We start from the raw sequence: 263,508 nt of genomic DNA on the forward strand, positions 1-263,508 counted from the left end.
AGAAGGAACCCATCATTGTCAACATTCCCCGTTGAGCTCCCACTCTGAGCAAAGACCATGCAAGGCACAGTGGTGGCACAAGGCCAGCTCTACCTCCAGCCTTGTAGGTCTCTCCACCCTTAATGAGACCCCCAGTCCCAGAGCTTATCTGTGCCTTTCCTACTGAATATTATTCTCCTATTTAACACCCATCAGGCCTTACGCAGCTCACTTAGGTTCTGTGTGTCAGTTTCCTCATCTGTAAAACGGGGATAATCTCTACCTATCATAGCTGTTGTAAGGATTAAACAAATGAATATGCGGGAAGTGCTTAGAACAGCATCTAGGACATCATTACTCAAAAACGTTAACAATTACGCCATTTGTTATCATCATCTGCATTTTATTTTAGGCTCCGAGTGTGAAATTAATGGCTTTTAAAACATATAAAAGATGGGAACTGTCGCCCCAATCTATACCTAGGGAAAATGAGGTTCAGGGGCTCAAATACTTGTCTAAGGTCACCCCACACAACTGCTGAGTGTTGGAGCCAAGATCCAAACTCCTTGTGCTGGACTTTAGCTCAGGTCCTTTCTACTTTTTCACATTCATCTCTCTGGGTTCCTTTTATCCTTGATAATGATGATGTATGTGGAAAGCAGCCTGGGCCGGTGGGAAGAAGACAGACCACAGAGTCGGAACACCTGGACTCCTGGTCCCACTTGCTGACTGTGTGCCCTGGGATGCGTCACTTCTGCTCTCTGGCCCCAGCTTCCCTATGTAAAATGGATAAGAATACTCAACTGTGAGGGCTGATGCGCCTTACAACATAAAGCCATCACAGTGAAAATGTGACCACAGTATATTCTCTGTCTCGTCATAGATGTCAGGTGGACAGCTCTGAATCCCCTTCCCACGGCTGTGGAGCCCTCACTCGCTTCTTCTTGCTTCCTGTCTTCACTCCCTGTCCCGGGGAATCATTTCAACCTGAATTTCTGAACACCTCTCTGCCCTTCGTTCATTCTTTATGCTTCTGTTTTCTTTCCCTGGAAGTTTCCATCCATTTCTGTGACTCTAGTCCCTGTTTGCAGTTAATACTGAATTCTATCTCTGTACCAGGGCCTGTAACTGAAGAATTAAAACACTGTCTCATTCCAAGGACCAACCCCAAGCCAAACAGTGCTTTAAGTAGAGCTGATCTGTGACATCTTTTCTTTTGTGCCCGCAGCCTGGTGCAGCCTTCCCCCTCCTAGCCTCTGGCACATGAGATCTTTGGGTTTTCTCCCCCTCTGACCAAACCTGATCTTTGGATAGAATCTGAAATTCTTTCCCACCCAGTGGAAGTACCAGATAATCACTAATACCTCCCAAGAGCATTCATCTTTTAATGAGGGTCAGGACCTACCTTCTGCCCACATACTCAAAGCACACTGCGGAATATCACTCCTGTGCATCTCCAAGGGAAAATGCTTGCTTCCAAGCACAGGGTCCCCCCTGGAAAAGTGTTGCCAGGCAGGTGCTTCAGTCAGGCCGTGGGGATGTCTGTGGAATGGTACTTTACTTTAGAGGCAGTACTGTAATCATACTTGTCATGCCTATGACATCTCTTATCTTTTGTATCTCAGAGAACTTTGAAAATGTTAATTAATGCAAGACACTGTCTAAAAAAACAGACTTGCAGGCGGCAACCCCCACTAACACTGCAGTTCCTTTTATACTTACAAGCCTCCATTAAGAAAGAAACTCATGACTTGTAAAGCCCATGTCTGCATGGGCTGTTCTAGCAAACACCTCTGTTCTAGCAAAGACGTTTTCTGCCCCCATGTTTTGGCCTACAATGTCGATGGCATGCCTCGCTGATTTCTAAAAAACATTTAATGTTATTATTCCATTTGTATTAAGCACCTAGACCAGCAAACAGGTTCAAGTCTCAGCTCCCAATCCCAACTACTTGACCCTGGCAGGTCTTGTTAATTTTCAGTTTCAATTTCTTCGTCCATGAAATGAGATAATAGTATCCAACTCTGGGGAATATCGTGAGCCTTAAGTGAGATAATATCTACAATGTAGCTAGTTCCAGGGTGGGGAACCTGTGCCCTTCAGGTTCTAGCCTTTTGACTGACTCCAAATTTTACGGAACAAATCTTTTTATTTTATTAACGTATTTTTGTATGTTTATTTTTATTTTTAAAATGAATATACTTAAAATACAAAGAATAAAATAAGTTTCAGTGAGGCTCAGCACCCATAGCACAGTGGTTATGGCACCAGCCATATACACCGAGGGTGGCAAGTTTGAAGCCAGCCTGGGCCAGCTAAACAACAATGACAACTGTAACAAAAAATAGCTGGGCATTGTGGCAGACGCCTGTAGTTCCAGCTACTTGGGAAGCTGAGGCAAGAGAATCCCTTAAGCCCAAGAGTTGGAGGTTGCTGTGAGCTGTGACGCCACAGTTCTCTACTGAGGGCAATACTGTGAGACTCCGTCTCAAAAAAAAAAAAAGTTTCAATGAAATAATCCTTCTGGATTGATAGGCACAATCAGAACATGAGTAAGGCCTAAAGTGATGGCCACTGTGGTCATGAATTAGGTCCAACTTCCCCTGCCGAACTGGTGCCACTACTGTAGGAGGCTGGTTGGTAAGAGTTTATGGGGGTCCAGCACACTAGTCTGTTACGAGCTTTTGACAATGGTGCACTGTGTTTCTATTTGAAGTGGTATTTGTGAATAGTTGCACAGCTTGACAGTATTTTTAAATTTTGTCTGCTTAACAGCCCATCATGTCAAAGAAGACCAAGAGAACACAGAAGAAAAAAACAAAATTTTAAATGAGAATAGGGAATTGCATAACAATTTGATCTTGTTTCTGCTAAAGATACAATGATTTACTTGCTTTGTGATACTGCAATATCAACATTAAATTCAATGTTAATCAGCATAATAATCCTCATAGGGACCACAAATACATATATACATTTTTAGACAGAATCTCACAGAGTTGCCCTCGTAGAGTGCTGTGGCATCACAGCTCACAGCAACCTCAAACTCTTGGGCTTAAGCGAGTCTCTTGCCTCAGCCTCCAGAGTAGATGGGACTACAGGTGCCTGCCACAACGCCTGGCTATTTTTTGGTTGTAGTTGTCATTGTTGTTTAGCAGGCCTGGACTGGATTCGAACCCGCCAGCTCACATGTATGTTGCAGGTGCCCTAGCCGCTGAGCTACAGGCGCCAAGCCTACAAATATTTTAAATTAGTGAGAGAGGCATGAAATGTTGTATTGCCAAAATTTATACTTTAACTGCCCTGTGAGTTATGAACTGTTTTTCAAGTTTTGACGTTACTAATTTTTAAGTTTTTGTATTACTTTTTTATTGATGTATGTTTTAGGATCATTTTGTTTTCAAAGTTTTTGTTCTGTGTTCATAATAAAACACCACGGCCCCAAGGAAAAATTTTGTTTGTGTGGCAAATTTTGTTCAATGTGTCAAAAGCTGAAAAGAAAAAGCAAAGACGATTCTTTCAAGCTGTAATAAGACCTGGAAATAGTGCCACTGAACCAACTTATAAAGTAGCTTTATATACTCAGGAACAAAAGGGGAAACATTCAGTGATATAGAAACTGTGAAAGAATTCATTGTCAAAGTGATAGATTGCTTAGGCACTGATAACATTTCAAAGTACAAACAATTGCTTCTTTCAGGGAGAATCATAATTGATTGGCAGCATGAATTAGCCTTTAACTTAACAGAACAACTTCATGGAATATCTTAAAAGGAAAATATATATTATTCAATCACTTTGCAGAAATCAACTGATACTATTGACTTGGCAAAGGTTTTATACTTCGTTTGGGTCATAATGATGCAGGACAAGGCAGCACCATGACCTGCTGCCTTAGCCCTGGAGGTGCTGATGCTCCTGGGGACAGAGGAACAGGAACCAGCTTGCTGCAAGGGCAGGACACCTGCGGGGGAGATGCTGGCACCGTGCTGTCTCCTCCACCTGCACTTCTGACTGGTGGATTTCCTGTCAGTTTCCAAGGCCTGAGAGTTCATTGGACAGCTGGCTGTAACTGACAGGACTCATACCCTAGAAGAACAACCCCCCTGCCACTATATAAACCCCTGAGCAGACCTTTAAGAGGGAGCAGGAGAGCTTGTTCCCCTCCTGGGTTCTCTCTGCCAGGAGGTTTAGTTTTTGTAGTTGTTGTAAGTTTTGTTTCTGTAAATAAATCCTGACTTAGCACTGATCATCCTGTGGTCCGTCAAGACCAAGAACCTGAAATTCTGGTGTCAATAACAGAGGATTTTCCTTGCTACAAAGAGTTACTCACTTTGGGCATTCTTGCAAAGAGAACACAGGAATAGATACCTTCAACGACTTTCAAGATAAATGTGGTGAAGTTGGACTAAATTTGGTAAATTTGGTGAGTATCTCTACAGACGGTGGACCTTCCTGCCGCGGACCGCCAGTCGAATGAGTCTCAGTCCGAGGGCTTTCAGGGCGAAACGGCTCAGGTTGATTGGAAGGTCGACGCAGGGTGAATTGACAGACTACTAGACACCACAAGTGATGATGAAAGCAGCTGTACTTTACTGATTTTTAGGCATGGTATTTATACATTTTTGACAATGTTTTACAAACTACAAAAGATATTTTTATGACTTGCTGATGCTTACAAAGTTCTTATCGAGTTTTGTAGATGGGAGTAGTCAACCGTCTTTTCTTAGACAATGTTTCTGCCCGTAAGGGGGAACAAAGGACTGCTGCTTATCAGCAGTTACTCTTTTACTTCTCTTTATCTATGTTTAAACCTTCTTTCTTTGTAAAACTGCTTTGTTCACATTTTGTATTCTCATATTTTTATATTTGATTATGATTTTTATGTTGTTAGTGAATTGATAGTGAATTATGTATATGTTTTAAGTGTATAGTGACAAAATTATAGAGAAAGCAATTTCATAGAAAACTTATTTCAAAGAAACAGTTTCAAAGGGACATAAGGTAGAGATAAGAGACCGGAGGGAGCGGGTATCTGGTAGGAACATCTTAACTTATCATCCCTGCATTCTCTTGATACATTGTTTCAATTAACTGACCTTTATGGTGGGAACGTGTTCCCTTGGAGACATTTAGTCTCCATTGTATAGATGAAGTCATGGATTAGTAAGTCATTATGTTTATTCTTAGTTTCTGAGGACATTCAAGCAACAATTAACCATTCAACTCAACAAACAAGTTTCAAACAGGTTTCAGGGTAAAGGTTATTCAGGCCTTTATGCCGCACCTCATGAATTCTTACGTTCACTAAAAGGCATGCTAGGCAACTTATGCGCTGCTGTCGCAGGCCAGGGGGACCGGGGGCAACGCTCCGGGGAGCACTCACCGCCTTACCACAGTTTTTACAACGCGGACAGAGCCATCCCGCCACGGCTTGATGCCGGGGGTGTGGCACCTTCCATGATAGGAAAAATGAAAGGTTTACTGCACAGATAAAAAAATTATTAATGGATCCCTATGTTCTTGTTACTTTTCATTGTATCTTTCATCAGGAAAATCTTTATGCTAAAGCTACTATTTTATGTGGCACTTTGCCACAACTTACAAGTACTGTTAACTATGAATATATTCATGCACATGCAACATAACATCGGCATTGTCCATTTTGCAACATGCTAAAGTTTTAGGATGAAGTAGTCGGGTGTGCATTTGCCATATTACTCTAAAGGGAGTTAGTGATCACAGGGACAGGAGTTAGCCAAAATTTCACCTCTGCAAGAACAGATAAGTAAATTTTGTAAAGAACAGAATCAGCAATGTGAATTATTGAAGAAGATTTCTATAGGAATGAAGAATTTCTGTGTGAGGTCATGTCAAATCATGACTTAAATATTTATTTGCAAGGAAAAACTTAGTCTATATATGATATGTAACAAAAAAATCCAAGCATTTCAAAACAAGCTATCTTTTTTTGAAAAACTCCTTTTAAATTTGGGGTGAACATTGTTCCCAATAAGCAAAAGTTATTTTTTTTAAGTATAATTTCCATTTTATTTTTTTCCCAAAGGATAGTTATTCTTCAATCCTCAAGAACTCAACTCCTTACATGGGCTTTGGTGGAGGTCTTGGGGCAGCACCCGCAGGTCTAAATCTGGGTGGAGGTGTTCGGTCCTTGCGGGCTTCCGGAGAACAGTTCCTGACTACCTTGCTGTGAATGGCACAACTCACACAGTAATGTAGCTGCACATAGAGCTTGGGAAGCACATAAGCGTTGAAGACACTTGCTTCAGAAATATCCCTCACCGCCGCAGCCTCTACTATGTTCCGACTGACGAACTTCTATTTTTTTTTTTATTGTTAAATCATAGCTGTGTACATTAGTGCAATCGCCTGTACCCATTCTAAGATGCACCGTAGATGTGGCCCCACCCACTACCCTTCCTCCACCAAAACCTCCGCCCTCCCTTCTCCTTCCTTGGCCCTTTCCCCATAGTCTTGTGCTATAGTTGGGTTATAGTCTTCATGTGAAAGCTGTAATTTAGCTTCATAGTAGGGCTGAGTACATTGGATACTTTTTCTTCCATTCCTGAGATACTTTGCTAAGAAGAATATGTTCCAGCTCCATCCATGTAAACATGAAAGAGGTAAAGTCTCCATCTTTCTTTAAGGCTGCATAGTATTCCATGGTATACATGTACCACAATTTGCTAGTCCATTGTGGGTCGATGGGCACTTGGGCTTCTTCCATGACTTAGCAATTATGAATTGGGCTGCAATAAACATTCTGGTACAGATGTCTTTGTTATATTGTGACTTTTGGTCTTCTGGGTATAAACCTAGTAAAGGAATTGTAGGATTGAATGGCAGGTCTATTTTTAGGTCTCTAAGTATTCTCCAAACATCCTTCCACAGGGAACGTATTAGTGGGCATTCCCACCAGCAATGTAGAAGTGTGCCCTTTCCTCCACATCCACGCCAACATTTCTGATTTTGGGATTTTGTTATGTGGGCTACTCTTACTGGGGTTAGGTGATATCTCAGAGTAGTTTTGATTTGCATTTCTCTGATAATTAAGGATGATGAGCTTTTTTTCATGTGTTTGTAGATCTTGCATTGGTCTTCTTTAAAGAAGTTTCTCTTCAAGTCCCTTGCCCACCCTGAGATGGGGTCACGTGTTCTTTTCTTGTTAATACGTTTGAGTGCTCTGTGGATTCTGGTTATTAGACCTTTATCGGAGGTATAACCTGCAAATGTTTTCTCCCATTCTGAGAGCTGTCTGCTTGCTTTACTCACTATGTTCTTGGCTGTGCAGAAGCTTTTTAGTTTGATCAGGTCCCAGTAGTGTATTTTTGATACTGCTTCAATTGCCTGGGGAGTCCTCATAAAATATTCACCCAGGCCGATTCCTTCAAGAGTTTTCCCTGAACTTTCTTCAAGTATTTTTATAGTTTCATGTCTTAAGTGTAAATCTTTTATCCAGTGAGAGTCTATCTTAGTTAATGGTGAAAGGTGTGGGTCCAGTTTCAATCTTCTACAGGTTGCCAGCCAGTTTACCCAGCACCATTTGTTAAATAGGGAATCTTTTCCCCACCGAATGTTTTTAATTGGCTTGTCAAAGATCAAATAACGGTAAGTAGCTGGATCCATCTCTTGGTTCTCTATTCTGTTCCAGACATCTACTTCTCTGCTTTTGTGCCAGTACCATGCTGTTTTGATCACTATGGATTTATAGTACAGTCTCAGGTCTGGTAGCGTGATTCCTCCTGCTTTGTTTTTATTGCTCAGTAATGTTTTGGCTATTCGAGTTTTTTTCTGATTCCATATAAAACAAAGTATTATTTTTTCAAGATCGTTAAAGTATGACAATGGAGCTTTAATAGGAATTGCATTAAAGTTATATATTGCTTTGGGCAGTATGGACATTTTAACAATATTGATTCTTCCCAGCCATGAGCATGGTATGTTTTTCCATCTGTTAACATCTTTGGCTATTTCTTTCCTTAAAGTTTCATAGTTCTTTTTGTAGAGATCTTTCATGTCCTCTGTTAGGTACACTCCCAAATATTTCATCTTCTTTGGCACTACTGTGAAAGGAATAGAGTCCTTGACTGTTTGTTCGGCTTCGTTATTGTTGGTATATATAAAGGCTACAGAGTTACGGGTGTTGATTTTGTAGCCTGAGACATTGCTATATTCCTTGATCACTTCTAAAAGTTTTGTAGTAGAATCCCTAGTGTTTTCCAGATATACGATCATATCATCTGCGAAGAGTGAAAGTTTGATCTCTTCTGACCCTATGTGGATACCCTTGATTGCCTTTTCTTCCCTAATTGCAATGGCTAAAACTTCCATTACAATGTTAAAGAGCAATGGAGACAATGGGCAACCTTGCTTGGTTCCTGATCTAAGTGGAAATGATTTCAATTTAATTCCATTCAATATAATATTGGCTGTGGGTTTGCTGTAGATGGCCTCTATTAGTTTAAGAAATGTCCCTTCTATACCAATTTTCTTAAGTGCTCTGATCATGAAGGGATGCTGGATATTATCAAAAGCTTTTTCTGCATCAGTTGAAAGAATCATATGGTCTTTATTTTTAAGTTTGTTTATGTGTTGAATTACATTTATAGATTTATGTATATTGAACCAGTCTTGAGACCCTGAGATAAATACGACTTGGTCATGGTGTATAATTTTTTTGATGTGTTGTTGGATTCTGTTTGTTAGGATCTTATTGAGTATTTTAGCATCTATATTCATTAGTGATACTGGTCTATAATTTTCTTTTCTTGTTGGGTCTTTCCCTGGTTTGGGGATCAAGGTGATGTTTGCTTCGTAGAATGTGCTGGGTAATATTCCTTCTTTTTCTATATTTTGGAAGAGGTTTAGTAGTATAGGTACTAGTTCTTCTTTAAATGTTTGGTAGAATTCTGATGTAAAGCCATCTGGTCCTGGGCTTTTCTTTTTAGGGAGATTTCGAATGACGAACTTCTTTATAGCTTTGTCTTTGGGAACAAATCGGGCGCAGTTTGTGCAGCGAATAGGTTGCACATGGCCACGACCCTTTTTGGCATGACCGTTGTTCCTTCTTTTCTTTGTCATCTTCGAAGCAAGGACGCGAAAGAAGCAGCAAAAGTTATTGATATGCACAATGATATATGTGAATCATTTGAAGAATATGCAGCTATTATATGTGGTCGGACAATTAAATTCACAAACTCATCCTAGAAAAAGTGCTACGTACCTCATTGCAGAATATCACGATGGTCATGGAGAGTACTTCAAAGGTGACTGACCCATCTAGAGGGTCAACGGAAACTGCAGACCTCCATGCTACAACCTAATATTCAAATGAGCAGACACAACGAGGTCATTAAAAGGTCATTAAAAGGTTAGTTAACTTCAAAATTAACCAATTTAAAAAATTTATTTTTTGAAATTAAGTATATATAATTGGATTTTTACAAAATAATGTTCATTTTTATGTATGGTCTAATTGAAGTTTCTTGAATGCGGCCTTATTTGATTACCGCTAAATTAATGCTGCCTTCCCCATCCCTGAGCTAGCTCAGTGCCTAGAACTTAGCAATACTAGGTTAAAGTTAGTTCCCTTCCCCCTGCCCCCACTCTCCCCATATTCCCTCCCCTTTGCTACATGGCCCTGTTCCGAAGAGAAATAAACAGAAAGATACATTCACTGTTCTCCAGTTCCTGATGTTCTAAAAGGAAATACATTTTCCCATTAAAAACAACAGACACACATTCCTTTTGTTTGAAGACTTTTCAATTGTTCAATTTCACCCTTTCCAATTCTTTACTAAGAAATAAGAGAGTAAAAGTAAGGGATGAGATGGAGAGCTACGTGTGATGATCATCAAAAACAGAGAGATTATCGACCGTCTACAAAATGGAGTTATTAACCAGACCTAAGATGTAATGTGTGAGAAAGGGCCAGCCAAGTGTCCCTCCTTTGGAAGTACTGTGACAGTTAAACAGCGAAGTGGCAGATGGTCATCCCAGATCACAATACCACAGAAATCATCTCATCCAGCTCACTGTGGCCTTCTTTCACCTGCTCTGGGTGACCCCATGTCCTAGAGCCAAGTGGGTGAGGCAGGACAACAACTGCAAATAACTGACTAACAGCCTTTTGGATTCATGGTCGGAGCCGGGAGAGTCAGAGCAGTGGCTAGATCAGTGAGCAAATGTGAAGCTACATTCAGGTGGTGAGTGAAGCAGAGGGATAGCCCCAGTCAGGAGATAGGATCGTACATGGTGGATGAGGTCCACACTGGGGAACGGGCTGACTGGTGTAGTCCGAGTCAGCTGATCCAAGAGTGCCAGGCCGGGCCAGGCAGACAGTAGGGGCCAAATGCCAGCCCTGGAAAGGGAGGGGACAGAGTGGGCAGGAGCAGGCACCAGGAAATAGCCAAAGCTGAAAACAAATAGAAGAAAAACAAGCAGGTGAAGGTCAGAACTCATTTACAATCCAGCTGTCAAATTCAAGCTTAAGTGGCAGCAAGAACAGAGCCTAAGAGCCAGGCTCCGAGCTGGCACAGCACCTCCAGACCGAAGTGCTGTGGCTACCTCGCTCGCCCTGTGTTCAGAGCTTGGAACAGTGTTGGACAGGCACAAGGCAAGGTCTGCATAAATACCAATTGTCCTTGCCATTGTCAAAGTTGGTGGAAGCCAATGAATGAGCAAGGTGAGGGAAACTGAGGGATGGACTGAACTGTGTGTGGGACATCTGAAAGGCAGCCTTTCTCAGCACGAGCCCCAGCCTGACCTGAAGGGTTGATACTCATCACTTACAGTCTGACACACCACAGACCTTCTTCCCTCCCTCCCTCCTGATGGCTTGTGTTACTTTCCTGTGGCTCTTGTATCAAATCACCACAAACTTCTGTTGTTTCGAGCTAGAAACATTCTCTCCCATTTATTCGCTCACTCTTGTAGAGCCCAGAAGTCCCAAAGTGGTATCATGGGGCCAAAATCAAAGCACCACTGGGGCCACACTCCCTCCAGAGCCTCTAGCAGGGAGGGTCCTTCCTTGCTTCTTCTGGCTTCTGGTGGCTCCAGTCGCTCTTTGGCTGTGGCGGAATCGCTCTGATCTCTGCCTCCATCTTCACAGTCTGTTTTCTTTTCTTTTTTTTTTATAATCATAAATATAATTTCTCTCATAAGGATTCTTGTCAATGGATTTAGGGCTCGCCCAAATAATCCAGGATGATCTCATGTCTAGATCTTTAACTTGATTGCATTTGCAGGGACCCTCTTTCCAAGCAAGCTCATATTCACAGGATCCAAGATGTGGACATAACATCTGGGGACCTCTATGGCTCCCCTGTCAAAATGTACGTGTCTCATGCTTCATTCCTTTAGGTCCCGTGAATGTTACATATGTTGAGCAAAAATATGAATGATTTAATGTGTCACCTCTTGGTGTGCATGTGTATTTATCAGAGAGTTCCTAGAGACTTGAGGCTTTGGTTAAGAGAATGGCTGTCTATCACCACCCCTCGTCCTCTGAGCAAGACGGCTTTGGGAAGAGGCTTTTCTCCTCAGCATCAGCCCTCTGTCCGCTCACAGCTTGCAGGGGATATGCTCTTCTCACCCACATTGTGGGAGAGTTGGAAGTACTATTAAACCATTTCATCTCCTTCTGGCTTTTTAAATAACTTTTCCTCCTTTCTACTCCTAATCTTCCACCTTTAAAACTAGTTAATCGTAGCCCTGCACTGTGCTAAGTAATTGATAAGCCTCTCGTTTAATCCTTATAACATCCCCTATGAAGTAGGTACTATCATTCTTGCACTTCGCAGGAAAGGAAATTGAGGCTTAGGTGTTAAATAGCAGAGCCAGGACTTGCACCCAGGTTTTCTCTGTCTCCAAACCTCAATCTCTTAACGGCTCTATGGGTGTAACTTCTGCAGGTCTTTCAATAGCGGTGCTCTCAGGCCTGGGCTGTCAGGAGCAGGATGGGAAAGTCAAGGGAGAATTAACGCAAGCTGGTGAGTTGTGATGGAGAGAGCTGCTGGCCCTGGTCTCCAAGGTCAAAGATGATGGAGTGTGATGGTTGACACTTGTGGTCCAGAGTGTGCATGTATATTTATAAGTGCCATCATACTGAGACACTCCTTCTCTTTAGGAATGAACAGTCTCAAATTGGTAACATTTAGAGGGACGATTGTGCAAAAGGACTGAGCAGAATCCCTCCTGGTGTCTTCCTGTGGACGTGGGGGAAACAGGAAGAATAAGGGAGAAAATACATCTGAGAGAACAAGTCCAGTTTCTGGTAAGCTGAGATGTCTTTGACATTCATAAAGGTATTGGGTAACATCACTGTCCCTTCCCAGCAGGGACAGCATTTTTTCCCAGTGATGGCCTTTTAGACTAAACTGCCTTACCTGTGAGGAAGGCAGAAAACTAACCTCTATTTCAGTGTGGAGGTTTGAGGGAGATGTTCCTACCCTCATTTTATGGATAGAGCAATGAGGCTCAGAGGGCTGACTTTGCCCAAAGGCATTCAGCTGGAAAATCTGATCTGAGCTCGCCTTCTAACTCTAATATCAGGGTTCCAATTTATGTTGCAGTTCCATATTACAAAACCCTGGCAATTCCATTTGCCTGTTTGGGTGTGAAGAAGAATCTACTTGTTCTATCGTAAGACAGAATCAGGAAACATCCAAGGTCACTAGTCTCCCCAACCTTGCTGCCTATCCTCCCACAAGCCAGGCTTTGTCTGCCTCTGCTAGAAAACTCCTTCTTGAACTTTAAAACCCAGTTCAGATATCTCATCTCTTTGAAACTTTCTCAATCCACTACCTCCAGGCTCCAGGTACAATAATTGTCCTTTTATATATGTTCCCTCAGACCTTATGTGTATGTGCCTTACTAACAGAGCACTTTTTAAATGCCTGTCTCCCCTACTAGGATGTGAACTCCTCAAAGACAAGGACTGCATCCTTTTCACCGTGCCCCAGCTGGGACAGCTCAGGGAGGTTAGGCAGGGACTATGGCTTCTAAGGCTGTCCGTGCAATCTCCCTTAACTCTGGACCCCACCAGTGTAATCAGGCAAGCCCAGTCTCTTCCTTCCCCTGGCTGGGTGTCCACAAGACTCATGCTTTCTCCTAGGGGCCATTAGCATGTCCCTGCCCAGATGCTGGTGCTGAGCTCCACTCTGCCACGTGGCTTTGCTGGTGTCCCCCTGCCTACTGCCATGTGGTCCCCATCAGCCTCCCCAGTGTCTCCGGTCTTCCCTGCTTTGTCCCCAATAACACAGGCTGGATTGGCTTGGTTGGCCACTGCCCTGGCGATATCACTCCTTCCCTCCTCATCACATTCCTGTCCTCTGCCATGTCATTCTAAGGAAAGGTATAATGGAATCTTCTCCTGATCATTGCTGGCTTAGGCCTAGTGTAGGCAGGAAAATGGCTCTCAAAGACATCCTGTCCAAATCCCCGAAACCTGTAAATATTACCTTATAAGGAAAAAGTGTCTTTAAAGATGCAATTAAATTAAGGATACTAAGAAGGCAAGATTATTCTGGGTTATCTAGATGAGCCCTAAATGTAATCACAAGTGTCTTATAAGTGGGAGAATGAGGGGCATTACACACACACACACACACACGCACACACACACACCCTGCAGGAGGTCATGTGAAGCCAAAGGCAAACATTGCAGTAATACAGCCATGAGCCAAGGACTACCAACAGCTACCAGAACAAGGAAAGGCCAGGAGCAGACTCTCCCCTGAGAGCCTCTGCAGGGAATGCAGTCCTGCTGACACCTTGCTTTTGACCCAGTGATAATGATTTTGAAATTAGGGCCTCCAGAATTGTGGGAGAATAAATTTCTGTTGTTTTAAGCCACTGCGTTTGTGGTAACTGGTCACAGGAGCCACAGGAAGCTAGGCCCCGCAGGGGTTGACTTTGCTCTCCTAGTTGCTTTTACCCTCACTACAATTTCACAAATGTTTCATCTACCTCACTCCTCTGTGGCCGCAACTTTACATACGTTCGTTTATTTTGATCATCAAAGCAACTTCACAAGGTAGGAGCTATTAACATCCCTCTCTGCTGACAAAGAAATTACTGGTAGTGGTAGAATCAGAACCAGGGCCTGTGTTCCCTGGGGGTGTGAGCCCGTGTCGTTTCCTCTGATCTGCTCGCCCTCCCTTGGCACTGGTCTGCTGGGCTGTAATTTGACTTGGACTTGCTTCAGACTTCTGAAAGGTCTCTGTGTTGTTCAAAGTTTGGAGGACTTCCATGAAGTTTATGTGTAGAGCTTGCTTGTTAGTTTCCAGAGAGTTCAAAACACCCACAGCACCACATAACTGTTCCATTACCCAGACATTCACAAACGCCCTGCCCACGTTTTCAAGTCTCTCTGCCTAGCCCTCTCTGTACCCTCCTCCTCCTCATTAGAAACCTTGAGAGAGTTATACTGAAAAATTAATATACTAAAAACAATTATAAAATAAAAATGATTATAATGCATTGCAACAATGATAATGTGAAAATTTAGAAAGAAGAATAATGTTAAGAATTTCACCCAAATATGTATCCTAAGTAAACTCTTTTAGAAAATAAGAAGCACCTTAATGGAGATGAATGAAGGGAGGAAAACAAGAAAGAAAGAATAAGAGAGAAAGCAAAATTCTCTGTATTTATAAAACCTGAATACGGGCGGCGCCTGTGGCTCAAAGAAGTAGGGCACTGGCCCCATATACCGGAAGTGGCGGGTTCAAACCTAGCCCTGGCCAAAACCTGCAAAAAAAAATTCTGAATACCTAAATTGATTTATTTAGAATTAGTGCTAACACACATACTTTCATCGGAAACACTGAAAAACTTAACAGAAACAGCAATCTACACACCGCAACCAATCGATGACAAACTGCCTTTGAAGTCACTTAGGATTCTCCAAGTTTCCTGAATCATTTTGGTTCTTTAAGCTTTGGGAAGGAAGAGGAACCCAACAAAAGGGAAAAAGAACTCTCCACAATTATGGTCAGGTATATAGAAGGTGCCAAAAATATGCACCTATATTTTTAAAAAGGAAAAAACTATTAGAATTTTATATAACAAAAAGAGTACGATACCAAGAATAGAAAAATCTGGATTTCACTCCTAGCTCTTCATTTGCTGTGTGATCCTGGACAGGGGGTGTCCCTTCTCTGGGCTGCAGTTTTTCCCATCCGCAGATGATTTCTATGGTACTTTCAGATTCCACAAGTATATTTTTAGCTAAAATAACATCACAGCCGTGTTTTTCATTTTGTTCTTGCTTTTCTTTTCATAGCCATTTAATCATCTAAGAGAATGAGGCAAGGAGATATGGTTGCTGCTGAACAAACACACACTTTTATCCAGAGGACAGAACCACACAGAGACATTTGGTTAAAATTCTTGACAAGACTGTGTCTCACACTTAAATCTCAAGCTCAAAGGAACTGCTCTTAGGATGCCAGCCGTACCAGGGAGAGGTCCGTAGTGGCCTCTGTCTGAATCTCTTCCATAGCAACAGTGCCAGAAAGCCAGCCCTGTCATTAAGCCTGCAAAGCAAACATTGTCCTCAGCAAAATCCCTCGTTAGCAGTCACCTAACGTCAAACGTGCTCTGTCCAGAGGAGAACCTTCACCTTCATCGCTCCACCAGAGCCTTCTGTACAACCTGAAAACAAACATGGGGTTCTCCAGGCTCTGGCCTTTCATCCCAAACCACCAAAGACTGGGAAGGATTCAGAATTATGTTTCACTGGCTGGTCCAGGCCACAGTTTATGGAGAGAAACAGACACAGAGGACAAAGAGAGATGGAGGGTAAAAAAAAGGGGGGGGGGCAGGCCTCACTGCTGTTATGACCACAGAGCTATGGGTTCTATTAATAGAGTCAAAAATTGCACCCATAATCTAGATCATCAATAAACATTTCTTGCTCTAAACTTCTGGCATGGGTATATCAAGTTTTACCTTGTCATTTTGTTTTTGTTAATTAATATGCTGCTTCGCAATTGTGGTAAAGCTGCATTTTGTGTGTCTGTCTTGAACCTCCACCCAGCAGGCAAATTCTTCAAAGGCAAAGAAAGTTACAACTGTTACAAAATATTCGATATTTCCCTTCCCTTCCCTTCCTGTCCCTCCCCTCCCCTCCCTCTTTCTTTCTTCTTTTGTTTTTTTCTGCTCTGTCACCCAGGTGCAGTGGCATCAGTCTAGCTCAGAGCAACCTGTGACTCCTAGGTTCAAGAGATCCTCTTGCCTTAGACTCCCAAGTAGCTGGGACTACAGGTATATGACACACCCAGTTAATTTTTCTATTTTTAGTAGATATGGGGTCTTGCTCTTGCTGAGGCTCAACTCTGATTCCTGAGCTCAAGGGATCCTCCTGCCTTGGCCTCCCAGAGTGCTAGGATTACAGGTATGAACCACTGAGCCAGCCTCTGTCTTTTTCTTTTCTGTAATCTCACAAGGCCTAGGCCCTGGAGATGTACTGAGCTGAAGCAGCCTCTTTGCATCTGCCTGATTGATGAGGGATCCCAGTCCCGGGTAGTCAGACACTAGAGCTGAGAAGGACAAGAGGTGAGAGGAGGATTTGGCAAAGAGAGTTTAGAGAGCTGCTTATAGCCCGGCCAATTTAGGGGGATAGAGTACAGGCAGAGATGCCCCTTGTAGTCAATACTTAGAAGCTTCCAGAACACCCTGTGCAGGAAGGTAGCCATCTCTTCTTCAGGAGGACTCTCCAAGGAATAATGAGACATCCGGACACAGTAAGAGCACAGGAGTGGCTATAGGACCAAACTGAATTCAATGTCTCTATCATTGGTGGTCACTAAGAGGCCAGTGTTGCTCTTTGCAACAAAATGGTTATCTTGTTAACCTCCAGTGCAGAAAAATGCCCAGTGCCCAACTGTTCGACATTTTGGTTGATCTGCAGAATCTTTTTCTTCTTCTTGTACTACAGATGTGAAGGATGATGTCCCCATTTTCCTAATGGCCCCATGTTTCAATATTTTATTTATAAATCAATCATTTGGAACTGATAACACATTTTCTGTAGGGGAACACATTACTTAAAAAGGTCAGGATCTCGGGCAAGCTCGTAAAGCCCTTATTTTACCCATTGTTAGTAGCAGTGAGTTCAGTGACACATACCACTTACAAACAATCATATTTCTTTTTTTTGTTTTGCAGTTTTTGGCCAGGGCTGGGTTTGAACCTGCCACCTCCGGCATATGGGGCCAGCGCCTTACTCCTTTGAGCCACAGGCGCTGCCCACAATCATATTTCTATAGGAAAATATATTCCCAATTGAACTCAGCACCCTCGAACAGAGCGTGTTCCCCCATCCCTGGCAGTAGGAAGATTTCTGAGAATGAAAAGGTTAGCAGCATTCTGTACCTGACAGCCATCTACCTGGGTTTGGAGAGGAGACCAGAACTTTAGGGTGTAAGATCATCCCAGCCTTATCAAGGAGATCATGTCCACTGAAGCAAAAAGTTTACCAACCCCCCGGATATCTGCCAGCTCAGGATGGTGCATATGAGGGCATAAGTCACATTCCTGACCTCTGCAGGGCATCTTAAAAGTTTGAAGGGATTTCCACCCTGCTCTTTTTGTTAAATCCCTGACACAAGGAGATCAATGCTCACCTAACCTGGCTCTATTCCAAAACCTTTTCTTCTACCTACTACTTTGTGCTGAGAGACAGGGGGTTCCAGGAGGAGCAACTTTAAGAAGCTCCTCGTTAGGCCAGGTGTGGGGGCTCACACCTGTAATCCCAGCACTCTGGGAGGCCGGGACAGGTGGATTGCTTGAGCTCAGGAGTTGGAAAGCAGCCTGAGCGAGAGAAATATCCCATTTCTAAAAATGGCTGGGCATTGTGGCAGGTGCCTGTAGGGCCAGCTACTTGGGAGGCTGAGCAAAGAGTTTGAGGTTGCTGTGAGTTATGATGCTGTGGAATTCTACTGAGGGTGACAAAGGGAGGTTCTGTCACAAAAAGAAAAAAAAAGAAAGCTCCTTATTTGCTATTAAACTTTTTAATTTATTAAATTCTCACAATAACCTTATGCACACATTCAGCCTCACTTAGAATATGAAGAAACTGAGGTTTAGCATGATTAAGTATCATGTGTTACATTGTACGGTTAGTACCTAGAATAATCAGGATTCAAAACCCAGTCTGTGGCACCACACCACACCCTATAAATATGCACAGTTAGTATGTGTCAACTAAAAACAAAATTTTAAAAATAAAAATAAACCATTTCTTTAAAGACCTAATCTGTTTGAAACCTAAGCTTTTAATGGTATACTTGTTTCTCAAAGGGGGAGGGGCAATCCAAAAAAGACTCCACAAAGCAATGCTCACCATGAGTATATTGAAATTATGTGTTTTTACTTAAATGATCATTTAAAAAATTGATATAAGTATACTGTGCATCATCAGGCAGTGCAATTATAACTGAGCCTTGTCACACAGTTTAATGGCTCCCTTTTGTGATTGATTTCTGGCCAGGAGGGGGCCAGATACCATCATGGCTCACTTAAGGAACGAAGGTTTTGCAGTAGATTGAACAGAGACCGACCCTGGGAGAACTGTTTCCTCATGAAGTCACACAGCTCGCTGTAGCATGCAGAGCTCATAAGGTGCGTCCCCCACCCCCTACCCCCGGGTGCCATCCTCACACAGGGAGCAGACGCTTTACAGATTCCATCTCTCTGTACCAGCCTTGCACACCATGCTGACTCATCACTTTGAGAACTGGCTAGGTGGCTTTAAGCTTCCTCAGTGCCCAATGAGAACTGCTAGAAAGTAAAGGTTTTCCCCAAGTCTTCTCTTAGCTGTTCTTCTCATTTGATGATGCAATGTGTAGTCATACACATCCCATAGATCTCATTTTCCTAGTTAAGAGAAGAAACTTTAAGAAACCAAAAACCCGAAGACCAACCCTTCCGCAGGAGTAGCATATGAAAGAAACACAAAGAGTAAGTTTGTTACAACATTAGAAAAAGTAGGAGCGGCCAGGCGTGGTAGCTCAAGCCTGTAATTCTCAGCACTTTGAGAGGCTGAGATAGGGGGATCCCTTGAGATCAAGAGTTTGAGACCAGTCTGGGCGACAAACTCAAGTAGAATTTGTGACGTAGCACCCCATCTCTATAAAAAAATTTAAAATTAGTGGGACATAGTGGTGTGTGCCTATAGTCCTAGTTAGCCAGGAGGCTGAAGCAGGAGTGTCACCTGAACTCAGTAGTTGGAGGTTACAATGAGCTATGATTATGCCATTATTCTCCATCCTGGGTAACAGGGAGAGAAGAAAAAGAAAGAAAGAAAAAGAAAAGAACCAGTAGGAGAGAAAGAAGCATAGGAAAAGCAATCCAAACAGGAAGAACCAAGTGAGATTATGAAATAAATCCAGATATCAGCTGCCATAATAAAAATATAAATGGAATAAATGATGAATAAAAGTACAGAAAGTGTTGGTTTTTAAATATTACAAATCCAGATATATACTTTTTTCTTTTCCTTTTTTTTTTTATTAAATCATAGCTGTGTACAATAATGCAATCATGAGGTAAAATGTGCTCGTTTTATATACAGTTTGAAATATTTCCGTTGAACTGGTTAACATAGCCTTCATGGCATTTTCTTAATTATTGTGTTCAGACTTTTATATCCTACATTTAGTAAATTTCACCTGTACCCTTCTAAGATTCACCGTAGGTGTGGACCCACTAATTACCCTTCCTCCACCCATCCTCCTCTCTCCCCTTGTCCCTTTCCCCATATTCTTGTGCTGAGATTAGTTTCATATTGGGGCTGAGTACATTGGGTATTTTTTGTTCCATTCTTCAGATATATACTTTTCATAATAGACTTGCTAACCTGTAGGGATCCAGAATGACAGAAAGTGGAAGTTTCAAAAGAAAAGAACTGGCAAATGCCCTCCGCCCAAAGCTGATGCAGCTATTATTAGTATCAGACAAATGAGTTTAAGACAAACGGCCTTATTAAAGATAAAGTGAGTCACTATATTCTGATGAAAGTTTTAATTCATCAGAGAGACATAACAACTCTAGATTTATATGGACTTTACCAGGTACTTTCAAAACGTGTAATCTAAAAATTGATACAACTTTATGTATGTTTCATATTGAAAACATGCATGGCAGTGAGGGTAAGTAACTGAGGAAGGAAAGAGAAGTGAACCAGCGGATGCTGAGGGCTTACTATTATAATTGCCACGTCTGTGCCACATGCTGGAGAAACAAGGAGGCAGAGACATCGTGTCCGCCCTAATGAAACCTCTACATAAAACTAATTAATGTACAATGTGACAAGGGCCATAATAGCAAGATAGGGTGGTAGAAAACAGTACAGAGTGATTATCTGCATTGGAAGACGATGAAGTAAAAGAAAACTCACTTAGGAGAAGCCATTTGATATGGTCTTTAACAAAGAAGCAGTTCACCAGATGAACAAAAAGCAGAGGAGACCTCAGGGAAAAGGGTGCCAGGCAGAGGATTTACACCCACCAGAAAGAACTGGATTACATTCCTCTTCAGCATAAGACAAAACTCACTAGAAAAATGATACTAATCTCATGGGGATGGGAGGAGTTTAAAAAGCTAATAATTTAATTTTCCTTGGCAAACCTGGCATTGCAGATTTGCTAGGTTCCGGGGTAATTCACTGCGGTGATGTCATTTTAGCCTCAGATGATTGCACATTCCAAACAGGCATGTGAATAATACCCGTTGGATGTCACCAAGAGGCCTGAACAATACCAGCAGCATTGCTCAGCCTCAGCACGCTAGCGAGCTGCCTTAGTGCCTCACTTTCAGAATTACCATCTGACTTGTTACATGTAATAAACAGGAGGCAAGAAAGTAGAAAGAAAAACAAATAAGGAAACTATTTCATAGTCGTGCTATGACCTAACACGTCCATTTGATTTCAGTTGGCAAGGGAAGGAGCAGATCCAGTTTGACAAAAGAATCAAGAATGCTTGCACAACAGGGCTGAGTTGGGAACGTGCTTTGTTATATTGTTGGTTTCTACCATGACAGGAAATTCACTCATTTGTGAGCAAAACATCTTAGAAAGTAGCCAAAAAGTCTTAGCAAATAATGTGCACTTCAGAGAGGGTCCCTTTTGCCTTTCAGACAAAATTTTGTCCCCTGAATTTGGATCCCATGTATGCTAATGTGCTAATATTTTAAATGAAGAAATTTTCTAATGTGTGGTGGAAATTGACACCTGTCTAATCATTTTTTTATTTTCTTGATAAAACTAGAAACTGGAAAGGGTAGGCTAGAGGGCTTGGGGGAGGGGATTTCTCCCTTCTCTGGTTTTTAAAAAAATGTCCTTTTTTAAAAGTTAAGCCTGGTTTTTGCTTTAATCATAGCAGAAAGCATTTAGGCCCCAAACTCTGTCCCCGTGTCTCCCACTATCCATTTATGTCCTTTGCCCTGCAAGGAGCTCTTTTCCCCTCTTTGCTTCTTTGTTCCTCCTTTCTTTGTTCGTTCCTCAGGCCCTTTCTTGCCCAACACAAAATAGCAGAAATTATGCAACCTAGTCTTTTGTAAAGAAGCTGCTTTATTATAATAATTCTGCAAGGATTCGTCAAGTGCCTGCCCTGTGCCAGCGCTGTTCTGGATGCTGGAAATACTACTGTGAGTGAAACAGACAGACAGAGACAGTCACTGAGATAAGTTGAGGCCATCAGAGAAGACCTCTCAAAGACAGTGTTATCTGAGCTGAGATCTGAGTCATGAAAAGGGGAGAACAGCTGCAAGAGGGTTCCAACCAGAGGGAAGAGCCCAGCACAAAGGCTCTGAGAGGAGCATCAGCTTTGTGCATTCCAGGGACAGGAGAGAATGGGGCCCAGTATCTTCAAGGGAAAAATCATCGGTTTGGATGACGGGGAATGGAAGGTTGGAATATAAAATGAGAGTAATTACCTTAGGGTGAAATGCATTTTGCCCACAATAAAAGAGGGATTCTTTAGATCCACTGGAAGGAGGAAGGTTTGAGAGAAGAGAGACCAGGGTTGGGTTCCAGCATCTGAGTGGAAGCAGGAGAAAGAACCCTCTCCCTTCACAAGTCTAAAGGATAACTGCAGACATAGTGACTCAGAGAGGGAAGGCCGGGTACGTGGAAGACTGACACAAACGTAGAGTACACACACTTCACAGTGGCAGTGCGCACAGTGATAGCAGGGGCCTTTTCCAAGCCTGCCAGGTTGAGTGAAATAAACTAAATGTATCTCTTTGTATATAGCAAGCAGGAGGGCAGACAGCCTGTTTTGTAGATTGCATTCTCAGTGTCTTTTTAACATGTATTTCCTTTCAGTGAACATAAAAACCCCCTACCCTCTTATATATATTTTATTTATTTATTTTTTGAGACAGAGTCCCACATATGCTTAGGCAGAGTGCCACCTCAGACTCTTGGGCGCAGGCGATCCTCTTGCCTCAGTAGCTGGGACTACAGAGGCCTGCCACAACTCCTGGCTATTTTTAGAGAAGGGGTCTCACTCCTGCTCAGGCTGGTCTCAAAGTCCTGAGCTCAAGCGATCCACCCACCTCCGCCTTCTAGAGTGCTGGGTGTAACCCACCATACCTGGCCTCTACATACTTCTTTTTAAATGATTTGAAATTTCAAAATAAATACAGTGACTGAAAACAAAGCGAGAGGATTTCAGAGTATGTTTCTTCAAGTCACAAATGCCTCCTCCGCCCAGACTTTGGTCTTCTGACCCACGGACTTTTCCAGGAGAATCCTGCTGAGTTGTCCCAACCTGTTTAAGTGTGGTCAGATCTGCATATCAACCTCCGGCTGGCCTCATTAACTCAAAAGCAAAAGGAAAAAGTCAACAACTTGGTGGGCTGCCAAAGCTGGTCTTTAAAAACATGTTGGTGGATGCAGCCAAGCAAAGGGGAGGAGTGCTGGAGCTGAGAAGGAGCTTTGCCTTTCCTCAAAGAGCAAAGCTTAACCCGATAACTAAAAGTTCCAGGGAAAAGTTTCAGAAGAAGATTTTACATGTTTTTTAAAAAGGATCTTGGGCGGTGCCTGTGGCTCAGTCGGTGGGGCGCCGGCCCCATATGCCGAGGGTGGCGGGTTCAAACCCAACCCCGGCCAAACTGCAACCAAAAAACAGCCGGGCGTTGTGGTGGGCGCCTGTAGTCCCAGCTACTCGGGAGGCTGAGGCAGGAGAATCGCTTGAGCCCAGGAGTTGGAGGTTGCTGTGAGCTGTGTGAGGCCACGGCACTCTACCGAGGGCCGTAAAGTGAGACTCTGTCTCTACAAAAAAAAAAAAAAAAAAAAGGATCTCACTAAAGACCAGAAGTTTCTGACTAGCAGCAGGGAACACCCAGCAGTGCAGATGAGCTATGTTATAAAACATTTTTGTTCTTTCTCTTCAGGAATGGCCAGTTAAAAATAAGAACTATCAACATTTGCCATTAGGGAAATGCAAATCAAAACCAGTGAGATACCACTTCCTATCCACTAGGATGGCTAATATCAGAAAAGACAGATAATAACAAGCATTAGAGAGGTTGTGGAGAAACCAGGACCCTTACATGCTGCTGGTGGGAACATAAAATAGTGCAGCCATTTTGGAAATAGTCTGGCAGTTCCTCAGAAATTTGAATATAGAGTTACCATGTGACTGGGTAATAGCCCTCTGATATATACCAAGAGAAATGGAAACATACATTCACATAAAATCCTGTACATGAATATTCATGGCAGTGTTATTTATAATAGCCAGAAAGTGGAAACAATTCAAATGTCTATCAAGTGATAGATGGAAAAAACATTGTTTATCCATACGATGGAATATTATTCAGTAATAAAAAGGGAATTAAGCACTGATCCGTGCTACAGCATGGAGAATCTTGGAAACATTATAAGTGAAAAGAAGCCAGTCACAAAAGATCACATATTATATGATGCCAATTATATGATAAAGATGCCAATTGTATGATATATAGGGCCATGCCCAGTGCTATTTTTTTTTAAGAGATAGGGTCTCACTCTTGCTCCGGCTGGTCTGAAACTCCTGAACTCAAGCAATCCACCCACCTCAACCTCCCAGAGTGCTAGGATTACAGACGTGAGACACCACTCCTAGCCTTGACACCAGAGTTGTTTTTAAAGAATGATTCTCTCAAATTTCCACGTAATAGCATCTTGACACCCAGATAACAGAGAGAGCTCACACACGCTTGATTAAAAGATGGACGGGTGCTCTGGCCCTCAGGATCAACGTTTCATGCTGGTGCAGTGCAGCCCACGACCCTAAACATTTCTTCTTGAGATAACACCCTTCAGGGTTCACAGAAACACATCTGTATCTCTCCTGCTCTGTGTCTTCAAAACAAAAGGAGCTTTTGGATTGTGTTGCTGCTTTGGAAGGATTTAAGTAGGAGAGGCTCTTAGCCAAGAAAAGACAGATTAATTGAGTTGTAAAATCCCTCCTCTCAGAGAATATGCATGCAACAGAATCAGATTCTTGCATAACGAAGTATCATTGGCCAAGAATGCTAGGGATCCATCTTCTGGCTTCCCCTTGTGTTTCATCCCACAGTCCTTGGGAATTAGATGGTATTCACAACATTTGTACATGGTGACTGAGAATATTTTGCAATAGGAAATAATCCTTATTACTTGTAAAATTTAAATAAAGTAAATGTAGATGTAGCATGTTTAACACATGATATTGATTCTTTATAATAACAACTAGATGGATGTTAAACACTAGGATTACAATAATTTCATTATAATAAACAGATTTAATACAATTTAATCAAATATTCAGAAATTAAATTTAAAAGTTGAGCTTTATTTCAATGATTTTTATTAAAAAATTGGTATACACGTTATTTTTTATTTTGCCCTTTAATTTTAATAGATAATATAAATATTTGAGAACAATAACTTTTTAAACATATATACAAAGTAATTATGATCTCAAGATTCACAATCACTTCAAATTGCAATGTTGATGAAAATACATTCAAATTTTAAACACTTTGAAATTCCTTTTATTTTTAACTTGTTACGTGACTGATCAATTGATTAAAAAGTACAGGAAAGTCTTTATTTTAACAACAGTGATTTTGCTGAAATAAAGGAAATGAAATAATGTTGTGGAATAAGTAAATAACTTATGAGTTATTTTCGTATTTTACTATTTATACAAAATGTCACCAGCTCCCCCAGACACATGCAATTATAACTAATTGTGGTCATCTTTGATATTTCGTTCCCTTTCATGGTATTGTATAAACACCATGGCTTTATAAATGTTTTGGGATGATGTTATTGATTTGTATAGACTGAAGGATGAAGCACATTTTGTTTCACCATGTTCTGTCTTCATTTCTAGCTTTTGAATGTGTGGCCATATGATAGGTGGGTCTGCATTTGTGCTTGTGGCCTGGCCTGCAGTGGAGGGAAGTCTCGTTTCCTGAGGAGCCCCAGGTTTAGGAGACAAACCTAACAGATCCTTTGAGGGGTATGGAACAAGGGCCCAATCTTTGCTTTTTCCTCCAAAATGGAACATAAAAATGCCAGGAATTCCTTTAGGTGATCATACTACTCTGAGCACACTTAAAATGCAAATTCAAGCAAGAGGGAAAATGATACGAGCCCCTAAACCCTTAGAGATGGAAAAGTTTATTGGTCTCTTCCTCAGGGGGAAGGACTGGAGTGGAGGGAGGAAGGTAGGGGAGCCCCAGACACAAGCCACAGCTACATCTGAGTTCTTTTCTGCAGACCAAAGCAGAGAAGGGGCCTGTGCATAACTCTTCCCAGAGCAGGTGGTGGAGGCCACTCAGAGCCTTCCATTCCACCTCCCTGAGTTAAGTCCCGGGCAGGACACTGCTCCTCAGTGCTGACCCTCACCCTGCCAGGAGCACTGCAAGCCCCGAGGACCTGAGCGCCAGGATTGAGGACTCAGCTCAGGACCTTACTAATTCCCAAGACTTTTTGCTATTTAAGAAAACCATATCCCCTCTAAGCAGATGTCACACAAAAGACATCTTTTCCTTCCTGCAGAATCAACCCTAGGCCAATGAGCTGAGCTTTGCAAGAGGAACCAGGGCTAGACCTCTGCCCCCTTGGCTGAGTATCTAGCACAGGAGACAACCTGTGCTGCCATATGCTCTGGCCTAAGCAGTGACGGTCACACTGGAGCAGGGAAGATGACCCAACTTGGGGTGGCAGGCAGACCAGAGCAGAGATTCCAAAATTCTACTCCAAATCCTTCTTGGTTCCACTAAGATGTCTCTGGTCCCACCCCCATACCACATGTCAACCACAGAGGTTCCTTTCACTAGCTGCACAGTGTCGCTTTTGTTTTTGTTTTAGAAGAAGGGATTGCACAACTTAAAGAAAACTTTTTTAACTCCTGATCTAGACTGACCACATCATGGTCTCTGAAGGCAAAGGAATAGAAAAGACAGCAAGGGGGGCTGGACAGCTTTTTAGGGACATCAATAGTCACTGGCTTTTATCCTCTATTGTAGCAAGTGTGCTATTCTCTTTAATATACCCCACCCACCCCTGCCCACCTCACTACTATACTTTGCTTACTTAGAGTTTTTCAGGACCTTCAGTGGGGGTCTCTCTCTGTTAAATACAAATTAGTAGGCTTTTATCAAATGTTCACTTGCCAAAACAGACAAACAATATAGATTTCTAACATCTGAAAACTGTTCTAAGTATATACCACTGTAATATACAGAAGCAAAGCAACCATAACATTTCCTCATTTTTCTGACTAAATTTAGAAGCAAACATTTTCAAAATACGAAATTAAATAACAAAGGTTGCGGGAAAGAATATTATGCTGCGTGTGTGGTTAATTATACTTGCTCTTAAAAACGTCATCCTAGCTTCTTTGTAGAAACTGTGTGTGTAGTTATTTCACTCTGAAATGTCATAGGGTTACTTGGTTTCAAAAAGAAAATGGAAAAGCACAAAGATATTTATGTAATGCTGAAAGAAAATATTTCTTGAGAGAATGTAATGTTTAATTCTTTATTGCTTCCTTTTGTCCCATGACGGGTTTATAAATATACAATGCACAATTCTTTGTGCTATTGAAATTAAGGGTTCACAATATTTTTGCCTTTTCAGGAAAAGAACCAAGTAATTTAGATGCAGAAAAGATATGATTGTTTCCCAAGAGCTACTAAATCTAATGAACCTTTGTAATCACAAGGTACATAAAATAACATTTAATCTTTTTCCATGATGAGATAATCTTTATTTTTAGCTTCGAACAAGATGCTATTTTTTATCTAACCTGAATACTTGAGACTTCAAAAGTAAAACATTTCCAAAATGCTTGAATGAAAGTCATTCATCTATCCAATTTTTATTTCTGCTGTAATTAAAGCAAGGAACTTAATGGCAAGTGAACTCATTCCAATACTCCAATGAGACAAAATAAGATGAGACAAGTCATGAGACAAATAATAAATGAGACAAGTCATGTTATTAAGTGATGAAGTAATAGCTCTGGGTAGTCTGGCACATTCTTACCTGTGACTTCAGGTATTCACCTAAAAAAAGATACACTGAGACCAAGTTTACTTTTGTTTGGGGAGGGGAATTTGGCCCTGCCATGCCCTGAGAAATCAGAGAAGGATTTTCCCTCTAAACTGTTTTTCTTATTGCCCTAGGATTTACTCTTTTGCTTCTTCTGATTGGTATATCAAACATTATTTGACACCTATTAAGTGCCAATCACCATACTAGAGGTTAGGAATCGAAAGATAAGGAATACAGTCTCTTCGGTCAAGGAGCTCAGTCTAGAGATTTCTGAACTATGTGCAGTGCTAGAAGCAGGTACAGGGCCCCTGGTCCAATCCAGCTCTCGGATTTTGAGCCCAGAGCAGGGAGTTGGCTTCATCATTTAGACAGTTGCTCAAGGTATCTAAACTCTGAAATGCATATGATTCTGGCTGATGGCTGTAAGTTTCATTTCATGGCAGACAAGATGTGTAATAGCTACATTGCATGCAGCTACTGTGCTACAAGGTTGATGCCCGAATAACCCTTACGTCTCTTCAGGGCTCCTCTTAATGTTTTCCTTATGCTATTAGCCTTCTTAAAATCCTGCATTTATTCATGGGAGGGGTCAGAGAAAGTATTGCTATGGGTAGGTTTGGAGAGCATGATACCCATTCAATCCTCCCTCATTTGCCGGAGAATGGCTTTGTCATCATATCCAAGTTACTTACTTGCCACAGATTCAAATTCTAAAAGACTTTACTTGTCTATGATCCTTTTGAAATGAACACACTGAGTCTTGAGACGTACTCCTCTCTTGTGTATTAGAAAATAGAAGTCCTAAAATGGTTCTTGTGATTAACTGGGTGACTTCTCATCAGTGGACAAGGCTGATCCCAGCCACAGCCCTTTGTTTTGAACCATCCAAGTTCATGGGGGCTGCTGATTCAGGATTCTCGCTGTTCTCTCTACAGCTCTTCTCTTGGGCACTTTGAAATAAGAGCCATTCTCCAGCTTGAGTGGTAAAATTCTTGGTGTTTTGTGTTCTTTTGTTTTGTTTGTTTAAAGAGGCTTCATGAAGACCAAAGCAAAATGAGATGAACTGTAGATGAGTGAATTTCGGCTGGAGATGGGGGGTGGGTAAGAGCTTTCTCAAGCTTTCTCAGCACTCCCCACTCACTGCCTACCCCCATCCCTCTCCTTGCAGTACTGAGCGTCCACACAGCAGAGAGAGGACATAGGATGTCAGGCTGGAGCCCGGGGCTCCATTTAGAGTTTTGTCACCAACTCCCCAGCTGCTCTCTGACCTTGGCTTACCTTCTGGTCAATTACATGAATCTGTTCATCTATACATTTTGAGTTTAAGCAAACACAAATTTAAAATGATTTAAATTCCAGAAAATAAAATATATAATGAAAAAACTATTACCGAATAATATAGCTAAACTGGTATATTTACCTGAAAAAATAAACAGCAGAGTTGATTAAATTGAATCCCCTCCACCCCACCCCCCGCCCCAAGTTCTGTTCCCTCCTCAAGGAAATGACTTATTCAATTGTGCCTGGGTCCTAGGGGGGAAGCCTCTTCTGTAAAACAAAACAAAACTTAGTTTTATAGTTCAAGCTGGAGAATGTTTCTACTTATTTGGAAGTGGCCAACACAGTCCAAAATGCACTCCAATGAGTGGGCACCGGTTTCCACTGTTCTCCAAACTGCTAGGGAAGCTCCCTTTACCTGGATGAAAGGCAGAAAGCTGATAGACCCTGGTGATGACAAGCCCACAGAAGGGTAAGAGTGTAGTTTGGAAGCCCTTAGGAAAAGTCTCAGAGAGCCCTTGGATTCCTGGCCAAGCATATTTTCTCCTAACTTTCTTTTGGAAGTCTCATCTTTAGTTGAGATAACCCTTGTTCTCCCACCAAATGTTTTAGGAGATGACAGCTCTTGTCTGGCCCCTCTTGAGCCCACAAGTCTCTGGGCTCACCCCTCCCTGCACCCTGCCCCACAAGACATCTATGGCCAACAGTTTCTACAGAGCATCCCACCCACTTTTCTCCTCCTTACTTGGTTGTCTAGCCTCACTGATTGGCAAAGTCAGTAGTCATGTGTCTGGAGAGGAAAAAGGCAGATTATAAATTTATTGTTTGTTTGTTTATGAATGAATGCTTGAAAGTAGCTTTTCTGAGGTCTCCCCATGAATGAGTGACTAGAGCAGGTATTAGCGAACCAGGACCCAGGTACAATCAAATCTGACTGGGAGGCTCTTTTTATTCCAGGATCAAAGAATGATTTTTTAAAGTGGAAAATGAGGAAAAAGAAGAGGAGGATGAAGAGGATGAGGAGGGGGAGAAGAAGAAGAGGAAGAAGAAAGAAAGAGAGAGAGAAAGGAAGGGAGGAAGGAAAGAAGGATGGGGAGAGAAAACAAGTATGGAATCAGACTAACAGTGGCCTGCAAAGTCTAATATATTTTTTATCTGACCCTTTACAGAAGAAACTTTCTGGTCCATGGACTAGAGTACTTTTATCTTTGGGCGTATCTTGGGTTCTTGAAGATGAATCCAACTAGAGTCACACCCCTGGCCTTTTGTCTTTCCCTCACTCACTGTCATATGTCATGTGCCACGTGTATATGGTTGGTAAACTTGTAAGTAGGAACTGAGCTTAGGTCAGCCCTTAATGGAGGGGTATCTTCTCAGAGCCAACCTCATACAGGCTGCATAAGTTCTGGTCCACTCTCTGTTATGCAGGATGGGCCCAACACAAGTCACAAGTCATCCTGGAACTGCATCTCAGCCGGTAGATTCGTACTAACCCAGACTCACGGAGACTGTTGTAGAGTCAGAATGACGTTTTAATAGTAAGCACAATTGCCTAACAGATGGGCCCTCACACCGGCAGATCAGAGCATTCACTTCCTGTAGACAGGCTGGAATACATGGGGAGCCGTGATGTGTGCAGAACATGAAATCTGAGTAAAAAGAGGTAGGCAGATAATTTATCAAAGAATACACTTACCACAGAGACCTGAAAGCTCAACCTAAGGCCCCTTCTCTCCTGAGAAGTACTTGGGAGGGTGCTACCAACTTCTAGCTTCTTAGGCAGAGATTTTTCCAGGCTATAGGCTGACAGCTCCCCTGTCTGCCTTCTCTGTCCTCTGTTCATCCAGGCCCTCTCCATACATACAATTGATTTGCTTTCCATTTGTTCAAACAGGCACATCCTGCTTACTGTCCTAGATTACCCCAGGTCACCGTGGCTGAAGTTAGGAGTGTTCTCAAAGTCTTCAGTTACACACGGTTATCTCTCTGTTACTCCCTCACTCAATTTAGCTGAAATTGTGCATCAAAGGGTGTGTGTGTGTGTGTGTTGCTGGGTTAATTCTCAGAAGCAACCTTGTTTCCTATTTCCAGGTTTTTAAGAAGATTCTTCGCTATTACCCCATTTACTTCCAACAAGGAGTTTCTGAGTTCTTTTGACAGAAAATCTGTTGTGCAACTGTTTTTATTATACTTTGAAGTTTAGGTGCTTGAGATCAAGCACTTAAGCAGTTTTTCCTCTTTTCCTAATTATAATAACTAATGAGACTACCCTAATGATGAACAAATATATAGTCAAGACTCTCGGGGTAAAGACTCACCTGTTTTTTAAACCACTGTTAAATAATCTTATACAGTAAAGTTAATACATCTTTAGGTGCTCTGATTTATTTCCAGTGGAGGTAGATGAAAAGTAGTTTACTGTTAAGCAAAGAAAGAACCAGTTGGATGTCTCTAATAAATAGCCTCAGATCAGAAACATCTTTCCCCACTGTCTTTCTTTTCCTTCTTCCTTTCTTTTTCCCAAACATGTTTAGAGCATCTTTTGGCAGTGTAGACATAGCGATGAAAATATGATGTAATGACAGATTCTTGGTCTACTGGGGCTTACGTCCTGGTTGAGGGAGACAGACTACTAAAAAACAGATATAAGGAAAATATCAGCAATGGGTAAATGCTATGCAGATAATAAAGTTGAATGATGTAATCAAGAGTGATTTCTTTAGATGAGATGATGACTGAGGGCGATGTCTTACCTGAGACATGAATGACAAGAACGAGCCAATCCCAGGAAGCTGGGAGGAAAGAACATTACAGGGAGAGCAAGGGCCCAGGCAAAGGCCCCAGAGGGGGAATAGGCTGGGGGAGGGCTAGGAAGGGAGAGGTCAAGGCAGAAAGAGTGCAGTTGGCTGCAGGGAGGACAGACAGCCGCAGTGAGATCAGCCTTCCATCAAGAGCACGGGATGTGGAATGTATGAGTGGCAGATACCTTTCATAATTTGCTCACTTAGAGAGACTGCAAGTTGTGATTACTTTACCTTGAGCCATCTTTTTTTTTCTCTATTTTATTTTCCTTTGGAATTTTCCTAACCAATAAAAATATATAGTAAGGAAAAGTGGGCGTGTAATATATTCAGGTTCAATCTCCACAGCACTGTCTCTGGACAAGTGCATTTGCATGTTTTTCACAGATTTGCTGGCTTATACTTCATACCAAATCAGACAAGTGGCCTTTGAAAAGAGCTAAAGGACCAGAAGGTTAAAAATTTATCACCATGACCCTCAACATCTCAGATTAATTAATTAGGCTAAATTAATCAGGGGTGTTTGAAAGCCAAGGGTAGAAGGGTAGGACTCAGGTGGGTGACTTTTTAGAAGTTGTTGGGTTTTGTTTTTGTTTTTTGTATTTTTTAGAGACAGAGTCTCACTTTGTCACCCTTGGTAGAGTGCTGTGCCGTCACAGCTCACAGCAACCTCAAACTCCTGGGCTTAGGCAATTCTCTTGCCTCAGCCTCCTGAGTAGCTGAGACTACAGGCGCCCGCCACAATGCCCAGCTACTTTTTTTGTTGTTGCAGTTTGGCTGAGGCCACTCTAGGTATATGGGGCTGGCACCCTACTCACTGAACCACAGGAGCCGCCCTGTTTTTGTTTTTGTTTTTCTGAGACAAGGTCTCACTCTGTCACCCAGGCTGGAATGCAGTGGGTCAATCATAGCTCACTGCAAACTCCTGGGCTCAAGGAATCCTCCCACCTCACCTGCCTGAGTAACTGAGATTACAGGCATGTACCTGTAATCATTTTTTAGTTTTTTGCAGAGGTGGGATGTTGCTATGTTGGTAATTGTTTTACTAAACTTGATAAACTTACCCTTTTGAAGGGATAGAGGTGTCAGAATTCTGGTTCTCAAAATGTGTGTTCCAGCTCAGTGACACGAGTCTACTAAGGAAAGAATAAGCCAGGCCTCTAAATGTGTTGGCCCTGAGGTTTGCAGGTTCATAAACTCATTGTTCTCAGTTCATTTGGGAGAGAGTTGGCTCTGGGGAGTTGATTTAAATTAATCAGAGTCATAATAGACTAATTAATAAAGTCCAATGCCATTTATTCATTACCTATGAGAGTTACAACTGTCAGGCTGAAATTCATGCCTGTTGGTCAGTACATAGTCTTCTTGGTAGGAAAATTTATTTAAAAACCAAATTAAAGTCAGAAGTTTAAATGTTAAATATGGAAGTTGAACAAATCAAGTTAGATGTTTTGAAAGGCTATTTTCATTAGGCATTGGAAGCTTGATACAGACCTTTTTTATGACAAGGACATAGAGTCCCTCCTGGGCAACTGACTTACTGTTCAGCTGGACAAAGAAGGCCTATGCTGGAGCAACACTGGCAAATTCCAACTTCCAGCCCCTCCTTTTTCCAGGTCTAGGCCACTGCTTCCGAAAGAGTGGCTAATGGGCCATGTAGAGTTGATTCACCTTGGGGATTAGTAAAAATGCATTTTTTTTCTTTTGGAGACAGTCTCACTCTGTCACCCCAGGTAAAGCACAATGTTGTTATCATAGCTCACTACATCCTCAGATTCCTGGGCTCAATCAATCCTCTTGCCTCGGTCTCCCTATTAACTGCTTAAAAATATCTTTTTCTAGGCCCCATCCCAGTCTTCTAAATCAGAGTTCTGGTCTTGGGGTGGGAATATGATTTTTAACTAGTGTTTTGGAGAATTGTAATGTACATCACTGTTTTGCAAACAAACCACTACTAGCTAGTAAGCTATATAACCTTAAGCGACTTAGTTACTTCACTTCTTTGAACCTCAGTTTCTTTGTCTGTAAAATAGGGGTAATAATAGGTTCTATCTTCTATCCTTATGGTGGGGATCAGAGGAGTTAAGACATGTAAAGCCCTTAGAATAGTGTCTAGCATCTGGTAAGCTTTTGACACATATTTGTTATTATTATTTTTCCACCGTTATCATCATCATTTTTATTATTCAGCCTACTACATTCTCGTTTGCTCATAGATTTGATCTTTTTTTTTTTTGAGACAGAGTCACACTTGGTCACCCTGGGTAGAGTGCCATGGCATCATCATAGCTCACAACAACTTCAGTCTCTTGGGCTCAAGAAATCCTCTTGCCTCAGCCTTCTGAGTAACTGAGATTACAAGTAAGGTCATAATGCCCAGAAAGTTTTTCTATTTTTGGTAGACATAGGGTCTTGCTCTTGCTCAGGCTGGTCTCGAACTCCTGAGCTCAAGCAATTCACCTGCCTCGGCCACCCAGAGTGCTAGGATTGTAGACATAAGCCACTATGCTTGGGTAGACTTGCTTTTTTTTAATCCAGCAAGGCCAAGTTTATTGGTTACTATGTTAAGGGTGGCTACACCCTTGACAAAGTCTTAGTACCATCAAGATTGTTTCTTATTGACAACATTTCAGGGTTTCTGCTTCTCAAGGGTGGAAAATATGGAATCCTAATTCATTTCCAAATTATGCAACAGGATAAAATTATTTTTAGAAAGGTTTTTAATGGCATCCACCGTGGTTGGCTTAAAGCTTACCTTTGATCTCAGAGTTTGGCACATTAGAGTCATCTGCCCAAATTTCATCCACCTATTATGAATTACCTTGTATTTAAACTATACCTTCCTTTAAGAAATAAAATCTAGAAATAGAGTCCTCTGAATTGATTGAGTGACAGTGATTCTAATGAAACAAGAAGGACTCTTGAAAGTGCCACCCTAGGACATTTGGAGGTGGAGTACCAAAAAGTAACCTCCAAAAAGTTGCTTTGTAACTTTTTCAGAGTTGGTGAGTAGAACTTGGAAGAGCACCATTCCTATCAAGTGTCTCTTCATTTGAATACTTCAAAGTGAGTTATGAGCATTAATTAAGCCTCAAAGCCTCCTTGTGATGCGGGTAATTATTCTTGTCTTTCCTGCCTTTCAGATGCCCACACGAAAGGAGGAAGAAGTTAAGTGAAGTGAATTCCCCAGGTTACGTTGAGTCAGCAGCAAAACTCGCCCAGGGAACTTTTCCTCTTTGCAATCTAAATACATCTGCACCTGGTTTCCCCAAACATAAGCATAACCTTCAAAACTGAGTTGTTGAAAAATGAATCTAGGCTCAGCGCCTGTGGCTCAAGCAGCTAAGGCTCCAGCCACATACACTTGAGCAGCCAAGGCCTGCCAAACAACAATGATGGCTGCAACCAAAAAAAAAAAAAAAAAAAAAAATAGCTGGGCGTTGTGGCGGGCACCTGTGGTCCCAGCTACTTGGGAGGCGGAGGCAGGAGAATGGCTTGAGTCCAGGAGTTGGAGGTTGCTGTGAGCTGTGAAGCTCTACCCAGGGCGACAGCTTGAGGCTCTGGCTCAAAAACTAAACAAACAAAAAAAAAAAAAAAAAGAAAGAAAAGAAAAATGAATCTAATTTTACAAAAACAAAAATGTAAAGTCTAACCTGGTGAAGAGAAAAGAAAGGTGTACCCTGGGATTAGTCAAAGTTTAGTCACTCTGAGTTTCTTCATATCCAATCTGCTTCCCAGCTGGACTTTTCTCCCTCCCTCCTATTTCCACTTCCCACTAAACTGAGAGCCTACACTCTGCTGTTGGCCATGCAGTGGGGCAGGCGGCCTGAGTTACGGGTAACAGGCATGGCCCAAACAGCTGGCTGGGAGAGTGGTGCCTTCCAGACCTCACAGTTGCTTGATCCACCCCATCTCTGTGCCGCTTTCTGCTAAACATAGCCCAGCTCCCAGGCAGCCAGGCTCTGAACTATTTTTAGCTGGGGCCAGGGCTCAGGCCAATAAATCTAAATAGGTAGCTGAGATTCAGCTCTAGCTTTTGAAAAATAATGTTGTTTCTCTCGTTTCAATTTATCATTTCTTCATTTTAGACTTTTTTGGAAATCTAGCCAACGAAAAGGTGAGAACATTTAGAAAACATAGCAAAAATAAGGAAATGAGTATTTCTGCAGTACTTTTTCTTGAGGTTTTATATATATGGCAAAGTGCACTAATCTTAAATATACATTAGCACACCTTTATAAAAGTATATACTTAACTGGCACGAAGTCAACATAAAGAACGCTCAGGCCCTCCCAACAGCTCCCACTTGCTCCTTCCCAGTCAGTATTTCTCTGATCCAGAAGTAATTCCTATTCTGATTTTTATACTTTTGATTAGTTTTACCTGATTTTGAATTTCATAAAAAAGAAATCTTACAGTATATACCTCTATGACTGCTTTTTTTTTGTTGTTGTTGAGACAGGGTCCCACCCTATGCCCCTGAGCAGAGTGCAGTGGGCGTGGTAGCTCACCGCAACCTCAGACTCGGGCTGCGGGCACCCCGCTGCCTCAGCCTCCGGAAGCCGCTGGGATTACAGGCGCTCGCCGCGGCGCCGGGCTGGGTTTTTCCATTTTTTTCACGAGTCGGGGTCTCACTGTCGCTCAGGCGAGTCACGAACTCCTGAGCTCAAGCGATTCTCCCTCCTCAGCCTCCCACAGTGCTGGGATTACAGGCGTGAGCCACCGCGCCCGGCTATGACTGCTTTTTTTTCACTCCATATAATGTCTGGGAGGTTTAGCCATGTTGCTACATTGTTACATGCAGTAGAAGATAGGATTTTTGTTTTTTTTGTGTGTGTGTGTAAAATTTCACCAAGTGAATACACTATAATTTATCAATTTTTTGAGGATTTTTTTTCTTTTTGAGAGTCTCACTCTGTCACCCTGGGTAGAGTGCCATTGTGTCACAGCTCACAGCAACCTCAAACTCTTGGGCTCAAGTGATCCTCTTGCCTCAGCCTCCTGAGTAGCTGGAACAACACTACAGGTGCTACCATAATACCCAGCTAATTTTTTGTATTTTTGGTAGAGATGGGGGTCTCACTCTTGCTCAGGCTGGTCTGACACTCCCGAGCTCAGGTGATCCATCTGTCTTGGCCTCACAAAGTACTAGGATTATAGGTATGAGCTACTACGTCTGGCCCAATATTTTTTGATTATTAAAAATAAAACGACCTTAAACATTTCTGCCATGGCTCTTACTGGTCATACTCATTCATTTCTCTTAGGTACATAAGTAGGAATGAAACTGCCAAACCATAGGATGGGTGTAGGTATGGCTTTTGTGGATGTGCCAATTTTCCAAAGTGGTTGCACCATTTTGCAGTCCCATCAGCAATGTGCTATTGTTCTTTATCCTGGCTAATACTCGGTATCAACAACTTTTCGATATTTTTTTAATTTAAAAGTATTAAGGGGGCACAAATGTTTTTGGTTGCATGGGTCACTTTTGTAGTGCTTGAGTCATGGCTGTAAGTGTGCCCATCATGCAAACAGCCTTTTTAATTTTAGTCTTTCTGGAAAATGTGAGTTGGAATCTCATTGTGGTTTTCACTTGCATTTTCTTGGTGAATAATGTCTTAAGCACCTTTTCAGATACTTATTGAACATTCAGACATCCTCTTCTGTGAAAGAGTGTTTGAGTGTTTTGCTCTTTTTTAAACTGAGTTGTCTTTTTCTCACTTTTCCTCACTTTATAGGATTTGAATTCTTCATCAGAGATAGAAAGATAGATAGATAAATAGATACCTAGATAGATAGATAGATAGCAAATACCTTCTCTTGGTCTATGACTTGCCCCTTCACAAAAGGTCTTAATTTTAATGAAGTCTAATTTATTAATCTTTCCTTTTATGGTTAGTAGTTTTTGTATCCTTTTTAAGAAAGCTTTTTCTTCCTTTCTTTTTTTTTTCTGAGACAGAGTCTCAGAAAAGGCTAGAAAGTAGTGGTGTCATCATAGCTCTCTGCACTCTCAAATTCCTGGACTCAAGCCATCCTCCTGCCTCAGCCTCCTGAGTGGCCAGGACTAAGATATGCACCACCATGCCCAGCTAATTTTTTTATTTTTGTGTAGAGACAGGGTCTTGCTCTTGCTCAGGCTATTGTTAAACTCCTGGGCTCAAGCAATCCTCCTGCCCTCACCACCCTGTCATGGAACTTGGTACATTTTAGTGGGAAAGAGTATACCATATTTTCTTTCATGAAGTTGGGATCCTGACAACTGAAGGAAAGTTTCAAACCTGGAAAACAAACGAGGGAAAAGCTAGGTTGGTGCCACCTTTGACTCATCACTCACTTCCACCCCCTGTGAATCCTGGACGACCAGTTCTGGTAACCCCACCTCCTCTCCATCCCCAGTGCCATTGCTGGTGGTAGCCTGCGGCATCCCGGTCCTACCCAGGCTGGTCTGATACCGGGTGGATGTACTTCAGCAGCTTCCTGCTGTTTCTCTGAGCAGACATTTAAAGAAGAAACTCTTCAAGACATCCTAACATGACTGCTTCCTAGGTCGTCTTCCCGCTTCCTGTGTTCTCATCTCTCTCCTGTCACACCCAGGACAGAATCCTGTGTCCCTGACACAGTTCATGCCATCAGGTCCTTCTCTATTTCTGAGCTCCTCTTCTCCAACTTTTCTGCCTAATTGCTGTTCTTCACCTATGACAAGAATGTTTCCACTCCAGGACCTTTGAATGATAGTTCTATTTGCTGGAAGTAACCACCCTCCCCAACCACTATGGTTTCGATTTTTGTCTCCAAAAACCTCACATTGAAATTAGATCCCCATTGTTGGAGATGGATCCTAATGGGAAGTGTTTGGGTCATGGGGGCAGATTCCTCATGAACAGCTTGGTGTTCTCTTCTCAGTATTGAGTTCTTGCTCTAGGAGTTCCCAAGTGAACTGATTGGGCATTTGTTTGTTTATTTTTTAGAGACAGGGCCTCACTCTATCACCTAAGCTGGAGTGCAGTGGCACAACCATAGCTCACTGTTTCCTTGAATTTCTAGCTTCAAGCAATCCACCTGCCTCAGCCTCCTGAGTAGCTAGGATTACAGGCACCACCGTGCCTGGCTGAGTTTTTAATTTTTTGTAGAGATGAGGTCTTACTCTGTTGCTAAGGCTGGTCTCGAACTTCTGGCCTCAAGCAATCCTCCTGCCTCAGCCTCCCAAAATGCTGCAATTATAAGAGTGAGCCACCAGGCCCAGCAAAACTGATTGTTAGAAAGAGTCTAGTGCCTCCCTCCCTTCTCTCTCTTGTGTTTTCTCCCATCATGTTATCGAGACGTCTTTGCCTTCAGCCTTAAATGCAGCAGCCTGAGTCCCTCTCCATGTTGGTATCGTGCTTCTTATGCAGCCTGAAGAACCATGAGCCAAATAAACCTCTTTTCTTTATAAATTGCCCAGTTAGATATTCCTTTAGAGCAACACAGACTAAGATACAAACCCACTTTCAGATATTACTGGCCAATGCTCTCGGTTTATTCCAATTGCTGCTCATTTGTTTCTTCCTCAGGAAGATTTTCCCTGACAGCCCCATCTAAAGCAGCATTCTTCTTTACCCCCATCCTGTTACCCTATTTTATTTTTCTCCATGGCCCTTAGCACTAAACACACACACACACATGCACAGCCTACCTCTCAGAGAACCAACCATCCTGGTTTGCCCACGGCTGTTCCTGGGCAGACTTTCATTGGTAAAACCCAAAAAGTCTCGGGCAAACTGGGATGAAGAGATCACCCCCTCCCACTCCTACCAGAATATAAGCCTGATGAGGGAAAGAACTTTATTTTGTTCTCTGCTATACCTGCAAGACAGGACACAGTGCCTAGAATACAGTAGGTGCTCAATAGATATTTATTGAAGGAATGAATACATGAGCAGTTTCCTTCCTCAAACAGTATCAGGTTTAAACTCTCCTCCAGCATTCCTATTCATCTTTGACTGCCATGTCTTAGTTACCCCACCTCATTATCTTCTACTTGCTCTGAGTCCTCCTTTACTGCAGACATCTTAGCCTACTCACTCTTCCACGACTTCACCAGAAACAATCCCTGCACACTAAGAGCTATCCACTGCCTCTTCTACCTGAAACAGTCTCTTAGACATGTTTTGTTTCATTTTTTGATACATGTATCAGTGAAAAGTGGTGAAGGATGAATGGGTCCCTATCAGAATTCCCTGGGACATTGTTTCAAAATATATAGTCCTCTACTCCCAAGTTGATAATGAGTTATTATGTTCTTGTGGGGAGGAAGAGAAATCAAACACTGGTATTTTGAAAAGACTCCCTAGTGATTCTGACAACAAACACACAGACATTTTAATGGGAAGTCACTGATTCAGTCCATTGATAATTAATGAATAAAGAAAAGGTGATGCACACATATAACCCCCTACACACACACTATGGGATACTACTCGGCCATGAAAAAGAGGGAAATCCTGTCCTTTGCAACAATGTGGATAGGACTGGAGGTCATTATGTTAAGCGAAATAAGCCAGGCACAGAAAGACAATATCATGTGTCCCCACTCATGTATGGGAGCTAAAAAAGATGACCTCATAGAGGGAGAGAGTAGAATGATGGTTATCAGAGGCTGGGAAGGATTGAGGGTGGAGAGTTAAAGAGAGGTTGGTTAATGAATACAAACATAGAGTTAAAAGGAATAAGTACTAGTATTTGATAGTGTAGTGGGGTGACTATACTTAACAATATATTGTATTCAAAATATAGTGAGATTTCAAATGTTCCCAACACAAAGAAATGATGAATGTTTGAGGTGATGATATCCTGAATACCCTGATTTGATCATTATATCTTATATGCATGTATCGAAATATCACATGTACCCCACAAATATGTACATGTGTTATGTATCAAGAAAGTCACTGATCAAAATTCCACAGTACTTCACGACCTAGTTCAAATCCTTTAGTGTCATCACTGCTATCAAGACCTTGCCTGACATCATTTCCTTCCCCCTCTTTGGAATTCTAAAAAGCTTAGGGTCTCAACTACACCCTTGAACACTGGTCATGAAGGCCTGGCAAGGGAATGTGGACAAATAAGAGTCCTCAGATGTGCAGTGTAGGCATTTCCTACCTTTCCCCTGGAGGTATCAATAGCTGGGAGTGACCTTCTTCTCATGCCTCAAAACTCTGTCCCACTGAATAAATCACCCACCTACTGCCCCCCCATTCCTTCAGTGAATTAACGACCCTTGCCATCAAAGCACATTGCATCCCTTGCCCCACCACACCCCCTGCTCACTTTATCTCACTTCTTCTCACAATAGTGTACAAGAGAGTCCACTAATCTGAGTGTGGTGACATATGCCTGCACTCCCAGCTACTCAGAAGGCTGAGGCAGGAGAATCACTTGAGCACAGGAGTTTGAGGTTCTAGTGAGTTACGATGACAACATTGTACTCCAGCCCAGACCACAGAATGAGATCATGTGATAGATAGAGTCTTTTTTCAAGTTCCCAGCACAAAATGTTCACTCTGTTTCTTCCTTCTGCCTTTACATCCCCTATCCTTTGGTTTAGGAGCCAAATCTTCCTGGCAACCAAGTCCCCAGACAAAATGAGCTGTGCTCAGCCCACCCCTTTATGGATTCAGAAGTATCAGAGCATCCCTCACTCGCCATGTTACCCATCCAGCCTTGGTCTTCCATCTAGGCCCAGGTTTGTGTGTGAATTGGAACTAGAATTGTCTGTACATCTATTGCTCAGAGTAGTAAAAAAACACTGAGAGATGTTTTCTGCCATGCTGAATCAGAATCCTCAATGGATTTTTCCCATAAACTTCGTTATAATTGGTGGTTAGAGTCCATATTACCATAGTTACTCTTCTACTGTTACATTAAGGATTAAATTGATTTTGCAGACTGAGCTGGGAATTTAACCACTATTTGTATAACACCATGCTCTCTGTGGGAAAATACATTCTGTTTTCCAAACAATTGACCTTTTGGAGTTGATCCAGTTCTTAAGTTGAGGACAGCGTGTACAATATTATGTTACATTTTGGGCTTCGTTCATACGTCTTAGAATTAAAGACTTGTTAGAGCTAGAAGAAACGATGGAGATCATTTATTAAGGGAGACATTTTGTAGGTATGGAGCCAAGGTTCAGAAAGACAGATTTGTCTAACGGTTTTCAGCCACTTTGGTCTCCAGTCTCCAAGCCAATGCTTTTCCCTCACTATCCAAATCATTTTGTGGTCACTTTCCCGCAGAATCATTAAATTACTTGGAAGTTGGGACGTCACATCTTCTTCAGAACAGATTCAAACACTCTTAAGTGCTTCATAAATACTTAATTGGTTCATTATTCATTTTGCAAAGGTCTATTCACTGTAAGATTTCTTTAACAAGTGCCACAGGGCATTTCAATTAAGAATTTATTTATAGGAGATTGGATCTGGTTTAAATCAAGATTTAAATAATAATTCACAAATTGTATTCATCCACTGTTTTTTCACATCAGGATGTGATCCTGATGAATATTTTTCACAGCTTATAGATACATTTGGTTTAGTTTTAGGAAATATATGCTATTGATTTTAATGTGGTCTTACACACTGTGAGAAACTACTTTTATAACCACATTAGAAAACCTAACTTTTTTTTGTCTTATTTGCCAAAACCAATTGAAACAGGGATTTATAAAATCATTCAGAAATATATACCTTCAATTGAACAAGGGACTTATACATAATTTGGATATACATATGAGAAGAGAGTAACTATCATTAGAAACAAGATGTTTATAGTAAATTCTTTTATTTGAAACAAAGACTGACATTTTGTATACTTTTCTTCACCAACAAAGGATTCTTATTTCCCATATCTTGTTTGAATGAGCAGGATGGAAGGGCACTGAAAGAGAAACATTCTTACATTTGTAGCATGATTTTATTGTAACAAACTAGGACTGCCCTAAATAGACAAGTGGCCCTGTAATCTAATTACAAGAAAAAAAGAAGGAACACAGATCAACTCTTCAACAATTAAATAGTCACCATTTGTGATGGCTATTCATTCAACTGTCTTATAGCAGTGGGGTTTTTTTGTTTGTTTTTTAATCTCACAGCACACTTGAACCAATAGTTAACCTTCCATGGCACACTTAAATTATGTTAATAAAAAAAGAGTACAAAGAGTAAAAAAAAAGGATATACTTACTGTGCTTTGAACTTCTTTAGAAAATAATTTAATTAATGATCTTTAAAATTTTGGCAGCACACCTAAGATCCTTTCATGGCACACTGGTTGAAACTCATGCCTTATAGTCAACAGTCCTAAAATAACCAGTTAACCTTCGATTACTAGGCATCAGTTTATCTGGAAGAATATACTAGAAAGTTAAAGATAAAATGCTCTGCTGAGAGAGAAAAAGAGAGAGAGAGAATGTTTGCGGGGCATATGGGAAATTATTGGCTAAGGGCAGGGAAAGAGGTATTTGGTTATATTTGTATTATAATTTTTTAGGCTAAAGTGGCTGAGGACAAACCTAATGACTTAGCTGATAACTTTAGCACCTTGATTATTCACTCATATGTATGCAAAAATGAAACCAAAACAAAATCTTAAGGAAAAATTGTCATCTTGCCTGGGTGTACCACCAAGGCCTGGCTCCATATTGAGAGCCGTAGTCTCCTACTAATGTGTGTGTCATTGTCTGCTTTTTCAATTTTCTTCAGTTGGGCTGACTACAAAAACCTATGACATTTGATATAAAGAATAGCTGCCCTGTAGGTACACTCACTAAAATTTAAACTTATTTCTACTCAAGACTTATTACAGACTTGATTGAGGGGAATCACCTTTATGGAAAGACAGCCCAATGAATGTTGATTTGTTACTTTAAAAGTTATCTTGCATTAAGCCAGGGCAGCCAGGTGTATATCACAACCTCCACGTTTTGCTACCTAAACCTACTCACTTTCATGCCATCCTAGCCATTGACCAATATTGAGAAGCATATAAAAAGAACATTATCATGAAAGTCTTCACTGTGTTTTCTAAGAGGAGTCCAAAGAGCTCCTGTGAGGACCATCCATAGGGACATATCTCTGGTCTCAATACAGTGATAGTTGGTTTTCTCACTGGTCTTCCTTTATCCAATTGAATATATGTCTGTCCTGTTAGCAAGTTAAAAATAAGATCATAATTTTATTAAGATTTCCAAATTATGATGCTCCAAGCCCCTTGCAATTAGGAAGACCAAATAAAGGTCAGGGCATTTCTGGAATTACCCAGGAATATTAATATGCATGACCCAAATGTCTCCCTAAGCCTGATGGTGTGCTGGTATGGGTTTAACAACAGTTATTCAGAAATAAGACAGGAAAGTAGTTATCTATATGGCTGGTGAAATTAGAGGTGAGTTTTAGATCTTTTTCCTTCACTTTTCAAATTTCCTTCCATAAATACATTTTATGCTGAAAACAGGTATAGTAGTGGCAAATATGATCTGAACTGAGATGACTTTAATTTTATCTTGCATGAGATGACTACTCATATGATTTTATTCGAGAAGATATTAATGTTTTGGATTATGGTGAGCTGCCTCAGAAGCTGTTGGGCTATTAAGTAACTTACAGTATATGCACCCCAAATCTGACACATTCTAAATTCTTATACAATTCTTTTAGAGGAAGATCCCACAGAAAAAAATGGTCAGATCCCCAGTGATAAAGCTCTTCCATTTTTATAATGGCCCATATTCTTTCCCAGGATTCCAAGGCACTGGAAAAGTAGGTGGGGCCGGAGGATATACCAGCAGGAAGTACTCAGAACCACTCTCCTATCTCTTTTGACCTTTGGAATTCTGCTGAGACTAACCTCACTCTGATCCACCTGTGGGGATTTGCTCTCTGAGGCTTCCTTTCTTTGGGCAATCCAGTTTCCTAGGGGTGTCCCTTGTCCTTTAAACATGTCTGTATAATTTGAACCCAAATTGTGGACAGGATTGGTTCGAAGTTCTTTTTCACAGCATTCATGGGCCCCATAAAAATTCTAGGCTAAGTAGATTCCTATTTAAGTACTCCCAACCATTTTTACTCTTAAGGAGGCTCATGGAAGAGATTTGGGGAAGTGACGTTCAATTCCACAAGTTGCTATATTCAAGTCCCAGTTCCAGCATAGTCCAAACACCTACTCCATTTGTAACTGATCTTTTCCTTGGTTGCTAGAAAGCTGAGAGTCATATTTGTGGCCTATCTCTAGCAAACCAATAGGACCTTACACCATACATTTGCATATAAAACTGCTGGCTTAATCTTATCTTTCCCACTCACAGTTTTCTTTCATCCTATTTTTCTCTGTACTTATTTTTAATTTACCCCGCTGTACAAATTTATGTAAGCTACGCTAAATCCCTTCTTCTGGAATGAAGTAGGGTATAAATAAATGTACTTGAACAAAACAAGAAAGAGTGATGATGAGCCATTTCTTCATCCCTACAGGCCCTAAAATGACCTAGAAATAATCTGCGAAAACTACAGCCAGTTCATCTCTAAGATTACTGCAGTCTGTGAAAACTACCCCACAGAGGACCACAATTATAACTTGTTGCCTATTCTATGTTCAACATCAATACACAAGCTAAATCCTGAAATGGAGAGAAAACTAAAATTAATTAATTAATTAATTAATTAAAGGCATTAGGAATCCCCAGCTCTGCAAACCATCTGGACATTATAAAGCACTTGGTTGGACAAGGGCTTCTTTTTTCCAATCCCCCAAAACTTATGGTTTCTATTCTGCAAGCTTGTGCCATAGCACATGCATGTTTAAACATCTCAGCTGACGTACGCTGAGAGGGAGTATATCATAACTGTTAAGGGTGCTGACTCTGGCACTAGATGTCTGGGTTTGAATCCCAGCTCAGCTGCTTACTTTTTTGTGACTTAGGGCTAGGTATTTAACCATTCTGTACCCCCAATTAGTTCCATTTCAAAATAGAGATAATAACAGGACCCATCTCACAGGGCTGCTGTAAAGATTAAGTGAGGTAACATGGGTATAACATTTGAAACGGCGCCAGAACACATACAGGGACCTTGATTACCGTAAGCTATTATTAGTGACCTGCAGCAGCACTGCCTTGGACTTGGCACAGCATCATGTCTTGATTTCTGGAAAAACACCCGTGGAATGAGCAAGATGTGACCAACTTCTAAACCAGGCCAAAGCCTCTGGTTTGCCTAGACCCTAGGGGTGGCTACTCTTCTTCCTGCGTTTCTAGAAGCGGTATGGTGTGGAAACAACTAGGTGGTACCGTAGGTACAAAGCTAAATGTGTTCTTATTCCCTAGAAGGTGAGTCGAGTGCAGGAGATAAGCGCATAAACAACTACTAGGTAGGATGACTAAGCACCATACTGGAAGCATCAATAGAAAAGCACTGTGGAAAAACAGTACCCACGGAGTGGATGGAGATGTAAGATATGGAACAGCGCTAAACAGAGGGCAAAGAGAGGCACCCATTACAAATGTTATTACTGCTGACTCTTTGAAACGCCTGCAGAAATAGCTTGGGGACTGACAGCGTATCAAATCCCTTATTCGCAGCGTCAAACTTTCTCAGCACGCCTCCCATACACGCGAACTGGGGTTTCAAACATGATAAATTGCAGTCTGAGTTTCCGGATTAACGGAATGTTCAGGAATTACTTGCAAAACCAGGAAATGGAGCCCAGAAAAGAAAAGCGAGGCAGGATGGGCACGGCCCGAGCATCCGCGAAGCGGCCGGGCTCCGGGGAACAGAGAAGTGGGAAGATCAGCCCTGCCCACGCGCGCCCTGCGTAACTGCGGCCGCCTCGGCGCGGCAAAGCCCGGGAATTTCAGGCGCCTGCGCCGCCGCGGCGATTCGGCGCAGTGAACAAGCCCTGAGAGAGGGAGAGAGACGACGACGCACCTGCGCGAAGGGGGCCGCGGCAGGCACAGCCAGTCCAGTGCGTTTGCGCGAAGGCCGGGGCGGCTGGAGAACAGCGCACCAGCTCGCGGTGCGCCTGCGCGGAGGCTGCGTGGCGCGGCGGCGGGCCGGGCCCCTGCGGAGTGAGTGGCGCTGCGGGTGGGGCCGTCGGCGGCGCTGGTGAGCCTTGCGGAGCTGGGCGGTGCCGAGGAGGAGGGGGTGGCGGCCAGGGTCTGACGCGTCCTGGTTCTTGGGGGCCCCGCTTGCTTGCTTATTTATTTATTTATTGTGGGTTCCTCCGAGTGTGCGCGCGCTCTCGCTGCTTGGCGGGGAGGGGGTGGGGGGAGGGCCCGGGAGCAGGGGAGTTGGAGCGGGGTCGAAACGCCGCGTGACTTGTAGGTAAGGGAACGCCGAGCCGTCGCCGCAGCCTCAGCCGCCGAGAAGCCCTTGTTCCCGCTGCCGGGAGAACAGTCTGTGCCGACAAGATGGCGGACGGGGAGCTGAACGTGGACAGTCTCATCACCCGACTGCTGGAGGGTGAGTGCGGGCCCGGCCTGGCTGCGGGGAGGGCTGGCTGCCTGGTCCCCTCGCCCCTGCCTCCGCGGCCGAAACCCAAGGGGCCCCTTCCCGCCGCGAGGCAAGTCTCCTGGAGCGCGGCGGGGTGGGCGAGCCGAGGAGGGGGCGAAGAGGCTGCTGGGCGCGGAGGAGCGGCCTCCGGAGCGCGGTCGCAGAGGCCGGGGGAGATAGGGCCGGTCCCTGCGGACCCTCGGAGACCGAGGCTCGCCGGCTTGGGGATCGGAGGAGCCCCTCTGCGTGAGACAGCTTTTCAGAAAGGCCGCTGGGCTCCCCTCGCTGTCGTGCTCTCCTCTGGTGACCCTTCGTAGGAGGGTGCAAGGATGCCTGCCACTAGCATTGTATGTCCGCGCTGTGTAGTTCTTCTCCGATCTCTTTGTGCGTTGCCCTTGGCTGCCTCTGCTTGTTGTTGTTCCGGGAGTAAATTTTGTAAATTAAGAACAACAACAGAAGAGAAACCCTTGGCTTTAATAGGACTTTTTCGTTTGTTCTGCGTTCTTACACGATGCTATAGAACGGACTCTGACAGAGGATAAAATTAGCGGGAATTTACTTATTATTTGGCGTAAAAACAAAATCTTTGATGGGGCTGAAAATGCACGTAGGAAATTAAGCGTTATGTAGACAGGCTGGCTGAAGGGATTGGCTTTTGAGTTTGAAACTGTAACAGGTTTGAGCAGAGCTTAATTTCTGCACAGACTTAGAAAAGGATTTTTGGAAAGCCTCTCCTGTGTTCCTGAAGGTATTTACAAGTCTTCCTAGCATTTTAAGTTTCCAGGCCCTGGTGTTTTAATTGGAGTTTGATGTTTTTTGGAAGGTAAGAGGGGAAAGGAAAGAGGTGGACAGGCCAGGAGTTAAATATCGATTTTATTGCAAGATATTTTTCAAAGTTAAATGCAGTCTTCTGCCAAAGAGTCTCTTCACCTTAAAATTTGCGTCGTCACTCGTTATTTTGTGAGCGAGTAGAAAGGCGTTTTATTTTAAAACAATTTATAGTCCGCTTGTCAGACACCCTCGAAGGATTGCTATGGGCTTCTATTATTTGTTTTCAAATTACCTGAAAATAATTGTTTACTACAGTTAAGCATATGTACTTAATATTTGGCAAATCAACGAAGGTAGTATGATTTGGGGGGCAAGGGGCTAATTTTTTTTTTCAACGAAAATGATGGTATCTAAATTAACATTAGCTCTGTGTGTACTGGTTCTGTGACTAAATGCTGTTTATTTGCTCCAGATGTGAAAGGTTTCCAGCAATCTTAAGACCGAATAGGATCAAAAGTTTTACTAGGAACTCTTACTTACCTTTTCCTTTACTATCAAGTTATTCTTTGGAGGCCCCCTGGTGCCTGCAGTCAGCGTTCAGTGCTGAAGACTTTTGTCTTTAATAGATGTGGATGGACATCTTAATGGGTCTGTGAGAAATTTGGTATGAAAAAATTACAGTCTGTAACTGTGCATTTCTGTATGAGGAAATACAGTTTTTAAAAAACGTTTATTTCTTGTTAACATTTGGGGAAGTTTAGGCCTACCAGCATTTTAATTTTTAAAGCCTGATTAAATATTTTTAAAATCTCACCTTCATATTTTGGACAATCTTTTAAAATTTTTTTGGTAAGAATTCTAGTTCAAACACTTTTTCCTCTTTTAGCAAGGTTTATTGACCTCTTCTGTGCCAGGCACTGGGAATCTTGCAAAGATAAGACGTGGGTCTCTTCAGTCAAAGAGCTCCCAGACTAAGCAAGTGATTTTGGGGCTTTTTCCACTCTCCACTCTGTTTCTGTATTCAACACACTTTATTAGTAAAAAGTTTCATTGCTTCAATCTTCAAAGAAAAATTTTGCCTTGATTTTTCATTCTAATTTACATTCTAATTTAACTCAAAGTCAAGTGATGGTATTTTTTAAAGCTGCCTAAGCAGAATAGCTATGGTTAGGTTTTTTTTCTTAGTGTTAAATGACAGTTCAAGTGAAAATTTGGCAAAAATTTCTCTACATTAGGGGAAAACATTTTAAATGCTGATTCTAGTCCCACGACATATTCCACATTCTTTTTTTGTGTGTTTTATCACATTGCCAATGTGCTGTACACACTTACAGTAAATACATTTTGAGTTGGTTTGTGTTTTAAATAGGTATATTAAAATTGATGTAGTTTCTAAGGACATCTTAATAAATTTATGCTATTATATAAAACAGAAATACTCATTGTTTTATTTGAATTGTGCGTAGTCTTTAAGTATATTTTCTTGGATTAAGTTTTACTCAGAACTAAAAACCAAAGACTTTTACCTCTTCATTCCCTGTAACGACCCTGTAGGCCACATTCTTGTAGCTTATCATAGCACTCTTGACTGATTATTTAAATTGGATCTGGTTTGTATGGGTATCCTGGAAGATTGGTTCTCAAAGGAGTTAGGATGGGAGTGGGAGTTTAGCAAAATTACTTGGGGAACTTTGTTCAGACTATAAATGCTGAGTTTATTTTGGGGAAAGTGCAGTGGTCTGAGTAGAATCTGATGTGGAGGGGAGGAGGTTGTTACGGAAAACTGCTGCTGGGTGGTTAAGATAATGCCGGCTCTATTCCCAACTGCAGTCTTGATCCAAGTATTTAAAAACTAGGTTGTACCAGTTGATGTAATGTCTATTATACAGTATATTATATGTTTGGTAATACATGTGAAACTGTTTAGGGCTTTTTTTTTTTCTGATTACAAAAGCGAGGCATTCTTATTGTAGAGTGAAATAGAGACGTATAAAAGAAAAAAGTCTTCTGTAATTCCACAATCCAGGGAAAACCCTTGTTGAAATTTTGATAAATTTTTATGTTCACATGCTTCACATCATTAGAATATTCTTTATATAGCTTTATGTGTTATTTTTCCTGTCTTGGAAATACCACAAAAGCTATTTGCTGTGTGATAGAACGGTTTTCTATTTCTATTTTTTTTTTTTTTTGTAGAGACAGAGTCCCACTGTACCGCCCTCGGGTAGAGTGCCGTGGCGTCACACGGCTCACAGCAACCTCTAATCTTGGGCTTACGCTATTCTCTTGCCTCAGCCTCCCAGGCAGCTGGGACTGTAGGCGCCCGCCACAACGCCCGGCTATTTTTTTGTTGCAGTTTGGCCGGGGCTGGGCTTGAACCCGCCACCCTTGGCACATGGGGCCGGCGCCCTACTCACTGAGCCACAGGCGCCGCCCGGTTTTCTATTTCTTTTAACACATTGGTACAAAGTTGAGCTTGACAATTATGAGTTGTAGATTATTAGCACTGTGTAAACTTCTATGGGAGGATGTTTCTACGTGGGGCCTACTTAAGCTTTATAGAAATCTTTGCATGTATTTGTTCTTGTTTTTGTTTTAAATTCAGTTTTCACTTGACATTGACCTGTCAGATGTCTGGATTTGTGGCTCTACTGTGATCATTTAGTCTATATCCCTTTCCTTTCTTATGAAACAGTTTAAGGTTTAGTTAGGCTGACAGTCAAATAAGTTTTCCTCTTACGTGTCCTTTTGTAGCTTCAAACAAAGGAATAGGGCAGTACCTGTGGCTCAAAAGAGTAGGTCACCGGCCCCATATGCCGGAGGTGATGGGTTCAAACCTGGCCCCAGCCAAAAACTGGAAAAAAAAAAAAATGGGAATAGATTTGAAAAATGAAATAGATTGATGAAGCCACATTAACCACCCTTTTAAAATGACAGATTGAGATAAAATTCACATACCATGCAATTCACCTATTTGAAGTGTATAATTCAACAGTTTTTAGTATATCCACAGAGTTGTGGAGTCATCCCCACAGTCAACTTTCAAACATTTTCTCACCTTCCCTCCCCCCCCAAAACCTGTTCCCATTAGCAGACATCCCCAATTTCCCTTCATCCCAGGTAGCCTCCCCCTAGTCCTAGGCAACTGCTAAGGTACTTTTTGTCTCTTATGGATTTATCTATTTGGACATTTCATATAACTGAAATATGCTATGTGGTCTTTTGTGACTGGATTTTAAAAATATATTTTTTTTATTAAATCATACCTGTGTACATTAATGTAGTCTTGGGGTACAATGTGCTGGTTTCATATACAATTTGAAATATTTTCATCAAACAGGTTAACATAGCCTTCACAGCATTTTCTTAGTTACTATGTTAAGACATTTGTATCTACATTTAGTAAGTTTCACATGTACCCTTGTAAGATGCACTGTAGGTGTAGTCCCACCAATCACCCTCCCTCCACCCATCCTCCCTTCCTGCGTCCCCTCCCCTCCCTATCCCTTTTCCCCATGTTCTTGGGCTATAATTTGGTTATAGCTTTCATTGGTTTCATAGTAGGGCTGAGTACATTGTATACTTTTTCTTCCATTCTTGAGATACTTTGCTAAGAAGAATATGTTCCAGCTCCATCCATGCAAACATCTTTTCTTTCTTTCTTTCTTTCTTCCTTTTTTTTGAGACAAAGCCTCAAGCTGTCACCCTGAGTAGAGTGCCCTAGCATTACAGCTCACAGCAACCTCCAACTCATGGGCTCAAGTGATTCTCCTGCCTCTGCCTCTCAAGTAGCTGGGACTACAGATACCCGCCATAGCGCCTGGCTATTTTTTGGTTGCAGCCATCATTGTTGTTTGGTGGGCCCAGGCTGGATTCCAACCCGCCAGCACAGGTGTATGTGGCTGGCGCCTTAGCCACTTGAGCCACAGGCGCTGAGCTGTCTCCATCTTTTTTAAGGCTGCCTAGTATTCCATGATGTACATATACCACAATTTATTAATCCATTCGTGGGTCAGTGGGCACTTGGGCTTCTTCCATGACTTAGCAATTATGAATTGGGCTACAATAAACATTCTGGTATAAATATCTTTGTTATAATGTGATTTTTGGTCTTCTGGATATATACCCAGTAGAGGTATTGCAGGATTGAATGGCAGGTCTATTTTAGATCCCTAAATGTTCTCCAAATATCTTTCCAAAAGGAATGTATTAGTTTGCATTCCCACCAACAGTGTAGAAGTGTTCCCCTTTCTCCACATCCACGCCAACATCTCTAGTTTAGGGATTTCGTGATGTGGGCTAATCTTAGATGATATCTCAAAGTAGTTTTGATTTGCATTTCTCTGATGATTAAAGATGATGAGCATCTTTTCATATGTCTGTAGGCCGTGCGCCTGTCTTCTTCAGAGAAGTTTCGCTTCAATTCCCGCCCCTCCCCCCGCCATGGAATCAGTTGTACTTTTCTAGCTAATATGTTTGAGTTCTCTGTGGATTCTGGTTATTAACCAGAAAAATGTTTTTTAAGGTTCATGTTGTAGCGTGTTATCCGTACTCTGTTCCTTTTATGGTTGGATAATACTCCATTGTGTGGATATACCTCATTTTTAGTTTGTTCATCAGTTGATGGACAGTTGAGTTGTTTCCCCTTTTTGGCTATTGCGAATACCTGTAATGCTTCTGTCAACATTTGACTACAAGTTTTTGTGTGGACTTAAGTTTTCAGTTCTCTTATGTATGTAACTAGGAGTATAATTGCTAGATCATACGGTAACTCTGTTTTACCTTTTGAGGAACTGCCAAGTGTTTAAACCCTCTGTACTGATTAAACTGTTCAGTTCTTACTCAGCAGTCTAAAGGGGAGGAGTTTAGAGGAAGTGCTAGTTCTGGCAACCTCAACTTTCACAGGGAAAGTATATATGGATCCAAGGACAAACCTTTTGAAAAAAAAAACATGGTGAGTGGGAGCGGTCACCTGAGAGATACTTTGATCTCTTCTCATATTCTGGATGAGAGACTAGAAGAGGCATAAAGGTGGTGTCATACTTTTCTTTTTAACTGATAGAAAATTAGGTGTGGTTTTTTTCTGTGAATTCTCTCAAGTTAGGGAAACTTATAGTTTGAAGAAGTAGCTCAAAGGTGTTTTTATTTTGCTGTTTGAATGTAGAGTTAGAGCTAATGTCTAAATACACAAGGTAAGGATTTATTGGGATTTAGAAAAATATTTAATTTTAGGCTAGAGAAAGGGTTATATTAAGATAATAGGATTGATAAGGAAGATAGTACATTGTATCAAGGCTTTTTTTTCTCTCTTCAGATTTATCATTTAATAGAGTATGCATAAGGTGGTATGCATTTTCAGATAGTTGTTTCTGAAGCAAGGTTTATCCCCAAGTCTTGGGTTGTAGGGAGACAAGGCAGAGAAATGGTTTCTAAATGTTGGTGGGCTTAGTGGTGTGGTGGGTAGGAATTCCTATAGGATCTCCTAGGATTTACTTCTGATTGGATACAAATTTATATACCCTCAGGCAGTAATTATTGCTCCTCTGGTAGCTGCAGATAGCCATTTTATGGCTTACTCTTCTGGAAAAACAGAGGATCTGTGAAGGTAGGATGTAGAAAGAGATAAAGATCACAGCTCTTTCTTACCCTATCTTGGGAGATTGGATTAGTTTCCCTCTAAAGTTGTGGTTATTAGTTGACACAATGTAACTTTTACACCAGGTTCTCTAAAATATACCCTGTAACAGAGACTTTCCATCTGATTGATAAAATGAAAATGCTTTAATGGTTATCAAGTCTTTATTCTGCAATTATTTTAATTGCAGGACACAGATTTCTGAAAATGTGGAAACTCATTCCAAATGTAATAATTATAAATTATCAGTAACTAGTGTTTCCCTGGTTTGATAGAGGAAGTCAGTCCTTGGCCCAGGTTGCACTGGTCATTCAGTAGAACACAGGGCAGGATGTTGTCCTGCCCGCTGCCTCTGCACTATTTGCATGTGTAGCACAGTAATTTTTGAGAGTGTCTGTAACCTTCCTGAAAATCTCTGGGCCTCAGGGACCTCCCTTCCCAGATTAGCCTGCATTTGTGTAAGAACAAGTAGAAGTATTTATGTTATGTGCACAACCTGAGGGAACATTGCCTTTGGTTTTTGATGCATGCCCACTTTGCATAATTTGGAGGTTTTGACACATTTTTTAAGCATAAAAGAATTTTATTATGAGGAGAATGATAATCAGAATATCCCTGAGGAGCAGAAGTTCTTATCTGATCAATTACAAGTGACCAGAACACTTTCTTGCTTTGAGTACAATGAATGTGCCAAAAAAGGGCATTTTGGCCAATGATCGTTCTTTCATACAACTGTGGCCCCCCCTAAGACCCACTGCGCTGCCAGTTGTGTTAAAAAAAAGAAAAAAAAACATACAATTATATAGTAAAGTACATAATATTTGACAATAAATAGCTGTATTACTGGTTTATGTACTTATATACTATTTATTGTTATTTTAGAGTATATTTTTTCTACTTATTACAAATACGTTAACTGTAAAACAGCCTCAGGCAGGTCCTTCAGTAGGTATTCCAGAAGAAAGCATTATTATCATAGGAAATGACGGCTCCATTCATGTTACTGACCCTGAAGACTTTCTAGTGTGGTGTAACCTGAGTACACATTACATGTATGAAGTCAATAGTAGTGTACAGAAGTGTCCTAGGCCTTCACATTCACTCACTGCTTACTCACTGACTCTCCCAGAGCAACTTCCAGTCCTGCTGGTGCCCATGGTCAGTGCCATACGTGGATGTGCCTTTTAAAAAAAATATTTTATACTTTTTACTGTGCCTTTTATGTGTTTGGATATACAAATACCATTTTGTTACAGTTGCCTATAGTATTCAGTACAGTAACATGCTGTCCACATTTGTAGCTTAGGAGAAATAGACTGTGCCATATAGCCTAGGTGTATACCCTGTTTCCCCGAAAATAAGACAGTGTCTTATTTTAAGGTGTGCTCCCAAAGATGCGCTAGGTCTTATTTTCAGGGGATGTCTTATCGTTCCTGTAAGTAGGTCTTATTTTCGGAGGATGTCTTATTTTCGGGGAAACAGGGTATTCGGCTATACCCTCTAGGTTTGTATAAGTACACTGTAAGGTGATGTTCACAAAATTATGAAATCTCACAACGTATCCCCATTGGTAAACAATACATGACTGTATTTGGCTCACACCATTTTAGTCTTCTTCCTAATCCTACCTCCCATTTTCAAGATTTAGAGAAATCAACTTTTCATCATAAAAGAAGTTTAAGGATATCTGATATTACATAGCTTTCTCTAATTTATATCTAGTAATTATAATAATTTAAAATTTGTAAATGGGAGCTGGGTGGTGAGCCCCTGTAGTCCCAGCTATTTGGGAGGTTGAGGCAAGAGAATCCCTTAAGCCCAAGAGTTTGAGGTTGCGGTGAGCTGTGACGCCCTGGCACTCTACCAAAGGCGACAAAGTAAGACTCTGTCTCAAAAAAAAAAAATTTGTAAATAGTAAATTGAGAAGAAATCTGTATAGGTGCTAGTAGGTTTCATTAGTGTTGAGTATTTACCAAATAATTGAGCCAAAGTAGTGAGAAAAAAAGCATAGTAGTGACTATGCTTCTGAGTGAAGAACTTAAAAACCTGTCAGTGAGAAAGACGGAGGTCTAATTTTAGATAATGACAGGAAGAAATAGATTTTGTGAATTTCAGACCCCAACCACCAGAGTTATTTGAATCCTGAATGATGCCCAATCTGGTATTGAACTCTGGGCTCAAGCAGTCCTCCCTCCTTGGCCTTCTAAGTAGCTGGGATTATATGCCCATACCACTGTGCCTGGCTGATAATCATATGTTTACTCAATTAAGTCTTTATTCAAAAAATATTGGTAAGTATTGATAAATGGGAGGCCATATTGCATAATAGTTAAGGAAAGATACAGATTCTGGATGCTATTTATTTATTTTTTCTTTGAGACAGGGTCTCACTTTGTGCCCTCAGTGGAGTGCTTTAGCGTGTCACATCTCACAGCAACCTCAAACTCTCGGGCCTAAGTGATTCTCTTGCCTCAGCCTCCCACATAAGTAGGTGGGACTACAGGCATTTGCCACAACACCCAGCTAGTTTTAGAGATGTGGTCTTGCTCTTGCTCAGGCTGGTCTTGGCCTCCCAGAGTGCTAGGATTTTAGGTGTGAGCCACTGCTCCCAGCTGGGTGTTATTTATTATTAATTTCATCTCTGCCCCAGTTTCTTCTGTGTACTTACAACAAAAAGTGCCTGCGTCATGATCTATCTATAAAATTAGACAAGTAAACACTTCAAATAATTTTTGGCACATAAAAGTTCAGAAAATGTTGGCTGTTACTGCTTAGCACAAACAGCAATTTCTGTTCAATGCCCCTGAGCACTGGTCATTCCCGTGCTGATTTTTGAGAAGGCTCTGCCCTCGCAGTTGTTGTGTCCTCTACTTTGTGGCCGCCATTTTCATCTGTATGTACGTATAAAAATTTCTTTCCTTTTCCCATTATCCAGAGTTTATAGTCTGACATGCTAGTGTTGATGCTGACGAGGAGGGGTATTTCTAAGGAGAATAAAATGGTGAAAAGTGATTTTAGGAGGTAAGTTATTTGCTTTCTTTTGGTTAGGAACTAGGGCAGTGGATCTTAAACTTTGATTCTTGAAATCCCTTCACATTCAACTTCCCTGTACTTTTTAAAAGAAATTAGGACAAAAGCTTTTATGTCTGTGAGTTTTATAAATACTACACTAGAAATTAAAAAAATTGAGGATTTTAAAATATCCTTTTTTTTTTTTTTTTTTGGAAACAGAGTCTCATTTTGTTGCCTTCAGTAGAATGCCGTGGCGTAACAGCTCACAGCAACCTCTTGGTTGCTTGGGCTTCAAGCAATTCTCTTGCCTCAGCCTCCCGAGTAGCATAGTGGGGACTGACCATAGGCACCTGTTACAATGCCTCGCTATTTTATTTATTTATTTATTTATTTATTTTTAGATATATGTCTTGATCTGGTTCGGGTTGGTTTCGAACGTGTGAGCTCAGGCAATCCATCCACCTCGGCCTCCAGAGTGCTAGGATTACAGATGTGAGCCCCTGTGCCGGGCCTAAAATACCCTTTAATTCATTTAAAGTGACAAACTCATTATATTTTATCATAAATAATGTTCTTGGTGAAAAGGTAACTTTACTAAAAACAAATTAGTGAAAAGAATGCCACCAGTTCTACATTTATGCAAATCTCCCTGATGTCTATTTTAATAGACTGCTGAATTCTCATCTCCGCTTTGCTTCAGTCTGTTCTGATATATTGTTTTGGTTGAAGTATATGAAGAAAATCTGTATTCATACAGATATATAGTTGGGAAAGGGAGGAGTATTTTAACAGCCATTTTTTTTTTTTTTTTTTTTGTAGAGACAGAGTCTCACTTTATGGCCCTCGGTAGAGTGCAGTGGCCTCACACAGCTCACAGCAACCTCCAACTCCTGGGCTTAATTAAGTGATTCTCTTGCCTCAGCCTCCCGAATAGCTGGGACTACAGGCGCCCGCCACAACGCCCGGCTATTTTTTGGTTGCAGTTTGGCCGGGGCCGGGTTTGAACCCGCCACCCTCGGTGTATGGGGCCGGCGCCCTACCGACTGAGCCACAGGCGCCGCCCATTAACAGCCATTTTTTAAATTAATTTTTTTTTTATTGTTGCAGTTTGGCCAGGGTTGGGTCCAAACTCACCACCCTCAGTACATGGGGCCAGCACCCTACTCACTGAGCCACAGGCACTACACAATAGCCATTTTTTAAAGGTTAGTTGTAATGCAGAGTCTAAAGTGGTGTCAGTGAATTTTTTCATTCTCCTACGTTAAGGTTCAGTGATCTTGGCTTGTACTTTGAGTGGACCTTACACATGAATTTGTAACATGCATTGGTCATTTAGAAAATACTGGTTCATCTGAGTTCTTCAGATGTCCAAATGTTGACACATCTTATTATGTAATACATTATCAAAAAATGACATTGTTAATATTATAGTAAGCTCTTGTTGGAAGAGTCTTTAAATATGGAGAAACTATCAGATTTCATGGTGCTGGAGACAAAGTTTCCAAAATTTTAATTTTTATTTGGAAATTTCAGTTTTATCATTGGCAACACATATTGTCTGTTGTCTTTCTTGAAATGACAGGCTGATTTTGCTCCTATTTAAGAGTATCTGTTAAATATCTAGGTCTGAATAACTAGTTTGTCAGCTATGCTTTCCAGTAAAAACGGTGTTGTATGGGAAAGTGGCTAGCTCCTCATGGAACTGAAGGAGTCACACAAATGCTTTTCTTTGTGACAAAGACTACTGTGATAACTACTCTGGTATGCAACAGAAGTGCTCTATATGTAATTTCCATTTTGTCATATAGAATATTAAAAGATATATATTCAAAGATTGAGATTTAATAAAACTGATCATTTTTATTGCTTTGCCAATGGCATTCATTTTTTTTTTTTTTTTTTTTTTTTGAGATGGAGTCTCACTTTTTTGCCCTGGGTAAAGTGCTGTGGCGTCTTAACTCACAGCAACCTCAAACTCTTGGGCTCAAGTGATCACCTTGCCTCAGCCTCCCAAGTACCTGGGACGATGTGGTCTTGTTGTGGCTCAGGCTGGTCTCCAACTCACGAGTTCAGGTGATCCACACACCTCAGCCTCCGAGAGTGCTGGGATTACAGGCGTGAGCCACTGTGCCATTCTTCAGTGAATCTGCCTGTTTGTGTTTCACTGCAAGTTCATGACAGTGAACAGCACCGTGACTACCATTACAATTTGATGGCACTGACTTGATAAGAGCTGAGATGTTAGCAGTTTTACCCACCATTACTTTAGCACTGTCACTGCAGATGTCAACAGTGAAAATAACCATCCTCCTTGGATTCTTGAAATGTCTAGCCATCACCTGTATCTGTTATTTTTCTTCTAAGCTTTTCTCATTATACCTGATATTTGTTTACTAGTATACCTGGAATTATTTTTACGTATGGTAAATCACAGACCTTTTTGAGAATTCATGAAAGCCATGAGACTTACCAGAAAAATATTATTATTTTTTTTTTTAGAGACAGAGTCTCACTTTATCACCCTCAGTAGAGTGCGGTGACATCACAGCTCACAGCAACCTCCAACTCCTGGGCTTAGGTGATTCTCTTGCCTCAGCCTCCGTAGTAGCTGGACTACAGGCGCCCGCCGCAACGCCTGGCTATTTTTTGTACAGAGCCCCTCAATACCATCTGGGCTCTCAGTCCACATTAATTATTCCCATTAGACAGACTTAAGGTGAATTGAAAGTGTGGCAACTGCTTAATGCTTTCATTTAAAACCAAAATTCCACATTTTAGCAAATTGTAGAAATTTTACTTTTCATTTTTGTTGCTTAAAGGCAGACTTCTGTACTGAATATGGAGAAGTTGCCAGGAAGAAAAAATTAGTCCAGATTTAAATTAACTTTGCCATTTAAATTAGTATGCAATGGGGGAGAGGTAGAGTGAGAATGAAAAAAAACATCTTTTGGTTAATGAAAATTACTAAGATTGCCTGAGGCATAGGTGGTAGAATTAGTTTTGTCTTGTTTTTGTTATTTTTTAATCTTGCCATCTTTTCTGTTCTAGAGAAGCCAGTTGGTTGGTAAAAAAGAAAATTTCGTTTGTACACAACACAAATAGACACCTATACTATATCACATACCCTTTATAATTTAAAAGACCTGCACTGGAAAAATGTTTACACAAATCAAAATTTGAAATATAATGCTTGAGTACACTTTTTTGTAATCAAGAGAATAATAGGATTCTTTTGGGAGAGGGTAATGTGCTTAATTGAGGTTCCTACTTAGTGTTCTTTGTCATCAAAATTGATTGCATGTGTTTGTTGATGTTGCTCTGCAATGAGATTTTATGTATTTTATCTTAGAAGATGTCTTTACACAGATAGGTATGTACTGCCAAATAGTAATATTAGTCCAAAAGCATATGATTTTAGTTGAGCGTATTCATTACTTGGAAAGCATTTATACAGTTCTGTTGATATTTGCCTTTTGACATGTCATCACATTGCAGATTAATCACTTTGAATGGAGGGTTAGGTGAAAGCTCCTTGAATGCACAGTTAAATGGATTTTGATATATGGAAATTTTTTTGTGTGCTTGAGTCAAGATCCAAAGAATGCTATAGGGTTGATGTTGGAAAATGTATCTGCTGCAAATCTGTGTGAGAATGAAGATCTCACTTGTTGCTTGTGATTTGGACAGTATTAATTGTTGTCGAAGTGACTTATCATACAATAAAAGTTTCACATTCAAGTATATATATATTTTTTCTTGTACTTTTTGATTGAATTTATTAAGAAACATTATCAGGTTTGCAGCAAAATCTCATTTCTGGAATTATTCTGTGTTTGGAAATAGTAGATTGAAGGTGGCTCTTGTTTAGAAAATTTCAGTATCTGCCCTGAGCTCAATAAAATCACAATAAAACTGTCATTGCTAAGCCATTGAAATCCTTTGTGGTGGGGTAAATCAGGATATTCAGCTTTTATTACTAACAAATATTTATGAAACTGACAGTGATTAAATTTATGAGAGCAAATGATGCCCACTGCTAGAATGAGACCTCGTCTCTAAAAAATAACTGGGTGTTGTGGTGGGTGCCGGTGGCAGCAAAGTGGGAGGCTGAGGCAAGAGAATTGCTTAAGCCCAGGAGTTTGAGGTTCCTGTGTGCTATGATTCCACGGCACTCTACCAAAGGTGACAGAGTGAGACTCTGTCTCCAAAAAAAAGAAAAAAAAAAAAGATTTTTTCCATAGTGTAACTGCATCATAGACTTAAAACACATTACATGTTCATAAGCTTTGTAAAATTGTCCAACTAAGTTTTTATTTCTGCAGCACATGTTGTGACATAGCTTAGCAGATTCCACTACAGGTTGTGCTAAATTAGTTTTTTTCAGCTTCTTTAAAAATATTCTGCCTGGCTTGGCACCGTAGCTCAGTGGTTAGGGCATCAGCCATATACACCGAGGCAGGTGGGTTCAAAGCTGGCCCAGGCCTGGTAAACAGCAATGACAACTGCAACAAAAAAATACCCAGGCATTGTGGCAGGTGCCTGTAGCCCCAGCTACTGGGAGGCTGAAGTAAGACAGTCTCTTAAGCCTAAGAGTTGGAGGTTGCTGTGAGCTGTGACCTCATAGCACTCTATGGAGGGCAACATAGTGTCTCTGTCTCAAAAAAAAAAAAAAAACAAACAAAAAAGAAAATATTCTGCCTGTAGTTCCATCCAGACTTATTCATACAGGCTAACTTTTCAGTCACTTCAAATTAGCAACAGCTCCTTGAATAAGAACTTAGAATTGTTGGTAACATCTGCCAACGAGAGACCAGAAAAATTACCAAAACCATTTTTGTTATTGTTACTCCCAACGGCTCTCAAGTCTTAAAGCATTGTTCTTACAGAAAAGCTAATAGTTTTTAAAAATTTTATTGCCTCAGGACACATTTCTTAAATTTCTCTAATTGAACATGATTTACTTAACCCACCATTATCAAATGACTTACCTCACTTTGCTAACAAATGAGCCGTGTGGAAACTTTAGTTGCAGGTTCATTTTCTGCTGTGATGATATTTAATTTAAAATTTTTTCTGACCATTGCTTTCTGATGAATTGGGAATATCATGACTGCTCACTCTGGTCAGTCATCATGATATATACATACATATACATATATATATATATATATTTTTTTTTTTTTTTTTTAGACTCTCAAGCTGTCACCCTGGGTAGAGTGCTGTGGCGTCATAGCTCACAATAACCTCCACCTCAGGCTCAAGCTTTTGCTCAGGCTGGTCTTGAACTCGATAGCTCAAGCAATTCACCTGCCTTGGCCTCCTAGAGTGCTAGGATTACAGGCATGAGCCACCATGCTTGGCCCATGTCAAAAAATATTATTTTGGGGGGCAGCACCTGCGGCTCAGTGGGTAGGGTGCTGGCCCCATATACCAAGGGTGGCGGGTTCGAACATGGCCACGGCCAAACTGCAACAAAAAATAGCTCCGCATTGTGTTGGGCACTTATAGCTGAGGCAAGAGAATCACCTAAGCCCAGGAGTTTAGAGGTTGCTGTGAGCTGTGATGCCACGGCACTCTACCAAGGGCGATAAAGTGAGACTCTATTTCTAAAAAAATAAAATTTTTAACATAGCTATGGACATAGCTATTGCATAATAAACACAATGACTAACAGTTATATGACAAAATAATCTACCCTCTTTTCTTTCTTTTTTCTTTTTTGAGATAGAGTCTCTGCCATATGGCTGGCGTCAAGCCTGGCTCATAGCAACCTCAAAGTCCTTGGGCCTCAGCCTCCCCGGTGGCTGGGACTACAGGCATCTGCCACAACACCCATCTAATTGTAGCAAAGATGGGTTCTTGCTCTTGATTAGGCCGGTCTCGAACACCTGAGCTCAAGCAATCCCCCTGCCTTGGCCTCCCAGAGTGCTAGGATTACAGTGAGCACTGCACCCAGCCCCCTCTATTATATCTCGAAAGCACAGCATCCAAAGTCTACTTTTCTTGCTTTGACATAATGAGTGTGCACTGGCAATAAAAGTAAAATAAAATGTCATGGTACAGCAATAAGCAGGACACTAAAGGTGCTACCAAGTTATAACTGCATCTCTATAATGTTAGTTTACATTGCCAAAAGGCAAGGTAAAGCAATGAGAGTGCCACATGTAATCTCTCTCCCAGATATTCAACTCCGCCATTATGCCAGAAGAGCCCCCATTGGTAATATATAAACGAATGAAAGTGGTTGTGTTTCAGTACAACTTTATTGTCACTGAAATTAGAATTTCGTATAATTTTTATGTGTCACAGAGTCTCTTTTATTTTGCTTTTTCCCAGTCATTTAAAAAACATAAAAATCATTCTTGGTCATGAGCCGTACAAACACTGGCATTGGGCCAGATTTCAGCCTTAGGCCTTAGTTTACTGAGCTGTAGTTTTTCTGCCTTTTGATGTAAACATGATTGTAGAAAGATTACCTTATTAGGAGTCAGGAAACCTTGGTGCTCCTACCAAAGTTGTATGACAGATAAGGTCAAATAAAATAATGGATTAGGGCCTGTGGTGTCTAGTCCTTTGGAAGGTGTTCCTTGATGTTCTTTCTTTCTTTTTTTTTTAAAATACAGTCTCACTTTGTTGCCCAGGCTAGAGTGCCAAGGCATCAGCCTCCAGCTCACAGCAACCTCAAACTCTTGGGTTCAAATAATCCTCCTGTATCATCCTCCTAAGCAGCTGGACTACAAGTGCCTGCCATAACACCTGGCTACTTTTTTTCTGTTTTTAGTAGAGACAGGATCTGGCACTTGCTTAGACTGGTCTTGCGCTCCTGAGCTCAAGTGATCCTCCCGTCATTCTCAGAATGCTAGGATTACAGGCCTGGCCACCACTCCCAGCCATCAAAAATCTTTATGTAATCTTAATTTCTAGTGTGTACCCATTAATTACCTCTTATGTGCCTCTCTGTTCTTACTTGAGCAGGTATTCCATTGTTGAAGAGCAGCCAGGACAGAGAGTTGAGTGGTTTTGATCTTTGATAGAAGGGAAGCTCACAGTGTGAGCTCACCGCACACACCTTGGCTTTTTTCTGGAAGCATTTCCTAGTTTTTGGTAGAGGGGAATAGAATCCAAACAAAAAGTGACATTGTGGGCAAAGAAGGAAAGATGCAAGTGTGGGGCCACTAAAGAAGTTGAAATTTAAATCAGGGAAAGGAGGGAATCTCTAAGGAGATTCTAACCTGTAAATCTGCAATCAGGTCTCTGAAGCCATTGACTGACCTCAGAAGTACACACATACAAGAGATGATTCTAAGCAACCCAGCAGAAAACAGCTGGTAGGCTAAAGATCTGAGCAAACATTTTGGCATCTCCCTAGCACCAAAGAAGCTAAAATTGAAGTTGAAACCCTCCCAAATTAGAGGAGCCTTATTATACCTGAGTTTTTCATTGAGACCCCATCATGGCCACTCTTAAGGTTGAGGGCAAAACTGAAATAGACTAGCCTCAGGAAAATGTGATTGAGTCACTTCTAATCATTACTGCTGCCAATTGAACAGCCTTCTTTAAAGGAAGAACATTTATAATTTTTAATCTATAATCCAGTACCCATTCAGCAAAATATTATAGGAGATACTAACAGGACTTAATTGACAAAAAAACAATAGCAAAAAGAAACGAGTTCAGTAGAAATTACCTAGTTATCCGTTGCTGAGTATGAAAATAAAAAGGAGGAAAAATACAGAAAAGAGCATGAGAAACCTGTGGGACACACATACTATATTTAATATGTATAATATAATAGAAGTCCAAGAAAAAGAAGACATATACAATGGAATAGGGGAAATACTGACAAATAATTTTCCAAAAACTGAGAAAGGTTATCAAAGCACAGACAATGCAAGGAAAACCATATTGGAACCCATCATAGACTTAACTGCTAGAAATGAAACAGAAAATCTTATAAGTTTCCAGAAAAAAAGCAGGTATTACCTTCAGGGAACAACAATAATAGTAATAATAATAATAATGGCTCATCTCTCACCTGAAACTATGAAAGCCAGAACACAATAGAATGATTTCTTTCAAATGCTGAAAGAAAAATGTTAACTTAGAATTCTAAATCCAGTAAGCGTGTCCTTCAAAAGTGAAGGCAAAATAAAGACGAACTAAAGCTAGGAGAATTTATTGCCAGTAGCCTAGCACTAGAAAATATTAAGGGAAGTTCTTCATTTTGAAAGAAAATTATACCAGATAAAAATAACTTCAGGAAGAAATGAACAACAGTAAGGATAAATGGGAGTAAATAAAAATTTTGATTTTAAAATGATCTTTGGCTTAAGGGGTTTAAAATATGTGGGAAAAGGCCAGGCGCAATGGCTTACACCTGTAATCTTAGCACTTTGGGAGGCCAACGCAGATGGATTGCTTGAGCTCAGGAGTTTGAGAGCAGACTGAGCAAGAGTGGGACACCTGCTGCCTACTAAATGTAAAAAAAAAAAAAAACTAGCTGGATGTCATGTCAGCCTCCTGTAGTCCCAGCTACTTCTAGCTACTCAGGATACTGAGGGAAGAGGATCACTTGAGCCCAAGGGTTTGAGGTTGCTGTGAGCTATGATGCTACGGCAGTCTATCCAGGACGACAGGGTGAGACTTTCTCAGTAAAATAAAATATGTGGAATAACAACTGTAGAACAAAAGGCTGGAATGCATTTGTAATCTCAACCTCTAAGTGAAGAAAATGGGATATATAACTACAAAGCTAATAGAGAAGAAAATGGAAAAATAATTAATTACTCCAGAGAAATGCAAAAAAGGAGAAGGGAGTAAAAGAACAGATGGGATAAACAGAAAACAAATGGCAGGTCAGAATGTTTAAATCCAACTTTGCTAGTAATTATACTAAATATAAAAGGAGCAAACATTAAAATTGGGACAAAGTTTGGAAGATTTAAACCTAACTTTGCTAGTAATTATACTAAATGTTAAAGGAGCAAACATTAAAATTGGGGCAAACCTCAGAAGACCTAACTATATACTGCTTACAAGAGACATTTTAAGTCAGAGGAAGCAAAAAAATGGGGAAAAGAAAAATGTACATGTACACGTTGACCAAATGATTGGCTATATTTATGTTGGAAAAAGTTGTAAGACCCCTAGGTAACACTAGAGGTAAAGAAGGGCTTTGCATAATCTAAAGTGATAAATTCAACAGCAAGATATATATATATATATATATATCTCTCTTTTCCCCCCTTTTTTGGAGACAGTATCAGTATGTCACCCTCGGTAGAGTGCTGTAGCATCACAGCACACAGCAACCTCAAACCCTTGGGCTTAAGAATCACTTTTCTAACAGCAAAATATCTTTAAATTTTGTGTATCTAATAATGATAATACAGGTCTAAAACACAAAAAGGAAAGGTTGACAAAATGAAAACATTAAAATAGACAAAACCACAACCAGATTACTAGATTAATGCACCTCTGTCGGTAAAATAAAACAGGAAAAAATCAGCAAGGATATGGAAGATTTGAACTGCACAGTCAAACTTAGTTGACACACATGGAACACTTTACTCAACAACTGCAGCGTGTGTATGACTTTCAAGTATTTATGAAACATTTACTAATATGTACCATATGCAGTACCATAAAGCAAATTTAAAAGCATATTGAGGACAGGCTCGGTGGCTCACTCTGAGAAGCTGAAGGGGGAAGATCACTTGAGCTCAGGAGTTGGAGACCAGCCTGAGGAAAAGCGAGACCCCCATTTCTACTAAAAAATAGAAAAATTAGCCAGGCACTGTGATGGGTGCCTATAGTCCAGCTACTTGGAAGGCTGAGGCAAAAGGATCACCTGAGCCCAAGAGTTTGAGGTTGCTGTGAGCTATGACAACACAGTACTCAACACAGGGTGACAAAGTGAGACTCTGTCTCAAAAAAAAAAACCTTGACCTTAGCTGGATGTGCTGTATGAACCTGCAGTCCCAGCCATTTGGAGGCTGAGGCAGAAGGAAAATGAAATAATTTTTTTTTTTTTTTAAAGGCTTGATCTTTACCTCAAAACATACATAAAATTAACTTGAGATAGAGTGTAGAATGAAAGGGATTAGGAGTGTCCAACCTTCTGTTTATCTGCACCATATTGGAAAGAGAGTGAGTTGTCTTGGACCATACATTAAATATATGGACATTAACAAAAGCTGATGAGCACAAGAAAGTCTGTTCATAATTTTCATGATACCCACGACTACAGATAAGCAAAAAGTGTCCTCATATAATCTGCATGTAGCCCACAGGCTGTGGGTTGAATACCCTGAAGGTAACATTAAGATAATATCCTTAGAGAAGGCGAAGATTTCTTGAACAAGATACAAAAAGCACTAACTAAAAAAAAGAAAAGATTGATTAAAATTAATCCAGATTATTTTAATTTTGAATTCATTCATATACAAAGTTCTGTTTATGAAAAGACAGAACTAAGAAATGGGAAAAAGACAATATAGTTTAAAAAAATGAACCAAAAACAAAACAAACTTGCCCACAAAAGGACATCTAAATGGCCAAATTGGGCATATGAAAAGGTACTCAACAACATTAGTCATCAGGGAAATGTAAATTAAAATTTCAGTGAATACCACTGCGCACCATGAATTAGAAAGGATTATTATCGCCACTGTACAACAATAGAAAGATTAAATAACCAAAGCAAGATCACAGTGCCTAGCTTTTACAAGAGTGCAGGAGTGAAAATGAAATGATGTGAATTTGTACCTAATTAAGTATGTCAATTATAATGTCTTTATAATCCAATGAGATGGTTATATGTAAGCTCATATATCTAAATACTGGGATAGATGATGGGATACAATCATAGATGATGTTATAGCAGTCTCTCTGCCTTATGTTACAAGTCACACCCTGATTTCTTCCTTTTTAAACATAATGGTGAGATATCCTTTTAAAGATAATGGCTAAATCGGGCATATGAAAAGGTACTCAACAACATTAGTCATCAGGGAAGTGTAAATTAAAATTTTAGTGACTACCACTGTGCACCAAGCAAAATGGTTAACACTAAGGATATGCAGGGTGAGAAACGGTGAGAAATTTGAAGGGCTCTTAGAAATCTGGGAGTACATACAGGAGCATGACTTTTGAGTAGCAAGACCATGTTAGCAATATCCAAAAATGTAAACATGGGTACTTGGTGAGACCCATAATGGAAAAAGAGAAAATCTTCCCTTGATGAAGTCGATGAAGCTATGTTGGATGTTGCCAGCATAGTCTTCCTAATGCTAAAATGTTCTGTCATCTTTCTTTGGCTGCTGCTTTCCAGAAAATGTAGATCAACCTTCTCAGTGTCAGCTTTTTGAGTTCTTTCCTCTGGGCCATCATGTCTTGATTAACTGTAAAAATTTTTCAGTAATTATAGGATATGCCTGTAATTCAGAGCAGAGCTTCACATTGAAAATATCTTCTGTAACACATGATAAATGATAGGATGTTAGGCCTAATTCAACATGCGATAATAATAAAACATGAGAAAAGAACTTATACTAAAAAAAAATAATACAACTAAGGGGCAAAGCCCACACGTTCTATCCCTTGGCATAGAGTGGACTTAACTGGTCAAGTGTTCAAGATACAACTTACAGAGGTGGTCAGTCTTCCACTGAGTACGTGCGGTGCACGTCCAGTCTATGAAAACTAGGTCCACTTAAGGAGGTGGTCAACTACAGAGGTTTTGCTGTCATCACTTGTTGCTGTATATTTGTCATCTGAAAGCAATCGGAGATAACTATACTTGTAGGTGAATGCTTTTTTTGTTTTTTTGAGACAGTCTCATTATGTTGCCCTCGGTAGAGTGCTGTGGCGTCACAGCTCACAGCCACCTCCAACTCTTAGGCTTAAGTGATTCTCTTGCCTCGGCCTCCCAAGTAGGTGGGACTACAGGCACCTGCCACAACGCCCGGCTGTTTTCTTGTTGCAGTTGTCACTGTTGTTCAGCTGGCCCAGGCCAGGCTCAAACCTGCCAGCCTCATGCACTGAGCTATATGCTCAGTAACCACTGTGCTATGGGTGCCAAGCTGCTATTTTTTTTTTTCTTTAGCTAAAATTTCCCACATTTTTAAAACTAATGCTAAGTTCTTAAGAATTGTTCCTGAATCTAAGCTAGTATTATTGAAATTTAATGGAAAGTACACAGCTAGATGTCCTTTTTGGTCTTAGAAAAGTTCAAGTATGCATCAGTAGGTAATTGATGTTTTGAGAGCCAGTGTAGAGTAAAAGCTCTGTTAAGTTTCTGTAATAAAAGCGGTTCTGCTGACCACTGATTTGAGTTTCAGGGATACTCAAATGAAATTGGAGTATTTGCTAAAGCACGTTTGAGCGTTGTCTCTGTCTCTTTCATCTCAGTACTTCTGTTATTAACAGAGTAATGGCAGTAATGGAATATATAGCTTTCGCATGTAGGGGCCTGATTTTAAAGCCTGTCCTTGACCTGACAAAGGAATAATAGCCGTTTTTAACAAGAAATGTGTGGGCTTAATGGGAAGGATTAGTGGTATACAGAACTCTGTTTTCTCTTTTAAATGCCATTTCAATTAAGGTTAAATGAGAGCTTAAGCAGTATAGTTAGGGATAGAACCAGTGGAGATGAGAATAAGACAAAATGATTACAGGTTCAGTTTAGTAGGACAGATAGGGAACTTTCTTCTTCCTCCATGGCACCATTCTACTCCGTTCTAGCCCAGAAGTTACTGGAAACCATGTAATTTTATTGCTCATTTTTGCAAAAAAAAAAAAAAAAAACTTCATCTGAACAGCTGTTACAGGTTTTAATATAATGCCCTATTTTGAATATAATGATATTAACATCCAATAAATAGCTGATTTTTTTTTTACATTTGTTTTGATCAGGAAATAGAGGTAGTAGTTACTGAAATCTTAAGATTGCTAATAATATTGTAAGGAATTGTGTGAAGCTAAATCACCTACTGACAATTACTTTTTAATCTCCCTTGCTTCATAGCCACTTGTTCTTAATGATACTGTTCTAGCATCCTATTAGAACACAAGATAACAAAGTAAGGCTGACCCTAAAGGGCACTGTCCCTGAAACCTTTTAGTTCTTTGGGGCTGTTAAGCCTCAGGTTGGCCACTGGAGAGCAAAGAAGAGGATTGTAGTTCATTGGCAGCAGACTAGAGTAGCCTCCTCAGGAACCAGCAAAAACAGACAGAAGCCAAAAATAACCTTATTTATACTTAATAGAGGACTAAGTATAAGGGCATGGCTCTTTTGAAAGGATTATTATTTTATTAATAAATTTTAGGAAACTATCTTGTTTATTTATTGATCTAACTATATCTGTCTATCTGTCAGTACGAGGATGTCGTCCAGGAAAGATCGTGCAGATGACTGAAGCAGAAGTTCGGGGCTTATGTATCAAGTCTCGGGAGATCTTTCTCAGCCAGCCTATTCTTTTGGAATTGGAAGCGCCACTGAAAATTTGTGGTATGTAAATGGATAGTGGAAATGGAAACGACTCGTTTGAATCATGTTTTTGCTACCATATTTAATTAAGGATGATTAGAGAAAACATTTTTGAAGATTTTTTTATTAAAGAGATCAGTAGATTTTATTAAATAAAATAAAGTAAAAATTTAAACTTTCATAAAAATGTTATAGACAAGATATTTGCTGCATGTGCAATAGATAAAAAGATTGCTATTCATAATACATGAATAGTTCTTAGAAATAAATAAGAAAAAGACAAAATAATACAAAAATAAAAAATAGGAAGAGATGGATTTAATGCCTGATAAACATAAGCCTCTTAGCCTCACTGGTAATTAGTGAAATGCAATTTAAAGCAAATCCCCAATGCTAATCAGGTTACCAAAAAAATGTCAAAAGATTTATATTTAGTGTTGCCAGGAATATATAGAAATGGGCATTTTACTATACTGGTTAGAACAAACAGTTTTACAGAATTTTAGGGGTAAGTATGGCAGTGGTCTTTTGGCTTTATTGTGATAGGTTAAATTTATTTTGAAGATTATATTATTTTATAACTTGTATTTGTTCTTTTAAGTCTTATAGTGGCTTTTGCCAAAAGCAAAAACTTACGACCTTAAGTGTTATAACCAGAAAAATTGTTGCAAAGAAAGTAGTTTGTATAACATGAAGAAATAATGTAAATAATGTAACACACTAGCTAGCTTTTAGTTGGATAATGCTTATATTCTTTGTGGTTTGTATAACATGAAGAAATAATGTAAAGGTAACACACTAGCTAGCTTTTAGTTTGATAATGCTTATATTCTTTGTGTTGGTTATTAGTGTTGATGATAAAACTTTCATGGATTTAGCATCAGCTTTTGCTCAAACAAGGATAGTTTGCCATATGCAAATTTTTTTTTCTCCTGCATGTTTGTTAGTGATGCACATTCATACCACGTAACTTGCAGAGTATCAGTGTGCTCTCTAAGTATTTTGAGTATCGCACCTTTAATTAAGAGGTAGTAGTTGGAATTTTGGGGAAATAATCCCCTCTATGAATTTAAATGTGGCACATGTAGTTTAAGATTATTTGTAGTTGACCTTAAAATGATTTGAAGTATTCTTTAAAAAATATTCTTTAAAATGCTATAATATAGAAATAACTTGAAGATAAGAGAAGTTGTCTACTATGTATTTCTAAGTTCTTATTATGTGTCTCAGTGTTTGGCATAAAAAAAGTATGACGCAAGTTAAACTACCAGATAATAAGAGTAACTATTAGTTGCCTGTTGTTGTATAACAAATTACACCAAAACTTTGTGACTTACAACAATATTAATTTGCCATCTCACAGTTTCTACGGGTCAGGAATTTGGGTATGCAGCTTAGCAGGTCTTCTGGTTCTGGGTCTCTCACACAAGGCTCCAATCAAGGTGTGTTCTGGGGCTGCAGTTATCTGAAGGTTCAGCTGTGGAAGGAGTCCTTATGGGCTTGATGGACTCAGGGCCTCAGTTCCAAATTAGCTGTTGGCCAGAGGCCTCCCTCAGTTCTGCGCTACATGAGCTTCTTCAGAAGACAGTTCGTTTCAGCCGGGCGTTGTGGCGCGCGCCTGTAGTCCCAGCTGCTCGGGAGGCTGAGGCAAGAGAATCACGTAAGCCCAAGAGTTAGAGGTTGCTGTGAGCCGTGTAACACCACGGCACTCTACCCGAGGGCAGTACGTGAGACTCTGTCTCTACAAAAAAAAAAAAAGAAGACAGCTCGTTTCATCATTGAGCATGGAAGGTGAGAGAGTACAAGCAAGATAGAAGTTACTATATTGTGTAATCTAATCTTGGGAGTGACTGCCCACTTCACTTTTACTGTATCTTATTTGTTAGAAGCAAGTCACTAGGTATAGCCCTCACTCCAGAGTAAGGGTTTTCGTGGGGTATGAACATTGGGAACCATTTCATAGAAGTTGCAGCAGTCACCCATTTTTCTAAACCTGATTTTTTTTTATTTTTAGGAGATATTCACGGACAGTATACAGATTTACTGAGATTATTTGAATATGGAGGTTTCCCACCAGAAGCCAACTATCTTTTCTTAGGAGATTATGTGGATAGAGGAAAGCAGTCTTTGGAAACCATTTGTTTGCTATTGGCTTATAAAATTAAATATCCAGAGAACTTCTTTCTCTTAAGAGGAAACCATGAGTGTGCTAGCATCAATCGCATTTATGGATTCTATGATGAATGTAAGTAAAAATAAAAACTAAGAAAAATAATTAATGAAAACATTTCCTGATAATTTTCTGGTTCGAATGAGTTCTTTTTGTTTCAGTTCCTTATCAAAATATAATCTATTTATCAAAATACAATCAAAATATAATTTTGATTTTTATCAAAATATAATCTATCAAGCATAGGACCAGGAAAAGGAAGCTGAAACTGAAAAATATATTACTAATTAAATTGTTTCCTTGGTCTTCTCCATTATGTTGTTTAAGATTGATTGCACCTTACTGGACCGAAGAGTCCCTTTATTAATTAGTTTACCTAGTAAAGTATCCAAGTAAAACAGATTCTCTTGCCTCAGCCTTCCCAGTCTCAGCTGGGACTACAGGTGCCCACCACAACACCCAACTTTTTTTTTTTTTTTTTTTTGCAGTTTGGCTGGGGCCAGGTTTGAACCTGCCACCCTAGAGGCACCCTTTCATTTCTCTTACTTATTTAGCTAGGTATTTGTGCACATATTGAAGGAGGGAAAATGAACTAATGGCCTATTTCAAAATTGCTATAGTACAGTAACCTTTTTCTTTTTGAGACAGAGTCTCACTTATTAGCCCTTGGCAGAGTGCTGTGATGTCATAGCTCACCGCAACCTCCAGATCCTTGGGCTTAGGCGATTCTCTTGCCTCAGCCTTCTGAGTAGCTGGGATTACAGGTGCCCACCACAATGCCTGGCTATTTTTTGGTTGCAGTTTGCCCGGGGCTGGGATTGAACCCACCACCCTCAGTATATGGGGACGGCTCCTTACCCAGTAAGCCACAGGCGCCACCCAGTACAGTAATCTTAAAAGGCAAAAATTGTTGTGTTTATTTCATAAAACACTACCACAGTCTTTGAAGTGTTTGTAACTGAAGACGATGTTTATTACCTTTATAAAAGTATATAAATAACACTTGTACATCATAGAAAAGCAAAGTGCTAAATGTGCATAAAGAAGAAAATTGAAATCATTCATATCTTTGAGATAACTAATGAGAGAACAGTTTCAGATTTTTTATTTTATCTACTTTTTCCTTTTATAGGCAAACGAAGGTTTAATATTAAATTGTGGAAGACCTTCACTGATTGTTTTAACTGTCTGCCTATAGCCGCCATTGTGGATGAGAAGATCTTCTGTTGTCATGGAGGTAGACTAGTAAATTTATGTTAATGAGGTTTTTGTATTGTTCTTATATTCAGAAGAGATCTACGTAATGAAGGTGCTATGGAGAAATAAAGTAGTGTTTGTGTGAACACTTAAGTGATTAAAACTTTTAAACATGGGTAAAACATCTTTTAATAATTAGAAATTTATAATTATTTATGAATGAAAATGTAACACTTGGTTTTGGAGTTTCACATATAAAGAAGATAAGTAGAGTTTTGTTTGGAAAAGTATTTTTCTTTTGCCTCCAGTTTTGACGGAAAGATCCTGCTGCTAGACTATTTATTGCAGCTCAATTTACCATTGCCAAAATGTGGAAACAGCCTAAATGCCCACCAACCCAGGAATGGATTAACAAGCTGTGGTATATGTCTACCATGGAATACTATTCAGCCATTAAAAAAAATGGAGACTTTACATCCTTCGTATTAACCTGGATGGAAGTGGAAGACATTATTCTTAGTAAAGCATCACAAAAATGGAGAAGCATGAATCCTATGTACTCAATCTTGATATGAGGACAATTAATGACAATTAAGGTTATGGGGGGGGGAAGCAGAAAGAGGGATGGAGGGAGGAGGGTGGGGCCTTAGTGTGTGTCACATTTTATGGGGGCAAGACATGATTGCAAGAGGGACTTTACCTAACAATTGCAATCAGTGTAACTGGCTTATTGTACCCTCAATGAATCCCCAACAATAAAAAAAAAAAAAAAAAAAAAAAGAAAGATCCTGCTGCTATCAGTAAAAATGAGAGGATCATTTTCCTGCCCATATTCAGTGCCTTTCATCAGAATCTAAATATAGTTGAGTTCAGTATTCACACATTATCAAGAGTTCTAGGCTTCATACAATATGTCTCCTTTAGTGCTAAAAACAATTTTTTGCTAGCATATTAAATTCTATATATGACTTAATAAGTTTGAATATGTAAAAGTACATTTAAAAAATTAACGTGTCTAGCACTTGACAAGGTGCAACAAAAAAGTGGTGTATTATCTAGTCATCTGAAAAATATACAAACCTACTGATAAATTATATTTGTGAAACAGATAAGTAATAAAATGGATTTAAGATACTTCTAAGATAATACTTACAAGACAGTAATTATTATGATAAGTCATAAAAGGGAAAAAATTACTGGGCAAATTTGTGCCGAGACATGGGATTTAAAGAACAGATAGACTTTGGAGGAGTGAAAAGGATTTAAGACAGTCTTTATATATTGTCTGTCTGGTTTAGGAAATGTGCAAAGACTGCCCAACTATAATGTCAAGTACATATTGGAGAATGTTGGGATCAGATAACAGAGATTGGAATATTGAACACATGAGTTTGTTGAATGATTTAACCATGTTGCGTCTTTGTACAGGGAAGTAATTAATGAAAATAATGTAAGAAAATTAGTTTTTCATCAATATATAAGAAGAATTAAAGTAGGAAAACACTGAAAAGATAGATGCACTTGCCTAGGCCTGAGGTAGTAAATAGTTTATTTTCTGGCAGAACGTAATTTCCTATATTAATTGAAACATGTTTTCCAATAGATAGTAAACATTGAAGGAATTGTAGTCTTGCACATTAGTATAGCTAAAGACAGAAATGTAGCAGCATGGAACATGAACATTTAGATTCATTCCTTGTGATGTTACTTAGATTGCCTACAAGTTATAATAGCTAATGTTTATGTACCACTTTAATGATTCCAGAGTACTTTTTATGTGCTTTTTCTTATTCATCCTTCTGATCAGCCATTTATGCCTTCATGAAGATGATGAACATGTTGGAGTGGGGCAGGGGAGAAGGTCTTAGGGGATCAAGGGAGTCATTTTAGTTTGGAAGGTAAAATGTTTAAGATTAGGGTGGGAAGAAGTGACAAAAGTGGTAGGAAGGCTTGCATTGCACTTAAGTTTATTCCTGTGAAGGGCATGGAATGATTGGAAAGAGTGGTGGAATTTGATTTTCCTAGTAGGGAAAAATCGAGACGATGACATAATCATAATACTGTATTTTATCAGGGGGATTTATAGTAACCCAATATGTTAACCTTTAAGATAATTGGGCGGCGCCTGTGGCTCAGTGAGTAAGGCGCCGGCCCCATATGCCGAGGGTGGCGGGTTCGGACCCAGCCCCGGCCAAACTGCAACAAAAAAATAGCCGGGCGTTGTGGTGGGCGCCTGTAGTCCCAGCTGCTCGGGAGGCTGAGGCAAGAGAATCGCGTAAGCCCAGGAGTTGGAGGTTGCTGTGAGCTGTGTGATGCCACGGCACTCTACCGAGGGGGGTACAGTGAGACTCTGTCTCTACAAAAAAAAAAACAAAACGATAACATTAAAAGGAATACTTTTATTTATTTATTTATTTATTTTTTTTTTTTTTGAGACAGAGTCTCACTCTGTGCCGTGGATAGAGTGCTATGGTGTCATAGCTCACAGCAAACTCAAACTTGTGGGTTCAAGCAATTCTCTTGTCTCAGCCTCCTGAGTAACTGGGACTATAGGTGTCTGCCACAACACCCATCTAATTTTTCTTCTCTTTTTTTTGAATTTTGAATTTTGTTTTCAATTGACTTTCACTTGTCTTAGTTTGAAGGTTTTGTTTTTATTTCTTTTATTTATTTTTTTATTGAGACAGAGTCTCACTTAGTGGCCCTCAGTAGAGTGCCATGGCATGATATCTCACAGCAACCTCCAACTCTTGGGCTGAAGCAATTTTCTTGACTCAGCCTCCCAAGTAGCTGTTACCTGGCTTTTTTTTTTTTTTTTTTTTTGGGTAGAGGTGGGGGTCTCACTCTGACTCAGGCTGGTCTTGAACCTCTGAGCTCAGGGTAGTCCACCCGCCTTGACCTTCCAGAGTGCTAGGATTACAGGTGTGAACCATCATGCCTGGCCCAGCTAGTTTTTCTATTAGTAGAGTATTGGGTCTCACTTTTGTTCAGGCTGGTCTTGAACTCCTAAGCTTAGGCAGTCTACCCACCTTAGCCTCTCAGAGTGGGAGGATTATAGGCATGAGCCACCACACCCAGCCACTTTTAAGTATCTTAATTTCACATAGTGAATCTATTTTGATTAATAGCTTTTTTATTAAAATTGTTTAGATACTGAGACTGTGTCTCATCTTTTTTTTATAGGACTGTCACCAGACCTGCAGTCTATGGAGCAGATTCGGAGAATTATGAGACCTACTGATGTTCCTGATACAGGTAAGTATGTAGAGAAATTTAAGTAATTATTGTTTGAAATGTTGGTATATTTGAATCTCTTTAATATTTATTGAAAGTAGGATTGGCTTACATAACATATGGAGCTCTTTTTTTGTAGTCATAAATATAAGCTACCTAAAGATTATTTACAGTAAATCACTTTGTGCTAATCGTTTCCCAAAATGCAGAACTTGGAAATTCTATTTATAACCGTAATTACATGGTTCTGCCAAACTTGTTTGACCACAAAAAAGATTTTGTTGTTGATACCTTATACATTGCTGTTTATTAAATCTCCTCATTCATATTGGCATTGGTTATGTTTTTAGACACTTGTTAAATTTAATAAAAAGTTTTCTAATAATCTACCTTTCCTTCTTAGGCAAGGATACTGTTACCTTCTTTTAAATTATGTAGTTCTCTGTTTTTTTTCTGTATCATTTAGATTTCAAATTTTTAGAGCTTTTTGAATTTGGAGACAGGATCTGTTGCCCAGACTGGACTTGAACTCCTGGGCTCAGGAAGTCCTCCTGCCTTAGCCTCCCAAGTAGCTGCCACTACAGGCACATCTGGTTTAAATTTTAGAGATACATGGTCAATTTTATGAAAATTAAAATACATGAAAATTTGTGAGACAAAATTATGAAAATTAGATATTAGGAACAATTCTTGTTAAAGCAAGATCAAACAAAAGAAAGTAAGTTCCAGTTGAGGATAAAATGTATAGAAAAAATTATGAAAATTTATCTTCAGACATTAGGAACAACTTTTGTTAAGCAAGATCAAACAAAAGCAAGTAAGTTCCAGTTGAGGATAAAATGTATTGATTAACAAATGAGCCTTTTGTAACTTTACAAAATAAATGATAGATGCATTTGCCACTTACCCTAACTTTTCTGTTGGCTTTAAAATGTTATTACTCACATGTAAACACCAGTACGTTCTAAGGTGTCTGATTGTTACATTCATATCATAAAACATCATGAAGACCTATTGAATATATAGTTAAGTTACCCTGCTTCCTCAGTTCATCTTTTGCTTAAAATATCAATACTTTTTTGTGGTGCGTTTTCTTGTATCAAATGAGTATGGTTTTTCCACACCACAACCAATTCTTTGACACTAACTGGGTGTCCTATTCAGTTTTGACACTAATTCTCAAAGTTAACATGGTCTTTATAGATTAAGGGCTCTATTCCATAAGACTCACCCCACTTCAGGTGCTAGCCCCTTTGAGATTCCCACAACCCATCTCCTCAAGTGCTTTGTTTACATTTACTGTTTATTATAAAGGATAAAACTCAAGAACAGCTAAATGAAAGAAATACATGGGAGGTGGTATTGGAGCTGGGGAAAGGGCGTAGCCCAGACATTTCTGCTCTTTCTGAGCATGCTGTCTTCCCAGTACATCAGTGTGCTCACAAACCCAGAAGCCCCCCAAATCTTGTTCGAGAGGTTTTTGTTTTGTTTTTTTTTTAATAGAACTTAATTTCCCAAAGGAAAGGGGTAAAAATTTCTACCCTCTATTCATATGTTTGATCTTTCTGATTACCATTGCCTGTCATGAAGCTATCTAGTAGCCCCATGATGAGTCAGGGCTTTGTACCATAGACTCTGATGTGGTAGAAAGGGTCTTATTATAAATAACAAAAGAGATACTTACCTTCCAGGAAATGGCAGGGGTTTTAGGAGCTCTGTATCAGGACAAAACAGGTACAAAGACTAAATGTATTTTTATTATATCGTGCTTTCCTGCTATTAAAAACATTAACATAAGCAAAATTGCTCATTCCCTATTTCTACCAAAGCCTTTTTTTTTTTTTCTTTTTCTTGAGACAGTCTCTCCACCGCCCCATCTCTCCCCATCTCTCTCCATTCCCCCCCAACCCCCCAGGCTAGAGTGAAGTGACATTAGCTGACAGCAATCTCAAACTCATAGGCTCAAGCTATCCTCTTGCCTCAGCCTCCTTAGTAGCTAAGATTACAGGTGCCTGCCATAAGGCCCAGCTAGTTATTTTTCTGGTTTTAGTAGAGACTGGATCTTGCTTTTGCTCAGGCTGATCTTGAATTCCTAAGCTCAGGCAATCTACCTGCCTTGGCCTCCCAGAGTGTGCTAGGGTTACAGATATGAGCCACCTTGTCAGGCCCCCAAAGACTTTGTTTTTGAGTGCTTTGGTGTCACAGCTCACAGCAACCTCAAACTCTTTGGCTCAAGAGATCTTGCCTCAGCCTCTTGAGTAGCGGGAACTATAGATGCCCACCACAACACATGGCTAGGTTTTTTTTCCTATGTTTACTAGAGAGTTGCTCTTGCTTAGTCAGGCTGGTTTCGAATTCCTGAGTTTCAGTAATCCACCCGCCTTGGCCTCCCAGAGTGCTAGGGTTATAGGTGTGAGCCACTGCACCCAGTTTCAAAAACTTCTTTATAAAAACATTTACCTTTTTGGATTGTCTTATTGATATTTGTGTGATCATATCCACTCTTTATGTATTTATCAGTTCTCAGCAAACTTAAATATGTTAACAGTGGGGGTTGTCTGGTGGCATATGATCTATTTATTAGGATCATGACTGTATGAATAAAAGCAAAGAATAGTTTACTAATAAGAGGATTGTTTATTCGTAATTTTGGAAAGGGGAATGAATTATTTATCAAGTAAGTATTGGATTAGTCACTAAATTCATTTCACACTCTTTAAGATTCAACCATCCTATAGACAGCTAAGCATTAAAAAATATTTATGGACAAGTGCCTGAGCAAAACATGGCTAAGCCTCTGAATCAGGCTTAGGAGCATACATTGGTCACGTGTTTTCAAGTGTTATTGGATTGCTCCGTGTACTTGAAAATCTGATAATATTACCCTAAACACTTCTCATGGCTATTACAAGTAGTTTTATAGATCTTCTGATGTCAGTAGGCCATCTCAGAACACTACATGTAATAAGTAGTTTCACAGCTTACTCATGTAAATACACAACTTATTTGTGTCAGGTATAGAAAGGAAAATGTGGGGTGACGCCTATGGCTCAGTGGGTAGGGTGCCGACCCCATATACCGAGGGGGGATAAGTTCAAACCCAGCCCCGGCCAAACTGCAACAAAAAAATAGCCGGGCATTATGGTGGGCCACCTGTGGTCCCAGCTACTTGGCAGGCTGAGGCAGGAGAATCGCCTAGGCCCAGGAGTGAGAGGTCGCTATGTGATGCCACAGCACTCTACTGAGGGCGATAAAGTGAGACTATGTCTCTACAGAAAAAAAAAGGAAAATGTACATTTTACCACAGATTTTGATTGTAATTATAGATTATATTTGACTTAATAGAAACTAGTATTTAAATAAAATAGCGTTTTATTTTAAATGCTGTTTTAAAATAAGGTACAATATAAATATATATTTCTGGTTATTTATAGTTTCTATTTACAGTTCAGGTATAAGTTTCAAAGGTGACTTGGTTAGATTTCTATTTTCAGCATATTTTAATGAGAAGTTTCTGAGGTGCTAAAAATGTTTATTTTGATCTTTGAAATTCACTGCAGCCTTCCGAAATTTACTTAATAAATTAATGCATTTGTTAAAAACGATAGCCTAATTGACAGTGATGGTTACTCATTACACGTTGAATCTTGACTCTGAAATTCTTATCTTGACTCCATTAAAATTAAAGAATTCCAGATTGCTGTTACAATCATTATTGTTTTATGTATGCATACTATCACATTTTCTAAATTTAAAGAAACTATATTCTGATTTTATACAATTTTATTGTCACACTGAAGTTACAGATTCTTAACACCTTGGCTTTCGTTCACTTCTTCGTTTCTGGAAACAGACCAGAAAAGATGTGTATGTGTTTTAAAGAGTCAACTTCATCAGAAAGGGCTTATGAATTGAGATGATCCCAGTAGGTTTTTGTGTGCTGGTTAATTTCTTAACATAGAAGGAACTTAGGATATATCAATGACAGAAATTAAGAGTACATTGCCATTATTTTACAAAGAGTTTTAGATAATTCCCCTATCAAGACAAACTATACTATAAGGGAAAATTAAAATGTCCTTTTCTGCTAAGCTATGTTGTGAACTTCAGTGGATTCTTTACCAAAAAAAAAAAAAACCTTAAAACTGACTCATTTTATAAAAACTATCTTCCCTTTAGCACAGTAGTTCTTAGGAAATTACTGAATATTATACTCTTAACATCTACCTCCCCCTCAATCTCACTGTTGTTTTTTTTTTACCCACTCTCTTGCCCTCGAGCATTAAGAACCTGCTTTCATTGAGGTCTGATTATCTAATAAGTGGCGCATGTTTGGTCTTTGTCCTATCCTACTTCACTTGTTATGGTATTTGAGACTTAACCTTTTTCTATTTCTAGATAATTCTTTCCCCTTTCAGGATTCCTTTACTATACTCACCACTTCCTTTGCTTTCACCATTCTTTGTCAATAATTTTTGCTCATTTCCCTTCCTCTCCTCGCCCCTTAAATACTTGATTCCTCCGAGTTCATTTACTGATATTCTCAATTTGTATTCCCAAGGTAGTCTTAGTCCCTTGTAAGATTTTCACTACTATTAATATGATGAAGATACCCAAATAAATATTTTTACCCAACCTCTTTTCCTAGGCCCAAAACATTACCAAATATGAGGATCTGATTTGATTTTACTACTATGCATTTTTTGAAATAGTCCTTGTGGTCTCAGTAGAAAGTGTTCTCAAAAAGTGATCTATAAATGAAATGCAATTCCAGTAATACCACATTTGACTTTTTCATGGAATTACACATGCTGATTCTGAAGTTTATGTGATAGAACAAAGGATCAAAGTAACCAAGACATCTATTGAAGAAAAAAATTAAATGGGGATAGCCAAATATACTACCCAATATAAAAACTTATTAAAAAGCTCTGGCATGTTACTGGTTTAGGATAAAATAAAGTAGAATAGTGGCATAGACTGTATGCCACACCGCCCAGAAACAGTGTAACTCTGTAAGGAAGGGATGAACTGTTCAGGAAATGCTGCAGGATTGGTTACTGATATGCAGAAACTATATTCAAAAGTTACTTTTTCATATATTTTTGTGCTAAGTGTATGCCATATACATATTTCCTATGTGTAGAAAGGGAAGATTAAGAGGCCAGGCAAGGTTATATTTGTATGGTTACTTTAATAAAGTAAATTAGGTGGTCTGGGATACTTGGACAATTGATTGTCACTGTTTATAAAAGGGTAAGAGGACAAAGAGGAATTGAAATGTAACATAGATATACTGCAGATTTGGGGTTTTTTTTCTCACTTTTGTATTTCTTTTTAAGGTTTGCTCTGTGATTTGCTGTGGTCTGACCCGGATAAAGATGTGCAAGGATGGGGAGAAAATGATCGCGGTGTTTCCTTCACTTTTGGAGCTGATGTTGTCAGTAAATTTCTGAATCGTCATGATTTAGACTTAATTTGTCGAGCTCATCAGGTATGAAATACAAGATACTCTGAGATATTTTAATACTTGTTAGCTTCACATAAGTCCTCTCGTTTTGTTTTTGAGGAAACTGAGATCTGAGAAAGGTAAAGGACTTGTGTAAGGAAAGCAGTAGGAGAAACAAAGCCCGTACCTGGATCTCAAAATTAAGAATCTAAGAACTCGTTAACCTTTTTTCATCCTATAAGAGGAAATACTCAAAAGAGTGTATTTTGTAGTATATTGCAATCCTAACAAAATTTTCATTGCTTTTCTGAAGCTTTCTAGACATGGTCTACAGTTTTATATTATTTATTTATTATGGATAACAGTCACATTAATTGCGTGAATATTGTTTGGACTTTAATAAGAACAAACTACACTGTAAAGACATTTTTGAGACAGTTGGAACTTGATTGTAAACTGGTAATAGATACCAGAGTATTGTTTTAATTATTTTAGGTATGTTAAAATTGTTATTATTATGTAAGGAAAATGTGCATGTTGTTTCAGAAATGCATACTTCATGTATATAAAGATAAAAGGATATGCCTGGGATTTGCTTTAAAATATGTCAATAGAGAAAAGGGATGAGATAAACAAATGTAAAATTTTAATTTTTGAATCAGGGTGATGAGAAATTAGAGTTCATTGAACTCTTTTACTTTTATCTATATTTAAAATTTTTCATTATTAAAAACGTTTATACAGGGGCAGCATCTGTGACTTAGTGAGTGGGGCACCGACCCCATATACCAAGGGTGGCAGGTTCAAACCTGGCCCTGCAACAAAAAATAGCCGGGTGTTGTGGTGGGCGCCTGTAGTCCCAGCTACTCGGGAGGCTGAGACGAGAATTGCCTAAGCCTAGGAATTTGAGGTTGCTGTGAGCTGTGATGCTATGGCACTCTACCGAGGGCGATAAAGTGAGACTCTGTCTCTATAAATAAATAAGTAAATAAAAACGTTTATATGGTTCAGGATTCTGGTAGTTTTATGTCTCTTCCACCAACTAGATTGTGCGTACTCTGAAGAGGGGCTATGACTTGTTTATTTTTTGCATCTCTATTGCTTTATAGTTACTGACGTATTATAGCATACACTTAGTGTTTCTTGAATAAATGAATTAACAAAAGCATATGTTACAATACTTTAATATTTCAAGTACGCTCTCTAAACATAACTGATAGACATACATGAAAGACTTTGAAAGGCATTTTAAAAAATCTTTAAGTTATTTTTTGAAGTTCCTAAAAGTGTTTGAATTGAAGTATATGTTGTCCCATAGTATTTACCTTTTTCTGGATCTTTTCTCCCTGGGAAACTTGACTACTTCTGCTTCTTCGTGTGATCCTAAGTGATAAAAACAACTGGCTTTTATTTCTGCATATTATACTTTATCATATGCCTCCTTTAGCAAGATTTCCTAGTCAGTCATTTGAAATCATGTTCTCAAATTGGCTTTTGGCAAAGTTGTTTTTAAATCAGTAAACATTATGTTTATGATTCTGATAATTAGGCCTTCCAGTAGATGACAGGGCAGAGTTGCTAAGTATATAACTAAAATACCCACTAACAATCAGGTTTTTTCAGTCGTAGATCTTCATTCACTGGTCTTTTTTAAAAAGAAATGATGATTTTTACAAAGTCAGATTATATGCAGTCTGAAGTAGTTCAGACTTTTTCAGAAACCTCCGAAATCTTATTACGCTTATTTTCAAATGTGTTCTCTAAGATTAAGAAACTTACATCAGGAAACATTACAAGCTACAAATAATCCATTAAAGGAAATACTAGAAAAAATGAAGAAACCAAGAAACTAAACACTAAGAAATATGTACTGAGTGCCAAGTTCTGTGCTAAGCTGGGGATAGATTCAGTAGCTACAGTCTTCACAGAAGGTTAATATCTAAATTGTACTGTAAGGTTATTTCAACAGAAGCATGTTCCTAGTACTGAGTTATTTTAACAACTCCTTAAATGATTTTGGAGGTACTTTCTTTTATTAGCAAGTATTGTAGGTTAAGTAACTCCAAAAATAATTTTGCTTTCCTATAAATATAAAGTGTTTATGTTTTCTCACGTTTGTAGAGCTAAGAGTCACTGTAAACAGGTTACTCAGGAGTTGACAGCAGCTTCTAGAAATCATGTGAAATCATTAAGGAAAAGAATTATGCATATAAAAATTCAGTATTAGCTAATTTTAAAAGCATGAGCTATGTAAGTTAAACTCAATAATGTTTTTAGTGTATAACTCTGTAATAGAAAATTTTAAAGCAAAGCAAGAAAAGCTCTTTGCAAAGACTTTTTCATGGTCTGGTTCTTGCTTAATTTAAGGATTCTATAATTGGATTATAATGCCACCATCAAAGTATGTGGTGTCCCTCCCAGAAAAATTTAAATTGATTAAAATTAAGTTTTAAATTAAAAAGGTGTTTTGTGTTCTAGCTCCCAGTGTCACTATACCTATTAGCACATCTTGTTTTTGCCTCATGGGAAGCCTTGAAAATGATACCATCTTTAGGCTTTTGTAGTAAAATGAATTTACTATTTCATTTAAGCTAAATCCCTGCCATTATAGAAAAGGCACACCAGTTTTAATGTTCCAAGCAAAGTTTAATATAAAAATCACAACATCTAAAACAAAAGTTTTTTAGGTCTTTGCTACATTAATATTAATTAGTACAGATGGTTGAGAATTACCTAATAAGTGGTTTTTTTTCTTTTGACATTTCCTTTGACAGGTGGTGGAAGATGGATATGAATTTTTTGCTAAACGACAATTGGTAACCCTATTTTCAGCCCCAAATTACTGTGGCGAGTTTGATAATGCTGGTGGAATGATGAGTGTGGATGAGACTTTGATGTGTTCATTTCAGGTATGATGTAAATGTAAAAAGTAGAAATTAAAACTATTGTCAGAAGAACTTTTCTTGGAGATTTGTGACCTTTTCCTTGAGCATATGTTAAAAATCAGTTTAATTTACCTGATTTACCATTCAGATTCATTAGAGATTTCTATTTTTAGTCACAATTTTCCCAGCATTTTTGATATATATCAAATATGATGGTTTTAGGGAACCTAAGTTATGTTAGTCATTCTTGATTCAGATGTATAAATTGTTAAATCCCCTGTGACTTGTTGGATAGTAGCTTACTTCCTAGAAGAATGTGAGCACGATGAATAATTTGGAGTCCTGTTTTCTTTTGCAAGGTGACTAGGCAGAGCAGACATTGGCAAGAGAGAATTGTAAACTCAGATGAAAATAAAGTAGAATACCTAGAAAACAAACTTTGAAAATAATAGAAATGTTTACGTTTTAAAAAGAGACCAGCTGTAGCTTTAGTGTGTTACTTGCAAAAGCATTCTTGTTTGTTGAACAAAACAACTTTGATACTTTGCGCAAAGGCTATTCTGTATGTTTAATGTGCACACACTATTTTTCTTGTTGAATATAGTGGGTCTATCCCATCCCTCTTTGCCTTTGTTGTGTAATCATTTCTGTCAACTAGTACAATTAAGTGGTAAATGGTTGATATCTCATTTACAATTTTTTTCTTTTCTTTTCTTTTTTTTTTTCCAAGACAATCTCATTTTGTTGCTCTCCATAGAGTACTGTGGTGTCACAGCTCACAGCAACCTCAATCTCTTGGGCTTACATGATTGATTCTCTTCTCAGCCTTCCAAGTAGCTGGAACTATAGGCACCCATCACAACATCTGGCTATTTTGTGTTGTTGTTGTAGTTGTCGTTGTTTAGCAGGCCTGGGCCAGGTTGGAACCTGCCAGCCCTGTTGTATGTTGTTGGCGTCCTACCCACTGAGCTATGGGGCCAAGCCTCATTTATAATTTAAAGAAAGTAACCGGGGCCCATAGCACAGTGGGTATAGCGCTAGCCATATACACTAAAGGGTGGCGGGTTCAAACCTGACCTGGGCCAGCTAAACAACAATGACAACTACAACAAAAAATAGCCGGGTGTTGTGGTGGGTGCCTATAGTCCCAGCTACTTGGGAGGCTGAGGCAAAAGAATCACTTAAGCCCAAGAGTCTGAGGTTGATGCAAGGTGTGACGCCAAGGCACTCTACCACCGGTGACATAGTAAGACTCTGGCTCTAAATAAATAAATAAATAAATAAATAAATAAAAGATAGTAACAAATGTTGGCAAGGATATGGAGAAATTAGAATCATCATACATTGATGGTGCAGCTTTGGAAAATAAGTTTGACAGATCATCAAAAATTTACAGAGTTCTCATATGACACGGCAATTTCAATTTTGTACCCAAGAGAAATGAAAACATATGTCCACACAAAAACTTGCACATGAATGTTCATAGCAGCATTATTCACAATAGCCAGAAAGGTGCATGCAATTCAAATGTCCATCAGCTGTTTATCAGTACCTGGAATATTGTTCCTCAATGAAAAGAAACAAAGTACTGATACAAGCTGCAACCTGGGAGAGCTTTGAAAATGTAAGTGGAAGAAGCCAATCAGTAAAGATCTCATACATGTAACATGATACCAATTATACAAGAGGTCCAGAATAGTCAGAGAAAGTAGATTATTGGTTACTTAAGGTTTGAGGGGTTGGAGAGCAGGAATGAAGAGTAATTGCTAACAGGAATAAGATTTCTTCAGGGCTAACAAAGATGTTCTAAAATTAGATTGTGGTAGTGGTTGTTTAACTGTAAATAAACTAAAAATCATCCAATTTGTCCACTTTTAATGAATGAACTATATATATAATATATCAATAAAGCTTTTTTTAATAAAAAGATTATACTTAAAAAAGCTCTGAAGAGTTTGTGATTTAAATAAGATTAATTACCCTGCTGAATTAATATGTCAGAACTATGGTGAAAATTTAGGTCTTTTGACTTAAACCAGTGTTCTTTTTCCTCACCACAGAGATAGAGTAATTTGAAATTTTTTTTTACTTAAATCTAAGGATTTAGTAGTTGATAGGATTTATTGTGCTCAACCTTTTGTTACTACGATATGATTGGAACGACATAATAGTGGTTTAGGCATTTGCACACTTTATTCTTTTTTTTTTTTTTTTAATAGAGACAGAGTCTTACTTTATCACCCTCAGTAGAGTGCTGTGGCGTCACAGCTCACAGCAACCTCCAATTCTGGGCGTAGGCAATTCTCCTGCCTCAGCCTCCCGAGTAGCTGGGACTACAGGTGCCCACCACGGTGCCCGGCTATTTTTTTGTTATTTTTGCAGTTTGGCCGGGGCTGGGTTCCTACTCACTGAGCCACATGTGCTGCCCAGCACACTTTATTCTTAACCTTTTTTCCAGCTTTATTGAGGTATAGTTTTACAATTAATAATTACATATATTTTGAGAGTGCAATTTGACAATTTGATGTCCATATTTGTTGTAAGATATTTGTTACTGTCAAGCTAATTAACAAAGAACCTGTTCATCTCAGAAAAGTTCACACTCTTATCCTACACCTGCCTGCAATTCCAGTCCTAAGGGACTAATTTTATTATTTTTGCTTTTGCTTATGCTTCTGCATAAACTTGAAGTATATTTTCTTTTATGTTAATTTTCTCTCTCATTTTTCTATTGTATTGATATAAGGGTATATATGATTAGGTTACATTGTTCGCATTTGTTAGGAAAAGTCCCAGTTATAGTTGAGTCCTCAACCCAGCAGGTGTGCCATATACCTCTACATTGTACCCATTAGGTGGGAGCCCTTCCCCCTTTTTATTTTAATTGTGATTTTTCTCTTACATGGCATTTGCACACTTTACGAAATGTTTGTGGAACTCTGCTGTTTTGTTCTTTTATTGTCATTTATTGAAAAAAATCTACCATTGTAACAATTTTCTTAAACCTTATTGCACTTGAAAGAATAACATTATTTGTTAATTTTTTTCTATTTAGATACTGAAACCATCTGAAAAGAAAGCTAAGTACCAGTATGGTGGACTAAATTCTGGACGTCCTGTCACTCCACCTCGAACAGCTAATCCACCGAAGAAAAGGTGAAGAAAGGAATTCCATAAAGAAACCATCAGATTTGTTAAGGACATACTTCATAATATATAAGTGTGCACTGTAAAACCATCCAGCCATTTGACACCCTTTATGATGTCACACCTTTAACTTAAGGAGACGGGTAAAGGATCTTAAATTTTTTTCTAATAGAAAGATGTGCTACACTGTATTGTAATAAGTATACTCTGTTAAAATATTCAACAAAGTTAAATCCAAATTCAAAATTGTCCATTAAAGTTACATCTTCACGTATCACAATTTTTAAAGTTGAAAAAGCATCCCAGTTAAACTAGATGTGATAGTTAAACCAGATGAAAGCATGACGATCCATCTGTGTAATGTGGTTTTAGTGTTGCTTGGTTGTTTAATTATTTGGGGCTTGTTTTGGTTTTTTTGTTTTCGTTTTTGTTTTTGCTAGAATAATGGCAATTTTTTTCCCTAAACATTTTTAAAAGTGAAATACGGGAAGAGCTTTAAAGACATTCACCAACTATTATTTTCCTTTGCTAATCTAATATGTACCTATTTGATCTTAGTAAGAAAACTTAGGCCTCATTTCATTACAGTAAAAAGGAATTTTAGAGGTTGATCATATTTTAAAATATGCAAACTGTCCAATCTAATGATTTTAGTCAAAAAGTTTGGGCAAACTTTACAGCTGATAGTGAATATTTTGCTTTATACAGAAATTGCCACTGATTTGGATTTGTGCACTCTAATTTTTAACTTATTGATGCTCTATTGTGCAGTAGCATTTCATTTAACTTTTAAGATAAGGCTCATATAGTATTAACCAACTAGTTGGTAATGTGATTATGTGGTACCTTGGCTTTAGGTTTTAATTCGCACGAAACACCTTTGGCATGCTTAACTTTCTGGTAACACCCTCACCTGCGTTGGTTTTGTTTTTTGGGGTTTTTGTTGTTATTGTTGTTTTTGTTTGTTTGTTTTTAGATCCACATACATGAAAATCCTTTTTTGACAAGCCTTGGAAAGCTGACACACTATCTTTTTTTCCTCCTTTCTAAAGGATGTATTTAAATGAATGCTGGTCAGTGGGACATTTTTGTCAACATGGGTTTTGGGTGCTTACCTGTCTAATACTGCCATGTGAATGTTGTATACGACTGTAAGGCTCATGTCACTAAAGACTTTTATTCTGATTTTTCATAATCAAAGGTCATGATATTGTATAGACACGCTTTGTAGTGAACTATAGTAGCAATAATTTCTGTACATGATCAAGAGTTTATTGCAGCATTTCTTTTCCTGTTCTCTTTTTTTTAAGGGTTAGTATTAACAAATGGCAAGGAGTAGAACAGTCAACAGAAAGATAACTTACAGGACACAGATTTGTGATTCTTTGGATGTGACACTATTGGATGTGATTCTAAAAGCTTCTATTGAGCATTGTCAAATTTGTAAGCTTCATAGGGATGGACATCATATTTATAATGCCCTTCTATATGTGCTAACATAGATGTGAAATTCTTGACCTTAATATTGTCTTTGAAAATGTTAAATTGAGAATTCTGTTAACATTTTATGAATTGGCTCATTGTATTACCGCAAGAGATATTTGATTTTCAGCACAGTGCAAAAGTTCTTTAAAATGCATATGTCTTTTTTTCTAATTCCATTTTGTTTTAAAGCACATTTTAAATGTAGTTTTCTCATTTAGTAAAAGTTGTCTAATTGATATGATGCCTGACTGGTTTTTTTCTTTCTTTTCCTTACAGTAAGACATTTAAACATACATTTTATTCAAATAGATGTGTCCTTGGCATATATTGAATTCATTCCTTCAGAAAGTTTTCATAAACTGCATATGATAGGTTAGGTCACACAAGCTTTTATTTGATGGGATTTTTAAAAACTTGATAATTGGAGTGCAAGTTGAGCAATTTCTAATACAATTTTATATTTATTTGTTTAGTAGTCATATTGAAGGAGGTCTATAAAATAAGCTTTTGGCAGGGAAAGGGGGTAGCCCTTATTAATCTCAGTATTAGTTAAAGCACATTAATCCATTAATCTGGGTCCTACTGATGGATTTTTGCAAAAATTCATCAAGGTCTGCTAAATATGAAAAATAATCACTAAGGTAATTAATATTGATCATCAAAGGATGGAAATTTAAAATTCAGGCTCTTTTAACCACTACTTGAACAACTTCTATGCATATACAAATAATGTGTTTTTTACAAATAGTAGTTAGTTGGCAATATTACTACTTGAAATAAAACTTTCTTAGGAGAAAATTATCCTGAAATGCCAGTGTCAGTAATTTATATTTTATTTTATTTTTTCAGTTTAGTCATTTTTGGGGTATACAATTTAATGCAAATGTTATGACATTCAAAAATCACTAAACACACTAGATATCTGTTAATAGTGTGATGGAATGCTTGGATTGTAAAGCAAGGTTACTATGGTCAATTTCTGTTCTTTTTTTTTTTTGGAGACAGAGTCTCACTATGTCGCTCACAGCAACCACCAACTCCAGGGCTCAAGCACTATTCTTGCCTCAGCCTCCCAAATAGCTGGGACTACAAGTGCACACCACAATACCCACCTGTTTTCTTGTTGCAGTTGTCATTGTTGTTTAGCTGACTCGGGCCAGGCTCGAACCCGCTAGCCTCGGTGTATGTGGCACCCGTAACCACTGGGCTATGGGCGCTAAGCCAATTTCTGTTAGTTCTTGAAATAACTACAGTGAATCCTTTGCATTGAAGCTTTAACAGTCATTCCTTTAATTTTGCCCAGGGACAAATTTTAATCATTAGTAAAATAGTTTGTGCAAATTACTGAGTCATCAGGTACTTAGAGCTTAGCTAATTACCTGGTGCCCATGCTGCCATATTCCTTTATTGTAAAAGACTACACCTAAACATTACCAAGTTATTTTTTTAACAGAAAAATGCTGGCAAGAATTTCAAAGCTTAAAATAGATGGTTAATTTGAAGTAGGTTAGGGGAAGCATGTGCTTTTCAAAAAAATTTCCAAGGCAAAGCAAGGAACATCTTAAGAAGATATCTCTTAAGAAGATAAAAGTATTGAGGTAAGGAACTGAATTATGTCTCATTTTGTAAATTCAGGTATAGTCCTTGTATTCGTGGCAACCATAACTTTTGAACCAGAAGATGATCAAAAGGCTGAATTTGCTGTTCCTGTCCAATCTAATCGTCTACCTCTTTTCATTGTGAGTTCATGCCTGAATCAAAGCTGCGCCTGAGAAAACTTAATAATATAAGCATGACTTGACTATACTACTGACATCCTCTTAGAAATAGGTTGGCTCTTTTTGCTAGTAGATCTTAATGTTTTATGATTTCTTAAAGCAGCTAAATAGTGGTTAGAAGTTTGAAGGACAGCATATCTGGTGAAGTGAATGCTAGTTAAATAGTAGATAAACTGTTTCTAAAGTTTTATTATCTTTATTCCCTAATGTTTCTTCTCAGAAGTGAAATTTAGATACAGTGTAACAAATTTGATCTTTTAAAATTAGATTTTACCTGTATCAGAATTTCTGAAGAAATCCCAAAATTAGGAATTTTTTTTTTTTTTTGGCAGTTTTGGCCGGGGCTGGGCTTGAACCCGCCACCCCTGGTATATGGAGCCAGCGCTCTACTCCTTGAGCCACAGGCATCACCCCAAGATTAGGAAATTTTAAGAATCAAAGCTTGTTTCCTACAACCAAAGTTGACATAGACCAAAAGCTTTTAAAATTTCTCATTGTAATTTACTTTTCCATTAACATTGCCAATGTTTTATTAAATCTTAGTTTTACAAAAATGACCATTGAGTCTTTGCTTCTTTCCTCTTAAGGATCTTTGCCAGCTAATGTGGTTGTAAAATCTTATTTGTAACCCCACATTGTTTTTTTTTTTTTTGTAGGGACAGAGTTTCACTTTATGGCCCTAGGTAGAGGGCCATGGCATCACATAGCTCACAGCAACCTCCAACTCTTGGGCTTAAGCGATTCTCTTGCCTCAGCCTCCCAAATAGCTGGGACTACAGGTGCCCACCACAACACCCCGCTATTTTTTTGTTGCAGTTCAGCCAGGGCCGGGTTTGAACCCACCACCCTTGGTATATGGGGCCAGCACCTTACCGACTGAGCCACAGGTGCCACCCAACCCCACATTGTTTTGAGTACCTATGGGTGGAAGATTGCAAGTGAACAAGGGTGTCTGGTGGGAGTGAGGAGGCTGTGCTATGTGAGAAAGAACACAAGCTGTCTGAGGCTCAGTGTGCCTTTCAGATACTTTTTCATCTGAGTAATTCAATACATTTACCAGCCAAAATTTTTCCCCCCAAAGCAGTGATAACAGTTAAATATCTGGAATATTCTAAGATTATTATACCAATTTGTTAAAAGGCACACTAATTTATAGTTTGTCATATATAAACACTGATTACTGACAAAGTCAGAAAGACAAATGATACAGTATTAACAGGAAAAAAGTAGTCTGGAGGAGTCTCTTTTGTAACAAGTTTGTGTGTTTGGGGTTTTTGTTTGTTTTTGGAGGAAGAGTTTTCCTATTGCTCGAGGTAGAGTGCTGTGGGATCAGCCTAGTTCACAGCCACTTTAAACTCCTGGCTTCAAATAACAATCCTCCAGGCTCAGCCTCCCCAGTAGCTGCAACTACAGGCCTCAATGCCTGGCAAATTGTTTGTTTTTAGCAGAGATTGGTCTCTTTGCTTAGGCTGTTGTTGATCCTAAACTCAAGAGCTCCCCTACCTTGGCCTCCTACAATACTAGGATTACAGGCCTGAGCCACCTTGCCTGGCCATTATGTGACGAGTTTAATTTGAAATATGAAATGTCAAACCTCCCAGTACATTTTTCGAAAAAATTGCTGAGGAAACAAAACTGGATCATCGAAGCTTTTGATTCCAACAGGGCTGTCAAGCTGTTAAATGGCATGGTGTCTGACAATACCACTACTTTTACCAACAGGTTGTTGGCAGACATCTGTCATTTTTAGTTAGACATGAATTTTGTCTCTCAGTTTAGTAGAGATTGCTGAGAAGGGTGAGTCATTTGAGAAAATATATCTTGTAGACATAACACTACTCAATTTACCAAATTAAAGCTTAATAAGCTACCCTAGAATATCTTGTGTGAAGCCCGGGGTCCAACTCTCAGAACATACTATTGTTACATGTCATGACTTAAGTTTTAGGAGCACAAATCTGTTACCCAGGATAATTGAGTTTTTGTGGCCCACCTCTAACTATTGCCTGGCAACTCTGCTGAAATTAATTCAATTAATTGATCACATCAAAGATACTGTTAAAATCTGTTACTGGCCGGTTGGGGTGGCTCATGCCTATAATCCTACCTCTTCGGGATGCCGAGGAGGGAGGATTACTTGAGGCCTTGAACGGAAGTTCAAGACCAGCCTCAACAACATAGTAAGATTCTCATCTCTACAAGAAGAAAAGTCGGTGGGCATTTTTAGTTCCTGTAGTCTCAGCTACTGGGAGGCTGAGATGGTTGGATCGTTTGAGCCCAGCAGTGCAAGGCTTCAGTGAATTATGATGACACCACTGCAATCCAGCCTGGGCAGCAGTGTAGATTTAACGGTTACGGTACAGTAACATTGCCCCTGACCCCTGCCCCTAACAAAAAGCTATAGTAATCATACTTTGTTTAAGCAAGAACTTCCTCTTTCTATACGGCGATTTCAACATCGCTGTAGGCATTATAATTGCCGCAAAGTTCACCTCGAAACCTCCCCAAGCGCAGCCGACGTGCGCGCAGGCGCGGAGCTGGGTGCCTGGGGTGAAAGGAGGAACCGCTTGAAGCCTCGACCACACTGGGCCTCGCTGTCTGGTTGGAGAGAATATACATGGACTTTGAGAAGTGTTCGTGGGAAAGCGGTCGAAATCAGGAGGGTGTGCGAGTTTTCCCAGAACCGTGACGGAGGGCGGATAGGGCGGGATAACCGGAGAAGGCGGCTGGGGCGGAGGTGCGGGCGGAGCGGGGGAGGGGTGGGCGCCTCGCACGCCTCCCGGCCGGCCCCGCCCCGACGGCCGGCCCTGTGCGCTGATTGGCCTCGCCGGCCTCGCGCCGCCGGCTCCAGGTTGACGGGAGGTGGGCGAGCGGCGAGCAACCGCCTAAGGCCGGAGCGCTGTTGAGGAGGCTGACCGCCGCGGCCCGGCCCCTCGCACCCAGCCCCGGGTTTTCGCAGGTACTTTTCGCGCCCGGGGTCGGGCCGCACAGGCGAACCTCCACTTTCGGTTACGCCCACTCCGGGGTTCCTTCTCGCTGCCCACCCGGCCTCCCGCCTCGTGTGAGAAGGTGGCGGCGTCCCTGCCCCTCGCGGGCGCCGCGGTCCGGCCTCACGCACTTCCATCCGGCAGTGCCCTCCGGTGCCCGGGCGGCGGCCGCACACCCCCCCCAGCGCCTGCAGCCCCGGGGTTGAGAGGCAGGGGGCGGGCGAGGGCCCCGCGGAGGGACGCGAGGGGCGTGGGGGGCGTGTGCGGGCCCCGGTCTGGCCATGTGGGCGTGTGGTGCGGGGACTAGTTCCTGCCGCCTGCCGGGAGGAGCGACCCTCCGGGCCTTCCCGGGGGGCTGGCGGGGGAGCGGGGCAGTGGTGGCATTTTGACCGCGCCCTGCCACTTTCCCCGGTCACGTTAAGAAGACCATTCGCGAGAGCGCCTGCCCCGGATCTTGCGATGGGAACTGCTGTATCTCAGTGCTGTGGCCTTAGCCAGTTTCTCAAAATTGACTAATATTCTAATATGACACCCAGTACGACTGGAGACCAGCTAGCCTCGACTTAACTCGACTTAAAAGACTTAAAAAAAACCCTTTTAAAGTAATTTAACGTTTAAAGACTGATAAATAAGCCCATGCTATGCTCAAATTGACATCTTGTTTGTTTATAAATTCTATTCTCTGACATAAGCATGTGTTTTAAAATTCTAGCATATGTATTACCAAAAAAAATTTCTTAACATTTAAATTATATTTAGCAGTTGCTGGAGAGGCTGAAACAGGAGGATTGCTCGAGCCCAGGATTTGGAGCTGCAGTGAGCTATGGTGACGCCACAGCACTCCAGCCTGGACAACAGAGCAAGACCTTGTCTCAAAAAATATTAGTATTGAATTGGGGTGAAATTTGGCTGTCATATTCAGACTCTTCTTCCCTTTAAAGACACCCTTCCCGTTAAAGAGCTAATGATATAATGATAAAATTTATATAGAGTTTTTTGCTAAGCATTCAGCACTGTGCTAGGCATTATCCATATAGTTCTTTAGTCATTACTGCTACAAAATATGTATTATTAATAATGCCTAATCGGTAATTTTTATTGAGTTCTTACTATGTGCTAGATTCTAAATAAACATAAGTGCTTTTATTTTCTCAATATCATAAGTGAGGAAACTGAGGCTCCAGAGCTTAAATAGCCTGTAGTCCCAGCTACTCGGGAGGCTGAGGCAAGAGAATCGCTGAAGCCCAGGAGTTGGAGGTTGCTGTGAGCTGTGTGAGGCCGGGGCACTCTACCGAGGGCCTTAAAGTGAAACTCTGTCTCTACAAAAAAAAAACAAAAAACGAACAAAACCACTTCATTTGATAACTGTCATTTCTAGCTTCTTTCTTCCTTTTAATCATTACCATGAGTTTTCTTTTGGGTGGAAGAGTTGTTTTGAGACAGAGACTCACTCTGTCACCCTGGGCAGAGTGCTGCGGTGTCATAGCTCACAGCAACCTCCATCTCTTGGGCGGTGTCATAGCTCACAGCAACCTCCATCTCTTGGACTTGAGCAGTCAGTCCTCTTGCCTCAGCCTCCAGAGTAGGCTGGAGATAGTCATACTCTTAGTCTCAAACTCCTGAGCTCAAGTAATCCACCCACCTCAGCCTCCCAGAGTGTGAGGATTACAGGTGTGAGCCACTGCTCCCAGTTTAAGCAACCATTACCATGTTAAATGGGGGGAGGCACACATTCACACCTCCTGCCTCAGTTTCTAGCACATCAGTCCTTTAATTCTATTCAGTCTGGTTTCCATTCTTACCACTTCATCAAAGTGAATTATATGTAATGCTCCTTAATACACTAATGGGTTGGATTTCTTTCAGATTTGAATTTAGTGGATTAGCCATATCAAGTAATTATTTTACTAACACCATAGCATGACCACTTGGCTGAGGTCAACAGTGTTCTATAACCATTAGATGATTAATTAAATTAGAAAATACCTTTAAAACATCAAAATTGTAGAGATTGATAATAGCCCCAGCAAAGTTTCCAGCAATTTTGTCAGAATATTTTTCCTAAATTTGCTGTATTTTTCAGTAATTAGATCCTGCTAGTTATGATGGGGAAAATAATGCTCATTTTAATAAGGATTCTTTTGTAAAAAGAATTATTTTAGCAAAAAAGGTGATAAGCCCATCTTACTTCCCCACAGTAATGGTTTATTTAAACACTAAACCATAGTTTATTGTGCACATTTACACTACAAATGCTAGAATTAAATTCCTATAGAGTAGCCAATGCCAGGCATAGTGGTTCACACTTGTAATTCCAGAGCTTTGAGAGGCCAGGCTGGGAGGATGGCTTGAGGCCAGGAGGTCAAGACCAGCCTGGGCAACATAGACTCCATCTTTATACAGCTGTGGCAGGCATCTGTAGTTCCAAAAATTCTCAGAAGGCTAAGGCAAGAGGATTGCTTGAGCCCAGGAATTAGAAATTGCAGTAAGCTAGGATCACATCATTGCACTATATAACCTGGGTGACAGAACAAGATCCTGTCTCTAAACAATACATATATGAATTTTTATTAAAGGATTTCACCATTTGAGCGTAGTTCCCCCACTTTCCCTGTCTCTCGCCCTTCCTAAAATGGTCCATAGGTTAATTTGCTTTCCATTATTTTCCTTTTGCTTGCCATCAGAACTCTCATTCTCTTAGTATATCTAAAGACCAAAACTATAAGTTACCTCAAGGTAGAATTTGACCAAGACTATAGCATTGATATCTTCTCTCCTTAAGTTCCTTTTCCACAACTTTCCTGCCAGTGTTTGCTATTAACTTCAATGAACCTCTGTTTGGGGAATTTCAGACATTTTCTTTCTTGTTCAAATTTCTCAAATATGAAATATCCCATTAAAGTTCAGTGGAATAATATAATGAGGCCTACTGTGAGAATGACATTTTACCTTTTTGACTAAAAGAAAATTTGCATTCTATTTTATGATATATCATCGCTTATTGGCCTTTTGGCTAAGATGAAGTGTATTTTATCATATATCCATGTTTGTTTTCATATCAAAACACTTTTTAAAGTGACTTACCATTGAATACAGCTTATTTCCTGGAAGATGTGCCACAATTACTTCATATTCTGGTACATCTCACCTGAGTCTGTCCACCACACCCCAATTCAAGAAGCCTGACTTCTATTTAGATTTTTCCATCTAGATGTAAGGCTGCTCTTACTTTTAAAAAAAAAATGCAAATGAAGCCTCCAGCTAGCTCTCAGATGAGGTAGGTAGGAAAAAACAAAGTTCCTTATACAAGTTTCAATGCTCAATTTATCACCTATTCTACTTCCTACGAAGTTTGTAGTACCCCTACCCCACCTACATATTTGCCTTCAATTTGGCTAGATCTTAGGATCTAGGAAGAAAAGATGAGGGGAGATGAGGTATTATAGAATCAATTAAATATAATTTGTTAGGCCTACTTCTTCATAATCTAGTCTTTTAATTTCTAATATGGTAGTTTTTTATGACTACTAAACATTGTAACTGAATAATTTATCTTTAAATCTAAAAACTGAAGGAGTATAAAGTATTTTTCTTTAACACGTTACATTTTTTTTTTGATAGGATAACGTTTTATTTCTAGTGTTGAAAAATTGGCATCAGAATTGAGATATGCTATAAATAGAGGAGACACAGCAGATTTCAAAGACTTAGAATGTGAAATATTTCATTAAATTGTATATTGATTGCATGTTAAAATGACATTTTGGATATATTGGGTTATAGAAACTATATTAAAATTTACCTTTCCTTAATGTGGTTCTACAAATATAAATGGGTGGTACCCATAGCTCAGTGAGTAGGGTGCTGGCCACATACACCCAGGCTGGTGGGTTGGAATCTTGCCTGGACCTGCTAAACAACAACTGCAACAAAAAACAGCCCTCATGGTGGGCACCTATAGTCCCAGCTACTTGGGAGGCTGAAACAAGATAATGCCTTAAGCCCAAGAGTTTGAGGTTGCTGTGAGCTGTGACGCCATGGCACTCTAGCAAGGGCGACATAATGAGATTCTGTCTCAACAAAAAAATTAAAAAATATATAAAATTACATAAGTGACTTGCATTATGTCAGACAGTGCTGCTCTAGCCTCACTATATCCTATCTTTATTTTCCATTCCTTTCTTCATTAGGGAAGTTTCTGAGGGTCGGGAAAGAGAATCTGTACCTAACTTTTTCAACACCAAGGGAGGCATGGCTGCCTGGGTCACTGTGAGTTATGGATTCAGAGGTTCTTTTTAGGGTCCTAGAATAGTTTCTGCTTTGTCTAACATACCTTCGTTTCCCATTGCGCTAGGAATATTTGACCAGAAGAGTAATACTAATTCCAGTAATTACATGATCACTATCAAATAAAATAATGATTATATTATTAAATATTGATGGATTTTTATCTCAATTTTATTAAATTACAACATTGTACATTCATATACACTTATAACAAGCCACTCAAATAGCATAGTCATACATTCACAGTTTTAAAAATTAGAGACACCAATTTATGAAAATCCTTCAAAGTACATAACTTACATTTTTGCTAGATTTTTTTTCAACTTTTCAGTAAATACGAATAAGTGCTTATTGAATAAATAAATTTTGTGATATATCAGGAATTTACCATTGAAAATATATGTTTTGGGGGGGAGTGATTTTTAATATACATGATAATAAAGTTCTGGAAATAGTTTACCTTGTTTAATAAAGAATTTGAAGTGGTAAAAAACAATTATATGATAAAATTATATCAATTCAAGCAGAATAAAAAATTAGTAAATAAAAAAGAACTCTACAAATAGGTTATAAACTCAACATAGTTTCTATAATTAAATTTGAAATTTGGTTTAAAGTTCTGTAGCCAAAGCAAAATGGTATGTAGTATCTGATTTGGGAAGAGGAAGTATCTCAGTTACTCCAAAGAGGCATAGCTTTTCCTAGCACTGAATTCTAAAAGCAGATCTTAAATGTGAGTAACTGCCACAAATATCATTTTTTTTCAATTTTTTTTTTTATTAAACAAATACTTTAATAGCAAGTTCAGTAGCATTTCGTATGATTGTGTCTGGTAGTATAATCTAGTTATTTGGTTTTATATAGAAATGAGTGGACATAATAAATAATTGTATGTTTTATTTTTACAGGAATCTTGGGAAACCAAAATGAGGCACAATCAGATGGGTTGTGAGACACCACCTACTGTCACTGTTCATGTAAAATTAGGGTCAAATAGATCATATCAATCTAAAAAGCCCATTAATCTGAAGCGTCCTCTTTTTAAAGATATTTGGCAAGCATCTGAAAAAAATGCACATAACAACAACAAATCTAAACGCCCCAAAGGACCTTGTCTGGTAATACAGCGTCAAGAAATGACTGCTTTCTTTAAATTATTTGGTAGGTTTAAAATATTGTAATAGTGGTAATTGTAAAGTACTTAAAATTAGAATGTAAACACTTATTTTATTGTTTCCACAATTATCAAAAAGGATGCTGTTATTTTGTGTCAAACTGCTCATCTCTAGGGTAGCGCCCATGGCTCAGTGGGTAGGGCGCTGGCCACATACACCAAGGCTGACTGGTTCAAACCTGACCCAGGCCAGCTAAAACAGTAATGACAACTGCAACAAAAAAAATGGCTGGGTGTTGTGGCAGGTGTCCAGCTACTTGGGAGGCTAAGGCAAGAGAATGGCTTAAACCCAAGAGTTTGAGTTTGCTTTGAGCTGTGATGCCACGACACTCTACCCAGGGCAATAGCTTGAGACTCTTGTCTCAAAAAAAACAAAAAAAACTTCTCATCTCTATCCAAATTTGTTTTTGTTTTAGTTTTTTTTTTTAATGTTGGATGCTTGCTTGTTTGTTAGCTTATGGGTTAAAAATTCGGACTAGGTTGGACGTGGTGGCTCAGGCCTGTAATCCTAGCGCTCTGTGAGGTTTGACCTCAGGAGTTCAAGACTAGCCTGAGCAAGAATAAGGCCCTATATCTACTAAAACTAGAAAAATTAGTTGGGAGTTGTGGTGAGTGCCTGTAGTCCCAGCTATTGTGTAAACTGAGGCAAGCGGATCTTTTTAGTCTTAAGATTTTGAGGATGGTATGAGCTATGACACCAAGGCACTCTACTTAGGACAACAAAGTGAGACTCTGTCTCAAAAAAGTAATTGAGACTGGGCTGAATTCAGGTTCAGAGCATTAGTTTTGTGTGACCTAAAGTAAAATACTATACATAAAGACTAGAACAAAAGAGAGGCTTTTGTTCAAGAAACACAAACAAAAAAGATTTAGGTTAACTGACCCAGTTTAACTAAGTCTAAGGAGTATCCCAGGACTTTGACTTCCTAAACCAAGCAAACCAAGAACATTAGTCAACCTAGAGGTGATTCAGAATTATATTTTGGGATCACTGTTGAATATTAACTATGCTTTATCATCACATAATGAAATTTTTAAGTTTGAATTTGTTTAGATTATTGCTGACAAATTTCTTAAATTGGCAAAAAGAAACTTTTTTATAGTACTGTACTTGTATGTAACCAAGAAGGAGAAGGAATTTTTTTTTCAGATAGGTTATAAAGTGGACAGATTAGAATAGGGGTAGTATAGATAGTAAATATCTGTCAGAATGAATCAAGTCAAGTAAATGCCACAGTCTCATAGATGTAGTTAACAAGCTTCCTTGTTCTTAGAGGAAGGCCAGGAGCATTAAAGCAATCTGGTTAGGAAAAGCAAAGCAAAATGGGCTCGGCACCTGTAGCACAGTGGTTACAGTGCCAGCCACATGCACCCATGGTGGCGGGTTCGAACCTGGCCCAGGCCAGCTAAACAACTACAAAAAAAAAAAAAAAATAGCCGGGCATTGTGGTGGGCCCCTGTGGTCCCAGCTACTTGGGAGGCTGAGGCAAGAGAATCGCTTAAGCCCAAGAGTTTTGAGGTTGCTGTGAGTTGTGACACCATAGTACTCTACTAAGGGCAACAGCTTGAGACTCTGTCTCAAAAAAAAGGAAAAAAACGAAAAGCAAAATGAAAGGATGGGGGAAGGAATGTAGAGAATATCAAGTACAAAAAGATGAAAATGTTCTCCTAGATCATTTGTTAATACAAGTTTATTAAGAGTAGAAATGGAGGGCAGCACCTGTGGCTCAAAAGAATAGGGCGCCGACCCCATATACCGGAGGTGGAGGGTTCAAACAGGCCCTGGCCAAAAAAGACTGCAAAAAAAAAAAAAAGTAGAAATAGAATTAACAAGTAGAAATTATTATTCATAGGATATTAATAGTTATTGTTGGGACTTTACATATATTTGACTACATTGATGATATTTTAGGGTGTAAAAATGAATATAAAGAAGTTATGCTTTGCCTGAGTGTGGTCAGTCATGCAAAAGTGTAGAAAAAGTAAAACATACATAGAAAATACAGTATTAAGTCATTACTTAATACATTATTTTTCTAGACTGATTCCATTTCTAGCTAAGATGGCTTTTGGAAAGGACTAAAGAGCTAGTCTAGAGTTCCTCAAGACACATTTCTCAAAGTGCTTTTGGACAGTCAGTAAACCAACACTTCTACCATTCCCCCTCCACTCTGAGCTATATGTTAAGTCAAATCAGATAAGAAGATGAAAGCTAAGGCAGTAGCTTTTTGTAAAGTCTTTGCAATGTAAATACACCAAGGACCTGAAAACTGCACCATAGACAACACTGGTTCAGTCTCATTTATAATCTGCTGATTTAGAAGTTCTTTGAAAGAAAACTTTGTTTTTAAAAGACAAGTTATAGCTATCTTTTGTTATAGATGATGATTTAATTCAAGATTTCTTGTGGATGGACTGCTGCTGTAAAATTGCAGACAAGGTAAATTTAGTGACAATATAATTAACTAGTATTATTATTATGTAACTGAACCATTAGAGCTTTAATGAGACCTTAGAAGAATTTTCTATTAATTAAGTTTAAGAAAAGAGCAAGCCTACATTGCTATTTCAAAGCAAAATTCTTGCACATTAATTTTTGGAATTAGTATATGCTTATAGTATAGATTCAGTCTGTAGTATAGATTCAGGAATTTAGAATGTTTGTGATTAGATTTGAATGACTTTAGGTCCATATCTTTTTGATTGAAAAGAATGAAAGGAAAACTCAGTATAGACTTAATATATTTTATTTAGAATTATTGCCTTTTATCAAACTGTAAAGAAAATATATTGTGACATTCACTCTGCATTTTAATATTTTTAAAGTAATTCAACAGAAATAAATCCCAAAAATTTTGTAGGATAAAAACAGTTTAATAGGTTCTTTATTTAGGAATTAATGTTTCATTAAGGAATGTCTAACTTATATTCTAGGAATAGTGATGTTTTTGTGTTCTTTAGATTTAGTTTAATAGTTAAAATTTTGTCTTTGTAAATGCCATTTTATGCCAGGTAGTCATACTAGAAAATTCAGCATGATTCACATTACACTTAAAATAATGTACCAACTAATAGAAAAAGGAAGGAATGGAAGATTATTTTATGATTAAATATCCACCAAGTTTTGGTATTATATGAATAATTTTTATTTCCAGCTTAAGATGATAGGGATAGGCTCGGCGCCTGTAGCTCAGCATCTAGGACGCCAGCTATATACACTGGAGCTGGTAGGTTTGAATCCAACCTGGACCTGCCAAACCAATAATGACAACTACAACCAAAAGATAGTTGGGCATCGTGGCAGGCGCCTGTAGTCCCAGCTACCTGGGAGGCTGAGGCAAGAGAATTGCTTAAGCCCAAGAGGTTGAGGTTGCTGTGAGCTGTGACGCCACAGCCCTCGACCCAGGGCAACAGCTTGAGACTCTGTGTCAAAAAAAGATGATAGGGATAAAATAGGAGTTTTTAATTACTTTATTTTATTTTGAAAAATTTCAAATACATACACCTTAGGATACAACAAAGTCTCCATGTACCTCTCAATAGATTAAAAACTCCTAGCCATTCTTCTTCAATCCCTCTCCCTGAAGACTGGCTTATTTTGGAGCAAATCCCAGATATCCTAACATTTATCCATAAATAGGGTATATTTCATGATATATTTGTAAAAGCAGACAGATCTTTTAAAATGTAATTATAATGTTACTAATACTTTTAAAAATTAACACTAATGCTTTAATATCAAATATCCGATTTATGTGGCATGAACTTTTAAACTTTATGATTTTGAGTATGTTAAAGTTATTGAACAGGAGGGGGCAGTGTTTGATAAGTAACCAATCATAACCCTATTTCAAGATGGTCTATGAAGCGAGTGTATGATGCCCCATGATCATATCAATGTATACAGTTATGATTTAATAAAAAAAAAAAAAAGAGTTCTTTACCAGAAGTTAATGTGAAAACGTGAATTCACCTTTGTGACACATCCTGTGGCGATAGGATAAATAAATGTTTTATGAGGATCTGGTGCATTTAATATCATAACTTGTTTTTAATTGAACAGTCAGAACTGGTGTGTGTTCTACTGTCAGGCCATAGATGTATCTTTCTAATAATACATTTAAAACACATTTTTCTCATGAAAATAGAGCCACGTTATTCTAATTTCTGAAGTCATATAGAAATAATTTTTAAAGTTATTTTAAAAAGTGAGTATGGGCTAGCTCGGCACCTGTGGCTCAAGTGGCTAAGGTCCTAGCCACATATACCTGAGCTGGTGGGTTTAAATCCAACCTGGGCCTGTCAAACAACGATGACAGCTGCAACCAAAAAAAATAGCTGGGTGTTGTGGCGGGTGCCTGTAGTCCCAAGTACTTTCGAGGTGGAGGCAGGAGAATAACTTGAGCCCAGAAGTTTGAGGTTGCTGTGAGCTGTGATGCCATTGCACTCTACCCAGGGTGACAGCTTGAGGCTCTGTCTCATTTAAAAAAAAAAGTGAGTATGGGTCAGGTGCGGTGGCTAACACCTGTTACCCTAGCACTTTGGGAGGTAGAGGCAGGAGGATTGCTTCAGGTTAGAAATTAAAAACCAGGTGAGCAACACAGTGAGAATCCCATCTCTACAAACAAAACAAAACATACAGAGGAAAAATTAGTTGGCCATGGTCGTACTTGCCTGTAGTCCCAGCTCCTTAGGAGACTTAGGCAGAAGATTATTTGAGCCTACGCATTTGAGATTGCAGTGAGCCAGGATGATGCCACTGCTCTCATGCCTGGGCAAAAGAGCAAGACCCTGTCTCTAAAAACATAAACAAAAATTGTATGGATGTGTGCAACTAAAAGGGAAAAAATTAAACACATCATACACAAAAATAGATGTCAAATGTAGGAAAATATTAATTGGTGAATTTGAGTGAAGGATGTACGGTTACTCATTTTACTATCATTCCAACTTCTGTATAAATTTGAAATTTGAGGGAAAATGGAGTTTTTATTCAAAAGAATATTGAAGGCCAGGTGCGGTGGCTCATGCCTGTATTCCCAGCACTCTGGGAGGCCGAGATGGGCAGATTGCTTAAGCTCAGGAGTTTGAGACCAGTCTGAGCAAGAGCAAGACCCCTTCTCTAAAAATAGCTGGGGATTGTGGCCTCTAGTCCCAGCTACTTGGGAGGCTGAGACAAGAGAATCACTTGAGCCCAAGAGTTTTGAATCACTTGAGCCCAAGAGTTTTGAGGTTGCTGTAATGCCACGGCACTCTACCCAGAGTGACAGAGTGAGACTCTGTCTCTAAATCAACAAATTAAAGAATATTGGCTATAAGAAAATTAAGAGTCTATCCTAGTTAGTTATGATAAGTAGTTAAGAACTGTTTCTCAATGTTTACATGGACTACAGAAAATAAAAAAAAAATGCTGAAATAGGTAATTATATAATAAGGATAAATCTTTATTAGTATATTAGAAATTTTTAGGTTAAATATTTTAAAGCCGTTTTATTTATAAACATAAAACATTAATATTAATTCTTTTTTCCTTATAGTATCTTTTGGCTATGACCTTTGTTTATTTCAAGAGGGCTAAATTCACTATAAGTGAACATACCAGGATAAATTTCTTTATTGCTCTGTAAGTATTCATTCTACTAAGTGATTTTGTGTTATTTATAATACATATGATACCTTACTTAAAACAGTCTGTCTGAAAATTTGTATGATATATTTGAATAGGCCTTCTTGCATAAAAGCTGTACCTTTTTCTTTAATAGGATATTTTTATGTTCTTTTTACTGAGCTTATCATGCTATATGCCTAAGATTTATTCTTCAATATTCCACTTGAATTTGTATTGCATCTTTAGAATGATCCCATAAAAATTATCCCAAATTATACTCTTTATGACTTAGGTATTTCTTAAAGCCAGAATACACTGTTTGAAATTTCCAATTAATATGTAGTAAAATTCAGTATAGTAAAATTCATCATCATGGCCGACATTGAAGAGTTAGTAGAAAATTCTCTAAACATACTTCTTGTGGATCTATGTCTGTAATATAGGCATTATTCATATTTGATAGCTTAGTATTTGCTGACTTCACTGAACACTAGTTGAACTGTGACAAAGGAATATAGTTTGTTTTCCAGTTTTTCTGTTGACTTTATATTACCTTTGTGATCTGTTAAATGGTTTTAATCACATGGTTTTCCAAGCCGTATATCAGAATTAAGCTATAATGAGTGTAATTTAAGAATATATTTCCTTTTTTATCATATAGTTGGATATAATACTACAGTTGGGAATATAGGAATATAATTTTAAGTATTTAGCTAGGGAACTACACATAAAAATATTTGAGTACCATAATAGCTGTCAGCACTGAAGAATAAGTTTTTTTTTTTTTTTTTTGCAGTTTTTGGCCGGGGCTGGGTTAGAACCCACCACCTCTGGCGTATGAGGCCAGCGCCCTACTCCTTTGAGCTACTTGTTAAAAGAGAATAAAGTAATAAATGAGTGTTCATTTTATATTACTGTAAGTGGAAACTGGCACATGGTAAAAAGTACAAAAGAAAGTATACAGTTAAAAGTAAATTTTTCTCCTATCTCAGCCCTTAGCCTCCCTCATCTAGGACAAGTTAATATTTTCACATGTATGTGTCTGGATATAATTTTCATACATGAACCAGTGTGTGTGTGTGTGTGTGTGTGTGTATTATATAAATGGAAGTATACTATAGACACTCTTCTCTGGTTTTGATGTTTTTTTTTTTTTGAGACAGAATCTCACTTTGTCACCCTTAGTAGAGTGCTATGGCATCACAGCTCACAGCAACCTCCAGCTCTTGGGCTTAGGCGATTCTCTTGCCGAGTAGCTGGGACTACAGGCATCTACCACAACACCTGACTATTTTTTTGTTGTAGTTTGGCCGGGGCCAGGTTTGAACCCACCACCCTCCGTATATGGGGCCAGTGCCCTAGTCACTGAGCCACAGGCGCCGCCCTCTGGTTTTGATTTTTTAATGTGTGAAAATAAAAAAGTAAAATGAATACTCACATACCCATGACTCAGCTTAAGAGTAGAACATTGCCTGAATCTTAGGAGCTTCCAGTATAGTTTCCCCATCAGAACCCACTCCCTTCCATTAGTAATCATTTTCTTGCTTTCCTTTATTCTATGTATATATCTCAAAATAATGTGTTATTTGGTTTTTCTTTTTAGCTGTATGTAAAACAATCATGTGTTCTGTTATTCTGTGATTTCATTCTTTAGCTTTTAGGTTACGATTTTCAGATTCATTTTTATTGGTATATGTAGCAATAGTTCATTTTCATAGCTGAATAATATTCTATTATTGCTTATTTCTTTTATTTTTTTACCCTCTGTGTACTTTTTTCCCTCCTCCATTTTATCTTCTTTTTCTTTGAAGTGGGTTTTTTAAACATATTTTTTTCTTTTACTTGTTTGGAAATTTTGCAGTCTATATTCGTTTAGCAATTACCCACTTGTCTTTATTACAAGAACGTTAAGCATTTAATTCTAATCACCTCCTACCCAACTTATATTCTCTTGTTTTACAATTCTGTAGTTCTATTTGATGCTCTCCAATAAGTTAGACATTGTCCACATCAGGACAGTAGGTCTAGTTCCTTTATGTTGACCATCTCTGTATGTTGACCAGCTTATTATATAGTCCCTTGGATGGTCTGCTGTACTTACCTATTTTTTTTTTTTTTTTTTTTGAGACAGAGTCTCACTATGTCACTCTTGGTAGAGTGCCATGGCGTCACAGCTCACAGCAACCTCAAACACTTGGGCTTGAGCAATTCTCTTGCCTCAGCCTCCCAAGTAGCTGGGACTACAGGCGCCTGCCACAACACCCAGCTGGGTTTTTTTGTTGTTGTTGCAGTTGTCATTGTTGTTTAGCTGGCCTGGGCCATGTTCGAACCCACCACCCTTGGTGCTATGGGTGCTGAGCTTATACTTATCTATATTATCAAGGTATTTTTAATTTTTTTATACAGACTGGACATGGTTGTTTTTATATTTTCTGTCCATTAAATCCAGTGCCTTTAGACTTAAGTGTCTGTTTTACTTACGGTACTTCATTCCCTTATGTATTTTACAATATTTTTATTGTAAGTTGCCTATTTTTCTTGGAAAGTCATCTGTGAGGCTTGCATTGTTTCTGATGAGAAATCCATTCCATCCTTATCTTTGTTCCTGTGTTATTTAATATGTCTTTTAAGATTTTTTTTTCTTTCTTTCTTTTTTTTTTTTTGTTGTTTGTTTGTTTTTTTGAGATAGAATCTCCCTTCTGTTGCCCAGCCTATAAGGTGCAGTCATTATAGCTCACTGCAACCTCCAGCTCCTAGGCTCAGGTGATTTTCCTGCTTTAGGCTCCCGAGTAGCTGGGCCTACAGACATGCACCACTGTGCCCTACCAATTTTTCTATTTTTGTAGAGATGGGGTCTTGCTTTTGCTAGGGCTGGCCTTGAACTCCTGGCGTCAGTCTTCCGCCTTGGCCTCCCAGAGTGTTAGGATTATAGTCATGAACCCTGTGCCTGGCCAAATTTTCTCTTTATCGTTGGTTTTGAGTAATTTGATTAAGATATGCCTTGATGTAATTTTTCTTCATGTTTCTTTTGCTTTAAGGTTCATGGAGCTTTATACATTTATAGTTTTCATCACATTTCAAAAATTTTCAGCTTTTATTCTTTCAAATATTTATCTGTCCACCTACCACCCTTCTAAAACTCTAATTTCACCTTTACTAGGTTTCTTAAAATTGTCTCCTATCCAGCGGATTCTCTGTTAATGATTTTTGTTTCTCTTTTTTCTGTATGTTTCATCTTGAGTAGTTTCTATTGCTTCAATAGTAGTGTCTTCAATTTATAAATCTTCTTTTCTGCAGTGTTTAATCTGCCATTAATCCTACTCAGTGTATTTTTCTTTTTTTTTTCAGTATATTTTTCATTATATGCATTGTAGTTTTCATTTCTAGAAGTACATTTTCAATATGTCTATTTAACATTTTGAACATACAGAATAGTTATAACTGGTTTAATGTCCTTTTGTGTCAGTTTTGGGTTGGTTTTGATTGATTATTCTTTTTGTGTCTATGTATGCCTGGTCCCCCTCAGGTATTTGATATAATATTGAGTTTCATATGTTTTCAATTACCTGAGTGTAAGGAAAGACAGAAAGGATAGAAGGAACAGTGCCTAGTGTTCACATAGGGCTAGAAATAGTGCCTGTTCTCACCAGACTGGAAAAATTCATAATTCATCGAGTATTGAGAAGAGTACTCTGGAAGGGTCTTGCCTTAGTAGAGGAAAATAATTAGCTCCAGACTGAACATTGCTCCATATACATTACCCTAAAAGTCAAAAGCTAACACCTGAAAGGATCAGAATATTTCCAAGTAACTACATCCCAAAACAAAGCTGAAGATTTATGGGAATGAAAAATACCTAAAGCAAAACAAGGTAAAATTCATTGTATCTCTATCTTTGATCTGTGTTTCTTCTCTGTAAGGCTGAACATGTGTTGATAAGCCATTTGTATTTCTTTTTTTGTGTATGTGGACAATGTGTTCTTGTCCTTTACCCATTTCTTTTTTGGGTTGTGGATCTTCTTTGTTAGGTATCTGGCTAATACAGTTGAAGAAGATGAAGAAGAATCCAAGTATAAAATTTTTCCATGGGCCTTAGGGAAAAACTGGAGAAAATTGTTCCCTAATTTCTTAAAGTTAAGGGACCAGCTCTGGGATAGAATTGACTATAGGGCTATTGTAAGCAGGCGATGCTGTGAAGAGGTAAGGATTTTAAAATACTTTATATATGCAGACTTTGTTTTCTGTTTATCTGATTTTTCTTGTTTTTTAATGTGCTTCTAATGTTTTGGGGGGGTTGTATATGTAAGAGTAGACCATTAACTTTGATCATTATCAAGAATACAGTTTGTGTATTACAGTGTTGGCAGTTTTAATTTTGTATTATCGTAATTAAAAGTTGTCATTTCTGTTTTTTAAACAGCCTACTTCTTAGTAACTATTTTTATTTTAGATTGTTTTTCTGTCTAAAAGATAACCAACATATTAAGAAAGGGTGATGTGAATATACCAAAATATCTTATTAAGGATGGTAATTACACTGGAGTTGAATAATAATTTCCACTAAATAAAGTATGTGAGATGTCAGCTTCCCAAAATTGAAATACCACCAACAGTGTGATAAATAATTTAAATAAATTTAAATTTTTTTTTAAAACCAGACCTCTTTTCACATAGACGATAGTTAAGTTTTCTTAATGCTGAATTTTAATAAGATAAACCAGCAGGACACTAAAATTTTAATAATCAGTTATTTTTCAAATGTTCTGAGTTTTAGTAAAGTTAGTATTTCAAACCAGAGAAAAATACTGGAGTATAAAATTAACTGGAAAGCAGAGGTCACTATAAACTTTAGTAGTGGTTAAGAAAAATTTGAGAGGGTGGTGCCTGTGGCTCAAAGGAGTAGGGCACCCGCCCCATATGCTGGAGGTGGCGGGTTCGAACTCAGCCCTGGCCAAAAAAACTGCAAAAAATAAAAAAATAAAATAAAAATAAATAAATCTTCAAAAAAAAATTTTTTGATAAATGTGGGCTAAATAATGCTATAATTAAATGAAATTATATCCAGTTAAGTGACCACAGGCCAAAAGAGCCAATTAGTGGATTAATGTCAAACTTGAGAGAAGACTGTAGCAATGTGTCTCAGAATTCTGCCCCAAACTAACCTTCTTGACTATGTTTATTAATGAAATGAAGACACAGCTAATAATTCATATATAGATTAAATTAGGAGGACTGTTAACTGTTGGAAGAAATGCAGAGGTCCAAGAATAAATTAGACAGTACAGCAGGAGAGGTCTTTACAAGATTAAATTCAATAGAAAAAGAAGAAAAGTGAGGTGTATAAGACCTCTCCAAATTAATGGATCCTCATTATTTAAACTGGACTGATTCCAATTACAAGCCATTGAAAGAGTTCTATAATGTTGTTATCTTTTGGCACTACTTCCCCAGGTCAGGTGTGGATAATTCGCATACTTGTTGCTGTCCTTGGAAGTGATAGCCAACTCTATTTGAGCACCCTGATTTTTTTCAAAGTAAATGCTTCAGGTTCTTCAAGACATTCAGCTAAGAGCATAGAGAGGGTGCCAGAAACAAGAAACCATGACTGGTAGCTTACTGCCTGTCTATGTGTACCTACTTTCAAGCTGCAATGATTAGCGATTTTAACTGCAACAATGTTAGCATACGCTTTTGGAGCTGGGAATTACCTCAGCTGCTGGCACCACACTGTTCAAGAGCCAAAGAGAAGAATGAGGCTTAATAGTGTACATATCAAAGACTAAAAAGTTTTAGACCACTATAAACCTAGTTGTGTAATGGGACTTACAGAAAAGTTTAAACTTAGGCTGCAGAAAAGATGAGATGATCATCAGATTATACCTAAAATGCTGCATTTGGTTCTGCACACTATACTTAAGAAGAACGTTGATGAACAATCTCTAGAGGAAAATAACTAGAATAGAGCAAGGTCTTAAAGGAATAACCTCATGTGTGAACTAATAAAAAGGATCCGAGATTTTTAGTGTGAAGAAGAAGATTCAGAAAGCTTGCTAGCTGTTTTCAAGTATTTTCAGGACTACCATAGGACAGAAATATATTGGATTTGTCTCTTTTTTTTGGCTATAAAGCAGAGAAATATGTAAATGAAAAACTAAAAGAGGCAGCAATAGCTCAATATTAAGAATATTATTCTAACGACTCACTGAAAATGAGATAGACTCTTTCAGAAGCAGTGATTCCATAAGCAGTTTGTTATGTCATAGAGGGAATTCATGTTTCAGATAAGCAATTAAACTAGATTGCTGTTAAATTTCCTTTCAATTCAAAATTTTTAGAGTATAAAGTTATATTTTATAAATTTTGTACTGTCTAAACAGGGGTCCTCAGACTTTTTAACAGGGAGCCAGTTCACTGTCCCTCAGACCAGACTATAGTTTAAAAAAAAAAACTATGAACAAATTCCTATGCACACTGCACATATCTTATTTTGAAGTAAAAAAACAAAACGGGAACAAATACAATCACACTGCCGCAGGTGGCCCGCGGGCTATATTTTGAGGACCCCTGGAAGCTCTTGCTGGGCAAGCTAAATTGTTTAACATTTGATAGAAGTCATTTATTCATTAATATGCATTGATTTAGTGAATGCTTAGTAAATGTCTACCAGGTGCTATATTATTTCTTTTAACTTAAAAAAGTCTTGGCCAGGCATGGTGTCTCACACCTGTAGTCCTAAACACTTTCTGAGACTAAGACAGGAGGATTGCTTAAGGCGAGGAATTTGAGACCAGCTTGGGCAATAGGGAGACCCTATCCCTACAAAATAAAAAGAAAATTAGCCATGTATAGTGATGCGTGCCTATAGTCCCAGCTACTCAGGAGGCTGAGGCAGAAGGATCATTTGAGCCCAGAAGTTGATTCCCAGAGTTGGAGCTATGATGATATCACTGCACTGCAGTTGGGGCAACAGAGTGAGACCCTGTCTCAAAAAAAAAACAGGCTTGAAGCAAACATAGCAATATTAACATCTTATCAGTTCTGGGCAGTAGGAATATAGATGTTTGTTACATTATTCCTTATGTTTTTTCATAATTTTAAAATGATTAATAGATCTTAAGTTTTTCTTCTTCAAAAAGGCTACCTTATTTGAGTTTCTTTTAGCCACTATCACAATACCTTGTTTCCTTCTATAGCACTGAACAAGATTTGTAATTATTTGCTTGCCTATTGTCTGTTTAAACTATAAACTGTAAAATTAATGAAGTCAAACATTGAGTATACTTCTAATATCTCCCATCTCTGTCCTCACACTCCATTAACAATTATGCATAATTCTCTTCTTCTGAGATAATAGAACAATAGAAAAGAATGTCAGCATTCTTTCACCACATCTGCCATTCTACCTGCATGTGTACCCATATATTCTGCCCTCTGTTTGTTACTGTGAAAGACCCATCTTTGCTCCTATCCAAGTCCATTCCCTCTACTCATGCACTGGATCTCATCTTTTCTTGCCTTCTCACAGACATCAATCTAGTAATTGTCCCCCTTTCCTAGCACTTCACAATTTCTGTTTTATTCAATTATTGCCATCAGAATATGGAATTGCTGAGGCCGGGCGCGGTGCCTCACGCTTGTAATCCCAGCACGCTTGTAATCCCAGCACTCTGAGACAGGCAGATCACCTGAGCTCATAAGTATGAGACCAGCCTAAGCTACAGTGGAAACCCATTTCTAAAAATAGCCAGGCATTGTAGTGGGCGCCTATAGTCCCAGGTACTCCAGAGGCTGAGGCAAGAGAATCGCTTGAGCCCAAGAGTTTGAGGTTGCTATGAGCTATGATGCCACATACTCTACCAGGGGTGCCAAAGTGAGACTCTGTCTCAAAAAATATATGTCTCTCCTATATAGTGAGAGAATTGCTCTAAAATCTTCATCAATAAAAATTAAAGCTTCATCCCCTAGTTACCACTACATTTCTCTGCCCTGCCTCTTATAACTAAACTCCTAAACAAGTGTCTGCACATCCTTTTCTCCATTCTCCTTGAACTTGTTATACAAGGTCTTCCCTCCATCATTCTATAAAAACTTGTCAAGGTACCAAATATCTATATTGCCAAATCCAAAGATTAGTTATTAGTCCTCAACTTCCTAAATTTAACAGCAACATTTGTCACAATCCCTCATTTCTTCCTAAAACACTCTCTTTACTTGGTTTCTAAGATACCAGGTTTCTTTTTCAGCCACTTAATGCTAGTTCCTTTTCACCTTACCAACTTCATTAGCATGCCCTATGGTTTAGTCATAGAACCTCTTGTCTTCTCTTTTGACCTTAGCTCACTGAGTGATCTCATTTGCTCTCAAGACTTTAACACAACTAATAGATATCTCACAATTCCAGATCTGCATATCACATTGCCTGTTGATATTTTATTATCTAATTGATACCTCAACCTTCACGTGTCTAAAATGGAACTCCTCATTACCCTACGCAAACATCCAAACCTGTTTCTCCTGCAGTCTTCTACATACTAATAAACAGCAACTTCATCCTTTTAGTTGCTCAAGCCCCAAAACTGTTCTCCTTGACTCTTCTTTTTCTCCCATCCATACCTTGAAAAAATATCTAGCATTTTACCATTTGTCACTGCCTCCACCACTAACACCCTGTTATCTTGTACCTCAATTATTGCCATAAGCTTTCAAATAGTCTTTCCTACAGTTTTTCTCCCCTATAATCTACTCTTTATACGATAGAGTACATTTTTTTTTAAAAAGTCAAAGTAGGCTTTCTTCCCTACTCAGAAGCCTCCAATGGCTTCCCATTTCACACAGCGTAAAAGGCAAAGTCCTTATGAAGGTCAGACACGATCTACCAACTCTCCTCCCTTATGCCTTTGACTTCATCTTATAGCCTTGCTCATCTACTCTAGCTACACTGGCCTCCTCACTGTTACACAAACTTAACAGGCACATTTGCAGCTCAGAGTCTTTGTACTTGCCATTCTCATGACCTGGGATGCTCTTCCCTAAGATAATAATATCTTCATTTCCTAACTATATTCAGCATTCTGCTTAAATGTCACCTCAGAGAGACCTTTTCTTATCATCCTTTATAAAGTAGTATCTCCCTCCATGGGATAGAGTTGAAGTGTCCAGAAGTAAACCCTTCAAATTATGTTCAATTGAATTTTGACAAGGGTGCCAAGAAGATTCAATGGGGAAAGAACAATTGGTACTGGGACAACCACACATCTACATGGAAAAGAATGATGTTGGACCCCCACTAATTTATACTATATATAAAAAGTTAACTCACAATGGATCAAAAGGCCTAAGTTTAAGAGTTAAAATCATAAAACTCTTATATGAAATCATGGGGGTAAATGTATGACCTCCAATTAGTTTTCTTAGATATGGTACCAAATGTAAAAGCAACAAAAGAAAATACATTTTGACATGAAAAGTAAAATCTTCTGTCCTTCAAAAAAAAAAAAACAAATAAAGATACAGCACAAAAAAGGGAAGAAAACTGTTTTCAAGTCATCTGTTTGATAAGAAACTGTATCTAGAAAAAGCTAGTAAAGTGACAACCCAATTAAAAGATGGGCAAAGGATGCAAATAGACATTTCTCCAAAGAAGATATGCAAGTGGCCAGAAAGTGCATGAAAAGCTGTTCAACATCATTAGCTAGCAGGCAAATGCAAATCAAAAGCACAATCAGATTATCACTTCATACCTATTATGATGTTTACAAACAGTAATAACAAGGATTGGCAATATCAGAAGCCTCATACACTTCTGGTGGGAATGTAAAATGGTGTAGTTGATTTGGATTACAGTCTGGCAATTCCTCAAAAGGCTAAACACAGACTTAACCATATGACCTAGCAATTCTAACTATATATCCAAAAGAAATGAAAACTATGTCCAAGCTCAGTGCCTGTATCACAGTGGTTATGGCACCGACCACATAACACAGTGGGTGGCAGGTTTGGAAAAAATAGCCGAGAGTTGTGGTGAGTGCCTGTTGTCACAGCTACTTGGGAGCAAGAGAATCACTTTAGCCCAAGAGTTTGAAGTTGCTGTGAGCTGTGACGCCACAGCACTCTACCGGGGGTGACATAGTAAGACTGTCTGAAAAGAAAAGAAAACTATGTCCACACAAAAACTTGCACACGATGTTCATAGCAGCATTATCCCTAATAGCCAAAAGTGGAAGCAATGCAAATGTCCATCAGCCGATGAACTGTTAAAAAAATGGTATATCCATAGAATGAAATATTATTTGGCAATTAAAAGGAATGGAGTACAAGCTACAATGTGAGTGAACATTGAAAATATTATGCTAAGTGAAAGAAGCCAACCACAAAGGACCACTTACATGATTCCATTTATGTGAAATGTCTAGAATAGACAAATTCAAAGATAAAGTAGAAGTTACCAGGGGCTGAGGGAAGGGAGCAATGGGATGTGATTGCTTTATTTATTGGGTGATAAAGATGTTTAAAATTGACTGTAGGTGATGATTGTACAATAGAATAAACTGAATGTCAGTCATTGAATTGTACATTTTAAATGGGTGAATTGTATGGAATTTGAATTATATCTCAATAAAGTTGTTAAAAGTAGTATTTCCTGCTGTTACTCTTAGTTCCAATTATCTACGTACCACTCAGTCACTATATAATATACTCTTTTTTACTTATCTTGCTAATTTCTGTTTCTTCCTACTAAAATATAAATTCCAAAAGGGCAGGGTCTTTTTTTTTTTCTTTTTTTAGAGACAGTGTCTCACTTTGTTGCCCTTGGTAGAGTGCTGTGACATCACAGCTCATAGCAACCTCCAGCTCTGGGGCTTAGGCGATTCTCTTGCCTCAGTCTCCCAAATAGCTTGGACTACAGGTTCCCACCACAATGCCCGGCTATTTTTTCTTTGCAATTTGGCCGGGGCCGGGTTCGAACCCGCCACCCTCGGTATATGGGGCTGGCACCCTACTCACTGAGCCACAGGCACCGCCCAAGGGCAGGGTCTTGATTTTGTTCTAATTGTTTGTCCAGTGCCTGGCACATAGTAGGTACCCAGTAAATATTTGCTTACTGATAGAATGAAAGGAACTTAAAAGTTTCTGATTCTTTTTTCATTACCTTTTAAACTATGAAGTAAACAATAAACTATAACTCTTCACTGATACTCTCATTGCACTATCCACTATTCATTCCTTATAGCCATCATAGTGGGTGTGAAGGTTTATTATAAAGAAGTACTATATCATCCCAGTCCTAATGTTTGTTGAGTAGCAACACTTGCTGTTAGAAATTTCAGCATTCTATGCATTTGTTATTGAAAGGCCAGTACTGGTATACCACCAAACAAAATGTTTCTTTAGTTCCATATCCTAAAATAAACTCAGGATTGTAGCTATAAACTGGCTTACAATAATAATAATTTATCTTTGCAGAGTGCTTTAAAAATTGTAAATGTTTTCCTGTAAGTTAGCACACAACCTGTGTTGTGTGAATAGTGGCATTCCCATTTGGTAGCTGATGAAACTGAGAACAAAGGAGGTTAGTATTTATTCAAGATCATATAAGTAAGTGACAGAGCCAGAACTTGACTTCACGTTTAGTTACTTCCCAGTGTTCTGTTTTCTCTATGACATCTGGCCTCCATATGAACCCCTTATATTGGTTAATTTAGAAAATGCACTTATATCTTATGTTGGTCTTGGAAATTAAATAACAAGTATTCTTTCCATTTCACAAATGAAAAAACTGTGGCTTAGAAAGAGCGTGACTCAGGTGGCCTCTGTGGCTCAAGGAATAGGGAGTGGGTTCAAACCCAGCCCTGGCCAAAAACTGCAAAAAAAAGAAAAAAGATTGTGACTCATCCATGGCCATAAAGTTAATAAGTGGCAGAGCCAGCTATACTTAAGCTCAGCATTCTTTGCATTATATACCATTGTTAAAAGAAATAACATATGCTGCCCTTTTAGATAATGAGTTTCACGATTTCTCTTTCTTTTAACCTTGACTGCAAAGAAGCTAAGAGCCATGTATTACCCTTAACCACATGAACTCTATTGAATTTTATTGCTGTTACGTCTGCTTTAGTCCAGTTTTCCCTTTTGGGTCCCAGTTCAGTGACTTTTCTTTTTCTAAAAATACTGGTCAAGTGCAGTAGTGAGAAGGGGGAAAGAGTAGAAAAAGTTTGATCTATTAACTGTAGTAATCAATTGAGAAAATTCAGTACCTTTAGATCAGCCTGATGACTTTTTTTTCCTTTTTTTGTCAGTTGCCTCAACTCCTTTTTTGGAAAGAGATAGGGTAAGATAGATTAAATTGAAAAATATATGTAGGGCTTCTCCAGAAAAGAATAAGACTGTTTCCTACTTACCGTGACCTTATTATCTTCTTATAATAAGATTACCTTCTTGGACTTTGGAGGAGGAGATGGAATTTATTTACATTAGTGATGGCCTAATTTCTAGTCTGGTTCACAGATTAGAGGATGCCTGTCTAATGAAAGAGGTAGACTCTAATTGCAGCCCCTTTCATGCATCTTGGAGGGTAGCAATTTAATCAAGAGGAAGTTTTTTTCTATTCCGGGTGTGTACTCTGATATATTACAATGTCATCATAGCTGAGTTCTCTGTTAGGTGCTACTTGATTCCAGAACTGAGAAAGCTGTGTTGTCATATAAGTAGTATGTTTGGACAGAATAATCCAACAACAGCGTGTGGAAGAGACCCAATGTAGGGAATGCACTGGAAACTGCTAAACTTGTCATCGCTACAGCTGAGGAAGTGAGGGTGTGAACAATACGGTAGTGATGAAGAAAATGAATCAATGTTAGAAAGCTCATAAAATTGGGTGGCACCTGAGGCTCAGTGGGTAGGGCACTGGCCCTGGCCAAACGGCAACAAAAAAATAGCGGGGCGTTGTGGCAGACGCCTGTAGTCCCAGCTACTTGGGAGGCTGAGGCAAGAGGAGTTGGAGGTTGCTGTGAGCTGTGATGGCACAGCACTCTACCCAGTGCGATAAAGTGAGACACTGTCTCTAAAACAAAAAGAAAGAAAGAAAAAGAAATCTCATAAAATTATCACTACTTTGTGACTGGTTGGATATAGGGCATGTGGGAGAGGGACCTGTCAGTATATAACCGAAGACTAATGGATTCCATTATAGAAATAGGGAAGGCTATGAAGCAAGCTGACTTATTGGGAAGATAAGGAATTTGGTATTTAGACATAGGAATTTAAGGTGATAACTGGATAATTAAATGAATGGTCAACAGGTATGCAGGTGTGGTGGCTCATATTTGTGATCCTGGCACTTTGAGAGGCTGAGGTCGGTGGATTGCTTGAGATCAGAAGTTGGAGACCACCCTGAACAAGAGCAAGTCCCCCTCCTCCATCTCTACTAAAAAAAAAAAAAAAAAATAGAAAAACTAGCCAGGCATTGTGGCACACACGTGTAGTCCCATGTACTAAGGAGGCTATGGCAAGAGGATCACTTGAACCCAGGAGTTTGAGGTTGCTGTGAGCTATGATGCGACAGCACTTTAGCCTGAAGCAACAGAGTGAGACTCTGTCTCAAAAAACAAAACAGAAAAAGCAGGTATGGTAAGATGAGTCATCACACATAAGTAATGTTTAAAGCTTAGAGTGGATAAGAGATTCAAGGTGAAAGTAATGTTACTACTTTTTAAAACTATAGGAATTGTTCTAAGTACTGAACATGTATTAACTCTTACAACAATGTTCAATACTGAACGTGTATTAACTCTTACCCAGTCAGCTGGGTAATCCCAGATAAGGAAGTTAAGGCACAGAGAGGTTAAGTGACTTCATTAAAGCCACACAATTAGCAAAGCACCACACCAGTATGTTCAAACCGAGACAGTGCTCTTAACACGTATACTGTATTACCTCTTGACATCACAGAAAGCTAGAGTATATTTAAAGAAAAAATGGAGGACCGACTATCAAATTTTAGGAGAACCCACCAAAGGCACCAAAATCCCTAAAAATGACAAAACGTAGCCAAACATGGTAGTGTGTGCCTTTAGTTCTAGCTACTTACTCATGAGGATGAGGTAGGATTGCTTGAGCCCAGGAATTCAAGGCTGCAGTAAAATATCACACCACTGCAATCAACGTAGTTAATATCCCCATTTTAGAGATGAAGAAATTGAGCCTCAGATTAAATAGCTTACCTAATATCATACAGCTAGCAAGCGGCAGTGCCAGGATGAGAAATTTAAGTCTATCCTATCTGTAAAGCCCCATGTTTTATTTAACAAATCTTACAGAACAGTGGTTCTCAACCTTCCTAATGCCGCAGTGTATTTTCATTGTGAAAAAGGGGTTGCGACCCACAGGTTGAGAACCGCTGTTATAGAACAATACCTGCCAGTGGATTATAAATAATACCTTATCTAATACCATACCTCTCTAAAATGAACACTCTTATTCTCCATACTGCAGATGAGGAAACCAAGAAACAGGGAGGTTAAATAAATTACCTGTGTTCTTATTTACTGAATCACTTGCCATAACTGCAAACATTTTAAGAGTAGCCTAACACACAGTTGGGAACCTCAATTACATGTCTTTAACCCAACACATGCCATAGTTAAGAATTATGTAATGTTTTAGGGTAGCTGTATTATCTTCTCTAAACTTAGAATACTCAATTAAACACACTTTATGGGGGCAAGACATGATTGCAAGAGGGACTTTACCTAATAATTGCAATCAGTGTGACCTGGCTTATTGTACCCTCAATGAATCCCCAACAATAAAAAAAAAAAAAAAAAAAAAAAGAGGGCGGCGCCTGTGGCTCAGTCGGTAAGGCGCCGGCCCCATATACCGAGGGTGACGGGTTCAAGCCCGGCCCCGGCCAAACTGCAACCAAAAAAAAAAAAAAGAATACTCAATTAAAAAATAAGTACCCTGACAACTTGGAAAGTTGCTTCAGTCCTGTTTCCTGTTTGAAATAATTTAAATACTTTCTCTGAAATAATTTAAATACTTTTGTCAATTATTGTCCTAACAATACAAGCAATGAATCACTTAATAATGTTTTGTTTTGTTTTTAAATTGGCAACTTGGATTTTTATCTCTACTTTAGAAATAGCTGTTCTCGAGTTATAATTTTTGTACTGAAGTTTAGTAAATTCTAAAATCTCATTAAAATTCTAAAAGTAAGCTTTCCACTATAGGTTATGGCCATATTTCCCTTATATTTAGAAATGTTTTGTTTTTAAATTGGCAACTAGGATTTTTATCTCTACTTTAGAGAGCTGTCTTGAGTTATAATTTTTGTACTGAATTTTAGTAAATTCTAAAATCTTATTAAAATTCTAAATGTAAGCTTTCCACTATAGGTTATGGCCATTGCACCAACCCATTATATATGGCAACGAGAACGCTCTGTTCATCACAGTGGAGCTGTTAGAAACTACAACAGAGATGAAATTCAACTGCCCCGGGGACCTAGTGCCACGCCAGTAGATTGTTCACTCTGTGGTAAAAAAGGAAGATATGTTAGACTGGGATTGTCTTCATCATCATCTTCATCCAGTGATACAGTAGAAGCGATGGGAAAACATTCTCAGGAATCACAAAACTCATGCTCAATGAACATAATAGCTGATCCTTCTCGAGCTTATACCTATTCTCAAGGTATGATTTAGTGATATGCCAGAATTAGATTTATGTATGTTACCTACTGAGCTCTAGTTAGTCTTTACATGCAGGGATACATGATAATTTCTATACTATAACAGTATGAGTAAATTAGTATTGAAAGTTTTACCCCTTTCAGTTACTACTTTTTTGTCTTATATCCCAATTTGTTTTGTGGTAGTCTACCTAACTAAACAGATTTTTAATGTGATTTATGTTAAATTGAAACCTAAAGCACCGTTAAGCTTCAAGAATTGGAGAGCCAGAACCATGTTTTTTTGAAATGTTAATTTTATTCAAAAGGGGTTGCAAGAGGAAAATAAATTTACTTGTAATCTCACCATCCAACTATTTGTTTCCTTCTGTATGCTTTTCTACTTCTAAAAAAACTAGAACCATACTTTATCTAGGCCTTTTTTTTCCCATTTATTATAAAGCATTTTCCCACATCATTATTGAATCCTTGAAAACCTTATTTTTAATCCTGACATGGTATAAGTACCATAATTTATTTTCATATTTCATTTTTGTTGGGATTTAAGTGGCTTTGAATGGTAGCATCCTATATTAATTAGAAAATAATCATGTGAGATAGAAATACAACAGAATCATAATTTTTACTCATATATATATATTTCCTTTGGCATTTATTTTCTAGATCTGAAACAGTACAAGAATAATATTCTAACAACAGTGATCCTTATAGTGCCTTCCACATTTTCACCCATCTGAAGATAAGACTGACAGATTTTTTTATACTCCTTTATAACTCTATTTTGAGAAATTAACAGACCTACATTATTTCAGAATTTTACCTACTTATTTTTACTACATCCCTATGAGATTTAAGTAACAGTGGCTACTGAAGCTCACGTACTAAAGGAGAAATTAGACACTAAGACTTTTGAAGGTAGGGGATCACGCCTCAGTCATTGTCCCATCCCCTGGCCATAGCAATCATTCAACAAATCGGACTGACTAGGTACAGTCTCTTCCCTTCCAACAGCTCCACGTATAATTTTTGTTTCACTCATATTTCAAAGTAAATAAAGTTCACCATAAGCTAAATTATGAAATACAAATTGCCTTTTAACATCCCTCCCCTCGGGGCGGCACCTGTGGCTCAGTCGGTAAGGCGCCGGCCCCATATACTGAGGGTGGTGGGTTCAAACCCGGCACCGGCTGAACTGTAACCAAAAAAAAAAAAAAAATAGCCAGGCGTTGTGGTGGGCACCTGTAGTCCCAGCTACTTGGGAGGCTGAGGCAAGAGAATCGCTTAAGCCCAGGAGTTGGAGGTTGCTGTGAGCTGCGTGATGCCACGGCACTCTACCGAGGACCATAAAGTGAGACTCTGTCTCTACAAAAAAAAAAAAAAAAACATCCCTCCCCTCTCCCAGCTTCTTTTACCTTTATGCTGTTATCCTATTTGGTAAGATATACTAGGTGTTTACAACTGTCCCAGGCAACATAGTATGCATTTTACAACCAACAGTAGAGGTAAATCAATACTATTGTCACTATTTGGCAGATAAGAATACTGAGACTTTGAGAGGCTAAATACTTTTCCCAAGGTGGTGAAGGACATTTGAACCCAGTTCTCTGATTCTAGACTAAAGCCTGAATTCCTATTATGCTCTGCTGCCCCTCTGATGAAATCCTACTGTAGGCAGGGAAAATAAGTTGCCACAAAAGCCTTCTGGAAGACTACCAAGGAAATAGCAAAAGCATTAAGTACCAAGTCCCGATGAAAGGTGTATGGAATGTTGTTGGAAGAGAATTCCAACAATTTGGTTTTTATTTTAATTTTTTTAGAGACAGGGTTTCGCTCTCACCCAGGCTAGATCATAGCTCACTGCAACCTCCAACTTGGCCTCAAGTAATCTTCCTGCCTCAGCTTCCCAAGCAGCTGGGACTATAGGGCATATGCCACCATGCTCAGCTAATTTTCTTATTTTTTTGTACAGACTAGGTCTCACTATGTTGCCCAGGCTAGTCTCAAACTTCTGGCCTCAAGTGATCCTCCCACCTTAATACCCCAAAGTGATGAGATTATAGACATGAGCCACTTCAGCTGGCTTTCAATGACAATTTGAACAGATATTCATGGAAAGCAGGACAGAAACAGTCATATTTTATTCAGATTACCTCTGTAGATATCAATAATAGTAACACTGTATTATAGACATTGACACCTCAACAGCAAATGGGAGTGCACCAGGGAGGAAGGGGCTCTGTACTGTAGGGGGAAAAAGCAGGTCTTTGAGGGATTAGGGTGCAAACTAGGGTCATGACTTTGAGGAGTTGTAGAAGATCTGTGTTTTCATCTAGGGATGGGATTTATAAGTCCTACGCAGAACGGAATAAATACCCAACACTGTTTTATTCTGAGTATTAACTCATGGTTAACTGTAAAACCCTTTGTTTCAGGATGTCAGAGGGTTGGCAATACAAAGAAAAATTATTGATCACACACATATTTGGCCAGTAAAATATACACTCATTTCCCCTAGTAGGCTTAACAGAGAGTGAACTAATGAGTAGGGGGTCAGGAGCAGATAGGGTAATATGGACACATGATGTTATCAGGAGTGGAGTCAATCTCTTACTGCCTAAGCAGCTGCTGATTCCCAGTAGTGACTTCTACTAACAAAATTTTCTTTCTCTTGTCCACATACATTTGGAATCACCTGATAGTTTGTGGTTGCAGAAAACTCAATTCAGCATTTTCTTAGAAGAATACAAAAAGCTTATGCTCTGTTTCAGGCTTTTATGCTATAACTAAAGCACTGATAAGTGGTTATTAATGAATGCTTCCATCTCTCTTTTAAACACAAGCAAGCAACTTCTCAGTTTTTAAGCAAACACATGTTTTTCTATCTTTAAAAACATTTTTTTTGCAGCTTTTGGCCGGGGCTGGGTTTGAACCCACCACTTCCGGCATATGGGGCTGGTGCCCTACCCCTTTGAGCCACAGGCACTGCCCTCTTTAAAATTTTTCTCATGAGTTTGAGGTTGTTGTGAGCTATGGTGCCATAACACTCAACCCCAGGGCGATTGAATGAGACTCTGACTTAAAAAAAAAAAAAAATAAATAAATAAAATACTTTTTTTCCCCTTAAACACACCTTTTAAAAAGTTTTGCATAGGCCTGGCAAGGTGGCTTATGCCTGTAATCCTAGCATTCTGGGAGGCCTAGGCAGATGGATTGCTTGAGGTCAGGAGTTTGAGACCAGCTTCAGCAAGAGCGAGACCCCATCTATACTAAAAAAAAAAAGAAAAGAAAAATAGAAAAAAAATTAGAGACTACTCTGAGCAAGAGCAAGACCTTGTCTCCACTAAAAATAGAAAAAATAGCCAAGTGTGGTAGACTTTGAGGTTGCTGTGAGCTATAATGATGCCACAGCACTTTATCCAGGGCGGCAGCCTAAGACTCTGTCTTGAAAAAAAGTTTTGCATAAACATGTTCACAATAATTTGTTAAGAACAAAATTTTTTTTCGATTTGACAGGTAAGGGTGAAAACACAATTCTACTTTTGTAGGGGGAATAAAAGAGGTATTCTTTACAAATTTACATATATCACACAATCACCAATCATGTGCTAGGTACTTCAACCTTCCTAAGAAATCTTGAAGTAGCATTAAGTTTATACTTGTTGTACTGATGAAAAACAAAATCAGAAAAGTCACAGTTACAGTAACAACAGAAACAAAATGAAAACCCAGATCTGTCTAAATAGACACCACATTTTTATATACTAAGGAATCTACTGTTATCACTCTTTACCCTATGCTGTTGTAAGCTTTGACACCTAGGCTGGTCCAAGTGAAACATGCATGGGTATGTGTTGTTATGTGTCATCTGATGACCTCTGTGATCTTAGAGGAAAGCCAAGGGAAAAAAATATACCAAGTTTTAGTCCTGGGTCAAATAGGAAGGCACAGAATATTGCAACTGTTAATTAATCCAAAACCAAATAATTTTTCCTCAAAAATAAATCCTTCTCTAAATTTTATTTATTTTTGTCATTACCACTGTTCTAGTTATCCAGGTGTAAAATCCTTACACTTATGCAGGTAGAATCAGGGCATATTTGTATAAATTAATAATGTGATAAGGAACACAAAAGATTTCAGAATGAATTCTGTGGGGCTTTTTGGAGGAAGTAATTTATTAACTGCAGCTCCCAGTCAGCCACAAAATGAGGGTTAAAAACTGATACTCTGGGCATGCCTGTGGCTCAAAGGAGTAGGGCGCCGGCCCCATATGCCGGAGGTGGTGGGTTCAAAACCAGCCCCGGCCAAAAACTGATACTCTACAGCAAACTGTATTGCCAGATGATTTTGCCCAAGTATAGCTTAATTTTGTAAGTATTCTGAGCACATTTAAGGTAGGCGAGGCTACGATGCTCAGCAGGTTAGCTGTATTAAATTCATTTTCAACTTATGTTCAACTTAATGGGCTTATGAGGACGTAACTCCAACTCCATTGTAAATCAAGGAGTCCCTATATAGAGATTCTCTCTCTCCGTTTGCAGCTTTTGTATTACTAGCTGATCTTGTTTTCTTTGACAGTATTTTCTGTTTGCTCCTTTTCTTCTACTAATCACCTCATAAATGTATTATGATGAAATCTCTAACAGTTTTTTCCTCTATTTAAGTACTCATAGATACCACCAGCAGATTTTCTTTCTTGTTTTCTTTTTTTTTTTTAAGAGACAGAGTCTCACTTTGTCACCTTCGGTAGAGTGCTGTGGCGTCACAGTTCAAAGCAACTTCCTACTCCTGGGCTAGGTGATTCTCTTGCCTTAGCCTCCCAAGTAGTTGGCACTACAGGTGCCCACCATAACACCCGGCTATTTTTTGTTGCAGTTTGGCTGGGGCCAGGTTTGAACCCGCCACCCTTGGTATGTGGGGCTGGCGCCTTACTCACTGAGCCACAGGTGCCCCCCAAGATTACCTTTATGAAGATATCTCCTTTTACATGACAGTGAAAACTTCAGAAGTTCCCATTGCCTCTGAAATAAAAAGTTCAAAATGAAAGCCTTCCCCAATCCAAGAACTATATACTATATACCCAAATCTCTCCTAAAACAACCAAGTTGACAGATGAAACAATACATGATTCAATTCAGTGCAGGCTTTATTAAAGCCATCAGCAAACATCTAGTAATCATTTACTGGAAGGAAAAGTAAAGTCTCTAAAGGTATCAAAGAGACAGTTTTCAGTCAGTACTAAATCTCCAGAGATTATACTAGGGTAAAGGAGAGGCACATGTGGACATACCTAACATTAGAAGATATCTGTCCCATACGCCAGATGGAAACATAGTGTTTGAAGAAGGACTCAAGAAAAGGGCTTACGTAGGGCCTTGATTAACTATATAAATAAATGCATATTTGCTTATGTAGTTTGGTCTTCAACTCAAAACCAGACTAGACAACTGCAAAAAAAAAAAAAAAAAAAAAAGAAGTAGGGCAAAAACTAACAAAAGGAAAAAAAAATAGACACTGTTGGAGAAATCTTGTCCAATTCAACATGTACTGAGCATAATGTGAATAGAAACTATTCTATATGAAATACAAGTAAAGGTCAGAACTTAAAAAAAATTTTTTTTTAGAGACAGAGTCTCACTTTGTCACCCTTGGTAGAGTGTTGTGACGTCACAGCTCACAGCAACCTCCAGCTCTTGGGCTTAGGTGATTCTCTTGCCTCAGCCTCCGGAGGGACTTGCCTCTGGGACTACAGGCACCAAATAGCTGGCATCACAACGCCCGGCTATTTTTTTGTTGCAGTTTGGCCAGGGCCGGGTTTGAACCCACCACCCTCGGTATATGGGGCCAGCGCCCTACCCACTGAGCCACAGGCGCTGCCCAGAACTTAAAATTTTTTTGAGGTAGGGTCTCACTCTGTTGCCTGGGCTAGAGTGCTGTGGTGTCACCATAGCTCAATGCAGCCTCAAACTCCTAGGCTCAAGCAATCATCCTGCCTCAGCCCCCCAGTAGCTAGGACTATAGGAATGTACTACCACGCCTAGATAATTTGTCTCTGTTTTTTGGTAGACATGGGATGTTGCCATGTTGACCAGGCTGGTCTCCAACTCCTTTCCTCAAGCAATCCTCCCATCTAGGCCTCTCAAAATATTAGAATTACAGCTATGAACCACCATGCCTGGCCACTTTTCTTTGCTTTTAAGTTAGCACCTTTTTCAAATAAACAATTGGGGCTGGGCATATAAATAAGCATTCAAAACATTAAATGAATGACAGAATTTCACTACTAGTTAAATAGAAAGGCAGAATAAAAGGGAATTATGGCATAATGGAATTTTAAAATGTACATCAGAGTGGCAGGGTGACGTGGCTTACACCTATAACCCTAGCACTCTCGGAGGCTTTGACCTCCAGAAGTAGGAAGATCAGGAGTTCAAGACCAGCCCGACAAGAGCCAGACTTTGTCTCTACCAAAAATAGAAAAAATTATCTGGGCATGGTGGTGTGTGCCTATAGTCCCAGCTACTTAGGAGACTGAGGCAGAAGAATCACTTGAGCCCAGGAGCTTGAGGTTGTTGTGAGCTGTGATGATGCCACTGCATTCTAGCCCAGATGACAGAACAAGACCCTGTCTCAAAAACAAAAGAAAAAATGTACTTCAGGGCTTCTATACAGTCATGGGCCACATAACGAGACATTTCAGTTAACAAGGGACCACATATTTAACAGTGGTCTGATAAGCTATAGCTCAGCGGCTAGGGCTCTGGACATATACACCAGGGCTGGCAGGTTTGAACCTGGCCCAGGCCTGCCAAATAAGAATGACAGCCACAACAAAAAAATAGCTGGGCACTGTGGCAGGCGCCTGTAATCCTAGCTACTTGGGAGGGTGAGGCAAGAGAATTGCTTAAGCCCAAGAGTTTGGGGCTGCTGTGAGCCGGGACACCACAGCACTCTACCAAGGACATAGTGAAACTCGGTCTCAAAAAAAAAATAAGAATGTAACAGCTGAAAAACTCCTGTCACCTACTGATAATGTAGTCATTATAACACCATAATGTAACACATTATCTTTTCTGTGTTTAAATATGCAAATACTTGGCATTGTGTTATAATTGCCTACAGTATTCAGTAGAGTAACATGCTATACAAGTCTGTAGCCTAGGAGCAATAAGCTATATGATATAACCTAGGTGTGCAGTAGGCTATACCATCTAGATTTTTGTTAAGAACACTATGACATTTAGGGAGAGGGGAGGTGGGAGGGAGATTGGTGTGCTCCCACTTAACGGGAACACAGGATATATAGCATGCCTCTTAGGTGCTGGACACAGCTACAAGAGGGACTCTACCTAACAAATGCAAACATTGTAACCTAGTTTGTACCCTCACATTAACCTGAAGTTAAAAAAAAATACTGTGGGGCAGTGCCTGTGGCTCAAAGGAGTAAAGCACTGGCCCCATATACCAGAGGTGGCGGGTTCAAATCCAGCCCCAGCCAAAAACTGCAAAAAAGAAAACTATGACATTTTTACAACAATGAAATCACCCAATGATGCATTTCTCAGAACATATTCCCATTGTTAAGCAATATATGACTATATCTGGAAATGTAATGAAAGCTATAACGGTATTATTGTATAAGTGTTTAGACAGTTATCATACAGAATTATACCACCCCAGAAGAATACTCTGTTCCTGATTCAATTGGTTCTCCAAATGAAGCCAGAGTGATTTTTTTCAAAGCACAAATCTAACCATGTTACCCATCACTTAAATTCTTCAATGGCCTCCCACTTTTCTTAGAATAGACAAACTCATTAACAGGCATATAAGATCCTACATGGCTTGACCTCTATCTTTCTAGTCTTTTTTATTTAACCCCAGAATCACCAGTGTTTTTTGTTCTCATTTTCCCTGCTATAGTTAATTCCTACCTACCATTCAGGTCTCAGCTTTATTGTCAAGTGTTAGAGCAAAACACCAATTATGGCTACTCACAGAACACTGTACTTCTCTGGAGCACTTAGAATTTTAGTTTAAAATGTGATTATTTAATGTCTACTTCTACCATATACTATAAACTCTATAACAGCAGAGATTTTAGGTTAAAATTTTCCACATTCTATAAAATGTCATTTTAATGGCCTGGCGCCTGTAGCTCAGTGGTTATGGCACCATCCACATACATTGGGACTGGTGGGTTCAAACCTGGCCTTGGCCTGCTAAACAACAATGACAACTACAACAAAAAATAGCTGGACATTGTGGCAGGCTACTTGGGAGGCTAAGGCAAGAGAAACGCTTAAGCCTAGGAGTTGGAGGTTTCTGTGAGCTGTGACGCCACAGCACTCTAGTGAGGGTGACATAGTGAGCTGTCTCAAAAAATAAAATAAAATGTCATTTTAAAAGTTTATGCACACATTCATATATAATTCTAAATAGTTCTAGCCTAAAAGATAAATTTAGGAATGGTAGCACTTAGCCTTCTCACAAGCATTACTATTTTAAGACCTATAAAACATCTATATTTAAACAACAACCTAACTACTCGAAGCTGCCATTTATCTGTAAAATATGGATGAACTTAAAGATATATTGCACATATTAAATGTAAAACATATATAAAGCTCTTAAAAATATATACGGTATAAAAAAGAAAAAGAAAAAATATATATATGGTACATGGTAGTAAATGCTAAATGACCAGTGTTTATGAATTATAATAAGCTCTATTCCTAATTAATTCATATTTCCAAAGTTTATTTCCCCAAACACTTGATTTATGTAATAATACTGAACAATTCTGATGCTCTTTCAAGGTGATTAAAAAGATGCTGAGAGATAAAAGAGATTCAAGAACTGTTACATCTTTTGTATAATTTTTAAAGTAATTATGTCATTCTTACGAGTTTCACCCTTTTATTTACTATATAACTCAGATTTCTTTATAATTTTTAAGATAGATTCAAGCCATAACAAAATGTATTTAAAATATGTAAAAACATAAAATTTATCTTGAAATGCATATTTTATTTCATTAGCCAATGACCATCAATCAAACAAAGGAAAGAATACTAATTTCATGAAGAAGGACAAATCTATGGAGTGGTTTATAGGAAGTGAAGAATGAGATGGCTCAACTAAAGAAACTTGGAATCATTAACAACAAAATATCAAACTAACTGCAAGACAAGTGTCAAAACGGACATTTAAGGGGTTTTACAATGATACACACTTTTTTAGCATTTTTTCAAAATTATATGTAAACATTATACAAATCATAGTAAATAGGTAAAGATACCAATCTAAGAAAGTAGTGATTTGCAATACAAAGTTTTATTTTTAAATTTTCCTATCTTCAAATAATATGTTGTCATCTGGGGTACTTAAGTTGTTGCTTGACCTTCCTCAATTTGACAAGAAAAGTTAATTTAAGAGAAGAAAAAAGGAAGTTCATTACGTTAATTAAAGGGGAAAAAAATACCATTTAATATGGTCTGAAAACATTACTCACCTGTATGACCAGTTTGCCAGTGTATAGATCTAGCAATATAGGGAAATGATCCATATGGAAAATCAAAGTGTGATTCTTCTGTTGCAAAACAAACCATGTACTATAAGCTATGTAAAAAGAGTTTATAATTTGTTCACAGAAACTGTTGGAAATATAAATTACTGTCATACTGTAAATTTTTCTCCTCCATTATTTTTTCTGGCATTTGTTTTAGAACTACTATGCCAGTTATAGAAACAATTTGTCAATGATTATGTGATGAACTAATATATGGTTTTATAACAAAATGGATAACCTCGTATCATAAATCAATGTATCTTCAAAAACTTGTTCATGGCCTAAATAATGTGTACCTACAATAAGGACTTAAACTCAGTTCTTTTTTTTTTTTTTTTTTTATTTTTTTGTAGAGACAGAGTCTCACTGTACCACCCTCGGTAGAGTGCCGTGGCCTCACACAGCTCACAGCAACCTCCAACTCTTGGGCTTAAGCGATTCTCTTGCCTCAGCCTCCCGAGTAGCTGGGACTACAGGCGCCCGCCACAACGCCCGGCTATTTTTTGGTTGCAGTTTGGCCGGGGCCGGGTTTGAACCCACCACCCTCGGTATATGGGGCCGGCGCCTTACCGACTGAGCCACAGGCGCCGCCCTTAAACTCAGTTCTTTAAAGAATTACAGCAGCATCTCAGAAGTTGCTTTTTAGAATATTAGCTATTTGCATACCAGGTCCTATTAAATTCATTCTTTTCAGTAATAATCACTGATCTAAATTAGAAACATTCCTTAGTATATTTAAATTATTTCACAAACCAAGCTTCTTAGGACAAGTGAAATAGAACTGTTATAAGAAGTTCAATTCTTCAAAGGTATCAGTTTTATATAAAAGCAGGAAAAGTTATTATTCTGTCCTTTTTACATTTTAATTTAACAGAATAAATATGACATTTCAATTTCTACAAGAAGAGAAAATTCCTGAGGAATATTTTCGTAACCTATTGGGCAATACACTCAGGAACCCATTCTTCATTTATTGCACATGCATACATAAAGTAAAATTGAAGCTTACCATGATCATCCTCTTGAAACATCTCACCTCAACTCCAATTTTCTTTTGAGAATGTAATTGTAAATCTGTGTTGATTCTAGGTTCTACATTTTGAAGTAAAATTCCATTTTTCTGTTTTGCAAGGCAAACCAATCTCTGACAATGACCTCACTTATTTTTTCACATGAAAGAGCAAGTTCACAGACGTGAATTCCATCTAAAAGTTCAATAACCTGTGGGCGGTACCTGTGGCTCAGTGAGTAGGGCGCCGGCCCCATATGCCGAGGGTGGCGGGTTCAAACCCAGCCCCGGCCAAACTGCAACAAAAAAATAGCCGGGTGTTGTGGCGGGCGCCTGTAGTCCCAGCTGCTCGGGAGGCTGAGGCAAGAGAATCGCGTAAGACCAAGAGTTAGAGGTTGCTGTGAGCCGTGTGACGCCACGGCACTCTACCCGAGGGCGGTACAGTGAGACTCTGTCTCTACAAAAAAATAAATAAATAAAAGTTCAATAACCTGTATGATACTTTCAGAAAGTGAAAAATGTACTTTGCATTTCTACTAAAATAATAACTTTATATTTAAGTTCACTATACTTCCTACCTAAATTTAAATGCTATAGTTAAAGCAGGGGGGAGGGTTGAAAATTCAAGTTAGGGTGCATAAGTTTAACTTCACAGAAAACTAAGTAAAAATATACAGAGACTATAACATTACTGGTCACAGTATACTTTTAAAAATTTTCTTCCAAATTGTCAAAAGAAATATGTATCTTATATTACTATTTATGTAAAGGATGATTTAAACACCAACAAATGTTTTGATACATGTGTCATTTTATAACTGTTTTACAAGATGACATACACCTTTCTCAGTTACAAAAAACATTCTAGGGCAGTGCCTGTGGCTCAAAGGAGTAAGGTACTGGCCCCATATGCCGGAGGTGGTGGGTTCAAACCCAGCCCTGGCCAAAAAAAAAAAAAAAATGCAAAAAACATTCTAGTTTAGTACTTAGGCAAAATAAAAGTGTGTATTTAAAAGTCACATTACAAAGAAAAACAACTCCACTACTCACTTTGATATACAACACATACACACCCTGTTTAAGATTTAGGTATAAAACAGGCAAAGCAATCTGAGGTTTTAACATATCCAAAGCTACCTGTAGAGGAGGAGAAAGGTAACTAGATCAATCTGATTCTGTTTAAATAAGCATCTTTTCTTAATGTGGTGAAATGATACACTTTTGCAAAGCAATTACCCAATTAAAGTATTTCATTTTTTTAGAATACAGTCCTATTAACTATCGTTTTATTCCCAATGGTTATGTTTATTATTATATAATTTGTCATAATACTTGACAATACATAAAATCACAAAGGTGGGGCTGGGCGCGGTGGCTCATGCCTATAATTCTAGCACTCTAGGAGGCCGAGGCAGGTGGATTGCCTGAGCTCACAGGTTTGAGACCAGCCTGAGCTAGAGCAAGACCCTCATCTCTAAAAATAGCCAGACATTGTGGTGGATGCCTATAGTCCCAGCTACTTGGGAGGCTGAGGCAAGGGAATCACTTGAGCCCAAGAGTTTGAGGTTGCTGTGAGCTATGATGCTATACCAAGGATAATGAAGTGAGACTCTGTCTCAAAAAAAAAAAAAAAAAGAAAAGAAAAAAGAATCACAATGGTATGTCTTTCACTTAGCGAAGTTAATACAGAAATTCTTCCTTAGCTATGTATGTGTATATAAATGTAGTAAAGAAAGATTCCTGTATTGTCAGTATTGCCAAGTGCAAAACATGTCATTACAACATAAAAAATTAAAACATTTGCAATAATGTGAGTTTCTATTGCCAAATTTTATAAATTTAATGATTTAGTTACACTTTGGCAATAGAAATTCACATTATTTCAAATATGTTTAAATTTTTCAATTATGTTCAGAGGAAAAGCTCTGAAAATTTAGAGGGTCCTTATGGTGCCCCATGATCGCATTAATGACACAGCTATGATTTAATAATAAAAAAAAAGAAAATTTAGAGGGTCTAAAATGTAAGAAATCATGTCCCTTATTTTCTTTTTATTATTCCTTCAATTCAGAATACAGGGCAATATTCACAAAAGATGCCAAATAAGTACAAAGAATAAACGAATGAAATTTTTCAATAAAAAATTAATTAAAAACAAAAAGTAAACCTGGTCAAACCAGAAAATAAAGCAAAATTTTGTTGGATAACTCCAGAAAGCTTAGAGTTGTTGGCACAACTGTTTACTAAATGACATAGTATTCTATTATTCTATGTTTTTTTTAAAACAGCATTAATGGGTCAAGGGACAACAATCATTATTAATTTATTCACCAGATATTTATTAAGCAATCTCTGCATACCAAGCATTTTGCTAAGTGGTGAGGATATATATGATGGGATTTTATATTCTGTTTCATGGAAATTGACATTCTAATGAAGGGATAGGCATTAATAAAAACCCAACAAATATACAAATACATAGCATAGAGAATGATGGTGACATGAAGAACAGAATTGTAAAGCAGTATAAAAGGTATAGAGAGTGGCAGGGTGGGGACAGGAGGTGCCTTTTTAATTTTTTTGAGACAAGGTCTCACTCTGTTACCCAGGTTAGAGTGCCATGGCATCAGCCTAGCTCAAAGGAACGTCAAAACTCCTGGGTTCAAGCAATCCTCCTGCCTTAGCCTTCCCAGTAGGTGGGACTGCAGATGCCTGTCACAACACTGGCTAATTTTCCTGTCTTTGGTAGAGATGTGATCTCACTCTTGCTCAGGCTGATCTCAAACTCCTGAACTTAAGTGGCCTTCCTACCTAGGCCTCCTAAAGCGCTAGGATTATAGGCAGGAGCCATTGCACCTGGCCAAGAGGTGCCATTGTATACACCGGCTGGTCAGTGAAGAGACCAGCAGAAAATAATTAAGCTTACCAGGTGGAGATTTAGGGAGGAAGTAGGCTGCAGGTGGAGCAAATACGAACACTCTGAGTATAAGGCGGGGCGCAGCAGCTCACGCCTATAATCCTAGCACTCTGGGAAGCAGAGGAGGGTGGATTGCTTGAGTTTACGAGGTTGAGACCAGCCTGAACAAAAGTGAGACCTTGTCTCTACTAAAAATAGAAAAATGAGGCAAGAGGATCACTTGAGCCCAAGAATTGGAGGTTGCTGTGAACTGTGATGCCACAGCACTCTACCCAGGGCAACAGGTTGAGACTGTCTCAAAAAAAAAAAGAAAAAGAAAAATAGTTCTTAGAGTCTAAAGTAGCCACTGTTGCCCCAGCGGAGACAAAGGGGGCAAATGGTAAGTAAGAGATGGGTCTAAACATGAAACTATAAAAATACTAGAAGAGAGTGCAGGGAAAACTCTTAAAGAAATCGGCCTGGGCAAATATTTTATAAGAAGGACCCCCAGGGCAATTGAAGCAGCCTCAAAAATATACTACTGGGACCTGATCAAACTAAAAAGCTTCTGCCCAGCCAAGAACACAGTAAGTACAGCAAGCAGACAGCCCCTAGAATGGGAGAAGATATTTTCAGGTCTGTCTCCGACAAAGGTTTAATAACCAGAATCCACAGAGAACTCAAACATATTAGCAAGAAAAGAACAAGTGTGGGTGTGGCTTGTGGCTCAAGAAGTAGGCTGCCGGCCCCATATACCAGAGGTGGCGGGTTCAAACCCAGCCCCGGCCAAAAACCGCAAAAAAAAAAAAAAAGAAAAGAACAAGTGATCCCATCACAGGCTGGGCAAGGGACTTGAAGAGAAACGTCTCTGAAGAAGACAGGTGCACCGCCTACAGACATATGAAAAAAATGCTCATCATCCTTAATCATCAGAAAAATGCAAATCAAAACTACTTGGAGATATCATCTAACTCCAGTAAGATTAGCCCGTATCACAAAATCCCAAGACCAGAGATGTTGGTGCGGATGTGGAGAAAAGGGAACACTCTACACTGCTGGTGGGAATGCAAATTAATACATGCCTTTTGGAAAGATGTGTGGAGAACACTTAGAGATCTAAAAATAGACCTGCCATTCAATCCTGTAATTCCTCTACTAGGTATATACCCAGAAGACCAAAAATCACATTATAACAAAGATATTTGTACCAGAATGTTTATTGCAGCCCAATTCATAATTGCTAATTCATGGAAAAAGCCCAAGTGTCCATTGATCCACAAATGGATTAATAAATTGTGGTATATGTACACCATGGAATATTATGCAGCCTTAAAGAAAGATGGAGACTTTACCTCTTTCATGTTTACATGGATGGAGCTGGAACATATTCTTCTTAGTAAAGTATCTCAAGAATGGAGGAAAAAGTATCCAATGTACTCAGCCCTACTATGAAACTAACTTATGGCTTTCACATGAAAGCTATAACCCAGTTATAACTAAGAATAGGGGGAAGGGGGAGAGGGAGGGGAGGGAGGGGGGAGGATGGGAGAAGGGAGGGTGATTGGTGGGATTACACCTGTGGTGCATCTTACAAGGGTACATGTGAAACTTAGTAAATGTAGAATATAAATGTCTTAACACAATAACTAAGAAAATGCCAGGAAGGCTATGTTAACCAGTGTGATGAAAATGTGTCAAATGGTCTATAAAACCAGAGTATGGTGCCCCATGATCGCATTAATGTACACAGCTATGATTTAATAATAAAAATAAATAAATAAAATGATTAAGAATGTAAAAAAAAAAAGATGGGTCTAAGGCAGTGGGTGAGGATGGGGGGGGACAAATTATGTAGATTCTTGTAGACCTGAGTTTTATTCAAAGGGAAAAGCCACTGGAAAGAAAGTTTAAAGAATGACAAGACCTTTTCTAAAAATTCCTTTGCCTGTGGTAAACATAAAATTTGTTATTTTAACCATTCTAAGTGTACAATTCACCGGCAGTAAGTATACCTTGACTTATTTTTAAAGTCCATAAGCAGAAAAGACTGAGAATGCAAGGAAAGATAACCATGGCAGTGGCTTACAATAGCAAACAGGAGTGGGGGTGGTATTTCGAAGTTAGAGCTACTTAGAATGTGGATTGGCTGTGAAATGTGAGAAAAAGAAACGACTCAAGGTTGAACCCAATTTTTTTTTTTTTTTTTTTTTGCAGTTTTTGGCCAGGGCTGGATTTAAACCTGTCACCTCCAGTATATGGGGCTGGCGCCCTACTCCTTTGAGCCACAGGCACCGCCCAGAATCCAAAATTTTTTAGCATAAGCCACTGGAAGAATGGAGACATCATCTATGATGAGGAAAGTGATGAACACCATAGGAGCAGCAAGCTTGTGGATAAGGAGACTTCAAGTTTGGACAAGTGTTTAAGGTGTCTATTAATATCCAAGTGGATATTTCAATGACTGAAGCGAAGCATCAACAGATGGACAGATTGTAGTTTTAGCACACTGTTGATTAGGACCAAAATCAGATAACCAAGAAGTCTGCTAATCCTCTTGAATGCTCTGTTCCCAGTTATCAGCATTGCCATTCATCCAGTTACTCAACCCAGAAACTTGGAGTCATCATTTTCTCTTTTATTCCTTTCTTTCTTTGTAAAAGGCTAGTCAAGGAGCTATCACTTTCTGTACTTTGAACTCTCTTTTGAGAATCTGTGGGGTTTTGAAGCTTCCATTAGAATAAAAGTCCCACAGATCTATCTCTCAAGTGTTTCTTAAATTAATCCTATGGACATTACCTTGTTGGAATATTACAATAGCTTTCTGCATAGACCAGTGATTTTTCAACTGGTGTGTGTGCCTCAAAACTTTTTAAAGATCATGAATTAAATTATATTTGAAAGAAGTTCAAAACATGGTAAGTATATTTGTTTTTTGTTTTTTGTAGAGACAGAGTCTCACTTTATCGCCTTCGGTAGAGTGCTGTGGTGTCACACAGCTCACAGCAACCTCCAACTCCTGGGCTTAGGCGATTCTCTTGCCTCAGCCTCCCAAGCAGCTGGGACTACAGGCGACTGCCACAACACCTGACTATTTTTTTTGTTGTTGTTGCAATTTGGCCGGGGGTGGGTTTGAACCCACTACCCTCGGTATATGGGGCCGGTGCCCCATATACCATATCTTTTGTTTTACTCTTTTTTTTTTTTTTTGATCAACATAATTTATGCTGCCAAAGTTTCACTATAGGTCAGTGGTTCTCAACCTTCCTAATGCCGTGATGTATTTTCATTGTTACAAAAGGGTCGTGACCCACGGGTTGAGAACCGCTGCTATAGGTTCAAGTGTGCTGTGAGATAAAAAAAGATTGAAAAACACTATTCTAGATTGAAAGTTCTTTGGAATGTATAATTCATACTTAACACAGTATATGGCAAATGGCAGGTCCTTAATAAAGCTTGTTGAATCAAGAAACAAAAGTGGTTCAGTAATTGAAAAGAAGGTGACAATCCTCCAGCTAGATGATTAAGGGCTATTCCATGCAGTCAATGACTTTGATCTAAACTGTGAAGGGAGAGTAGAGTTTAAATAGGTGGAGAAAAGGGGAAAGGAGGGAAATCTTAATGAAAATCATAACATTTATAATGCTTAGTATGTACCAGGCACTAGTCTATGCACCTTACATGAATTCTCTCATTTAGTCCTCATTCCTGTTTAATCTGTGAGGTAACTGAGGCATGGAAAGATTGGCTTACCCAAGGTCACACTGGCTATTAAAGAGCTCAGCCGTGAATCAGACTAAATGGATTCTAAAACTTATTTCCCTCTAGTCCTTTCCCTTCCTTTTTTTTTCTGAGACAGAATCTCACTCAGTCACCCTCGGTAGAGTACTATGGACTCACAGCTCACAGCAACCTCAGACTCTTGGGCTCAAGAGATCCTCTTGCCTCAGCCTCCCAAGTAGCCTGGACTACAGACAACTGCTATAACACTTGGCTAGTTTTTCTAGTTTTTTAGTAGAGACAAGGTCTTGCTTTGCTCAGGCCGGTCTCGGCCTCCCAGAGTGCTAAGATTACAGGTGTGAGCCACCATGCTCAGCCCTTTCCCTTCCTTTCCTCTCCTCATAGTCACTGTTCTGAAGTTGATAACATTCCTAAATAATTTTATACTTTTATAACATATGTATATAGCTTCAAACAATATATGTTGTGTAGCTGTAAATTTTACACATAGGTGACCGCTCCACATGTTCTTTTCTAATGCTTTTCTCACTAAGCACCATGTCTTGGAGAATTATTGACGCAGATATGGTACATCTATTGTCAGTGTTCCATTATGTCCATTCCCTTCTTATGGCTAGTTAAGCTGTTTCCAAAATTGTTAACAATTTTTTAACTTTTATTGGGTACTGTCTCTTTTTCTCCTCTCCTTGCCTTTGTGGTTTAACACCTTTCTTATTCACTTACAGAAATACAGGCAGGTCACACAAAGGACTAGAGTAGAAAGGAAGATTCTGGATACCAAAAGTCTTTGAATAAGAAACTCTGATTGACTTTTCAGCAGGAGAATCAAAGTACCAGAACTGTATTTTAGGAAGATGAATCTAGAGATGAGGGGAATGGATTAGAAGAGGGGCCACACAGGAGGTGAGACAGCAGCAAGGAGAGGAATTAAGTAGTCAAAGTGAGCAATAATCAATGAAGATAACAGTGACCAGGGGGACACTGTGGGAACGTGAAGTTTATGTTTATATATGCCTTTTGATTTTTGATCAAGCACCTTCAAGTAGTACTCTTATCAATGGACAATTTTTAAGAGACTTTCTTTTTCTTTTTTGAGACAGAGCCTCAAGCTGTCACCCTGGGTAGAGTGCTGTAGCATCATAGCTCACAGCAACCACCAACTCCTAGGCTCAAGCGATTCTCTTGCCTCCACGTCTCAAGTAGCTGGGACTACAGGCGCCCGCCACAACGCCCGGCTATTTTTTGGTTGCAGCCTTCATTGTTTGGCAGGCCTGGGCTGGATTCAAACCCACCAGCTCAGGTGTATGTGGCTGGCGCCTTAGCCACTTGAGCCACAGGTGCCGAGCCTTAAGAGACTTTCTTAAGAATACTCTTCGTGATCTAGTTTTTACTTAGTCTTTCTGTGCTCTAACTTGTTTATGATCACCAGCTACAGTTCTTTGGCCCTAACAGTAGATAACTCTTCTCCCGTAGCTGGAACCCCTCCTTCTCCTATATTCTCTCATACTGAGTATTCATCTGGCACTATTATTCAAGAGAGATTCAACTGGATTAATCTAATAAGAAGTATTCTTTTAGATCAGGGATGATTCAGCAGGTTTCTACAAAGGTTCGACAACATTGTTAAAACCCTTTGTTGTGTTTCATGCTCATCAAGCAAAGTTCTGATGACCAATTGATCTCCCAGGTATCTTTGGCATTCCTATGGATGGCCTAAGTAGAGCCCTTTCCTTCTTATTGAGCTGTAATGTGCAAGAAAAAAAGAACTGTGGTCTCTGTGTACAGTAAGCTGTGCCGCAGTATAGGTGTTATATTACAGATAATAAAAATCATTTTCTTTTTTCTTTCAACTGTGCTTCATTTCTCACCAAAATAATCCAACCTTCTAGCAGCCAATTAAGGAAAGCAAGGAAGACTCCTTACCAAGGCCTCTCAGTCTGTAGTGTCGAGCTATGAACTGTTAAGTGGCGTCACCGAGAATAAGGCAAATTATACTGGAATTCTGAAACTGTGAAGCCAGATATTGCCTCTCTGTCGCACACCACCTTAGGTCACAGCTTAAAATATCCTCTAGTTACCTGCTTTTTACCTTCATACTATTCTGCCTCTTCTCGCTAACTCAACCTCCCACTGTTCCTCCTCCACTCCACTTACTGGAGCTTTGTTTATGATAAATGCCTCTACTGTCAACATCATTCATGAACACACTGACCTTAACTGTCTAAAGTGTCTCTTGCCAACTCCCTCTGCAATGGAGGCTACTTACCCCCCCAAATCTCCCTCTGGCTAGGTTTTGGGCTCAGTATACTCCCAGTGCTGCTTCCCAATTATTCCTTTATCGTGGAAATGCTGAGGATCCTGATGCTCAACTACTGGTCTTTGGTCACTAGCCCACGTTCAGTGACAACTCTGGCAGCTGACTCATAGTCTCTCTTCCCCAAATCCCCCTCATATTAAAGTTAAAGGAAAATATTCTTTGCACGTTTACAGACAGAAATGGTACGAATAAGGAAGATCCTAGCCCATACAAAAGAAGCCTCATCCTTATTTTCCTTGTACTCAAAAGTAGTAACATAAACTTACTGTATCAAATGTTAAAGATTTTATGTCTTTAGATGCTTCTGAAATATACCTATGAATAAAATCCATATTTTTAGGCCACTCTTTTACATGACTTAATTCCCATGAATCAGGCCAGTGTTTGTAATGCTTCTTAGCCAGATCATGGTGGTCTTTTCATATTTCAAGACTTATGACTTATCCTTGTCCTTTTTACTTAAGTAAAAAAAAAAAATTGATATTTCATAGTGTTAATCAGTTCATTAAAAAGTGTCAAAATTTATTTTGCAAACGTATTACATGTATGTGAAAAAATAATTCAAATATAGTAGAACCTCTACTAAGGAGACCCCCCCCAAGGGACAAGCTGATCAACACATGGAGGTGATCAACACATGGAGGTGGTCAACATAAAGAACTAGGTCTACTCCACTGCTATGTAAATGGGATGCATGTCCTCCTGTCTGTGAAAATTAGGTCAACTTGAGGGGTCAACTATGGAGGTTCCACTGTAGTTCAAAGTTAGAAAGGCCCTCCTCCCATCTGTGATCTCCAACTAATCTCCCTTTCTCGAGGCAACCGTATTTCCAGTTATTTACCCTTCCCACGATGGTCACTGCCTGTGCTGGCATGCACGGATCTCTGTATTTAACAAACATTGAGGTGAATCCTACACACAGTCCTGTATCACACTTCTTACTGACCAATGTCATTTCAGCAATTATAGACAACGCTGCATTCTTTTTTTAACTTGCTTTCTTCTGAACAGCTATTATATTCCAGTGTATGTCTATGCCATAATTTTTTTTTCTTTGCAGTTTTTTTGGCCAGGGCTGGGTTTGAACTGGCCACCTCTCGCATATGGGGCCGGCGCCCTACTCCTTTGAGCCACAGGCACTGCCCTGTTTATGCCATAATTTAACCGATTACCTACCAATGAACATTTAGGTTGTTTCTAGTCACGTCATAATACAATAATACTGCAGTGAAAATCCTTGTGCCTACGTCTTTGTACCATGAGCCAGTATATCTCTATAGGGTAAAGTCCTAAAAATAAAATTGCTGGCCCAAGGGGTATTGTCAACTTTTTATTTTGAAAAATATTAACAAACTTTCCTCCAAATACGTAGTACCAATTTATATGTCTGCCAATAATATATTAGAGTGCCTACTTCTCCATACTCTCTCCAACAAAATTATCAAACATCTTAATTTGTGTCAGTCTAAAAAGGGAATGAAGTTTAGGATTGTAGTTTTAACTTGCATTTCTTTTATTATGAATGAGGTTGAACCTTTCGTATTTAAAAAATGTATTTGTACCCTGTGTGTGTCTGAAGAATTTTCAAACTATTTGGTAACACTGTGATTCCAGAGAAGTTACTACAATTTTAACTCAAGGAAATCAACTTTCCACCCACCTCCATCCCAGGTGATCTAAAATCATTTGGAGGTTATCCCAGATTTATCAGTCTATAGTTTATTAATGAAATGCTTTAATTCCAGGGTGTTTTTTGAAACGTAATTCCAGCTACAAGTCATCATGTTCTCAGAGGTAAAAATTAATGTTAATAGCAACATAAGCTAAACAATTAGAACAGGGAATTATGGAGGAAAAAGATATTCATTACATAGGAAAGTGGCAATAATTTATTGATCACTTGTGGTTTGGGATTATTCACTCCATGACACTCTTGCAATTCTATTTTAGACACATAGGCACTTCTCCTTTCTAACAAATTTTCATAAATCCACTTTGTCAAATGAAAGCGTGCATTTGCGAATTTGTCATTGATAAGGAAAAAACTGGCTCAGTGCCTATAGCTCAGCGGCTAAGGTGCCAGCCACATACACCAGAGCTGGTAAGTTGCAACCTAGCCCGGGCCTGCCAAACAACAATGACAACTACAACTGAAAAAAATAGCTGTGCGTTGTGGCGGTTGCCTGCAGTCCTACCTACTTGGGAGGCTGAGGCAAGAGAATCGCTTGAGCCACAGAGTTTGAGGTTTTCAGAAACAAAAACTGGAAATAACAACAAAAAGAGTTTGAGGTTGCTGTGAGCCGTGACGCCACAGCACTTTACCAAGGGTGACAAAGTGACACTCTGTCTCAAAAAAAAAGATAATAAGGAAAAAACAATCTTTAACTATGTACAGAAAAGAGCCAAACAAAAGATTTGAGAAGCCCAGAATGAATTTACTGTCCTCATACAATCTGGATAAAGTTCATATGTGATATATGATGGTATTGGGTCAAAGAACAAAAGGGAGATATAAGCTTAATTTCAGTATATGTCCATTTGTAATTTTTTTACAAAAATCTATACCCAAAGAGTTTACTGTGACTGTTGAGCAATCTATTATCAGGTAGGGAAGGGAACACTGCAAAGTCAGACCAGCCCAAGTGACCTTAACACTCAGAAAAACTAAGTAGTCAAAGGGGGCACTAATCAACTAGGATAAAAATAACAAGAAATAAAAATAGTAGAATCCTAAAAATAATTACTTTTAATGATATACCTGTTGATTTTCGATCAGACACCTGCCCTCTAGCAATACTTTTACCATCTGACAATTTTTAGAGACCTTCTGAAAGACAAGTCTTCATGATCTAACTTTTACGTAATAGTTCTGTATTATGATCAACTTATTTATGAACACCAACTACACTCCTATGGCCCTAACAGGACATAACTCTTCTCCAGCAGCCCCTCCTTCCATATTCTCTCATGCTGAGTATCATCTTGCGCTATTACTCAACAAGAACATGTACACATGTGGACCAAAAGGCAAGCAGAAGAAGGCTCAGAGCAACACTGTTAGTAACACCCAGCTCAAAATTCCATTACCAGTTGAACAGATCAACTGTGATTTATGTATAAAATAGAGTATTAAACAGCAGCAAAAATGAAAATATTGCTGTATGCAATGTCTGACTCTCACAAACATAACAAGAATGATTCCACTTATGTAAGATTCAAAGTAGGCAAAACTAATCAGTGGTGATAAAATTAGAACAGTGATCACCTCTGGGGAAGATCAGGGACTGGGAAGGGACAGAAGGAGGCCTCAGTGGTACAGGAACATTCGCTGCCTTGACCTAACAACTACACAAGTGTGGTCACTATAAAAAAATTCATTGAGGTGTACACTTATGATCTGTATGCTTTTTTTGCAGCTATCTTATGCTCCAATAAAATGATTATTTTTTTAAAAAGTAGAAGCATTACAGAACATGGAGGAAACAAGAGAAAGCAAAGAAAATTGAGGAAGGGATAAAAAGAGAGACTGGAATAAATGTGCAAAATGGAAAGAAAAATAGTTGCTTATATTTGGTTTTGAGGAGAATGTTCTCTATCACAAAGGCGTGTACCCTGTTTTCCCCAAAATAAGACATCCTCCGAAAATAAGACCTACTTAAAGGAAAGATAAGATGTCCCCTGAAAATGACATCTTTGGGAGCACACCTTAAAATAAGACACTGTCTTATTTTCGGGGAAACAGGGCATTTTCCCACATATCTTATCTCTTGTAACTTACTATTATTAACAAGTTGAATGTTTTGTGATTGAGATCCAGCTCACTAAACCCAATCTCTTACCTGCTCTGGATAAAAATAAGCTCATTCCACCAGAGCCTGAGCCAGCTTCCAAAACAGCATCACCTGGATTGCTAATCATCAACAGCACCATATTCATATCCTACGACTGAAACACACTATGGGCGACTCAGTGACTAAGCACCTACTCTTATCTTACATTGTTGAACATGGAGAAAGGAAAGAAAAAAAAGTTAAGACTCTGGCCCTGGGCTCGGCGCTTGTGGCTTAAGCGGCTAAGGCGCCAAACACATACACCTGAGCTGGCAGGTTCAAATCCAGCCTGGGCCCGCCAAACAACAATGATGGCTGCAACCAAGACTCTGGCCCTGTTTACAAAGCATTTATGTTTGTATAACTTTTAATTTTTCCTCGTTTTACTTTCTCTTAGATGTTTTAATTAAAACAAAATTTTCCTTCCAAGCCAACAGACTGCAACAAAGAATTTATATTTTGTTTGATAAGAGAGATTCAAGAAACCGATTAGCAAATAAGGCAGCACTCAAAATAATACTAAAATTATGAACGATACTTAATAGGAACTCAGAGAGAAAGGAGAAGGCAGCAGACTGCCCCAGCTTAAAGACAGAGAGTAGAGAATTTAAGGAAATCGTCATAGGTAGAAATAGCTTTAAATAAAGTCACGGTAGAATAACAGTTTGCCCATGTCAGAGAGATAAGAAGACTTAAATGCCAGTATGAAGCATTTGAAGTTGGCCTGGTAATCAACTAGGGCATGCAGTGAGTAGGGCACCAGCCCCATATGCCGAGGGTGGCGGGTTCAAACCCAGCCCTGGCCAAACTGCAACAAAAAAATAGCCGGGCGTTGTGGCGGGCGCCTGTAGTCCCAGATGCTTGGGAGGCTGAGACAAGAGAATCGCGTAAGCCCAGGAGTTGGAGGTTGCGGTGAGCCGTGTGATGCCACGGCACTCTACTGAGGGCGGTACAGTGAGACTCTGTCTCTACAAAAAAAAAAAAAAAAACAACTGGGCATGTCACTGAGGCAATATAAATGGCATTTTATGAAAATTAATCTGGGGAATACAGGATTTACTAGAGAAAAATTAGAGGCAGGACCAATTAGGAACTTATATTTTAATAATAACTGCATAGGCCAGGCTCACTGTTGTAATCACACAGATTGCGTGAGCTCAGGAATTCCAGACCAGCCTGTGCAAGAACAAGACCCTGTCTCTAATATAGAAAAACTAGCCAGGAGCTGTGGCAGGCATCTATAGTCCCAGCTACTTGGGAGGCTGAGGCAAGAGGATCATTTCAGCCCGGGAGTTTGAGGTTGCTGTGAGCTATGACGCCATGGCACCCTGACCCAGGGCGACAGAGTGAGACTCTGTCTCAATAATATCTGCATAAAATGATGAACTAATTTAGAATTAGGACACTGTACTATGATGAGTAGATCTGAGGACCCATTTGGCAACACTATAACTGAAGAACTGTTTTTGTTAATGAAATAAGAACATCCCACATGACAGTAGAAGAGCTGTTCATCCAAGTTTTACCACATGCCAGGCTTCTCTGACTGTGCAAACTGCTTTCATGCATTATCTTGTTTAATCAGAAATAATTATTCCTGAGTCCTATTGAGAAAAATATCTAAGTCTAGAAAGGCTGTTTGAAAATTTTCCAACTGTAGAAAATGCAATAGTAAAGTGATACTTCATAACTTTGGAAGAGTCTCCCAATAGCCTCAAATTACTTTTGGAAAGAGGCAGGGAAGTGAATGCTAAGGTCCTGCACATGTTAGACTGCAATTGTTAGAATGTATTAATATATAGTGGGATCCAAACTAGAAAACTCATCCCATTGAGACCACCTAAGCTGAAGGGCAGAAAGCAAAAGGTTAAGTGTATTCAATTTGTTTATAACCTGCCACGATTCTGCATCTCAAGTGAGCCATCCAAGAAAAAAAGAACTACAGTCTCTAGCCGCGGTTCTCAACCTGTGGGTCGCGACCCCTTTGTAACAACGAAAATACATGGCGGCATTACAAGTTTGAGAACCACTGCTCTAGACTATTACACTGAGATGACTACCCAAGCTGCCTCCCACCGCTCTGTGAAGTTGTTTGTGCTCCCTTCCTATCTCTACTTCGCGGTGCTGACACATAAAGGGTATGTGTCCATCTAAAAGACTAATAAACATTTGTGAATGAAACTGTTTGACTAATACATTTTAAAAATTTGTGTGTATGTCATTTGGTCCAAGCCTTAGTCCAGCATTTCAGAAAATACATTTTGGCTTCTACCCAAACTATACTTGTTAAATATTTACTTTTGCAATCAAATCTGTATTTAGTTTACAATTTTATTGTGACTGGACAGAAAGGATCCCAGAAATCTCCTCCTTTTTAAATTTTCACAATCAGTTTTTCCAGAAAAAAAAAGGATACTAATAATAACAATTTATCAGATTTGCTGCTTATTGGAAACTCTGAAAGGTTTGGGTATTGGGGGAACGTTGAAATGAATGCCAACAGTCTCAACTAACATTTGGCATAGTGTGTAATGGTGAACAGTGTCGCCTAAGGAGTTCAACATAGGTTCTAATACTGACTTTTCCACTTACTTCCTCACAGTATCACATTGGACAAATTACTTAACCTCTGATTTCTCACTTTTGTAACGGGGATAGTCCTAGATCTTTGCAAGGAAGGCTCTTCCTTATTTAGGTTTCCTATCAAATGTACTTCCTAGGAGACCTTATGTAATCACCTCGCATAAAGTATTCTCCATTCCCCCTCAACCCAACACAATGCCATTTTTAAATTGTTAATCTATTTGTCTTTGTAGCACTTAGCACTGCCTGAAATGACTGAATTCTTTCATTTACTTTTCTTTGTCACATGTCCTAGAATACAAGGCTTAAGCTGAGAGCAAGGGCTATCATTCAACACTGAACCTTCAACACTATACCTCCATAAAAAAGTGCCTTGTGGGTGGTGCCTGTGGCTCAGTGAGTGGGGTGCTGGCCCCGTGTACTGAGGGTGGTGGGTTTGAGCCCAACCCCGGCCAAACTGCAACAATAAAAAAATTAAAAAAAAAAAACTTAATTAAAAAGTGCCTTGAATATAAAAGGTAGTCGATTATTTGCTGAATAAATAATAAATATATTGTCACTTGGGGAAACAAGTTGTGTTACAAAAGAAAATTCTACTCAAGGGCTGGAACCGTAAGGGTTGAAATAAACCCCCTGGGAATGCATGATGAGAATATGATTGAAACTAGGCACTAGGCAATTACATAGAATATTCATTTGATGTTTTAGTGTTAGTGACATTTAATGTTAGCTGGTTCTTTTTTTTTTGTTTGTTTGTTTTTGGCCGGGGCTAGGTTTGAACCTGCCACCTCTGGCATATGGGACCGGCACCCTACTCCTTGAGCCACAGGTGCCACCAATGTTAGCTGTTTTAATACTAAACTTTATTTTTTTCCTAAAGGGAAAAGCATAGTAATATATACATTATTGATAAAATATACCTCTAGTAACACACCTTATTAAATGATCAAATTTTCTTTCTTTTTTGAGACAGTCTCACTCTGCCACCCTCGGTACAGTGCTGTGGCATCACAGTTCACAGCAACCTCAAACTCTAGCAGGGGTCCTCAAACTACGGCCCACGGGCCACATGAGGTGGTGTGATTGTATTTGTTCCTGTTTTGTTTTTTTACTTCAAAATAAGATATGTGCAGTGTGCATAGGAATTTGTTCATAGTTTTTTTTCTTTAAACTATAGTCCAGCCCTCCAACAGTCTGAGGGACAGTGAACTGGCCCCTGTTTAAAGTTTGAGGACCTCTTCAAGGCTTAAGCTATTCTCTTGCCTCAGCCTTTCAAGTAGCTGGGTCTACAGGTGCCCACCACAACACCGGGCTATTTTTTTTTGCAGTTGTTTAGCTGGTCTGGGCTGGGTTCGAACCCACCAGCCTCGGTGTATGTGGTTAGCGCTATAACCACTGTGCCACAGGCGCAGAGCCTAAACGATCAAATTTTGACCATGACAGTACTACAAAATTGTCCTCAAAAGTTCAACATTCCAGCTTGGCACCGTGGTTACTGATGCCAGCCACATACACCAAAGGTGGCAGGTTCCAACCTGGCCCAGGCCAGTTTAAACAACTACAACAACAAAAAAGTTCAACATTCCCTTGAATGCTGCTGAACTTGCAAACTGATGAGTAATGGGGCACAAATATATGCACTTATTTTGTGCATTCTAATAATAAGTTGTCATTGTCTTCATTTTACAGGTAGGGAAACAAGACTCCAAAATTAAAATTAAATCTGGCGGTTTGCTCAAAAAATTAGCAATTGCAATTTGTCAGTTTTCATCAAATATGTAAAAATCGTTATCTACTGGTTTTCTAAGAAAACTGCTGAGTACGTTAAAAAAGAGAGACGGCGGCTCACTCCTGTAATCCTAGCTCTCTGGGAGACCAGGGCGATTGGATTGCTTGAGCTCAGGAGTTCAAGACCAGCCTAAACAAGAGAGACCCCGTTTCTACTAAAAATGGAAAAATTAGCCACGAGTTATGGCGGGCACCTGTAATCCTAGCTACTTCGGAGGATGAGGCAAGAGGATCTCTTGAGCCCAAGAGTTTGAAAATGCTGTGAGCTATGATGCGACAGCTCTCTACCCAAGTGGAGGAGTGAGACTATTTAGAGAAAGAGAGAGGGAGGGGGGTGCTTTGAGTACAACATTTACCAGACTTGTAGCACTGCATCTGTCTTTGCTCTTCCTGGACCCTATACACACCTAATCCCCATCGCATTACCTTTGGGTATGTTACGCCAGGCCCTCTTTTCATCAATAATACATAGTCCTCCAATGTCGGCCTTCTCAGCACCAAGTGCTTACCGAAGGAACTCAGCATCTGGCTGGGGAACTTCCCCCACGATCTTGCTGAACCGGACTGCCCCCCAGCTAGCTACTATTTTAAGTGTCTGGAATTGCTCGACCTATATAATTTTTTAAATTTGTGTCTCTTCCCAGCCTCAGCTAAAATCAACTGCCCAGCCTGAAAGGGTCCTTCTCTGGAAAGTGAGCAGCAAGGGCAGGGGTGAAGCTCTTCGACCTCGGTCACGGACTGGGCCAGGGCAGGCAGCAAGGGACCACCGGATCCCCGGTGCGCCGTTTTAGACTAGCCCTGGTCTCCGCTCCAGTCCTTGAACTCTTGAGAAGGTGACTCTTCCCGCGGCGTAGGCAGTCTCAGGAGTTCCAGTGACGAAAGACATCTGGTCCCTGGGCCCGGGATGCGTAGAGAGAGAGATGGCGAAGACTCTGTTTCTGTGACTTTGCGTGGTGCCTCCTCACACGTTCTCCATACCGCGCGTCTCGAGGCGAGGATGTGCAACAGAGCGACCCGGCTTTATCCAAGAGCACACACCCAAGGCCGGGCAGGAAAGAATTGGTCCCGACTCCTAACCGCCTCCGGAAGCGCAGCAACTGGGGCAGAGAGGGCCGCGGCGCACCCCGCCAGGATGGCGTCCCGCGCAGGCGCCGTCGCAGGCAAGTGACGTAAGGCGAGGCGAGGAGAGGGCCCTTCCCCCAGTTCTGGGATGCTGGGGTAGTAACTGTCGCAGGAGTGATCGCCTGGAGCGTTGGGGTTCATTTTTCCCTTTCGAATGTGGGCAAAGCAAAGAATTTACTGCTGACAAATTTCCGCCAGCCTCACCTGGGACCAAGAGGATTAAGGACAAAACTTGCCAAAGCAAAGTCACCCTTTCACTCCCAAGATGCATAAGTAAAATCAGCCCTGAGATGCATTTGACAGCATGAGACCTGCCACCCACTGAGTGGCTCCGCTGACCTCATCTTGCTCTGGGCCTCAGCAAGTCCCTTTTGGCAGGGCTGTGACTCCCTGCCTGCCTCCATCCCCAGGCCCAAAGAGAGTCCAGATGTCAATTAAACTGAATAACCACCCTGGGTTTATGTAACAGATTTTTTTCAACAATTAAAACGTAACAGTTCACTGTTTTGCCCTTCCCAAAACTTTAAATAAAAGTGTCTTAAAATAGAAAAAGATATCTTTGGAGTCCAAAGTTGAAGTTTATCCCTAGCTTAGTTGCTTAATATTAGTTTATTTGGCATAAGTTTATGGGGGGGGAGTGTCTCGCAATATCAGGGACGTTAAATACTTACTTAAATTTTCAACACCTCTGTGTTAGAAATAAGTATTCCCGTTTTACTCATAAGGAAACTGACCCAGGATAATCATGATTTGGGCAAGATCCCATAGTTAACAAGTGGCATGCCACAGTTTCCTGTCTAGGTTTATCTGGCTTAACAAGCCATGCTCTTTGTACTGAAACGCCTTTTTAAAAGACTGGTCGGGGGCAGCGCCTGTGGCTCAAAGGAGTAGGGCGCCGACCCCATCCCATATGCCAGAGGTAGCGGGTTCAAACCCAACCCCGGCCAAAAACTGCAAAAAAAAAAAAGACTGGTCGGCAGTAGAATTGAACTTAAAGTCGAAGTATGTTCAAAGGGCTATAAATTCGGTGTAAATTTGATAAATACTGTTACTACTAATTTATAAGATAATACTTCCTTTTTTTTAATTTTTTTTGAGACAGTCTCATTTTGTCGCCCTTGGTAGATTGCTGGGGCGTCGTAGTTCACAGCAACTTCAAAATAATTGGGCTCAAGCAATTCTCTTGCCTCAGCCTCCCAAGTAGCTGGTGCTACCGCCACAACGCCAGGCTATTTTTAGAAATGGGGTCTTTTAGGCTGGTCTCAAACTTCTAAGCTCAGGCAATCCACCCACTTTGGCTTTCCAGAGTGCTAGAATTATAAGGCATGAGCCACCCCGCCCACCCAATACTTTCTAATCTATACTTTTTAGGACATCAGCCACCGTAAACTCCATCAACAGAATTTCTCTATTTTAATCCTAAAAGTGAATAAAGAAACTGCTTTCCTCCCCACCCCACCCTCCAAAAGTGCATGTCTCACTTTTGGTTTGGTGATTTATTTATTTTTTATTTTTTGAGACAGTGTCTTACTCTGTACCCTGGGTCCAGTGCTGTGGTGTCATAGTTCTAAGCAACCTCAAACTCTTGGGCTCAAGAGATCCTCTTGGGCTTAAGAGATCTTCTTGCTTCAGTCTCTCAAGTAGCCGGGACTACAGGCGCAGGCCACAATGCCTGGCTAGTTTTCCTATTTTTAGTAGAGATGGGGTCTAGGTTTGCTCAGGTTGGTCTCAAACTCTTGAACCCAAGCAACCCACCTACCTTGGCCTCCCAGAGTGCTAACATTACAGATGAGCTACCATGCCGGGCCTTGGTTTGGTGTTTTAAAATGTTCTTATGACTACCACCTGTAATCTGAGCACTTTAAGGGGCAGAGGTCAAAAGATAGCTTGAAGCCATGAGTTCCAGTGAGACCCATCTCTACAAATATATATATATTTAATTTTCTGGGTGAGGTGACTGGCGCCTGTAGTCCCAGGTATTTGGGAGGCTAAAGCAGGGATTGCTTGAGCCCAGGAGTTTGAGGTTGCTGTGAGCTGTGATCAGGCCAATGCACTCCAGCCTGGGTGACAGAAAGAAACCTCATTTCTAAAAAGAGAACCCTCCCCCTCCAAAACAAAAAGCAGTTCTAATGGCCAATCTTTCTCATAATCAAGGGACTTTTCTCACTCGTTTTTCTCGTGGTAGGCTTCCTTAGAGAAAAAGTCATTTTTTGGATATTAGGTTCTTAGAATTAAGGAAATTATCATCACCAAACATAGGTCTGAGTTGGAACCTCCTCAGTTCTAAGCTCTATGATTTTGTCTTAATTAACTTTTCTTTATTTTTATTTAAGAATATTAGGGGGTGGCTCAGTGCCTGTAGCACAGTGGTTACGGCATCAGCCACATACACTGAGTCTGGCGGGTTCAAACCCAGCCCAGGCCTGCTAAACAACCATGACAACTGCAACAAAAATAGCCGGGCATGTGGTGGGCGCCTGTAGTCCCAGCTACTTGGGAGGCTGGGGCAAGAGAATCACTTGAGCCTAAGAGTTTGAGGTTGCTGTGAGCTGTGATGCTACAGCACTCTACCGAGAGTGACATAGTGAGACTCTGTCTCAAAAAAAAAAAAGAAAGAAAGAAAGAAAGAAAAAGAAATAAACATTTTTTTTTTTTTTTTGTAGAGACAGAGTCTCACTGTACCGCCCTCGGGTAGAGTGCCATGACATCACACGGCTCACAGCAACCTCTAACTCTTGGGCTTAAGCGATTCTCTTGCCTCAGCCTCCCAAGTAGCTGGGACTACAGGCGCCCGCCACAACGCCCGGCTATTTGCAGTTTGACCGGGGCTGGGTTTGAACGTGCCACCCTCAGCATATGGGGCCGGCACCCTACTCACTGAGCCACAGGCACCGCCCAGAAATAAACATTTCTTAAAAAAAAAAAAATATTATGGGGTACAGATGTTTTGTTTACATGACTTGCTTTTGTATAGTTTGAGTCAGAGTTATAACGTGCTCCTCACTCGATCATACTTCAGTGCATATTTGCCCTTTCCTTCCTGCTCACTCCCACCTGCTTGCTTTCCATTGAGTTTTACTACCAAATGTGCACATTAGTTAGTTCCAATTTTCTTTCCAAATTAACAAGAGGGCACAAATGTTTAGGTTACATTGTTTTCATTTCTAAGGTAAAGTTCAAGTTGTAGTTGGGTCCTTCACCAAGGGGAGATTAGTTTCACTGTGAGAGTACAGATGGTGTTTGTTTTTCCATTCTTGTGAAACTTCACTTAGAAGAACAGTCTTCAGTTCCCCCCAGATTGTTACAAAAGGTATTAGTTCACCATTTTGGGGGTGAGTAGTATTCATCATATACATATACAACATTTTATGAATCCATTCATGTGTCAATGGGCACTTGGGTTGGTTCCACATCTTTGCAATTGTGAACTGTGCTGAAATAAACATTTGAGTGTGCATGTCTTTTTGACAAAATGACTCTTTTTCCTTTGGGTATATACCCAATAGTGAGATTTCTGGATCAAATGGTAGGTCTAATTTAGTTCTCTGAGGTATGTTCATAAGACTTTCCATAGAGGTTGTCCTACAGTCTCACCAACAGTGGAAAAGTGTTCCTTTTTCTCCACATCCATACCAGCATCTGTTGTTTTGGGATTTTTTTTTACAGAGTCTCACTTTGGGGCCCTCAGTAGAGTGCTGTGGCATCATAGCTCACAGCAACCTCCAATTCTTGGGCTTAAGCAATTCTCTTGCCTCAGCCTCCCAAGTAGCTGGGACTACAGGAGCCTGCCACAATGCCCGGCTTTTTTTTTTTTTTTTTTGTAGAGACGGGATCTCACTCTGGCTCAGGCTGGTTTTGAACCTCTGAGCTCAGGGCAATCCATCAGCCTCAGATTCCCAGAGTGCTAGAATTAAAGGTGTGAGTGACCATGCCTGGCCATTTTGGGATTTTTTTTGACAAAAGCCATTCTCACTAGAGTTAGGTAATACCTCATTGTGGTTTTGATTTGCATTTCCCTGATGATTAGAGACATTGAGCATTTTTTCATATGTTTATTGGCCATTTATCTTCTTTTGAAAAGCTTCTGTTCATGTCTTTTGACCCCTTTTTATGAGGTTGTTTGATTTTTTTCTTGCTGATTTGTGTGAGTTCTTTATACATTCTGGTTATCAACCCTTTATTGGATGTATAGCTTGCTTATATTTTCTCCTATTCCACGGGTTGTTTATTGTATCCTTGGCTGGGTGAAAGCTTTTTAATTCAATCAGGTTCCATTTGTTAATTTTTTTGTTGCCGTGATTGCCTTTGCAGTCTCCTTCATAAATTCTTTGCCTAGGCTGATGTTTCTAAGAGTTTTTCCAACATTTTCTTCTAGAAGTCTTATAGTTTCATGCAATAGTGTTAAGTCTGTTGTCCACCTTGAATGGACACTTTTGTGAGTGGTGAGAGATGAGGATCCTGTTTCAATCTTCTGCATGTGGCTATCCAATTTTCCCAGCACCATTTATTGAATAGAAATTTGTTTCCCCATATATGTTATTGTCTGCTTTGTCAAAGATCAGATGGCAACACGAGGATGGTTTTATGTGTGGGTTTTCTGTTCTGGTCCATTGGTCTATGTCTCTTATGTTGTACCAGTACCATGCTGTTTTGGTCACTATAGCTTTATAGTATAGTTTGAAGTCTGGTAAAGTGATGCCTCTCTATTTGTCATTTTTTCTTAAGGTTGCTTTGTCTATTTGGGCTCTTTTCTGGTTCCATACAAAGCATAGAATTATTTTTTTCTAGATCTGTGAAAAATTATGTTGGCACGTTAATAGGGATTGCATTGAACCTGTAGATTACTTTGGGTAGTATAGACATTTTATCAATGTTGAATCTGCCAACCCATGAGCATAATAAATTTTTCCATTTGTTTACATCCTCTGCGATTTCCTCCTTCAATAACTCATAGTTCTCCCTATAGTCTTTTGCCTTGTTAAATAATTTCTAGGTATTTTATTTGCTTTGTTGCTATACTGAAAGATATTGAGTCTTTGATTTCATTCTCAGCTTGACTGTTGTTGGTATGTAGGAATGCTCCTCATTTGTGTATATTGATTTTATATCCTGAGATTTTGCTGAATTTATTTATCAATTCCAGGAATCTCTTGGCAGAATCTTTGAGATTTTCTAGATATAAGATCATACTGTCAGCAAAGAGTAGTAGTTTGGCCTCTTTGGTCTCCATTTGGATACCTTGATTTCCTTCTGTCTGATTGCTCTGGTAGGACTTCCAGCTCTATGTTGGATAGAAGTGGTAACAGGGAGCAACATTGTCTAGTTCCAGATCTAAGTGGACGTTGGCTGTGGGTTTGTCAGATGCCTTTTATAATTTCAAGATATGTTTCATCTATGCCTATTTTGTTAAGAATTCTTATCATAGGGTTGGCACCTATAACAGTGGTTACAAGGCCAGCCATGTACATCAAGGTTGGTGGGTTTGAACACGGCCTGGGCCAGCTAAACAACTGCAACAAAAAAATAGCCAGGTGTTGTGGTGGGCGCCTGTAGTCACAGCTACTTGGGAGGCTGAGGCAAGAGAATCAGTTAAGCCCAAGAGTTTGAGGTTGCTGTGAGCTGTGATGCCACAGCACTCTACCCAGGGCAACATAGTGAGACTCTGTCTCAAAAAAAAAGAATTCTCTTCATAAAAGGGTGCTGAATTTTGTCAAATGTTGTATCTGCATCTATTGAGATGATCATCTGGTCTTTGTTTTTGTTTTTGTTTTGAGACAGAACCTCAAGCTGTCGCCCTGGGTAGAGTGATGTGGCATCACAGCTCACAGCAACCTCCAACTCTCGGGCTTAAGCCATTCTCTTCCCTCAGCCTCCCAAGTAGCTGGGACTACAGGCACCTGCCACAATACCCGGCTATTTTTTGGTTATAGTTGTCATTGTTGTTTGGTAGGCCTGGGCTGGATTCAAACCAGCCAGCTTTGGTGTATGTGGCTGGCGCCTTAGCTGCTTGAGCTACAGGTGCTGAGCCCTGGTCTTTGTTTTTGATTTTGTTTATGTGTTAAATCATATTTATAGATTTGCATACATTGAACTATCCTTGCATTCTTGGGATAAAGCCCACTTGGTCGCAGTGGATTATGTTTTTCATGTGCTGCTGAATTCGGTTTGCTAGAATTTTATTGAGAATATTTGTGTCTCTATTCATAAGGGATATTGGTCTGTAGTTTTCTTTCTTTCTTTCTTTCTTTCTTTCTTTCTTTCTTTCTTTCTTTCTTTCTTTCTTTCTTTCTTTCTTTTTTTCTTTCTTTTCTTTCTTTTCTTTCTTTCTTTTCTTTCTTTCTACAGAGTCTCACTTTGTCACCTTCGGTGGAGTGCCATAGCATCATAGCTCACAGCAACCTCCAACTCCTGGGCTTAGGTGATTCTCTTGCCACAGCCTCCCAAGTAGCTGGGATTACAGGTACCCGCCACAACACCTGGCTATTTTTTGTTATAGTTTAGCTGGGGCTGGGTTTGAATCTGCCACCCTCGGTATATGGGGCCAGCACCCTACTTACTGAGCCACAGGTATTGCCCTATAGTTTTCTTTTTTTGTTGTGTCCTTTCCTGGCTTTGGTATCAAGGTGATATTGGCTTCATAGAATGAGTTGTGGGGTGATTTCTTCCTTCTTGATGTTATGAAGTAATTTCTATAGTATAGGTACCAATTCCTCTTTGTAGGTCTGGTAAAATTTGGCCATGGAACCATCTAGTTTTGTTGGAAGGTTTTCTATTACTGCTTTAATTTTCTTACTTGACATTAGTCTGTTTAGGAGTTCTGTTTCTTCCTGATTGAGCCTAGGGAGATTGTATATTTCCAAGAATTTGTCCATTTCCTTGACCTTTTCCATTTTAGGTACATAGAGGTTTTTATATATTCAGAGATGATGTTTTGTATTTCTGTGAAATCATTTGTAATATCTCCTTTTTCATGTCTGATTGAGCTTAATAGGGTCCTTTCTTTTCTGTTTTTGGTTAATCTAGCAAGGGGTCTGTCAATGTGGTTTATCTTTCAAAGAACCAACTTTTTCAAGAATCTTCTGTGTAATTCTATTGTTATCTATTTCACTTAGTTCTGCTCTGACCTTAGTTCTTTCTCTTATCCTGCTTGGTTTGGGTTTGGTTTGCTCTTTCTTTTCTAATTCCTCGAGATGATTCTTTATATTGTTGATTTGTGATCTTCTGGAGTTTTTAAAATGTGGGCATGTAAGACAATAAATTTTCCTTTTAGGACTGCTTTTGCTAAATCCTACATATTTTAATAATTTGTGTCCCTTTTGTCATTTTAAGAACCTTATGATTTCTATCTTTATTTCCTTCTCGATCCAATAATGTTCCACAGGAGATTGTTACTTTCCATCACCTTGTGTAGAATTTTGAGTTTCTGTTGGAGTTGAGTTTTAAATTTTATTCCATTGTGTTCTGAGAAGATATGTGATATAATTTCTGTTTTTTTGAGACATGTTTTGTGACCTAACAGGTGATCAATCTTGGAGAATGTTCTGTGTGCTGATGAGAAGAATGTATATGTACATTCAGTAGTTTAGGGGGTAGTTCTGTGAATATCTGTTTGGCCCATTTGCTCTAGAATTTCATTTAAATCCCATGTTTCTTTATTTATTTTCTGTTTGGAAGATCTGTTGAGTGCTATCAGTGGAGTGTTGAAGTCCACAGCTATTATGATATTGCTGTTTATCACTTTGTTTACATCCAGTAGTTAGCTTTATAAATCTGGGTTTACCTGTATTAGGTGCATATTTAGAATTGCTATTTCTTCTTGATGAATTGTTCCCTGTACCATTACAAAATGACCATCTTTGTTTTTCTTAACTTTTTTTGTTTGGAAGTCTATGTTATCTCATTTGAGAATGGCTACACCAGCTTTTGATTTGCATTTACATGGAATATTGTTTTGTGTCTCTTCACCTTGAGTCTGAATGAGTCCTTGTGGCTTAGATGAATTCCCTGAAGAGAGCAGATACTTAGCTTATATATTTTTTATCCATTCAGCCAGCTTATGTCCTGTAAGAGGAGAATTTAATCCATTCACATTTATGGAAAGAATTGATAAGTGGGGGTGGATTTCTGTTCATCATGTTGAGTAGAAGTTCACTGCTTTGTTTTACCTCTTGAACTTTGTGGTATCTGGGCTCTGAACGTTAGCATTAGGATGGTTTTACAATGGTGGACATCTATTTGCTAATCAGTGTATAATGCAGATCTGTGTACTTCTGCAGAGTAGGTCTCATCTTGGCAAATTCCTACTTTATTGTCTCTTAAATATTATTAGATGATACGTAACTGTTATTTCGAAAAACCAGGAATTGGAAAAAAAGGTGTATTGACAAAATTTACATTTAATTTTTGAGAACAACTATAAACAGAAAAGGACTTTTTTGTGTGTGTGTGATTCTTTAGTCAGCATCAGAAGTGGCATCCTTTTCTTTCTTTTTTTTTTTTGTGGTTTTTGGCCGGGGCTAGGTTTGAACCTGCCACCTCCGGCATATGGGACCGGCGCCCTACTCCTTGAGCCACAGGCACTGCCTGGCATCCTTTTCTTTTTATTGTTTGAATACACAATGTTAGAAATATTTTGTCCTACATACATCTAATTGAGCGCATTAGTATATTTTGATAAATACAATTATTCATTATCTTCCAGAGCACTTAAATTCTCCAAAAAAATTAAAAATCATTGTGTTTGCTTTTCTGGGTATTCTTTTCCTTTCCTCTGTCTTCCCTATGAAGTTGTCAGTCTGCATGCTGAAACTATTCTCTTAATTTATGAGATACTATCAACTTATGATGTTTCATTATGTGATAAGGCCAAGAAAGACACTGTCACTGTTGTCTTATGATATTTAGTCAAGCAATTACTTTAAAGTCCAAATAGTTAACATTGTAAAATCTCTAGCCAAGCTAGACACTGTTATAGTTCCACAGATGTACTCCTCTAGCTCCTTGTACATGTTCCTTCACTCGATTTTGTATGACTTTCCCTTGTCCTTCAAGTATCAATGTCACATTACCACCAGAATGGTGGCTTGTATTGATTCCAGAAGATGTGGAGTAGGGCCTCCCTTTGTGTTCCCAGTGGGCCCTTCAGTCCTATCATGACACATGTCATACTATATAGAAATTTCTATTTATTTACCTTTTTTCTTTTTCTTTCTTTTCTTTTTTTTTTTTTTTTTTACAGTTTAATGTATTTTAATAGCAAACTTACAGGAATAGCACAGAAGACAGACAACATTAAAAATATGTACTTGCATGTAGGACAACTCAATTAGAAAAGTATAGTGAATGGATGGAATCTACTGTATATAAAAATGCTACAAACACCATTTAGTTGCTGTCAATAAGAAATTTACTTGTTTAAAAAAAATCCAAATGCTGGCATTGTCCAGAAAAATTGAACAGGTTTATTTATGATTGTTATAAAGTTGAACTGCTGAAATTTGTTACTGAAACATTTTGACTCGCATTAATGCTGCACATCCCCGCATTTTATATAAAAATTCACACACAAATGAAAATGGAAAAACTGCCAATACCCTGTTTTTCCAGTCACAATCATATAATTATCTTTTGATCCCAAGGGGGAAAAAAATCTAACGTTCAGAACTACCAGTAAGAGGAAGAAGAGAATTGTTTTTTTAATAATGAAATGTTTTCCCATCAAAGTGGACTCTTAAGCACATTCTCCACGTATGCGGCGTGCTATCTGGATGTCTTGGCATAATTGTTACACGTTTGGCATGGATAGCACACAGGTTGGTGTCTTCTAAAAGGCCAACCAGATAGGCCTCACTTGCCTCCTGCAAAGCACCAATAGCTGCGCTCTGGAAGCGCAGATCTGTCTTAAAGTCCTGAGCAATTTCTCGCACCCGCTGGAAAGGAAGTTTGCGAATCAGAAGTTCAGTGGATTTTTGAAAACGTCTTATTTCACGGAATGCCACAGTACCAGGCCTGTAGCGATGAGGTTTCTTCACCCCTCCAGTAGAGGGCGCACTCTTGCGCGCGGCTTTCGTAGCCAGTGGCTTCCTGGGTGCTTTATCAGACTGGCAGTCTGCTTTGTAGGAGCCATGGTATTAAGACCTCCTTATTTACACCCCCCTCCTTCGGCTGGAGCTCCGAGAGCTAGAGGCGGCGCTGGCGTTAGACAGCAATGGCGGCTGAACGGTGGCGGCTGCGAACACAGTTCACCTTTTTTCTTTTTGACACAATCTTACTTTGTTGCTCAGGCTGGAGTGCAGTGGCATTAGCTGAGACTACAGGTTAGTTATTTTCGTTGCTGTTGTTTGAAGTGGGGTCTCACTGCATTGCCCAGACGGGTCTCTAACTCCCGGACTTTAACAGTCCTCCCACTTTGACTTCCCAAAACACCGTGAGCCTGCGGTGTGAGCCTACTACCCTCAGCCTTATTTACCATTTAGAGGATGTAATTGTTGAGGAGAGGACTATGCCTTGTCCATCATTATAATTCTAGCGCCTGTCATAGTGCCAGGCATGCAGGATTCCCTCAATAAACATTTGTTGAGCTTTGCGCAGTGGCAGTATCGTAGCCAATGAGGTTTATCTGAGGCGCGATTATTGCTAATTGAAAACCTTTCCCAATAAACATTTGTTGAATAAATGAGCAAAGAAAGTAGAAAATGAGAAAACCAGCAGTGCTGATATATATATATTTTTTAATTAGCCAGGTGGTGTGTGCTCTTGTGGTCTTAGCTACTCAGGAAGGATCATGTGAGTCTAGGAATTGAAGGCTGCAGTGAGCTATGATTTGCACACCCTGGATGACAGAGTGAGACCTTGTCCTTTAAAATATCCTATTTAGAGATAAAGTAGCTGAAGCAGTGTTCATTTTTGAACACTGCTTAAAAACAATTCAATATAAAATAGACTTATTTACTTTTTTTCTAATTTTATTTTATTTTTAGAGCCAGAGGACTCGCTCTAGTGCCCCATTAGAATGCAATGGTGTGATCATAGCTCTCTGTAACCTTTAACTCCTGGGCTCAAATGATCTTTCTGTCTCTGCCTCCTGAGTAGTGGGGACTATAGACCATGCCACCCCACCCAGCTACATTTTTAATTTTTTTTTTTTTTGAGACAGAGTCTCACTGTATTACCCTAGGTAGAGTCCCATGGAGGCACAGCTCACAGCAACCTCAAATTCCTGGGTTTAAGCTATTCTCTTGCCTCAGTGTCCCCAGGAGCTGGGACTACAAGCGTCCGCCACAAGGCTTAGCTATTTTTTGGTTGCAGTTGTCATTGTTATTTAGCAGGCCCAAGGCCAGGTTCGAACCCTCCAGCCTTGGTGTATGTGGCCGGTGCCCTACTCACTGATACATTTTTATTTTATTTTTTTTAGAGACAGAGTCTCACTTTATCACCCTCAGTGGAGTACTGTGGTGTCACAGCTCACAGTAACCTCCAGCTCTTGGGTGTAGGCAATTCTCTTGCCTCAGCCTCCCGAGTACCTGGACTACAGGCACCTGCCACAACGCCCAGCTATTTTTTTGTTGCAGTTTGGCCAGGGCCGGGTTTGAACCCAGAACCCTCCATATATGGGGCCGGCGCCTTACCCAGTAGGCCACAGGTGCCGCCCCATTTTTAATTTTTTACAGAGATAGAGTCTCACTATGTTGAGTCTCACTATGTTGCTCGGGCTGGTCTGGAACTCCTAGCTTCAAGGAATCTTCCTGCCTTGGCCCTCCAAAACACTGGATTATAGGCATGAACCACCATGCCTTTGTTAAAATCCTTATTTTCAGCTGTCTACTAGACACATCATCTGCCCACCCGTTGGTAATTCAAACTCAGCATGACCTGAACTAAACTAATTCATCGTTCCACCAGTCCTCTGGAACGCTTGTCTTCTAACAGTCCCTGTATTGGTTAAAATCACACAATTTTCTACCATTTCCAGGCTAGCAAGTTCCAAGTCACCTGTGATTCTTTTCTTTGGTGCTCTCTTCCAACACAGACAGATGAACACACACTCATACCCTCTGATCAGTAGCCAAATCCTGTGGATTTCCTTCTTACTTTCATTAGCCATCATTTTAGGCACAGTCATCTTCCTCACGGGGGGGATTTCAGTAGTCACCAAATTTGACACCTGCGTCTGAAGCCTCCTTACTCCCAGTCTACGTTCTTTCATTCAGTTATTTGATAGACATGAGCTGAGTATCTACAGTGTGCTATGCGTCATGCGCTGCTGGGGATAAGAGATTGGAGAGGGCTATGGGAAGTATTTCTTGCCCTCATAGATCTCTCAATCCATTAGGGAAGATACAACAATATACCAAGGGCAGAGTGGTGGGAGCTGTCCGTCTAGCATTCAGGCAATAAAGAGGTGCACCGTCTGTGAAGAATTAAAGAACAATACTAAAACCAACTAAAAGTCACTCTGTTCCTTATCACCATGGGCCACCGATTCTAAACAATGTCAATGGTAAAATGCTTCTCTTCCCCCAAATCTTTTAGTATTGGTTTAAGTCTGAACAAGTGTTATGCTTACTATAGAGGTTTTTTTTTTTTCTTTAGTTTGAGATAGGGTCTTGCTTTGTTGCTCACACTAGAGTGCAGTGATGTCATCATAGCTCACTGCAACCTCAAACTCCTGGGCTCAAGCAATCCTTTCTCAGCCTCTCAAATAGTTGGGACTACAGGTGCCCACCACAAAACCTCCCAGCTATTAAAAAAAAAAGTTTTTGTACATATAGTGTCTTGATATTGCCCTGGCTGGTGGTCTTGAACTCCTGGTCTCAACCATCCTCCTGCCTAAGCTTCTCAACATGGTAGGGTTATAGGCATGAGCCCCATGCCTGGCTGTGTTTTAGGACATACGTACGGTGGAAATCATCCAATTAGAACATTTTTATTACTTATCTTTGATAAACATTGTATTCTATAAGAAGGTTAATTCAAAGAATTCTTAATTATAAAGTTGGCCCCAACACCAATGGCTATAGTTCCAAGAGTTCTTTTTAAGGTCTTAAAGTTTCAGAATCATTCAAGCCTGTTAGGGTACACTATATTTATTTATTATTTATTTTCTGAGACAGAGTCTCACTATGTCACCTTTGGTAGAGTGCCATGGCATCACAGCTCACAGCAGCCTCAAACTCTTGGGCTCAAGTGATTCTCTGGCCTCAGCTTCCCAAGTAGCTGTGACTACAGGCACTGCCACAATGCCCAGCTATTCTTGTTGTTGTTGTTTCAGTTGTCATTGTTTAGCAGGCCCAGGCTAGGTTTGAACCGCCAGCCTTGGTGTATGTGGCTGGCGCTCTTGAGCTACGGGCCCCAAGCCAGGGGTACAGTTTATGTTTCCAACTCCTGTGGTGCTATATATTTCTGTGTTACTGAAGATTTGAAATAAACAAGTATAGCACATCAGTATAAGGATGAAGCAGCAGACTTGACATCCCTCCATCCTCTAATTCTGTGACTGCTTGAGATTTTTATTTTTGTTTAGAATATTTTAGCTATAGAGACATCTGAACGCTACCCAGCTATTCAAGAAAAGAAAAAAAAAAAAAACCCAGAAAGCAAACCAACAAAACCCCCAAGGCACGGATGGTATTACAATTACTAAAATTTATGTGGAAAAAGGATTTTTATGAATCTCTGCCAAGCTTAAAGACTTTTCTAAATGTTTGTTGTGTATGTTGTTTCATGTAAAAGAAACTGTTCAAACTTGAAATGAATGCAAAGTGTTGTCTAGCAACTGCTAAAAAATATAGATTAATAAATTCAGCAGGACTGATTATTGAACAGGAATATGGGAAAATCAACTTTGCAGAAGTCCTTGAAAAATCTTCAGAAGTTAAAGGAAAACAAACCTTTATTCATTTATTCATTACTGCAACAAGCCAATATTCCCGTATAAACTCCCGCTTTTTAAAAAATGTTTTGTTTTGAGACAGGGTCTCACTTCGTCACCCCCAGTAGAGTGCCCTGGCATCACAGCAACCTCTAATTCTTGGGCTCAAGTGATTCTCTTGCCTCAGCCTCCTGAGTAGCTGGGACTACAGGCGCCCGCCACAGTGCCCAGCTATTTTTAGAGATAGGGTCTTACTCTTGGTTAGGCTGGTCTTGAACCCATGAGCTCAGGTAATCCACCCTCCTCGGCATCCCAAAGTGCTGGTACTACAGGCCCCACAACAATGCCCCACTATTTTTTTTTTTTTTTAAGAGATGTGGGGTCTCCCTCTAGCCCGGGCTGGTTTTGCACTCGTGAGTTCATGCGATCCACCCACGTCGGCTTCCCAGAGTGCTGGGATTACACGTGTGAGCCACTGCGCCCAGCCTACAAAAAACATTTTAATATAATTAAAAGTATTAATCTATATATTTTTCTTTTATGTATATAGTACTTACATATTTATTTATCTTCTTTGACGAGCAGGATTATATTTATGTGTAGTTCAAAAATTATCAATGCGTTTCTTTCTTTCTTTTTTTTTTTTTTTGAGGCAGAGTCTCAAGCTGTCACCCTGGGTAGAGTGCTGTGGTGTCATAGCTCACAGCAACCTCTGACTCGGGCTCAAGTGGTGCTCTTGTCTCAGTTCTTCTTAGTTTTTCTTTTTTTCCTATTTTTTATTAAATCATAACTTTGTACATTGATGCATTTATGGGGTTCAGGGTACTGCTTCGATATACGATGTGAAATGCTTACGTTGAACTAAGTAACACATCCATCACAATTATACTCATTTCTTACTAGTTTTGAAATGTACCATTGCATCATGAACATTAGGTGAGGCCCCCCCGCCAAATACCCTCCCTCCTCTCATGTCCCCCCTCCCCTCTCGCGTCTCTTCTCTTCCTTTTACTTTCTGGACTATAGTTATGTTTTGCCATTCATATGAATGTGTAGGTGGTTGTATATTGATTTCATAGTAGTATTGAGTACATTGGATACTCTTTTTTCCATTCTTGAGATACTTTACTAAGAAGAATATGTTCCAGCTCCATCCAGGTAAACATAAAAGATGTAAAGTCTCCATCTTTTTATGGCTGCGTAGTATTCCATGGTGTACATATACCACAGTTTGTTAAACCATTCGTGGGTCGATGGGCACTTGGGCTGTTTCCATGCCTTGGCTATTATGAATTGGGCTGCAATAAACCTTCTGGTGCAAATGTCTTGTAAAATAATTTTTGATCATCTGGGTATATACCTAGTAAAGGAGTGTTCTCCAAACTTCTTGAGTGTTCTCCAAACTTCTTTCCAAAAAGGTCGTATTAGCTTGCATTCCCACCAGCAGTATAAAAGTGTTCCCTTCTCTCCGCATCCACGCCAACATCTGTAGCTTTGGAATTTTGTGATGCGGGCTAATCTTACTGGAGTTAGATGATATTTCAAAGTGGTTTTGATTTGCATTTCTCTGATGATTAAGGATGATAAGCATTTTTTTCATGTATTTGTAGGCCATGTGCCTGTCTTCATCAGAGAAGTTTCTGTTCAAGTCTCTTGCCCACATAGAAATGGGCTTATTTGTTCTTTTCTTATTGATTAGTTTAAGTTCTCGGTAGATTCTAGTTATCAGACCTTTGTCAGAAGCATCACCCACAAAAATCTCCCATTCTGAAAAGTTTGTCTGCTTGCTTTACTTACTGCGTTCTTGGCTGTGCAAAACTTTTTAGTTTGATCAGATCCCAGTAATGGATTTTTGGTGTAGCTTCAATTGCCCGGGGGGTCCTCCTCATAAAATAGTCTCCCAGACCAATTTCTTCAAGTATTTTCCCGGCACTCTCTTCTAGCATTTTTATAGTTTCATGTCTAAAGTTTAAATCTTTTATCCAGTAAGAATCAATTTTTGTTAATAGTGAAAGGTGGGGGTCCAGTTTCAGTCTTCCACAGGTCGCCAGCCAGTTCACCCAGCGCCATTTGCCTCAGCTTTTAGTAGAGACGGGGTCTTGCTTTTGCTCAGGCTGGTCTCGAACTCGTGAGCTCAAGCGATGACCCCACCTTGGCCTCCCAGAGTGCTACGATTACAGGCATGAGCTACCATGCCTGGCCCAATGTATTTCTTTCATGACCTTTATTATAATTACTTGTTTCCTTTCATGATGATTATTTAAAATATTTTTGTTTTACAGAGAGGGAATTTTGTTGTTTTGTTTTTAAATGCTACATCTCGGTTTTAGGTAAGCTAGATACGCCACTGGGATTTTAATGCAGCGTGGTAAATGAAATGATGGAAATCATCACAGCAGAAGCTCAGACAGGGGTTGCTAAGGGGAGGATGTTTAAGGTTGGATACCAAAAAAGACTTTTTTGCAACTTTTATATTTATAAAATTTCAAAAAGTAGACAAGGGTCTGCCATACCTATTTCCCAAAGACACCGACTGTTTACATTTTAACTCCTTCGCTTTTTCATTCTTCTCTCTTCCTCCCCCCTTCTCCGCCCATCTTTCTCCATATGCACAACCGGCACACACATTTTGTTTTCTGAACCATTTGAAAGTAGGTTGGAAACACTGTGTCACTTCACCCCTGAGTACTTTAGTAGGTATATCCTGAAAACAAGCCCGTTTTTCCTCCTAACCAAAGTATAGATTTTCATGTTAAGGACATTTAACATTGTTTTGTTAATCTAGAGACTACCTTCACATTTTCTCACTTGCCCAATAATATCCTGTATAGTTTTTACAGTCCAGAATCCAATCCAGGACTAAACATTAATTTGGTTGTCTTGTCTCTTTAGCCTTCTTTAATCTAGAACAAGCAACTCCTCAGCCTTTGTTTCTTGACCTTGATGTTTCTTAAGAGTACAGAACAGTTATTTCACAGAATCCTCCTCCTGATGTTTCCTCCTAATTAGATTTGGTTTATGCATTTTTGGAAGAAATACCCCTGAGTTGAAGTTTTCCTTCATAGTGCATATATTTATCAGGAGTCAGGTGGTACCGCTTTGTCCCTACAAGATCACTTAGTTAAGTCTGAGTAATTTTAATATCACTACTGTAAGGTTACTAATTTAACTTTGTAATTAATAATTTATGGGAAAATACATTGAGCTTAGTTTTGCATTCACTGATTTATTTTATATATAAATAAAATAAATAAATTTATTTATATATATATATATATTTTTTTTTTTTTTTGAGCCAAAGTCTCACTGTGTTGCTCTTGGTAGAGTGCTGTGGTGTCACAGATCACAGCAACCTCCAACTCTTGCGCTTAAGCCATTCTCTTGCCTTAGCCTCCCAAGTAACTGGGACTACAGGCGCCCGCCTGGCTATTTCTTTGGTTGCAGTTGTCGTTGTTTAGCAGGCCAGGGCTGGGCTAAACTGCCAGATTCTGTGTATGTGGCGGGCGTCCTACTCACTAAGCTATGGACGCTGAGCTATTATATTTTTGTTGTTGAGACCCTATGCCCTGAGCAGAGTGCAGTGGTGTCATAGCTCACTGTAACCTCAGACTTGGGCTGTGGGCATCCTGCTGCCTCAGCCTCCTGAAGCCGCTGGATAACAGGCATTTGCCAGGGTGCCCGGCTGGGTTTTTCATAATGAGTCAGGATCTCACTCTCATTCAGTTAGGTCTCAACCTACTGAGTTCAGGCAATCCTCCTGTCTCAGCCTCCCACAGTGCTGAGATTATAGGCGTGAGCCATGACACCTAGCAATTTTTTAAATATAAATTTTTAGAATCCTAGTGAATTCCCACAGAGTACTATTCAGCCATTTAAAAAAATGGAGACTTTACATTCTTTGTATTAACCTGGATGGAAGTAGAAGACATTATTCTTAGTAAAGCATAACAAGAATGGAGAAGCATGAATCCTATGTACTCAATTTTGATATGAGGACAATTAATGACAATTAAGGACATGGTAGGGCTGGGGGAAGGGGAGAGCAGAGAGAGAAAGAAGGAGGGAGGGGTGGGGAAAGGAAGAGCAGAGAGAGGGAAGGAGGCAGGGGGGTTGGGGCCTTGGTGTGTGCCACACCTTTTGAGGGCAAGACACGATTGTAAGAGGGACTTTACCTAACAAATGCAATCAGTGTAACCTGGTTTCTTGTACCCTCAATGAATCCCCAACAATAAAAAGAAAAAAGACATTAGGAAAGTCTCTGCTTTGTTTTTTTATATGGTGCCATGGCTCAGATATGAACTGAGGTTGTTGCAGGTACAACAGGGACAGGGTCGCCTTAAAAACAAACAAACAAAAAACTTCATTGGGGTTAATTTACATAATCTTAAAATTTAACTACTGTAAGTTGAATTTTAATACAATTTAGAATTGTTTATAAAACAACAACTCAACGTACTAAACAAATGAAAAAAAACTGGCTGGGTGCTGTGGCTCAGGCTCATAATCCTAACACTCTGGGAGGCTGAGGCAGCGGATTGCTTGAGCTCAGGAGTTCAGGACCAGCCTGAGCAAGAGTGAGAACCATCTCCAATAAAAAATAGAAAAATTTTCTGGTCATTATGGCCAGTGCTTGTCGTCCCAGCTATTTGGAGGCTGATGCAGGAGGATCACTTGAACCTAGGAGATTGAGGTTGCTGTGAGTGAGGCTGACGTCATGGCACTCTAGCCTGGGCAACAGAATGAGACTCTGTCAAAAAAGGAAGGAAGGGAGGAAGGGATGAAGGGAAAGAAAGAAAGAAAAAATTAAAGTGATAGAATTATTTAGCAAGTGAACAATCCAATGATGTTTAGCAATTTTATGGCATTATGCAGCCACCACCATAACCCAATTTTAGAACATTTCTATCATCCTGAAAAGTTCCCTTGTGCCTACTGACCTGTTTTCCATCTTTATAAATATGGCCTTTGGGGGTATGTCATATAAATAGAATTGTACAGTTTTTAGTCTTTCTCTTGGTTAGATACCTAGAAGTACAATTGCTGGGTATTATAGGAAGTTCATGTTTTTTGTTTTTGTTTTTTTTTTTCCGTATTAATAGGGGTTACATACAATTAGGTTACAGAGTTTTCTTTTGTAAGGTTAAAGCCTGGGTTATAGTTGTGTCCTTTACCCAGAAAGTGGGGGTGGGAATTTACCCAAACCCTTCCACATCCACTTGAATTTAATATACATTTTCTCTCACACGAGCCTGTAGTTGTTAATCTACTAGTTTTAATTGAGTACTGAGTACATGTGATGTTTGTTCTTCCGTTCTTGTGAAACTTTGCTTAGGAGAACATTCTCCAAATCCATCCAGGTTGTTACAGAAGATGCAAAATCCTCAGCTTTTATGGCTGCATAGTAGTCCATGTTGTACATATACCAACAGTTTATTTTTTAATTTTAATATATTTTTTTATTTTTGGAGACAGAGTCTCACTCTCTCACCCTGGGTAGAGTGCCAAGGTGTCATGACTCCAGCGATCCTCTTGGGTCAGCCTTCCAAGTAGCAGAGACTATAGGCTAGTAGCTGGGACTACAGGTAGTTGTAGTTTTTCTATGGTTAGTTGAGACAGGGGTCTTGCTCTTGCTCAGGCTGGTCTCAATCTCCTGAGCTCAAGCGATCCACCAGCCTCAGTCTCCCAGAGTGCTAGGATTATAGGCATGAGCCACCGTGCCTGGCCACCAACAGTTTATTAATCCATTCATGAGTTGAAGGGCACCTGAGTTGTGTCCACATCTTTTCAATTGAGAATTGTGCTACTGTAAACATTCGAGTGCAAATGTCCTTGTGGTAAAAGGACTTTTTTCTTTTGGGTAGATACCTAGTAATGGGATTGCAGAATCAAATAGTAGGTCTACCTTTAGTTTTTTGAGGGCTCTCCATACTTCTTTCCACAGAGGCTGTACTAGTTTGTACTCCTAACAACAAGCCATGAATGTTCCCTCTTCTCTATACCCACATCAGCATCTGTTGCTTTGGGACCTTGTGATGTTGGCCATTCTCGCAGGCATTAGGTGATATCTCAGAGTGGTTCTGATTTGTTTTTCTCTGATGATTGGGGATGATAAACCTTGTTTCACATGTTTCTTACCCATTCATTTGTCCTCATGAGAAAAGTTTCTGTTCATGTCTCTGGCCCAATGTTTAATGCGATTGTTTGATCTATTCTTGTTAATTTGCTTGAGTTCTTTGTAGAGCCTAGTTATTACCCCTCTATCAGATTTGTAGCAAATATCTTCTCCCATTCTGTAGGTTGTCTCTTTGCTTTGTTGATAATGTCCTTAGTTCTGCAGAAGCTTTTTAACTTGAGCAGGTCCCATTTATTTATTTTTGTTGTTGCTGCAATTTCCGGTGGGGACTTCTTCATAAATTCTTTACCTTGGACTATAGGATTAAGAATTTACCCCACACTTTCATAATTTCATGTCTTAGACTTAAATTTTTTTATCCATTGTGAGTTAATTTTTGCAAATGTTCCAAGGTGCAGCTCCAGTTTCAGTTTTTTACATGTGGCTAAGCAGTTCTCCCAGTCCTGTTTATTGAAGAGGAATTCTTTTCCCAAGTACAGGCTTTTGTTTGGTTTTTCACAGATCATATGGCAATATGAGGCTGATTTCATCTCTAGATTCTCTGTTCTGCTCCATAAATCTGTTTTCTATTTTCACGCCAATACTATGCTGTTTTACTCACTATAGACTTATAATCTGAAGTCTCAATTCCTGAAGTCTGGTATAGTGATGACTCCAGATTTGTTCTTTCATCATAGAATGATGTTGGCTGTTTGGTTTTTAGTTTTCTGGTTCCATATGAAATGCAGACCTATTTTTTCAAAATCTTTAAAGTATGATATTGGTATTTTAATGAGTATTGCATGAAATCTGTGGATGGCTTTGGGTAGTATACACATTTTTTTTTGTAGAGACAGAGTCTCACTTTATGGCCCTTGGTAGAGTACCGTGGCCTCACACAGCTCACAGCAACCTCCAACTCCTGGGCTTTAGCGATTCTCTTGCCTCAGCCTCCCAAGTAGCTGGGACTACAGGTGCCCGCCACAACACCCAGCTATTTTTTGGTTGCAGTTTGGCCGGGGCCGGGTTCGAACCCACCACCCTCGGCATATGGGGCTGGCACCCTGCTCACTGAGCCATAGGCGCCGCCCTATCTATGTCACTTTTATTTTCTTTTTCTTCTTTCTTTTTTTTTTTTTTTTGAGGTAGAATCACACTTTGCTGTTGTGGGTAGAGTGCCATGGCATCGTCATAGCTCACAGCAACCACAAACTCTTGGGCTTAAGCAATCTTCTTGCCTCAGCTTTCCGAGTAGCTGGGAAGTCAGTCGTGTGCTACCATAGCCAACTAGGTTTTCTATTTTAGTAGAGATGGGGATCTCACTCTTGCTCAGGCTGGTCTCAAACTCGTGAGCTCAAGTAATTCACCCCCCTTGGCCTCCTAGAGTGCCAGAATTACAGATATGAGCCACCACGGCCAGCCTATGGCACTTTTCTTAAGTGTTCCTATCAAAAAAGGATGCTGAATTTTATCAAATGCTTTTTTGTGTCGATTGAGAGGATCATATGGTCTTTGGGTTTCATTGTTGTTGTTGTTGTTTTGTAGAGACAGAGTCTCACTTTATCGCCCTTGGTAGAGTGCTGTGGCGTCACACAGCTCACAGCAACCTCCATCCCCTGGCCTTAGGTGATTCTCTTGCCTCAGCCTCCCAAGTAGCTGGGACTACAGGTGCCTGCCACAACACCCGGCTATTTTTTGTTGCAGTTTGGCCGGGGTTGGGTTTTAACCCGCCACCCTTGGTATTGGGGCCGGCACCCCACCCACTGAGCCACCGGGGCCGTTCAATCATATGGTCTTTGTTTCTATTTCTGTTTATGTGGTGAATTACGTTTATAGATCTGTGTATGTTGAACCAGCTTTGCATTCCTGGGATGATGATTTTTTCCTTTTTATGGGTAACTGAATTCCCTTTGCTAACATTTTATTAAGTATGTTTGTGTAAAAGTTCATTAATGATGTTGGTCTGTGGTTTTCTTTTTTTGTTGTATCCTTTCCTGGTTTTGGTATCAGGGTGATATTTGCTTTGTAAAAGGAGTTGGAAGGGTTTCTTCCTTCTCTATGTTTTGGAATAGATTCTGCAGTATAGGTGCAGATTCTTTGAAGGTTTGGTGGAATTCTAGTGTGAAACTATCTTGACAGGTACTTTTTTCTGTTGGAAGACTTTTTATTGTTGTTTCCATTTTGGTACTTGAAATCCGTCTGTTCAAGAGTTCCATTCTTCCCGGTTGAGTCTATGGAAGTAGTGTGATTCCAGGTATTTATCCATTTCCTCCATGTTTGAAATTTCTGGGCATAGAGATTTTTGTAGTATTTGGTAATGATATTTCGTATTTCTGTGGTGTCTGTTGTTATTTTCCCCTTTTTGTTTCTGAGTGAGTTTATTAGAGACCTTACTTTTCTTTTTCTGGTTAATCTGGCCAAGGGTTTATCAATTTTATTTATCTTTACAAAGAACCAAGTTTTTGTTTCATTAGTCTTCTGAATCATTCTTTTGTTCTCGATTTCATTTGATTCTGATCAGATTTTGGTTGTTTCTTTTCTTCTGCTAGGTTTAGAATTGGATATTTCTTATTTTTCCAGTTCTTGGAGATGACTTATTAGATCATTTGATCTGTGCTCTTTCTGAATTCTGGTCGTCATTATGTAATGTGATGATTTTCCCTCCTAGGACTGCTTTTGCAGTATCCTACAGCTTTTCATAGCTTGTGGTGTCATTTCATTTTGTTCAAAAATCTAATGATTTCTTTCTTTATATCCTCCTTGCCCCAGCTATTGTTCAGCAATAGGTTAATTTCCATAACTTTGTGTGGGGATGAGTGTTTCTGTTGGGATTGTGTTCCATTTTAATTCCGTTGTGGTCTGTAAAGATACAAGGTATAATTTCTATTTTTTAAAAATTTGTCAAGGTTTGGTTTGTGACCTAGGATATGCTTGATCTTGGAGAATGATCCATGAGCTGATGGGAACAATATATATTCAGTAGTTTGGGGGTGAAATTGTCTGCATGTGTATGTTAAGCCCGTTTGTTCTAAAGTCGTATTTAAGTCCATCACTTCTCTGCTTAATTTCTGCTTGGAGGATCAGTCCAGTTCTGTCAGTGGGGTGTTGAGGTACCTGGCTATTATAGTGTCAATGTTTACATATTGTTTAGATCAAGTAGGGTTTGCTTTATAAATCTGGGAGTATTTATGTTGGGTGCATAAATATTTAGGATTGAAATGTTTTCTTGTTGGATTATTCCCTTGAACAGTATATAGTGTTCATCTTTGTCTTTATTTACCTTTGTAGCTTTAGAGTCAATTGTATCTGAAAATCTTGATTTCTTTGGTTTCCATTTGCATGAAATACTGTTTTTCAGCCTTTCACCCTGGGTCTTGATTTTTCCTTGAGGGTTAGATGTGTTTCCTGAAGATAGTATATATACTTGGCTTATGTGGGCTTTTTTATACTATTAGCTAGCCTATGTATCTTCAGTGGGGAATTCAAGCCATTCACATTTATTGAGAGGATTGATAGGTAAGGTGGAGTTCAGTTCATGTTGTGTATGGCTCTCTTGCCTTGTTTTATCACATGGACCATTGAGGTACGTAGGCTTTGTCCTTGGGTTTCCAGAAGTCTTATTTTGCTTGGAGTCCATTTGTTGGTTTGTGTATAGTGAAGATCTGAATACTTCCTGCACAGTAAGTTTCATAGTGGCAAATTTACTTAATGTTCGCTTGTCAGTAAAATATTTGATTTCTCCATCAAATATGAAACTTAGTTTTGCAGTTACAGAATCCCAGGCTGCCAGTTATTTTGTTTAAGGAGAAAGTCAGCTGTTAACCTGATGGATTTACCCTTTTAGATCAGCTGGATGCTTGCAGGATTTTCTTTTACATTTGACTTTGGCCAGATTGATTACAATGTGTCCAGGAGAAGCTCTGTTTGAATTTATCATCTCAGGTTAGATATCCATCTAGTAGGTGTATGTTGGAATCTTTGGCAATATTTGGCAAATTTTCTGTTATAATATCATCAACTAGAGCTTCCATGTTTTGATGACTGTCTTCTCCTTCAGGGATACCTATAATTCATGTTCGTACCCTTCATGTAGTTCCGTAACTTTTAAGAGATTGCTATCCTTTTACTGTCTTCTATTCTGCTTCTTTAAATGACTGAAGTAGCTTGGGAGGCTTGTCTTCAAGCTCTGAGATTCTTTCTGTTTAATCTATTGTTGAAACTCCCTGAATGCCTCCTTCAATTCTTTAAGTTCAGTTATATCCTTTCTAATTTTGTCCAGATCCTTGGAGACTTTGTTTTTCATTTTATTAATTTCTTGGAACATTTTTTGGACTTCTTCTGGTTTTCCACTTTTCCTTCAATTCCCTTTGTTATATTTTCCATCTATTTCTAAAATCTTTTTCTGTCATTTCCACAATCTTTTTTTTTTTGTAGAGACAAAGTCTCACTGTACCGTCCTCGGGTAGAGTGCCGTGGCGTCACACGGCTCACAGCAACCTCTAACTCTTGGGCTTACGTGATTCTCTTGCCTCAGCCTCCCGAGCAGCTGGGACTATAGGCGCCCGCCACAACGCCCGGCTATTTTTTTTGTTGTTGCAGTTTGGCAGGGGCTGGGCTCGAACCCGCCACCCTCGGCACATGGGGCCGGTGCCCCACTCACTGAGCCACAGGCGCCGCCTCCACAATCTTTTTAAAGTTGGAATCTGCTGTAGAAGCTCGCTCCACTGCAATCCTTTGGGGTAGCTGATCTGTTCTAGTTCTTCATGTAACCAGAGATTTTTTGTTGGTTTCTCCTCATGTGTGGTTTCTTTCTTTCTTTTTTTTTTTTTTCCATTTTCTTCTCCTACTTTCTCTTTTCCTTCTTCCCTTCGTTCTTCTTTAGCTCTGGGTTTTGAAGTTAAAATGACCTATTACCCTCCTAGGTATCCAGGAGAGTTATAAAAATGTTTTTAGCAGGAACACTAGGTGGCCCTCCAGGATTAGAAGAGAGGGTTGCTTCTGAATGTGAAGATCCATGTCCAGATTTGGGGTTGCCTGAAGTTCATCAACTGGTTGTCAAGGAGATCTGGGCTGGGTTTCCTACTACTGTTCTTGAAGACTTAGGAGGTGGTGCCACAGGCCTGGAGGTACCACTGGACATTCAAGGATGTTGCCAACCTAGTTCTGGGACTGGTTAGGGAATTAGGTGTCTTTGCTTGAGCAGGGATTGTGCCTTAGTGATCCAAATTGGACCTGGAGATTGAAAGGAGGACTGTGGGGAGAGGGAGACCTCCTTGATCTGCTTGGCAGACTTAAATGATCAGTCCAGAGATGTCTGCCTAAGCCTGGAGGCCTGAGCTGAAGCTGGCTATAGCTGGGCAACTCACAGGGCCTCCGAGTCCCTGAGAAGCTGCGCAGAGTGGTGCTCACACAGGTATCAGCAGACCAGGGCCTTAGTAATCTCCATGTCTCCCCTGTGTCTGCGAAATTAGGGTGCAGGCCGTGTCTCCCCAGTGTTCACTAGGCTACTGGGTCCCTTGCTCGCCTGATCCCATGCCTGATTTGCCCACATTCTGCAAGGGAAGCACTCTGCCAAAAGTTATTGGCTCCATCCCAAAGAAGCCATGGGACAAACCGCTCCCTCTCTGGCCCTCCTTAAAAGTGTCAGTGTTAGTGCACCCGACAGCCTTGTGGGTCACCAGTTCCTGTTTTTCCCCCAACACACACACTCTCTGCCTAATGAGACAGACCCACCCAAGAATTGGGTCTATCCCTGGTCTATCCCCGCAGGGAGGGGTAGGGGTTAGCAAAGGTTTTCTGGCAGCCTTAATCCCCTAATGATTCCATGTGCACACTGCCCATGAGTCTCCTTGCTCCCCTTCATCCCTCCTGCTGGCTCCCCACATTTCTTACCTTTTCTGCTCCTGGTGTCCCACACTGTCACTCTGTGCTTTTACATTTCTAAGAAGGATGATCCAGATGGTGAAGGCCGGTCACACTTCTCACTAACTTCCTGGAAGAGGATTGGGATAACCTTTCCTGGGTGTCAATCCAGGCCACCCAGTGCTGAATGGGTGCAAGGAGTCTGGAGGAAAAGGAAGCACTCCCATGCATTATGGACGGCCTGGGACTGTGGGCACCTCTCCGGAGCAGTGATGGTGGCAGCAGCAGTGCAGAGCAGCCTCCACTGCTGGCAGGCTTCCTTCCTCTGCAGGGCCTGCACAACCACAGCGGCCTCTTGCACACACAACTCCAATCAGGACCCAAAACAAGTTTCCTGATTTTTCTATTTTCAGTAGAAACAGGGGTCTCATTCTTCTTCAGGCTTGTCTTGAACTCCTGGGCTCAAGCAATCCTCCCATATTAGCCTCCTAGAGGGCTAGGATTACTGGAAATTCATGTTTAATTCAAGAAATTGCTGAAGTGTTTTCTAAAAAGGCTGTACCTTTTCACATTTCTCTGAGCAGTGGTTAAGGGTTCCAGTTTACAGAGTCTCACTCTCTCACCTGGGTAGAGTTCTGCAGTGTTGTAGCTCATAGCAACCTCAAACTCTTAGGCTCAAGAGATCCTCTTGCCTCAGCCTCCCAAGCAGCCAGGACTATAGGCACTCACCACAATGGCCAGCTAGTTTTTCCAATTTTTTTAGTAGAGATGGGATCTCATTCTTGCTGAGGTTGGTATTGAACTCCTGAGCTTAAGCAATCTACTTGCCTTGACCTCCTAGAGTGCTAGGATTACAGGTGTGAGCCACCATGGCTGGCTCAGGCCAGTTTCTTTTTTTCTTTCTTTTTCTTTGTAGAGACAGAGCCTCACTTCATTGCCCTTGGTAGAGTGCTGTGGTGTCACACAGCTCACAGCAACCTCCAACTCCTGGGCCTAGGCGATTCTCTTGCCTCAGCCTCCCGAGTAGCTGGGACTACAGGCGTCCGCCACAACACCCGGCTGTTTTCTTGTTGCAGCTTGGCCAGGGCCAGGTTTGAACCCGCCACCCTCAGTACATGGGGCCAGCACCATACCCACTGAGCCACAGGTGCCGTCCAAGGCTTCCAGTGTCTTTACATCCTCACCAACCATTATTGTCTTTTTTTTATTATAGCCATTTAGTGGGCATAAATTTGTATCTCATTATTGTTTTAATTTGCATTTCCTTAAGGTTAATGATGTTGTATATCTTTTCGTATGCTTATTAACTTATTCATATATCTTTTTTGGTGAAATGTCTATTCTAGACTTTTGCTGATTTTTGAATCATTTGTTTATCTTCTTATTTATATATAGTTTGCATGTACATATCAATTTTCTCAGGTCTGTTTGTTAAAAAGACTATTCTTTACTCATTGAATTGTGTTGGCATGTTATCTAAATGACTTTAAAGGTAAAAGTTTATTTCTGACCTCTTGAGTTTGTTCCATTGATTTATACACCCAAAGTGATACCATTATCACACTGTCTAGATTGCTATAGCTTTCTGGTTAGTTTTGCAATCAAATAATGTGACTGCACAAACTTTGTTCTTTTAAAAAATTGTTTTCACTATTTCAGGTCCTATACATTTCTGTACAAATAGGTTAGGATTAGTTTGTCAGTTATGCAAAAAGCCCTGCTAAGATTTTCATAGGGATTACACTGAGTTCATGGTTTAAATTTGGGAGAATTGCTATTTTGACAATATTGAGTTTAACAACTAATGAACATTGAATACCTTTCCATTATTTATGTCTCCTTTAATTTCTCTCACCAGTGCTTTGTACATTTCAAAGTATAAGTCTTGTACTTCTTTTATTAATTTTTTTTGAGATGGGTCTTGCTTTGCCACCCAGGCTGAAGTACCGTGGCCCAATCACAGTTCACTGTAACCTTCAACTTCCGGGTTCAAGTGATCCTCCCACCTCAGCCTCATGAGTAGCTGGGTTTATAGGCCTTTAAAACAATGCCTGGCTAATCTTTAAAATTTTTGTAGACAATGGATCTTGCCGTATTACCCAGGCTGGTCTCGAACTCCTGTCCTCAAGCAATCCTCCTAACTAGCCTCCCAAACTACTGAGATTACAGGTGTGAGCCCTCATACCTAGCCCTTCTTTCATTATATTTATTCACATGTATTTTATTATTTTAGGTGTTATTGTAAGTGGAATTTTTAAAAAATATAATTTTGGATTGTTCATTAATAGTATATAAAAATACAACTGATATTTTGAATGTTGAATGTTGATGAACCTTGAATGTTGATTCCACTCATTTACTAGTTTTTTATTTTTTTGTGAATTTCTTGAGATTTTCTGTATGTCATCTGTGAATAAAGACACTTTTACTCCTTTCTTTCCAATCTGGTGCCATTATTATTAATAACAATAGTACTATTTACTATAGTGCACTAGCTAGATCCTCTAATAATAAATAAATAACCATAATGAATAAAAGTAGTGAGAGTGGATTTTTTTTGAGACAGAGTCTCTCTGTTGTCCTGGCTAGAGTGCAGTGGCATAGTCATAGTTTAATGCAATCTCATACTCCTGGGCTCAAGATAACCTCCCGCCTGAGCTGGAACTATAGGAATATGACAGCAGGCCCAGCTAAATTTTCTAATTTTTTGTAGAGATGGGTTCTTGCTCTTGTTTAGGCTGGTCTCAAACTCCTGACCTCAAGCAATCTTCTATCTCAGCCTCCCAGAGTGCTAGGTTTACAAGTGTGAGCTACTACACCCAGCTGAGGGCAAACATTTTTGCCTTGTTCCAAATCTTAGGAGGAGAGCATTCAGTCTTTCATTATTAACTATGATGTAAGCTGTGGGTGGGGTTTTTGTAGATTCCTTTTTCCAGGTTGAGGTTGAGGATATTATTTTCTATTCCTAGTTTGTTAAGTTCCTTTTTTTGAGACAGATGTTTAGTATGTCGCCCTCGCTAGAGTGCTATGGTGTCACAGCTCACAGCAACTTCAAATTCTTGGGCTTAAGCGATTCTCTTGCTTCAGTCTCCTGAATAGCTGGGACTACAGGTGCCTGCCACAATGGCTAGCTATTTTTTGGTTGGAGTTGTCATTGTTGTTTAGCAGGCCTGGGCCAGACTCAAACCTGCCAGTCTCAGTGTATATGGCTGGCACATTACTCACTGAGCAATGGGCACCAAGCTGAGTTTTTTTTTTTTTTGGTTAATCTTGAATGGATATTAGATTTTGTTTTTATTTATTTATTTATTTTTTTGAGACAGCTTCGAGCTGTCACCCTGGGTAGAGTGCTGTGGCATCACAGCTCACAGCAACCTCCAACTCCTGGGCTCAAGCGATTCTCCTGCCTCTGCCTCCCAAGTAGCTGGGATTATAGGCACCTGCCACAACGCCCGGCTATTTTTTGGTTGCAGCTGTCATTGTTGTTTGGCCTGTTGTTTGGGCCCAGGCTGTATTTGAACCCGCCAGCTCAGGTGTATGTGACTGGTGCCTTAGCCCCTTGAGCCACAGGCGCCAAGCCGGGTATTAGATTTTATTAAATTAGTTTTCTGCATCTTATGGGATTATCTTGTGGTTTTTATATTACATTTATTACTTTGGGGTATTAAACTGACCTTGCATTCCTGGAATAAATATCACTTGGCCATAGTATTTAACCTTTTTAAAAAATATATTGCTGGACTTGGTTTGCTAATATTTTGATAAGGGTTAGAGATGGTATTAAATAGCAGGATAATGCCCTTGTGGTTTGATAACAGTCAAAAGATGCAACTGCAGTCACAAGATGTCTTAGAAATAATGATGGGGACTTCCATTTTGACTTGAACTTAAGGTGTTCCTGGTGAGTCATCTGTATGGAAATGCCTTGCGATAGTTAGCCATGTGGCTACTTTTCCTAACGTGCAGTTCTAGTGAATTCACTGGTGATTTTTTACTCCTTATACTGGCATTGAATCTTTTAAAAATGGCCCAGGTTGCAATTCCTCTCAAGGGACGAGCGCCGCCTTTCCTAGATTGCCTTTGCTCTTGTAATGCCTTCTGCCTGGAAATGCCCTTTCAAAAAATCATATTCATACTTTGAACCTACCTCATTGGATCCCCCAAAACTGAATTGTATGTTACTATCTTTTTAATTTCTGTAATAATTTGCTTATACTTCTGTGCTTATCATATTCTGCTTTGTATATAAAAAAAATCCACTTGATAAACACAGGTGAATTGCATTGCCTTTGGCTTTGTTATTTGTCTCTCATCATGGCAAAAAATGAACTAAAGATGAGGGGTGTCCAAACTTTTGGCTTTTCTAGGCCACAGTGGAAGAACAAGAGTTGTCTGGGCCACACATTAAATACACAAACACTAAAGAAAGCTGATGAGCCAAAAAAAACAACAACACAGGTCTGTGCATAATTTTCAGGATATCTGCCACCACAGATAACAAAAAGTCCTCACACAATAATCCTAATTATGCAGTGGCCATTCAGATAGTTTTTAAAATTGTTGAGCAGGTCCCAAGTTTGTGATCACTAATACAGAAAATCTGCATACTTAAGTAATATAATATTTTTGTAATTTTTGACATTTTTATCATAAAAGTAAAGTGGGCAACATAAACTAGTAGGATATGTGACATTGTTTTTGAGAAATTAATGCATCAATATCTGATTCAAGAGAACTAGTTGCAATTCTCAGTGAATTCTCAACGTGCTCATCAGATATTTTGGTTCTAGTTTTACTCTTACTGTGCTTCATTCTTGAAAGTAGTTGCCTGCAAATGTAGGTGCTGCCAAAAGCGATGGCATGAATAAGGTATGATTGGGAAGCAAGGGATATTTGTCTCTGGGAAGACAGGACCTATAAAGAGTTCAGTAAAAAGACATGATCAATCTTTTCTTTAAGTTGAATGTCAGATTGCAGCTCTGTGCGTTCCATTTGAAAATTGGCAGGTAACATTAATGTGGACTGAAAATGAAGTTGCAAATGCCCCAAAATACTATTTTCCTGGAAATCTATAAATCTGTTTTCAAATTCTTGTATCAAATAAAATGTTCTTTTTTTAGACAAAGTTTCTCTCTGTGCTAGAGTGTAGTAGCAGCATCATATCTCACTGCAATCTCAAACTCCCGGGCTCTGGTCATCCTCCTATCTTATCTTCCTAACCAGCAGGGACTACAGGTGTAGGCCACCACACCAGGATTTTTTTTTTTTTTTTATAGAGATGGGGTTTCACTATTGTCTTCTCTGGTCTCAGACTCAAGTGATCCACCCACCTTGGCTTCCCAAAGTGTTAGACTTACAGGTGTGAGCAACTGTGCCTTCCCTATTACTAGTCCTTGATTTTTCAATTTTATGTATCATTTATTGACTTCTCATGATGCTAATAAAAGATTTAGCTGTTTCATACCTTAGCCTCCCCTTAACCCACCATACATACACACATCTTGTACTGGCATCTCTCAACATCATATTGTTATCATTTTAACTAGCTCAATATTCAATGTTCCATTGTTTATGACATCATTATGACTACATAAGTGCTATTTACAGTTCTTTCATTGAGCCACATAAAATAACTGTTTTCACATTTAAAATGGTTAAATAATAGCACTGTCATATGATTTAATAATCGTGCAATATACATTATAGTTATTTTTCTCTCATAAAGCTTTTAATTGTCTTTTTGTCATCTTCAAGTAATATTTTTATGGCTAGTCATTGATTCAGTTTATTATCTTCTCCTGGTTGTATAAATGTCCATTCAATATCTTTAAATACATTTATTATTCTGTATGTGTCATCTGCTTAACTAAATTCTTTTTTTTTTTTAGACAGAATCTCACTTTGCCACCCTCAGTAGAGTGCTGTGGTGTCATAGCTCACAGCAACCTCAAACTCTTAGGCTCGAGCGATTCTCTTGTCTTAGCCTCCCAAGTAGCTGGGACTACAGGCACCCGCCACAACATCTAGCTATTTTTTTTAGGGATGGGGTCTTGCACTTGCTCAGGCAATCTACCCATCTGGTCCTCCCAGAGTGTTGAGCCACTGCGCCAGCATGCATACATTTGAAAACGTCTTTATTTTATTCTCACACTAGATATCTAATTTTTCTGGATTAGAATTCCATTTTTTTCTCAGAGTTTTAAAGACATAACTTCATTGTCTTTTACCTTCCATGTTGTTAAGATAGACTCTGATTTCTGATTATTTATATGTATCCTGTTTCCCTCCAGCCCCCAAAGCTTGCAGAATTTTCTCATTGCCTCTTTTCTTTATTCTGAATTGCTTACAATGACATGCCTTTGAGTCTAATTTCATGCACTGTGTTTAGTGTATGTGGGTATTTTATTTTATTTTTCTTTTACTCCATTTTCCCCTTCCCTGTCCCTGGCAACTACTACTACTAACAAAAATTCTTGACAGAGTTGTCTATACCTGTCTGTACTTTTTTTTTTTTTTTTTTTTTTTTATTGTTGGGGATTCATTGAGGGTACAATAAGCCAGTTACACTGATTGCAATTGTTAGGTAAAGTCCCTCTTGAAATCATGTCTTGCCCCCATAAAATGTGACACACACCAAGGCCCCACCCTCCTCCCTCCATCCCTCTTTCTGCTCCCCCCCCCATAACCTTAATTGTCATTAATTGTCCTCATGTCAAGATTGAGTACATAGGATTCATGCTTCTCCATTTTTGTGATGCTTTACTAAGAATAATGTCTTCCACTTCCATCCAGGTTAATACGAAGGATGTAAAGTCTCCATTTTTTTTAATGGCTGAATAGTATTCCATGGTATACATATACCACAGCTTGTTAATCCATTCCTGGGTTGGTGGGCATTTAGGCTGTTTCCACATTTTGGCAATGGTAAATTGAGCTGCCATAAACAGTCTAGTACAAGTGTCCTTATGATAAAAGGATTTTTTTCCTTCTGGGTAGATGCCCAGTAATGGGATTGCAGGATCGAATGGGAGGTCTAGGTTGAGTGCTTTGAGGTTTCTCCATACTTCCTTCCAGAAAGGTTGTACTAGTTTGCAGTCCCACCAGCAGTGTAAAAGTGTTCCCTTCTCTCCACATCCACGCCAGCATCTGCAGTTTTGAGATTTTGTGATATGGGCCATTCTCACTGGGGTTAGATGATATCTCAGGGTTGTTTTGATTTGCATTTCTCTAATATATAGAGATGATGAACATTTTTTCATGTGTTTGTTAGCCATTCGTCTGTCGTCTTTAGAGAAAGTTCTATTCATGTCTCTTGCCCATTGATATAAGGGATTGTTGGCTTTTTTCATGTGGATTAATTTGAGTTCTCTATAGATCCTGGTTATCAAGCTTTTGTCTGATTGAAAATATGCAAATATCCTTTCCCATTGTGTAGGTTGTCTCTTTGCTTTGGTTATTGTCTCCTTAGCTGTACAGAAGCTTTTCAGTTTAATGAAGTCCCATTTGTTTATTTTTGTTGTTGTTGCCATTGTCATGGCAGTCTTCTTCATGAAGTCTTCCCCCAGGCCAATATCTTCCAGTGTTTTTCCTATGCTTTCTTTGAGGATTTTTATTGTTTCATGCCTTAAATTTAAGTCCTTTATCCATCTTGAATCAATTTTTGTGAGTGGGGAAAGGTGTGGGTCCAGTTTCAGTCTTTTACATGTAGACATCCAGTTCTCCCAACACCATTTATTGAATAGGGAGTCTTTCCCCCAAGGTAAGTTCTTGTTTGGTTTATCAAAGATTAGGTGGTTGTAACCTGTCTGTACTTTGTCACATCCCTTTTTCTTCCTTACTCTCTAGAATACATTTTCCGCTCTACCTCTCAACTAAAAATGCTTTTCAAAACCCAACTATAGCACAAGACTATGAGGAAAGGGCCAAGGAAGGGGAAGGGAGGGGGGAGGTTAGGGTGGAGGGAGGGTAACGGGTGGGGCCACACCTACGGTGCATCTTAGGATGGGTACAGGCGAAACTTACTAAATGCAGAATACAAATGTCTACATACAATAACTAAGAAAATGCCATGAAGGCTACGTTGAACAGTTTGATGAGAATATTTCAGATTGTATAAGAAACCAGCACATTGTACCCCTTGATTGCACTAATGTACACAGCTATGATTTAACAATTAAAAAAGTCATCAATGACCCTAATCTTGTCAAATCTACCAGCTAATTCTTAGTCTTCATCTTACAGCATTGACATAGCTTTATCATATCTTGCTTCTGAAATTCTTTTTTGCGGTTTTTTTTTTTTGGCTGAGGCCGGGTTTGAACCCACCACCTCTGGTATATGGGGTTGGTGCCCTACTCCTTTGAGCCCTAGGTGCTGCCCTGCTTCTGAAATTCTTATAAAAACTTGGTTTCCAGGACACCTTATTCTCCTGGGCTTTCTTCCTGCCTCACTGTTATCTCTTATCAATCTCCTTTGCTAAAGACCTCTAAGCTTGGGGCTAAGTTTCCTTTTCTATGTACATTCAGGCAACATGATTGTTCCAATCCTGTGGTTTCACACAGCACCTGTATGCAAATGTATCCAAAAAGTATCCCAGCAGCTGCCTGGGACTGATCACTGACTGATTCTTTGTTTTGGACTTTTTCACCTTCCTTCTTTAATGAAGGTTGTGAAAAATGTATCGAAAAGGTAACCCAAACTAGACAAACTGTCTAAAATGTGTTATTGATTTACTCTTACTATGCATATAAAAGAAAGCCTGAAGGTACTTGCATATTCAATAACATCCAATATCAGATACTTGTGTCCCTAGTGGCCCAGCTGTTTGCTACAATCCTTCTGAACTCACAAAGGAAATTGAATTTGCTATGTGATATACTGATATCCCTAGAAAGACAATAATCCCAGTTATAACAGAAGTAATACCTAAACAAGTAAAAAAAAAATCATTAATAACAATTCTGAAAAAAAGAAGAAAAAAGTAAAAACAAGATAACAATTTTGAAATATATACAGACATGTGTCTTTTTATATTTTTAATAATAATTAAAGTTTTCCATGTAGAAATACTATATATTTCTGAAGAATTATTTCTATGTGTTTCATATTGTGTGTTATCATGTTAACTTTAATTCTCTAATTGTTAATGGTATACAGCGGATATTTGTATGTTGAACTTCAATCAAAAAAAAAAGTGGGGGGGAGACTTGGCACATGTAGCACAGTGGTTATGGTGCCAGCCACATACACCGAGGGTGGTGGGTTCAAATCCTGCTCAGGTCAGCTAAACAACTGCAACAACAACAACAAAAATAGCTGGGCGTTGTGGCGGGTACCTGTAGTCCCAGCTACTTAGGAGGCTGAGGCAGGAGAATCACTTAAGCCCAAGAGTTGGAGGTTGCTGTGAGCCGTGACGCCACTGCACTCTACTGAGGGCGGCATAGTGAGACTCTGTCTCCAAAGAAAAAAAAATAGCAATGGGAAAAAAAAAAAAGGGAAGGAGAATCTTGGGTTACTAATTCTCTTACTAGTTATCTATATTGCTTTTTTAAATTAATATTAAATCATAGCGATCATGGGGCACCATACTCTGGTTTTATAGACCGTTCGACACATTTTCATCACACTGGTTAACATAGCCTTCCTGGCATTTTCTTAGTTATTGTGTTAAGACATTTATATTCTACATTTATTAAGTTTCACATGCACCCTTGTAAGATGCACAGCAGGTGTAGTCCCCCCAATCACCCTCCCTCCGCTCATCCTCCCCCCTCTCTCTTCTACTTCTCCCCCTTCCTCCTATTCTTAGGTTATAACTGGGTTATAGCTTTCATATGAAGCCATACGTTAGTTTCATAGTAGGGCTGAGTACATTGGATACTTTTTCTTCCATTCTTGAGATACTTTACTAAGAAGAATATGTTCCAGCTCCATCCATGTAAACATGAAAGAGGTAAAGTCTCCATCTTTCTTTAAGGCTGCATAATATTCCATGGTGTACATATACCACAATTTATTAATCCATTCGTGGGTCGATGGGCACTTGGGCTTTTTCCATGACTTAGCAATTATGAATTGGGCTGCAATAAACATTCTGGTACAAATATCTTTGTTATGATGTGATTTTTGGTCTTCTGAGTATATACCAAATACCAATACTAGGATTGAATGGCAGATCTATTTTTAGATCTCTAAGTGTTCTCCAAACATCTTTCCAAAAGGAATGTATTGATTTGCATTCCCACCAGCAGTGTAAAAGTGTTACCTTTTCTCCACATCCACATCAACATCTCTGGTCTTGGGATTTTGTGATATGGGCTAATCTTACTGGAGTTAGATAGCATCTCAAGGTAGTTTTGATTTGCATTTCTCTGATGATTAAAGATGATGAGCATTTTTTCATATGTCTGTAGGCCGTGCACCTGTCTTCTTCAGAGAAGTTTCTCTTCAAGTCCCTGGCCCAGCCTGCGATGGTATCACTTGTTCTATATTGCTTTAATGATTCAGATGAGCTAAACATTATGTTTGCCATCAATGAAGTTGTATATTTCAAAGTAACTAAGAGAATGGAATAAAAATATTCCTAATACACAGAAAGGATAAATGTTTAAGATGACGGATATCCAATAACCCTGATTTGATCATTATACATCGTATGTTCTTATCAAAATATTATACTCTGTAAATATGTATGACTATTATGTATTTATAGTTATTTAAAATTTGAAAATTAAAAAACACTAAAAACCAAATTTATATGTCTAGCTGTGATCTTTTCTCCAAGTCCCAACTCTTCCAACTTCCTATTGAACAGCTCTAGTTGGATGTATAGTATCTCAAACTTAGCTGTCCAAAACCGAACTCTTCCTTTCCACTCTACGCACAGCTGTTCCCCCAATTTAGCTATAAGTACCACCATTCACTTATTTATTTATTTATTTATTTTTTTGAGACTCACTAAGTCACCCTCACTGTGGGGTCACAGCTCACAGCAACCTCAAACTCTTGGGCTTAAGAGTTTCTCTTGCCTCAGCCTCCCAAGTAGCTGGGACTACAGGTGCCTGCCACAACGCCCAGCTATTTTTTTGTTGCAGTTGTTATTGTTGTTGCAGCTGGCCAGGGCCGTTTTGAACCCACCAGCCTGGGTGTATGTGGCCTGCGCCCTACCCACTGAGCTACCAGCGCTGTCCCACCATGCACTTATTTTACTCAGGCATTAAGGGTCATGCTTCACCCATCTCTTTCCCTTACTCTTCACAACCAATCCATTTGGCAATTCCTGTTGGCTCTAACTTTAGATTATATTAGTCTGACCACCCTCTCATCACCTTCATTGTTTTCATCAGAGTCCTACTCACCATTGTCCTTTGTCCCCGCTACTAGTCAGCAGCCTTCTACTTTGTCTTTCTGCTTTCATTCTTGCTTCTCTACAACCCCCTCCAGCAGCAAGAAGGTCTTTCCTTTTTCTTTTTACCTTTTGGTTGTTTTTAGGAGGGTCTTTTCAAAATATAGATCAGTTCATGTCATTCCAATGCTTAACACTCTTTATTGGCTCATTTCTGTTAGACTAAAATCCAAATATTTTACTATGGTTTGTAATTTGGCTTCTTCTGACAGATAATACTTTTTGGGGGGAGGGGCACAGTCTCACACTATGGTTGGGGTTAGAATTCAGTGGTGTCATCCTAGTTCATTGCAACCACAAACTCCTGGGCTCAGGTGATCCTCCGACCTCAGCTTCCCTAGTGTCTGGAACTACAGGCCAGCTCTTAAATGTCTATTTCCTGTAACAACACGAGATCTCAACAAAATAAGAGGGAATAGCCCCTCCCACCATTACTGGCTGTATAAAATATTATGTGTGTGCTCGGTGCCCATAGCACAGTAGTTACAGCGCCAGCCACATGCACTGAGGCTGGTGGGTTCGAACCCAGCCCAAGCCAGCTAAACAACGACAACTGCAACAAAAAAACAGGCTGGCGTTGTGGCAGGCACCCATAGTCCCAGCTACTCGGGAGGCTGAGGCAAGAGAATCGCTTAAGCCCAAGAGTTAGAGGTTGCTGTGAGCTGTGACGCCACAGCACTCTACCCAGGGTGACATAGTGAGACTCTGTCTCAAAAAAAAAAAAAAAAAATATATATATATATGTATGTAAATAAATAAAATGTATGTACCTGACTACAGCCTGGAAGCGAATAAGGGAAAATGGAAACAGTTGTTACAACCATGGAGTTCTAAATGAATATTTCTTTTAAACATTTTGTTCAAACATGATTTTTTTTTTTTTAAAGCATTTCTTTTCAGCTTGGCACCCGTAGCCCTGTGCTTATGGCACCGAGGCTAGCGGGTTCAAACCCAGCCCGTCCTGCTAAACAACAATGACAACAACAACAACAACAACAAATAGCTGGGCGTTGTGGTGGGTCCCTATAGTCCCAGCTACTTGGGAGGCTGAGGCAAGAGAATCGCTTAAGCCCAAGAGTTTGAGGTTGCTGTGAGCTGTGACACCAGAGCACTCTACCCAGGGTGACATAGTGAGATTCTGTTTCAAAAGAAAAAAAAAGTATTTCTTTTCTTTCTTTTTTTTTTTTTTTTTAAAGGAACAGCTCTAGCTGGCGTCTACACATGTCACAGTCTGCCTGAGGCCCCAACCGGCCACCATCCAGCGGCTGGGCCCGCCCAACTCGCTCGCGTCGGGAACAGCCCCGCCTCTGCTCCCGGCGCTCTCTCCGCCCCGCTTCCTTCCTCCAGGCTCCGCCCCGCGCCGGGGCGCCTGCGCACGGGGGAACACGTGGCTGCCGCGGAGCCGGAGCAGCAATGGCGGCGGGTGGTGGCGGTAGCTGCGACCCCCTGGCCCCGGCGGGGGTTCCCTGCGCCTTTTCCCCGCACAGCCAGGCCTACTTCGCTTTGGCGTCTACCGACGGTCATCTGCGAGTCTGGGAGACAGCTAACAACCGGCTGCACCAGGAATACGTGCCTTCCGCGCACCTCAGCGGTACCTGCACCTGTCTGGCCTGGGCGCCAGCGCGGCTGCAGGCCAAGGTAAAGCGAGCGGGACGGCGGGGGTGGGCGCCTGCCTAGGCTTGGCCTTGGCGCCCCCACGGCTGCGTGGCGTGTGGTCCCGCACGCGCGTGGCCCGCGGCTGCACGGGCGAGGAGGCACGGAGCGCTGCGTTGGTGTTAAGTGGGCCCATGCTGCCAGCCCGGGGTGCGGCCTGTCGTGAGGACAGTGAGAGGCCGCAGTTCGATCTGGCCGACCGTGGACCTGAGCCCTACTGGCGGGTTCCATGCGGTGTGCGCCCCGTTGTCTCCAGGCCGCCATGTTCGCCGAGCCCCCGGGGCTCCGAGGGGCGGCTTCCTTCTGCCAGGCCGCGTTTTGCGTTTATTCGTGCCTTGGGTTTTGACAGAGCCCCGTCTTGGATCTCTCCTGTTCTTGGTCTCTGAACCAGCGCATGGGCCTTGTCGTGGGCAGTTGGACTGAACAAGTCTGTACTTGCTTCCGGACACTACCCCCCCCCCCCCTTGGGTGCCGGTTCACCACGTGTTCTCTTCCACGTCCACGTCGTGGCACTTTCACTGTTGAGACTTTAAACTTTCCTGGGCTCCTTTGCATTCTCAGCATTTTGAATCTCCTTATTTTTTAAACTTTTGCTTGGCTCTCACATTTCAAACCTCCCCCCCCCCCCCAAGTTTGAAGTCTGCATTGGGGTATGGAGGTAAAGTGAAGAAAGTACCTGGACTTACTGTGATAATGAGTGTCCAGGCGACGTTTCTCCTAGATGGGACACAGCCCGGATAGGGAAAGCTTTTCAACGTTAGGGACCACTCTCTGGCCAGTCACTGTTGAGTCACTCGACTACATCTCTAAACTCATCACGCACGTGTTTACTGCAGTTAGAGAATAGCCAAATCAATTCACTCCAATGTGATTTGGAAGCCTCTGGTGTCCTAAGATGTGCAGCCTTGAGCTGTAGCTATGAGCAAAACTTAAGAACCTCATATTTAGAATAGATCTTATTCCATCTGACTAATCTGTGGAGATTTCTGCTGAAGTTTTTGTGTTAAAATAAGGAATACATCCAACTTGCTATGCTTTGGGTGAGTATATTTAGATATTTTTCAGATTTTCAGTTACATTTTCATAGTTTTTCCTGTTTAATAAAAGAAACCTATCTAGGCTTCTAAGTCACAAAACTTGGACTTGTAAAAATACTGATCAGAGTTGTTTAAATTACAGCCCTCTGTATATTTTTTGTTTTCAAAGTTGTTTTCTGTTTGTGTTAAATAGTCCTGTACAGTTATAATACAGGAGTAGAAATACAGAGCAATAGCAAGTGGGTGCATGGACCCAAGTTGCACTACCTACGTTTGAATCCAGGTTCTGTTTCATAGAATTCTGCCCCGTTCCTCATTTACAAAATGGAGATAATGGTACCTCCTTCAGGAGTGGTTGTGAAGATTAATATATTTAATGATGCAGAAAGCACTTACAGTAGTCTTTCTGTATGTAAATGTTAAGTGTTTTTTTTTTTTATTTGTAATTCATCGGAGGTACAAAGAATTAGGTTAAAATGTTAAGTGTTACTATTAATGTCTTAAATTTGCATGGTTAGTCCTGTAAGGTTGATTAGGAACTTCCTGCCTTGTCTGAGAAGAGACAGAAACTCTGGAAAACTAAGCAACTTGTATAAAGTCAAAAATGGAACCAGGATTGGAACTCAGATCTTTATAGCTCAGTTCTTGGTTATACACAACAAATAGTTATTGTTAGGTTGACAAAAACTTGTCTCCACTTTGCTTTTCTGTTGACTTTTTTTTTTTTTTTTGAGACAGAGTTTCACTTTATAGCCCTCTGTAGAGTGCTGTGGTGACACAGCTCACAGCCACCTCCAACTCCTGGGCTTAGGCAGTTCTCTTGTCTCAGCCACCTGAGTAGCTGGGACCACAGGCGTCCACCACAATGCCCAGCTATTTTTTGTTGCAGTTTGGCCAGCGCCTGGTTCGAACCTGCCACCCTTGATATATGAGGCCAGTGCCCTATCCACCTCACTGAGCCACAGGCACTGCCCCTGTTGACTTTTTTTTTGGGAGACAGAGTCTCACTATGTCGCCGTGAAGTTACAGCTCACAGCAACCTCAAACTCTTGGGCTTAAGCGATTCTCTTGCTTCAACCTGCCAAGTAGCTGGGACTACATGTGCCTGCCACAACGCCCGGCTATTTTTTGGTTGTAGTTGTCATTGTTTTTTGGCGGGCCTGGGCTGGATTCGAACGAAGTAACTCTGAAGTAACTCTGGTGTACGTGGCTGGCGCCCTAGCTGCTGAGCTACAGGCTCTGAGCCTTTTCTGTTGACTTTCAGTTACATTGTTCAAGAATGAAACATTTTTCAAGTCTCAAGTTAAAAGTCATAGTTATGGATTATATAAAACAGTATGATACATTGGGAGGCGCCTGTAGCTCAGTGAGTAGGGCGCCGGCCCCATATGCCAAGGGTGGCGGGTTCAAACCCAGCCCCGGCCAAACTGCAACAAAAAAATAGCTGGGCGTTGTGGCGGGCGCCTGTAGTCCCAGCTGCTCGGGAGGCTGAGGCAAGAGAATCGCGTAAGCCCAAGAGTTAGAGGTTGCTGTGAGCCGTGTGACGCCATGGCACTCTACCCGAGGGCGGTACGGTGAGACTCTGTCTCTACAAAAAAAAAAAAAGAAAGAAAAATAACTGGATTCATTTCTTAACCAGGATTTACCTCAAACTTGTTTTTATGTTGTGCAAGTTGCTTTAACTTTGGGGACTTCATTGACAAGTGAGAGTTGGGCTATATCAAACAAAACAAAGGTTTTTATAGGTTTCAATGTTTTTTTACCTGCACTCTCTCTTTTTAGATTCACAAGTATGAAGTGTCCTGAAATTCTGCTTTAAAAAAACTGATTGAGAATCAGAGCTAAGGAAAGGTAAATGACTTGATCAAAGCCTAGTAGTAACCTAGTAAGAGTATGGCCATTAGAGTCAAGGTACCCTGATTCCTGGTCCAGCACCCTTAGCATGGTTGCCCCCAGTCATCTTCCTTTTTTTAATATCCTTGCTTTGAAACCTTCAGTCTTTAGTCACAGAACTGAAATGTGGAAGAAATGTAGAGGCATCCAGTCTCTTATCTAGGGGACTTGTTCTCTGGGAACATCAATTTTACTTGAAAATTAGGGAGAGACAGTTTTATTATTATGTATAATAAACTTGTACATATATTATGGTGTGGTAAAAGTCACATGATTTTTAAAAGTAAAAAAATAAGAAGCATTTGTAGTAGCTGCTTTAACTTCTGTTCCTAGGTCCCTGTGCTAAATTCCTGGCGCTTAAGTTTTTTTTTTGTAGAGACAGAGTCTCACTATACCGCCCTCGGGTAGAGTGCCAGGGTAGAGTGCCGTGGCGTCACACGGCTCACAGCAACCTCTAACTCTTGGGCTTACGCGATTCTCTTGCCTCAGCCTCCTGAGCAGCTGGGACTACAGGCGCCCGCCACAACGCCCGGCTATTTTTTTTTTTTGGTTGCATTTTGGCCGGGGCTGGGTTTGAGCCCTCCACCCTCTGCATATGGGGCCGGTGCCCTGCTCACTGAGCCACAGGCGCCGCCCTCTGGCGCTTAAGTTTTAACATGCTTTTATCATATTAAACATTTTGAGATGTTAAAAGGATGTTATTCTGAAGTCCATGCTCCAAGCATTTTGTCAAGGTCCTGGCATATGACATACAATATTCTCTAACATGAAATTGAGATAATGCCACCCACCTTTCAAAGATTCTCAGATGGTTAAATTAGGCACTGTATGTGACTGCTGTAGGATGCCCTGGTATGTAGTAAGTGCTCCGTAAATGTCAGCCGTTACTATTGTATGAATTAATGAGTCTGGACTTACTTTATCATTTAATGGTGCATTCTCCAATGTAAGTCCGTTCGTAAGAGTATGGTGATAACTTATTAATGAAGAAAGATTAGTTAATGCTGGGTTTCTTGGGATAACAGGAATTAAGTGTAGTGGTTTATAAGTGTTTAGAAAAATTAGATTGTGCTTTTTGTTTTTGGTCACAGAATGATTACAATACTTGGCATTTATGCAATGTTAGCTTTTTTTTTTTTTTTTGCAGTTTTTGTCTGGGGCTGGGGTTGAACCCACCGCCTCTGGTATATGGGGCCGGTGCCCCCTCCTTGAGCCACAGGTACCGCCCTGCCACGTTAGTTTTGAAAGGGTTTTTGTACATGTCATATAGTTGAGCATTTGGTTGATAGAGAGTGGGGTAAGGGGACCTCTAATGATGACAAGAAAATATTCTAGGAAAATGCAAAAAACCAGATTAATGAACTCTAGATGGATGCTATTTTTAGAGTTCCTTAGATTTATGTGTGTAAACTGAGGCTAAAATATTAAATTCCCAAGCCACTCAGTAAGTGGGTGGCTTAGTCTAGGTACTGACCCTACTATTTCATTGACCCCTTACCTTCTCAGATTTTTCCACTTTTCCCTAACTGCTGTCAAGGCCTGGAGACCTGGTCTACGATTGGCTATCACAGTAAATGTGTTTATGTTGCTTTGCTGTCAGTGCAGTTAAAATGACTATTCAGATTAGTACGAGTTTAATGAAGCACATGGCATTTCAGATAAGCCTGGTAGCGTTAAGGATGTTTCTAGGAAAAATCTGAACTGAGCATCCACATTGCCATCCCTTAAAAGTTGTAGCACAATTTAGATGTGTTCCTGTCCAATGCTCTGTCTTGAGAGCTCACCAATATTTGAACTTCCAAATAAAGTTTGTAGATTAGACCCAATTTGGCAGTAATATAAGTTTCTGTGTGTTAGAATTTGGTTGTTTTATAATTTTATGTAAAAAGCACACATTTTGTCATTGTTATCCATGAAACTTCCACACACGGCAGAGTAAGTGGCAGTAAGATGGGCCAAGAAATGGAATAGGAGGCTAATTGCAGAATGAAGCTTAAAAACTTGGGTATAATTTTCAGTGTGTAGAGGTCAGTATTTTTCAAAAGTAGATTTTGATCCATTAATGGATTGTGAAAAGATTAGTGAGTGTGATGGCATTTAAAAATAACATAGAATGGAAAATATCAATTACACATGGTATTTTTTTTGTGTGTGTGTGAAACTTGATTTGTTTATCTGTGCATATATTATTATGGGTGTGTACATGGTCTCTAGGTAAACGCTTCTTACTGTGGGAACTCATTCTAAAATGTCATTGCTTAATTACTTACCAAATTCAGACTTTTCATCACTTGGGTATGCTTTTTTTTTCCTGTTTTCACCTCATCTGTATAGTTCTTAACTTTTGTATGTCTTGCACATAGGCCATTCAGACTTTATCTTCTGGATCACAGGCTGATAAGTTTTATCAGATGGGTTTTTGTGTTTATTGCTTGGTTCAATCTGCCCTTGATGTTGGAAAAGACTCCTTAGACTAAGAAATTGCATCCTTTTGGTATTCACTCCTGGTGCCTTCAGCAAGTGAGATTTTTCCAGTTACAAATATGTGAACTGAATTTTTAGTCTGCCTTTTTTTATTACTTTGTATATTTACATGTAGGGTCATTGGTGCACATAACATTGTACAAAGGAGCTTCAGTAGGACAAAAGTGAGTATGGCTAAGATGTAAAAGAAGAGATAAAGACAATTCAGATTCAGATTTACCATTTCTGTAATGTGGAGTATGACTTCTTGTGCCTTAAGAGAGAGAAGTTTCTGTGGAGGAGATATTTGAGGTGGGCCTTAAAGCATGGATAGGATTTTTAAATAATAAAAACTGAGATGAGTAGGAAAAATCCCCTTCCAAGAGAAGGGAAAAGCAAACAAAATGAGTAAATGGGGGTTTTTCAGTAGTGTTAATGTGAGGGTGGAATTGGAGAGGGGCTGGGAAAGGTGGGTTAAAGGCAAATTGTGGATGCTTTTGAATGCCGTAGAGTTGTTTATACTGATATATTCTTCTCTGGGGAGTTTTTGAAGTTTTTGAGTTTCAGAAACGACATGTTCAGATAGTAAAGGGTGTGTCCTAATCTATAATCAGTACTGAACTTTTGGTTTCAGAAATATTTGGTAGGGCATAAAACTTAATATACTAGATTTTGTTAAAGTGTACATTGGTTATATAAACTTATGATCTGGATGATGTGTTACCTGTTTGGACATGCTTATCCTGCCGAATGAGAAGTTATTTTTAAAAGGACCAGCCAGTTCTGAAAAACATATGAGTCAAGAGTTCTTTGTGATTGAATTATTATTCAGATTTAGACCAGTGATCCTTAAATTTGGGCATAAATCCTGTGGATCTTCCTTCCACCTGCCTCCACTTGCTTCTACAAAAAATATAGAGATGTTGCAGATAAGAAAATTTAAGGTTTTGGTTATGTTAATGTTTAATTTGTAGAATTCTTTGTGCTTTTGATATAAATTAAAATCTGCAGTGAAGCATATTTCTATTTGGACCAGCCTTTGTTTCACACATTAAGAAACTTCAGTGTAGATAATTTTGGTTTGATTTGGGAAACCCATAAATAGAAGAAATATTTCGTGAAATCTTGGAAAGAATTTTCTCATTACGTAGTAGTGGGCTAACATACATGTAGTCCCCTGCCCCTCCCCTGCACAGTCCTTCCTTGAAATAGGTATTTGTGTTTATAACCTTATACAGAAGTCATATTTGCCCTCTGGGATCATTTACTGGTAGCTTTAGAAATTCATGTAATAATTGAAGGTGGAGTGGAGGACACTGCTAATGCTAAGGTTTCAATGTTTCAAGCAAATTAAATGTTACTAAAGAGACCATCTGACTCTTTATACTTTGGCTTTTAATTGTAACTGCTCTTTTGGGTTTATTCATGTAGGCACATTTCTAAGTATTTACAAAATGTGTATTTTTTCTTTAAGCAAGAAGTTATAATCATTTTGCTTTTCGTCAAAGTGTGTGCAATGAATTGAACTCTTCAAATGTGACATCTTCCCTGAGATAACTAAATGAAAAAAAAAAAACAAAGGAAAATGCTTTTTCTGATACTCTTTATGCACTGGTAACATTGTTGTCATTGGTGGTTCTTGGATTATGCAGATTTTTATGTATTCCGGGCTCCTCCCCTTTTTGGGTGCTGCTAAGATCCTATACGATTAAGAAAATGTTCTCCTTTCTATCATATTGGTTTGTTTTACACTAAAAGAATGCTAAAACATAAAGGCTGGTGAACTCTAATAAAAAACCCCACACATGAAAGAGAAGTTCTAAAATAAGAAAATTTCAGGTCAGATTCAGTGGCTCACGCCTGTAATTCTAGCAGTCTGCGAGGCCAAGACAGGTGGATTGCTTGAGCTTACAAGTTCCAGACCAGCCTGTGCAAAAGCGAGACCCTGTCTCTACTAAAAATAGAACAATTGAGCCTGAGTTAGAGGTTGCTGTGAGCTATGACTCTACAGCACTACCCAGGGCGATAGCTTGAGACTCATGTCTAAAAAAAAAAAAAAAAAAAAAAATTTTTTTTTTTTTTTCCAGCATTATAAACTCTGATGTAGTAGTCTTAACAGACATGAGCTGTTACATCACTTCTGAAGTAAATCAAAGAATTCTTGTGGTATTTGCCACTAGAGAGAAACTTGGGCCTCTTAAGTTATTAGAATCACCAAGCTAGCATGGAACTCTGTCACACTTCACTTCTGACACCACTTGTCAGGGCCCATGACTGGCCAGGTCTTGGGCCCCGCTTAACTAGGTTCTGGGCGTGGACAGCTAAGTTACCTTGCTCAGGTCTGTTAGGTGCATGAGGGCTATCTACTTTAGCTAGAGAGAAAGAGAGAGTGTCTTAGTGAGAGTAAAGCAGTCTTAGAGTAGATAGCTCTTAGTCTTTAGCAGAGCTTGGGAATCTTCAGCAGAGACACCCCGTGCTGGCGTTCTGCAGGCAGGAGAGGAGGCAGAGTCAGAGTCAGAGTAAGCGAGTCCGTGATAGAATGCGCATGCTCTGGACTGCCCTCTCCTCCAGCCTAATTTAAGGCTGATCTTGTGGCTCTCAACACCACAGGTGTAGAGACCGCCAATTCACCACTGCTCTCATCTCGCGAGCTCTCATGCTTGTTAGGAGCGCTAAATCCCTCTCCATGCCCTTTCCACCAAGGTGTTCCATTATTGTGCTACACAGGTATTTCTAATAACTCTCTCTCCTAGCCATAGGCTATACGGCGGGCTGCTACAGAACTCCCAGACTAGTGTTTGACCAGTCATTGGAACAACTTCACTAGCTTGTGCTCTGAGCTTCTGTTATAGTTCAAACTATTTGTTGACTCAAATGGAAGTTAATGTGTAGTTATAAATATAAAAATGTTTGAGTCCCTTTTCCTGAAAGCTAAGCTAGAATTTGAGGAAATATTGGGGGTGGGGAGAGAAGAATTCGCTACTTGGGTGTGGATTTATGGATTCATAGATCCTTGGGTATATTTGTCTCTTTGCTTGGGGTATGGAGATTTCACTTGGGTTGCACCTCTCAGGACGGGTGGTCAGTTTCAGAGCAGTGGAAACAGCACTGAGGTTACTTGGCCCAGGTAGGTGAATACCCAGAAATATTAAGTTTTCCTATCTGCTGCGTTTCTTCTGGAGGGTTGGAGGCAGGAAGACAGAAGTATGAGCTTCCCCTTCTATTGGAGGGATTATTTTTTTAAAAAGTAATAAGAAAAAAAAATCACTTGATCTTCTTCCCCCCTGCCCTCTTTTAAAGTATCTTTTTGGGCTGGTGGGCTTTCTGGTGTGGTCCTCAGGCGAGCTCTTAGTTCTGTTATAGTCATGGGCTTTTGTATTTGTGTATTAATGATGTTTTAGTGTTTGAAATATTAAATAGAAATGTTTTTCTTTTCTTTTTTTTTTACAGGAAAGTCCCCAAAGGAAAAAAAGGAAATCAGAAGCTATAGGAACAAGTGACCAGATTGATCTGTTGGCTCTTGGAACAGCAGTTGGTAGCATTTTATTATACAGTACAGTAAAAGGAGAATTACACAGTAAATTAATAGTAAGTGTGTATATATATTTATTATGTAAAAGTGGTATGAGAGGGAAAGTGATTATAGAAATTAAAAAGAAAATAACTTTTAGGTGTGTGATGGGATCTTTGTAGGGGCAGTGTTCTGTCCTTTCTGCATTTAGAGAGCTGAATAGTGATATTTGATAAAAGCTGTGATAGGTAACAGAGTCCTTCCTTAGAGAACGAGGCATTATTAACTAGGTTTAAGATAAGAAAGGGTTAAGAGTGTTTAAGGTATCACAGTTAGCAACTGCAGGAAGCAGCTCACCACCTCTTGGATTAAGGGAATAAAGGAGGCAGCTAGAATTATTGCTGAAACAGATCTTCTGGGAACAGGTGCTACTGTTGTTGCTGTTGTCTCTTATAGAGGAGTGGCCCCAAGGGCATGAGGTCTAGACCTCAAGCTGAAGAGGGGCTCCAGCTGCCTAGAGCTGGTGTCTCTGAAGGGAGGTGATGAGACTGGTTGGTTCTCCCAGTGTTGGAAAAATTGCATATTGGGTTTAGCTCCCGCTGTTCCCATCACTGGTGAAGAAACAAAGTGATGGCAAACAAGGGAGACCCCAGGGAACAAGTCCTACCTTTGTCCTCCCTCCAGGTGTGTCTCCTTCTAGCACCCCCTATTGGTAGAGTTTATGGATCCATTTGGTAAAGCAGAGGCCAGAGTATGGAAGGGTAGATTTGATACTGGAAGATAGTAACTTCACTGGCATAATTTGTGCAGACAGTATCTATTGCAGTGTATTTTTGCTGTTCACTGAACTCCTGTATATGCGTATAGGGATGCTTTTTGTATGTATAAATAAAACAAGTTTTCTATTTTAAATAACATCTACTCAGAAAATTTGGAACTACCTTTATCCTTAGAAAATTTGGAGCTACATCAAGTTGAAAAGGAAAAAAACTTTATACCTAAATTCTGTCACCAAGAATTAATGTTAATGTTTCTGTATTTCTTTGCTTTATACATATATTTAAAAATATACTTGGCTTCTGTTCATCTGTTTTGATTTTTGTATCCTGATTTTTTCATTAAATTACAATACAAGCAGTGAAGGAAGATGAGCAGCTGTGTTATTGCCACTACTGCATATCTCATTAAAATAGCAATGTCAATGAAAAACCCCCAAGCTAAGCATAAAATTTTAAATCTATTTAGTAATCGGTTCTAATATTAAAGATGATAGGCAAAACATACAACTAAAAAAACTAAAAGTATGGAGATCCATACAACACAAAGGGACTCTCCCTTTACTCTCCCCTCCTTTAAGTCTGGTGTGGTCCTCAGGCGAGCTCTTAGTTCTGTTACAGTCAGCAGCCCGTCCTTTGATTTGATCAGTCCTTTGTGGCCAGTGGTTAGCTGCTCAGCTACTGTGGCTGGCAGGCATGATGCTGATTGAGCCTGGAACTGCTTCTACAATGAATTTATCAAAAAGGAGCCAAGAGGGTCTGGGTGGTGTTGGGATAGTATGGTGAAGTAGAAAGGGACCTGGCTTTGGAGCTATTCTGTCTGGAGGTTGAATTCTGTTAGTATGTGATCATGGATAAATAGTTTAACTTCTCAAGTCTTAAATGGGTCTTAAACAACCTACTTCACATGACTTGATTGGGACTTAGATATAATATTATTAATGTATTGAAAGTTCCTGGACTGTAAGTGATACGAAGTAAATGTTTGTTGAATGAATAAGGGACACATTGCCAAGTTGCTTTCCCAAAGGGCATGCTAATTTTCACTGCCCTAGCAGTATATTGTCCTGTCACTTTTATCATAACCCTGTCAGCATGGGCATTATCTTATGCAGATCTAATTACTAGATGAACAGACTAAAACATGCTACTTTGTTTTGTTTTGTTTTTGATTACTAACAAGGTTGAATATTTAATTTTTTTGCTAAGTTCTTTCTATGGAATTAACTGTTTATATCCTTTAATTTTTTTTTTTTTTTGGCTGGGGCCGGGTTTGAACCTGCCACCTCCATCCAGTATATGGGGCCAGTGCCCTGCTCCTGGAGCCACAAGCGCTGCCCTGTATCCTTTAATTCTTCACGTGTAATATAGGACTTAGTTCTTTGAGTAGAGAGCGGATAAGCGAAGAAAGTAACTGAACTTAACATTTTAAAATATTTTTCTTTTGAAGTGGGAGCAATCTTATTTTGAAGTAGCTTCAGTGATTTTGAGTAATTACTTTTATTGTTAGCTTAGATAGGTAGTGGTGTTTCATAGTGTATTTCCTTTATGTGAATTCAGGTAGAAAGAGTGTCACACTCTGCTAAGTGAGTTTGGCCTGAAATGCTTGTGAGACATTCTCTTCGCAGTGAATCTCTCTCTTCCTTCATGCCCCTGAGTGAGCAGGCATCGTGGGATGCTGTGTGTGTTTAACGTCTTGTTTATATGGTGTGCTCCAAACACAAGGAGACATTTAGTGTTAACTTGAAGTAACAGTGATCTCTTTTTTTTTTTTTTTTTTTTTGTGGAGACAGAGTCTCACTGTACCGCCCTCGGGTAGAGTGCCGTGGCATCACACGGCTCACAGCAACCTCCAACTCCTGGGCTTAAGCGATTCTCTTGTCTCAGCCTCCCAAGTAGCTGGGACTACAGGCGCCCGCCACAACGCCCGGCTATTTTTCTGTTGCAGTTTGGCCGGGGCTGGGTCCGAACCCGCCACCCTCGGCATATGGGGCCGGCGCCCTACTCACTGAGCCACAGGCGCCGCCCAACAGTGATCTCTTTTTTAAGAGATAGTTTTGGTACTTTTTTAAGTGGGATTCTTCCAGGATAATTTTAACTATACTTGCTTTTTACGCTAAGTGTTGATTCTAAACCCTGTGTTTTGTCACTGTTAATAGGGTATTCTGTCATACTTTGACTTAAGGTATAGAAGTAGGTTTTTTTTTTTTTGAGACAGTCTCACTATGTCACCCTCAGTAGAGTGCTGTGGCGTTACAGCTTACAGCGACCTCATACTCTTGGGCTTAAGTGATTCTGTTGCTTTAGCCTCCCAAGTAGCTGGGACTACAGGCGCCTGCCACAACGCCTGGCTAGTTTTTGTTGTAGTTATCATTGTTTAGCTGGCCCGGGCTGAGTTTGAACCTGCCAGTCTCAGTGTATGTGGCTGGTGCTGTAACTACTGGGCCACAGTCGCCAGGTGAAAGTAGGTTTTTTTTTTTTTCCCTTAACAGAGGAGAAAGGAAAGATTTGAAGATCTAACTGGCATATCTTGTTTTTGAAGCTGAAAAAATAAAATGGATAAATGTAGGTTACAGCTTAACATTTTAGTTAACTATTAAGTAATTACTCTAGGGTTCATATTATTCTATTCTAGAAAGGAAGTTTTATTTTTCTTTAATCTTTTTTTTTAATCTGCAGAGTGGTGGACATGACAACAGAGTCAATTGTTTGCAGTGGCATCAAGATAGTGGCTGTTTATATAGTTGTTCAGATGATAAACATATTGTGGAATGGAATGTACAGACATGCAAAGTAAAGTGGTGAGTAACATTGAGGGCTCTGTCGTATTGGAGGGGTGACTCAGTTACTGCTTGGAAATGGAGCAGAGTTGGACAAATCACGCTTGACATGTGGGCTGTATAGACAAAATAAGGTTTTTGACTCCGTTCTTAGGGATCTTTTATTTTTTTATTTTTATTTTTTTGAGACAGAGTCTCACTTTCTTCCCCTTGGTAGAGTGCTGTTGTGTCACAGCTCACAGCAACCTCAAACTCTTGGTCGTAAGTGATTCTCTTGTCTCAGCCTCCCAAGTACCTGAGACTACAGGCACCCGCCACAATGCCCAGCTATTTTTTTGTTGCAGTTGTCATTGTTGGTTAGGTGGTCTGGGCTGGGTTTGAACCTGCCAGCCTCCATGTATGTGGCTGGCACCCTACTCACTGAGCTATAGGCGCTACTGGCATGTGAGATTTTAGTATGTAAAAGCTAAAAATGGTACAAGTATAAAGTAACTGTATAAGAGATGTCATGAAGTAACGTGATTACTTGTCAGATAAGTATGGTAGTATTGGAGAGGTGTGGAGGAAGAGAAGGGCTTTCAGTTAATCTTCTAGGTTAGGTAAAAGTTGAATAGAGAAGGATGGGAAAATCCTTTCAAGGGTCCAGAAAGGAAGGTGGGGAGATGGCAGGAGCAAAGGCTAGGAGACAGGAAAGTGAAAGATGTACTTCTAGTGAGTGAACTCATTTGAGAGGGAAGGGGGTATTACGAAGGATAATGGATGGTAGGTGATATGGGCCAAAGTCTCTTAGGAGCCAGGCCTTAATAGTCATAGGTAAAAATCACAGATAAACTGTTATGTTCAAGCGCCTATTCCTGTGATTGGCTGTATAGTAGATTCTTAATAAGCGTGGACTACTGGATACGTATTTTACTGTGTAGGTAGGGACTCTGAAGAAGATGATGCTGCTCATGATCCCCAAGCTAATAAGTGGCAGAGAAGGGATTCTAATCTTGTTCTTTTGAGTTCTGGTACTGTGTTTTTCTACTATTCTTAAAGATACTTGTTAGAAGTTTAGATTCTGTCTGGTAAGTGAGAGAGAGCCACTGCAGGTCAGTGTCATGTGAACCGTAATAATGCATTAGGTAGAGATGCCAGTGAGGAGACTGTTACTATAATCTGGTTGTGAGATAATAGTGGAACATTAGAATGGAAATGATACCAAACAAGGATGCATGGGTGGGGTGGAGGAGGGGCATTGAGTAATTGAAAGGAGTTAAAGGTAAGTACTAAGTTTTTTAGCTTAAGTTGGTGAGTAAACTAATTGAGAGGAGGGGCATACTAGGAAATAATGTTTGCTAGAGGACAGAAGTTACCTCCAGGTAATAGAAATGGTGATCAGAGAGGGAAATGGTTTTCATGTTTTTTAGACAAGTTGAATTTGAAATGACATTATGCTAAAGACAAGACCTAGCAGAGGTGGGGGTGGGGTGGGGAGTGGAGGGTGACGGAGGCTTAGAATTTCAGGGAAAGTTTGGGGCCAGAGGTGCAGATGAGTACATCATCAGACTAGAGGTAAGTGTTTATGCTCCATAAAACCTGCAGCAGGTGGTGGTTTCCACACTGGTGACCTGGCAGAAATAACCTGCAGAGATTCTGATCCATGGGTCTGGGGTATACCTGTGTTAGTGTTTTCTGGATGAAGGTTCACAGTTAAGTCTTTCACATAGAGACTAATAATATTCAAGGCACTGCTCAGCTTATTGTCAATATGTCTGTATTTAATTATGACCCTGTGAAGTGGGCTCTGTTCCCATTTTCCAGTTGTGAAACAGGTTAAATAAAGGCCTGGCCTCTCATCCACTAAACTATTTTCCCAAAAGAATAGTGTTTCTAGCTTTGTCCTTGGTTTACTTTCTATTTTAGATCCTGTCTATCGATTATTTCCTACTTTGGAGGATGAGGATTTAGCTCTCATCCTCCTTTCTCTCCTCCTAGTTCTCCCAAAGTTGTTACCACAGTTTTTGATTAAGCAATATTTATTGTTTATGACAGCTGAGCCTCAGAGTGTTCTTTTTTTTTTTTTTTTGTAGAGACAGAGTCTCACTTTATGGCCCTCGGTAGAGTGCCGTGGCCTCACACAGCTCACAGCAACCTCCAACTCCTGGGCTGAAGTGATTCTCTTGCCTCAGCCTCCCGAGTAACTGGGACTACAGGCTCCTGCCACAACGCCCGGCTAAGTTCTGTTTTTTTTTTTGGTACAACATTTTGCTTTCCTTGGGGCTCATTATTTTTCATTTGTTAGTTTTTTTTTTACATAGCTATCATTAGTTCATTCTCATTTTTTAGTAGAGGAGATATTATTTTAAAAACATTTTTATTTTTGCAGTCATTTTTCTCAGGTTCAATCAGTTATTTCTAGATATATCAGTTAATCAGTTTTATTTATTTCTTAGAGGACTTTCCTGCCTTCCAAGCTCTGCTGAAGAGCAGTTGTCCTGGGATTTTTTCCCCCCATCATACTGAAAATTTCTCTTGTCTGATGGAGCCTCTGTTTCCTGGATTCCATTTTCTTTGTTGGTGTAGTCCCTCCTTTTTGGTGGAGTGTATCAGCAGGTAACTTCCTGAGAAAGGGTATAAGAGATTTTTGTTTGGTCGTCAGTGGGTTTTTTTTTTTTTTTTTTTTTTTTTTTGTAGAGACAGAGTCTCACTTTATGGCCCTCGGTAGAGTGCCGTGGCATCACCCAGCTCATAGCAACCTCCAACTCCTGGGCTTAGGCGATTCTTCTGCCTCAGCCTCCCGAGCAGCTGGGACTACAGGCGCCCGTCACAACGCCCGGCTATTTTTTTGTTGCAGTTTGGCCGGGGCTGGGTTTGAACCCGTCACCCTCTGTATATGGGGCTGGCGCCCTACTCACTGAGCCACAGGCGCCGCCCTTCTTGTCATATTTTTAACTTCTAGGAGCTATTTTTTGTTTTCTCTCTTTTTTTAATTGCAGCGTGTTTCTTCTAATTCTGAAGATAAATATAGGAGTCTTGTTTCTTACATCATGTCTATTGAGATGTTTTGGTTTGTTTGATTTGGTCTCTGGTACGTTAAAGGCATTCTTCAAATTATTGGAGGCCTTCGGCTGCCTGTTTTATTTGAAAACGAAAGCATTAAAAAGCTGATTGGGGGCGGCGCCTGTGGCTCAGTGAGTAGGGCGCCAGACCCATATGCCGGAGGTGGCGGGTTCAAACCCAGCCCCAGCCAAAAAAAAAAAAGCCACAAAAAAAAAAAAAAAAAAAAAAAAAAAAAAAGCTGATTGGATGGCACAGGTGTCACAATGTGCCTTTTCAGTTTTGGAGCTTTATTTTTAGTGACTGGGAACCCTGGAAGTGTCAGTATGTGCGGTTTGTTCTGCTGCGACCAGACACATTTCCCGGAGAGGAGTTTTCTACTTCAGTGCTTTAAAAACTTTAATGTGTCTAAATATTACTTGTTTTTACAGAGCTGGGTAGAGTGCTGTGGTGTCATAACTCACAGCGCTTAGTAGCTCCAGCTGGGTTGGAGCTTGAGAGCCTGTAATTCTAATAGGTTCCTGGATGATGCTATATTCTGCCTGAGTTGCAAAGTTCTTAGGGAGGTTGGGGGTGGGTGTTTGGGGAGGATATAAAGAAGGTATTAGCCTCTCATGGCATTTTCAGTACTGAAAGGGAAGTAGATTTAAGGAAGCTTGTCAGCTTCCTCAAGGCAAGTTTGTGATCATGTCTTTTTTAGTATGTATTAACCTAGTGAACGTATATTGAATATATATTGTAAATGAGCACTGAAATTGTGGGAGTTGATGAGAAATTGGCAAAAGTTTTAGAAGCCAGTGAGGGTAAACTAAAGGTTCTCTCATACATTATTGCTGCATTTCTTTGATTACTAGTAAGTTGAGTGTTTCATGTTCATCAAGAATTTGTATTTCTATGAATTGCCTGTTTATATCCTTTGTCTATTTTCTTTTTGATCTATTTTTTTCTTACTGAGATACAGGAGTTATTTATGTCTGAGTATTAATTTTTTGTTAGTAATACATATTTTTGATATTCGCTTTTTTTTTTTTTTTTGTAGAGAGTCTTACTTTATGGCCCTCGGTAGAGTGCCGTGGCATCACACAGCTCACAGCAACCTCCAACACCTGGGCTTAAGTGATTCTCTTGCCTCAGCCTCCCAAGTAGCTGGGACTACAGGCGCCCGCCACAACGCCCGGCTATTTTTTTGTTGCAGTTCAGCTGGGGCCGGATTTGAACCCGCCACTCTCGGTACATGGGGCCGGCGCCTTACTGACTGAGCCACAGGTGCCGCCCTGATATTCGCTTTTAACCTATTTTATCTTAATTCTATGACTTATTTTTGGCATAGAAGTTTTGTGTAATTAAATCAGGTCATCTTTTCCTTTATTTCTGGTTAATAATTACTTTGGAAGGCCTTTTCTACCCCAAGATTATATCAGTAAAAACATCCTGGTGTTTTCTTTTAATACCTTTTAATCAAGTAATAATTTTTTATATGTGTATGGCATAATGTCCTCATCTTTTTTGTTTTTCCAATTGACTGAATTTGACATACTCCAATATGATTGACAGAACAACACATTTTCATCTCCTTTAGAATTCACCACTCTTGGTAATAAGATTATTTCTTAATATTATTTCTTGATTTTATAAGTGAATAAATAACCAAGTTTCCTGTTGCCCATAAAAGCATTAGTGTGGGGTGCACCTGTGGCTCAGTAGGGAGGGTGCCAGCCTCATATACCAAGTGTGGGTTCAAACTCAACCCCCGTGGGTTCAAACTCAACCCCCGCCAAACTGCAACCAAAAAATGGCCGGGCGTTGTGACGGGCGCCTGTAATTCCAGCTATTCGGGAGGCTGAGGCAAGAGAAGCCCAGGAGTTGGAGGTTGCTGTGAGCTGTGTGACTCCACGGCACTCTACTGAGGGCGATAAAGTGAGACTCTGTCTCTACAAAAAAAAAAGAAAGAAAAAAAAGAAAAAGAAAAGCGTTAATGTGTGTAACAAACTGCAAAGACTCATGCTTCTAATCGTATTTGAGGTATTGGAAAGCAATCATATGTACCTAATTTATTTTACCTGTCATATGGGGTTCATTGCTGTGGGTTTGTTTTTGTTTTTGACAGTGTCACTTTATTGTCCTGGGTAGAGTGCTATGATGTCATAGCTCACAGCAACCTCAAACGTTTGGGCTCAAGTGATCCTGTTGCCTCAGCTTCCCAAGTAGCTGAGACTATAGGTGTTGGCCACAACGCTTAGCCATTTTTTTTAGAGGCAGGGTCTCACTCTTGCTCAGGCTGGTCTCGAACTCAAGAGCTCAGGCAGTCCACCCTCCTTGGCCTCCCAGAGTGCTAGGATTACTGGTGTGAGCTACCATGCCTGGCCCCATCACTATAAATTTGGGATAAAAACAACGTTTTGGGCTGCAGCTCAGGAAATCATTTGTGTGTAAAGACCAGCCTTACAGAGAAACAGGCATTGTGCTATAGGGATAGGATGGACTCATGGCGGTCCAGCCAGTGTGTACTTCTCCTGGACATCAACAATGTCCATCTTTATAAAGTCATAGGATAATGGTAATACAACTACCTGTTTTACCTTCTTATAACTCACCCATGTTGTGTGATACCTCTAGAGAATCTTTATCTTGTGCCTGCCCAAGGGAGGTCAGACTGTTTTAGGGAGTCCTGTGAATGAGGCATCCCTGCAGGGGCATGTCTAGGGGTTATCTGATGTAGGCTTTGGGGAATGCAGTTGGCATAGGACCTTAGGTGGTTTTTTTTTGAGACACTTTGTCTCAGCTGGTAGAGTGCTATGGCATCACAGCTCACAGCAACCTCCAGCTCTTGGGCTTAGGTGATTCTCTTGCCTCACCTTCCCAAGTAGCTGGGATTACAGGTGCCTGCCACAACACCCGGCTATTTTTTTTGTTGTTGTTGCAGTTTGGCCGGGGCCAGGTTTGAACCTGCCAGCCTCGGTATAGGGGGCCAGTGCCCTACTCACTGAGCCACAGGCGCTGCCCCCTAGGTGGTATTTTTAATGCTTGATTTGTTTTGTTATTCAATCTTATGCTGTGAGTAAAGTTTCCCCCCATTAATTGATATGCTTTTGATTCTCTTCCACAATACAGCAAATGGAAAGGTGACAATAGCAGTGTCAGTTCCCTGTGTATCAGCCCAGATGGAAAGATGCTGCTTTCAGCTGGTCGAACAATAAAGCTATGGGTTTTGGAGACCAAAGAAGTCTACCGAGTGAGTGAATCAAATTATTTGTAAGCATACCAGTCATTGAGTATGTGTGGAGAAAGGCAGAAGTTTGAGCCATAGAATATTGTGGGTTTTTTGTTTGTTTGTTTGTTTTTGTTGCAGTTGGCCAGGGCTGTGTTTGTTTGTTTTTTTAAAGAATGAGGTCTTGGTCTTTCTCCTGGGCTGGAGTGTATTGGAATGATCTATAGCTTACTGCAGTCTTGATCCCTGGGTTTAAGTGATCCTGCTGGCTCAGCTTCGTGAGTAACTAGGACTACAGTTGTGTTCCATCAGGCCTGGCTAATTTAAAAAAATTTTTTTTCCTTTAAAAATGGGGTCTTGTTATATTGTCCAGGTGGTCTTAAACTCCTAGGCTCAGGTATTCTTCCTTTCTTGGCCTCTTAAACTGGGATTATAGGTGTGAGCCATGATGCCTGGTCAGGATATTATTGTTTTTATTTTTAATTAAAAAAAATTTTTTTTTAATTTTAGCTTGCTTGTTCATTCTTCTTCGTTTGAAGTTTTTTTGTTTCTTTTCTTTTCTTTTTTCTTTTTTTTTTTTTTTTTACTCTTCTTCCTTTGGCAATTCTCTTTACCTTTGCCTCCCCAGTAGCTGGGATTACAGACGCCCACCACAACGCCCGGCTGTTTTTGATGTTAGTAGACACAGGGTTTCACTCTGGCTCACTCCTGCCCATACTGGTCTTGAACCTCCGAGCTCAGGCAGTCCACCTGCCTTGGCCTTCCACAGCGCAGGGACTATAGGCATGAGCCACCATGCCTGGCCTGGATATTAATGTTTTAAGAATACAAATTCTGTATTTTCAAGTACATCATATAGTAGAATTGATGACAAAAAATAACCTCCAAATCAGATTTATTGTTGTCAAATAGGTTAGACATGTCTACCTATTGTGTTTTAGAAAAAAATAAAATAGAACAAAATGCTTTTTTAAAAAGGATTTTTGATTAAAAAAATCTACTGTGCAATGATTATGGTAATTTTGTTTTTTTACCTTGCATCTATCATTTTGTCTATAGTATTTAACAGTGGATATTTAGTATTTTTTCTTTTTTTGAGGAAGAAAAAATAGTTATGCTGAGGGGTTACTGAACATTTGGTGCTGTGATGATGCCTTAAAATTGTGGTTTCGACTCACTGAGAGTGCAATGAGGACCTACAATTCCTTGGCTGTGTCTGAGCACCCACCACCCTTAAAATGGATAGAATTGAGTGAATCTTTATTTCAAAAATGGAAGAAACATAGGTATGGGGTGGTAGGGTCATGGAAGTTAGAAGGGGCATCTTAATTTGCAGTATTTTCAGAAAGATTTTTTAAGAATGAAGGATGATAGCATAAGTAACCTTACTTGCTTAGAGGTAAATTTAATTGTTACTTCATCATGGAGCTCTGCTTTCATATGGCTTGTGCATGATTTATACGGACTGCTAATTTTTGTCACTGCTTTGAATCCATACTCTTCTAACTGAGATTTAACTTTCTCTAGCACTTTACAGGACATGCAACGCCAGTTTCATCACTTAGGTTCACTACCATCAGACCTCCTAATGAGAGCCAACCTTTTGATGGGATTACAGGTCTTTATTTCTTATCTGGAGCAGTACATGACCGGTTAATTAATGTCTGGTATGTAGTTCTTTTGGATTTGGAAGGTAGCTTTCTTTGTTTTGAAAGAATCTGTCACAGCCTGTGTTGTGAATCCAGATGCTGAGTATGGGCCTTGCTTTATTGTATTTAACATTGGATTTATATTGACTTATAATAAAGAATTGAGCCTGCCTAAAAAGAGATCTTTATAAGAAAAATTTAAGAGTGTATTACATTATGGTCTCCTCTATGCTAGTGAAAAAGAATAGAGGATGTTTTATATTACTCATTATTTAAATTTGCTACAAATGTGTAATGCTTTCTCTTTTCTTAAGCAACAATGTTACATGGTAGTGAGAAGAGTGCTTCCTTCAGTCAACTTATTGAGCTTTCAGAAGATGAAAAAGCCAAGGGGAGTTGAATACTGTGATCCACCCACCCATTAGGTGTTTGCCTTAAAAAAAAAAAAAAAATTAAATCTGTCTTACTGTCTAATTGCTGGTTTTGTTATTTAGGCAGATCCGATCAGAAAACAAAGAAAAGAATGCAGTGATGTCTTTCACAGTTACAGACGAACCTGTCGGTATTGACTTGACTTTGTCAGAAAACAAAGAAGAGGTAAGTGCCTTGATTTTTTTTGACAATTTTTGAATTTTATAATTTTATTTTTTAAAATCTAGGTTTTAATGATTTAATGACTTGGGAAAGAGGAGAAAGACACATGGGAGTAACAAAATGTATTGAAAAATCTTTAGACTGTTGGAAATAATTGAAATCACTGATAAGCTCTTAAGAGGGGAAGGGAAAATTTTGTATATAAAATGAGTACATTTTGGAATTCATTTTGGGAATTAAGTTATTGAGGTGGGTTTTGTTAATAGGAGTATATGTATGATTTCTCTATCAGACGCTTTTTTTTTTTTGAGATGGTTTCACTTTGTCGCCCTCTGTAGAGTGCTCTGGCGTCATAGGTCACAGCAACCTGAAACTCTTAGGCTCAAGCGATTCTCTTGTCTCAGCCTCCCAAGTAGTGGGGACTACAGGTGCCCACCACAATGCCTGGCTAGATTTTAGAGGTGGGGTCTAACACTTGCTCAGGCTTGTCTTGAACCTGTGAGCCTCCCAGAGTTCTGGGATTACAGATGTGAGCCACTGCGCCTGGCTAAGATGCATGTTTTTGGTTATAACATCTTTTGTAGTTTCTAACTAAGGTGTATTTTGTTATTAGAGGAACATGCTCTTGTTTTCTATTTTTAAAAATACTTAATTTTTCATATAAAAATTAGGGATTGATATTAATACATCTTAATTATGAAATAAACCTGATGTCATTGAAGTACTTGATGTTTCTGTTTGACTAAAGCTATATAGGATTTTTGATTTGCACAGAACCCTGCTTCTTTAATGAAAGCTAAGGATGTTTCACTTTTAATACATTGTAGGTTTTGAAATACCTATGTTACACAAACCTCTAACGAGGATTTACAATTTCAAACATTTTTAAATATTTTTTAATAAGGGTTATAGTGGAAAAAGTATTGGTTTAAAAAAATCATAACATTCTGGTTTAGATATTGATTCTGTAGCTAACAAATCTGACTTTATTTGAAGTCGGGGGCTCTGACAATTAGATTAGTGATACCTTATAAGAATTTTTGTTGTTAAGGCATCTACATTCGGTAGAAATGAGATATATGAGTATTTTTAGAAAACTTTAGTAGGGATCCTAGGCTTTAACCACAATGATACTTAAATGCTTTTTGAAGTTAATTGTTCTGGGGTAGGCTGGTGATCAGTGCACTATCTCACGGTCAGATGTTCTTGTCATAGAAAACTGATGAAGTGAGAAGCATGTTAGTATTTGTCTACAAAACCACTAAATGCAGAGTTCGGTTAGGTTGAAGTGGCTTCCTAAAAAGGTTAAACTTTGTGTATTTGTGTTTGTGTGATTTTTAGAGGTAGGTTCTTTAAATCTAAATGTAAGTAATTTGTAGAAGAAAACTGACTTTCTTTGAGTAGTAAAACTTGGCCCTAGTCTAATGTAGAGAATGAATTGAGTGTTCACTTTGTCTTTTTCTGACTGAATTCTGATACTACTTTTAGATTTTAGATTTAATTCAGTTTATCTTGGATAATTGGCATTGTGCTTAAAATTATTGATAATAAAATAAAGGGATGCAGGGCTTTTTAAAAAAGTTACTAAAGTTTAAGATATTAAACCAGGAATGATGGATTAGAAAGCCATGTTCTAATTCTGGCGCTTGGTATAAAATTGTGGTTGCAGTAATAACTTAAAATTCTAAAACAAAACTGTGAAGAAGATATTGCAGAATATTTGGCTTATCTTTAAATACACCAGTAAATGTCTTAAAATTTTCACTGTTTTCACAATGCAAAGTTAGTCTTAGAACATCTTACATATTTATTTTCTCCCTATATGTTGATTACTTCCCGAGTTCTGTTGCATTTATTACCAGAGATAGCAACATTTGGGAAGTGCTTAGTATTCATTTAAGCTCCCTCTTTATGAAAATTTCAGAACTTTAAGAAGTAGAGCTGTAGAGAGGCTCGCAGCAAGAGTGTCATGGATAGAAGCATCAAAACAAAGGCAGAGAAGGAATTGAGGCCATGATGACTTAGAACTCCGCCCCAGTGCCTTCTCAGCTACCCCTGCAAAATGGCATTTTCAGCAGTCCTGAGTGCTCAGACACATGGGGCATGTCCCTTTTATGTTACCAGCCTCTGTGCTTGGTAGTGACTTTATACATCTAATTCTAATGAGGTTCCATTCATTCTCTTTAACTATATCGTCTTCTTGGCCTAAGCATTTTATTTCAAACCTTGATGATAACCACATTAATTGTTATTTTGTCAGAGGTAATTATTTCCAAAAGTGTCCTTGTTCTCCTAACTTTCTGTCTGGTTATTTAAAGGGTGGTGAGGAGAGTTGAGTTTTCATAAGTTAGATTGGGGACTGAAGCATATTATCTATTATAATTAATCGTTACTTTTTTCTTTTAGCCGGTCAAGTTAGCTGTTGTTTGCAAAGATGGTCAAGTCCATCTTTTTGAACACATATTAAATGGGTAAGTAAGAATTTTTCAAGTTATAAATTTATTTATCTTTTTTTTACTTTGTCATACTCCTACCTCATTATTCTTTGTATCTTATTATTATTCTTTTAGATTGTTTTGAATGCATTCTCCTTTATCCATGTGACTTCACACATGCCCAATGAGAGCTCATAGTTTTGGAGTCATAGGCTATTTCTTTATATATTTGTGATTGTGAGAGTGGATTTTTATCTTATTCTTAGTAAATGATACATTTATCTAATGATAAATTTCAAAATAAAGTGGTTCAGTTGGAGAGATTTGCTTGTAAATTTTGGCGATCCCTTATTTCTGTCGTTAGTTCCCTCTTGACAGCATTCTTCTGGTAGACAGGGGAGGATTGCTGGTAGGTTGTGTAGTAGTCATGGAGCAGGGGTCCGCAAACTTTGGCTGGCAGGCCAGATTCAATAGAGACCATACGTGGCCTGAAAACTAGGAAATATTTACTATCTAGCCTTTTTTATAAGAAGTTTGCTAAACTGCGCCATAATTATCTGAAACTCAGTTATTGCACAATTGCATTAAACTTTAAAATGATTCTTTTAAAATATTAGTATAGGAATTTAAATTTAAACAAATCAGGAAAGTAATATGTGCTTATTTATAAAACATTTATGATGCGCAGACACTTGATTATAATATCTGAGTCTCACTCCATTGAGTTCTACTCCTAGAGTGAATTTAACATTTTATATATAAAATTTGAGGATTTTATTTCCATAGTGATAAATGTACATAGAAGGTATACTTGAAACCTGGAGGTAGCAAGCAGGGATGAGGGCTTGGATGTTTCTTTTTGGGCAGTGGTGAGCCAGTGAAGTATTTCAAGCAGGGTGTTGAAGGGCTTGGATCTCAGTTTTAGGGCATTCACTCTATCTGACTTGCTGAGAATAGACTAAAAGGGGTAAAGGCCCAAAAGACCCCAAGTCCTGGATCTAGAGATAATTGTAGGGTCAACATGCTAGAAGGGGCAAGTTGGAAAGATAGGGATATTGGGGTGCTTAAAATAGGGATTATCAAGTATGTACACTTACTGGGAATATGAGGCAAAAGATATCTAGGACGGGAGGATTATGTGGCTGAAGTACAGTGAAAGGTATGATCACTGAAGGTAGGAACTGAGAGACCGGAGCATCAGAAGAATCCATCAACCTGGATGCTAGATATGGAAACCACCAAGGAAGGAGTTCATTAGGAATAGTGTTGGAAAGGATGACTGGGAGCCACTGAAATCTTTAAGAAATGTAGGGGAGTGACCAAGAGAGATCACTGGATGGTAGCAGGCTACAGAAATAGCCAGTATTTGAGTGACAGTAGTTCAGAGGCTTTGATGACAAAATAGAGACAGACTGTTGTCTTGAATTGTGAGTGAAGGACAAGGAGAGCACTTTAAATCATGTCTAATGCCCATGGCACAAAGGGTGTGGGATAGAAAACAGCTACAAATGGGCAGTGCTGCAGAATAGAGCAAGAAGGAGCAGAGTGCCCTGAGAGAGACGTGGAAGACACAACTTTCCTGCTGGAAAGTTCCAGGGGTTGTGGTGAGGCTTTTGGGGATTGGTAGCAACTGGAGATTGGGCTGGCGGCAGAAGGCACATACAGAACCATAGGGGTGGGGGAACTGAAGCTCAGGGTGGTGAGAGATCATTTGGGAACTTGGGTCTTTTTCTTGGGTCCTGACAAAATGGGTTTGAGGGGCAGGTGGGTCTCAAGGCCATTTTGGTGGTGAGTTTTGAGTGTTGGTGGGGATAGGTGAAGTCTAGGCAAGGGTACTTGTGGTAGGGGTTTGCTGCATTTTATGATTTGATGTCAGCTTCAGAGAATTAGTATGAGATGTTATTTTAAATTCTCTGGTCTCATTTTTTTCCTCCATTTCTAGATACTGCAAAAAACCTTTGACTTCAAACTGCACAATTCAGATGGCAACACCTGGGAAAGGCAAGAAATCAACACCAAAACCCATCCCTATTCTAGCTGCTGGTTTTTGCTCAGACAAAATGTCATTGTTGCTTGTATATGGCAGTTGGTTTCAGCCTGCTATTGAGCGAGTGGTATGTAGCTGCTACTTCAGAGTAAAACAATTTACTATCAACATGTACATAGAAAAGAGTGACTAAAAAAATGATACATTGGTGTACTCATTGTAATATTTTAAAAGAGATAAGACATTCTCCTTTAATTAAAGATTTTTCACTGGGTTATTTATTTTAATTTGTGAGAACTCTATATGGGCTGGGCCTGGTGGCTCATGCCTGTAGTCCTAGCCCTCTGGGAGGCTGAGGTGGGTGGATTGCCTGAGCTCAAGAGTTGAGACCAGCCTGAGCAAAGTGAGACCCTATGTCTACTAAAAATAGAAAAACTAGCTGGGCTTTTTGGTGGGTGCCTGTAGTCTCATATTTGGGAGGCTGAGGCAAGAGGTAACTCAGGGTGACTGAGTGAGATTCTGCTACCAAAAAAGGAACTCTATGTATTTAATCAATGCAGCATACGAAAAATGGCATTTTAACACTTAGCGAATATAAAACATTATATTATGTTTTTGTAATATATGTATTATGTTTTGGAAATCTGGTATATATTTTACACCTACAGCACATCTCAGTTTGGACTAGCCACATTTCAAGTGCTCAGTAGCCATCTGTTCCTAGTGGCCTACTAGTTGGTCAGCACAGATATGACATGTTGAAGTTTGTTCAGCTACATAAAATGTAAATGTTAATAGTAAGACCCTTTGTATTAGCATCCATTGAATTTTCTAAGTTGAAATGTAATGGACAGTGCAATGATTCAACTTTTTTGTTTTTTGAGACAGAATCTCACTTTGTGTCCCCCTGGGTAGAGTGCTGTGGCGTTATAGCTCACAGCAACCTCAAACTTCAGGGCTCAAGCGATCCTCTTGCCTCAGCCTCCCAAGGAGCTGGGATTATAGGTGCCCACCACAGTGCCTGGCACTCTAGTTTTTAGAGATGGGGGTCTCACTCTTGCTCAGGCAATCCATCTGCCCTGGCCTTCCAGATAGAGTGCTAGGATTTACAGGCATGAGCCACTGTGCCCGGCTAATGTTATTTTTAGTATGAAAGTTTCCGTGAAGACTTGTAAGTTATTATGGAAGTTACTATTTCCTCGGCTTGTGTTTATATTAATTTAATGCATATGGTTTAATTTTTAAAAAGAAGAATGTTAAGCTGTAAACACCAGTCCTTGGCACGTGTGACTCTCCCTCTCTGGATGTGGCCATTGTTGCCTGTTCTTTGTCCTTAAAGATACTTATTACTTGTGTAGGCATGTAGAATTACGTAGAACCATAAGCCTTTTTCAGTACCTATGTAGTTTGCTGCATCTGACTCCCCGACTCCCCACTTAAAATCATGCCAGGACATACAGCTCTGCCTGAGAGCATTTTGTTAATCAGCAGTGTTATCTTTGATTTGCTTGTGGAAAGGATAATAGAAATTATAGGGGAGGACCATTTATTTTCAGCACAGATTATTCCATATAAGGATGATGAACTGGTATGTTTTCTTTAATACCTGTTACAACTTAAAACTCTATTGGCTTTTACAAACCATAAATGCGAGAAATTCAAGCAGTTCAAAACTGAAGAAAGTAAACATTTCCCATTGGCTTCATAGTTTACCCGTATTCTCTTAACTGCCATCAATCTGAGTGGTAACCGCAGCTAACAGCTTAGTGTGCAAGCCTTCCACACTTTTTAATATTTTTGTGAAAATGTGTAAGTAGGAATTTATGATTTTGTCCTAATAGCTGGTTGCTTTGACACTGTCTTTATCTCTTTTTTTTCTCCTTTCACTTTTCCTCTTCTTTTAAATATACATTCCCAGGCCCTAAACTCCAGAGAACCTCATATGTGTTTAGTAAGAGATATTTCAAACTGCTGGGCCCCAAAAATAGAAACGGCTATTACAAAGGTGAGCACATGACAAATTTAAAGTTAAGGAAAAAGAGTTTTCTTTGGATGAATTGGGTGACTTGAATTGTTACGTGGTATGTTTAAACTGACTTTTTACATGTATCTTTTTGTTCTTTAATATACTCTTTTTGTGGGATTATGGTTTTAGATATGAAGGTAGTAAAATGTGGGCGGCGCCTGTGGCTCAGTGAGTAGGGTGCCGGCCCCATATGCCAAGGGTGGCGGGTTCGGACCCAGCCCGGCCAAACTGCAACAGAAAAATAGCTGGGTGTTGTGGCGCGCACCTGTAGTCCCAGCTGCTCGGGAGGCTGAGGCAAGAGAATCGCGTAAGCCCAAGAGTTAGAGGTTGCTGTGAGCCGTGTGACTCTATCCGAGGGCGGTACAGTGAGACTCTGTCTCTACAAAAAAAAAAAAAAAAGGGGGGGGGGTTTAGTAAAATGTGCTTATTTCTGTACTCTTAGAATGAATGAGTGAACAGATGACCAGCAGTTGAAAACCTTGAATTTAGTTCTTCCCTGCCCACCATGCATGATTGTGTGGGCAAGGAAGTATGTAGGAATAAGTACCAATGTCATATTTATCAATACATTATTTTTATCAATCTCAGTACCTAAAAGAGCATAACTTTGAGAGGAATGCTGTGTTTCAGGTCGTAATAAAGTGATGGTGTGGGCTGGAATTTACTACCACGCATAGGCATAAGGGTATCATTGTGGTGCCTTATTTTGAATAAAACTGGGTATCTAAATGTAGATGTCATATATTTTGTGATTTAATTAGAAGAGGAAAGCCAAAATATGCTGTGATGACATCCAAATGGTTTCGCTACTGGCTGAGTTTCAGAGATGACACCTTTCTCTTGGCTGTCTGAGCATTTCTGGCAAAGATTGAATTCTGGAGATAGTCATAAAATGTGTGACTTCACTCCTTGTGTAATCTGTAGATTTTGTATTCTCTTAATGTGATGGTGCAAGCTTTAAAACTATGAACTTTCAGATTACATTTAAAAACTTGAAATTTCAAAATAAAAAAGAAAAAAAAGAATACAAAAAAAAAAAAAGAAAAATGAACACTTTGAATATGATAATGTGCCAAATCTAGAAATTATATTTCCTCCATTCCCAGGGAAAAAAAACAAAAAAAAAACTTGATACATGGTTAAGGCATGATTTTCCTTTCAATCCCTGCTGTTCCTGTTTAATAGGTGAGAACGCCAGTGATGAATTCTGAAGCAAAAGTCCTGGTGCCTGGGATTCCTGGTCATCATGCAGCTCTCAAGCCTGCTTCTCCACAAACTAAGCAAGTAGAGAGTAAGAGGAAATTAGAGGGAAATGAGGTAAAACACTTTGACCATGTATTTGAATTTGATAATTAAGTTTACACGGAAATTCCAATAAGAATATTGGGTAGAACCAGAGTCAAATCTTTAGAAATTTACCTGAGATTTCTCTTTTATCACTGCCAGCATAGGTTCCAAAATTCTAGAATGTCACCTTTATAAGGCTTATTTAGCCTCTGTTCAATAGAAAAGACGGACCTTTTATTAAATAGCTATTGTTAATAGCTGGGTAACTTACAGTTAAGTAAATCAAGCCTGGACTTGCTGTGATGACTTTTCATTGGGTTTCGCATGTTGCTGAGGTCCAGTGATGCCTCTTTTCTCTTGGCTGTCTGAGTGGTCTTGGCTGATTTAGTGCCAGTTAGTCTTTAAATGTCATGCTTAGAGCACTTTAAAACTTCATTACTTTTTTCAGTTCCTAAAACCCTCTTGTGGTTGCTGTACTTGTATGTGCAGAGTCTTTTTTATCTTTCATTCACATGCTTCACTCTTAGCTAAGTTGTCTAGGATTTTAGCTTATTTATTCTTAGAGAAAGATTATGTTTCTGTAGCTAATCTTAAATGTCTTTATTAATAGAGTGAGGGTTTGGGGCAACATAGCAGTTCATAAAAATTATACCTTGATAACATGATGTCTGACTTTAAATGCCAACTTTCTTTAGCTTGGCCTAGATTCAACTCTTTAATTTCCTCCTGCCCTTCTTTGTTTGTTTTGTTTTTCAAATGTTAGGATAACCCTAACGGGCTTTTCCCAGAGCACATCTGTTTGCTTTGTTAGTCTAGAACAGGTTTATGTTTTGATTTAGTTACCAAAGGCCTGGCAGATGATGGTTAGATTTGCTTCAATAAGGGGTCATCTGTATTTGAGTTTTGGCATATCAAATCGCATCATGTTTATTTACACTTAAATTTTAAATATTTATTAAGGATGGTTGCTGGTAACGTATATTCTAGTTAATAATTGGAACTCATTAATAAAACAATAGGAAGACATTTTACAGATTTTTTTAGGAACACAGTTTGTCTTTATACTTTTTTTGATAGTCTTTGCTTCCTTTTGCAGACGTGAGGTTGAAGCGAAGGGATAGTTATAGCCAAGGAAACTTTTGTGAGCATAGGCCTTCTCTTTTGCTTTAGTAGTCAGATGCCCGGTCCTTGTCTTTTTTCTGAGTCTACTTATAGGAGGACTTTCATGAAGTTAACATTTTCAAACCATGGCTTGGTGCCTGTAGCTCAAGCAGCTAAGGTGCCAGGCCATATATACCAGAGCTGGTAGGTTTGAATCTGGCCCAGGCCTGCCAAACAATGACAACTACAACCAAAAAATAGCTGGGCATTGTGGTGGGCACTTGTAGTCCCAGCTACTTGAGAGGCTGAGGCAAGAGAATCACTTAAGCCCAAGAGTTGGAGGTTGCTCTGAGCTGTGATGCCACAACACTACCCAGGGCAACATAGTGAGACTCTGTCTCAAAAAAAAAAAAACAACAAAAAAAAACCAAGTGTGTGTGTGTATACACACACACACACGTGTACATATATGAGTAAATAAATAAAATGTGTGTACTTGACTACAGCCTGGACGTGAATAAGAGAAAATGGAAACAGTTGTTAACAATCATGGAGTTATAAGTGAATGTTTCTTTTAAACGTTTTGTTCAAACATGACTTTTTTTTTTTAAAGCATTTGTTGGCTCAGCACCCGTAGCACAGTGCTTACAGCGTTGGCCACACGCACCGAGCCTGGTTGGTTCAAACCAGCCCAGGCCAGCTAAACAACAATGACAATTGCAACAACAACAACAAAAAATAGCGGGGCGTTGTGGCGGGCGCCTGTAGTCCCAGCTACTTGGGAGGCTGAGGCAAGAGAATCGCTTAAGCCCAGGAGTTGGAGGTTGCTGTAAGCTGTGATGTCACAGCCCTCTACCCAGGGCCCTAGCTTGAGGCTCTGTCTCAAAAAAAAAAAAAAAATTTTTTTTTTCCCAAGCCATGTGCTCCTCGCATAGTTGGCTTTTTTACTAGAGTCTGGAAGCTTGGAATATAGATATTTCCTTTGTTTATGACATTAGCATTATGGTAATAAGCTTCACTTGGAATGAGAGTGGACATATTGTGTTTTTCAGGGTCGAGGTGTAAATCAGTGTTTTTTGTCTCCAAATTAGTTTAGGCCTTCTCTGGTTAACATTAATAGATCATTTCTGTTCTACAGGTTAGCATTGAAGACTGCCTGGGAGCAATGCATATAGATACAAAAAAAGAAAAGGATGAACTTCTCCAGACGAACAGTTTTCCAGTTCTTCTTACACAGGGCTTAGAAAGCAATGATTTGGAAATGCTAAATGTAAGTATTATGACAGTTTGTAAATGAGTTTAGGTGTTTAATTTTTCTTAGAAAGTTACTGACATAGTGCATTCGCAGAGTGAATAGCCATGTTTTGTGAGTTACTTAAACATATCATTTGATGTCACACAGTCACCCACCTGCAAAGGCATTGCTTTGAATTATTTTAAACCTGGAATGCATTTTCTCATAGAAATACTGTTGTGAATTATAGGTCTTAGGCTTTAGTTCACAAAAGCCTTTATAAACATAGTATAGCTGAACTATAATTCTCAGCATTCTAGATCACAATTTATATTTTTTTCTGTAGGAAAATGCGTTCCTGAGTTTTTACTCTGGATTCCAGAAACTTATTTCCCCCTGGCCGTGAGAGGGGGCAGTGAGGTGGAACCTTGGCAATGGGTAGGAGGTTTGGGGAAAAAATTCAAGAGGGTTGGGGGTTATGTTGTAAAATATTTAGAGGTGAAAGTGCTAGAAACTTTATATAAGGGAGGCATTTATGATTTGTAGCTAAGTTGGTGACTGCTTGTATGAAATTATTCAGTTTGGTCCTTTTAAATTCCAAAACTTGACCGTGGTTTATCTAGAAAATTTAAGTGTGAAAAACAGTTGGGTTTGAGCATTGTTGGTCAGATTAAAGCAGTGATTATTAACCTTCATAATTCCGTGAACCTTTAATACAGTCCAAAAGGGTTGTGACCCACAGGTTGAGAACCGCTGGATTAAAGTAATTTCCATTTGTTAAGTATATTCATTCTTACTGACTGGTAGCAGTGTTACAGTTTCACTTAGTATAAACGTGACTTTTAATCTGTAACCTGTGAGAAGTGTCTCTGATTTTATTTGCTCTAAATTGGAATATCGTTTTTCTTTTGAGACAGAGTCTCACTGTGTCACCCTTGGTAGAGTGATGTGGCATCTAAGTGATTGGGCTTAAGTGATTATCTTGTTTCAGCCTCCCAAGTAGCTGGGACTACAGGTGCCTGCCACAATGCCCGGCTATTTTTGTTGTTGTTGTTGCAGTTGTCATTATTGTTTAGCTGGTCTGGGTCGGGTTCTAACCTGTTACCCTTGGTGCATGTGGCTGGCGCCGTAACCACTGTGCGCTGAGCCTAAATGGGAATATCTTATGTTTGTATCTAAGGTGATTTTGTAGGACAAGAGCGGAAACCAGCAGATCTATAAACCTAAAATTACTTTTAAAATAGCCTGTGAATGTATGTGTTTTGGAAGGTGGATTTTAGTTTACTGTGGTGTAGAAACCTAGATGAGGATTTGGTGAAATGGAATGACTCTACTGCCTTCATTGCCTACTAAACTATGCTTTGAAACCTTCCTCAGTAGGTACAAATGAATCAGGTACCCATTTTTAAAATTATTATTAAGAAACATTTCAAAACATTTAGAATAGTACAGTGGAACACCATGAACCCATTACCCAGTTTCAAAAATTATTAGCACTAGCCGATCTATCATTGACTCATCTGTTCTACTTGTCTTCCAAGAGGTTATAGTGAAGCAAACCTCAGAAATGATCAAGTAATGTATCCATTGATACATCCCTATTCAACCTAAAAACTCTTCAAAAAAACCCTATAATCTATTATACCTTAAAAAAACAGCAGTTGTTTAAAATTATCAAAATGTTAGTGTTTGGCTTGGCGCCTGTGGCTCAAGCGGCTAAGGCGCCAGCCACATACACCTGAGCTGGTGGGTTCGAATCCAGCCCGGGCCCGCCAAACAACAATGATGGCTGCAACCAAAAAATAGCCAGGTGTTGTGGCGGGTGCCTGTAGTCCCAGCTACTTGGGAGGCAGAGGCAGAAGAATCGCTTGAGCCCATGAGTTGGAGGTTGCTGTGAGCTGTGATGCCACACTCTACCCAGGGCGACAGCTTGGGGCTCTGTCTCAAAAACAGAAAAAGTTAGTGTTTACATTTTCCTATGTGTCTATTCATAAACTTTATTTTCAGTTTTTATTTTTGTTTTGTTGAAAACAATATTCCACTAGAGTTCACACTATACGTGTATTTTGTTGGTACATTCTCCTCTCTCTTTCAATTTATTTTTTGAAGAAGTTAAGTTATTTGCTCGTACAGAGTCTCACATTCTGAATTTTGCCTCCTGCATCTCTGGTGTTATTTAATGTGTTACTTTGTTCAGGAAACAAGTTAGATTTAGAAGCTTGTGAATCTAGATGTAGATTTAGTTATATCTAGAATATTGATGAAATTCATTTTAGAATCTTTTTTTTTTTTGGCACGAACACCTTAAAAGTGTTACTGTATAACTTTATCAGTGTCATAGGGTTGTCAAAAGGACAAATAACATTTTATTTGTTTATGAAAGCACTTTTTAATGTGTAAAGGCTTTTGTTTGTATTACTTAGTAGAAATAATTGGAAAGTAGTTGAATGATGAAGAATTTCGTACCAGAAAAGATTTTTTAAAACTATTTACAGTAGCCCTTTTTTTGAAACAAAAAATAATTAAAAGCATGGAAATATTCCCATTGTTACTGTTCTTAGATACTCTGTACTCTAAAAAGAGATGAGTTAAAAGAAATGCATTTTCGGGCAGCGCCTGTGGCTCAGCGAGTAGGGCACCGGCCCCATATACCGAGGGTGGCGGGTTCGGCCTAGCCCCGGCCAAACTGCCCCAGAAAAATAGCTGGGCGTTGTGGCGGGCGCCTGTAGTCCCAGCTGCTCGGAAGGCTGAGGCAAGAGAATCGCGTAAGCCCAGGAGTTGGAGGTTGCTGTGAGCCGTGTGACGCCACGGCACTCTACCCGAGAGCGGTACAGTGAGACTCTGTCTCTACAAAAAAAACAAACAAACAAAAAAAAATGCATTTTTCCCCCTAAAAATGTCTTCCCCATTCCCAAAAGCTGCTTTAAGAGGAGGATATGTGACACGTGATTAGGAGGACATTGCAAGTAGGAAAGAAGAAGGTGGGCAATGACGGGGATGCCGCCTGGGACCTAAGGGTTTAAGAATATCTGTCGTAGAAAACTTGACATTAAAATTAATTGCTTTTGGGCAATGCCTGTAGCTCAGTGGGTAGGGCACCGGCCACATACATGGAGGCTGGCAGGTTCGAATCCGGCCGTGGCCAGCTAAAATCAGCAATGACAACTGCAGCAAAAAAATAGCTGGCCCTTGTGGCAGGTGCCTGTAGTCCCAGCTGCTCGGGAGGCTGAGGCAAGGGAATCACTTAAGCCCAAGAGTTTGAGGTTTCTGTGAACTGTGACACTATGGCAGTCTACCGAGGGCAGTATGGTGAATTCTGTCTTAAAAAAAAATAATAATTAATTGCTTTTGCAAGGTGGAAATATAAGCCAATGAAATAGTCTATATAGCTTATGCAAAAAAAAACTATGTAATTCATAGTATCCATAGGAGATAAATTTTTTAGAGTATTTTAAAAATATTTTTAAGTATTTTTTAAAAGTTCCATTTATGGCTTGGTGCTCGTAGTTCAGTGAGTAGGGTGCCAGCCACATACACTGAAGGTAGTGGGTCTGAGTCCAGGCTGGGTCTGTTGAACAACAATGACAACTGCAACCAAAATATAGCCAGGTATTGTGGCAGGTGCCTATAGTCCCAGCTACATGGGAGGCTGAGGCAAAAGAATCGCTTAAGCCCAAGAGTTTGAGTTTGCTGTGAGCTATAATGCCACGGCACTCTACCAAGTGTGATGTCGTAAGACTTTGTCTCAAAAAAAAAAAGTTCCATTTTTATGCCTACCGAAAAGTATCTAGAGTACATTTTAAGGAGATGAATGCAAGATTCTAACAGTTGAGAGAAATTAATAGAGATTGAAGTAAATGGAGCTTTAAACCATGTTTGTAGATTAGAAAATTTTTTATTGGCTTGGTGCCCATAGCACAATGGTTATGGCTCCAGCCACATACACTGAGGGTGGCAGGTTCGAACCCCACCTGGGCCAACCAAACAACTACAACCAAAGAATAGCCAGGTGTTGTGGTGGGCGCCTGTAGTCCCAGCTACTTGAAAGGCTAAGGCAAGAGAATCGCTTATAAGCCCAAGAGTTTGAGGTTGCTGTGAGCTATGAAGCTACAGCACTCTACCGAGGGTGACATAGTGAGACTATCTCAAAAATAAAAAAGAAAAAGAAAATTAAATTCCCAATTAAAATTCCAACAGTCCTGTTAGCCACCTTTGCATAAATTGACAAACTGTTTCTAAAATTTGTATGGAAATGGAAGGATTGTGGAATAGCCAAAGCAACTACAAAATAAAGAGCAAGTCACTCTACCTGATTTCAATATAAAGCTGCAGTAGTCAAGATGGTTTGATATTGGTCAAAAAGTAAGTATAGATTAAGGGAGCAAAATAAAGAGTCCTGAAATACACCATATACAAGTGGAAAAATACGGATCTCAATTTTACTTTACACTGTACATTAAAATCAGTACAAAATGGACTGCTGACTAATTATAAAACCTAACACTGTTAAATCTCCAGAAGAAAACAGGAGAAAATCAATGTGAACAAGAGTAGGGGAGAAGTTTCTTAGCTATATTACAAAAAACATAAACTCTTGAAGGAAAAATGAAGAGAAAAACAAGCGGTGAAAGTTTGAATACTTAACAGAAAATTCAGATGGCAAATAAGCACACATAAAAAGTACTGAACATCATTAATTATCACAGAAATGCAAATGTAAACCACAATGAAATAATGCCACGCCCTCATTATACCCTGTTTCCCCGAAAATAAGACAGTGTCTTATTTTAAGTTGTGCTCCCAAAGATGCGCTAGGTCTTATTTTCAGGAGACGTCTTATCTTTCCTGTAAGTAGGTCTTATTTTCGGAGGATGTCTTATTTTCGAGGAAACAGGGTAGATGCATTAAAATGAAAATGATGTTTCATCTGTTGCCAAGGATGTAGAGCAGTTGGAACTCTTTTCTTGCTGGTCGGAAAAAATGGTATAACCACTTTGGAAAATGAGTTGGCAGTTTATTAAAAGTTAAGGAAATTCCTACCATGTGATCCGGCCATTCTACTCCTAGGTACTTACCAACAAAAAAACACTCGTATGTTCATACAAAGACCTTTATATGAATGTTCATTGCCATTTTATTTGTAATAGCCCAAAACTGGAAAGAGCTCCTGTGTCTCTCAACAGATGGACGGACAAACAAATTGTTTATCTAGCAATATAAGATGTGTATTATTGATAGACCAGCAGTAGGTAAGAATCTCAAACATAATCTGTGTGAAAGAAACCAGACAATAAGAAAGCAATAAAGTGTGCCATTTATATAAAAATTCTGGAAAACATAGACGAGTTTATAGTTTAGTAGCTGCCAGGGAATTAGGGGTAAAAGGAGGGATACATTGTAGAAAGGCCCAAACAGACTTGAGGGTGACAAGAGTATATATGTATATATATATATATTTATTTTTTTGGCTGAACCGCCACCTCCAGCATATGGGGCTGGTGCCCTACTCCTTTGAGTCACAGGCGCCGCCCATATTTGTTTTTATTGTAGTGTTTATTTCATGGGTAGATGTATATGTCATGCTGATCAGATAGGCCATGTACTTTAAATGAGTGCTGTTCCCTATGCTTCACCTATACTGGAGTAAAGTTGCAAAACAAAACCCCATCATCAACACCATCTTTTTGGTAGTAATAACTATGGTTTATGGATTTATTTTTTTAACTACATCCTTGACAGAAGTTAATCATGCTGACTCTACTATTTTTATTCAAAGCATAATTTTTACAGCAACACCTGTCACCAAAACATACATTAGGGAAGATAATATAAACCCTTTTGAAAGAATAAATGTTTAAGAGTATTTAAGAGGAAAGGGAAATCAGATGTGAACAGACTCTTAATTTCTCACCCTGTGCTTCTGTGAAGCACAGGGTGGAGAAATTGAATGTGGAGAAGTTTAATGGACTCTTAATTTCTCACCCTGTGCTTCTGTGAAGCACAGGGTGGAGAAATTGAATGTGGAGAAGTTGAATGGCCTGCCCAGGAAGGTGCTGCTTTTAAGGGGCAAGACCAGGACTTGCCTGCCCTATCTCCTTTGCTGTAACCTAGAGTGGAGACTGGGTCTCTCATGAAGATACAGCTTTAAAGGGTTTTGATTCAGATGCTTTCTTTGTTGCCTTTTGATTGGTTTAAAATTTTGTCAAAAGTTGGTACTTGATTTAAGATTTCTTGCTTTCCAAGTATGATTTTACTATGTTTTGCTAACTCTTGGCTGGATACAGCTTTAATTTCAAAAAAATGGAGGTTTGGGAACATCTCTGAAATGGTTTGTGCACACACTATATATGGGGTGTGTGTTAAATATCTAGAGATGTTCTTTTGTGTTTTATATTAAAATACTGGTAAGAAACCTGTGTAATAAAGTAAATTTTCTAATGCCTGAAGACTGTCTGGTAGCCATAGACATAATATAATATTCTCCATTCAGTCCCTCTAGCCTTTATTTGCTAAATTCAGTTGGTGGTTTATTGCCTTGGTCTTGTTAAAATCATTTTTATAGATAATTTTTCCTGTAGTGTCCTTAGCTTGTGAATATGCTTATTTTAATAATCCTTTTATTTTTCTCACAGAAAGTTCTTCAAACTAGGAATTTAAATCTAATAAAGAAGACTGTGTTAAGGATGCCCCTGCATGCTATTATTCCATTGTTGCAAGAGGTAACTGACTACTCTTTTCTTTCTTTAGAAAGAGGGCCTGGCTCTGTTGTGGGTGCAGTGGCATGATCACAGCTCATTACAACCTTGAACTCTCAGGCTCAGACAATCTTCTTGCCTAAGCTTTCCAAGTAACTAGGATTATAGGCCCCCACCACCAAAGTCAGCTAGTTAAATGTTTTTTTTTTTTGTAGAGGCAGGGCCTTACTGTTGCCCAGGCTAGCCTCAAGCTCCTGGCCTCCGGTGATCCTCTTACCTCATCTGTTCTAAGTGCTGGGATTACAGGCGTGAGCCCAACTGTGACTTCTGTTTATTTAAAGTTTGTAATGCCGTGAATTAAAGGGAAAATCTAGTATTTAGAGAAATGGATTTGTAATATGTAAGGAGGCATGGCATTTAGCGTGTGAATGATAGGTGAATAGGAAGAAAGAACATTAGACGAAAAGTGAAATTGATGAATTCCTGAGGCAGTGAGAGGAGTCGTTGTTGGCATCTTGACCTTTATTAACAGCCACTGCACTCCAGCCTGGGCAGCCCAGCATTTCCTTGCCTCTTAAATAAAAAGGTATACATAATTTAACTAAAGCTTGCCGTAAAAGAGTGGGTGCAAATTGTTTAAAAAAACTAGGCCTAGAGGTAAAGTGGATTCTGTGTCATTAGAAACTGCGCTTTTGATTACATTTGTTTAATGTGCTGCTTGAAGTATTTTTTGAGAATAGTTTCGGTATTAATAGTGTAGGCTGGTTTACTGTTATTGGCAGGGGAAACTTCTGTATTTAAAAAAGCAGTGTCGTGTATTGGAAAACACTGGTCATTTGTTTTTGGAATATTATTTACTTTAAAACAAAATTTGCCTAACCTTGATTTTTCCATTTATATTTAAAAAAATTGAAATGTAACGTAGCATAAAATTCATCCCTTTAAAGTATACAATTTAGTGTTTTTAGTATGTTAACAGATTATTGTACCCTCATATCCCCAAAAGACTGTTACTATCCACTGTCCACTGTCTGTTGCCCCCAGTTTGTGGCAGTCACTATTTTCCATCGCAATAGATTTGCCTACTCTGGACGTTCATTCGTATACATGCTAGCCTAGATTTTTATTGGATAATTGTCTGATTGTGGGGGTATAATCATAGAATACATTTATATTTGTTCAAAATAGACTACTAAATGGAATACTAATTTCTTAGGATGGTCATTGTATTGTGGAAATTAATGAATGGAGATTGGTTGCCCTGAAGTGCTGTTGCTAATGGTGTTTTTCTCTTCCTTAGCTTACAAAGAGGTTGCAAGGACATCCTAATAGGTAAGATATTTATGCAATTTAAATTGCTTTGTTTTTATAACTAGATTAGGGGTGGTTATTAAAAACAAAAATATGACAGCATGAAGTTTAATTCTAACTAATAAAACTCTTAACTGTCATATGTTACTCTTGTCCTTTGTTGAATGATTCTTATTTTTATAATATTTTATCACAGTTGTCTTTCAGAAAGTCCTATGTAGGCATTTCAGTTATATTATCAGGCCATTTAAAAAATTAGTCTTACTTTGTTTAATAATTTAGTCTTAATCAGGCTATGTAAAATTGCATTTTTTAGAACTTGTACAACTTCTGGTAGCTGCTTAAGATTAAACATTTCAATCTCAAAGTTGGTATCTTCACAATCCTGAGCTTGAATATTATTATCAGTATCTATCTAGTTAAAAATACAGGTTTTTCTTTGTAAATTTTTTTCCCTGGAAGACTGCATTAACCTCAATTAGGACTGGCTTTTGTGCATTTTTGGCCTATATTTGCCTTTTAAAGTTAGAGTAGAAGACTTTGATGTTTGTTCCAGAGAATAGAAGATGAGTTCAGTTCATTTTTATGTTTATCATAAACATGAAATGCAAAATCAGTTGAATTCAGTTTGGATAAAGATTACAGCCCTGCTACCAGTTAATTATGAAGTAAAGCATTGGTTGTGTTCTTGAATGGTTTACAGGAAGGAATTTTTGTCCTGTTTTCTGGTGCGTACCCCTCTCCCTCTTCAGATATCAGACTCAGTGAAAGAATGAAAGGACTGTGGTATTCACAGTGATTTATTTGTAGTCATCATCACAGAGCACAATTTCTAGATCTTTAGTCACCTGTTTGGGTTTTTCTAATTTTATAGCTCAGTTATATTTAATTTTGAATTCGTGAACATTAGTTTACTTGGATTTTTCTTTCTTTTCTTTCAGTGCTGTTGTAATGGTTCAGTGGCTAAAATGTGTGTTAACGGTTCACGCGTCATACCTATCCACAGTGAGTCTTTTCAGCTACACTTGCTGAGTATGAATAGTTTGGCTTTGATAAGGATGGCTGACCAAAACCATCTCATCTGTCAGCTGTTAGATGCTCCTGTTAGAGATTTTGTTTTCCCCTCAGTGCAGTGATGTGAAACTTTTCCTAATACCACTGTTGTGACCTTTTATATAATAAATTGTTCTCCACACCTTGTTCACAAGTAATATATATTCTATAGAGAACTTTGAAACATGCTGAAAGGAGAAAAATTATATATTAACATATTCACAATCAAATGCTTTCTATATATATGTGTATATACATAAAAGATAGATATATCTTCAGTAAAATTATCTTTTATTGTATAAATCCTTACCCTCTCTTTGAAAAAAAATTAGCATGTTTGTAAAGTTTTTAATATGCTAATATGCTAATATGTCTGTCCTGCCTTGTTTCAGGAGGATGAAACATTTGTGATAAAAAATGGAACAAATTAAATATTTACTACCTGACTTTTTGTTAGAGCTGCTGTCAACTCTTGGTTATCTGTGTAAGAAGAGAGGGAGTGGGCTTGGCGCCTGTAGCTCAGTGGCCAGGGAGCCACCCACATACACCGGGGCTGGAAGGTTCAAACCTAGCCCAGGCCTGGTAAACAACAGTGACAACTACAACAGCAACGAAATATAGCCGGGCATTGTAGCGGGTTCTTGTAGTCCCAGCTACTTGGGAGGCTGAGGGAAGAGAATTGCTTAAGCCCAAGAGTCTGAGGTTGCTCTGAGCTGTAACGGCATGGCATTCTACCAAGGGCAACATAGTGAAACTCCGTCTCAAAAAAAAAAAAAAGAGAGAGGGAGTGAATGTTACAGCAACATCAGAAAATACTTTTACATTCATGATACGGGTCGGTTTCTTTACCACATCATTACTTCAGTTACATTTTAAGCTAGAAGTAAAACTAAACAATTTTTTTCTTTTATTTGATTATCTAGTAATTTATAATCAGTTTTCTTAAAATATTTTAGTGTGTATTAGAAAAATCCTTAATTATTTTTTAGACAACTTTTCAGGTCTCTATACAGTTTCATCCAGTTCCTGCTTGGTGTCTGTTTCTTGTTCTTTGTCTTAAGTCTCTCCTTTTGCCTTCAGTGGTTTGATATAGTGGAAACTACTGATTCACTTCTTTTGAAGTCAGCAGTTTCTTAGTATGTCCAGGGAGAATAATTCTAAGAGGCTAGGGTAGGGAAGAGAAAAGCAACAATTATGGGTGCTAGGTATCCCAGCCTGCAGGAGTCTTGGGAGGTGAACTGGGGGACAGTGGTGAGAGGACAGTCCTGAGTGGCTTGGTGATTGGCATGAAATAGCCATAGGTATCTAGGTTTGGGGGGTCTTCTTAGAGCTCACAATCTGAGCAGGGACACATGAAAGGGAGATGGTAAAGTAAAACATAGCTATGTTGTAACTTTATTCACTTTTTTTGTCTATCTGCTGTTTAAAATTTTTAACTTTTGGATGAAATATTCTTTATTTATGCCAGTGTCAGAAATAAGAGGGCAGATAAATTCTAATCAAAGGGCAAAGAGTGGGGTCCCTGAAGTTTCTGAAGCTCTAGGTCAGTGGTTCTCAACCTTCCTAATGCCACAATATATTTTCTTTTTTTTTTTTTTTTTTCTTTTTTTTTATTGTTGGGGATTCATTGAGGGTACAACAAGCCAGGTTACACTGATTGCAATTGTTAGGTAAAGTCCCTCTTGCAATCATGTCTTGCCCCCATAAAGTGCCACAATATATTTTCATTGTGATAAAGGGGTCGCGACCCACAGGTTGAGAACCGCTGCTCTCAGGGGACAAATAAAAGAACTTTCTGCTTTCATTTCTTAAGCTTCAGAGGATTCATTAGCAGTAGGTTCAAAATGCTGTCAGATCAACTTTGTACTTTTATCACCTTGTCCTGCTAGTCTCTGGGAGGTGGGAAAAACTTGATCTAGTTCCTTGGGGTCTTATGATAAGGGTAGGTAATGTGCTGTCAGCAGAAGGTTAAGAGTCAGGGAAGCACCCCCTTCAGCCTGGACATGGATGGTCGGGGTGTCTTTGAAAACCTTGAGTGTTTATTTTATGTTGGACCTTACCTAGATTATTTTGGTCAATACAGAGAAGTCCTAACCTGGAGTTTGTCCTACCTTGGGGTTTCTCCCTCCTGACTTTATTATTATAAAACTATTATTTTTTCCCATTATGTGGCCTTCTGTGAAAATTTGTGATGTTGCCAGGCTGTCTTGCAAGGATTCCTTACCATGGGAAGTACTCGTGAGCTCATGCTTGTGGTGCAGTGAAGCTTCACTGATCATGAGTTGTATGTTTGTCATGCGTTTTTCTAGTTACCTGACTTGGTACCCCAGCTGGGGACACTCTACCAATTAATGGAAAGCAGAGTCAAGACTTTTCAGAAACTCTCACACCTTCATGGAAAGCTTATTCTTCTAATCACACAAGTGAGTAGAGCAAATTGTTTTAAGTTAAAACTTTGGGCTATGGGGCATTGCCTGTGGCTCAGTGAGTAGGGCGCCAGCCCCATATACTGAGAGTGGCGGGTTCAAACCCGGCCCCAGCCAAATTGCAATAAAAAAAATAGCTGGGTGTTGTGGCAGGTGCCTGTAGTCCCAGCTGCTTGGGAGGCTGAGGCGAGAGAATCGCCTAAGCCCAAGAGCTGGAGGTTGCTGTGAGCTGTGACGCCACAGCACTCTACTGAGGGCGACAAAGTTGAGACTGTGTCTCTAAAAAACAAACAAACAAAACTTTGGGCTGTGTTGTTAGGACTGAAGAGAGGAATAAGGATCATTGTCTTGGCATTGAGAGCTCCCTGTTTCAGTAAGGAAGAAGTCCAGTCTTGGACTTGGAAATATGTTTGTTAGAGTGTAGTTATGCTTGTTTCAATTTTGACTCCAACTTTTTTCTTACCATTGTATTTCAATCATTAACACAGCCAACAAGTTAAAGAACATTTATACAGTTAAAATATTGGTACAGAAAGGTATTCTAATCACTTCAGAGTGTTTTTGAACTTCTAAAGAGTAATTTTTTTCTTCTTGAAGAATCTTTGCAGTATATTTGATCCACGTTGTATTAAGGTCATCCATTATAACAGTGGAAGGATGAGTCGGCCAGTGGTGGAGAAGGTGGGATGTGGTGGTGGTTGTGGTACTTAGGGTACCCTTATCCTTTTCAGAATAGTATTTTATCCTCTTTCAGGTTACAGCATCAGAGAAAGCAAAGGGAATGACTTCACCTGAACAGAAGGCAAAGTTGGTGTATGAAGAAGGTAAAGGTTGGGGGTAGGGCAGTGTCTAGAATTTTGTGGTGACTCAGTCCTGTCATCTTTGCAAAAACATGACTGCAAGTTCTTGCTTTGGCATACCTCTTCTAATAAAATAGGCAAGTATGTGGCGAAAAAAGGCAAAAGGCCGTGATAAATAAGAAGAGAGAAGGCACAGGTATATATAGTAAGAAAATTAGGGGATTAGGTGTGGAAGAGATTCAAATAGAAGAACACTATGAACATGAACTTATTTTATGCTAATACATTTCACAGTCTAAGTGATATACATAATTTTTAAGGAAACTTTAATGACCAAAATTGACTTGAAAAGAAATAGAAAATTTGAAAAAGCCAATAGCTATAAAACCAACTATCATGAGATTCCATGCCCAGAGATTTAGCAGGTGCTTTTATCAGGTCTTCAAGGAACGGGACATTTTTGTCATTTAAAATCAATTTAGGCATTTTATGAATCAGTTAAATTTTATTAAAACCAAAGACGACAAGACAATATTTTAGACCTTTCTCAGATATCATATATAGCATATCAATTGTAGAAGTGTTTAAGTAGTAAGACTTAAAAAGCTAAAGTACAAGAATAGATGGATTGGTGTAATTACCCTTGAAAAACCTGATAGTTCTGTGGAATCCTGGTATAATTAACATTGATGACATGTTTTATGTCAATGTGGAAAAGACCCTGTTCAGTAAATTGTTAGAAATATGCAGACTTCATATGAAACAAAACATTTTACATGTATTACACTACACATCACTTGTTTTCTCTTTATAGCTTAATATATTAAAGGAACATTTTTCTTATTAGAGGAAAAAAACAGTAAAATTAATATAGGATATACAGATGATTTCCTGGGTGGTGGAACAAATGATTAATAAGCACAAAACCACTTTAGGGAAATGCAGGTTAAAAACCTCAGTGAAATAATATTTCATATTGTGATAAATTGATAAATTTTAAAAACTGAAAATAGGTGTTGACAAGGATTTGTAGTAAATGGAAACTCTTGCTGGGTGAGGATAAATGTGCATTCTTTTTAAAGAGCAACTTTAATCTTAGATAAAGTCAAAAATTTGTGTATTTTTCCACACATCAAGAGTTTTCCTAGGAGTGTACCCTGATGACTAGCACATGTCAAGTGTGTCCAGAGTAACTGGGGATTGCCCAAGACCCTGTAAGAGGTCCATGATCTTCTCCATTTTTCAACAGATCATGTGGGCGAGGCTGGGGTTTCTTTATATAGTTCAAATAAATCAACATATCCAACATGTGGAATGTAGAAGCAAATATGGGAGGGAAGTTTGTAAAAATGTAACACATTGCCACTTAGTAAATTTTTTTTGGTGGGGAGAGAAGTATTGTATTTCATTAAAACATGTTTATGTTAACATGTAATGAATGGACTGACATTTGTAAATGAATTAAATATTTTCAAATTTAAAAATTTTAATTTTATTTCTTTCCTTTCCTTTTCTTTTCTTTTTTTTTTTTTTTTAAGAGACAGTCTCATTTTGTCTGCCCTTGGTAGAGTGCTGTGGCGTCTCAGCTCACAGCAACCTCCAGCTCTTGGGCTTAGGTGATTCTCTTGCCTCAGCTTCCAGAGTAGCTGGGATCACAGGTGCCCACCACAATGCCCCGGCTATTTTTTTTTGTTGTTGTTGTTGCAGTTTGGCTGGGGCTGGGTTCAAACCTGCTACCCTCAGTGTATGGGGCCGGTGCCCTACTCACTGAGCCACAAGTGCTGCCCCAAAATTTTAATTTTTAATGTGATGAACATTGATAGACTTTCCCCACATAAACAAGTTTTGGGGGACCATCAATATTTTAAGACTGTAAAAAGATTTTAAGACTAAAAAGCTCAAGAATATGGCAGCTCCGCGACTGTGGCTTAAGCTGCTAAGGCGCCAGCCACATACACCTAAGCTGGCAGGTTTGAATCCAGCCCGGGCCCGCCAAACAATAATGATGGCTGCAACAACAAAAAAAATAGTCGGGCAGTTGTGGTGGGCGCCTGTGGTCCCAGCTACTTGGGAGACGGAGGCAGAATTGCTTGAGGCCAGGAGTTGGCGGTTGCTGTGATGCCACGGCACTCTACCTAGGGCGACAGCTTGAGGCTCTGTCTCAAAAAAAAGTAACATAAAATAAAATAAAAAGCTTAAGAATATGGCTTAAAATATGTATGCATAGAGAATTGTAAAAGTATGTTTCTTGTTGCTTTTTAAATAATTTTTAAAAGGTTTCTTATAAACCCAATTCTTTATTAGTGGGAATAATATTTAGAATAGTTTATTCCTTCAGCTTAATACGATTGGGGAAATGCGTGAAATAAGAGATAGAAGTTATCAGCATAGATAAGTATGTTTACAATATCAAGTCACAGATTTGTACCATGTAATTGTATATATGTGTGTACACACACTTAAAATGTTTGAAAACCCACAAAACAATAGTAGAGTAGGTCACCCTTATCTACTAGGGATACATTTCAAGCGCCCCGGCCCCTCCCTGCCCCTCCGTGGATGCCAGAAGCCTCAGATAGTACTGAACCCTCATATAATATACTGTAGTTTCCCTGTACATAAATGCCTGTGATAAAGTTTAATTTCTAAATTAGGCACAGTAAGAGATACAACTATTACTTATTAGTAAACTATTAGTAAAACAAGGGTGACTTGAATATAAGCACTGTGATATTGCAACAGTTGATCTGATCACTCAGATGTCTACTAAGCAGCTAGTGGGTGAGTAGAGTGCACAGCTTGGAGACACGGGGCAAGGGGACAATCGTGTGAGATTTCATCATGCTACTCAGAACGGTGTGCACTTTAAAACACATGAATCCTTGGTTTCTAAAATTTTCACTGAATATTTTCAGACTGCAGTTGAAATTATAGAACACAAAAGTGCGTAAGGAAGACTACTGTATATGTTTTTCACAAATATGTACACATGTAGGGCGGCAGTCCCATATGCCGGAGGTGGTGGATTCAAACCCAGCCCCGGCCAAAAAAAAAAAAAAGAATTTCCACAAATATGTACACATGTAATTTGTGGATACATACAATTGTATAACAGTATACCCAGGAATGGTAAATTCAGGATAGTGGTTTCTTTTAGGGTAGGATTCAGGGAGATAGGCACAGAAGGGGATTTCCTCAGTATATAATGGTTCATTTTCTCAAGAAAAAGTATATACAGGAAGAAAGTTAGACTATCTTTAAAAATAAGAGCATTATTCTGTAATATTTGATAACATTAGCACACCTAACAAAATTAGTTCCTTCGTTTTATCCCAGGCCCAGTACATCTTCATCTTTCCCCAGTTATCCTTAAAATGTCCTTTAAAGCTGGGCTGTCCAAACTAGGCAGTCGTCTAGGATCTTGGTATTGAATCTGGTTGCTATATTCCTAAGGTCTCCTTTTAAAAATTCTTTAAGCACTCGCCCTTCTGTGACATGGATTTGCTGAAGAGACTGGACAGTTTCATTTCTCAGTATGCTTTGCCTTTTGCTTGTGGATTTGTTTGTGTTTTTTTGTTTCATTTAGTTTGTTCCTTCCAGGGGTCCTCAAACTGGGGCCCGTGGGCCACATGAGGTGGTGTGATTGTATTTGTTCCTGTTTTTTTTTTTTTTTAACTTCAAAATAAGATATGTGCAGTGTGCATAGGAATTTGTTCATAGTTTTTATGTTAAACTATAGTCCAGCCCTCCAATGGTCTGAGGGACAGTGAACTGGCCCCCTGTTTAAAAAATTTGAGGACGCCTGAAGACTTTATAATTTCTTTAAACTGAACATGAGGTCTAAGGCTTGATAATTCTAGGTCAGATGTTTTTGTGGTGGTTGCATTAATGCTGATGTGTTTTCACGTTATATTACATCATGAGCCACATTACGCTTGTTCTTCCATTAATGATGGATGCAGAGGTTGCTGATGGCCTTTCCTCTTCATTGTAAAATGTTTCCCATAGTGCTTACAAAATAATCTGAGTTGAATGTTTTGTTCCCCACAATCATATGTCCAGTGTATTAGTTACTAATATTTCTGTAATTGGTACTTTTCACTGTGGGTTAAAAACAATGCTAATGCTTTCATTTCTTTTACATTTATAAGCCAGCTCTTTTTTTTTTTTTGAGACAGAATCTTACTATGTTGCCCTTGGTAGAGTGCTGTAGCATCACAGCTCATGGAAACCTCTAGCTCTTGGGCTTAAGTGATTCTTTTGCCTCAGCCTCCCAAGTAGGTACAACTATAGGCACCTGTCACAACACCTGGCTATTTTTTGTTGTTGTTGCAGTTGTCAATGTTGTTTTAGCTGGCCAGGGCCGAGTTTGAACCTGCTAGCCTTGTTATATGTGGCCGGCACCAAACCACTGAGTTACAGGTGCCGCCCAAGCCAGCTTTTTAATGTACACCTTGTTCCTTGTCAGTTGGGGTGATTTAGTAGCCCAGAAATAGCTTAGTATTTTAAGATGGTATTTGTAAGTGTTTTGAAGCTTAGTTTGCCCCAGTGAGATCTTGATGAAGGCGAGAATATGAACTTAATGTTATGTCTTGATAGATGATTGTTGAAAGTAAATTTAGTAATCTCATGAACTAATCTCAACATTTAGTTTCTAGAGGTATACCCTCTGCTTTGTTCACAAAATTAAGCCTGAGTGTTTTCTCCCTACAGAATCTTCTGAAGAGGAGTCTGACGATGAAATAGCAGATAAGGATTCTGATGTGAGTGATCTGTTTCCTAGTATGAGAATTAACCTTTATGTCCTGTGTTCTGTAAGACTGATGCCTTCATAAATGCTTGGTGTTTCTACTAGGATAATTGGGATGAAGATGAGGAGGAGAAAGAAAGTGAAAAAGATGAGGAAGTTGATGAAGAGAATGAAGAGGAAGATGATGATGCTGAAGAAAAAGATGAAGAAAATGGTGAGGACAGAGATGTGGCAAGTGAAAAAGAATTAAATGGAGATTCTGATTTAGACCCTGAAAATGAAAGTGAAGAAGAATGAAGACAGGAAAGGAAGCCAGTCGAACTGCAAACTCTGGCTCACCTTGCCCAATGGTGCCGAGTCCTCCTGGGGAGGGTTGTCTCTGTGCCGGGATGCCAAGGACCGCTGTACATTTCCAAATTCACAGTGGTGGTTCCCATACCATCTTGCTGTCCTGAGTGCCCCAACTTAACTGTGTAAATAAGAATGTTTCATTCAAATGTTAATAAACTTTACACAGTAAATAGACACATTTTCTGCAATGTACTGAGATGAGCGTCCAATATATGGTATATTTTTATAATATAATATGCTAGTATGATTGATTATATCGAGAATTGACTTAAGTGAAGATAAAGACCTTTCCCATAGGGTTCAAGAACTGGGCTGTTGTGAAGGCATCGTATCTCAGGTTGGGATCTCAGCAAACCCAGATACAAAACAGCAGCACTAGTGACGATTTTTTTAATTTGGTACATTTTCATAAAATATGACGGGATCACTAAAAACTGGAGTAAAAATAATTGTGGTTTTAAAATCACCAGTATCCCTAGCTTGTCTTCTAACCATGGTAATCTGACTTGACTCAGATTGAATTATTAGGAGTGCTTCCCCAAAATAACCACTTATTTTTTAAGCTGTCATGTGAAATATTTTTTTAAAAACAAAATGAAAAATTATGGTAATTAAAAAACTAAAGAGTTAGCCATATTAAGGATTTTTCTTGACTGAAAATTGCTTGTAAAGAATCATCAGTGTATAGATTTAGAAGTACTCATTACCTGCAGTTTTTAAAAAATTCAGTTATAGCTGCTTTTGAAGAAGTTTTCATTTTTATTTAAATTACTAATGGATCCAAGAACAATTGTTTATTTTTTCTCTTTGGTTTTCGATATTAATAATCTTGTTGGAATTTTTTTCCAAAGAAAGTATTTTTATAATCCAGTAATTTAATGTTTTCCTTCCTTCTCATTACCTGCTCTTGGCAGTGCTAGGGTATCTGTTTACCTTTAAAATGACAAATCTGACTTAACATTTTTTATGTATGTACAAATAAGTATTTTGGTGCGCTATAAAAGCCTTTTCAAAGTATCAGTAAAAAAAAAAAAGATTTTTTTTTTTTTTTTTTTTTAAAAACAATGAGCCAGTTATTTGCTTACTGCTCACTTAGGGGTGGTGCAGACGGAAGCTCACCTCTAAGGAAAGGCTGAGCAAATGGATTTATTGTTTCCCACCTGTGAATATGTAAAACAAAATCATTATCACTGAGGGACTTTTACAGAACAGAGATTTCTTTGTTCACCTAACTACTAGAGCTGGAGCCATATAAGCATCTTGGGAAAGCAAGTTTAAGTCAGCTACTGGTGTAATATATGGTTATATTTGTCTATAAATGGAGCTGTTTATGGCAATTTAATACCATTCTCTTTGTAAAGTGAATAAATATTCATCTTTATCTAGCGCTTGTCTTGTGATATATGCAGAGGAATACAGACATGTTTGGGATTGTGGTATGGAGTTTCTTAAAAAATAATTTTACCCCACTATTATTAGTAGGTAAATGCTTTCAGGGCTTATTTGATAACCTAGAATTTGTAACAAAGTGACAGCACCAGGAATTTTGTTAGTCTAGTGTTGGGTATAGCTGGTTGTTTCCTCATGGGTTCCTGCTTGGCTGGGCTGTGATAATAAAGAGAGGGGTATGCAATAGACCCAGCAACTGGTTTATGAGTCAGATTTCCCTGACTTGACTTCAGGAAGTTTAATGGGGACAACTATGTAGTAACTTCTTATTTTTTTTTTTTGGTTTAAGAAGATTGAAGATGGGAGACCACTCTCTTGTGGCTGTACAAAGTCAGCTGAAATTCTGATGAGTTTGTTCTTGTAGGTGAGCTGTTCTTTACACCTGGGTGCTTGGCAGAATTTTCGCTTTCATTTTGATTTTGGCCAGGTGATTACAATATGTGTAGGAAATACTTGGTTTGAATTGAGTCAGCCTGGGGTTTGATACCCGTCAAGTAGGCGAATGCTTAAATCTATAGCAATGTTAGAAAAAATTTGAGTCTGTCTTCTTGACTTTTGGGGTTATCTACAATTGGTATGTTAGTACACTCATGTAGTCCCATAAGTCTCTAAGAGACTGCTATGCTTTTACTCTCTTCTGCCTCTTTAAATGATTGGGATAGATCAAAAGCCTTATCTTCCAGCACTGAGATTTCTTTCTTTTCCATGGTCCAATCTGTTACTGAAGTGACCTGTTATGTTTTGAAACTCTCTGACTTTTTCCAATTCTTTTAGCTCCTTTATATCATTTCAAATTTGTGTCCAGATCCTTGGAGACTTTGTCCTTTCATTAAACTCATGGGTCAATTTTGGTATTTTCTTTTGCTGGTTTTTCACTTTCCTTCACTTCCCTTCATCAGTTTTTGCCATCTGTGATTTGAATTTGCTTTCTGTCATTTCCATGATTTCTTTGTAGTTGAGGTCTTCTGGGGTAGCTACGTTGTCCTCCCTTGTGTGATCTGGTCTGATACTTGATGATGGCAGTGATTTGTTTTTGTTGTTGGTTCTTCCTCATGTATTTTCCTCTTTGACTCTGGGTATCTTCTTCTGGATAGTTCAAAAAATAAATTCCTAGAATATTAGGTGTTACTCTAGTATCACAGAAAACATAGTTGCTTTTGGATGTGAAGCTCCAAGGCTGGAAATTGAATTTCATGATGTCTTGTGGCAGGTTATAAGGACATAGGAATTGGTTTTCCTATTCTGGGAACCAATATCATGTGATTGGAGTGGGTGCCCCAGTGGGCAGTGCCCCAGGCCAATGGCGAATGCCCAGTGATCAAGGGTGCCACAGCCTAGCTCTGGGAAACTCTGTGACCTCTATCACTGAGGTGGGGGACTCCGTTATCTAGATTGTACATAGAGATTGAAAAGTGGCCTATGGTGGGGGCAGGACTTATAGTCAGTTATGCAGCTGATCCCTGAAAAGCCATACCACCCTAATGGTCTTCAGTGAATTCAGAGTCCTGGGATGGCAGAACCCTGCTCCCCTAATATTTGATAGGTAGCTGGGTCTCCTGCTCCCTAGACTCCACATCTACACCCTCCTGTATTCTGGAAGGGAAACATCTAGCCACAAGTTGGTGGTTCCATCCCTAAAGAGATGCAGGCCAGTCCACACTCCTTCCAGCTCTTTGCTGTAGGGCTAGTGTTTGAGCAGCCACCAATCCTGTCCCGTGGGTACCCAGCTCCTGCATGTCTCTCTCCGCTCCATCAGTGTGGAAGGAAAGGCCCACTCAGGAATGGGCGCTGGTCCACCCTGGCCATATGGCGCAGAGCGGTGGTGATCCATTGGCAGCCCCCCAGTAACTCCCTGGGTCTCCGTGTGCCCTCATACCCACCTTTCCTATAGGCCTCTCTCCCTTAGTTTTACCATTACTGATGTCCCATGTTGTCACTTTGTGCCTTCCCAGTGCTTTTTCTGAGCAGGACAATTCAGAATGGGGTAGCTGGTCCCTCTGTCCCCGACCTCAGTTGATGTTAGACATATTTTTCAGTTTTTGGCTTTTGGGGTTGACATTGCTGCTCTTGCTGGACTCAGGATCCACAGCTGGAGAAGGACTACTCTCTGCTGCTTGACAGTGCCCTGGAGTAGCTGTGGCCACCAGTCCTGGGCTATTGTCACTTCTGTTTTTTTTTTTGGTCTAGAAAAATTCAGAGTTAAATTTGGTTTGTTACAAAAATAATTTTCTATTTTTAGGGTATTTCACTGTCCTGTTCACTCCTAATTCAGAACACAAAGTATGTGTGTTGAGATCAATTTTTTTTCTTAAGTTTTTTATTATTCATTTTTTTTTTTTTTTTTGTTAAATCATAGCTGTGTACGTTAGTGCAATCAAGGGGTACAATGTGCTGGTTTCACATACAATCTGAAATATTCCCATCAAACTGTTCAACGTAGCCTTCATGGTATTTTTTTAGTTATTGTATGCAGACATTTGTATTCTGCATTTAGTATGTTTAGCCTGTTCCCATTCTAAGATGCACCGTAGGTGTGGCCCCACCCATTACCCTCCCTCCACCCTAACCTCTCCCCTACCTTCCCCTTCCTCGGCCCTTTCCCCATATTCTTGTGCTATAGTTGGGTTATAGCCTTCATGTGAAAGCTATAAATTAGCTTCATAGTAGGGCTGAGTACATTGGATACTTTTTCTTCCATTCCTGAGATACTTTGCTAAGAAGAATATGTTCCAGCTCCATCCATTTAAACATGAAAGAGGTAAAGTCTCCATCTTTCTTTAAGGCTGCATAGTATTCCATGGTATACAGGTACCACACTTTGCTAGTCCATTCGTGGGTCGATGGGCACTTGGGCTTCTTCCATGACTTAGCAATTATGAATTGGGCTGCAATAAACATTCTGGTACAGATGTCTTTGTTATATTGTGATTTTTGGTCTTCTGGGTATAAACCTAGTAAAGGAATTATAGGATTGAATGGTAGGTCTATTTTTAGGTCTCTATTCTCCAAACATCCTTCCAGAAGGAATGTATTAGTGTGCATTCCCACCAGCAGTGTAGAAGTGTTCCCTTTTCTCCACATCCATGCCAACATCTCTGTTTTTGGGATTTTGTGATGTGGGCTACTCTTTCTGGGGTTAGGTGATATCTCAAAGTAGTTTTTATTTGCATTTCTCTGATGATTAAGGATGATGAGCTTTTTTTCAATCCTAAGTTTTTATTATGAAAAAGTTCAACCCTTCAACCATAATTGAGTCAGTGATTGTACAATCAATTGTATATGATTATCTTATTGCTCTGATAATCCAGAATATTCTCCCTCATCTTGTATGTATGTGTTTTGATTTTGACATTTAAATGAGTCCAGATATATTAAGCTGTGTTGTAGAATGTGCTACATTCTGAATTTGATTGTTTCCTTATGATTGTATGTTTTGTTTTGGCAAGAATCCTGAAAAAATGGCATTTGAGATGAATTTGTAAAAGTCAGTTGTTTAAGTAAGGATGGGCATATGAGTATGCTGTGAGGAAAGTAGATGTCAAAGCTTTGGGTTTGGGATTTTTCAAGCCTGAACGCAAAGGATTGTGCTCAGGATGCTTGAGGGTCAGGGAAAGGGATCTGATAATTGGAACATTGGGTGCATTGATGTATCTAGGGTTAATGTAATTCCCGAGTAAGTTAGTTTCCAACATTCTGCATTCATTCAGCAAGTTCTTGCTGGTTGTCTACTCTGTCAGGGTTTATGTCGTTGCTTGATAATATGTCAGTGAACAACAGCTAAGACAGATACCTACCTTTGAGAAGCTGACGTTCTGCCAGGGGAAGATGGTCATAAGCAACGGCCCATGAGGGGGTAAATGCTATCTAGCGTGTTAGGAGGTAGTGACTCACATGTGAAGGGAAGCTGAGTATGGAGGGTGGGAGTTAGGGTCCAGGAGTGCAGGTGCAGAATTAAGTATACAGTCAGGGTACGATTGAGGAGAAATATAGAACATAACTAGGGGGAGGCGAGAGAGTTAGTTAAGTGGGTATCTGGGCAAGAGTGTACTGGCCAGATGAAACAGCTTGAGGAAAGACCCACGGCCAGCATGTGCCTTGTGTGTTGAAGGAGCTCTGAGGAGGTCAATAGGATGGCCAGTGAGAAAAGGAGTCTATCAGTGGTCAGATCAGAAAGGTAATAAGCAGTTGGGTCACACAGGACCTCTTAGAGCACTGGCTTATTCTCTGACAAAAATTGGGAGTTTGAGCAGAGCAGTGACTTGGTCTGCCTTCTGTGTTGAGAGTTCAGTATCACCCTGGCTGCTTCGTTAAGACTGATGAACTGTTTCTTAACAGACAGAAGCCAGTAGGATATTTTGGTCCAAGTTGATGGTGACTTGGACCTGGGTGGTAGTATTGGAGTTGGTGAGAACTGATGGGCTCCTGGTATTGTTTTGAAGTTAGAGCTGATGGGATGTCCTGTAGGTGTGAAGATAATTAGGGAATCAGGTGTGATTCCCAAGTGTTTTTTTGCTGGAGTACCTTGATGCTTGGGTATAGCAGGTTTGTGAGAGGAGATCAGGAATTGAGTGTTGGACACACTGAGTTAGAGACATCTATTAGGCTTGCAAATACCTAGCTGACTGGGGTAGAGGGTTTGGGATGGAGGTAGCAATTACCTTTGACGTGGATGTGAAATTAAAGCCGTTAAGACTGGGTAAGTTTCCAAGGGAGTGATAGAGAAGAGTACCTGGGCCTGGTTCCCCAGCACTGGAGAGGAGGGGAGAAACCCCAGGGAACACCAAGAAAGTTGTGAGGTAAGGGGAATCATTTGTTCTTCTGTTCTCAGATTATATTTCATGACATCCTTTAGCTGTGGTTTCTTTCTGCTGTAATTGGTAAGGTAACTGGTAAATCCACCCAGGCAGCAATGGTTTCTTTGATGCCCTTACTATGACCATGAGTTGATCCTTCCTTTGAAGGTAACTTGGGCATAAAATTAGATTTTCTTTTAATCTAGTGTAGTGCTCTTGACTTTTGTGGCACCTCAGCACTATCCCTTGTGCTGACAAAATTGCATACTGGCCCACAAAGCAGTGGCGGAACGAGAGGCCGTAGCACTGTACATGGATTAGCAGACGTCATCCAAAGTGAGACAGCATGGAAGACAGCACGGGACAGGGAGTGCTCCTCTTCACGAGGTGCTGGCTGCCTGGGTGTGAGCTGGTGATACTGGCTGTACTATAATTGCGACTATAATTGATTTCCGTATATGGGCAGGTGGAGATGAGAGCAGTTATAAATAATTGTGTCGAGAGCAGTGCAAAATGAAGTTTTCCTGGATGTGGCGTGTTGCGTCTCACTTCAGGAGGATGAGGGATGTCAAATGAAAAATCCCCAAGTTGAAAATGACCACTTTAAAAACTGCCTGGCATGCCGTAGGTCAATGGGCTCAACCTTCCTACTGCTGCAATCCTTTCATACCATTGTTGTGGGTCGCAACCACAGGTTGAGAACCGCTGCTCTAGGTAATAATGACTCAGAGGCAGAGGAGATACACTAGAACCTCTGTAAGTTGACCACCCAAGGGACTGTAACAATATCAACCTACGGAGGTGGTTAACATAAGGGAGTAAGTAGGCTTACTGTACCGAAATGTATGTGTGCGTGTCTGGTCTGTGCAAATCAGGTCAACTTGAGGTGGCTGACTATGGAGGTTCTACTAAATTACACTTTTGGGGGGCTAAAGTTTAAAGTGGAAGAGACACTGTGGCCTCCTGTGTGCAGCCACTGAAGTCAGAGGACAGAATTGGACCTACTTTGTTGTTCTGTGTGGTCAAGACGTTCCAAAGCTTCACAGATTTGTCTTTGTCTCTAGAACTAATGCAGTTCCACAGAGTGAATCATTAAGCAGCCTTCCAAAAGAAATTGTGTAATATTTATCTGTTGCATTTATTTACAATGAGAAATACACTTTTCAGTGGAGTGTTTTGGAGACAAGGTCTCACCGTGTGGTCCAGGCTAGAGTGTTGTGGCATTAGCCTTGCTCACAGCAACCTCAAACTCTTGGGCTCAAGCCATCCTCCTGAGGAGCTGGGGCTATAGGTAGCCCTGGCCCTGGAAGATTGTTTTGGAGTCAGAGTGTGGAATTGGAGTAGGAGAAATGAACACTGGTTTTTGTAGCTTGTGTTGTGGGGACACTGCACTCTACTGGGGGTGTGTGAACTTTGGGCTGTGTTGTGTGTTACATTGGGTCCTCTCACCTCACACTGATCTCTCCTTTTGATAATGAGAGAGTGATTGGATTGGGGTTTTCTGGGTTTCCTTAGGCACCCGTTTAAGGCTGCTGGTTAGGGTGCATTCTAATAATTTAGAGATAGCTTGCTGGTGACCATGGGTTCCATAACAAGGTGGTTACACCTGAGAAGTAAACTTGATAGATTCAGCCAAACTTTTACCTTGTAAATCATTCTCAAGCTGGCAAGACATCTTCCTCTTTTGTAGTATAATATGTATACTACATAGAATAAACATATGTATACTACATAGTATAAACATAAATTTAACCATTTTTAGGTTTATAGTTGTGTGTTATTAAATACACTTCACGTCATGCAACTGGTAAAATCTTGAAGTTGCTGACTTAGGGATAGGATTAGGTGGAAGAAATAAAAAAGAGGGCAGATGGGTACACAATTAGGTCTGTTGTGAGAAGAAACTAAATTTAGGGCCCAGAACTTGAGTGCCAGTGCTGGGTTCACACCAGTGTGGCAGTGATAAATCTGCTTAATTTCTTCCCTTTCCTGGTGTGTGTAACAACAGTGCCACTGACTCATGGAGGCTGCAAGAAACACAGGGAACAGTGTGTGGGGTGTCCTTCGAACATTTGAGTGCAGTGCTGGGCTATTTTCTGAGCAATTAATCATTAGATATTTTCCTAATACGGAAAGTGAAGATGGGGAGTAAGTTCTAAGGGAAATTCCTTTTTGTCTCTGGCATTTTAAAAAATTAAGACAGAGCCTAATGGGTAGGTGCTGTCTCCCTTTGCCAAAAGCGAAAAAATGAACTTAATAAAATACTTTTCCTTAATGAGTTTTTAAAATCTGTTCAGAAAGTAATGTTATGTTCATCGAAGAAATTTTGGAAAACACTAAAAGGTATAAAGAAGGAAAATATAACAGATAATGATCATGTTTTGGGATGATATCTCCTTTTAATCTTTTTATGACTGTACATGTTTTTCTTATGAAGTCGAAATCATAGTACATATTCATTTTATCACCTTTCACATAACATTGTTAATTACCCTTTGGTAATGTTTGTGGTTCTTAGTATTCCACCTATTACACTTAAACCATTCTCATGTTTTAATTTTTGTAAGAAATACTACGGTGAACATTCTCAGACGCATTTTGTATTTTTCTTAAATGTATCCTTTTGAGATATTTCTAGTAGTGCATGAATATTCCCTTCAAGGCTTTAGAAATACGGCAAAATTCTTTTCCAAAAAGGTTGTATAGGGCTGGGCGAGGTGGCTCATGCCTGTAATCCCAGTACTTGGGAGGCCTAGGTGGGTGGACTGTCTGAGTTCACAGGTTCAAGACCAGCGTGAGCAAGAGTGAGACCTCCCTCCCCCGCCTCTAAGAATAGCCGGGCGTTGTGGCGGGCGCCTGTAGTCCCAGCTACTCGGGAGGCTGAGGCAAGAGAATTGCTTAAGGCCTGGAGTTTGAGGTTGCCGTGAGCTGTGACACCATGCCAAAGTGAGATTCCGTCTCCAAGAAAAAAAAAAAAATCAATTTGAAGTTCCATAAGCAGTGTTTTTATTTCCATTCACCGTTTTTGTCAGTTCAACTTCTTTTTCCATGTTCATTGCCATAGTATTTAGTGTGTATAGTGGGTACAGATCCTTGTCCGCACTTAGAGGAATTCTCTTATTTGCCTGTAAAGTCTTCTTATAAAAGATAATCACCCCTTGCCAAACATATGCTGCAGATAATTTTCAGTTTACTTTTTGATTTTTTTGGTGATACCTTTTCCTTTATAGTTTTATTTTTAAGCTTAAACCCTGCTTTCTGAAATTGGGTAGGTATTCTTTGCATTTTTTCCTAATCATTTGGGGTATATTTGACATTTAACTCTCCAGTAAGTGGTTTTTTCTTACCAGTGCATTGTGAAGTCAAGTGGCTTGCGTCTATCATATTTTAAAGAAGAAAAAGTAAGAATATAGCAGTACGGTGCATGTAGTGAAGAGTCACTTGCTTCAGGATCATGCAAAATATAAAATGTGTTGTAGGGAAGACAGTTGAAAGCTGCATCTAATCCAGTGGAACTCTTTTTGGCCGTGTCCCTTGGAATCCTCCAAATGGAAGCTCCACATACAAGGCTCTACCTCGGGATCTCCCCGCACACAAATCGCTAGTTTTGTCTACACTGTGAAATACTCTTCTACCCTGTACACTTGTGCCTGCTTTATCACGGCGCATTCCTAGGCAGAGTGTTTCAGCACTGTCCTTTCTGTGCCACTGTAGCATTATTTTTAACTCTTGGAGCTTTAGAATTTTGTTTTTGTTGCTGGTGTCTTTCTAGTGCTTTGAAATATTTTACTAAACATTTTTTGTGCTTTCCTTCTTCCACGTCAAGTAACTATTCTTTGGGCGTAAGAAACAAAAACTGAGGCAGCTTAAGTAAAACAAGTGTAACTCCAGCTTCAAAGAACCTCAGGGTACACATTTGGGAATAGGTGGGCTGTAGGGTGGGATTGTGAGGAGCAGGAAGAAGAACCGTTAGGACCTCTAGGTGGTTCCTTCCCTGCTGCCTCATGGTTTTCTCGCTTTGGTTGCTTTACTGTCTGTGAGGTATAATGTTACTGTCCAGCCACTCGCTGGTTGGGAGAGCCGGGCCTTCTCTGTCTCTTGATCCACTTCCCACCTTTCTCCATCTGCTTTATGCCCTTGGAGGTTGAGTTCCACCAATGGTATCAGCCCAGCCCCTATGCAAGAGATGGGAGGTGGGAGGCCAGTGTGGTCATAGCCAGCATCCCCCCAGTGAGCGCTGCCAATGGCTGCTGTTTGGCAGGGGCCACCCTGGTCTTCTGCCTGACTGTATCCGGGATCCAAGAAAATTCCCTCTTGGTCACTCTCTTCTCTTGCCTATCCCAGATGCCTGAACCTCCCTTGTTGGCTCTTTTAACTCTACCCATACCTTTGTATGTATTTATGAAAATCTCTGCACCCTGTTTGAAAGTGTCATCTGTTTCCTGCTGGGAGCCTGAGTCAGTCCAAATTCTCAGTTCTTGGGAGGGACTGGCTGCATTTTGGTTCTGTCCTAGTTCAATCGGCCTATGCCTGGGGCAGGGTCACGCCCCGGAAGAGGGCAGTGTTCCTGCCAAAAATTGGGTTCATTGTGAACTGAGTTGCCGTCTGCCTCGCAGATAGCTTAAGTTATTTAAAAAATAGGTTTATTTATATTTTTTAAAGTCATGGTAAAATATACATAATAAAAACTACCAATTCATCTATTTTAAGGGTACAATTAATTGGTAGTACATTCACTTTGTTGTGCAACCATCATCGTCATCTCAGAACTTTTTTATTCTCCCAAACTGAAACTCCATTTCCAGTAACCCCTCCCTCTAGCCCCTGGCAACCACCATTCTGCTTTCTCATTCTGTGACGTCGCTAGGTATCTCATTAAAAAATAAATTGTCGGGCGGTGCCTGTGGCTCAGTGAGTAGGGCGCTGGCCCCATATGCCGAGGGTGGTGGGAAACTGCAACAAAAAAATAGCCGGGCGTTGTGGCGGGCGCCTGTAGTCCCAGCTGCTCGGGAGGCTGAGGCAAGAGAATCGCGTAAGCCCAAGAGTTAGAGGTTGCAGTGAGCCATGTGACGCCACGGCACTCTACCGGAGGGCGGTACAGTGAGACTCTGTCTCTACAAAAAAATAAAAATAAAAAAAATAAATTGTCATTAGTCAAGCAATACAGAAACCCGTCCTTTTTTAAAAAGATGAAAATGTTACAGGTAAGGCTAAGTAAGCCCACTCCAGCTTACAATGTTTACATGCGGAGGTAGCCATTGTTTAAGAGTTTGGGTTCCTTCAAATTGTTTTATGAACTTGCATATATACAGATGTGTACTTAGGAAGTAAGTGTTTGATTTCCCCCCACCTAATGTAGCATTCCGCAACTTGAAGTTGCTTTTTTTTTTTTTTCTTGAAATGCAGTGTATTTTGGAGCAATCAAGTTAATAACAGAGCCACCTCATTCTTTTTAGCTGCAGCAAGATGATCTGGATGGCTGGTGAAAACAGACTGCTTTGCTGTACTCTGGAATTTTGGATTCATTGGGCTGGGTCTGGAAAACGCTTTTTTTTAAGAGGCAGAGCCTCACTTTATTGCCCTCGGTAGAGTGCCATAGCGTCACAGCTTACAGCAAGCTCCAACTCCTGGGCTTAGACGATTCTCCTCAGCCTCCTGAATAGCTGGAATTAACAGGCACCTGCCACAATGCTTGACTATTTTTTGTTGCAATTTGGCTGGGGCCGGGTTTGAACCCACCACCCTCGGTATATGAGGCCGGCGCCCTACCCACTGAGCCACAGGCGCTGCCCAGGAGAACACTTTCCTAACGTGTTCCCAGGTGCTGTTGATGCTGCTGTCTTTGGTCCACGCGTTTGAGAACCAGCGCTGCAGTTTCCGGCTGTTGAACCATTCCCTGATCAGAAGACAATGGGTTGCTTCCAGTTTCTCAGTAAAATAAAGTTGCAGTGATCTTGTCCGTGCTTCCTGTGCACCTGTGCCCAGGATCTTTCTAGGGTGGGTAATAAAAGGTGGAATTCTAGTCACAGGGTATGTGTACTTTAAATTTCAATAAACTCTCGAATGTCGCAATTTATAGGTGAGCTTTCACATAATGTCACCCAAATTAAATACTGTGGGAATCGGCTTGTGATAGGCCGATTAGTTAATTTGTGAGAGAGGATTTCATTGTGGGATATTATAACACTAAAATTTACTTATTTTATAGAAACAACGCAGTGATGATGGTGATGATTTGAAATTGGGGAATTGTGGCTCTTTCTGCAGCTGGGGTAATTCCATTGGAAGAAACAGTCTTGGTGCTCCTTTAGGAGGGTGTGTACCCAAACATTCCAGTTTTAGGCAAAGTAAATATGATTCTTAAACAGTGTTTACCAAGCAAGCTCTTACTTTGTGAGTGAATAGTTTTGTGTGTTTATTTTGAACTTATTTAATAGGGTAGGGGTAGGTCTGAGGGTCCATGTGGATAGAAGGTGCTTTAATAGGAAGGATTGCATTTGACACATAGTGTTGGAATGTCCCTGGGAGTGGGACTGTGGCACTTATTATTCAGGTATGGGGATGAGTGGGAACCAGCCACATGCTTCAGGGCTGGTGAGTATGAACCTGGCCCAGGCCTGCTAGACAAAAAAACCAACCAAACAAAAAAAAAAAAAATAGCTGGGCGTTGTGGCAGGCGCCTGTAGTCCCAGCTACTAGGGAGGCTGAGGCAAGAGAGTCACTTGAGCCCAACAGTTTGAAGTTGCTGTGAGCTGTGACGCCATAGCACTCTACCAAGGGTGACAAAGTAAGACTCTGTCTCAATAATAAAAAAAGAGTTGAGCAACTATTAATAATTAGAATGCGAAATAGAATGAGTGTCATTGGCTTTCAAAAGTGAAATGCTGTGGACATCATAAGGGGGAGACTGACCTGTTCCCATCAGGGATCAGAAGGGTCTTAGAGAATGAAAGAGGGCCTGCTAGAGGGCATGAGGGATAAAAGCAGCGGATGCTTGATAGTTAAGTTCTAGAAACTTGCTGCTGGAATACCTTATAACTAAGGCCTTTGATTCAGTTAAATGTGGGAGATTTTCTAGTTTTAAGAAACCAAAATAAGACCGGGGTGGCACTATTGTATTTTCTCACATCCTCTCCAGGCCGCTGTCCAGAGTGCCCAGGTTACTTTCTTAGGTTAGCAGTACAAACGTCAATACAAAAGATAACCACTAGGGGCCAGCATTGCTTTGTGCAGATTTCTTGTCCCAAACCAGCCGCTTTTCAGGAAAAGCTGCTGATGCTGACCTCATCCTGTGCAAACACCCACGCAGAGTGGGGAGTGAGTTTTCTGTGGGCCAGCCTTCTGGGGTTGGCTCAGAGAAACTCCGAAGTGTTTCCAGTTCTTTCTTTTCTGGCATGCAGGTCCTGAAGCAGAGCCACAGTCTAGCTGTGAGAGGGATCCAGAGCAGATCCTGATGTACAGGTGAGTCTCCTGGTGCTGGGCTGTGCCTCCAGCTTTCGTGACTCAGGAGTGCCCCCTGCAGGCAGCTGGTCTGTCTACACTTCCCCCCACCCCCAACCAAGCCTGGACTCCCCACTGGACAACCAACGAAACCTGACAGAATGCCCAGCTGGCAGAAGGTGCATCAGCAGCTCTTCAGCCGGTCACAGTTGCTGAGCACAGGAGGCTCAGACTGCTGTTTCCCCCTCCTCACTCTTCCTATACTTAAAAAGTGAAGTAGTAAGAAACCAAAATGTGAAAGAAATCACCCACACCATACACAAACTGCATTTTCTCCATAGACTTTGTTCATGAAAACCATGAATTTACCTATATCAAACATAGTGGGGTGGGGAGGGGGAATAGAGTTGTGTTCATTTCTTTTCCCAATTTATGAAAATTTCAAACATAAAAGTTAAAAGAATAGTATAAATATATGCATGCCACTTAGAGTAAACCATTGTTAATACAGTTATGTTGCTTAACGACAGGGATACGTTCCGAGACAGAAGTATTTGTGTTATCTGAACATACTTAAATGGAGGAAAGGTACAGTGAAACACAGTGTTAGACGCTTAAGGGACCACCATCGTGCCTGTGGCTTGTCATTGACCGACTTTATGCAGTGCACAACTGCATTTTGCTATATCTTGCTTCATCTGTATCTGTGGGCATATATTTTTGCTGATCTATTAGAAAATCAATCAGAGATGTCATAAAACTCTTAACTACTTCAGTGTGAAGTTCTTCAAAATTATGGCCTCCTATAATAACCACAATACTATTATTATATCAGAAATAATCAAACAGTAATTCCCTAATATCATCTCATATCCCGTTCACATTGGTTTTTCCCAGTTGTCCCCAAATGAGTTTTACAGCTGGCTTGCTTTTCAAATCATAATCCAGAGAACATTTGCTCACTGGATTTAATTGTTAAATCTCCTTTAGTTACTTTTCCTCTAGAACAGTCTTTTTCCCCTGCCCCCACTGAATTTTTTCTGTGACAATGACACATTGAAAAGACCAGGCCAGTTGTAGACAATGAGCCACATGCTGGATTAGATTGTTCCTGTAGGGGGTGCGGGGTGGAGGCTTGGGGGGTTAACTCATTCATTCCTCTAACCCCCATATCCTCTATAATCTGGAAGTTATGTCTCAGCACCATCCACAACAACTTTCTGTGATGATGGGAATGTGTTCTGTGATGGCCAATGTGACAGTCACTAACCACAGGTGGCCAGTGAGCACTTGAAATGTAGCCAGTAGAGCTGAGTAACTGAATTTTAAATTTGATGTCATCTTCACGAGTTTACATTTAAATAGGCGCATGTGGCTAGTGGCTGTGGCATGGAATAGCACAGATCTGCAGGTTAGATTTAATTTTGACATCAAGGATGATGCTGTTTCTTTATATTATAGCGCACATCAAAAAGCAAGGTGATGCCAAATTATCCCACTATTAATGATTCTGAGTTTAAAAAGAACTTTGACATACACAATCTACAAAAAATTTTAAGTGTACAAGTCAATGATTTTCAACCAGTGTATACACTCATGTAATTGATGCACAATCCAGATATAGAAAATTTCTATTACCCCAAAAGTTTGCTGTATCTGTCTTCCCAGTTAATACCAAATGTCCTCCTGTAGTCCCAGCTACTTGGGAGGTTGAGGCAAGGGAATCATTTTGAGGCTCTGTCTCAAAAACAAACAAACAAACAAACAAAAAAACCCATAAATATCCTCCCTCTCCAAAGTCTGAGGTGACCAGTAGTATGCTTTCTACATTATAGCATATAAAGATAATTCTTTTTTCTTCTACTATGATTATTTTTAATCTTTGAAACCAAATTTCCTTATAAATTAAGTAGTAGTATTTTTTTAGGCAGGGTCTCACTATGTTGCCCAGGCTGATCTCAAGCTTCTAAGCTCAAGTAACCTTCCTGTGTCAGGCTTCTGCGTAGCTGGGATCCCAGGAATGCACCATCGTATTCAGCTCAAATTATGTTGTTTAACCATAGTGCGGTATCTGTTTGAGTAATATGACTGAAGTCAGAAGGAAAGTTACTTTTCCAGAAATTGATAAAAGTACAATCACTAAGGTTAGAAAGAGAAAGATTTGGATCCATTCTTTTGGGTAATATAAGGTGGGAGTGAAGTTCTTAGAGTTGGAGATTTTGGGATATTGCTGTATATACTCTTGATTCTGGGTTTCCAGAAAGAGGGATCATTTTTGAGATTCATTGATGTTACATATATCTATAGTTCTTTTTATTGCCAAGTGGTACTCTAGGATATGAATACACCACAGTTTATTCCTTCTATTCATGGAGATTTGGATTATTTCCAGTTTGGCATTGAGAAATAAATTTCCCTATGTGCTGCTTTAGTTGCAGCCCACAAATTTTGGTATCCTGTTTTCTTTTTTTTTTTTATTAATATTAAGTCATAGCTGTGTACATTAATGCGATCATGGGGCACCATACACTGGTTTTATAAACCGTTTGACACATTTTCATCACACTGGTTAACATAGCCTTCCTGGCATTTTCTTACTATGTTAAGACAATTATATTCTACATTTACTAAGTTTCACATGTACCCTTGTAAGATGCACCACAGGTGTAATCCCCCCAATCACCCTCCTTCCTCCCATCCTCCCCCCTCCCTCCCCTCCCTCTCCTCCTTCACCATATTCTTAGGTTATAACTGGGTTATAGCTTTCATATGAAACCCAAAAATTAGTTTCATAGTAGGGCTGAGTACATTGGATATTTTTTCTTCCATTCCTGAGATACCTTACTAAGAAGAATATGTTCCAGCTCCATCCATGTAAACATGAAAGAGGTAAAATCTCCATCTTCCTTTAAGGCTGCATAATATTCCATGGTGTACATATACCACAATTTATTAATCCATTTGTGATCAATGGGCACTTGGGCTTTTTCCATGACTTAGCAGTTATGAATTAGGCTGTAATAAACATTCTGGTACAAATATCTTTATTATAATGTGATTTTTGATCTTCTGGGTATATACCTAGTAGAGGAATTATAGGATTAAATGGCAGATCTATTTTTAGATCTCTACGTGTTCTCCAAACATCTTTCCAAAAGGAATGTATGAGTTTGCATTCCCACCAGCAGTGTAGAAGTGTTCCCTTTTCTCCACATCCATGCCAACATCTCTGGTCTTGGGATGTTGTGATATGGTCTAATCTTATTGGAGTTAGATGGTATCTCAAGGTAGTTTTGATTTGCATTTCTCTGATGATTAAAGATGATGAGCATTTTTTCATATGTCTGTAGGTCGTGTGCCTGTCTTCTTCAGAGAAGTTTCTCTTTAAGTCCCTTGCCCAGCCTGCGATGGGATCACTTGTTCTTTTCTTGCTTATACATTTGAGTTCTCTGTGGATTCTGGTTATTAAACCTTTGTCGGAGACATAACCTGCAAATATCTTCTCCCATTCTGAGGGCTGTTTGCTTGCTTTACTTACTGTGTTCTTGGCTCTGCGGAAGCTTTTCAGTTTGATCAGTTTCCAGTAGTGTATTTTTGAAGCTGCTTTAATTGCCCAGGGGATCCTCCTCATAAAATACTCGCCCAGACCGATTTCTTCAAGGGTTTTCACTGCACTCCCTTCTAGTATTTTTATGGTTTCATGTCCTAAGTTTAAATCTTTAATCCAGTGAGAGTCTATCTTAGTTAATGGTGAAATGTGTGGGTCCAGTTTCAGTTTTCTACAGGTTGCCAGTCAGTTCACCCAGCACCATTTGTTAAATAGGGAATATTTTCCCCACTGAATGTTTTTAATTGGCTTGTCAAAGATCAAATAACGGTAAGTAGCTGGATTCATCTCTTGGTTCTCTATTCTGTTCCAGACGTCTACTTCTCTGTTTTTGTGCCAGTACCATGCTGTTTTGATCACTATCGATTTATAGTATAGTCTGAGGTCTGGTAGTGTGATTCCTTCTGCTTTGTTTTTATTTCTGAGTAATGTCTTGGCTATTCGAGGTTTTTTCTGGTTCCATATAAAACAAAGTCTTATTTTTTCAAGATCTTTAAAGTATGACAGATGACAGTGGAGCTTTAATAGGGATTGCATTAAAATTGTATATTGCTTTGGGTAGTATGGACATTTTAACAATGTTGATTCTTCCCAGCCATGAGTACGGTATGTTTTTCCATTTGTTAAAACGTTTTCAGCTATTTCTTTTCTTAGAGTTTCATAGTTCTCTTTATATAGATCTTTCACGTCTTTTGTTAGATAAACTCTCAAATATTTCATCATCTTTGTCACTACTGTGAACAGAATAGAGTTCTTAACTATTTTTTCAGCTAGACTATTGTTGGTATATATAAAGGCTACCGATTTATGAATGTTGATTTTGTAACCTGAGATGCTGCTGTATTCCTTGATCACTTCTAAGAGTTTTGTAGTAGAATCCCTGGTGTTTTCCAGATATACAGTCATATTATCTGCGAAGAGCGAAAGTTTGATCTCTTCTGACCCTATATGGATACCCTTGATTGCCTTTTCTTCTCTAATTGCAATGGCTAAGACTTCCATTACAATGTTAAAGAGCAGTGGAGACAATGGGCAGCCTTGTCTGGTTCCTGATCTGAGTGGAAATGATTTCAGTTTAACTCCATTCAATACGATATTGGCTGTGGGTTTGCTGTAGATGGCCTCTATCAGTTTAAGAAATGTCCCTTCTATACCAATTTTCTTAAGTGTTCTGATCATGAAGGGATGCTGGATATTATCAAAAGCTTTTTCTGCATTAATTGAGAGAATCATATGGTCTTTGTTTTTTAGTTTGTTTATGTGCTGAATTATATTTATAGATTTACGTATATTAAACCAGCCTTGAGACCCTGGGGTAAAAAAGACTTGGTCATGTTGTATAATTTGTTTGATATGTTGCTGGATTCTGTTTGTTAGGATCTTGTTGAATATTTTTGCATCTGTATTCATTAGTGATATTGGTCTATAATTTTCTTTTCTTGTTGGGTCTTTTCCTGGTTTTGGGATCAGGTGATGTTTGCTTCATAGAACGTGTTGGGTAGTCTTCCTTCTTTTTCTACATTTTGGAACAGGTTGAGTAATATAGGTACTAGTTCCTATTTAAAGGTTTGGTAGAATTCTGACGTGAAACCATCTGGTCCCAGGCTTTTCTTTTTTGGGGAGATCTTGCATGGTCGATGCTATTTCAGAACTTGAATTGGCCTGTTCAACATTTCCACTCGATTCTGGTTAAGTCTTGGAAGTGATGTGCTTCCAAGTATTGGTCAGTTTCCTTCAGATTTTCATATTTCTGAGAATAAAGTTTCTTGTAATATTCATTAAGGTTTTTTTTAATTTCTGAGGAGTCTGTTGTTATCTCGTCTTTGTCATTTCTGATTGATGAAATTAGAGATTTTACTCTGTTTTTCCTGGTTAGGTTAGCCAAAGGTTTATCTATTTTATTGACCTTTCCAAAAAACCAACTTTGTGATTTATTGAACTGTTGTATAATTCTTTTGTTTTCAATTTCATTTAATTCTGCTCTAATTTTGGTTATTTCTTTTCTTCTACTGGGTTTGGGGTTGGAATATTCTTCCTTTCCAGTTGCTTGAGATGTCCCATTAAGTTGTTAGTTTCCTCTCTTCTGTTCTCTTGAGGAAGGCTTGCAGTGCTATAAATTTCCCTCTTCAGACTGCCTTTGCGGTATCCCAGAGGTTCTGATAATTCGTGTCTTCATTGTTATTTTGTTACAAAAATTTGGTGATTTCCTTCTTGATCTCATTTCTGACCCAGCTATCATTCAGCATAAGGTTATTTAACTTCCATGTTTTTGTATGAGTATGCATATTCCTGTTGTTACTGAGTTCAACTTTTATTCCATGGTGGTCCAAGAAGATGCAGGGAATAATTTCTATTCCTTTAAATTTACTGAGGTTAGACTTGTGACATAAGATGTGATCGATTTTAGAGTATGTTCTGTGGGCTGATGAGAAGAATGTGTATTCAGTTTTGTTGGGATGAAATGTTCTGTAGAAGTCTGCTAAATCCAAATGTTGGATGGTTAGGTTTAAATCTAAAATTTCTTTGGTCAGGTTCTTATTGGAGGATCTATCCAACACTGTCAAAGGAGTGTTGAAATCTCTGACTATTATGGAGCTGGAGGATGTCAAGTTGCTCATGTCTGTTAGAGTTTCTCTTATAAATTGAGGCACATTCTGGTTGTGTGCATAAATATTCATATTGAAATCTCATTATATTGAGTATTACCCTTGACAAATATGAAGTGACCATTCTTATCCTTCTTTACTTTTGCTGGTTTATAGCCTATTGTGTCTGCAAATAGAATTGCAACACCTGCTTTTTTCTGATTACCATTTGCCTGAAATATGGATGACCATCCTTTTACCCTGAGTCTATATTTATCATTTAAGGTAAGATGTGACTCTTGTTTGCAGCAAATATCTGGCCTGAGTTTTTGTATCCAGTCAACTAACCTGTGCCTCTTTAGAGGACAGTTTAAGCCGTTCACATTAATGGAGAATATTGATAAGTATGGTAAAATTTTGGGTATCGAGTTTTTTGAAAGTCCAGTGGACATTTTTAATCCTTTCGCCATTGTGGATGTTGGAGTTTGATCAAAAGTTTCTGAGTGAGTTTACTTTTGTGGTAGAGGATTTGGCTGGTCATTATGGAGGATAGGTCTGAGAATATCCTGAAGAGCTGGTTTGGTTATGGCAAATTTCTTCAACATATGAATGTCATTAAAGTATTTAATTTCTCCATCATAAATGAAACTCACTTTAGCTAGATACAGGATCCAGGGTTGAATGTTATTTTGTTTTAGGAGATTAAAAGTCGATGACCACCCTCTTCTGGCTTGAAAAGTTTCAGCAGAGAGATCTGTAGTCATTCTAATATTTTTCCCTTTGTAGGTAATGGATTTCTAGCATCTGGCTGCTTTCAGAATTTTCTCCTTCATATTAACACTAGTGAAGTCAATTATGATATGCCTGGGGATGTCTTATTTGGATTGAGTCATGCTGGGGTTCTGAAACTGTCTGCTATCTGAATTTCAGAATCTCTTCACATGTCTAGAAAATTCTCTTTCATAATTTCATGGAGAAGGGCCTCTGTGCCTTGCGAGGCCACTTCATCACTTTTGGGGATTCCAATCAGGCAGACATTAGCCTTCTTCAAATTATCCCAGAGCTCTCTGAGAGAATGATCCATTTTTGCTCTCCATTTTTCTTCTTCTTTGAGAGTTTGGGAGTGTTCAAACGCTTTGTCTTCAATGTCAGAAATCCTTTCTTCTGCCTGCTCCACTCTGTTACTGAGGGATAATACTGTATTTTTCAGATCTTTGAGGGTTGCAAATTCTTGCTTCAGTGCATCAAAATCTTTGGTGGTTTTGTTTTCAAATTCATTAAATTCTTGAGATAACTTTTCAATTTCTCCTCGAATTTCTAATTCTGACTTTTGAATTGCTTTTCGAATTTCTAATTCCAAATTTTCCTCCATTTTATTGATCTTGTTTGCAATCCAAATTCTGAATTTGATTTCTGACATCTTGGCCAGCTGTTTATGAATGGGATCTCCAGTTACATCTGCCATATCTTTTCTTGGGGGTGTTGATCTATTCTGGTTATTCATATTACCAGAGTTTTTCCGCTGATTCCGCTCCATGATTACTTTACACCGTTTGACTTTTCCCCTGGAGCTTTGTCAAGGACCCATACAGTGCTATGGCCTGAGAAACTGGGGACCTATTTGGTCTGGTGGGGCTAAGTGGTTCTGTCTTGTTTTCAGCTGGTCTTTGTTCGACCCTAGTGAAACAGTTACTCTGGGTTGATGCTTCAGCTGCGGAGAAATACCAGCAATTAAGTCACCCTGACCCCACAGGCAATAATTGGAAAAGGAGAATCAAACCTTCCTGCAACCACACACCCAGGGCACCACTTGAATAGTCCTCAGGCAATTGACTCAGTTCAAAAGGTCCAAATCAATTGTCTCAGTCAGCACCTGTTTCAGGTGGGAGAGTTTAAAAGGTCTTTGGCATGTGGATCGCAGGGGTCTGGTGTCAACTCAGATATGACTTGCTCTGGTGCTCCGTGAAGTCAGGAGGACCCACCCAGCAAGTAGATTAGTCTGGGAAGGTTGATGCCTCCTTCCCCACCTCGCACCTCTGTCACACCCAGTCACTGATAGCCCTGCAGGGCTGTGACTCAGTGTCTCCAGAGAGCAGATACTCAGGAGGTTTGCACCTGCCTAAATCACAAGGAAATCTGTATCTGCTCAGCCAGGCTGCTGCTGTCTGCCTCTATCCAGCAGGGAATGGTGAGGTCTGACAACCTCGGGTGCTTTATGGAGGCTGGCGGGGGGGTGTTCACTCAGTTCCAGCCCTGTCCCTGATTGATGTTACTGGCAGAACAGAACAACTTTGTGGGAGTTTGTTTCTGTCCCTTCTAAATTATTCTGTAGAAGAGGAGCTGATCTGAGTTCCCAGAACCTGTGCCTCAGGCCCTGTCTTTACTCCTGCAGGTTTGTATTCACAGCACGGTTAGCTGTCTGCTCTAGCCTCCTGCTTTCCTTTGTCTATAGGCTGATGATTATTCCCTTGAGGGCTGGGTGTGTCTTAGGCTCAGTAAAGCGGTCCTCTGGGTTGGCCCTGCCCTGAGAATTTCTGGCTCTGCGTGTGCGTTTTCTAGTCCCCGTGCTCTACCCAAGCAGGTACTGCCTCAGGCAAACCCTTTACTCCTCAGGCAAACCCTTTACTCTCAGGGCCTGTGTTTCAGTTCCAGATCTGTTCCATGGTGGTTGCCATCTGAGAAGATGTCTGGTTTTCTCTGGTTGCCCAGGGAGACAGGGGGTGTGGCTTTGGGATATCCGGGAGTGGGCCTTATTATTGCCAAAAACGGCTGTTGCTCTGCGCCTTGGGGCACTGCCACTCCGGTGTGATTCCCTCTAAGCCGACTGCTGTCTCCTCACTCCCATGCTGCAGAATCAGCACTGACCAGCTGCAGTCCAGGCCCTGTCCACGCCCCCTTGAGAAATCACCTAAGAATCTGGACTCCTGGGGGACAGGCTTCCAGACCTCAGAGTGAGAGTGGAGGGGGGTGCTGGGAGCTTAGAATTGCAGGTCGAAACACCAAATTCATTGAGACCAACTGAGCAAATAAACAGATAAAAAGGCTTCTAGACACACAAGCCCATAAATGCACAATCAATCAGAAACACATAGACATACAGACAACAACGATGACAACAACAACAAAACACAACTACAATAAAAATAATGATAATTGTAAAATAATTGGAAAAAAGGTAAAAAACATACAAACAAAATGAACAAAGTGGTGTTCATAAAAACGTTAAAAAAGAAGAAAGAAAAAATTAAAAATAGAAAAAATAAAAATAAAAATATATAAAAAAACAATAAAAATTAACAATAGCTCCTCCAAGAAAATTGCGAGAAAAAAAGAAGAAAAGAGAGAGAGAGAGGCAACAACCACAAAAATGTTATTCTTGTATATATGTGGAAAAATACATCTATATGTAGGATGTAGGGATCGCCTTTCGTAGGAATATATTTATAATGCAATATACTTTCTGGACACCAGGTGGCTCTGTGAGTGGTTCCCAGGCTTATACCTGATTCACAGTTTATACTGTTACCATGGTAACCACCCTACCTGGCTGATTGCCATTTGGGAGTTTCTGTAAAAGTTTATTACCTAATTCTTGTGGAACCTCAGTGGCTCTGTTCCAGACAGCACTCCTATCTGACCTCCCAACTCAGTGCAGGAGTCCATGCTTCACAAATCTTTCACTCTGCTCCCACATTCTCCTGCAACTGGCAACTGCAACCGGCTGTGGGGGAGGGTGTTGGCTGCGGCAGGCTTTAGCTCCTGCCGGCTCCTGTGGCTGCAGCACACGGAGACCTTATCCTCAGTTTTTGTGGCTCAGAGTTTCACTTCTGAATCTGGACTTTTGAGTCCAGCCCCCCATCAGTTCACCACACAACCTAAACTGCCAGCTCACTCCACTATTCTCCACCAGGAATGGTCTGGTCTATTTAATCACTCCTGTTGTTCTGGGGGAAGGTTTCTGCCATTTCGGATAATTCAAAATGTCTGTTTCCTGGGTGGGATCCTTTCCCTTAAGCTCCTTGTGGTTCTGAGTGGCTCCCCTTTTGGGTGCCACACTCAGCTCAGGAATAAATGTTTGTTAATTGGGTTTTACCAGGAATTGCAGGTTGCTGTCCTCCATGAGGGAGGGGCCTACCGGCCAGCATGGCCAAGTAGGGAAAATCTCTACAACAGAGTCCGTGGTTTTAAATTATACCTCATATACAGCAATCTGCCAATTCGCTACTGTCTCCAGCTGTCTGTCCACACCAATAATCCACGTGGGGAAAAGGTCCAGACCCCTCTTCCTCTCACCTGATGACTTGGGAGAGGTGGGCTACACGTCCATCTCACCCACCATCATGCTCTGCCTCTCGGTATCCTGTTTTCATTTTCATTTAGTTCAAAGTATTCTCTAATTTCTCTCTTTAAGTTTCTCATTTGATCCACCGATGATTGAAAGATGCAATTTTAAATTTCCATATATTTGAGAATTTTCCAAAAATCTTCCAGATATTAACTTCTGATTTAATTCTGTTGAGGTAAGAAGATACCCCTCAGTATGATTTAATCCTTCATATTTATTGAGACTTACTTTATGGCTTAGTGTATATTCTCCCTTGATGAATGTTTCATATGTGCTGCCTGTGGCTCAGTGAGTGGGCCCCATGTACAGAGGGTGGCAGGTTCAAACCCAGCCCTGGCCAAACTGCAACAACAACAACAAAATAGCCAGGCATTGTGGCAGTTGCCTGTAGTTCCTAGCTACTCATGAGGCTGAAGCAAGGGAATTGCCTAAGCTCAGGAGCTGGAGGTTGCTGTGAGCTGTGATGCTATGGCACTCTGCCGAGGGAGACTCTGTATCTAAAAAGAAAAAAAAGAAGTGCATCTGCTATTGTTGAGAGGAGTATCCTATAAATATCAATTAGATCAGATTGGTAGTGGCGTGTACCTTTTCTACTTTTTTGTGTGTCTACTTACCCTATCAATTGTTGAAAGAGGTCTATTGAAGTATTCAAATACAAATGTGGATTTGTCTCTTTTTCCTTCAGTTCTGCCAGTTTTTGCTGCATGCATATTAAGTGTTTTTATTGATTACATACGTATTTAAGATTGTTGTATTTTCCTATTGAATTATCATTTGTCATTATGAAATCTCCCTTTTTGTATGTGGTAATATCTCTTGTTCCAAGGCTTACTTTGCTGATATTAATGTAGCTTATATGGGGAGGCTTATTGCTTATATGACGTTTCTTTTTTTTGTTCTTTTACTCCTTAATCTCTGTTTTTATTTTCAAAGTGTTTTTTTTGTATGTAGCACATAATTGAATTTTGCTGTTTATCTAATCTCTCTCTTCCTTTTGATTTAAATGTTTAGACAATTTATGTTTAGTGTAATTGTCAGTATGACATTTTGCTATTTCTTTTCTATTTGTCTCATCTGTTCTTTGTTCCTCTCTTTTCCCCTTCTTTTCATGACTTTTTGTATTAATTTAAAATTTTCACTGTATCCCCACTATTTGTTCATTAGCTCTACTTCTTTTAGTGATGGCTCAAAAGGGTGGGGAACCTGCAGCTTCAAGGCCACATGTGGCCCCAAGGCCACAGGTTCGATGCTTGGCCTTTTTGAATTCTTTAGTGAATACTCTGAATTATCAAGAATTCCCTTTCTGATAACTTGGAACTCAAAGGCTGTTTGAACTCTAGGACTCATCAGTTCAATGTTTCTTAGCTCTTTGACCTCCTGGAATTTTACCCTACACATGCACCTCTTAGTATTCAGTAAAGACTCCAGGGGTCTCCCATGTATTTTTGTTGTTGTTGTTTGTTTGTTTGTTTAAGAGCAGTTTTTCTGCCCCCACTTCCTTTTCTAGAACTCCATCCCATAACTTCCAGCTGCTTCACTTTCTCTGAACTCCAATTCCTGACTCCTCAGTGTAACTGGATCAGGATTCCCCTTCCCTGCTTCAGGGTCTAGAATGCACCCCATTCAGAAAGCTAGGACTCATATAGACCTCACTTCATTTCTTAACCTTTCTTTCAGGAATCATGGTGCTGCTTGTTGTCCCGTGTCTGAAAATAATTATTTTATATTTTATCCAGTTTCCCGATTGCTGCTTGTGGGAAGGTATTCTGGTCCATGTTATTCCATCATATCAGAAACAGAAGTCTCAGTTAACTTTTGATTATTAGGGTATTAGCCATCCCATTTATATGACAATGTGGTGTTTACTATAATAATTTAAGAATGTGTATAGATAATTCATGTTTGTGGTAGAAAATCTCAAAAGACCAATTGTAAAAATCACTCATAATCCTCTCCATCCTGAGTAAGACAAAGTTTAA

General features: G+C 39.6%; 5 protein-coding genes, 1 long non-coding RNA gene, 3 other non-coding genes and 1 pseudogene across 10 annotated transcripts; 7 read left to right on the forward strand and 3 right to left on the reverse strand.

Moving 5' to 3' along the window:
* Positions 1–1,413: 1,413 nt before the first annotated feature.
* Positions 1,414–16,052, reverse strand: LOC128584176 (uncharacterized). Its single transcript, XR_008379645.1, has 3 exons — positions 15,955–16,052; positions 9,224–9,319; positions 1,414–1,521 (listed from the first exon to the last, which is right to left on the reverse strand). It is a non-coding gene; the product is annotated as an uncharacterized LOC128584176 (long non-coding RNA).
* On the reverse strand, positions 6,009–9,081 carry LOC128584175 (40S ribosomal protein S26-like). Its single transcript, XM_053589123.1, has 2 exons — positions 8,965–9,081; positions 6,009–6,315 (listed from the first exon to the last, which is right to left on the reverse strand). Exons 1-2 carry the CDS (start codon positions 9,079–9,081, stop codon positions 6,082–6,084), a joined length of 351 nt encoding a protein of 116 aa, XP_053445098.1. The 3' UTR covers positions 6,009–6,081.
* A 30,562-nt stretch (positions 16,053–46,614) lies between the features above and the next one.
* On the forward strand, positions 46,615–89,868 carry PPP1CB (protein phosphatase 1 catalytic subunit beta). The gene is made up of 9 exons (XM_053587089.1): positions 46,615–46,766; positions 46,986–47,123; positions 69,950–70,081; positions 72,075–72,305; positions 73,363–73,467; positions 76,611–76,682; positions 82,004–82,155; positions 84,885–85,019; positions 88,051–89,868. The coding sequence occupies exons 2-9, from the start codon at positions 47,072–47,074 to the stop codon at positions 88,153–88,155; spliced, it is 984 nt and encodes a 327-aa protein (XP_053443064.1). The 5' UTR covers positions 46,615–46,766; positions 46,986–47,071; the 3' UTR covers positions 88,156–89,868.
* A 4,108-nt stretch (positions 89,869–93,976) lies between these two features.
* SPDYA (speedy/RINGO cell cycle regulator family member A) lies at positions 93,977–131,015 on the forward strand. Of its 2 annotated transcripts, none has more exons than XM_053587092.1 (7): positions 93,977–94,068; positions 99,588–99,840; positions 102,235–102,293; positions 105,391–105,476; positions 109,490–109,661; positions 120,854–121,151; positions 130,191–131,015. In XM_053587092.1, exons 2-7 carry the CDS (start codon positions 99,606–99,608, stop codon positions 130,277–130,279), a joined length of 939 nt encoding a protein of 312 aa, XP_053443067.1. In that variant the 5' UTR covers positions 93,977–94,068; positions 99,588–99,605; the 3' UTR covers positions 130,280–131,015. The 2 variants fall into 2 exon arrangements, with proteins under 2 accessions (XP_053443067.1, XP_053443066.1); XM_053587091.1 differs by lacking the exon at positions 93,977–94,068 and adding an exon at positions 94,278–94,364.
* TRMT61B (tRNA methyltransferase 61B) lies at positions 130,159–162,124 on the reverse strand. The gene is given in 14 exon segments (XM_053589321.1): positions 130,159–130,741; positions 131,730–131,759; positions 131,762–131,857; positions 131,860–131,954; positions 132,790–132,866; positions 140,947–141,131; positions 141,795–141,800; positions 144,520–144,619; positions 149,308–149,424; positions 149,426–149,461; positions 149,464–149,846; positions 149,849–150,106; positions 159,854–160,111; positions 162,094–162,124. Coding segments are annotated over 14 exon segments (1,758 nt in total). The 3' UTR covers positions 130,159–130,655.
* LOC128585031 (uncharacterized) lies at positions 160,582–160,750 on the forward strand (annotated as a pseudogene).
* Positions 162,125–188,623: 26,499 nt separating the features above from the next.
* On the forward strand, positions 188,624–238,691 carry WDR43 (WD repeat domain 43). Its single transcript, XM_053588572.1, has 18 exons — positions 188,624–188,889; positions 197,748–197,885; positions 201,264–201,385; positions 207,515–207,635; positions 209,139–209,278; positions 209,755–209,857; positions 212,261–212,325; positions 214,232–214,403; positions 216,195–216,281; positions 217,488–217,619; positions 219,829–219,960; positions 226,557–226,643; positions 227,920–227,951; positions 228,872–228,935; positions 231,293–231,406; positions 232,164–232,233; positions 236,923–236,972; positions 237,065–238,691. The coding sequence occupies exons 1-18, from the start codon at positions 188,665–188,667 to the stop codon at positions 237,254–237,256; spliced, it is 2,046 nt and encodes a 681-aa protein (XP_053444547.1). The 5' UTR covers positions 188,624–188,664; the 3' UTR covers positions 237,257–238,691.
* LOC128585224 (small nucleolar RNA SNORD53/SNORD92) lies at positions 208,751–208,835 on the forward strand. Its single transcript, XR_008379948.1, has one exon. It is a non-coding gene; the product is annotated as a small nucleolar RNA SNORD53/SNORD92 (small nucleolar RNA).
* Positions 217,081–217,158, forward strand: LOC128585222 (small nucleolar RNA SNORD53/SNORD92). The gene has a single exon (XR_008379946.1). It is a non-coding gene; the product is annotated as a small nucleolar RNA SNORD53/SNORD92 (small nucleolar RNA).
* LOC128585223 (small nucleolar RNA SNORD53/SNORD92) lies at positions 217,884–217,962 on the forward strand. Its single transcript, XR_008379947.1, has one exon. It is a non-coding gene; the product is annotated as a small nucleolar RNA SNORD53/SNORD92 (small nucleolar RNA).
* Positions 238,692–263,508: the final 24,817 nt, after the last annotated feature.

This window comes from Nycticebus coucang, chromosome 4 (genome assembly GCF_027406575.1).
Source record: "Nycticebus coucang isolate mNycCou1 chromosome 4, mNycCou1.pri, whole genome shotgun sequence".
Taxonomy (NCBI): Eukaryota; Metazoa; Chordata; class Mammalia; order Primates; family Lorisidae; genus Nycticebus; species Nycticebus coucang.

Excerpts from the sequence above, each read along its gene's own strand:
- LOC128584175 (XM_053589123.1), bottom strand. The coding sequence starts at position 9,081 with ATGACAAAGAAAAGAAGGAACAACGGTCATGCCAAAAAGGGTCGTGGC. Across the intron at positions 6,316-8,964 it reads ACAAAGCTATAAAGAAGTTC|TTCGTCAGTCGGAACATAGT; the intron begins GTCATTCGAAAT and ends AAAAAATAGAAG.
- PPP1CB (XM_053587089.1), top strand. The coding sequence starts at position 47,072 with ATGGCGGACGGGGAGCTGAACGTGGACAGTCTCATCACCCGACTGCTG. Across the intron at positions 76,683-82,003 it reads TACTGATGTTCCTGATACAG|GTTTGCTCTGTGATTTGCTG; the intron begins GTAAGTATGTAG and ends TTTCTTTTTAAG. Across the intron at positions 82,156-84,884 it reads TAATTTGTCGAGCTCATCAG|GTGGTGGAAGATGGATATGA; the intron begins GTATGAAATACA and ends TTCCTTTGACAG.
- SPDYA (XM_053587092.1), top strand. The coding sequence starts at position 99,606 with ATGAGGCACAATCAGATGGGTTGTGAGACACCACCTACTGTCACTGTT. Across the intron at positions 102,294-105,390 it reads GCTGTAAAATTGCAGACAAG|TATCTTTTGGCTATGACCTT; the intron begins GTAAATTTAGTG and ends TTTTCCTTATAG. Across the intron at positions 109,662-120,853 it reads GCAGGCGATGCTGTGAAGAG|GTTATGGCCATTGCACCAAC; the intron begins GTAAGGATTTTA and ends TTTCCACTATAG.
- WDR43 (XM_053588572.1), top strand. The coding sequence starts at position 188,665 with ATGGCGGCGGGTGGTGGCGGTAGCTGCGACCCCCTGGCCCCGGCGGGG. Across the intron at positions 197,886-201,263 it reads AATTACACAGTAAATTAATA|AGTGGTGGACATGACAACAG; the intron begins GTAAGTGTGTAT and ends TTTAATCTGCAG. Across the intron at positions 232,234-236,922 it reads AAAGTTGGTGTATGAAGAAG|AATCTTCTGAAGAGGAGTCT; the intron begins GTAAAGGTTGGG and ends TTCTCCCTACAG.